Raw genomic sequence first — 209679 nt, 5'->3', positions numbered from 1 at the left:
CGAATGTCCAATCATTACTCCCAAAGGTAAAATGGATTTCACTATCTGCTGTGTAATGTAAAATCGATTTTTAAATACTTGGTGATGCTTTTTTAAAAGTTTTTATGAATAGTTTTAAGCTGTATTTCACATGTTTGTACAGAAGTGCTATGTCGAAATCTTAAGTCAATAAAATTGACAAAAAAAAAAACAAAAAAAAAAACAACAACAACAACCCACCTGTGACATGCAGAAAATTGTCAAATAATGTTGAAAATACCAGGTGCACATCATTATATTGTAAATAATGAGTGTTAAAATTTCCATACAAAACTATGCAATAGTATCTGAGAACAGGTCGGACAAAAACAAGATAATGATCAAAATGAAAAAAGACACCTGTAAAATGCAGAAAAATTAACCAATCATGATGAAAATATCAGGTGCACACATTTCTATGGTGCATAATAAGTGCAACTTTTCAGAAAAAGCCTTGCAATAATTGATCGAGGAACGATCCAGACAAAATCTCGTCTACAGACTGCAGACGGACACACAGACAAATGATGGTGATTCCAGTATAACCTCCTAAACTTCTTTCGCGGGGGGGGGGGGGGGGGGGGGGGGTGTTACACAAATTATATACTTATGAATATAAATTTTATATTTAATATTATATATATATATATTAAGGAAGGAAGTCTAGATCCAGCCCCCCCCCCCCGGGATTTTCGAAGTTAAAAATTTAATTTTATTAGCTATGAAACTCAAAAGGTCAAGAGGTCAAATATATGGTATACAGTAAGGTTAACATTAACCCATTAGACATACGGACGGATGGACAGGGCACAAACTATATATACCCAAATCTTCGATATAAAATGGGGGGTAATTCTTATATATATTTCCGTTTTATAACTTTCACTGTATATCATTCCAAATATTTGGTATGGACATACCCTTTAAATCTATGAATGTAGATAACCTATAGTCAAACGTATGTCTTACAATTTCTCAGCGCACGTGACTGACAAATCGAATAACTTCAAAGAGCGGTAACTCGATCTTCGAACCATTACTTGTACATACGAGGGTTGTCCCGTAAAATCGTAGACAAAGCGTTTTTCTCGAAAAGTGATGGGCGCACTAAGCTGAAAATTTCAGTAAATGTTTATTTATCATATTAAAGTGCATGATAATTTTTTTGATAAAATATAGGCAAAAATAAAGATTTTATTATGCTTGAATGTGCATGGGGTATTGTCCTACGGCGCACGGACAAAAAACCAAGGTTTTATTGAAGAATACACAAGTTTGAATTCAAAACAAAAGTTTTAAATACATAAGATTTGGATTAAAATTATCGTAATGTAATTCCACAATCAATTTCGTAGTCTTTGTAAAAAATTTAAGGCATTTGGTTAATTTTTGGCAGTTTCTCGGGCATTCGAAATGGGAAAGTGGTAAACACAACACACGAAAAATGGCGACGTTTTATGACGTTACGGCGCACCGGAGAGCAGTTCCGTTTTAATTCGATGTTGTAATGACCTCTTTAGAGACTTGAAATGACCATAGAAGAAAAAAAGATTATTAAAATATCACCATATCTTAAGTATACAAATGAAATAGGAGTTTTCTTAGCGAAGTCTTTTTTGATCGAGTCCATGGGGAGTACAAAACATACAGACAATCTCCTAATGTAATAGCAAAAGACGCTGTCACAGTAGACCGCCGATATGAGATTTTCTATTAGTTGAATGATGGTGAGAATATTGTCCGTAACTTACTGATAAATCTTCAGAAGATCGCATGAGGGCGCCAATTGGTTCTTCGACTGTTTATGGAGACTGAAGAATGTGTATCAATGAAATTCCTAAATTTAAGTCGGACTCATCCAACTTCATTTTCAGCAAATATAAAAGGTGACGCTCTTTTAGACACTTTGACGTTATAATCCATGCGCCGTAAGGTGATACAATACATGGCATAAAATCACATAATTTGTTTATTTATGCATATATTTATCTGAAATTTGTTGTGTATATTGCTAAAATAAATACTAAATAATAGTGAAAATTTCAGAACGCAGTGAAAATTATTTTTTACACTAGACAACTTGTCCACGATTTTACGGGACAACCCTCGTAATTATGTTGTCTATTCACTTTAGGGAGAAGGGTCGAATGCCAATTCCGCAAGCATTTGAATTTCCAAAACAAAATGTGTTAAACATATTCCCCTTTTTACGTCCCTGGATATATATAGCTTGTGTCCTGTCCGTCCGTCTGTATCTCTAATGGGTTAATGTTAACCTTACTGCATATTTTTGACCTCTTGACATTGGCCTTGGAGTAAGACCCACTTTTAAAAAAAATCCAAACTAAATTTATCCTTGACAATAACTTTTGAACAGTTTTTGCTCTGATTATCATACTTTAAACATGTGTATTTATTGTGCAACAAGGCCTTTCCTTTGATGTAAATATTAATTCCCAATCTTATAGTCTGACCTTCTGTCCAAAAACTTGAAACTTTGCCATATCCTTTGAACAGTTCATAGTTAACAGTTTTTTATTTTTTATCTTAGAGATGTATTTTTGTCAAGACCATCCTTCGGATACCAACAATTTTGTTCTTTTGACCTTTGAGTTTGACCTACTTTAACCTTGGCCATACCTTTAAAACAATTGGAGCCATATATGACTTATTTTTCATGTGCATTTCTTGTGTAAAGACCTTCCTCTGGGTACCATACTTTTGAAAAATTACCTTGACCTTGGGGTTTAACCAATTAAACAAGATGTGTTTGTGAAACACTGCGCCCGGTGGCAACAAAGTTTGAAAAAGCTATTTTTAGCATAAAGGTCACAGTCAAGGTCACAAGGTCATTGACCTCGGTGTTACTATTCAAAAGAGCTTCATTAATGGAGTATCTCAACAGTCTTTATCTCCTATGGTTAAAAAATTATGACAAAAGTTCGAAAATTTTTAGCATATAGGTCACAGTCGAGGTCACAAGGTCAATGACCTTGATGTTATTTGAAAGAACTTAATTAGTGGAGTATGCATAACAAATATGTCTCTATTTTTCACGGTTCAGCGAATGTTAAAGTTGACAACAGACAGACAAACAGGACAAAAACAATATACGCCCCGGGCCCATAAAAATATATATACATGTATTAACCTTGGCAATAACTTTGGAAGGGTTGGTGTATGTGTTTATTGAGACAAGTCTTTTCTTCGGTAAACAACAGTTTGAGTGTTGTACTTGTTTTTTTGAGAAACTTTAACTTCGCCACAAGCTACGTCACGTGGGAACATCGGTGTCATACAAACACATCTTGGTTTATTTATTTATTTTTATGATTTTGGATAATTTAATCCAAGCTGATTATTCATGTACATATTAACGCTACAGATCCCGTAAAACAAAAAGGTGCAATTTACGGCGCAATATTTTTTGCGCACTTTTGGGGAGAATTTCTCCACTTTCTAGCATTGTTCAATCAACTACCTTTCACTCCTTAATTCTAGGCACATTATTTAACTAATCTGTGTGTTTTATCCTTTATAGTCGTGTCTCTACAAGTGATAAACTCGCTTGATTAAAATTATTTGTTAGACTGCTGAAAATTCACTTCAAGCGAGTTTATTGCCTGTGGAGACTGTGAACTATAAATAGTTGAGAGGTGGATAAAATATACAGATTGGATACAGAATATGTCTAGAATTGGAGAGTGAAAGTTTGTTAATTAAGGTAGGTCCGTACTTTCAGAATTTTCTGTCAAACTGATAATTTTTCAATTTGAATACCTTGAACAAGTCTTAAACTTACTAAAACACCCATAAAAGACGTATCTTTGCAGGTTAATTTTCATACAACATGTCTCATCGCACATACCTCTAAACACTCAAAAGCCAAAATTGAACATAAAAAAGTGTGATATCATATTTCTCTTAGTTATGCACCTAATCACATCGAATTTATGTTAAAACTTATGAAGATCAAAAATATTCATTTGCCAAGAGAATATTTGAAATCTTTACTGCAAAACATTAACAAATTGGTGTTGAATCTGTCCATGTCTTTCAGAAAAAAATCTTAAAATATCTTTATTTTTATTTTTTCTCAAAATCCAAAATGTTTAGATGCCATTTTTTCTTCAAAACTATTAAGAATCATATCTAATGTTAACAAAAACAGCTACTTTATTATGGTTGACCAGAGAATTTTAACAAAACAGTCTTTTGAAGACGTATACCCCCATTTTTGGAACATAAATTTTTTCAATCATTCAATGCAAAATTTTTAAAAAATAAAAATTAAATGGATGATATAGGCTCTAAATCAATAAAAATAGATTTCAGGTTAGTTTGCTAAAAACAAAATTAAAAAGCTTTGGGTCCATAAAAGCAATTAAGAATTTTGTGTCTGTGTACGTAGTAAATGACATATAGATCTTATGGACAGAGTGCAAAGTGTTAATTTCCATAAATAATGTATATTAAATGCTTAATATGCACAATAACACTATAATAAACAAATATATACTTGCTAAATCATTTTTAATCACCCAAAAAGATTTATATCAATAGAAAAGTGAAAATCAGAATTTTATATTGATGTGTAAATTTAGAACCGGATCCGTAAAAGTGTGGGCCTTCCTTAAACAATGCTAGAAAGTGGAGATTCTCCTCAAAAAGTGCGCAAAAAATATTGCACCGTAAATTGCACCTTTTTTTGCATTACGGGATCTGTAGCGTTATGGTCAAAGACAAATATATAAAACCATAACGCTACAGATCTGCAACTATGTACATATAAGATATTAAACATAGATTTATACTACGTGTACATAATCTTTTGGTTAAAAATAAAGTAACATTGAATTCAGTTTAAATACAATGCTATTGCGCAATAGTCATTCACACACATATATTAAAGTTGTTCAGTTTGTCATTTTATAAAAGGACATACTTTATCCTTCATGTCCCCATATTATAACCTTGATCGAATTAAGGTCAACAACTGTCCATGACCTTCTCAAACTGGACAGTGGTATCAGTAACATTGGACCCCTGCGTCTTCATAATGACCACAGTTGTGTACACCCCAACCAGCTGATCCACAGGCAAATAAGGATTGTTCATTCCCACGACACCTAAGGTTGCTCAGCCATATTGGACCACTACCAGGTCCAAACGACTGTCGGTACACACGGATAGAACCGCCAGAACTAGAAAATAAATTCTTCATCATTAATGGGACTCTAAAATGTACATCATGCTTATAAAAAGATCTAATAAAATCATTTTTAAATGAAAAAAAAACTTATGGCAGTTTAAAATTTTTCCATATATTTCTATGTAAAATTTTGATTCCCCATTGTGGCCCGTAGATAACAATTTAAAATCTACACTATACCAGATGCTGACATAAGGGGCCCAGTGGTTCTTGAGAGGAAGATTTTCAAAGATTTTTCCTATATATTTCTATGTAAAACTTTGATTTCCCATTGTGGCCCCGCCCTTCCCTTGGGGGTCTTTTGAACAATTTAGAATCTACACTATACCAGGACTTACATAAGTATTTTCTGGCCCAGTTTGAAAATTTACATTGAATCATTTGTGCGGGGACTTGGCCCTTTATTTTAACAATTTAAATTCCCCTTCCCCAAAGGATGCTTTCTAAGTTTGGTCAAAGCATAATTTGGTAATTTATGTGATCAGTCACTTGAAATAATTATGGTTGTGGCAGGCACGTAGTATCGGAGTGAGGGGGTGGAGGGGGCGAGGGGCCTGGCTTTTTGCCCTCAAAAAATTTACATTGAACATTGAAAGACCCCCCTCCCTTTTCTTAAAGCATAATTTGGTAATTTATGAGTTTAAATAATGGTTGTGAAATTAAGACCCCCTCCCCCAAAAAAGGACCGAATTTGGAGTTTGAACAATTTTCACCCCCCCCCCTTATAATTTTCAGTGTACATAATACTTACAATCCCTGCATCCGACAGATGACCGTTGCCTCGAATTGTTCAAAGTTATCAGCACACACCGTCCCCCATTGTCCGTTATAGTAAACCTCAACTCGACCGCCTTTATTGTCTGTCCCATCGGCCAGACGAAGTTCTGAAAAGTCAATGGTTATATATTTTTATTATCTACTTCTGATTATGTCTGAGTACTGTAAAAATTATCAGATATAAAAGTTTGTAATAAAAATTATATATATTGGACAACTGTCTTGACGGGGTGGGGGGTTAATTTCTGAAGGATTTTAATTAATACTATAAAACTGCCTTTTGCTGAGGTAAAAAAATTTAAGTATCAAATATTTAGTTATTTATTCATGCATTCTTTTGTTCTTTCGTTTTTTTTAATTAGTTTTTTAGTTGATTGTTTGTTTATTTTTCTTATTAAAGGTTATTAATTGTTTATTTATTGTTAAACTACTTAATTTTCCCCTGATAATGTTCATAAGATTTATATATTTTGAAACTCAAACTAAAATCACCATAGCCACTACTCTTCATTTTCTACAACCGAAATTCCTGCAGTCTTGGGGTTCTTTATAAATAGCAATAAGAAATAACTTTTATCTTTTCCTAGAAACCACTGAAGGGAGTGCATCCATGCGACGACCAAGCTAAAATTGTTAGTAAATTGGCCGATGATGGCTGCAAAGATTCACAACTCAATCAAAATCAATTCATGGAATTTCAGAAGTCGATCCACATCAATCCGTGGCATTGAGGAGAAGATAAAATGCTGGAAAAATCATAAATCATCGAGTTTATCATCGTAGAACTTTTTCGACCTCTCGATTACAATTTGTGTTGTGTACATCCAATTGCCAGATATATTTATATACATCAGCTGTAATTGATATATTTTTGCCTGAATAATCTCTTCTTTCATGTTTACCCCCCGGTTCATGGCCAACACGGTTTATCATAAATTGTTTCCACTTCAACTTTCTAGTAGACATAATTCATTCTTTTCATAACAGATAATTATATTAATAAAACTGTTGCGAAGTCCATCTCATGTGTGTTGTCTTTTTAACTTTATAGATGTTTCAACAAAGCAAATCAGGTCTGACAACCAAAGCTTTGATTCAAATTTGATGCAAATATTATATTATTCGTTGTACGTCATGTTTGAATGCCAAGGGAAGGGGCAAATTGTTCATGTTGTTTGGAGACTTGGCGTAAAATAACAAAATATATACATCTACATGTGTAATAAAAAAATAATCACCTCTGGGTGTGCTTTTATGTTGTGCCAAAAATATTGAAATTATATCATTTACACATTTTGTTTCATGCATTTTAGGCGTGTTGCATTATATTTCAATCTAAGAAGCAGAAAGGGGGTCTTAATTTGACATCTTTTTAATGTTTAATGACTTGTAGCCCAGCCCTATACAAATCACTGAAGCATTTACAATGTTTAAGAATCTAAGAAAATCTCTCAAAACACTCTTTATTTTTTCAACAAGAATCTCAAAATTATTTCTCCTTACTTGGACCCACTGGTTTAGGCGTTGTAGGCTTTTTCGTTGTCGTCGGTTTAGGCGTTGTCGTCGTCGGTTTAGGCGTTGTCGTCGTCGGTTTAAGCGTTGTTGTCGTCGGTTTAGGCGTACTTGACAGAGCCGGTCTTTGTACAGTTTCTGAACTCTCTAAAGATCCTGTGTCAGGTGATATAGTTGACAATTGATGACTTGCTATAAGTCCTTCCAAATCTTTTAATTTGTCCTCTATACTGTCAATGTGATGAGAAACATTAGATATTGAGTAGTCAATCCGTGCTTTTAGGATACTTCTCCCAGCTTCCAGTTGTTTGATGTCCATTTTGAGAGTCCGCAAATGCCAATTCAGGGCAGACAGAGTCTTTATTATTAGAGTGTGGTCCTTTACATACTGTAAAATTTCTGAGCGTAAAAATCGAAGTTGGACGTCAACGTAGCTTTTCCATTCCTCTTGTAAATGTCCATTGGAAGTTCCCACAAAAATTAAGGCGGTGCACAAAATAAACCATGACCCCCCGCAAGATAGTACCCTGATTTCCATCGTTTTTGAACACTCTCTTACGAGTCGGGACATTCACTGTGGTCAGCAAGTGCGGTCAGTCACAAACCACACAGTTCATCATCATGCTGTGTGCAAATCAACTGCAAATAATTTCTTTTAAATTCCTTTCAACTAATTATAATACGGAAACTGTAAATGACCTCCTCGCCATTCAAATCTTGGCTTTAATGTCCATGGAGACCTGTGTTCTAATGTTTACGTTAGTTATTACGGAGGAGATAACCACTGCGTCCGCAGTCTTCTCTTTCAGACATCTAATTGTTACCCATAAATACTCGGATCAGAGTGGACATTAATCACAGCTGGATCATTTTCTTGACTTTGCCCCATCAGCTGGTCTGTCGGAAACTGGCAAAGTTCAGAGATAAAAACTATTTCTGTTGGCATCTTCAGTCATCACGCAGAATTTTGCATGTTTCCCGTCTGTTTTGAAGGGAAAACCCTTGTATATATGTAAATACTTATTTCATTCAACAGTTTTCACCCTCTGAAGGTCATCCTAATGGTATTTTGTTGCATTTTTCAGCTCTGTGGCTATAAAACAATGCCTAACGATGGTCAGCTGGACGCTGTAAATTTCCTGTTTTGACAATTATTCTGTGTACGTTTTCTGTATGACTCTTGTGATGTGTGAATGTACCTGACAGGTAATCTGTTACAAGATACTGCTGACCCCTCATCTCAGAATATTGTACAGTTAACCTCACGTCGTCACGGAAAACACTATGCTTATGAATTCCATTGCAGTAATTACTTAGCATCATTAATTTTCATCATATATACTGTATTTCTTTGAAAAAAAAATTAACATACATTACGTAATTTTTTTTACGAGTGTACTCACAAGCAATGATTAAATCTTATCTCTCTCTCTCATTTAGAATCTATGTATAGATATTTTTTTTAATTCGGTATATAAAACGAATTATCAAATCAAATTTAGGAAAAGGAATAAAAGAAATTATATATTTTTTTAATCAGTAATAGCAAATACAAAGAGTTATACTAACAGAATTGTTGAATTTCATATATAATGAATTCCAAAATGTGTTTTAAATTGAAGTTGTTTAGAAGAATTATTAAATCTGTTATCACAAATCAAATTTGATCTTGAATATCTTTCAAAAGGCCCTAAATGTTAAATTTAGATAACAGATCTGAGAATTCTTGAAATGAATTAATCTCGTTAAAAGAATTGTCGAATTGTATTTAATATTTTGTCATAACAAATTCAACACGTCTGTATTATTAAAAAAATTATTTGAAATAAAGAATTTAGTTTCTTTATGTAATTGAATTCATGTTTAAAACAAATTCGACAATTTGTAATTGAAATATCGAAGTCCTAAATAGTCTCTATTCCCCGCCCCCTTCTCTTTCTCTCTCTCTCTCTCTCTCTCTCTCTCTCTCTCTCTCTCTCTCTCTCTCTCTCTCTCTCTCCGAGGCTCTCATGTCCTTTCTCTTTTTGTCCCCCGCTTTCGCGAAAGCGAGGGGATATTATATAAATCTCATTCGTCTGTCCGTTTCTCCGTCTGTCCGCCTCTCCGTCAATCTGTCTGTCCGTCCGTCTCAAAAACTTTAACCTTGCCCATAAATTTTGATTTAGTGGAGCTATGACTATCATATTTCACATGTATATTCCTCGTGACTAGACCTTTCTTAGGGTACCACCAAATTTGACCTTTTGACCTTGGAGTTTGACCCAGTTTTACACAAAAATTCTGAACTTTTACTTTGGCCATAACCTTTAAATGATAAAAACTAGGACTTTCATATTTCACATATGTATTTCTTGTGGCAAGGCCTTTCATTGGATACCCATAACCTTGACCTTGATCTTGGAAATTTCTGTACCTGTGAAAAACTTTAATCTTAGCCATATTTGAGACAATATTTCATAAAAATGACATCTCACCCACAAAGACACCGAAAGCGGGGGACCACAATCTTTTGAATTTGCTTGTTATTTTTTTGTTAGAAATTCTATACATAATAGAAATATTTATAAGCATTTTCGCAAATCCTTGTGTATAACTGTATAATATATAAATAATTTTGTTAATTATGTAAACTTTGATTTATTTATAATTAATTGTAAATTACAAAAATTCAATTTTAAATTTTACTGTGTCCTGTAACTAATTATTATTTTTTTAAATCTTACAACTAAGTTACCCGGCGTCAAATTTCTTATACTTTTTGAAGAAAAAAAACTATGGAGAACTCTGTAGAATTCATTTTGAAATACAGTCGGTTTATTATGCTTTCAAATACATTATAGTTGCATAAACTGTTACAAGCTGGTGTATATCGACTGTGCTTTATATACAAGAACGATCTCTTGATAGGGGTGTGGGGTTTACTGGAAATGAATTATTGATATTGTCCTGGAAAATGTAGAACTGACCACAAAATTAATAAAAATGCACCTGTTTGTTGCCCCTTCCCGCCGCACACTGACCTATGCATATGATGTCGTGATTCGTATACTTTTATTAATTTTTTTTCCCGTGATAACTTGAAAAAAATTTCCCGCGGAAGACCTAATCTTAGTAAAAATGCCACGTACTAGCATAAAACAAATGATCTGACTAAAAAATCCTTTCAAATCAAAATCAAGTATTGTTGATAATATATTTTTTAAAAAACTATTCCAAAAATAAGCTCAATATAGGGGTAAACCTAGCAATTTAAAGTAATGGAGCACTGGAATGCCTTTTTCTGTAGAAAATTAAAAAAAAAGTTCACAACTGTTTTAAATCTTTTAAAGTAGAAATTCAGAGAAAAATGACAAGATTCTTTTAATAGATGTTGACATAATCCACAGGATTTGAAACTCACTCACAGGTGGAAATGAGTAATAACTCCAAATACACCTGAGTCAAAGGCCATCAAGAGTTATCTACCCTTTAACAACAAACCTTTTTTAATCGATCGGTTTTATTTCAAATATTTATGCAGTCAGTAACATTTTTTTTTATCTTAAAATTAATTTTTTATACATAGAATTGCTTATTAAGAATTAATTATTAAATAAATATATTTTTTTTAATTTTCAATGATATACGGGGACTTTCATTATTTCAGCTTCCGCCATGAATTGAACTCGGACTGTCAACAGACTACCCAAAACAAAGCGCAAAAATGGCCGGAAATGTCGGTATGGAGCAGCTTATTCCTATTGTGAATAAGCTGCAAGATGCCTTCGCATCCTTAGGCCTTCCACTTTCCTTGGATCTACCCCAAATTGCCGTAGTCGGTAGCCAGAGTGCGGGGAAAAGTTCAGTGTTAGAAAATTTTGTGGGCAGGTAAACTATTATGCAAGATGAACCATCAGGTCATTTTTAAACATATTGTTTATGCTTAAGTTTGTAGCTGTTGTATGTTTTGTTAAGTTTTCTGTTTAAGTTTAGAAAGAAAAGTTTTAATTTAGTTTTTTTGTTGATATCTTGTGAACCTAGGGGGCGTATCAGAATTTAGCTGGCGTGTTATTTACAATATGCAGGACATTCATGATTTGACATGTGTAAGATACATGTCATTATATCACAGTGATTAACTTCATTCAGTAATAATATATAACATTACATTCAGAAATATACTTTCAACTAATCAAGTACCATACATTCATTCAACTGAGACCTATATATATAATATTGTAATGATTGTTTTTGTACAAATGTGAACTAAATTCACTAATACTGTGTCGCGTGTGGCATCATGTGTTGTAAACATTATTTATTTTTAACATTGTCAGTGATGAGTTAAACAGACTGTTTACTTTAATGTCAGTGAGATTGTCGAGACTCAAGAGTTTGAACAGGTCTCTTTCTACTTTCAGACCAGTGCCACACAAAGTGTTCAAGAAATCTTGCTTGTTAGGTCAGACTGAAATAAATTTTCCACCTGCTTCAACTTTTTGCTTTGGACATTCTTTTAACTCTAACACTCTACAACTTTTATTATCTTTAAAAGAGTTAAATTCAACAAAAATCATTTGTGAATTTTTCATAGCACTCAATTACACATTCATCCTTAAACCTCTGACACTGAAGAGTTCCAGCAATTTTCGGGGAATTATTTTCAGCAGGTATTGGTCAAAACAAGCGGTCAAAGTCAGGGCAAGATTTCCTGAATCACTTTGTGTAGCACTGGTCTAAGATTCCAAACAGACCTCTGTCCATAATTTTTAGTCTAGACGATTTTTGCCGAGATTAAATGTACTCCAGCTTCACAAAGTAAAGCTTTCACATCCAAAGTCTGCCCATAAACTTTCACTGGGATAACCTTGGTTGAAGTAGATAATTTAATCAACTAAAAAGTTCTATACCATTTTTGAAAAATACAATATACATACACTAACTTACCATCTTACTATGCTTGATTTTTTGTATAAATTTATTGCCAATAGGCCATAATAAATAAATTGCTAGATTCTCATGCGAATTTTTTTAAAAATCGAGGCGGGCGGGCGGCTTTTATTTTATATTTTTTATTTTTTCAATTTTGCAGATTTTTTATTGACCTGGTCAGTCGGTGTAATTTTATCTACAATACCCGAATAAAAGTCATAGTAAAGGTTCAATCATCTCTTACTTCACATCATCACCAATCTTTTTCAACCAATGACCCTTGTTTAAAACACAGGGACTTGCTCCTGGCGTGTAAAAAATATTTATAAAAAAAAAAAAAAAACGATAACCCTACTACTAGGGTTATCGTTTTTTATATTCAGTCAGGTTTACAACGTGTCATCTCTAGAAAATAGCAACAGCTGTAAACCAATTTCTTTTTTATTATTCAAAGTTCACAATGAATAATAGCTTGAATATAAAATTAAATCAATTGTATCTTCAATTAATACTACTACAAAACAACGATATTATGTTTAATTTTTAAGCAAGAAAAACGTTATGGTTGTTGCGGATGAATTTCTACTATATATATATGAATCACATTTTGGGACTTCAATACAAACAATCTTAAATAGGTAAAATAATTACAAAATAAACACAAATACAACAAGACTATAAAGATTGAATTTCTTAATCTTAGCTTTACTTTTACGAGCTTCAATCCAATTTTAGCCGAACAACCTACGATATTGACCAGTAATGCCAGTATTACGGTACACACATCCATTTGTTTACCGCGCCTTATCGTAAGTCGATCGTACTTGTAACATTAGAGTCATGGTTGTAGTTAAAAAACTATTCAACAGAACAACACTCTGACAATGGCAATTAATTAAAATAATTTATGAAACCCTTCATATGTTTTCGATTGACTGAAAAGAAATTAGATTGATATAGAGGATGGACATTTCTGACGATGTTAATGAATAAATGCTGTCAAAAAAATGACACAAGGCTATCAGGCCCTATACTGTATTTGTGTTAAGACTATTTTTTTAAATTTTATTATTATGCTACTGGAGTCATACTTGACCTATTTGCAGATCTTTTGAAATTGTTTTTCTGTTGCTTATGAAGCCTTTCAATTTTATAAATATTTTTTACATGCCAGGAGCAAGTCCCTGTGGTTTAAAATATATACGCATGTATTACAGCAATTACCATCTTTTCAGCTTTCAAAATCATGTCGATGTTTCGCGGGATTTATATTAGATAGAATTTAGACGAGGAAAAACAGAAATAAAAAAAATCGAGGCGGGGGTATAAAATCGGGGCGGGCGGGGATGAGAATCTAGGAATATTTTTGTTATGGCCATAGCATTATTATTTTTTTTTAAAGAATTTAAATTAAAATTATAGATATGCAATGTTATTGTCAATAATATAAACATAACTCATTCCCATTAACTGCTTATTAATCTTTATAGAATACCATCAATTTTAATTAATATTTCAAATCTCTTACACCTGTCCAAATGATCCACTACTTATACAGAGAATATAAGGGTGTATTCTGACCAATCTGTATAAGTGTGTAGATCTATATTATCATGATTATGATTGGATTTAGTATATATATCCACACTTCATACTCTTAAGTGGTTCATTTAGGTACACAGACAACTAAGGTTAAATTTGCTAGGTCTTTAGGGCTTCAACATTTAAAATTTCTATCTCCGAGTCATTTGGTACACACATCCTTTCAACAGTCAACTATATTCAAAAAAATTTAAAATCCACATGCAGGAATCAATTTTGTGATTGGAGATAAATTTAACAAATAGATGCTAAAAACAAATGAAAAATCAACAAACACTATGATTTTCAATATACTTATTCCTTATTTCAAAATTTTGAATTATGTTGCTTATGAACAAAACTTGTATTCATCGTCATATATATTATGATCTTATAAAAGGTTATGTCTCTTATATATGGTCTATCATGATATTTATTCAAGGTCACGGTAACAAGGTCATGGACCTTTATCTAGGATAAAGTTAAAATATAGATGATTCATGATTTTTCATTAGCAATTTCCAAACATAATGTAGATGTCTTTGGATATTTAAATTATCTAGACAGCATTTGGTTATATTCAAAATCTTCATATAGTAAGACACTAATATGTTTATTTAAATGAAAGCATCAGAATCTTGTGACAAGCTTTCAAAACTTTTTTAAACAGGCTGTGTTTTGGGAAAAAAATAAGAGGCACATTTTACAATGTACATGTAATTTTACCTGTAATTTAAATTAAAATCATTAAATAGATTTTTCTCCATGAAAGTTTGGAAAGAACAATTTTGATTTCAGGCAGATTGAATTACCAGGTTCTGACAGATTTTGAACGATCTGCTTGTATTAGTAGTTGAAGATTTTTTTCCCTGTTTTGTGTTTATTTTTTTTAATTTATTTCTTTTTTAAGTGTTTCATACACACTCATACTAAGCAGAGAAATGTGCTCTGTTCTGATAAACATTTTCTTTGGACATCTTTTTCTTCTTGTTAAACCTATGATTGAAAAACTAAGGTATTGATCTGCTGATATTTAGGAATTGGTTAGGAAGTAGAAAGTCTTTGTCGAGAGTTATTGATGTTTTTACATAAATATTTGCATTTAATACTTAAGGGCCAGATAAATAGTCTTGATTTTCAGTATAGTATAATATTAAATTTCATAGCTTCCAAATATATGATGTAGTATTAAATATTTGTAGAAAGAATAGATGTATGATGCAAGCAAACATAGTTGTCATTGGAATGCTTTCTTTATTTTGAATACCAGTCACATGGCAGTGCAGTACAGTGTATTGTTGATCCACCCATAAAGTAAAATAAGGAAATTTTTATCATGTTGTCGGTTTTAATTACCTTTTTCCCCCTCTGAACTACCGATACCCCATCATAATATTGACTTTGATTGGTTACACTGGGAGTGATCAGATATGAACCTGACCTCCACAATAGTCAATAAAATCTACTACAGCTCTTTGAATTGAGTAATCTTACAGCTCTGCAGAGCCTATTGGAGCAGGGCATTGATTTACTAAGGAACCGGTTATGTATATGTACACTAAAGCAGCCTCCTTTTTACTCTGGTAGTATTGATATTTTGGAGGGACATTAAGATTCTGTTTATGCAGGTCTCATAGGGCTAAATGATAGGAAATCATGCCAGTCAAACTGTTTTCTGGGAAATTATATAGTTGACATTTTGATTACATTCCCATTAAAAACGTAATTCAATGTCAAGATGTGTATTTATGCATCTGTTGGATTGGGTAATATGAAAAAAGGATAGCTACTGATTAATACTGTATTATGGGTAATTTCTGGGGTCATCCAATTATTCGTGGAATCTTGCAGCATAGTCACTGTCATAAAATGTTGCAAAATATCCCATTCCATATTTGATAATGCATATCCTTAAAAGGTTGCAAAAAAGACCATTCCATATTTGATACATGGATTGCATATTGAATGGAGTCTCAATTGTTGCAAATTCAAAAATCTTTATAACTTGGAAAATTCATATAAAAAATTTGAATCTCAGGAATTAACATGTACCCGGTACATTAAATTGGAACCAGTTTTTTAAGCATATTAAAGTTGAACACCCTTTAACATTTGTCCATTTTGGGTAAAATTTTACATTTAAATCTTAATAATTGGTAATACACATTATTAATTTCAGAGGAAGATGACCACAATTCCTAAGGGGAAATTGCCTCTATTTGGCTCTGATTTTAAGTCATGAAAAAATAAGTCATTTGTTTTGATAAATTCATCATAGATTATGCAAAAAATAAACCCTATTGTAATTACATCTCTCACTTTATAAGAAGAAGGAAGAATTTGCAATGTAACAGGAAGTTACCAAAATTAGTGTTACTAGCTGTGTAATTTATTTTTGTTAACTTACCGGGGGGTAATGTCTTTTACTTAGAAAGACTTTCTTGTCATGCACACTGCTTACAAAAAAAAATCAAAAGCAAGAGCACCTCCAATTGGAAGAAGAGGTGTAAACTATGCCTTCAGTTGAAATCTTAGCTGTTGAAAGAATATAACTACATTTTACGACAATGTTTTTTGTTCAAATATTCCGCATCTCACAGACAGCCCTGCATGACAACATAATTGTCTGAGACAGACTTCCTGCTTCAGTATCATAGGAAACAATGTTTAACTTCCTTTAATTAATATATTAAGTAAGCCCTGCTGGAAAGAAACATTATTTTTAGATATCACGATAAAAGTGTCTGTGTTCCTTATTTCTCATGATCAAAGTTGAGTCCTCATAAATCAATTCTGGTCACCACCCCCCCCCCTTTTTTGGGGATAAGGGTATGTTTTATATGTTTTACATTTGTATGTAAATTTAAATAGTACATCACACGTATAGACAAAAATGTTTGTGTAAGCTCTCTCCAAAAATTATGAACATTTATAAATTCTTGATTTATAAAACAACAGAAAGCCAAATGATAGTGTGTATTGCATCAACAGTTATACATGTATACATATTACAATGACACTTAATTAATCAGAGATTGCACACAAGGAAATAGATATAGTATCAATAATTATGCAATAATTGCTATTTTAAGGCATAGATGAGTAGTTTTAGCATCGTTTATGACGAGGTTCAAGTTATTAATTCGTTAGAGCACATGTTAATTCTTGCATAAACTGTGAAGTTGATTATTTTATGAATTAACACGTGTTCCATTGGGTGTACTTATAACATCATTGTAACCAAGCATGAAGTTATAATACAAAATTAATACATATTCATTAAATGATATATGAAAGGTATCTAGCTGCCAAAAAATCATAAGTACATTTCTACACTGTACCTAGATTAATTGACCACTGTTGACAATATTCAGGCAATGGCTGATTAAGATTAATTCACTGCTATATGTTCTATATGTAAAAAATCATATGAAAATGTTATACAGTATTGTAGTATGATATGATTTGTTTTTTACAGAGATTTTCTTCCCCGAGGGTCTGGCATAGTGACTAGGCGGCCTCTGGTTTTACAACTCATCAACAGTAACACAGGTATGAAGCTGTTATTTACAGGGCACAGGTCAACAGATAGTAAATATATACATAGGTGATACAGGAGTGGTAGGGAATACCCAGTAGTTTCTATATGTTACCTGTTTCTATTATCTGTGGTCATGTTTATTTTTGTGCACTTGCTTGTCATTGTGCCAAGAATTGTAAATATTTACATTTGGAGACAAAGCTATGAATTTTAAAGAAGAAGACCTTTCAGTTCCCCTCCCCCCTCCAATATACAAGTTAATATGTATTTTGAGGAATGATCTGAACTTATTCAATCCCACTCTTATTGTAGTAAAATGACTATGAATTGAAATTATTGTTCAAAATATAAAGATTTAGGAATAAAGATCTTGTGATTTGGTTCTAGTACATGTAATAAAGATTTTAAAATTTTTGCCACTATAATTTCATTTTATTGTCAAATTTATGATTCTGTACCTTCTGCAAATGTATTATACTCTGATAAAGTGACAATTTATAGCTAAGAAGAAAAAAATGGATCAGGTTAGACTTTTTGTAACTCATGTACCAGTTCATTATTTTCCCCTCCTCTCTTTTTAGCTCACCTGAGCCGAGGCTCAAGTGAGATTTTCTGATCAAAATTTGTCTGTTGTCTGTCGTTGTTGTTGTTGTTGTTGTCGTCATTGTCGTAAACTTTTCACATTTTCATCTTCTTTTCAAGAACCACTGGGCCAATTTCAACCAAACTTGGCACAAAGTATCCTTGGGTGAAGGGGATTCAAGTTTGTTCAAATGAAGGGCCACACCCTTTTCCAAGGGGAGATAATTATGAAATACTGAAAAAATTAATTGCATTTTAAAAAATTTTCTTCTCAAGAACCACTGGGCCAAGATAAATGAAACTCATTTGGAATCATCCTCAGGTAGTGTAGATTCAAATTTGTTCAAATCATGACCTCTGGGGCTAGGGTGGGGCCAAAATGGCCGATCAAAGTTTTATATAGGAATATACAGTAAAATTTGTCTAATCCGGAAAAATCTTTTTGTAAAATTTTAGTCCCATCTTCTTTAATAAATTCATTAGAAAAAATTCTGTGTAGTCCAGGAAAGATGAAACTTATAATTAACGGTAATCATTCCTCAATCCGGCCACACATAATTACCTGAGTTACTTCAAAGCAATTAACACGTTTCGTGGTGGATGTTATAATCCGTGTTTACACTAGCATTAAAGCCATGAGACGAAATCAGTGAAATGTGGCAGAGACACAGCCCGTGAAAAAAATATTATAGGATTAAATTAAAATTTTAAAAAATTAACTTTGTTTTAACTCCTTTTACCACATTATAACATAAACACAAAAATATATACGTTTTACAAATCAAAATAATAATCGGAATATAAAATGGAAAAATCTTTTTTTTTAATAAAAATTACTTCTTAATTAGCACATCGTAAATAATTGTGCAACCACACATTGAATGAACTCTCTGAGGAAATCCAGGTGATATATAGTACGCCTATATATATCATGAAATCATTTCCTTTCAGGTACAGTAAGTCATATGCGACTATTCAATAATTTATAGATGATCAATATGTTGATTGATTCATCATTTAATTATATTTTATATGTGTTTGGGTAAATAAACAACAAATTTTCAAAAGTGGCACTCCGGATTCAAAGTTTTACATTGAGAGATTATACTGTATAGGAAAAATCTTTAAAAATCTTCTTCTCAAGAAGCATTGAGACAGGAAAGGTGAAACTCATGTGAAATTATCCTCAGGTAGTGTAGATTCAAATTTGTTCAAATATTGACCCCCGGGGCTAGGGTGGGGCCATAATGGCCGATCAAAGTTTTACATAGAAATATATAGGAAAAATCTTTAAAAATCTTCTTCTCAAGAACCATTGAGACAGGAAAGATGAAACTTGTGTAAAATTATCTTCAGATTCAAGTTTGTTCATATCATGACCCCTGGGGGTAGGGTGGGGCCAAAATGGTTGATCAAAGTTTTTCATAGGAATATATAGGGAAATCTTTAAAAATCTTCTTTTCAAGAACTTCAAAGCCATGATTAGTGATATTTATATGGAATCATCCTCAGGTAGTGTAGATTCTAGTTTGTTCAAATCATGACCCCTGGGGGGTTAAAATTTATGCCCCCCCCCTCCAACCTCAGTAAACTTTCAATTCTGATCTGATATGTGCTTTTTCCTAGCCGGTGTGCTCAGGTGAGTGCTGTGGCCCCTGGGCCTCTTGTTTATAACTTGTGTATGCAAATAATTTTTTATTTCATAATTATAAGCAAGATGTAATATATTGCTTTTTGTTCTTGTGTTTGATACAGAGTATGCAGAATTTCTCCACAAGAAAGGAACTGTGTTCACAGATTTTAGTGAAGTACGGAAAGAAATTGAGGCAGAAACTGATAGAGTGACGGGGCACAATAAGGGGATCTCTAATATCCCTATCAACCTCAGGGTCTATTCCCCTCATGGTGCGTATCGAGATAAATCATGATGAAATTACATTTTTTACTTCATGAAAATTCAACCACTTTCCTTTTGAAAAATGATGTTTTTAAGCATACATTGATAAAGAGTTTTGTTTTCAATTTTGTAATGTTTTTGTAAAATTTCTTATTATTGATTGATTTTGACAATGTTTCCTATGGTAACAATTTGACCTTTAACCTCATAGTTTTGAACCTGACCCTGATTGACCTGCCGGGTATGACCCGTGTTGCCATTGGTGACCAGCCACCCGACATAGAAATGCAGATCAGGTCCATGCTTCTAGAGTTTATCACCAAGGAGAGCTGTCTGATCCTGGCTGTCTCCCCTGCTAACACTGATTTGGCCAACTCTGATGCTCTAAAAATAGCAAAAGAAGTAGACCCCCAAGGTACAAAATGCAATTGTTTTTGGTCCCAGTATTTACCTATTTTAGGGATTCAGATGGCTGCATGAGTTTTTTTCTTGGCATACTTCTAATAAAATGTGTGTACAATCAGTGCAAAGGTGCAGCCAGTATAATTTAAAAGAATTTTTTTTTAATTAAATTTTTTAGGCTTGCACATTTCCTATTCATCAATATTTGATAAAATTTCAATTGTTTGATCCTTGATGAGGGATATTTTGTATAATTTTTCTATACCAATTTGCAGGGTTACGGACCATTGGTGTGATAACCAAGCTAGATTTAATGGACAAAGGGACAGATGCCAGGGACATTTTAGAGAACAAGACATTACCATTACGGCGAGGTAAAATGTCCTGGAAAATTTCAGATGTGCATGTTCATGTATATTTTTGCCCCACTTTAAATTAGCCCTGACAGAATTTTAATGTTGCTCGTTTGCTACGAGGGTGCAGGGACAAAAAAAAAAAATTGGGTTCAAAACTTTCTCTGCAGACAGTATGGTTCTAGAACATTCATGATATAAATTGATGTGTTAAACAGGTTATGTTGGAGTGGTAAACAGAAGTCAACAAGACATTGATGGAAGGAAAGACATCAGACAGGCTTTGGCAGGGGAACGCAAGTTCTTCCTCAGTCACCCATCGTACAGGTAGTTAGAATTTCTGATTGGCTATCATACTTAAATCCCATTTATTTCTTGCACAGCAATAAGGAATATGTTAATTTACTGAATTTTTATATGCTGGGGTAAAATCTGAACATTTGTTGTCGATAACAAAATGGCTTCATACCTCCACCAGAGGTGTTGATTGTAAATATGAATTCTTCTCAAATCAGTTAGAATTTAGAATGATTTATAGTTTTAAAAGAAAGGATAAATTGCTAGATTAATTGCTGTTTCATAATTTTTGCTGTGAGTGTACTTATGTGGCAGTGTTTGTCTTCTGTAGACACATGGCTGACAGAATGGGCACACCGTACCTACAGAGAGTCCTTAACCAGCAGCTGACCAATCACATTAGAGATGTTCTGCCAAACCTAAGGAACAAGCTACAAAGTCAGCTTCTAAGTATGGAGAAAGATGTTCAGGAATTCAAAAATTACCAACCAGACGACCCATCTAGAAAAACTAAAGCAATGATGCAGTGAGTTCTGCTCAGATTTTGAGTTATTTGAGAAATGATTAATATTTTGATTTTTTAGTCTTTTCACCTGCGTGAGAAGACAAAAATACAAAATGTTCATATTTAACTGTACAAAAATGAATTTTACCCTTTCAGGTTATTTTATTTGCATTGTTTTGTGAATACTTAATGAGCTTTTTCAAGAAATTTTTGTGTATGTAATTTTTTAGAATGATTCAACAGTTCAATGTTGATTTTGATAAGAGTATAGAAGGTTCAGGAACAGAGATTAACACAAGAGAGCTGTCAGGAGGAGCCAAAATTAACAGGATATTTCACGAACGCTTTCCTTTTGAATTGGTTAAGGTATGAAGCCCATCCAATTTTTATTTAAGACTGTGTTTATAATTCTATTTAAATACATGTATGTTCACTGGCCCCTACTTTCAGGTAAAAATTTCTTGGAGTAGAAACTTATTCTAAATGTGGCACAACAAAAACTTTCAACCAATGTAGTTTTAATTGCTAATATTTCTGAACCAAAGTAGATGTAAATATTAAAACCCCCAAGGATGTCAGTGATTTGATTTTTTTGTAGTATATATTTTTGCAAGGTACATGTATAACTTAGATAAAGCATTTGATCTCTTGTTTCTGTTTCTAGATTGAATTTGATGAACGTGAACTCAGGAAAGAAATCAGTATAGCCATCCGTAACATCCATGCTATTAGGTGAGTAATATTTTTTTAATTGGGTAAGAACATTTCTTAAAAATTTCAATTTATCAGATTTTTAGTGCATATTCAATAATTCATAGAAATCTAAAGGTCTGAAATTTATTGGAAATTTTGATATTTTTCAGAATTTGAAAATAAATTTAGATAATAAATGAAGTCTGAAATTTTTTTTTTGGAAAATTGTGATATTTTTCAGAACTTGAAAATAAATTTTTAACATTGTTGTTTTCCAGGACAGGCCTGTTTACTCCAGATAAAGCCTTTGAGGCCATTGTTAAAGAATATATAAGGAAGCTTAAAGAGCCTTCATTGAAAGCAATAGATATGGTGGTCACAGAATTAACAAAAGTTGTGCATAAATGTACAGAAAAGGTATTGTACTTGTTATTGAAAAACAATGCTTTCAAAATGTAAAGGAATCTTTGTATAGGTTAGATATCAGGTATCTGGAACACAGAATTATCAGGATAGGAAAAAAGAAACTTGTGTCATTTATTTTATATTTAAACAAATTTAGGTTTGAAACAAAATGAGAGTTGAAGATATCTGTCTTTTTTTCCCAAACTTTAATAAACTATGAATAGCCAATTTGCCAATATCATTTTTTGTCTGAATTATATTTTTACAAGTATATCAAGTGTACTGTAAAATGAAAATAAAATTAAGAAAAATATAAAATTTCTTTCTGAAATGATTGTGTTTTGGACTACATTAGATGAGCCGGTATCCACGACTCCGGGACCAGACAGAGAGTATAGTCAACAACAGGATCAGGGAGCAGGAAATGAAGGCCAAGGAACAGCTCAAGTTACACGTGGAATTCGAGCTCGCCTACATTAATACCAACCACGAGGACTTCATAGGATTCGCCAAGTAAGCATATTTAGTGGAAATTAAGGCATTGTAAGTCAAGATGCTGTAAACCAAGTATTATTCACGACAACTTTATTTCATGATTTAGTGGGGGCAAACTAAGTTCACGCCAATTAATTTTCGCGATCAAGTCTTTTTTCAATCTGTTGTTTGTAGACACAGAGCCTTTGAGAAAAGGTCCGCGGCGAGAAAAATTCATGATGACAAGGCTCTTGCAAACCTCATGAAAATTTCTCACATGTATATAAAATTGGGTTTACAGTATTAAATGAATGAATTAATATTAAATATTAATGCATATTTTTCTTTAATGGGAGTCCATTGCATTTTTTTTTCATTAGAGGTGATTCAGTGAGAAAGGTTCTGCCTGTTTTGTTTGGTGTGCATGTACAGTAAAACTCATTTATTAAATAAGGAAGTGCCAGGGATGAGTGATTTTGCTTCTTTATAAGCCTCATTCATTATATCCATTAAGTTTACAACAAATTTTAAAGTGAAGGGGGAAAATCTTTTTGCTATAAGCATCAGTTTATTATAAGCATGTTGGCAATAAGCATGTTTTACTTATATTATTTTTGGTACCAATTGAAAATCTTTTCAGAGAACTGTGGGTATGTAGAAACTTTTAAAAAATGAAAGATTTTATTGATAATTACATGCAAATATCTTTTTTGAAGTCTGTAGATTTATGGTATATATCTTATTTCAGCTTTTATTTAGATGTTTGCTGTTATAAATATTTCTGATTTGAATGATCTGTGAGAAAGACAGATGAGCTTTTACATTATTATGGCTGATTCTGTTACAGCGCTGATAGGGCGGTGCACAAAGAGAGAAAGCAAGTCACCAATCAGGTACATCACGGCACTTGTAGATTTAACATTTCTAATTTCGATTAACCCATCATTTCAGTGCCCATAACAAAGCCGAAAATAAAGAACGGAAAAAAGTTGGCAATCAGGTATTTGACTCCTTACCTATCTTTTTGTTTAACCGTCACTCACCTACAGATAGCATTCACCATATGAAGTTGTGCACCTGATATTTTCATCTTGATTCGATTATTATTTTGAATTTTACAGGTGTTTTTTCATTTTTATTTTGTGGTTTTGTCCGGACCGTTTCTCAGAAACTATTGCAAGGATTAATCTGAAAATTTGTACACTTATTTTTCACCAGATGAAGGTGTGCACCTGGAATATTTTTCTCTCTTCTTCACTTTTATGTTTATATTTATCCAAATAAATAATATAAAGTATGTTATACGTTTTTACATGTCATTGAAATATATTTATGAAAAGTCTTCAAAAAGCAAACACACTTTGCCAATGTAAATTTTCCATTGCACCAATGCATAATACTTATGTGTAATATACGTGTATGTATATGTTAAGTTTAATTAAAAATTTTTACAGTATTCTCAGGCAAGTGATTGTTATTTAATTTTTTTGTGATAAAAGTCTTAAAAATTGTTAACCTTAATTTTCCCTAACAAGAATGAAGATTATTTTCCTCTTTAGGAAACTTCCTCAGACATTGACCACTATCTGTTTTTAATTCTTTTAAAAAGTTAATAGCCTTGCTTGAGAGATGGCCATTTTACAGCATGAACTCTTTCTAAATAATAGTTAAAATGAATGGATATTTAGAGAGTGAGAATTCTCATATCCCTTAATTTTCTTAATCCTAAAACATCATAAAAATAACCTAAAATAAAAAAAGAATTCCATATAAAAGCTTGTATTCTTATCAAAAAATGCAAGTATAGCTAAACTATTTTAAATGATCTGAGAATTAAGTACACATACATCATGTACATGTAACATGTATTTTTGCAGTTACCCTGTAATAAGTCTGTGTAGGTACCAATCCATCAACAGTGATTTTGTGAAGCATAAAAAAATGCTACATGTACACTTTTTTGCAATTTTGAAAGAATATCAACCATAAAATTCTTTCAATTTTATATAGCCTTCCTTTGCCAAATCCTCAAATAAACTTTCTTAATAATTTTTTTCCATTGTTTTTGTCATTTTTAGCTCACCTGAGCCGAAGGCTCAAGTGAGGTTTTCTGATCAAAATTTGTCCGTTGTCTGTCGTCGTCGTCGTCATCGTTGTCGGCGTAAACTTTTCACATTTTCATCTTCTCCTCAAGAACCACTGGGCCAATTTCAACCGAACTTGGCACAAAGTATCCTTGAGTGAAGGGGATTCAAGTTTGTTCAAAAGAAGGGCCACGCCCTTTTCCAAGGGGAGATAATCATGAATTAGAGAAAATTTATTGGCATTTTTAAAAAATCTTCTTTTCAAGAACCACTGGGCCAGGAAAGATGAAACTCAAGTGGAATCATCCTCAGGTAGTGTAGATTCAAGTTTGTTCAATTCATGACCCCCGGGGGTAAGACGGGGCCAAAATGGCCGACCGAAGTTTTACATGGAAATATATAGGAAAATTCTTTTAAAATCTTCTTCTAAAGAACCACTGGGCCAGGAAAGATGTGCCTCATGTGGAATCATCCTCAGGTAGTGTAGATTCAAGTTTGTTCAAGTCATGCCCCCGGGGGTAGGGCGGAGCCAAAATGGCCGATCAAAGTTTTACATAGGAATATATAGGAAAAATCTTCACAAATCTTCTTCTCAAGAACCACTGGGCCAAGAAAGATGAAACCCATGTGGAATCATCCTCAGGTAGTGTAGATTTAAGTTTGTTCAAGTCATGACCCCCAAAGGGTAGGGCGGGGCCAAAATGGCCGATCAAAGTTTTACATAGGAATATATAGGAAAAATCTTTAAAAATCTTCTTCTCAAGAACCACTGGGCCAGGAAAGATGAATCTCATGTGGAATCATCCTCATGTAGTGTAGATTCTAGTTTGTTCAAGTCATGACCCTCGGGGGTAGGGCGGGGCCAAAATGGCCGATCAAAGTTTTACATAGGAATATATAGGAAAAATCTTAAAAAATCTTCTTCTCAAGAACCATTGAAACACGAAAGATGAAACCCAAGTGAAATTATCCTCAGATAGTGTAGATTCAAGTTTGTTCAAGTCATGACCCCCGGGGTAAGGGTGTGGCCAAAATGGCCGACCAAAGTTTTACATAGAAATATATAGGGAAACCTTTTTAAATCTTCTTTTCAAGTACTTCAAAGCCAGGATTAGTTATATTTGTATGGAATCATCCTCAGGTAATGTAGATTCTAGTTTGATCAAATTATGATCCCCTTGGTGGTTAAAATTCAAGCCCCCCCCCCAACTTAAGTTAACTTCAGTTCTGATCTGGTATGTGTTTTTTTCCTAGCTCATGTGCTCAGGTGAGCGCTGTGGCCCCTGGGCCTCTTGTTTGTATGTACCATCACTATCATGGCCAGTTTTTGCTTTCAAGTTTTCAGATTTATTTTCCAAATAATCAGTCAAAAATAAATTCATTTATGAGCAAGAAATTTACAGCGTTTTGTGAGATTGCTTAACATCTTCATTGAGAAATTGAAAAAAATGAACCTTAAAATTTATACTACTAGTAGTGTGCTATAAAATTTGAATTTTAGTTTTTTTATTTTTCTTAAATTTGTCAGGTGATAAGAAAGGGCTATTTAACTCTCCATAATATCAGCTTCATGAAGGGTGGATCCAAGGATTTCTGGTTTGTCCTGACGGCTGAGAGCATCTCCTGGTTCAAGGACGAGGAGGTGGGTGTTTTCGTTCTTAGCAATATTGACTCACCAAGAAAATACATTTAGATTCAAAATATTTAATAAAATGAAATTCTCAAATGTATTAAGTATTAATTACCGGTATTATTATTATTTTCATCTGGGATTAAAACTTAAATATGAATTCAAATTCTTCAATGTATTATTTTTTTTATTGTATACATATATGAATTTGCTGTGATATTTTGTGATTGAAAACTACCTTTTGAATTAATATACATATTTCATAATGATATTTCTCAAGTCAATAATCTCTCTCATGCTTCTAAATTGTCAAATTATTTAATCCAATATATGTTCGATAATTGTTGTAAGAGAAGAATTTCTGATCAAAGCACACACAACAAAGAAACCAGTCACTATATGTTAATACATAACTGTTTCATGATTCAATCCTAAGTTTTCCCACCAAATGGAAAGTTGATTTTGTTAAAGTACTGTATGCTAACCAAGATCTTTATGCACTTTCCTCCACATACCTTTTGTCGTTTGTGAATTTATTGCAATGTGTTTTTCCATTGTATGACTGAATATAACCTTCAAAATCCATTCAACGTCAAAATAACATCTCCATCAGCATGCTAAATAACAAGCATTTTAGTTTGTATTTTTGTTCTTGATTACGAGCCATTTTTCTGTGATAAAGTTTACAGCTGAGTATTTCTTTAATGAAAAAAGAAAATCAACATTGTTTTTTAAAAAATCGTTAACGCTTTCAAACTTATACAAGTTCTTTCCTATAAATATCCTATTTACAAAATTATATACTGGTAGTTAACATTGAAACCTTCACTATTGAATGACATGCATGTGCAAGTTTATCTTGGTCACAGGGCATGATATTTCTAATATTTTGACAAAGTAGACAAATTGTAGTAGTATCATTCTGATATTTATGTTTTTGGAATGTATGCAATCCATGTTTAAAAAACCTATGCCTAAATGTACATAATTTCATGAACATTTTGTCACACAATGAAGACTTTGAACTTGCAGGAGAAAGACAAGAAATATATGTTATCTCTGGAAAATTTAAGAGTGCGGGATTTAGAAGCAGGGATTCTGAACAAAAGGCCTTCGTTTGCTCTGTATTCAAATGAGAATAGGTATATAATGGTAGACGGATCGGAAGATTCCAACCCTTCTATATCGACCAGTCCTAAACTACCAGGCTGTTATGTTGTGTGTCTGTCTGTCTGTTCTTTGTGTTAAGTGTTTCTGCACAGTTTGACGGCATGCAAAGTAGACAAGTGATTTGTACATATAGTTATCTGTAATGTTAAAGGTTTGTTTTATTAATTTCAGTTTTAATGTTACTTTCCTTCTCTTTCTCAAGTTTTATAACACAATATTTTATAATGCAGTCTGAGTCCTATTTAAAGACTTCTCTTCCAGTTTCAGTAACTGAAAAAAATAAAAGTCCATGTTAATTGAAGTAAGTTTTGTGCAAAAGAATTGGGAAAGGGGGTGTTCAGAGGTTACTTAAAGGCAGAGATTTTAAGCACCGCCTTCAAAAATACCTGGTCTGGGTAGCCCTGTCAATCAAGTGTGTGAAGGTCCATCAATGGATGCTGGAACTTGATTGACAGTTACTTACTCAGGTCTCTGTGTATACCCTGTACACCTTGTTTGGGACTCGTGGTGACCTTCTAATTAACTTTTGATCCTTTGATGTTTACTGAACATTGTATACAGAAACTGTATTACTATGAACATTTTTAGATTGATAATATATAAATTAAATATACCTTAAGTATTTGAAAGGATTATAATATTATATACATTTTTTTAAAATTAACCTTTGGTACATAATTTTTTTTTTTCAAATGAAATTTCGCTATTAATTTTAATATGCTAAATCATTATGGTAACCTTCAAGTGGAAATGTTATTGAAAAAGTTCAGAGCAGCACGAAGTGAAGTAATTAAATTTTAAAATATAACGTTTCTAATCATGGGTCACTTATATTTTCCTTTTTTAATCAGATAAGAATTTACAAGCAGTATTTTTAGCATGTTTCATGGTGAAAAAGCTTTATTAAGGTTAGGATAAATTTAGATATTTTTTTTTTTTAGTGAAATGTACTTAACACGACTCTCTTTTTGTTTAATTAATAGAGAGAATCCTGTGGATGAATAAATTTTTAAAGTCGAATTGGGTTGTTACAGGAGTTTTTTTTTTAATTAAAACATACACTCAAATCTAAAATAATCTTTGTTTTAATATTTGAATTTATAGTATTATATCATATTTTTTAAGTTGTTAGGGGTGTTCTCAAAAAGTCAAAAGTAAATCAATATAATTTTACTACTAATTTTAAAATTGTCTCAAAATCCCCAACACAGGTAAAGTTTGACACTTGGTGTATTTCACTGTGTATTAAATCACTTCCTGTGTATAGGGATTAAGAGACAGATGACCAGAGGTAGACTGCTAGCCCCCAAGGCATTCTCACCTGTACAAAATAAGCCCCTCCCTCACCTGGAATTTACCACCCGGTAAAAAATCTCTGCCTTTAAGTTGTTAGTGTTTAATAGTATACCTTTTTATTCTTAAGATTATTCATAATATTTAGACATTTTTACTTGGAAAATAAAAATTAAAGATAAGGTTACCGGGTAATGATATGACAATAAGATTTCCAAAACAAGTATAGGAAAAGTTTATAATCCAGAAGCTGAAATAGTAAAAAAGCTAAATAAATGTAGTTTGACAGCTTGCCTATTTAATTTGAGTTGGAATTTTGATTCTGTCTTTCAAATCCTATTATTGTAAGACTGAAAAGCTTCCATCCTACCTGTACCTGTACAGGATTCACTCATACTCCTTGTCAACGTAACAGGTTGTTCAATCCAGCACTAACCATTCCCGTCCTCAAGAATTTGGCACAAGTGCATATTTGATAACATTACAACAAACTTATTATTAACCGAAAGACTGAAAACTATTCTAGGAAAAAGAGAAGAAATATGTTATGAGTCTGGACGGCCTATTAGTTCGAGACATACCTGACACAGGCTTTATGAATAAAAGAAAGTCATTCGCAATCTTTAACCAAGATAACAGGTTGAGTGATCTACGTATACGCAACTGCACGCATAGCATTGGTATTATGTGTTATATCCTGTGCCTAACACTAAATCCTTGTTTGCTTTTTTTTATGTTCCATATCACATATTTTGTGGAATAGAAATGGTGGAAATTATTTTAGTTTTAAGCAAATTGTACTGATTGAGAAAATCATGCATCATATCATGTACATATGCAGTCACTCATTTATGAGAAGACAACAACATTGAACTTGTAGTTCTTGTTCATAAAAAAAATCAGATACATTTATACTGCTCAAAAAAGAGTTAGGTCAGCTCTTTGTGGTACAAATTTTAATATGTCTTTATATGTTTTTCTAAACAGTTGAATTTTCAGGTTACTAATTACATGTTAACTTAGCAAATCAGTGCCTTTTTACTGTGTTAGGCCTACCATCCAGCTAAAAGGCTGCGGCATGACAACTTTCCTATAATTGTAGTACGAGTGTACAAATTTAACAGCACTGTAGCATGTTTGAACATTGAACTTTCTAGGAAAAAGAGAAGAAATTCATGATCCCCCTCGATGGCCTCAGAGTGAAAGACGTGGAAAGCGGTCTATTCACTAAGCATTGTTTTGCATTGTTTAACCCCGAATCTGGAAGGTATGTGATGAAGCCAGAGTCACACTTCTGAGTTTTCATCCTTATTACGACCTTAACATTTACTTGGATTTTACTTTTTCTTCATGTATACACTGTAGCTAACGGGAAATTTTTTTTTGTGGGTGCTGTGTGTGTATCCATCCTTCATCCTGCATGTGCATGGCTTGGGGTGCTAACATACCATTTGCCTGTGTAGTGCTCCTGCATTTTGACTTTATGAAGTTTCGAAAGAGTGAGAGAAAAAAATGCTTGAAAAACTTCCACTGTATTTATTATTAGCTAACACATACATTTATTGAATTTGGAAAGAAACATATATAGTCCAAATCTAAATGGATCCAGAAATCATGCCTAAAATATGAATTGATCAAGCTATTAAGCAAGACACAAGATTACGTGACTAGAATTTCCTCTGTCACCCATGATTTTTTTGTAGCTTACATATTCATAATTTCATTGGAGTAAGAGAAACTATTGAAACTTAAGAATTACTAATGATATATTGATGTCAGTGATATTGGAAATAGTTGAGGATCTTTGAGAGCAGCTAGTGTTACTTTAAGTATGGAACATAGTGCTTTTAAAATATCATTGCTTTTGTAAAGATACGTGAACCTTGTGAGTGAAGTTATAGCTAGTTATAGCTTATCCTGCTACGATAATTCTCAAAGCATTTCTAAACAAAATTAATGTTGCTAATTTACATTTATTTCAGACTGTTACATATCAATCCTGGATTTAGGTTTTGGGGAACTTGATAAGTTTAGTGTAATTATTATTAAGGACATTCATGCTCTAAACATACCAGTTGTTCACCAATGCTGAAATATGCTGGATTGATAGAACTTTACAAGTATTTAAAAGCCATCAAGGAAAAGTGTTCTGAAATCATTGAGTCTTATGAGAGGAGTTAATGAGAATTCCATGGCATGTTCTTTTTAAATTCATATTTTAAATAGGTGGTGCTTAGTTTTAACTTGGTGATTTTGTTTCAGTTAAACTTGTTTGAATAACTTTATTTACACTATGAATTATGAAATTATGGCGTTGTGATCATCACCCCTCATGTGATCATGGTAATACCAACAAGACCTCGATCTGAATGATATTTCAGTTTTTTTACTGAAAATCATTTTTCTTGGTTTATATAGTTCAATCAAACAAAATACATGTATGTTACAATGTATATATGACATAACTTAATGATGTTTGTAAGTTTTTTAAAGCAGATTCACTCCCATGATGAATCAGTATATCCTGAATGTTGTTGTATATGTAATGTACACACATATATGATCATAACATATGTACCCTTCATTGTTATATTACGTACATCACTTACAAAATTACATAACAGGAAGAAAGAAAACATACTCACCATTTTGACTAAGTACATGTAGTAGTATCGTACACAACTATTTCATAGAACAAGTATATACTAGTAATATATTAAGACAAATTCCACACATTTCTGTTCTGCATTCTGCTTTTTGTTTCCATTATAATCATGTGTATAATATATTGGATTATAATCCATTTTATGTATATCTTAGTTCAATTTATTTGATTGAATATGCAATTTACATATAACCATAATATTAATGATTAATTATATTTTCAAATGTTAAAGTGCCAAAGATAGTAAATGTTTTTTATTTTCAAATATAAGTGCCAAAGATTTTAAGATGTACAAATTTTAAAAGTTAAAAAAAAGAATCAAGGCAAGTAATGATAAAGTTCAATATGTTGTTGGTAATGCATTAATATTTGGACATCTAAAAGTTTTCTCTTGATGTTTTCAACTGAAGCATTAATTTGTTCAGGAATGTATACAAGGATTACAAACAGCTGGAACTATCAGCTGAAAACCAGGAGGAAGTGGACAGCTGGAAGGCCTCTCTCCTCAGGGCGGGGGTTTACCCTGACCGGTCCCAGAACGATGATGATAAAAAGGTGGGGGTATAGTGAGCGGTCTCTGCAGGGCGGGGATTTCCCTGACAGATCACAGAATTAAGATGGCAAAAATAAAACTGGAGGTTTAAACCTGGGGGGAAAGGGGGGTCATGGAAAAAAGGAAACAGGGATAAATGGTGCTTTTGTCTCATGTATTTTGGAATGTGTTAATATGTTAAAACTAAAAGTTTGATGTTAAAACTAAAAGTATGATGATGTCAAAAGTCATGAAATGTTAGACCATTGAATCAGTTACAGAAGGCTATAACTGTTCAGATGATGATCTAATTGTAAAGTAAGCTGCTTATAGTTAAAGAGGATAAGTGATATCATAATTTTATTTTATAAATTATGAGAAATACAGATCAATAAAAAATTAAGTTAGGCATTCTGATGGGGGAAAAAATATTGTAATGATCAAATATATGTTCATGTCCATGTTCGAAAAGTATATTCTTCGAATTTAATATTGATATTGAACAATGCATTTCTTATGTAGAATAAGGAGGATGTGGGTTCCATGGACCCACAGCTGGAACGACAGGTGGAAACCATTAGAAACCTGGTGGAGTCCTACATGAAAATTGTCAACAAAAACCAGAGAGACCATGTCCCTAAATGCATCATGCACATCATTGTCAATGAGGTAAGCCAAGAATTTCAGAATGCAATCCTCATGTTAGAAACATACATGTACTATACATATATAGGGTAGGTGTTATAATTTGGAGTATTTTTTTGTTTTGTGAATTCTTCTATACAAAAGAAGTAGGATTGCAGAATTACATTGATTAAATATACATGGAATTATTTTGATTTTCTTATAATCAAGAGATATAAATTGTATATCTATATGTACCTGCACATGTATGCTGCATGTTTAAAATTCTTTATATATATAATTCATTTTTATGATTCACAGATAAAAGAATTCATTGGAGGGGAACTGCTGGCTCATTTATACTCAAGTCCCGAACAAGTGAGTAATGTGTAGTGCTTGTTCTTTTCCTATGTTGACTGAATATAAGCATTGTCATGCAAAATTCAATGTAGAAATGCATTCCACATTCTACATTTGGAATATATAAAATTTTCTGACTGATTTGAAGCATTATCATGCTAAATTTAGTGGAAAATACATTCTACATTCAACAAACAAAAAAATAAATGTTCTTGAATTTTGAATCCAGATGATGAAACAGAATAGATATTTTTAGCTCTACTGGTCAGAGACCAGAAGAGCTTATGCGATAGTAATGCGTCCGGCGTCCGTCCGTCTGTCTAGCTGTCTGTCTGTCTGTAAACAATTTTTCAAAATGCTACTCCTCCTACAGTTTTGATCTGATTTCAATATAACTTGGCATATAAGTAGACTACACTAAGATACATAATTCTGTGTATCGGTTTTTGATTTCAACAAACGGTGTTGGCGTTGTTTCTAAAAATAGAAATTTCTGTGAAATTCTTTCAAAATGCTACTCCTCCTACAGTTTTGGTCTGATTTCAATATAACTTGGCACACAAGTAGACTACACTAAGATACATAATTCTATATATCAGTTTTTGATTTCGATGAACGGTGTAGGCGTTGTTACTAAAAATAGAAATTTCTGTAAAATTCTTTCAAAATGCTACTCCTCCAACAGTTTTGATCTGATTTGAATATAACTTGGCACACAAGTAGAATACACTAAGATACATAATTCTGTGTATCGGTTTTTGATTTCGACGAAGGGTGTTTGTCTGTTACTAAAAATAGAAATTTCTGTAAAATTCTTTCAAAATGCTACTCCTCCTACAGTTTTGGTCTTATTTCAATATAACTTGGTATATAAGTAGACTACACTAAAATACATAATTCAGTATATCGGTTTTTGATTTCGACGAACGGTGTTGGCGTTGTTATGAAAAATAGAAATTTCTGTAAAATTCTTTCAAAATGCTACTTCTCCTATAGTTTTGGTATGATTTCAATATAACTTGGCACACAAGTAGACAACACTAAGGTACATAATTCTGTATATCCGTTTTTGACTTCAATGAACATTATTACCTTGGTTAATAAAGATAGCAATTTCTGTTACTCTCAAAATGCTAATTCAAATACAGTTTTAGTCTGATTATAATGTAATGTGGCATGCAAGTAGTCTACACTAAGAACATAAAGAGACTTATTCAAGGATCATTATATTCTCTTTTTTGCTGGTGTAAAGTTTCAATTCCCAACTGCTTAAGTACTTTACTCTTCCTTTGCTATAAGTACAAACCAGTAGAGCTTCAGTCTCGACAGAGACTTCTGGTTTTTATAATTAATTAATTGATAATCGTTTAATTAATTGTAGAGTTCTATGATGGAGGAGTCTGCTGAGGAAGCTCAGAGGAGGGAGGAGTTACTGCGTATGTATCACGTGACAAAGGAGGCCCTGAGCATTATAGGGGACATCTCCATGACCACCTCCTCCACCCCTGTACCCCCACCCGTGGATGATGATTGGCTGAAAGTGGACCATACACAGCAAAATGGGTGGGTTATTTTTTTCCATATCAATGGTCAAGAAATTAGTACAAATTAAATGGGTTAACTAGAGATTAGGAATTACGCTGCATTTCATTCCCGGAAATATGCATAGCATTTCCGACATTTTTTTATTTCATTTCCGACATTTTTTGTTTTCATTTCTGACACAATTTTTTTTTTCATTTGCGGAATTTACCTGTGCGGCAATTCAATGTTTTCTAAGTGAAAGAAAATGGAATTTTAAAAGTATTTATACCAAAATATTAATAAAAAAATTAAAAAAAAAAAACATCTATGCATACATGTAGCACTAAGTCTTGGTAAAAGAGTTCAATGTACATAAAACTTTTTCACCACATTTAATAAGCACGAAATTAAATGTCAGTGACAACACCATACTTATGTCCAAGTCACTGATAGATTTACAAAATTGGATTTCAATGATTTATTTCTTTAAATTTTCATAAGTAAAGTTATCAAATCTGTTACTATAGGTACTACATATGTATTTGAAAAATGTCGGTAATGAAAACAAAAAATTGTTGGAAATGAAAACTAAAAAATGCCGGAAATGAAAATTTGATAATTACCAAAAATTTCGGAAATGAAATACAGCCAGGAATTATATATATGATAAAACTGTCATTAAAAGTTTTATTAGAATTAATTCTTATAAAAAGAAAATTCCTGTAAAGTAAAAAAAAGGAAATTTACAAGTTTACCTGGTAGACTTCAACACAATACTTTTCTGTAACATACTTGACAAATGAATTCATCTTTTTCTTTTCTCGTATACAGTAGACCTAATTCAAGGCCATCCTCTCCCAAGCCAGGAAGGGCCCCTCCCCCACCACTCCCTAACCGCCCGGGCAGTGCCCCTCCCCAGAACATGCCGGCCAGGGCAGCACCAAACATTCCATCCAGGCCAGCCCCAACGGCCCCTGGATTCAGCGCATCTAATGCAGCGGCGGTCGCCAACATGATGGGAGCCAACGTCCCTCCAATTCCAGCGTAAGTTGACAGTCCTGGCGGTCTAGTTTTGTTGTTGTGAAGTGGAGAGATTTTGAGATCTCGCATGTTTATTAGCATCATATAATGTTGACATAGACGGAGGAAACTTAAGATTTTTTTTTTAATCATCATATTGTTTCGTGATTTTATTTGATCTTGGACTTTATTTTAGTTTGAATTGAGAACAATATGAAGATGTTTGATAAAAATTTTTTGATTTTTTTTTTTACATTGAATATTTAGGGCAATTTTTACCAAAAGATAATTAATTATTCCAATAAAAAATTCTGATAGGAATTTGGTCAAAAAAAAAAAGAAGATGAAATTAAGTAACATTTTGTCAAATATATAGATATTAATCATATTCTGTATTTGTGTATAAGAGATAAGAATTAGAGCAGTGGTTGCTTTTGAATTGGTGCAGATGTACCTATTTTATTGGGGAGATAACAATGACACATACAGTATTTTTGGTGCAAATGCTCACTGCCTTCCAGCTGGGTAGATGGTTAGCATTGCGATTAGTTGTGGCTCATTTTAAAATAATCAAAGATTTATTAATGAAAACATATGCATGTCATAAAATACTCTAATTGTGTTAAAACAGTATCGAGATTTAACGCTACTACAGTATCTCAAAATTGTCATACTTTAGATCACATTTTCATGAAATGCCCTTTTTTTCAAGATGATATATGTGAGGACAAAAGTTTCATTTGCAGATTGCAATGCGTAATTAAGTAAAGGTTTTGTGAATAAGAAGTGATTTACAGTATACAGTCAAGAAAAGTTAAGATGTAAATTGAAAAAAGACTTCCTTTAGACTTTTTGGGGTAAATTTGGGCAGATAAAATCAAAAGTAGAATAGTAATAATCTACGTCTTACAATTGTCTGTTTTGCCTAGTTTAGTAAAGTAATACCGGTATAAAAAACTAATATTTTTCCCAAGTCATACAGCATGGGCACATTTTGTCTTTTTTTACAGGAAATATGATGTGAATATTGACCGGAAAACGGCACAAAAAGGGTTCGATACAAAACACATCTTCCCAATAACTCACTCTCTGTTTGGCTGTTCTAGTTTGATTTTGACAATGATACATAATGATTGTCAAACAATATAGAAAACTGTGTTTCAAACCATGTTTAGTTGTTAGAACATTGGTGTTAAGATATCATTACACAATCACAGCAGAAAATTGAAACTTAGCATACAAATAATACCGGTATATAGAAATGAAAATCCTGTGAAATAAATCTCTCTTTAATTTAAAACAATTTGAAACACAGTTTTTGTCATGTTTATTTTTGCTATATATCTAACACACTAGAATTTATTATGTACTCGTTATTTATATATAGTGTGGTTTGTACTCACACACAAGTAAATGAACTTCAAACAGAAAGTGAGAGACACACCACATTCAGCTAGAAATGGTGGTGGTTAATGTTTGGAATATAAACATATGTAGATGCAGGGCTGAAAAATAAAACATTAGAACATGTGCTTCTATGGGGAAAAGTGCAAAAGTAGAAAAAAAAAAAGATATGCACCTTGATGCACTGCTGCATTGATCTTTATGGCAATGAATGCATGTTCTAATGGTAGTTTTCTTCTCTTTTTAATTCATTTTTTTCTTGAGGTCAATTGCTTTGCTTCAGTATAAGAATGTTTACATGCAATCAGAGATATGTATATGTGATATATGTCTCTGCTGATTTAGTGCTAAAAATAATCTTTGCGACAATGGTGAATTTTCAGTGCTTAACTAGTCACTGACAATAAGGGAACACTAGAGCTATTTTTTGTTGGATTCTTTTCTTTTTTCACATTTTTTTTTTTATGGAAGACTGGATTGAATGAAATTACCCCTCAGTGCATTTTACCTGTCTGTGTGCAAACTAATAATTTGATACTGTGCTTTGTCTTGCAATTTTCATTGGTTGATATCTTTATCTAATAGTGAGCACATTTTAATCTCACATTTTCTAATACCGGTACATGTGTACTTATTTTTTTAACCAGATTGCACACCTATAATTGTATATATTTTGAAGGCCATCACCGGTACCATAATATTCGAAGGGAGTGCAGGAAAAATGCAGGAAAATATTAATTATGAAATTTCTAAATTACTGTTTATATTAAATGATAAAATCAATCAATATATTGGAGTGCTGTTATTAAATAAAATAGGACTACATGCATTTGGTTAAAATATGTTGCCTAAGGCTACCTTTTAATTCATTGATTTCACACTTTTATTTTTCTTTTATTGGCAATAAAGTAGATAAGGTATTTTTTTTAATTTTAATTTCAATTTTCTTTAACATAAAGATTTTTTTTAATCACAGATATACTTTCCATTTCTGGTCAAAATTTCTGCTTTATCCATTGCTTAACAGATTGTATAATGTCCTCGGTATTTTCAAACGAAGTAGCCAAAATCTCAAAAATAACATATTTGAATACTGAGCTGCATAACATTTTATGCAATACCAACTTTTTATTTTATCAAAAATACAATAAAATCGGCAATGCGGCTCTTTTCTTTTATATGGCTTCAAAATCTACACAAACGCATTATAATAAAATATATCAAGATAGCATAATAATAATGAATAATCTGCTTTTAATTTTCATGTAAAAAAAAAATTTCTTCTGCCTTTGCATAATTTGAATAACTTTATTTTGATTTGTAAATCGCATATATATATTTTGTATTTATATTTGGTGAAATGCATTTAAACATAATTAATTTAGCACACTAGTGTCAGTTTCTGTTTAGGTGCAAAACTAGTAATGTCACAGTTTTCACATTGTTAATTGCTTTGAAGTAACATTATGACTGGCCGGATAAGAGGATATAATTATTGTTAATTATGAGCTTTTGCCAGTTTTTTCTATCCGGACTAAATTCAGTTTGTTAATTTTTATAGACGGATTGGCTCTTTAATTTGTTTTAATTCTTTATTTAAAGATGTATATCTTAAATGACAAAACTTGAAATTTTGATTTATTAAAAATATTGAGTTATTTTGTGATATAAAGTTTTAAATTATATTTTTGTTGTGAATTATAGTTATTATAGAGGATTCATAATTGCACACTCTTCTTAATTTGGTGCAAAACAGTAGTCAGTTTTTGCTGTTACATAGGGAGATTTTTTCTTAAAATTCAGTATTTTTTACCATTAATATTTTATTTTATATATCAAATTAAAGTTTTGATTTATTAAAAATATTGAGTTATTTTGTTATATAAAGTTTTAATTTATATTTTTGTTGTGAATACATGTATACAGTATATATATAATTTTAAACTTTTTTAAAATGAACTTTTTACATTAAATTGTACTTATTAACAGTTTAGCTCGTTTGGTATTTTACTCAAAATGGATTTACCTTTCTGACGAATGCTGAATTAACAGGCATTTGTATTTTGACTGTTGAATATCTTTTGAAAATAAATTACATTTTAATGCAACAAGGGAGAATCCACATAAAACATGGGATCAGAATTAATAAGGGACATTCCACCTTAATGAATGGGATACAGAATGAATTTTTAGTGAGAATGACTCTATTATAGTCTTTTTTTTGTAAAATTTAGCTGGAATGTTGGCCAAGCGGTTGGAAGTGCATATATGCGCAAGTACGTTGTCTCCCAATGTAGCTTTTATTTGTATTATCAGGATTCCTGTTTATTGCTTATTAATTTCACTAATTCTGTTTATGTAAAATTTGATTTGCATGGTTCGTTATAAGTTGTATGCTTCTTGCTTTTCTATTACCCTTGAATGTATTTTAATCAGAGTTTGATTACAATTGTTCATTTTAACAAGTGTCTTGGTACTAGTATATAAAATATAACAGGATTTGTCCTTCATTTGGGATGGGGGTTAAAATTAAAAGCACAAAGTGGAGAGTTTATTTTTGGATAACAGAGAAAAGAAACTTAAAAAATAAACCTGTCTTGCTAAAAATATGATAAAATGAGGGTAGAACTAATACATGGATGCCAAGGGAAGATTCAGATCCTCACTTGGGGGATTTTCAATATTAAAGTAAATTTGGCTGAAAATACCTTAGACCCTATCCATAGTAAAAGTGAACCCATTCTTAGATATTAGAGAGATAGTTATGTATATGAATTGAAGCTGCTTTTTAAGTCCCCCTCTCCCAAAACTTGAAAGGAAGGTGATGTTAGGCCCCTGAGTTTGTGGACTGAAGGATTTACTTTCATCTTCCCATTAAGGAAAAAAGATCTGGATCTTTCATTGAATTTTAACTCTTTATATTATGAGCTTCCTGATATTATATAGTTATACAATGTAGCATTATTTGCATCATTTTGCATTTCAGGAATATATATGTATATATACATATATACAGTTATATATTTTTATACACTTTGTCTCTATATCCTTTTAATGTATGCTTCTGTAGAATTTAGTCCAAAAAAATGTAAAACTATTTGATTTATAGTCTAGCTGGTATATATTTTTTTCTTGATTATTGAATATATATACATGCTATTTTTTAACTCCTCTATATTCTTTTCCAGTCGCCCAGGACCCGGGGGAAATATTCCTAAAATTCCAGACCGACCATCCATCCCTTCAAGACCAAACATGAATTGAGAGGAGGATCAAAGGTAGCAACAGAGGGGTGTAATTCATTGAGAGAAGACGAAAAAATGAAGTACATTTATGCAAGGAAATATAGTGTATTTCATATTTGATATTAGTGAGTTCTAATAAAAAAAAAAGACACGGTTAATACAATGAAAATAAGTGAACATTATATCATCAGCAGGCTGATGAACTTTCATTTCTTCCACAAAATGAAAATGAAAAATTTTTGGACAAGGGAAAAAAACAGGAATATGTGTAAATCAAAGTCAAAAGGGACAAAGTACAGGGAAAATATGGAAACCTTCTACAACTTGGGAGATTTTTTCCTCCAGCCAAAATTTTATATGGAAATTGTCTCAAGATGATCTGTGAATGTAAATCTACATGTATTTATGATATTGCTGAATTTGCTGTAATTTTTCTTTTTGGATATTGACTATCTAAATGACAAGAGTTTAAACCTATGGAAATTATAGAGAAAACTTGTCTCTGCATTCAGTGTTAGAATGTTTGTTATGTCCATGCAGTACCCACATCTTTGTGATATGTTGTAAGGTCGTACATGCATATATTTTAGGAAAAAAAGCTGTAATGTCCAGTAGATTCTGAAATTGTAATAAATGTTGTAAAGTCTATAGAAAGTGATAGATTTACTAATAGTTGAATAACATTAATGTAATCATTGAACTGCACATAAATTGTCTGGTATTAAATGCACATATTTTAATGGTAGGAAAATTAAACAGAAATTATGAAATGTATTACCGATGACTGAACTTGATTTTGAATAATGGCTATCTGATTTAATATGAACAATTAATGTACTGTTTGAGACCAAGCAGAATGCTATTTATAAAACGGTCTGAATTTGAATTGCTGCAGAGGTCCATTAGTACTGTATTTAAATGTGTATAGATCGTTGTACAGAATCAAAGTATGTACATAATACTGTACATTGTATAATATGTAGATAGTACCTTGTTATCATGGTTATGCTGTTTATATTATGTTTGTACTATGTGATGATTTGTGCAATCTTGTTTTAGTTTCAGTTCTTGGAACTCTTTTACTTTACCACCTTCATATTAAGTTTGAAGTTTAATAAGAAAGAGACTGTCAGCTGTACACTTGTAAAATTTAATGGCTTCCTTGTTCATATATATTTATTTGAATAGACAAACATGTGTAATTTATTACATGCCTTTTGTTCACTTTGCCAAGTTTTGGTCATACAATTGAAAATAAATGTCTAAATGGAAATACTTAGGAAGAGATATATGTCTATGAATTTTGAATTCATTACAAAGTTAAAATAATTTTAAACATATACATGTACATACAGTACGTGTATGATACATGTACATGTTCTTGTAAAACATTTTGAAATTCATTTGTCTCCACACGCAGTATTTGAACATGATGTATGCCTTCTTTATAAACATACATGTATATCTGGTAAAATATTTTCTTTTGAAGACATTATGAAAAACATCAGACAGATATATCCTCTGTTATTAAATGAGATTGATTGAGCAACATTCAAAACTATCATAATTGAATAATGATAAACTTGATCACCTTTCTTTGATATATTTTTACAAGTTTACAGTAGATTTCATAAAGTCATTTTTGTTGCATTTATAGATAATGTTCTAATTAGATGATAAATCATGCATGATCTAAAATGACACTCTTAGCAGAATTCATGTCCACATTTCTGAGTATGCAGTGAGAAGTTTAGTGAATGTTTGTAATTGTGTGTTAGAACTAGACTATGTCTGGTAGATAACAGTGTTGTAATATAAATTTAAGATAGGGAAATTTTTTGGATTTGTATTAATTAGCCAGAGTTAATGGACAGAGAAATGTCAGATTAATCTTATTGCCTGCTTGTCAGCATCAGATTGATGTTACGTCCTGAAGATCTTGAAAACCATTTCTGCTTATAGCTACAAAAATTTAACCAACTTAGAGGTTCGTTTGAGGGAAATCAGTCATGTCATTTAAGTTCATGTATTATAAAACATAATAAATTAAAGTGATAACATATGAAATGGATGTTGTGTTTTAATAAAGAGGGGTCTGATGAGGAATACATGTATTCTCATAATATTGGATATAATTCATTTCAAACCGTAACTCTCAGTCCTTTAGGCCAATACAAGATTACTGGCAAAAGAGGGCATTATCTTGTGTGCAGTCAATAAGATTCTAATGGAGAAATATTGGATGTTGGTATTGAACACATTGACTACTTATGACCTGAGATTCTTTGCTCAAGGTCATTTGGACAAGCTCAAGATCTCTGGCATGTAATGATCTGAAACAAAGTTGATTTTGCAAGATCAAAGTCTCTTCAGAAAAGTGTACAATTCCTCTCCTGGACATATTTATTTATTAATAAAGAAACACTTGAAGCTCATTCTTAATTGGCACAGGTATTCTGAGCTGATTGAGGCTGTGAATGTGTAAGGACCTTGACCCAAGGTCATTTTGGTGAGGTCATTGGCAGAAAAAAAACTGTAAAATTTGATTTTTGTCAGCAAATTTAAAAATAAAGGAAATGGTACTTGAAATGCAGACCATGGGAAAATGATTGCAGTAGAAGGATTAATTTATTGGCTTACAAGCAATCCATTCAGTTATTTATCAATAAAAGATAAATGTTTTTAAAAAGAGATGTAACAACCAGTCTCTTTAAACATATTCTAATAGATCAGATAGATTTGTTATTGAACATTTAACACCTGTTGGAATATTTGAAACATCTGGACAAAATAAAATACTCTGCATTCCCACTTTCTTTGGACCTACATAATCATTCTGATAATCATCGCCAACATGTATAGATTCTGAAGCTGTAGTATTTGCCATGTCCAAAGCCTTCAGGTAAATCTCTGGATCTGGTTTAGCATGACCTACAGTCCAAGCTGATAAAACAAAGTCAAAGTAGTGGAGAATAGACATCCTACGAAGCACACTTTCAAGCGTATCGTCAAAGTTTGATATAGCACCGACTGTAATATTCCTGTTTTTCAACTCCTGTAATACACTGACGGATTCTGGAATCAACACCCAGCCTTCAGTTTCAAAATGCACACAGATATCTTGAGATATTTTACTAAGTTTATCGTTTTTTGAGTCCATTCCACTCTGAGTTAGTGTCTTCTGAACAAGACTGTCCCACCACTGGCGAGATGTTAAGCCATTTTTACTTCCAAAAATAGGAAACTCTTTATTTTGTTCCTTGAATTTAGTCCGGAAGGCTTTGGTGACATTATCTGGATCTAGATCTACTCCATGGACTTTTGCTATATTAGAATACTGATGTCCCACACCACCTAGAACTCGTATCACAGTGTTGGTCACGTCTAGCGTTACTAATTTAACTTGTGTCATGACTGGAAAGAGAGGAACTTCAACTGAAAATACAGTGATGTGTCATTAATAAAATCTTCAAATATTACTCTAAATTCATAACCGTTTAAATGTTGGGAAAGAAGCTATTTATAGATAGGTCTCATACAGTTGGTAATTGCATTAAGTATAGCAGAGACACAGATATCTCTGCACATGATTACAAAAATTACTCTAAATTGCATATTAACAGTTTAAATGCTGAGACAGAAACTATTTAGATAGGTTTCAGTTGGTAATTGCATAAGTATACCGGAGACAAACATGTATACATTTATCTCTCTGATAAAAGCATTGTCACTCAAGGTCACTTTGATCAATTTTAGTTTATAGCGAAGTTTCATCACATGGGCATGCTACAGTTTATGTACACGTATATATACATAATTGATTAAATATAACAATATAGGACTCTCTTTAAAAAGCATCATTTAGTTCAAACTACACCGCGCACCTTTAAAACATCTGACAGTTCTGATTGTCAACAAAACTACACGTGGTTTGCGCACTTGTTTTGGCAGGTTGAGACACGCCCAACAGGAAATGATCAGCACTCAAATCTTTACGTATTTCGATTGGCTTATAAAATATAAATTTTGTTTTGTTAAATTTATATTCTTTATTTTTCAAGTATATGTGTCTAAAATCAATAGGCAAATTATTTGAATTGATTTATGACATTCAAAATTTTGTTTTGCTGTTGAAAAGAAATTTTACCTGAAGGCAGTCTCGCAGTAAAAATCATGGCGCGTATTCAATGACAACAAACGCTAGGCCAGGATTTCTTACAGTTAGTTTCCTCCTTCTTGACGAAGGTAAGATATTTTTTGGATTGTTTGATTATATTTTAGAGTGTCTTTATTGAAAAATAGTTGTGAATGGCCATATTCGATGAATAATTATTATTGCTCAGAGGCATTTCATCTAAAAGACGTGCTGGGGCAGATACAATACCTTATCCATCCCTTTAAATCAGATAAGTTACATCGTAAATAATACACAACATACTTTGTGCATTCTTTTGTAATTGTAAAAGAGCAGTGACGTTAAAATTTATTTGTTCGCCTTCTTTCTTATCTTGTATCAAATTTATTCATTGATTTCGCACTTGATATTTAACTCAAAAAGAATGACAAGGCACACTCCATGTAAAGCAGCAATATTGATTTTATAAAAGTGATTGTTAAGAAAAATTATGACCCTGATAAATGCATGAAATTCACAGGTTACTACACTGCTTCCTAAGTGCATAACTATGTTCAAAAAAGTCTTGTATTGATTAAACAAAGTGCACGTAAGAAATATTCAAATTATTTTTTTCAGTGTTAGATTTTTGAGCACAATAGATTTTACTGAACTCAATCATTTCTTGGAAGTCTCAAATAAACTGGGTTATATAGAAAAAGGTTTAAATACAGGTCTTTGTCCAGTTTGTGGGAATAGAATGGACACAAAACATGCAACAATGGTCTTTATTGTCATATTTGTAGTTTGCAATATTATCCTGTGTAGTCTGAAATACTGTAAACCAACTTTTATTCGCAAGGTTCGCAATAGCCTTGTCATCGCGAATATTTCTCGCCATAAACCGGTCCTTAAAGTCTCTGTCTCTATAATTTACAACAGATCCAAAAAGGCTAAATCACGAAAATTAATTATTGCAAACTAGTTAACCCTTAGTAAATTGCGAAATAAAGTTGTCGTGAATAAAAGTTGGTTTACAGTATATGACGTTTTCCTTGCCTTATATAAATTTGATATTTTGCATGCCAGGAAAACATCAGATATTTTGAATTATATTCTGTGTAGCCTGTTACTTACATGTAAGTTACATATTAACTGCATTTAGAGGTAAATTAGCTTAATATATAATATACTACATGTTTAAATCAATCTTTAAATCACAAAAACATGTATTTTATATGTCATCAATTTGAAAACATCTGCAGTCATTTTATGATTTAATTTCAAGAAGAAAATGTTTTACATGTCAAATGCAAAATTTACAAATTAGTTCATGGCAAAAAATATTTTCATTGAGTAGCTAGCTTTTCAAGGTAGTAAAACTCCCAAATATTTCTTGTAAAATAAATCTTGGTAACTGTTCAGTATATACATGTATTAATTAAATTATTCAAGTATGGATCATAATCATGCAGTGATGTTTAATATATATTTGATTCATTTGTTGATACATGTATTATTGCCCATTTTTTACAGCTGGCCTTGTGGATTTTCAGTATTTTATGGTTTTAAAATTAGAATAATGTGTTTCATTACAACTTTGACATGTTCATTTAAACTATACTACTGAAAAATGAGAAAAGGTGTTAAAAGAATTTAGATGCCAATACATGGAAATGTTAATTGATCCCAAAATTGATGAAAGCTATTGAGCTTGCTTTAAATTTTTATGGGTCAGGTTATTGGAGAAGTTTACTGCTTATTGAAGTGTTTAATGTAAGATTAGGGGTGACATAGTTCAGAGCACACAATGAATTAGCCGAACCTTTATAAAATTGCGTGCAATTTTCAGTAGAAGTAAAGTGCTTCGGAAAGTTTTGTTTGGCCGTCATTATCCTAAATACATTTACAGATAACTCGTAAATATCAGGGAGCAGGCTGGAGTCTTGCCAATGATTCTCACCAAAGGACTAATGCTGTCCATATATATTTTTAAAGAATACCATTCTTTCAGGCAGGGATTATTTTTTCTGATCTGCTATTACATATCAAGAAGTTCATGTTTTATGTTAAAGTTTGTTTTTATGTGTGCACAGTATGGAAGTTTAATTGAGCAGTTTATACCGCCAATTGAGTAAGTTTATTCAACATGTTAGGACATTTTAGATAAACTATAGATATCTGCTGTATCTAGTGTATTGAGGAATTGGCAGTAAACAATTATAAGAATTTACATACAAGATAACTCAGGTTGACTTAAGATTATATTGTCAGAAATTCAAGGACTTCTTTGTTAATTTCTTACCATTCTTCAATCTTATATCTGGTGTGGAAATATAATGTTTTATAGCCATTTTTTTTTGAAAATTTAAATAATTTCAAATTTTAGTTATTGAAATGGTTATACTGTACATATTTTTCCATTACAAAACTTGCTTAGCATGATTATACATGTAATATTAACACAGATGTAATGAGCTACATTAATTTATACATGTTCAACTTTTGTAGTACTAGTTACAGTAGTGCTTAATAAGATATATATACCAACTTTTATATATGTTTTGTTCACCATTTAGTGTTGTAACCAATTAGCATGAATTTTTTGCAACTGAGAAATATTTTCTACAACTGCAAACCAAAATAATGTGTTCGAGTTGATGAATATTCATAAATTAATAGTAATAGGTCTCACAGAATTTCAAAATAAATGTGGTTTACAGTAACCATTCTTTACTGATTTTAAAAGATTCTTGCTGGTACCATTTTTGTAGAGTTCATGTCTGCTCCAGGAAAACATGGACTTACTACTTTTGTGATCTATAAAATTTTTCTTGTATATGTACCATACTTTAAAAGCTTGTTGTTGATGTTAAGCATCTAATATTTGATTGACAAAGTCTGTGCATGTTAAAAGAATAAAGTGTCAAACACACTGCTTAAGATGTAGATAAATCATTTAAAAATAAAGTAATATACTTAAACAGCATTCCATAATCTTTCCATCTAGATTGTGAAGTTACAGAATATTGATTGTTAATTAACAGTTTAGTTGCTGGCAGTATATTGTCAGCAGTTATTCTACATTATGAACATTCATGGAGAATTCCATTATAATTTTTTATTCTTTTATGGGTTGGTTTAAAAAAAAAAGGGTCTACATTATTAATAACACTTTTTGTGTGAATGACTAGCTGACTGCCAATTTAGGAACTGAAGGATTAAGTGCCATATGTATTGTCAATACCAATCATTTGTTCAATGAAAATTGTTAATGGAAAGCAAGAATTATCAATTTTTTTTTAGAATTCATTGTTAAAATGGTGCTGTTTGCAGGCTATATTTTGCAACATTTTTCTGCAGCAGTATTGATTTGGGTAGCATTATAGGTGATCAAAATTATAATTGGCTAGTGGCTGACTGTGTATTAATGCACCCAAGCATATATTTTTGATACATTTTTTATGACTTAGATAATTTATAACTAAAAGAAAAAAATATTCAGAATACAATTTGTTCCCTTATATTATTGATCATATATATATTAACAATGAGGAAAGTGTTACTGAAAAAATTCTGAAGAATATTATTCTAATTTAATTACAGAATGCAAGAGTAGTCCAAAATGAGGAGGGGAATTACCAGGGGAGGACACTCAAACCTCCCTGTCCCCAAGGCCTCCAGAGGATCCCCGGGAAATTCCAAGTCCTTAGGAAGGGGAGGAAACTTTGCCCACTCTGCAGAAGATATCCCCCAGAGAGTTCAGAGTTCATATGGAACCCCCTCTCCTCATAGACGGGCTGTGTCCCCCGGTGACCAGAGGAGGGGATTGAGTGTCCATGGGGATCAAGGTAAGGGAACCTGTTTAGGCTTCTTTTGATCTCCATCACAGAAATACTGTTTGATATATGTTTGTCAGAGAATATGGTCCATAATAAAAAGGTCTTAATACCTACCATAATCATGCATAAATATTTGTATTGAAATGATATAAAAATGATTCTTTTATGCCCTTGCAAATGAAGATTTGGGGGCATATATTTTTTGGTAAAGTGTATATCTGTCTGTCTTGGTTGAGTTGATTTTATTATTAAATGGTTAAAAAATTATGAGACAATGGTTGTACAACAAAGAATATGCTATCATAATATGCTAACGCTTGTAGAAAATACCTGACCTTGAATTCTGCATAGGACTTTCATGTTTCACATGCATAATTCATTGAATATAATGTTATATATTAAAATTTTGTGTTTTTTAGGGGGACAGGCTGGTGTGAGGTATATTACAGAAGACCTCATCAAGAAAATTGCTAAAGAGGATGCCTTGGAAATGATCACAAATCTTAACTTGACTCTGGCAAAGGAGGGGGGTAAAAAGATTAAGGTAATTTTCAAAACCTGAACTTGACCCATCAGGCAAAAGAGTTGGGGGGGGGGGGGCAGTAAGATCAAGGTAATTTATAGGGATTCAGCTCTGATGCAACTTCATCTGATTACAGGTAGTGTGTTGTAGTTTTGACCAATAAGATCTTTTTATTAATATTTTTAACCTCAAAAATGATACTCACACACCAAAGACATTGATTTAGAGACTTTGCTCTTTAACATGAATGTATTTTAAGCTTTTTAATCCCTTGTACAAGATCATTTAGAGCTGCCAGTGTTTAGTTAAGTAAATGTTTTTGATGTTCAATCATTGTTTGTTTAAAACATTTAGTCTTAAAAAAAATCAGTGTTCTCTGAGGGGAAACTTCACACTAATATATTGACATTTGGTCTGAATTTGAAAGTCATTTTTAAATTGACAGTGACCTTTTAAATTTCGGCAGTTACATCACTAAGATATATTTAAATTGCCGCTCTTGATCAGACAAATATCTAGAAGATAAGATTTATTTGTAAAATCTATGTTAATTTTCAAATTGATTAATCGATAGATTCTTTTAAATAAATCAGCATCAAATTTAATAATGCAGAACATTGCAACCTTTTGATTAAGCGAAAAATCTGTTTTTATGCAATAGATATCTACAGTTTAATTTATTTTCTTAAAAGAAATATTATTTGCTCTGCAAATATAAATAATTTATGTATCTTAAGGCACACTTAATTAATTCTTTACAGATTGTCAGCAACAGTGACTGTTACTTAGCATTCATAGGGTTTTAGAAATAAATTTTTAATGAAACAAATGCATGTAGCATATCTGTGTAGCCAGGCATTGAAAGTCACTTAGCAAAAATCTCGATCAGGATCGGGAGACAGAAAATTAAATGTCAGAGTACGCAATGGATAAAAACCTAAACAAATTTTATTGTGACAAAATTTAAATGATATTGCCCACTTCAGTCAAAGTGTGGTGTTTAATTCTACCGACTTGCTGCCAGATATTTGAAATGAAAGGGGATCTCCTATCATTTCTATAAACATGATAAAGACATTCAATAGATATGGATTTTATTGATTTTAATAGATGATGTTGATAATCTTTTTGATCTCCATTTTACCATTGATTCCATATCTCAGATTCTGTATGTAAATTTCATATAAACATTTAAGAATTAGAAAAAATCTAAAATTGGTGTAATAAATTTATTATCAGTTTTATATAATAGATTAATTATGTTTTATTATACATGCATGATAAATGTGCATAAAAAATCATGTATTTGTGCTGGTTTTCACCATAAAAGACAATTTGAAAATTTTTATAACATCCATATAGTGTTTAATGGATATAAGTAGAGTTCTATAGGTCAGATTTCTTCTTTCGATAATATAAAATAGTACAAGTGTACATGTATGTCTTAATTTAAAAATGCCTCAAATGGCTGGTGTATACACTTACAGTAGTCGATTAAATTTAATTACCTTTTAGGCAATAAAAATAATAGTTCAAAGAAAGATCTTCCTGGTCAATTGTTATTAAAACTTTGAAAATTGTAGTTAGAAATGAAACTTTTGCTTTGAAAATTTCAGTTCAAAAACCTCCATATATTTAATTTTTATGAACACTGTATAAAGGGTTATTTTTGCTGTTTAAATTTGCACAGACATGATTGAGTTAAAGAGAGATAACTACTAACAATCAATTAGACTTCAGCTAAGTCTATAAACTAAGTTGGGTAAACCCTGCCAAGCAATTTGGAATCAAGGGACTTGGTTATACACTGTACCAGGTGCATGTAAATGTACAGTAAAACTATTAGGAACTACAATTAACCTCTCAAGACAAGAATATTAGCTACACTGCTAGACGTTACAAATATTCAGTAAATACATATCCCTTTTTAGCTCACCCGAGCCGAAGGCTCAAACGAGCTTTTCTGATCAAAATTTGTCCATTGTCTCTTGTTGTGGTCGTTGTCTTCGTCGCCTTCGTTGTTGTAAACTTTTAACATTTTCATCTTCTCAAAACCACTGGGCCAATTTCAACCAAACTTTGCACAGAGTATTCTTGGGTGAAGGGGATTCAAGTTTATTCAAATGAAGGGCCAAGCTCTCTTCCAAGGGGAGATAATTATGAATTAATGAAAAATTAATGGTTTCTCTTAAAAATCTTTTTCTCCAGAACCATTAGGCCAGGAAATATGAAACTCATGTGGAAGCATTATCAGGTAGTGTAGATTCAAGTTTGTTCAAAATCATGACCCCCGAGGGTAGGGCAGGGCCACAATGAGGGATCAATGCAAAGAATATTTTGGGGAAACATCGTCTCCATAACAGAAATGTTTTGTTTAGTGGTTGTGAAGATTTACATTTTTTTTCAAATAATGCCCGGGGGTGGGGGGGTGGGGGGGGGGGGGTAGCGAAGGGTTACAATGGGAGATCAAGTAATATGTTGGAAAAATTTTTAAAAATCTTCTTTTCAAGTATGGCAAACTTACACATGTATGCTTTATTGATATAGTAACATTTTCAAGTTATAGAAAATTCAAATCCCCCATCCCCCAACAAGTAAACTTCTTAATACTGAGCTGATTTGTGTTTTTTACTAGCTCATGTGCTCAGGTGAGCGATGTGGCCCATGGGCCTCTTGTTATGATAAATATTATGTTTATAAAGAATTATGTGTAATGATAAATTTATTTTGTAGTACATTGAAAACTTGGATAAGCTGAAGAAGTTACAACAATTAAACCTGAGCAACAACATGATCGAGAAAATTGAGAGGTTGGAGAAATGTCTGAAGCTTCGTGAACTGAACTTGTCCTATAATCTGATCCATAAGATTGAGGGGCTGGAAAATCTGATGTACCTGCAGGTGATTAATCTGACTGGTAACAGGATCGAACACATACCCATCTGGCTGGCCAAGCGGTTGAGGGCCTTAAGGACTCTACATCTGGGAAAAAATAACCTGCAATCAGTAAGTAAAATATCGAAAATACACGTGAAAAATAAACTTACAAGTAGGCTGCTTAACAAGTGATGATAAGAGTTTTGATGCATACAACTTTAAATAATTAATGCCCATGAGTTTCTCATAGGAAAAATTTGGTGTACCAGGTACTTGGTAACATTCAATCCATTTCTTTGGTTTCAAATTTTAAAGAAAAAAAAATGCAAACATTGACCAACTTGTAAAAGGAATCATAGTTAAAGTGATGTTAATAAAATATTTTGGAGAACTAACTGGTTCTTGTTTTCAAACAGCTAAGTGAGCTAGCTAAGTTGAAGCCCCTCCCGGATCTGACCCAGTTAACAGTGGCGGAGAACCCGGTGGCCCAGTTACCCCACTACAGGCAGTATCTCGTGTTTCACCTGCGGACCCTCGAAGTCCTGGACAGTCAGCCCGTCACAGAGAGGGACAGACAGATGGCCCGGGACAGGTTCGAACAGGGTCAGTATAGGAATTAAACATTCATGTACAGGTGTAAAGAATATTGGTTAGTTATTGTGTGAACAGTTGAAAGTTAGGGTTTTGAAAGGTATTCCTTGATTATTTTTTCTCTTAGTATACCTGTATAGATAAAAAGTAAAGGATGTTTTAGTAAGCATTATACATGACTAATGTGGAAGATCACAGAAAGTTCTTTTTAGAATGAGAGATTTTAAATTGCTTGTAACTTTGAAAAAACTTTCATTAGCAAGGCCAGCTCCTTACATAGGAAAAACATGTTTAAGTTCCTATTTTGACTTAAGGTTTCCCTGTAGATAAATGATTTAAATCCCCTAAAACAAGGGGGCAAAAGAACAGAACTTCTGAACAAACAATAAAAGTAGGAAATAATTGTCTCCATAATTTGCTGTTAAAATTTTAGATGCATTCTGTGTTTTTTATTCACTTGTATACTGAAGACATTCTTCCAAACTAATTTTGAAAGTTTTGGAATGGTGAAATGAAGGAATTAAAGTTTATTTTGATGTAAACTTTTCTATGAAATGATGAAATATGCTGACTAGTACTCCAACATGTAAGAAAAATCATAGGTTTCTGGTAGAGTCAGTCTTCAACAAGAAGTGAAGTTAAGAACATAGCTAGTGTCGCTGTTGTGAATTTAAATCAACAGTATAGATTTGGTGGCTATGATTTTTGGGAATCCATGTTTTTAATTTTTAATTTTTTTTTTTTTGCATAGATGAGCTGGAGCGATTGGAGAGGCAAGTTGAGGAGGATGACTCGAGGCTGAGGAAGCTTGAGGAAGAGAAGAATCTCTCAGCTCACGAATCCTCATTGCTGAAAAATCAGCAGGAAGAGTACATGAGGCAGCAGAGGATGTCCATGGACAGAATCAAGGACATGGAAAGGGAGCTCGCAGCTAAAGATGACCTGGTAAATTATATATATCCATAGATGAGCTAGTAAGTCATAAATATCTCGGGATAGAATTAAGGATAAAGAGAAGGAGCTTGCAGCTTAAGGTGAGCTGGTAATTTTAATTTATGTCAATGGATAGAGTTAAAGAGATGGGGTGGGATCTTGCAGCTTAAAATGAGCTGATTAATTATAAATAAAAGAATAAAACAAAAGGTAAAAAAAAAACAGTATGTGTCAAGAGTGAGAGTTTAGGGACAAGTCAGGTAAACTCAGCATGTTTGATATGCATGTCAGTAGTTCAAATAAGCAAGAAAGACAAATCTTTATTGCTGGTGTGATTTAAAGGGAGACAACTTCTATATATATGCATTATAATTTGTATGGTGTGAATTCATGCATGGACTTTTAGCAATATTAATGAGCTATATGATATTTGATAAAAAATGAGGAGTGTGAAATTACAGTATAAACATAAAAAAATATATATTTTCATTTGTAAAGGCTTAATGTTTAAACTTCAAAGTTTTACACATGTATAAAGACACAGAACACATAGATAGACTAGGTACTGATTGTTTTTTAAATTTACAAGAGTATCTTTACATTTACTTTTTTAAATCACCATTTTGTATTACTTTTTCCATGTTCTGTACATACTAATAGGAGATTAAGAAACTGCATATATAAGTGTTTTCACACAATAGCTAATCCCATTTAATCTGAGTATTAAAAGAGCAGGGCTAACAAAAGAATATATGTACAACTATTAAAGCAAACCCTGAATTTATAAATTCCCTCTATAAAGTTTACAACTGTGACTTTCCCAACATGTAGTAACACATCAAATTTGTGCAGTTTGCATGCTGCACCAAACGTAATTTCTCCCTTCATGGATGTCACCCCCCAGATACTGAAAAGCTAAAGTTTAGGAGGAATATTTGTGGCATTCTGTTTTGGATTGTTACGTAACGTGTGTTCAGAGCTGTATTGAAGATGTACTTTGTGTAGAGAATTTTGTGATTGTGGATCAAGTCTCAGACAGCTTATTAATTTGTTAATCATGTAGACCAAACTATGGAATGGCGTACATTTCCCAAAGCAAAGGAGACTTGGGACGTTACCGGTAAACCCCCACCATTTCAGGTAGATAATTTAATGGATTCTGATGCCTGGTGGAAAATATGATCATTTAATGAATGTTTTGAAATATTAGGTTTGTTGGGCTGAAGGTGAGGGAGCTAAATGCACTTACAGTTGGTATGTTGCTGTCATTTGGTCTAAATGCAGCAAGATACACACCTGACCAGTATTTAGAAGAACATCAAGACAAGTGTCACAGCCAATCATTTATAAGCATTAATGCAACTGCATAATGACTTACATGTATAGTTATATTCAAAATTTTATAATTATTTTCTATAAAGAACAGTTTTAAAATTTGAAAGATAAATCAAAGTTTATGTTTCCTATAGTATGCATAAGAAAAAATGTTATGAATTCCCTAAGACAATTCAGAAACATTACTCCATCTGTATTAATGTATACCAGTTGCTGTGCTTTTGTTTCTTAGATTTTAAAATCACATTCTGTAAAAATCAAGTCCTGAAATTTTCAGGGATTTAATGAGAGTTCCTACAATAATATTTGTGTATTTTAAGTCCTTTGACCTATATTTGCATTAAGGATAAATTAGCAGAGAATCTTTAGGTAAAATTCATTAATTTTTTCTAAGTGCATGTCTGGAAATTCATTTTAGTTGTAATTCTATCTAAGAAAGATTCCACCACCCCACCCCCCCACCCCAAAAAAAAAATAGAGGGGAAAAAATGATAAAAATTCTACAGTCAGTTTTAGTATAATTTTTCAAACTATGTAAGAAAGAATGTTGTACATTTAATTTCCACAAGACAGCGATTCTGTTTTATATAAGTCTATAGTAACTATCTGGGCTTCACTTGTCAAGCAATCAGTCTGATGGAAAGTGAATTTGTGTAACAGTCAAGCTATGTGATTTCTTTTATAGTTGGGGTATTTGTGTTAGATAATGGTGGATTATGGTAAATGCCCCTGCATAGTAGATAAGTTTTTGGCTTTTCTTCACCATTTCTGTAGTTGTATTGTACCAAATATTTAAAGAGCTGATATTTTGAAAAACTGCATGGGGCCCAGGAAGGGGAAATTGTCTGGAAACCAAATATTCTTCATATAAAAAATTGTAAATGATTGTATACAATATTGATTTTGACACGAGTGTGATGTTTATTCAATATCAATAACTTATTCTTCACAAGTAATGTGCAGGGGCTGTATTGTATAATGCTTTTCAATGGGTATCTATGTGTTTAGGTAAATGAACCAATTAATCCCTCAAAGAGCTGCCTCTGTTATCTTCTCAATAGAAAGTTAAAAGCCTGAAAATACATGTCCGCAGAAGTAAAAAGACAGCCTTTTACTCTAATACGCTGTCTCGTACAAATGATTTAATTAAATTTTACGTTACTGCAAGAATGCCCAGAAAAAGGAATTTAATTGCCCTGCATCAGATGAATTTCAATGTGTTTATTATGTTTTGGAATTAAGTTTGGTGAGAATGGGAGAAGTATTGAATCATGTTGGTGCAAAGTTGTGTGTGTCTCCAGTGCATGGAGTAGGAATATATACCTCTCCTTTGAGCATGGGTTCTCTCTAGGGTGTTAATGAGTAAGTTTCATATACATTTATATATGCTCCCCAATAAAAATTTAATTTAAAGACGAATTTTTTATTCACATTGCGGTGATGATACATGTCTTATTGGATGTAGAAACATGTAGGTTGTGAAACATTATTTGGAGCATAAAAGGTCAGCATGCATCACATGTATTTTTAAGTTTTTGTTTTTTCTCTTGTGATATTTATTCATCATTCATTTTGTTTGCGTTACAGTAGATTAAAGGATCTTAAATTACTTTGTGATTTTGTTACAAATGTTTTATTCCATAATTTTCCATGCAATAAAAAAAATTGGTTTGTTCAATTTTAATAACCACAAATATAAAAAGTATATATTTTCAGCCATCCACTGTATATTTTCTATATCTCTCTGTCTCATTAAAACTTTTAATTATTCTTACTACACAGAGCTGGAAAGTAGATGGAGAGATACTAGTTCACCATCAAGAGTCAATCATTTGAATTTTAATTGATTGCATTGAAGTTAATCTGTGTTATTATTTTGCAGCTGAAAAAGAAAACTGGCGAGTTAAACAAAGCTTGTGAAAAACATTATCAGCTGGAACAGGAATTAGCTTTCTATAAAATCGACTCAAAGTTTGACAGTCTTGGCAAAAGTCCCTCCAGTTATCAAACAGTATGTGAATTCTAAAGTTTGCTATTTAGTCAAATAAAACTAGAATTACATCTTTTTTAAAAATCTTAATTATTAATTTTTATTTCAGTGGCAAGTAAATCATATGCAACAATTTAAACTTTCAACCAGTCAGAACCATTGCGTTATCATTTGTTCTTCGTATTTTTAGTCACTTGCATTATTTATTTCGTTTCCTATAGTTATTTGTCAAATATTGATAAAGATTGTTTCAGCTCTTACAATGATTCTGTAGAAATGTTAGCTATATAACTTCTAAACCATTGTCAGAAACCCCCCGTCGGGCTTGCTTCTCTTATTTCCTCTAGGTAAGAGAAGCAAGACCATCCATAGGTATCTGACAATGCTGCTGAGCATGCGTGAATCCTTATAACTTGGACTATTTTTAGGATGGGGATGACAGCGGAGGCCTAGGTGAGAGTCCATACATAGGAAGGGCGCGATACAAAGCTAATCAGTACGCGAGGGAGTCCGATCTCTCGGGGTCCCCCCAACAACACACCAGTGTCCACAGTCTGCCCAGCCCACAGCGAGCCGAGGTCATGGAGAGGTTACACAATCAGCTGGACAGTGAGCTCGCTCAGAAGCAAGAGCGAGTCCAGAAAAGTGAGTACTACTGAGATATAATACTACTTCATGTATCTCATGGATCATTATTTTACTCGTCAGGTATGGGAAATTTCTATGTGAATTTTTTTCCCCTAAGTGTTCTGTTGTTTGAGAAGTAAATGGGCAGCAAGGAAACTGGGTTATGTTCATTGTGAAGTCTTGAAACCAATCCCTTGTATGTATAAATGATACAATTTTAAAATAGTTTAAATCAAGCTAATAAACCTCCATTCCTTAAATTTTCTGGGGTTTTTTTTGTTTTGGTTAATATGTATGAAAAAAGCTGTGCCCTCAAAGAATTTTATTTGTGAAGTATAGTTTGAGATAAAGTGGGGGAAGGGGGGGGGGGGGCTTGAAGGGTGTATGTAGAAAATTATGAGTTTGTTAATTTCTTCCTGACCTATCTGAATTTATATTATTGATCATGATCATTTTAGGGTTTCATTTGTAATTCTTAAACACAAAACATAGAAATTTTTGTACTTGATCGAGATGACACATTCATACATCATATTGCATGATTCCATCTGTTTGCCCTGCAACATATGTATATATTCTTGCTTAAATCCAAAAACACAACATTCTTATTATATTTGAGAAAAGACTCTTTGCTTTCAATGTAGAGTGATGATACTTTTGCTTATAAGTTTGTATAAATTTTAAACTAGCATTGCCTACAGTTATAGAAGATGGTAAGCAAACCGAATAGATTGACTTAAAATATTGCAATTAGATATGCATATTTGTAAAATGTCAAATTGCATGTGAGTTTTATCTGTAGTAAATCATTAAGAAATTAGATATACCTTTATAGAAGAATTGCCATTTATGTTGTTTAGATTGACCTATTAAAGTGTAGAAAATTTGAAGCTGTAGATTTCGTCACCCTTAGTTCTGTTACCGCAAGGATCATGAGGATATGATAAGGATATCATCAGGGATAGAGAAAGATTTGAAGTGTAATTAATTTACTTTAAGTCAGCTACCCTATATTATATTGCAGTCTTAGATGACATTATGCAAATGGTTATGTCAGATGAAGTTTGTAAGTTCTAAGATAGAAACATGGACAAGGTGTAGATTTAACATGGCTGGGTCAAGGGTTAATTGTAGGGTTTGGATATATCTAGTCACATATTTATTTAACATTGATATTAGGTATTGCAGAAAAAAGTCTTTCTCCTTTAGCTTTAATGGTATACATGTATATAGATTTAGAGGTTTACTTTGTAGCATAACATTTGTATCATATGTCAAAATCTTTTAGATGGTCAACTTTTAAATCATCAACATCTTTAGATGTTCAGTATTTATATCGTCATTGTCTCTAGATGTTTAGGGTTGTACTCCTTTTGTTAAACTTGGATGATATTGTTGTTATTTTCCCTTCATTTCTCTATATTTTGTATGTTGTACCTCAATCATTGATGCTGTAGATTCCTTATTTTTCGTGAGTACTTTTTATCGCGAATATGGGCTGTTCAATGTCAAATTGCGAGAATTATAATTCGCAAATAGACAGTTGATCAAGAGATTTTACATAGATTTCATCACTATAAAAATAAAGGCGAGTAATTTTATTTCACGTATGGTGCTTCATGCGAAATTATGCCATAATTAATTCCACACGTACATTTAGGAATCTACAGTATACACATGCATAAACCAGATTTTGTTGATTTAATTTTCACCAATGACCATTCTTTGTTTGTGAATTTATTAAATAGCTAATAGCCGAGTTAAAGAAAGTAAGTATATACCTCACCTGAATGCATTGATAAAAAACCAAAGTTTAAAGTCCAGAGTTGGAGAAGAGATGAAAATCAATTTTTACAAAGTTCCCATTTTTTAGCAATCTTAGTGAGAGCATCTTGTTGTGACCACTTTCATAAATTAGAGTATCCATTTATTTATCTGCTCATTGGCCAAAAAAAATATCCCTTTATTGAATTAAAAAAAAACATCAATCAGTTAGCATACTCAGTGCTTGAATGGATAAATGAATTCTATCGAGTTGAAGCTAACATCAAAGTGCTCTCTCAAGAAACATGCTTAAGTTCTCATTTTTAAAAAAAAATAGTTGCTATACAAAAGTTATTTGAATTTGCTATTTCATTTAATTATGCCAATCTCCATTTTGCGCATTATATCTTTTCATAAACTTAACTTCACCAAGTTAATTAGTTAGCATCTGTAGTACTTTTGTATCCTATTGCTAATTTTTTCGTCCTGTTGGTGTTTCTTGTCTTGGGAATTAAGTCCTTCATTGACCAGTCATTTCCCTTTCCTTTTTCCTTGAATGTTTGTAACATATTTTCCACTTTATATAGCATTATGTATTCACTATATGTTCACAAAATTAACCATTAGCCATTGAGTTCTGTGCATAGAAATTTATGATCTAAAGTGAATTTATCAAACTATCCATTTTAGATACCTTTGACTTTCCCACTAATTTAAAAATTCATTAAATGATTTCATTTTTTGCAAAATTCATATCTTGTTGTAATTTAATTTATATTTTGGATGTCTTTTTTGTCAGAATGTGCTAGAATTTTATTTATAGATGTGAATTTCAAGTTTTTTGTTGTCGTCGTAATGGTAGAAAATGCAAGTCAGCACTTAACTACTATATTAAATTTATAAATTCTTATCACTGTTTTATAATTAAGTAACGTTACATGTACAGCATATCAATTGATGTAGTATCATTTGAACTAATCACACTTTTTGCATAAGACAACGCAAAGCACATAAAATACAGCCGCTGCGCATTATTTCAATTTAGTCTTAAATTTTTTTTTACGACATTGAAGCTTGGCTTGAAATGATTTCAAGAATGTTGCCCATTTTGATTAAGACAGCAGTTTATCATGTTTGTCATACATTAACAGCGGAGGACAGACTGAAAAGGTTACAAGATGACCTTATGGGGACGGAAAGAAAACTACTGCAGGCCACAAAAGACCTCAAACGTATGGGAGACATCCCAGATAAAGACGATATTAAGGTCCAGATACGCCAGAGAATGGCCAAGAAAATGCAGCTAGTGAGTAAACCCCACCCCCACCCACCCCTTCCCTTTATACACAATAAACCCTCCCAAATATTTTCAATCTGATATGGCTAAGTACTGTAAATTCCTTATTTTTTGCGAGTACTTATTATTGCGAATTGGCTCTTCAAAGTCAAATCGCGAGAATAATAATTCGCAAATGGACAGTTAGTCGAGAGATTTTACATAGATTTCACCATAAAAATAAAAGCGAGTAATTTTATAACGCGGGTGGTGCTTCTCCCAAAATTATGTGATAATTAATTCCATGCAGATAATTAGGAATCTACAGTATTGTAAAAAACAATGAACTACCAGCTAAGATATGAGTGGTCTGTTCTAGAAAACATTAATGGCATCTTGATAAAGAAAATGGTATTTTTAATAACAGGTAAATGAACTGAGAGACAGTGCTACACAGATAGAGGAAGAGATGGATAAAACCAAGAATTCCATGCATCAGAACAAAATGGAGGTTGCCCGACTCAAAGGACAGCTAGAGAGACTGGACACAAAGGATCCAAAATATGTAAGGGTCTTATTCTCTCATTCCTGTCCTCCTTCTGATCCTCCTCAAATTAATATGTTACTTCTAGAAACCCTCTTGTATAAAGATTTGATTAATTTTGTAAACTTTTAGCATTATAAATCTATTTTCAAGTGGAATTGATATCACAGTGCTTTGCTAAAGTGTATAAAAAGGTTATTTATCCACATTTCAAGTATTTAGGATTTAAGTGGAGAAACCGAAAGGAGAAAAAGGTGAGGTTTAGAGTGTGGTGGATTAGCTTACAATTCTACCAATTGAAAGCTTTAATTGGGTAGAAAAATCTTAAAATTATCATGATTTTCAGATCAGTGTTAAAAAATGATCAATTTTGACTGCAATAATTTAATAGTAGTTTGGAAGAAGTTAGTTAATATTTTTTTCACCCAAAAATGAGATATTTTTAATTTGTTTTAGATTAAAGAGAAAGAGGGTGTGAGGGACTAAGAGAAAGAGAGAGAGAGCTTGTGTGTTTTGGCCTTTTGGTTGTTTTTAGTTTTTCTTTATAATGATTAAGGTAGCATACAAAAAGTAAGGTATCTGTAGAGGTGAAATGGGAAAAGGTCCATTAAGATAAATGATGTAGAGGAAGTTATATGTGTTTCTGGTACAATGTGTAAACCGATAATTTTTTTGGTCATTTTGTTGAAGAGCTATATTGGGTGTTTGATTTTTTTCTTTGATATAGATTTTATTTGAATTAACAAAAATATATATCTGCATTTTTAGAGGAAGCTGTATGCTGAAATGGTAGATAAGGAACAACAGATTAGTGAGAGTAACCAGATGTATGGGCAGCTCAACCAACAACTGGAGGTCATGTTAGATACCATCGCCAGGGAAACGGAAGACATCAAAAAGCTAGAAGTCCAACTCAACGATGGTGAGATATTATTATTAAAACTCAATTTGGTAACACCATTCAATTTAAAGGATGAGTTTTGTCAAAATTGGATTGAGATTGTTGTAATGTTTTCAAAAAATAAAATTTTCATTAACGATACTGATTTTCAAAAAATATTTGAAAAAAGTGTGTAGTTTTTTGTGAAAATTCATTTTTTAGATCGTATTGAAAGTAACGAGTCTATTCGTAATGAGCTGGACGAGATAGTTGGAGGATTACAGGGATACTTATCTCACGTGAAGACAAAGGGCCAGAAAGCTCAGCGAGATTACGAGACGCTGCTCAGCGAGAAGATGCAGCTTGATGATCAGTGTCGTAAACTGGAGCAGGAGCTCAGTGTCCTGGACAGTGAAGCTAGCAAAGTGCCCACACTTGAGCAGGTTAGAGTGACTAACTAAAGGGGGCTTCATATTTTAGCGGCTTTGATGTATGCAAAAATGCACTAATTTATGAATACATATACCACTTACTCATTAATTGTAAGTAAATACAATACATGGCATAGACAAGTGTAATGCTAATTCATGGTTATACCAAACCACTAGATACCCAGTGGATGGACTAAATCATTTTATGTACAGGTACAGCATTATTAGCAGCTTTGGTGCAGGCATAAATGCACTAATTTTTTAATACATATACCACATACTTAATAAATCATAAGTAAATACAATACAATGGGATGGACATGTGTAATGCTAAATCAGGGTTATGCCAAATCACTAGATACCCAGTGGATGCACTGAATCATTCTATGTACAGGTACAGCATTATTTGAATATATTGCAAATTTACAATCTCTCTCATGTTATATTTTCAATGCTACAGAGACTGATGGAGTTGGAGGACTCGCTGGCCAAACACCAGGACATGAATCGGACGCTGGAGGACCAGATCCACAGAAATCGCTCCAAGGACGCCGAGTATCAGGACAGGATGGAGTCCACAGCTCACGAACTCCAGGAAATGAAGCGAGCCATGAAAGACGCCGAAAGGAAAGTCAATGTAAGTGACTTTGACCTAAAATTATTGAAGGGAAAGTCACTAAAAATCTAGCTAGGGAAATATTCAAAAAGTGGTGGTAATCAAAGTCCATAATATTTCTTTTGTATGCTATGAAACTTTATATAATCAAACCTTGCAAATATTGAAAGAAAAAAATGGTTGCAACTTTCAACTCATTTTGACATATCCATTGTATTTGAAATATCATGTGTTAAGATACCAAAGTTCAACTTTATACTGGCGTTTAAAATTTTTTGATTTGATTTTGCAGAATGATAGACAACAATTTGAGAGACAAATACAGACTGAGCGAGAACGAGCTGAGCGAGCAATGAAGGAAGCTCGAGAAAAACAGCATCTGGAGGACGAGATTAGGAAACTACAGGGTCAATATAACAATACTATGGTATGTCGTAGTAACTATTGGTTAGTGTGTCTGTCTGTTGTTGACATAGTAATATATCCTGATATCTTCAAAATACATGGAAAGGTTGTATATGCATGATCTCTCAATCATTTTGTGTATATTTTATGATTTAGGCTCAATTAGGTGACAGAGAGAGAAAATTAAATGATTCCATTCCTCAACCAGAATTGAAGAAGCGGTTAAAGGACCTCACACAAACCATCAAAGCTGGCAGGGTACGTGTATATTTCTTTGAATTTAGTCCTTATAAATGTGGTTTAATGTAATTGTGCCTCAGAAAACTGTTGTGTTGAGAAAGAGGCCACACTGTTTATCCCTGTATATGTGAACTGATTTGAATGTTCTTCCTATGCATTAAATAAGCATATACAGTGAAACTTGTCTAATTTCCATGTTGTGTATTCCAAAATCTTGCCTAACACGATCTAAACTTTAAGTTCCTTCCTAGTAATTTTAATTTGTTCAAAATATTATCTAATCCAGAATGTTTACTAAGTCAGGCAATTTCTTTGGAACCAGTGTAGGTCAGATTAGTCAAGTTTCACTGTACCTGCTATAGAGTGATAACAATTGGGTAATTCTGTTCTGTTTTGTAGAGCCCTATCAGTCCACAGAGTGATAGGGATGTGCTGGGAAAAACCTTCAAGGAGCTTCAGCAGTTTATCCAGGATAATGCCAACAAGAGTCTTCATGAAGTTGAACAAATGAAGAAAACCACCAACCAGGTACATGCAACTCCGAATTCATGGTTTCAGATATTTAGTATGAACATTTTTTTCTTCAAATATACAGAGCTGCCAACCCTTACGATTTTAGCGTAACGCGTACGAAATCAGCATCTAAAATACGCCTTACGATTTCTCTCTATACTCTTACGATTTCAGTTTTTCTCGTTCAAAGTTTATAATACCGGTATTTTCATAGCTGGCAGTCTATAGTTTCTACTATTATAATATATTCATAATTCTTCCAACGATTGCTTGTATTATCGTTTCCGTTTTAGAAGGCCGATCACATTCATGTGACCAATGTTTTAAAGTAAACAAAATGGAAACATGCCTCAGATTGCATGTCCATTTACAAAACATCTTCAGTGGCAGGGGACCTAGGTGGTCCCTAGACCCCGCCTTACTATTTGTCATTTCAGAATGTTGGCAGCTCTGAATATAATTATTAAAGTTTAAAATTTCATTTTTTTAATGTTTTTTTTTTTATAACATAGTATACTCTCATCATTTGTGACAAAATTATTGAAGCTTAATTAATTTACGCAAAAGAAAGATAATTTTAATATTATCATGATGTTTCCCCTTATTAGCCTCTTGAATCTGGCAATGTACATGTAAGTGACTGTAACACTTGCCGGGAATGACTTAGCTGATAAAACTTAGCTTTAATTATTACAACCTCAAATTAGAGTAGATATATACATGTATTAAACTGCATAAAAATATGTTTTAAAAATCTTTCAGTGAAGTCTTTGTAGTTGTATTTCATTTCCTTTGACAACTTTGACTTTTGTTGATAAAACATAACCCTGACGATATGAGCAATATATTTAAATTATAAAATGTTATCTTTGTAGAACTTCTGCCTGTAAACTGTCTTTTAGAAACATTGAACATTTTGTTTGAGAAATCTCAGTCTTTTCTGTTAGGTGGAAGATAGATAAATAAATACATTCAACTTGGATCTGTATAATGGGAAAATTTTCAACCATATTTTTAATATTATTTGCAAGGAATTTCCTCCAAATATGGAATTTGGGCTAATATAACAAACATGCTTTTGATGCTTCATACAGATGTAGAAATATGGGAAATTTTCCCATTATACTTAATCAATTCTATTGTATAATATCTTGAAGCTTTGTTTAGAGTCTTGCCAAACATCTTCAATTCTTTCTTCACATTTTATATATTTTTAGTGACTTACAATAATTTTTTTTTTCACAAGCTTATTAGACTGTATTAAAACTTGAAATCTTGCATTTAACATCATGTTGAGACAAAAAGTATAAAACATCTATTCAAATGTATAGTTACACAATATAATCAATATCAATCAGTGAGCACTTTTTAGCTATAGATATAAATTTTTCATTTTTTTCATAATATTAGACGTAATTTGATTATATGACATGTTGTATGTTTTAACAAGAGTTTGGCTTGTATGAAGCGTGCATGGAAAATGTTGAAATGGAAACGCATTTTTAACGGTCAACAAGACTGTTAAAATGAGAACATTTTATAAAAAGTCTTCATCATGAATTATATATTTCTCACAGGCTGATGCGGAAATTCAGACTCTGAGAGAAAATCTGAAAAAGGCAGAAAACAAGCTACAAAGACGATCAGAGAAGGACCAGAGTAGAGACGAAAAGGTAATGTATGCCCGAGTTTGAAAACAAGAAAAAAATTGGTGGGGGATCTCCTTCAGTTAGCTTGCAAGGCACTAATTTAAAAGTAAAGTCCTTATTACATGTATTTGATTTTTTTTTTTTGTAGCTGGATGCTGAGAAAAGAGCAAACAGGGAATTGCAGAATGAAATACAGAGACTAAAAGCGGCATATAAAGATCTGGAGAATAAGTCTGCTCAGGTAATTATTGATTGCTGGGAGAGGCACTAGATTTACAAGTAAATTCCTCATTACATGTAATTGATTTTTGTAGTTGGATGCTTTTCACATTTTCGAGAACCACTGGGCCAATTTTGACCAAACTTGGTACAAAGCATCCTTAGGTAAAGGGGAATTTAAATTGTTAAAATAAAGGGCCAAGTTCCCTCACAAGCGGATATAAAGATAGGGTGGGGTCATTAAAAAATCTTCTTCTCAGAACCACTGGGCCAAAAAAGCTAATTATGTGGATTGTGGGGAGTGTAACATTGTACAAATCATGACCCCTGGGGAGGGGGGCCACAATGGGGAATCAAAGTTTTACATAGAAATATATAGGAAAAATCTTAAGTCTTATGAAAAGATTCTTAGCTGTGATTTCTTAAATTAATAAATCATGACCCCTGGGGGAGACGGGGAATTAAAAATATTTTTATAGAAATAGAAAAATCTTTGAAATTTTCTTCTCAAGATGGGCCAGAAAAGCTGATGTGGAAGCATCCTGGTATAGTGTAGATTTTAAGTAACCATTCTGTCTCCAAACTTTTACAAAGAAATATATAGGAAAAATCTTTGAAAATCTTCTTCTCAAGAACCACTGGGCCAGAAAAGCTAAACTCATGTAGAATAGTGAATTTACAAGGTTCTATACCTTCAATACTTAATCAAAATTTTACATAGGGCCAGCATTTTTTTATTTTTAGGTTTACGAACATCAGAATGAAAAAGTCCCGTAGGAGGAGGAAATAAAAAAAAAATAAAATTATTTTTTTTTGGATGTTATCGACTTGTGAACATTAATTTTTCTGAGGAGAAAGCTCTGTATGGACGCATAAGAATTACAAAGGGAGCTGTTATTTCATCATCTACCAGTTGGGGCCAGTGATATATATATTTTGTTATGTTGGACAAAATACAGATATTTAAAAAAAATTATTTTGCAAAACTCTTTCAATATATCTTCATTTTTGTTTTTAGTATGTTTTGGTAAATGTAAAACACAATTACTAACAAAATAATAATTCCTTTCATAAAACAGACAGATTGGGGAAATTTTTTTAATTAAGTGTAAAATAATTTTTCTGGCTGCCACAAACGATACTACATACCTGTATATATTTGTATATATAATACTTGTTTTTAACAGTTGAAGAATTTTATTTCTTTAGTCTATTGTTTATTTCTTCCTCAAATGGACTTAACTTCTCCCATAGTTTTATTCATTAAATTTTTCTGAAGAATGATGCTTATAAGACTGTAAGCTATAACAGAAACTTAAACAATAAAAAGCTCACCATGGACAGTTTTAAACCTGTAGGAAAATAATTTACAGACAGATACTTTTGAATAAGCATAATCACCAGCATGTCATTGTGCAATAAAGTCGTGCATTTTATTTGTCCTCTGAACTTGTGAAAAATTTTGAATGGATGGCTTTTAAATATTAACATATAACAAAGCTTTAATGCTATGGACTTTGCAAATCTCATTTAAAAAAAACCGGAAAATAAAATAGACCAAATTTGACATGTTCTGTTTTTTCTGAAAATTCAAAAACTTATTTATAAAAATAAAAAAATGCTGGCCTAGAAATATATAGGAAAAATCTTTGAAAATCTTCTTCTCAAGAACCACTGGGCCAGAGAAGCTGAAACTTATGTGCACATGGAAGGATCATAGGGTAGTGTAGATTTCAAAATGTCTAAATTATGATCAGTGAGAGAGTATTACAAGGGGGAAATCTGGCAAAGAACAGAATGGCCAAAGCTTCTCAGGTGAGCGATGTGGCCCATGGGCCTCTTGTTTTTGGAAAAGCTTTCATTTAGATGTTATTACAGAAGGCAATATACAGATGTGGAATCTCAAGTCTTGTGAAAAAATGATGGGAATTTTTTTTTTTAAATAATCTTAACAAAAGTTGGTGTTCTTTAAAAATACTGATTTTGATACAGAAGGAAATCCAGACTACACTGTTTCTGAAAATAACCATTATATCTCCAAACTTTATTATTAATAATGTAGGAATGAAATTTGCAAGACTATACCTTCAATACTTGCTTAATAGGGTCGACCAATCATGAAGATCGTGTACAGACCAGAATCTGAGACAGACTCACTGAATTCTGAGGAGAAAGCTCTGTATGATGAACTCCAGAGGGAGCTGTTAGAACTACGACGTAACATGAGAGTCAAAGAGAACGAAAACGCAAAGCATGTAAGTACCTGTACAGTAAAACATAATTATAAGGAAGTGTTAAGGATTGCAATTTTGCTTCATTATATTATAGCATAATTTGTTATATCTGTGAGCTTCACTGTATGTTTAAAATCTAGAGGGAATAAAAATCACTTCAGTATAAGTATCAATTCATAATAAGCATAATCACTATAAGAGTGTTTACTGTACTGTAAAAACAATGAATGTTTTTAATTAATAAATATAAGAATGCGGTTTGTTCACATTTAAAAAATAAAGTAGACCTTTGATGTGTCTGTAATTATTTATAGCTGGCCAATGTTGAAAATGAGGCTGCCATGTTGGAACAGATGGTGAGAGAGCAGGAAGAGGAACTAGCCAAGACACGAGAGGAAAACGAACTTGAGAAGGTAAGGGAAATAACTCAGTTCTTCTGTTGAAGAAAAAAAATTTATGTCTTTTGTGGAAAGTTTTCATGCCATTCATTCAGAATTTCAAGCTTTGTTGTTGATATTTATCTTTAGATCAAAGCAGAGGTATATCGTAATCTAAAAGTATTTACTGGATATCAGTCTTTCTTTGTTTTTGCACATTATAAGTTAAGGTGCCTTTATACTCTATATTTTGGGTTGGTGATCTGTAATTTATTTAAAGATTTCAAGGGATTATTCTTTTTCTTTATGAAAGGCACATTGAGGTGGTGGTATCCTCCATGCAAAGTTTCTTCAGAATGACATGGATGCAAATACATGACTTGTACATGTATTATTGCATGGACCTCAAGATGTTTTTACACACACATCTTTGCTTTTCTATCTCTTTTAAAACTGTGTGTGTGATGAACTCAATTTATTTGACAAAAATTCTAATTGATTTAAAATAAAAATTACAAATTAAATTGATTCTCTGATTAGAAGCATTTGTAATTTTCTTGTGGTAGGAAAAGTATGAGGCTCGAATGCAGGTCATTGCTCAGGATCTGGAGCAGGCACAGGTGACGGCAGACCAGCTGAAGCACATGTTGGACGAACGTGATGCCATCCTTCACGGAGAAATGCAGAACAAGAACATGAACAACCAGATGATCAGTAAGTCTTATCAACCTGTAATAACAGTGCTAGAGTAAAATTTTCTGAACAAGTGTAAACAGGTCATTAAATTTAATTTTTTTTCAATGTAGAAGTGCTATATCAATATTCTCTTCCTTTTTTTTATAAACAGCTGATTTAAATTCAAAAGCAGGTAAAGATGATGTTAAACTAACACTTGATTTCACCACTCCAGAAAAAAAATGGAAAAATAATGGGAGCACCTATTGTCATTCACAGTCCCAAAATTCCCCTGTCACCTCGGATTCAATATTTCTGATTACAGTAAAACCTGCTTATAGTGAACACGCTTATAATGAATTTTATAATGAATTGATGCTTACAGAGAAGTGATTTTCATTCCCTTCAAATTTAAGATTTATTGTAAACTTAACAGATAAAACAAATTATGCTTATAATGAAGCAAAATTGTTCGTCCCTGGCACTTCGCTATAAGCAGCTTTTACTGTTTAACTAATGGTGTTTGTGTGTCCTGAAATTGAAAGTAAACTGCATGGAAGTGATCCCAGTCTCTGCACAGTGTTTAATTGTGGTGTTTTATGGATTCAGTTTAAAAAAAAAACCATGACCAGCAAGCATGCTCATGGAGTGACCCAAATTTGGGTACATGTATTCTTTTGGTCTCTTAGTTTTGTGATTCCAGAGTACTGCATGTCTTTCAAAACCGATAACAGTTTATAAAAATTGAAATATTTGTATGTCCATTAATAAAATAAGATTAGATTGTTAATCTTTTTCAGTACTGATAGGTTTTATTAAATTCTTTCATGTAATCACTGTAATATTTCATGTCAGGTGCCCAGGAAGCAGAGTTGACCAAGCTGTACGACATTTTGGAGACTCAGCGACAGGAAATGGAGCATCTGAACCACCTACTGGACACAATGGCTGCCGGAGGAAGTGCTGCTGGTAAGAAATATAGACCTTAACAAATACTGTAGGATCTGTTACTTTCATGGGGTTAAATTTTTGAGGACAGGGAAAAAAAATTGGTTCAAGGGGATTTGATTTCATGGTTGAAACTTCATGCTGTAATAAAGAAGTACAAGTTTCAAAAAATGACAAAATTGTTAATTCTGAAATTATAAAACTCAAAGCTTAATAAGTGCACTTTCAGTCTATTATTAATGAAATTCGATACAGTAGAGCTACAATTTCATCAGTGAACTCTGCTTCTTCCCAAGGATAATAATTGTTATGCATTTCCACATTTTTAGCTATTGCAAAAAGTAATAAAATGTTCCTTTTGCAGCTGGTCCTGCTTTTGATGATGAGTTGTGGAAATTAAGACAGGAGGTCAACCGCTTAAAAGAGACTCTAGCCATGCAGTCTGCATACATTCAATCCATGCCTAATCCCCAGGGTACAGTTGGCACTCAAGCTAGCACTGGGGTGGGCCCAACTCAGGTAAGTCACAATTATGGTTCCTTTTACTTTTTTCATCAGAATTTAAGAACATAAGTTGCATTGTAAAACATGCCTAAAATCAAAGCATTCTTTTATTGGAATTTAAAAGTTTAAAGATAGAGAGGAAAAAAAGCTTATTTCTATTTATTAATTTTTCCCCTTTTTTGTCCCTCAGGGAATGCCATATCATGGTCAAGCTTCTGGACCCTCACCTTACAGACCAGTATTAACACAGCAGCTCGGGGCTCCCATTGGGGTCATGCCTGGGGCACCAATGGGATCTGTGCTTGGAGCAAGAGGAACAATGGTACGAAAATTATTTTGTACATCTACATGTACTTAACATCCTCTGACTTTCTAACAAATTCTTAAAATACAAAATTGGCAGGTTAATCATTTAATTTTATGTTACCTTCTTTTTTCAGGGCCCTCAGTATACAGCTCAGGGTGGTGTTCCGTTTAGTAGCTATCAGCCAGGGATAGGGGCAGAGAGAGGGGAAGCAAGAGAACCATCCGGAGGAAGACCTGCAGGAAGGTCAAGGTCAAGTGAAGGTAGACTAACACAAGGACAGAGACATTCCAGCAGAGGTAAGAACTTTTTCAGCTTTCTTTAAAAAATTTTACAACCAAATGGGACATTTGTATTAGATTTGCGATAAAATATTTCTTGAAACCAAAATTCAAGATGAATAAAGCTGATTTTTTTTAATTGATAGGTGGAGGTCGTGATTCAGACAGGGAAAGTGTCAGAAGTCACAGGAGTGGAAGATCTGGACCTAGCCGGACAGGACGAGAAAGAACCAGGTCTTCCCGCTCTAAAACAGCATTCGAGCCAGTGCATAAGCCACAAGCTTACAAGCCAGTCCAGACTACAGGAGTCTATCCATCAGGTGTGGTTAACGCTAGTCAGGGTCCCCAACCACAGCCCTCTCACAACATTCCAGGATATCAGCCAGCCACAGGGTCTTTCCATGGTAGTCTCTTCCCACAGGGTGTTGCTCAAACTAGAGGGGCTGGTCAGACCCCAGGAATTGCAGGCACACAAACACCAGGCTATGGCAGTACCCAGACCCCTGGATATGGTGCCACACAGGCCTATGGATATGGTACAAACCCAGGTGTGGCTGCTGGTGCCACTCAGACCCCAGGCACCCAGGGTACACAGACTGCTTACCCTGTTGGACAGATAAATTACGTACCTGTGGCAGCCAATCCTATTCAGTCCACAGGATCTGGTAGGATGTTCCTTCCTGCTTACTCCACATCTCCTGAACGACCTGCGGGTAGGATCTACTACCCTCCTGGTGGTGCCCCACCACCCCCACCCCCACCTTCTTCAGGAGCCACCCAGTATGGTCCCTCATCTCCCGGTCCCCGGGTCACATTTCTGCCTTTAGCTCCAGTGGCCGCTGGAACACCGGTGAAGGGCCGCGCACCAGATGGTTCCATGACTGTCCCACCTAGCCCCATAGGTAAGCGTTCTGCAATTTGGATAATATAGATCATTATACATTAGCTTCAGAACATTGCACATTTAATGAGATACCAATAGGGAGAAAGCAGAATGAGCAAATATTGATGAATTGATGTTCTGAACTTTCTTAATATAATGCCCTTTAAACAAAGTTTTTCTTTCTGTCTGTCTTTCCATTGACATGTTTTGCTGGGAATTATCTCTAAAATGTACAATTAAATATTGTGTTTTTAAAATGTGTATCTCGAAATACTTTGCCTCATCAATAGAATTATAGCAGATTGTATTCTAGTTTAGGATCATATTTATTTGAGAATCATAATGTTACCGGTATTTTGATCATGCATAAATTATATTGAACTACTTGTTAAATTTTGCATGAATGCTTTTCAAGTTGATGCAGGAATTGGGAATTGATTAAATACTTGCATATTAATCCATGAAGGTTATTTAACATTTTATGTTGTCAACAATCAATAAATTAAATACCTATTGAACTAGCAGTTGTTTAAATGAGTAAAGTTTGATGCATGTGCAGCTATAACATTTAGATATAAAATTGAATGCAAAAGTCAGAAGTGTAGATTTTAAACCAAAACAATTTTATCTGTCTAATTATCAGGGATAATTAGCATGAATGCAGGTAATTCTAGTAATTAAAAAACCCAGGCTGCCCTTTTGTTGACACATGAGCTTAGGTTGAATACACCCTGAGTAAAGTCATGCCCACTCATGTCATTGAGAAATTCACTCATCCAGATCATCTGTATGGTATTGGTCTGTTCTATTGAGAATTTATAGGAGATAATAAACAGTCTCTTGTGTAATAATTCCGAATTAATCCAAAAGTTATGTAGGGGTATTAGGAATGGTATTTTACACATGGTTCTTGATGAATGTGACATTGTGCTGTATGATGCTTTTGGAATTAAATGAGTAATTAAAGAATTAGTTGACATCTGCTCTGCATGGTAGGTCTTTTGTGTTGACATTATGATTTAAAGATATGTGTTTGATGCACTGTTGTTAGGAACTCAATAGATGTAAAAATGTGCTGTCTTGGGAGGTCTATTTTACTAGTATTTGCAGTACCTTTCCATATATATTTGAAATGTGCTATCAGGTGGGCTTACCATACCCTTCCAAATGAGTATTTCAAGTGTCATTTTAAATATACAATGAGGTAATGCATTTGCCCTCCATAAGGTTTCCCCCTGACATATTTCTAACATTATAGATATTTTATGTACTTTTCTTTATTAAAATTTTTTTTTTTTTTTTTTTTTTTTGCAGTGGCAGGGTCAGTTAGCATGGATGGGGGCCAGCCACGGGGAATCCTGAAAAACGCGGATGGAGGTGGAGACGATACATACCTGTTCTGTAACGTCCCAGAACACCATGACCTGGTAAATAAAGAAATCTGCACTAATTGTAATTCAAGATTTACTGAAGGGAAAGACTACAGACAAACTTTAAAAAAAAAAATAATTTGCAATTTTTTTTCCCCATGTGCTATGTCTACCACACTGGGATAGATTGTTTCTTCCATTAATTATCATGTAATATCTTTTAATTAAGCTTTTTCGAAATATCTTTTTTGTGTTAAATAATTTGTTAAATACACCTTTAGATCTTCTGGGGGGAAAAATTCAACACCAACAGTTGAATAAAATCAATGTTGATAAGGGGGAGCTTTACAGGAATTCATTAAACTGATATTATCTTGTTTATAGATCACAGTTCGTAGCTCCTCTGTCAACTGACATTATGCCCTATCTGTCTCATGTAAATAGAGCTTAACCTCCAATAACATTCTATCAAACATACCTGCATTGAATTTGAAATTTTTGTTTGGTGTGAACAAACACATGCTCGTATATTGATATGATATTACATTTTTTTGTCACTTTAATCAATGTTATTTCATATTTTTACCCCAGATAAGAGTATTTTTCTAGGTATTGATTTACCAGATCATCAAACATTTAATATTCTCCTACCACGTTTTAGGAATTTCAAGTAAACTGTTTTCAGGTCTTTCAAATTGTTTTGGGACTCATGCATTTAAACCATGCAAAGTTGTATTATTTACGATGTTTGTGGAAATTTGACATATCTCGAATCAGCATATGTAAGAGTTTTATAAATTAAAGCTCAGTAAAATTCAGTTATTCGACATTGTTGAGTCTGCAAGCCTTTTTGATAGGTGTTTTTCATTTAAGAAGATTTCTTGCTAAATCTAAATCCTAATGAAAGCACAAGATTGTTGAGAAAAGGCATAAAGTTATCCAAGGAGTCTCATATTTAAATGCCCCTTTAAGTAATGTGCTTATGAATAAAATCTTGAAATTTGTCCCCTTTTACATAAAAAGGGGGGATTATATGTTCTTGAAAAAAGGCATACACAACTAGAAATAGGTGATTTAAAAAAAAAAGAGGTTTTGTTTGACAAAATTTTTAAAGATTTAATTTTGACAGATATAAATATTTTAACTATAAAAAAAGAAAAAAATCTAAGCATAAATAGTATTTTGAACAACTTAAATTTACTTTTACTTTTTTTTAATGAAAATTTGTAAAACACAATACATGTAGTTCTCTAAGTTCTGCTAATTAATTCCTGTTAATACAAATAATAATTTAACAGAAATCAAACACGATGTCTTTTAAATGCTCAATATTATTGAGAGAATGATTTATTTTCCTTGCTTTCTTTTTATGTTGACATTATCATGGAATGTCTTTTTTAGGAGGATTATATAGCAGAACTTCAGGAAAAACTCAAAAGACTCAAAGCAAAAGCTGCCCGGGAGGAAGTAAGTTTTTAAAAATTTTTTTTTGCTTTTGAGGAATCATCCTTCTGTACATGATACCCAGTGACAAGAGTAATTTTGAGAAATAAGAAATTTTTTACCTCTAGTATTGAAACGTAATAGTTATCAAATGTAACATCATCAGATATAAAACTCTATTAATAGGGTGGATGGTGTTTTTTATAATATAATTATGTGTGTTTTTAAAAGCAGCATTTTTTATGTTATGTTTAAATTTATTTAGATTTGATTTAATATTGTGATTCTTTTCAAAGGAATTACAAAGACAGGCAGAAGAGGATGATGAGAACAGATTGATACGCAGACTACGAGGGGAGTTGGAGGTACATCCTACATTATCTGGCTAAGTTTTGTAACTGTGATAATCTTCCACTCTTATAATTACTGTAAAATGATGATAATTTCATGGGAACTCCCAACATCATCACGCTTGTGGGTGTGGGTGAAGGATCAATGCATGCATAAAAATATTTATAAGAAAGTAATAATTTTTATCAGGATTGATAAGCTCTTTTGGGAGGGGGTGCCCTGCTTTGATATTTTAACGATTTGTTAATTTTTGGGGTCAGACTAAGATTCTGTATTAGGTCAGGGTTAAACATGAGAATAAAACATCAAGCACTAGTTTGCCAACATGAAAGTTATTTTGCTCCATCAGTTGATTTGTGTATTATAATACATGTATACATTAGTTAAGATATAGCTTTACCTCCATCAGAATAAGAAATTATTTATTAACAGCAAAGAAGAGATGAGCTTGAAGGATTGGATTTAGCCATTGACAAACAGAAGAAATGTTTGAAAGATTTAAAGAGAGAGGAGAAATTCCTGGAACATGAAAGAATAGCAGCAAGGGATGAACTGCAATTTATGAGACATCACAATGCAAAGGAGAATAGGAAAAGGTAAAGAAACTTAGATGTTAAAGAATACGTGTATCAACATTTGAAAATTTCATGTAATTAGTGCCATTTGTGAAAAAAGTGGATACTAATGTAAGTTAAACTTTCGCTTTCAAAAGGCAATTACGAGCCAATGTGTTTGATGAATCTTTCACGGAGGAAGAACATATTGGCATGGCTGGAAGTCGAAGGAAGTTCTTAAGAAATGAAATAGACGCACTAGAGCGAACCTTGGCCAAGCGGCGGAGTCAGTTACAAGACGCAGACAAACTCCTACGTGTTTGTAACTCCGATCTGGAGGATGCTAAAGAAGAGGTGATCTTATTTATCAAATATTGGATTCTTTAATAGTTCCCTTAACCAAAAAAGTACTATGGTAGTGACATATGCCCAGATTCTATTGTTTTCATCATAGGGATACGTAATGAAAAGATTAGAAATATGACCAGGAGAACTGGTGGGACTTTCCAGTTTATAGTTATCTTGCATTGTTTGCTCAAACATGCCAAGAAAAATAAAACAAATTATCTTAAAATAGGTCCATACGTTCAGTAGAATTCATATGTATATTTGTAATGGTCTATTAACCCAGCTTTAAAATAACTAATTTAGGAAGCTATGAGAATAAATAAAACAAGTACAGAAACAATTTTGTTGCATTGAATAACATACTGTGTTTGTTTTGCAGGCAAGACAGACTGTACAAAAGTTTGATTTGGCAACAGAGAGTTTACAGAATACAGTGAAGGAGACAGGGGAACTGGAGAAGCGAGCCAATCAGGCCGGGGTAGAGCTCATCAAGGCCTCGGACACGCTCAGTGCAATAAGGGCAGAGGTCAAGGATGCCGAGCGAAAACGAGCAAAACAAGAGAGACTGTTAAGAGACATCAACCAGGTACTTGATAAGGATAAAGAGTTGCAGCATGGAATTACAAAGTTTTCAGATTATTTAGAATAGAATTGATTTAGAAAATGAAATCAGCTTATGTTGGCTGTATGCAATAAAAGTTAGACTGAAGGAAATGTAATTTGTTAACATATATGCCATTAAATCTTTTCACAGGTCACTGCCAAAAAAGATGCAGAGTACAAAGACCTAGAAAGTCGAATAAGGAGTGCTACTCAAAAGTATGTCAAATGCCATACATGTCTGTGCCATATTATCTTTTGATTGACAACCTTGATCAGTATTGTTTCCTTACAGTGTACCCATTATGTTTATCAACACTTCATATATTTTCAGCTTACACAAACTTCATGCTGAGCTCGCTGCAGCATCTGCCAGAGAGAAAGAAACCGTGTCAGCATTAAATGACGCAGAGGAAGTTCTGACCAAACGTCGAGCTGATATTGCAAGAATGCGCGACCAGGTAATCTAATAAAAAAAAAATTCCTACCTACTGTGTTCTGTGCTTGTCTAGGTGAGAATAATTTTCTGTTTCTAAGTCCTTTTTAATCCCAAACAAATATAAATGGAGGAATAAAATAAATTAACACACTGACAGAAAAATTCTGTTGCCTTATATTTTTCAGTTACACCCTAGGGCGTTAAAACGGCGATCAAAACCGAGCCATGTCAAACTATAACTCACCACCAGCAAGGCCCAATAACTTGTGTATCATAGGGTTTGATTGGATGTTCTTTCAATTTGCATTCAAAAATACATTGCCATTGTGTGTTGATGTGCTATAATGATTTTACCACCATATATAACATGTAAATATGGATTCTCTGTAGAAAAGTCAGAACTTGGCGCTCTTTGCTATTTTGCTATTTGCTGCATTTCCTTGCCTTATCTCCCTTGCACACCTTGCACCTGCCCTTTGTATTAACTCCCTTGCATGTATCTTACAATTAAGGTTATATATAGATATTTATGCATTTGTTGATAAAATTCTTCCCCTCCTGTACATATATAGGGGTTTCCTATCATAAAATGTAGATTTGCTAATGTGAAAAGACATATACAGTTAATCTAATGATAAATACAGAGCCTATTCATTTTAAATAATCATAACCCTTTCCACCATATATTTGTATATAGAAGCTATGCTTTTTATGGAAATCTGCTAGAAGATGCCAGAAAAAGTAACCAATACTGATGTTTCGCTTGCAATACTTTATGCAGGGAACAACCCTGTGAGTGAAATTGAGGTGTATTTGCATATTCCCACATGTATTGTACACTAATGTGCAGCACAGACATGCATCATCACAGTACACATCTGTCATTTGTGGTTTGGGGACTCTCATCTATCATGGCTTTGTTTGGAGTTTATGGAATTTCTTTTGGTGCTGTGGGTTGACATTGTTTCCCTTTTTGGTCTTCCACATTCACACACAGCGTTATCAGCCATTATAAACTTTTATTTTTATAACAGGGAATTTTTTCTTTTTTTGGAAATCCATGTTTACATATTATGATGTTAAAATTTCGTTGTAGCACTTTATTTAATTTAAAGCTATTATAGGGCCTGGTGGTGAGTTTTGTAGGGGTAGAGGTTTTAGTCACTGATCCAGCAATAAGTTACATTTTGATATTAAATATTCAAAGAATTCCTGCATTTTATCGACAAGAAAAAGCATTTAAGTCAATACTGCATTTCTTTTATTTTAAGAAGTATTATAGACAATATCTTTGGAATGAGATTAAACTACTTAGTTTCACACTAAATCTCTGGAATCAGTATTTATGTATTTTTATATACATGTATACAGTGTGATAACTATTCTGTTAAGTATGTTCATATTCTGTATAAGGTAGTGGAAGTGTGATTTTTTTTAAATCTCAAATTAGAATCGGTTCATTTCATGTTTTGAGCAATATCATATATATGTATTTTGTAAATCGGAGATATTTTGAATAAAGTTAAGAAACAACAATTGCCCTTTGTTATTTACCTCAATGGACAATGCCAATTCTTCATCCTTAACTTAATGTAGATGAAAAATATTAAACAGTGTGAAAAAAACAAAAAAACTTGAGAGCTCCACTAGCATATATTATAACAGTTCTTTGGATGTTCTATTTTTGCTTTAAACGCCCACATGCATGTAATCGTTTGTCCATAAGACTCAATGATTATCAAAATATGTAGTAAGGTTATGAGACATGAATAAATTGTGGGGAAAAGTGTGAAATCAAGTAAGAGAAGTGGGAAAAATGAATCAAAATTTCCCAAATGTTTTTGCACAAATTCATAGAGATAGTAGCAATCATCCATACCATGGTAAGTGTTGCACATTTCCCTTGTCAATTGTAAGTAATGCAGAATAATAACAATAAAAAAACATTTGATGATTTTGATTTTCTCACAGATTGACCAACAGAAGCAGGAGTTAGAAAAACTGGACCAGAAGATGGGAAAAAAGAGAACAGAATTCAAGATACTCCAAGAATCACTGGAGAAAAAATCCACAGAGCTTACGTCAATGCTAAGGGACGCTGAGGCCGAATGTGTGTCCAGGCAAAGGGAGGCTAGGGTAATGTTCAGGGGAGATAAAAAAAAGAGAAAATCTCAGGGGAGAGAAGAAAGAGGGAGAATCAGTTATTGTAGATTGTCGTAAATGTCAAAGTGTGAGAATATTGAATTGTGAATGGGTGGCTGATGAAAAGATTTTACATGGATTTCAGCATCATAAAAAATGTGAGAATGATTTAATTTTGCAAGTCATGCTTCCCAAAAAATTACACAATAATTAAATTTTCATGTTTATTTAACAATTTACTGTATATTTTTACTAGGAATATATAGCTGTATCAGTGCAATGGCTATCTCTTTTATATTTTATTTAAAAGCTTTCCTTAGATTTGATTTACTTGATTTGGATGTGCAGGAATCTGAATTAGAAAGTGATTATTTTTGTAGGATCTCAAAGACAAAGTGAATGAACTGGAGATGCAGAAAAATGAACTGTTACAAACTCTGAAAATCAAACGAGGTGAACTCCATAAACGCAAGGAGGAAGTGGAGACCGAGGATGAAGTGCTACAAAAACTGATCAATTCTGTGAACAAAAACAAGTCTGAACTGCAGCATGTGTTTGAAATGCAAAAGATTGAAAAACATGAATTGGACAGTTTAAAATCGCAGCATGCACAGAAATTGGCAGAACTAGAGAAAACTCAGAGAGAATTGCTGGCAGTAAGTACTGAGAGAGTAGGAAACATCCAAAATTGCTTTGTACAAACAGTTAAAATGATTTGAAATACAGTTGAACTTTGATATCTTAAAGATGGATATCTTGTCAATAACTACCTTGGATATTTTCAAGTGATTTTGAAATCTCAAAACCTTTTTTTCTAGCTATTTTAACCAAATTAACTCAAATTCTTCAATATTTGAAAGTAGGTTGTCATTCCCATCAAGCTTGGAGAGGTTTGACTGCAACCTTTATCAACTCATTCAAATTTTCATGATCAACTCATTCTTTTTCATCAGGAGAGATCGCAGTTAGACCAATTGTGCGCTGAGACAAGTCGGAAATCTGCCGAGGTCGACCGATTACGACAGGCACTGGACCGTGACAGACAGGAAGTGGAGAGACTGGCCCTAGAGAAGCAGTCGCTGGAAGACCGCCTTACTGCCATGTCACGAGAGAAAGACATGATGGATGAGAGCACCAAGAATATGGACAACAAAATCAACCAAATGAGGAGGTCAGAATGGAGATTTTACTTCCAAAATCTTATAAATCTAGTGTATGGTAAAACATGCATATAATGAAGTACCAGAGACATAAAATTTTGCTTTGTCAGAAATGTAATTAAATTTAAGCAATATTTTATTATGTATAAGCATAACAGGATTGGACAACAGGCACTGCAGTGCTCCAAGTCACTCTTGCTCTCAGGTCGCAAAATGGCGACCCAAAAATTTTTTTGGTCGCCATTTCAGAATTTCTGGTCGCCATAATCAAATATTTCACTCGCCATAAAAAAAAAATACATTTTGTGAATAAAACTTGATAATTTAAATAAGGATATGTATTATGTCTTTATTATATCATAGATTACTTATTACTGTGACTTTAAAAATTTGCTAGGTTGAATGAAATATTTTTATTGAATACATGTACCCTTATGGTTGTACAGAAGAACACAAGTAATCTAATTACAGAAATAAAATTTTATCAAATGAAAATACAAGCTTGACAGCTGTTGAGACATGACTTTGCCTGCTGTTTGTCATGTTTACTTATTACTACGTACCTTACCCATTACACAGTCATTATAAATGCCGCCAAAACACTTTACTAGCATGATAATACAATCATGATTCATTGTGATATGCAAGCAATTGATCAAATGCTTCAATAACAAGGTCGGATCTTAAAAAGTGTACGAAGTTTGGATGCCATTCTATCAGGAACATTACACGTCTCTGGTTCAGGTTCTATCAAACTTTGTACAGCATGCATGCTGTCATAACATTACGTGATCTAAGTCCATGCAATGCTTTGTAAAGTGTATTTAAGTATATGTCTTCAAACATTTTCTTGATAGAGAATCTTTACAAATGAAATCTTGATCCCGATCTTAAAAATTGGACGTTTCCAGCCCAAATTTTCTCAGTCGCGAAAATGCGAGTGTGTTTTCATTTCTAGTCGCAAAATCAATTTTTTGGTCGCAAATGCGACCATTTTAGTCTCAACTTGGAGCACTGCTGACTGCCTATATAACTCCTCTCCATAATGTAATTTATTACATTACTTCACTGGACGTGATAATTCATTATTAGCGCATTCACTATAAACATGTTTTACTGTATGTGGATGAAGATTGAGATAGAGCTTAACATCAAGAAAATGAAAATGTATGCTATAATTTTTCATTTAAATGCAATTTTAGTTGGAAATCTTTTAATAGCAATCTTGATGTTCCTTTTTCAGAACACAGAGGTCTGTAGAAGAAAAGTTAGACTCCTCCACCAAGAGATTTGAGAGTGTGGAGCTGGAGCTCAGACACAGGGAGAAAGAACTGGAGGAGGCCAACCATCAGAGAGCTCAGCTACAGAAGGAGGTCCACGCCCTCAAAACTACAGTCAAAGGTCAGAATACCACTTTGTTTTTTATTTAGACACTTTCTTTTTATTTTTTAGAGTTGGTTATACTCCTGCCATGTTGGAAGGGGGGGGGGATATGTGTCTATCTGTCTGTGTGTTTAGCTATCTGTAACAACTTAATGTAGTTTTCTCAGCAACTTCTATTGTTGGATGCTTGAAATTTTAGCACACTCTTTGTTTAGGCTTGCCATTTGGTTGGATTCATTTTTGTACAAATCCAACGTCAACTTCCTGTTTTTCCTTGCGCCTTTCCATGTACCATATATAATTAACATCAGAGTAATGGTATTGCTATTGAGCATTAGCTCACAGACATCTAGTTTAATGTTTGTTTGATCATGTATTTGTGGTTCCTTTCCAGACTGCAAGAGTGAACTAAAGACATTGAAAGATCACATCAGAGATTCAGAAGATCAGCGAAAAAGTTTGGACCAAGATTTAAAAGACATTTATCTTAAGAGAGATGAAGCCAAGTTAGAGTACGAGCGCTTAAATGAAGGAATTCGTCAAAGCAGGGTAGCACATGATGATTACATGCGACAGGAAAAGGTCAAACAGTCCGAGTTACAGGAACTCTTGAAAAATGTGAATGATAAATCTATAGAATACCAAGAAGCAAAAATGGTGAGTAGAATAGAATTATGCCTATACTTAAGAATACAAGAGTAATTAAAAAAAAATGTATGCAATCTACTCAATACTTTCAAGTTCTGTTATTTAAATGTCAAAATCATCATAAGATACATGGATTATCAATATGAGATAATGCTGTTAAGTAATCTAGAGTGCACATATCCATTGTTATTACTTGACCATTACTGTTTATGTTTTTAAAAAAATGTTTGACGATTTAAAACATTTAAAACAGGCACTTAATAAAGTAAGAAAGGAAGTCGAGCGGGAAGAAAGCAAACTTAACAAGGTAAGACAAGACAGATTTATTCCCCTTTAATATTCCCTGTACCTATGTATACTGGATTTAGTGTGTGAATGATATAGATCCGCCATATGTTTTCCCAGCTTAGTATATTTTGAAAACTCAATTCAGAAAGCTTTAATTTTGCTAGATACATGTAGTTGTATTGACAGTAATTGGCAATCAATTTAATTTACCACCTAAGATTGTTGTATGTAAAATAAACATTTTCCCATTAACCCTCATTTTTTCCGTGCTTTGATTGGTAGATTCCCAGCTTTATTAATTTCCTAAGACCTTGCGTTAAGAAACACTGCATATGAATTAATGCTTCATTATTTAACCCTTTCAGTTGGTCAGTAATGCTAATTTAGAATTAGAGAACATTCGCTCAGATCTGAAATCCAAGCAGTTAGAGTTGGAACAAGCCACTTACTCCGTCCATAACCTAAAGGTTTGTATGAGGGTCTCAAAAAAGTGTGTTAATGCCTGCATGAAGAACCTATTATTCACACCTGGAGAAAATAGTCAAATACAGCACATAATGTTTAACAACAGAATTGAGAAAAATATTTGATGAATGAGTAACTCTGTTTTTTCTTTGACTCATATATCATAATTTAACAAAACTTCTTAATATTATCATTGACAAAAAGACCATACAAAATGCAGTTTAAAATAGGCTGACATAGAGTGTCATAAAGGCATCTTTAAATTTATGTTACAGAAAGAGTCAGAGAAATTGCATGCCAGTGAAGAAAAGTTTATGGATTTAGACAAACAAATCAAAAGTTTGGGTAAGTTCAGCAATGGAATGCCATGTTTAGATCATGTATGAATGATCATGCATAATGCAGACAAATTTTTTCTTGCATTTCATGTAAATAATTTTTTTTTTTTTTGGTTACAGAGAAAGAAATATTGGACAGAAATGAGGAGAAGAATGAGTTGGCCAAAGCATTATCTAGGTCATACGAAGAACTGCAGAAAGCCCGCACTGCCTCTGCACAGGTAAAACTCACTTTCACTGTCTTGTGAATTGAAGTGTTTGACATAGTTGTCAACCCTTAGATAAAAAAGTTATTTTCTAGCATTTTTCAAAAATTTTCTGAAGTGTTTTCATTTGTATTTCTTCTGTATTCTTTTACAAAGTTACTTAACTTGTGTGTATTAATTACTTAGTGATTTACCAAAATTTTTTTAGAAGTTGGGTTTAATTTAGTGAAAAATATAACACTTATAATTTTTAACTATATTTACTGACGTCCACTTTCCTAACCCCTCAGGAACAGGAACGAATGACAAGAGAGCGTTTAGAACTTGAAAATGCTCTCCATGACATTCAGACCCAGCTAGAACAAGCGAAACAGGTAACGGTTTGTGTAACCCCCCACAGCTTGTCATTGTCTGCTTGTCTGTCTGTCTGCATGTAGTAACAGAGTCTGCATTTTAGTTTTTATATTCATACTGCATGTTGAATTTTGTATCAGTTCTCTTTTTTTTGCATATCATTTGTATAAGACTGATTGATAGATTTTCACAAAATTTAGTATACTGCATGTTGAATTTTACTTTATTCATATACCCTTTAATAGTATAAGACTGCTTGAATAAATTTCAGAAAATCTGAGTAAAAAGTAGATTATTTAAGTTCTGCATGCTTTTGTTAAATTTGATGTTCATACACTGCTATGCTTTTCTGATGCAATATGCTATGTATTTTTTATTGTAGTTTACTCTGTAATACCGTTTAAGTGGAAATTTTAGCGAGACACAAATTTAGTGATTCGACCTTAAAAACTGGTATTTTATTTTTAGCGAGATGTAATTTTAGTGATTTTAAAAAGCTCACTAAAGAAGCTATTACAAATAAAGCGCTATTAATTTTCAGCAGTATTCAATTTTAGCGATCTTGGCACCCTCGCTAATAATGCCAAAATTAAATCCTCGCTAAAAATCCTGCTTATACGGTATGTGGATGTAGATACATACTTGTTACAAAGTCATCTAAAAAATCATTGATAGTGAAAGGGTAGAAAATCTTAATGAAAACAAATGCTTATAAAACTGAAATTTTTCTTTCAAAAAATTTCTCAATTCCATTTCTTGAATTGAAGATGCCAAATAATGACAGAGCAAAGGAAGAGGTAGCAATTTAAATAACTATGAAGGTGTTTAATTTAACAATGAGTAATGCATAATGTATCTCATAGTATTAAATATTATACAGCTACCATAGAATCAGTTTAAATCATGCATAAGAAACATAATTTCATGCTTATTTTGATATATATTATGCCACAGCTGATGATTGCAATTAATACAGAAACAATGCAACATATGGTAAAAGGGTTTTAACAAAGTCATGCTTGCTTATGAACATTTAACATCATCTAGCTCATTCTGCTTTAAAAGAAAAAGGGTGTTTTTGAAATTTAACTTTTGATTTTATTAACAACAGAAAATATTAAATTGAATTAAACAATTTAAATATATATACGTATATTTTTCTCTGCTTGATGTTTTAATCATTCATAAGTAAGCATTCTTTAGTGTGTTTATGAACCAGTCCCGTTGTGTAGGGAACTTGTCTCAATTTTGTTGTTGCCAAACCTACTGTTCCTTGAAAAAAGACTTGTTCAGTTTATTAGCTTAACATTTGTTCTGATGCATTTCCAAGTGCATTAAATGCACTACCCATTCCTATCCTGAAAATGGGAAGTTTAAAGAAATATCATCATTTTGCTTAAAAACACTACCATTTTGCCTAAAAACCATTTACCATTTTGTCTAAATATCATTACCATTTTGCATAAAACATTACGATTTTTCATTAAAAAAAACAGAAACAATACAATTTTGACCAAAATGATTACCATCTTGTCTATAAAAGAATTATCATTGATTTTTCCATAAAATCACCATTACCATTTTGCTGTTTTTATAACATATTTATGGCGTATTTCAATGGATGTTCATGTTTTAACATTTTATCATTCCGTTAAATCTCACATATGCCGCAAGAATTTTTCAAATTTTGTCACTTTCACAGATTTTGACCTTTGTTCACCGGACAATCAATTGCTTTTATAATTTTTCATTTAACTGACTTAATGTTGAAATTTGATAACCTTAACCAACAGCTTTTAGCCACTGATTTTTCAGTAATTTAACATAAATATTTCAAACTTTAACACACACAAGAGAATTTTTAGCTACAGATCCAGGGGACTTAAAGAAATGTTAATTAATTTCTTATGAATCTTTCATTGTTTGTTTTTATAACTATTATTAATTAACTTACAGTTTCACCAATATTTTGAAGGCAAACAATTTTTTTTTCTAAATTTATTTCACATTTTGTGTTTTGATTTTGAATAACACTATTTCTATAAGTACACTGTGTTACAAACACTTGATTTACAAGAAGATTAGATAAAGTAATGTACACAAGTCATAAATCATGATTTTACAAGCTTTGGTTCAAAAATTTCATTTGCCATACTCAGCCATTCACATATCACAATGTGCTGTCATGCATAATCATGAGTTACTTTAAATCATGATAACAATAGTCATGATTCATTTTACATTGTTATTAAATCAATCATGATAATAGCTTGTTTTAACCTGTGTGGATTCTCTTGATCTTTTAGGAGATGAAACAGATGCAGAATCGGACGTCGCATCAGGTGACAGAACTGCAGAATTTGGCAGAAATCCAATTCAGTCGGGCCAATCGACTGGGTGACGAACTTAATAAAATACGCAAAGACAACAAAGAAATGAGAAGAAAGGTATTTCTTTGCCTTAACCTGCGCAAGCCTCTTCATAATTTTCTTTTGCTTTTTACTTTTCTGGATATTTGTACTTTTATGCTTTTTTATTAACTTTTTTTATTCTCTGATAATGTTATGCATGATATTTTGATGAATATTTAAATATTAGTGCATATTGTTATTCAGATTTTACAAACTATCTCTCTTTATTTTTCCCATATAAAACTAAGTTTCTAAAGTAATGAAAGTAGATCAACTGTTGTGTTTATAGCTTACAGAGAACAAAATATTTCAGATTGATGCATATTTGTTTACAAAAAATAGCACCGTATGTTTGATCTTTGCTAATATGACAGTTGATGTACAATTTTAAATCTTTTAAAAACATTTACTAACCAGCTGCTATTAGAATTTTAATTTTCTTGCCTTATATTGTGTTTGAGATCTTAGTTTGAGTGTACAGGCTTGATGAAAACACACCATTCCTATTTCTCCTTGCTTTTCTGCATTACAAGTGCAGGGTCTGTATATATATACAAGGTTGCAGCATCTGGATTTTACACCTTCATTTTTTCAGCTACTAACGAAGAATCAGTTGAACGAAATTGAGAAAGAAAATGAGGATTGTTTCAATTCAAATCTTGTCGATGTAAGTAATTTGTAGCGGGGGTACTGCTAGAACGAGTGCATGTGTTTGCTAATAGTGGTTCAAGTTTTTCATTTGATATAAAAATATGTAGTTGGAATGAAAATCAAAATTTACTTTAAAAATTGAAAGGATGTGGGTCACTTCATGTTAAAATATACTACTTTCTAGTAAGAATATTGTGGATATATTAAAGTGGATATTTATACCTACTGTTGTTGTAGATATCTTTACATTCTGATTTTGTGGATATATGAAAGTGGATATCTTTAAACCCTTTCACAGATGCTTTTTACCTGTAGTCATGCAGTGTGTTTATCTGCCATTAATCGTGCTTTCATAACGTTCACAGTACATGAAATGTAGAAAAGATAATACTACATGTATTTCTGTTTTCCCTAGGATCATTTTATATAATAAACATTTAATTAACATTCAAACTTTTCTTTCAAGTTTTCTTGCACAATCATTGAACTTTAAATCATGATAGCTCTCCTAGTCATTTCTTGAAGTTAGCTCTCATCGTAATCATTGGCACGATATCATCACATCACTTTTTAACAGGACGACAATGACAAGTCGGACGGTGAACTTCAGCACCCAGACGTTATAGACCGGCACCTCGCCAACCTCCAGTACACTGCCCTGCCACAAGCTGAGGTTCCTGTGTTGTCATGCATTGTTACAGGGAAATTTTACACACTGACCAGAAGAAAGCTCTATCTTATTTATGGCAACATATTTAATTTTAAAGTAGTAGGCCTTCATACTGGTACTTATGTGGGGGGGAGGGATCAAGTTAATTCTCTCAGTACCAAATTTTTCTTTCAAACACTACCACTTACCCTTCTTTGAGTACACTGCAACATGCCTGTTGAAAGGGGGGGGGGGCAAACCTACGCCTTAATGTTTGATACTTATATGATGTCTATCTTTGCAAAAAAAGAGGGGGGCTAAGTCCCCCCCCCCCCCCCCCCCCAGGTTCTGATGCCTATGGTTTGGAGTCAATGTCAATGTTTAGAAATTTGATTTTTGTGTTTGTCAGTGTGTAAAATGACCCTTACATGTATCATCTATTCATCTTTATATGACTAGCACTAGACACCTATTTCATATCCTAATAGATTCATATAACAGTAATATACAAATGTATAACTTTTCATAAAGTCAGATGCTAGTAATGTATTCATATAAATACAACTTTTTAGCAAATTTTCTATGTGTTCATGTAAACTTTTTAAAGAAGAATGTTAAAATTAAAACTAATCAACTGACCTATAATATGATTACAGATTATAAAATTTGCAGGTGATACAAATGACTATCAACAGCAACATTTTGTTTTAATCAGCAGATTAAATATTGTGTGTTTGATTACAGGTGATGTCCGATAACAAGGAGAATATTAACATAGAAGGAGGGGGGTCTGGCAAGGACAGCATAAAGGGGAAAATGACGGAGGAACAGGATCTCCTCAGGGTGAGTCAAAGTCTCAAAAATGTGAATCTACAGAATTCAAAGCTCCGGGTCAAAACAGAGAAAAATGTTTAATCTTCACCATCTAATGATTAAGTCTTTAACAAGGCTCTCCTCAGATAAGGGAGAAATGAAATTTGGTTGGGGGGTGATGTTAGCACTGCCCACTGCTTGAGTCCCTTACAACACTTCAGATGAGGAAGAAAATGATTTTTGGGGGGGATAGCAAAGGCAAAGTGCTTCAACAAGTATAAAAATTGTATATTAACTCTTTGCCTATTACGCCGTCTGTGACGTAATAGTAACATTACATTTGTTACTTTTTGATGACGTTATCCTTTTCCCCACAGCGCACTTGCGAATTACGTGCTGAAAAGACGTGGTTTTGAAGATGAATATTTACACGGTGTATGTAGCAATGGTTGTCGTATATATCGCCATATACATGCAACCATCTTTAATTTTGAATTCAAGTATTGATGGAGATTTAATCCTGTTTATTTTGTTTAAATAATTCTTTCATGTGGAATGTTACAAACTTAATTTATTACCTTAGCTTACAACTTATTTATTTTAAATTTCATATTTAAATCTAAAACGTCAATGAAAATAATTACCGGTATTTGATTTTTCAGACAAGGTGTCATTTTATGCTCGTGTTTCAGAACGCACTCCCCCCCCCCCCCTCCCTTTTATTTCTTTGGTCCATGCATATCAACTTTATCGAAACTTGCAGGAAACTTGCAGAATCCTCAATTATAAATAAAAATAGAAATGAGGTCTGGAAGAGAATGATTCTTACTTGTGAAGATTTTTATAAAGGTTATTTTACCGATTTTTTTTTAGGACAAAAAAAGAAGTTTTCAGCATGCTTTCAGCATATTTAATTTTATTTAATAAGAGTTTTTACGAAAAAAAATTATTGGAATATATCGCTTAATTTTATATTGAACAATACAGTAGCGTGTTGATTGTCAAAGGGAAACATTTCATTTTTTAAGTTAAAATTTAACTGATCACATCTTTTTAATATTTTGGCCGATATACGGACGAGATACTGTCGTCGGACTCGGCATTAAAATTATCAGTCTAAAATTAGCATTATATATCTAATCCTTGCTAGCTAAGGTTCCCTGATCCGAAATCTACTATGGTTGAGATGTAAAGCAGATCGGAAACCCTTGGCTAGCTAAGATTGGGATAATCTTTACACCCACATGCGGACTACTAAAAATATCAGCACGTTTAAAAAGCCATGAAATAAAGTAAAAGCTTTTTTTTTAATGTCTAAAGGTTAATTTTCCAAAAAAAAAAAATTAAAAAAGGGGAAAAAAACCCATCGAAATGCAATATTTCTCTTCTTAAGAATGGAATTTGAACACATTTTTAAAAACAATGTAATAGTTTACAAGAGAGGCCAAGAACTTCTCGGACGTAGCTGTCAGTACTCGACATTTTTTCCGATGGTGTCCAAAGTATTCCGAGTATTTGTGGAGCAAATCAAGGAGTACTCCTTAAAAGGTTTCTTTGGAAATGCATTAATTGTAGCTGCAGTTATTGAGAAATTAATATAGTAGATATTTCTAAAATTTCTCCAAGGGTTGTATTAAAAAGGAATACATTTTGCCTTCATTATCAGATTGAACGCAATGAATTTTATGAACATGCAGCGTCGATGTAGACGAAACCTGTCCACTTGTAGAAATTAAAGAATAGTTTATCTTAAAAACTTGCAGAAAATAAAGTCAGATTAAGAAACATAGCATACAATAAAAATTAATCAATCACTCAGGATCTATAAGGAGTTGGTGCGTAGTAGATATACTGATTTTTCAACATCTATACTTTTGTGATTGCTCGGTTATCCCTATGATCATCATATTATTAGAATATACAAGTTAACGCCAAAAAAAAAAAAAAAAAATAATTGATTGTGTTTGTAAAAGATATGCAATTCTGACCGAAATAAATGTTGATATAAATTAGAATGGATAATAAACAGATTATCTCAATGATTTGACGGCATTTTATTTCAGTAATGAAAAAAATTTATTCTACCTACTTTTTCTTTCCGATATTTCATAGTTTATTGGCAATTGTTTGTTAACTTTTATTTTCCGACATATATTAAAGAGTAAATTTCAGGTAATAAAACTGGGAATGAAGACTTTACTAACTGAAAATCAAAATTGAACAATAAATTATTGACATCAAAATAATAAAGATAAAAGCTTTGTTTCGTTTTTAAAGAAAACCATGCTAAATTTGAGATCAGTATCATGTGTCTCGGACAAAGTGCAATCACTGACATAATATAATTCAAATATATGCTTGATTTTTTTATCCTATCGATTATTCATAAACTTGGTAGACATAACCCCCCCCCCCCCCCCCCCCAAAAAAAAAAAAAAAACTCGGAGACACAAAAAATGTCGGAATTGTTGAGTATGATTTCTGAGCTTATATAAATGAAGTACATAATTTCTGATCAGGCCTTTTATATAATTAGCTGTTGATCGAAGAATTAAAAAAATGCCAGAAATGCTGAATATACCGGTAATTCCGGAGATAGATTTAGGAAATAAGTTAGATCGCTGTAGGTGAAAGAAGTTTACCCCCCCCCCCCCCCCCCCAAAGAATGGAGTTTTTACATGTACATGTATCTCTACTGCACTACCCTTTGAATACAGTCACGAGTTAACTGTCCATTCACAAGGTGGATGTCAAGTGTTTTTTTCGGTTTATTACATATAGGAGTCAGAACAGGGGGTGTTGGGGGGGGTAGGGGGGCTTTTCCCCCTCTTATCTGCAAATATATACATAATACATGTATAGGCATTGAAAATTGGGTTTACCTTTTTTTGTTGGTTTATCCCCCCACTTTCAATAACCCCCCCCCCCCCCACTTTCAATTTGCTCCCGACGCCTATATGTACATGTATGTATAACAAAAAACATATAGCTGGTGGAACAATCACATCAGACCGTATCGTTGTCTTTTTATAGAAAGTTAATATTTACTCCCATATTAAGTGTTTCTTAACCATATCATTTCTAGTGTATGCAGTGTTGACAAGCTTGAACCTACAGAGTACACGTATACATATGATATTCTTAAACTACATGCAACAGGGATTATTGAATATTTTTAAATACACTGACAATTTAAACCCACTAAAGGTGGATCAAGGAATATTCCCAGGCACGTAGCATCGATTTTGAAAGTGAGGGGGCCAGCCACAGATATTTTTTTTTACTTCCAAGAAATAGTTGACAAGCAAAATAAAAAAAAAGAAGGAAATTGTTCAAAGTCGAAAATCCTATTTCGTTGGGGGGGGGGAGGGGTGGGGGGTTAAACTTTTTTCACTACCAATTCCTTTCAATATCCATTTTTAAAGCTTACAATACCATATTTTCTTAATATTACTTTACTTTAGCATAAAGTGGGGGGGGGGGGGGGGGCAACCAACCTTTCAATAAACATTTTCAATAGTAAAAGTATTGTTGGCAAAAAAAGTGGGGGGGCCAGGCCCCCCTGCCCCCCCCCCCCTGTTGCTACGTCCCTGATGCCTAAGGGACTAATCAGTAGACACGTCTTTTAATTATATTCCCATTCCGAAGCCAAGGAGAGGGAGGGGAAAGGTATATACTGTTTACCTAGTGTGCTTGTCCATCTATCTAGCTGTTTGTGTGTCTGTCAGTAACAAAGTTTTGATCGCAGTTATCGCAGCAACTACTCATCAAAGATGCTTGATATTTTAGCACATTCTTCACTGAGGCATGCTATATCGTGGTATTTATTATTTTTTTTAATCTGATATCATTACCTTATCCGTGCGTCTGTCGTACAAAAAATAACACATTTCCATTGCAGTTTTTTTTCCAGAAACTACACATGTACATATATTGCAGTTGTTTGAAATTTTTTAGCACATACTTTAAATTGTTATGACATGCCATATGATGGGATTTATTTTTTTATGAATCTGATATCAACTTCTTATTTGTCCGTGCATATGCACGTAATTGAACTTGTGTAAATTTTAATTAACATATCTGTATTTTCACAACAGAGCGGGGTATTACTAGGATTACTATCGAGTATTGGCCCACAGACTTGTTGTTTGTCCAGCCATGTTTTTAAAAATATCAATCAAGTATGTAGTTTACTTGCATAAAAATTTCCCGAATACCTTGATTTATGTACATATTCATGAATGCATATTTTTAAAAACCAATACAAATGAGTTAGTGCAACACTTTTTTTAAGAATATTGGAAACGTTGACTTGATAATGAAATCATTTAAATTTGAATTAACTTGCATCTATTTCAACATGATATATTGTCGTATTTTTTCCTTTCCAATTATGTATTTTTTTTTATTGCTGTGTAAGGCAGAAACAATAAAATGGTATTTTTACGAATTTAAATCGACCAAGAAATAAGATTAAATGTAAATTTAAGCAAAACTTTATTCTATGAACAAAACTTTTTTTCTCTTCAGTTGGTTGAGTATGAATTAATTTTTTTTTGTAATTTTATCTATTCCTTTTGTCGATTTTTGCGCATACTTTTATCAAATATTAACATTAAAAAAATTGATTTTGTAGAATTTTATAAATTCTGAATCATAGAACCCATCTCACACAATATTGGGGTACAATCACATCACCAACCGAGTGGTTCAAGTTGCGGGCTTATTTAGTGTCAAAAGAAAGACCTTCTTAATTTGTCTCGCACATGTCGCACCCAAAGTTTCGTCTAATAAATCGAACGACTTGGACATATTAAAAACGAGGATATAAATTGTTATTTGCGAAATATATTAGAATGGAATTAAAAAAACATTATCTTATCATTTATTGTCATACCATCAAAACTTTACGTTGTATCAGAGCAGAAAACGTCAAAAACGCAATGTGCGTTAAAGTGCGTGATTGTGGGGTAAAGGTATATGCGTTAAAATGCGTGATTGTGGGGCAACGGTATATGCGTTAAAATGCGTGACTGTGGGGAAGGGGGTTAATTCTAATGCAATTTTTCATTCCAGCATCAATTACAAGAGCAGATGAGGAGACATGCGGAAGCCATGGAGCATGCTCGGCTCCAGTCAGAGGGGACAATAGAGAGCCTGAGACAGAAGATGAATGCTCTGCAGGACGTGCTGGTCTCCACGGGGGAGGACTCCAACACCAGACTCTCCCTGATCAGGAAAAGATCGCGGTCCTCCTCCCCTGGCAAATCTCTACTGGACACCACCATTAGGGTAAGGCTGTCCTCAGAGCATAGATTAGGGGAATAAGAAAGCTTGTGAAATGAAGTGTATTTGTTGTTGGTGGTTGTTTATCATAAACAATTTTGGCTAGATTTTAAATTATGATCAGGTCCAGAGGGATTAATATGTCTGTCTTACAATTATTCTATATTTGAGAAATATTTTATCCTGAAAGAAATCAGTTTGGCCAGCAGAGAAAAATGATATTTTTAAAAGTCCTCTCAATCTGTATCCATGATTTTCTTTGTGAAGTCTTTTGTTGTTCATTTTATTCTGACTGCAATCTTTAGGCTTTATATTTAGATAAATCAGAATATGTTAATTTTGAATATACCATTTTGATGAAAAAGGATATGTGATTTGATGAATTCATAGACATTTTTTCTTTTCCATTCAGGGTAGGCAAAGATCTAAAAGCCCCATATCAGGACGAAGTTACCTAGCACAGCGACCTAGGTCAAGGTCCGGGTCATACGAAAGGTCCCTATTTCCAGAGAGAGATCGTAAGTTAATATTTACTTATTTTATACTATAGAAAGTATTTGATTTTAATTTGTCAAGGATATTTGTTGATCTGAATGATGAATCTTTCCCCTCTAGCATGATAGAACTTAGCAACTGTCAACATTGTTTGATGACAAGTGACATTAAAAAAAAATATTGACTGCACAAATTTTATGCTCAATTGCTTTTCCTTTATTTAAATTTGTATAAAATATTGATTATAATATAAACTGCATATAGCTGAGAGTCACATTGAAAAATTTTTAAACCCTCAAAACCATTGTCAACTTTGGCTGTGCCTTGGTTGACAATGGTTTTTCTTGTTTTGAAACTTTTCAATGGTACATTTAACTACATGCAATTTTTAACTATTGACAAAAACCTGAAGTATATGTTTACACTTGTTAGAAATAAACCTAACAATGCAATATTTGTTTTTAAATTACAGTTGCCTGAGTTGAAGAACAACAGAAAAATGGAAGGATGTTTAAAATTTTGTACTGTACCACTTTCCAAAAGTGGTCCAACTGAGCTGTGATATTTCTACAATAGTCCCATCAAATCTGTTGTCAGAACATTTCCTGTCCAAAGCTATCTGTGATTATGTGATTATAATTTGCAACAATATGTAGTATTATATGTAATAAATTTTTTATTATTTATTTCTTAAATAAAATACTATTTATTAGGTAGGGTCTATGTTTGTCTGTATAATTTTTTCAAATTTTTTTCTCTTTTTTTTTTGCTTGCATAAAAATTTTCTACAAAATCTTGTACATGTATTTTCCAGTCCATCCAGAAATTATCCGTTCCTTAAAAAATATATATACATGTATATATTTTAGTATGTAATTTTTATCAAGTCTTTTTTTAATGATGTATTACATATTTATTACATTTTATATGTGGTGCTTTCAGCAGTGTCTATTATTTATATATATGATAATATTTATTTGAATTTAGGGAGTTACAAGAAAGTATTTATCATGTTGAAAGAAAGTTGATGACTGCTTGTGCCAAAGTGTCAAAGTTGTGTGAAAAATTATTGTAACAAAGAGTATTCATTAGACAGCAGCAGAATTATTGTTGTATATGTATATATACAATCATACCAATGTGTAATGTTTTATGTATAAATTATAAATGTGTAATAAATGAAAACAAAAACATTCTTGCTTATTTGTTTGAACCATTTTGATACTAAACCCTATATATGAAGTATTGCTTTGGAATTCAAACAGTTGACTAAAAATGCATTCAGGTTACATAATTGTCTACAGAAGTGCTTTAAACATAATTGAGAAATTGACAGAGATTGTGCTACTTACACATCATAAGGATGTATTCACATTAAAATACTTAATAGGTGGATGCAAAATGCAATTAACTGCATTATTAGGTTGTACACAAATATGAAAACAACTGAACAGACAAAAGCAAGTCCATTTTTTAAGGTCTTTATTTGTCCTAAATTCAAGTTTATTTACCTATACAAAACAAAAACAGTGCAGAAGTGGAAGGTAAATTATTAAAGTAGTTTTTTCAACCATTTTAGATGATGCCTTGACATTATATAGTCATACTACTATGTTAAATGGATTACAATATTTACATGAACTCGAGCAGTATTATTTACATGTCTCTTAAATAATTAAAGACCTTGACCTCTGGGCGATAATAAGAAATCCAAATCTTGTTTTCTTTGTCAACAGATATTCCATTCCAATATTCATCATCTGTACATGTATTTATGGAAGTGAGATATTTCCCATTTCTGTCCAACATGTGAATACGTTTATCTCCAGTGTAAATGAATAAAATACAACAAGCAGTATCAGTTGCTAAACCGCTTAGTGTAACAGAAGTAGATTCACTTTCATACATGGATTTGAGATGTCCATCTTTTGAAACAACCACGATACTGTCTCTTGTTTCACTGCGTGAATTACAAACGCATACATCGCCATTTCTATTTTCTGTAACAAAGGTGGCATCTTCAAATAGGGGATTATTTCCATTATACTGAATTGTTTGAGTGATCTTGTTGCCTTTGAATCGAACAACTCGACTTTGGTTACTATCACTCTTCATGCACACAAGTAAATCTCCTAATAGTGTACAGTAAACCCAGATAGCATGACTATGTTGGGCCAACATTTGTTAAAGGTTGTATGGTTGGCGTTGGGGGAACAACGTTGGGCCAACGTTAGACCAATGTTACCAAGTCAACCTTCTCGACCATGACGGAATTCCTATGCTGGCCCATTGTTGGTCCAACGTAAGCAACTTCCATTCACTTTAGTTTCCAAAGAAGGAAGGATCATGGCGTTGGCCCAACGTTGGACCAATGTTTATAATACACCCTTAAAGAAAGTGTATTTACAAGTTGGTAGTAGTATGTTGGCCCAACGTTGGCCCATTGTTTGTAATACACCCTTAAAGAAAGTGCCTTATCAAGTTTGTAGTAGTATGTTGGCCCAACGTTGGCACAATGTTTGTAATACATCCTTAAAGAAAGTGCCTTATCAAGTTGGTAGTATTATGTTGGCCCAACGTTGGCCCATTGTTTCTAATTCACCCTTACAGAACGAGTCTTATCAAGCTGGTAGTAGTATGCTGGCCTAACGTTGGCACAATGTTTGTAATACATTCTTAAAGAAAGTGCCTTATCAAGTTGGTAGTAGTATGTTGGCCCAACGTTGGCCCATTGTTTGTAATACACCCTTAAAGAACGTGTCCTATCAAGTTGGTAGTAGTATGTTGGCCCAACGTTGGCCCAATGTTTGTAATACACACAAGTGTTATTTTGTTTAGGTCTTCAAAGATGGGATATTTATATTGGGCCAACGTTGGCCCAATTATTATACTGCCAACTAATTGATGGAGTCAATTTTATAATTAGCTGCTGAGCTTTACGTTAGGACAACGTTGGTACATTCTGAAATAATTGAGAGGACTTTCTATGTCCATGCTTATCAGTGGATGACTGCTTTTGTTTAGATATGATATTTTCAACATTTTAACTTTGCACTTAAGAGATCAAGCACCAAAGAGTGTTTTATTCTATTTTTTGAATTGTGTATATGCTTATTTATTTGTAATAACCCAGATAGCAGAACACCGTTGGCCAAATCTTACATTATGGTTCTATTATCTATGTTGGGTTACCTTGATTGGGCCAACAATGGCCCAACATGGAATATTGATAGCTGGTCATGTATAATAGTGCACTAATTTTGGGCTTACTGTTGGCATTATATCATAAAACTATTATCATGAGAGAAAATATTTGTTTGGAGATTGGCATCGGCCCTACGTTGGCCCAATATACCATGAATCGGACTGAGCATCATGGGTAGACAACAACCGGGCTTCTTGTAATATCCGCGCCATTTTTAATCTGACACGAGCGTAATGAGACTGATACCTTGCATATCTGCACTCACTTTGTAAGTATTAATAATATGTTTGCCTCGGCACCGCTGAATTAACGTTTAGTTTTTAAATGATATCATGTACAAATCTGTGTAAATCAGACACGGGGAATGCAGAGGCCAGGTGCTGTTGGGTCAACACTGTACAGATAGCATGCTTACATTGGGCCAACGTTGGGCCAATGTAATCGGTTACATCGGGCCAATTTTGGCAAATGGCATTGATCCAATTTAAGTTTGCTCATCGACCCAATGTTGGCCCGATATGTTGGGCCAACGTTGGCCCAATGTAGAGTGTTATTTCTACAGATATTGGCCCAACGTCGCGCCAACATTGGCCCAATAAATGCGACATTGTTGGCGAAACGTCAACAAGAACATTGGGCCGATGTTGGCAAATGCCGTTGGCCCAGTGTCATTTTGCTCCTTGGTCATATGTTGGTCCGATATATTGGACCAACATTGGCCAATGTGTATAAACATGTGATTGTTACAAATCTGTTCGTCTCTACAATCAGAAATAAATCTACAACCAATCCTACTTGAAAAATCAAGCTAGCTAAAAAAAAATTTAAACAATATTAACAAATCTGATCGTCTCTACAATCAGAAATAAATCTACAACCAATCCTACTTGAAAAATCAAGCTAGCTAAAAAAAATTTAAAATTCTCATAATTTATCGAAACAAAATAAATAATCAGTGATTAAATTTTTTGTTTATATACAAGAAAAATAAATGAAAGTATAAAAATGTGTTTTGATACAGTTAAAACAATTAATAATTTGCTCGTTATTTAAATTGAAATTTGTGTCTAGTAGAATACATTTCCGAAGTCTACCACTTAATTTACTTATATACACTTAACGTCGAGAACATGATCAAACATTTTGAAAATGTTGAATTTGCTGAAGTTAAAACAAAATTTATTCAGTACTAAAAATTAATTGGGTTCTTTCATTTAAAATTTGTTCAGTGTAACGACAAATTTTCAATACATGTATTTTATATGGGGCAACATTGAATCAAAATTGTTTTGATGATGATATCAAGCGTATAAATATTATGCATAAATGCTTTCATCACGCAAGCTAATCACTTAATCACACCATGAAACAAAAAAGACGGTTATTCCTTAATTGACAGCTTAAACATATAGTGATATACTTGTAAATTTAATCGTATGTTTACTCTTTACTGAGAAAAGTAACAAATATATTAAGTACCAAATATTACAATTTTAGTGCTACTGGAGATTCTAAAAAGACATGGAGAACACAATCAAAGAATGGCTAAGGTATGCCAAGGACAGGGATGAGGGAGGAAGAGACGGACAGAGAAGAAAAGAAAGGGGAGGAGGAGACTCGGGAAGAGGAAATGGAGACTTAGGAGAGGGATCAGATGGAAAGTGGCAGTGCCTAACTTTTTTCTGTGATATAGTATGACATTCCTGTAGTTCTACTTTTTTTTGTGTCTGTTTGTCGGTTATAAACTCGATGCAGATGCCAGAAAATTTTTTTCTGTAAGTAAACAAAATGACGGGATTCATTCTAGTATTATTTTAAGAACAGCTAGGAGGGCTTTGTTTATTTGTTAGACGTGCTTATTGATACCTGTAATTTACTGAACTTGTGCATAATTTACATCAGAGAGGGAGTGTACAGTCATGTAACCCTACATGTATAGCTTGAAGTGAGCATCCACTTTTAATTCTTTATTAATGTTTTCTTCATGCACTGAGCAATAAAATTATAGTATGTTATAATTGAATTTTATATTTTGATTTCTTTTTTCTCAGTTTTTTTAATTAATGTAGAACTACTTACAATGCAATGCTTGTTGATGGCAATTCTATGAGAATATTGAGAATATGTATTAAACTATTAATCTAGCACATATAGCATATATAGATAGTATTAAAGGCTTTTACCATTTAACTGTACTACAAAACTAGTATAACCTTATAGTATATATTTGTTTGTCAATTTTGAGGACAAATGGCCAACCAGTGAAGAGCAAATGAGTTGTCATGATGGAGAGCCAATAAGATACAAACCAACGTTGGCCCAAAAATGATGTTTTCCTGATATTGAAAGAATAAGTGGCCCAACAATGGCTCAATGATATCCGTTCGTTGGTCCAACAATAAGCCAACAAGTTGGTTTGATTAAGGGCCGATGAGCAAAATACCGATGGCCCAACATTAATTGCTTACAAGGCCTAACTGTACAAAAATGACGTTTGCCCAACATTGAAAAAATACATTGGCCCAACAATAAGCCAATAAGTTGGTTTGATTAAGGGCCGATGAGCAAATTACCGTTGGCCCAACATTAGTTGCTTACAATGGCCCAATTGTTCAAAAATGACGTTTGCCCAATACTGAAATAATACAATGGCCCAACAGTGGCCCAATTTTAACTGTTACATTGGCCCAACAATAAGCCAACAAGTTGGTTTGATTAAGGGCTGATGAGCAAATTACCGATGGCCCAATGTTGAATTCAAACAGTGGCCCAACATAAGGAGCGTTGTTGGCCCAACAAAGGTCCAATAACATCCTGCTATCTGGGAAGTCCTTTTGGTAACCAATCATTACACTGATGAATTTTATGAAACCCTGTTTCGTTATATTTCATTACTGATCTCGTTTTCCAACATGTGAAAAATAGTTCGCCGTCCATATTTGAAGAAATCGCTTCTGGAAATTCGTGCAATTTGACACTTCCCGTTTCTTCGCCTTGAATGTTCTTTCTCGCTACGAGGTTGTCATCACGTCCAATCCACGCCTCCTCTGAATTTATGCATGCTATCCCACGAATAAAACAGACATTTTTTTCAAAAAAGGATGAAACCACTCTCGTGTCTTTTAACAAATGACGTGAACCAGATTCGCTCTGAGACTGTAATACTGGCTGCTTGATTGTTCCAAACATTTCTTTTTTTACCTTCTCTGTTATGTTCTTTTCCACAAAGAACGGAAACTGTATTCTTTCGTTTGTTGGATTTAATTTCTTGTCAAGATTTGAAGTATGGTTCAGGATTTCTAATACATCAACTCGTTGGAGAACGCCTTTGTTCATTAAAATATTCTTCCTCATGATGGAAAGCGAGTTTTTCAATGACATCAATTCATTCCTCAACATTATTTCGTGAAGTTCCTCCATTTGCCGCAGTTGCCTTTTGATATTTTCCATCATTTCGTCTACTGCCTGGTGAAGACGTTTTGCTTGGTTTTCAACGGCTTTGTGGATTTTATTGTACTTTTTGACAAGATTTGAGAGTTCAGTTTCCAGTTGCGATATTGCATGTAAGAAGTTTGGTATTGTCTTACTTTCGATGAAAGATACATCCTCCTGTAATTCTTTCTTTTTGATCCGAAATATTTCTTCAATTTCACGCAGTAGATGCGACTGATGTTCCCGTACTATACATTTGCTACATACTGGTTTCCAGCAAGTTTCACACAGTAATTCGCAGACTTGTTTATGAATATCACATAAAGAAAACCTTATTTTGTCTGCATGTCTGTGCTTATAGCTAACAATGTTGTGTGTCTTTGATAAATCGGAATCAAAATGTTTATTCACACAACTCCGACAAAGATCTTCTCGACAAGTTACACAGCGTACATGAATTTCCAAATTTTCGCAAACATGGCACCGTGCTGCATCTTGCGCTCTGCTTGTTGGGAACATAGTTTGAGATGCGTATCTCAAGTTTTTTGTCTCAAATTCTCATACAAGTTGAATGAAAAAGTCGACGAGTGGCACATTCTTTAAATCTAGAAGAAGAGAAGACAATTTAGTTTCTTGTAACTAATTCTTTTAATGTTCTTTTTTTAAAATTTATTCAAAACGTACCCAAAATTAAAAAAAGAAATAACGACACACAGTGTTGCAATATAAACCACGCTTCTTTAGCTTTGAGATACCCCATGTACCAAATTTTGGTTTGGGAGAATAAATTGAACTTGAGTTATTATGATTTATGGTATTGATCGAATGTTCATTTGTTGTTTTACATCCCATTCAAGACTTTTTTTCACCACAAATAAAGCAAAATTTTAAAGAGATTTTTAAAAAAAAATAAATTACTAGTATTCTATACTTGTCCAATTTTTGATTCCACTGAAACAGGATGTAAAGAATTAATGTATTTATTAGGGATGGCAATCGATTGCAGAATTGCTAATCGGTTAACTGCAAGACGTTCCGACCGATTAGCCGGTTAGTCGTATCAAAATGTATATTTTTGACATTTTCTTTTCATATACACAAAAAGGCTTAAAAGATGTTAAAAGTTATACATTCTGTTTATTATTTTGTAAAATATATATAATTTGTATATAAATACTATTTATATGTAGTCTATTTGTTACCGATTTTTATTTAACAAACTTAACATTGTAGAAAGAGTGATTTGAAAGAATTGAAAAAAAATGTTTAGGAACCATTAAAGTCTATTTGTCTCAAAATTAAGTAGCAATTTGCCGTTTTGTTTCTTTGATTTTAAGCTACCTGAGCTGAAAGCTCAAGTGAGCTTTTCTGATCACCAGTTGTCCGTCGTCCGTCCATCTGTCTGTCTGTTTGTCTAGCTGTCTGTCTGTCTAGCTGTCTGCCCGTCCGTCCGTCTGTAAACTTTTCACATTTTTAACTTCTTCTCAAGAACCACTGGGCCAATTTAAACCAAACTTGCCACAAAGATTCTAGGGTGAAGAGAAATTAAAATTTTTTAAATCAAGGACCATGCAAGTCTCCTTCCAAGGGGAGATAATCAAGAAAATACAAAAATAGGGTGGGGTAATTAAAAAATCTTCTTCTCAAGAACCACTGGGCCAGAAAAGTTGAAACTTATATTGAAGCATCCTGGGGTAACGTAGATTCTAAATTGTTAAAATCATGACCCCCGGGTTTAGGGCGGGACCATACTAGGGAATTCATGTTTTACATAGAAATATATTGGAAAAAACTATTAAAAATCTTCTTCTCAAGAACCACTGGGCCAGAAAAGCTGAAACTTATGTGGAAGCATCCTGGGGTAGTGTAGATTCTAAATTCTTCAAATCATGACCCCCGGGGGTAGGGCAGGGCCACAATAGTGAATCAAAGTTTTACATAAAAATATATTGGAAAAACTTTTAAAAAAATCTTCCTCTCAAGAACCACTGGGCCAGAAAAGCTGAAACTTATATGGAAGCATCCTGGGATAGTGTAGATTCTAAATTGTTTAAATCATGACCCCCGGATTTAGGGCGGGGCCACAATAGGGAATCCAAGTTTTACATAGAAATATAGAGGAAAAGACTTTGAAAATCGTCTACTCAAGAACCACTGGGCCAGAAAAGCTGAAACTTATGTGGAAGCATCCTGGGGTAGTGTAGATTCTAAATTATCCAAATCATGACCCCTGGGGGTAGGGAGGGCCATAATGGGGAATCCAAGGTTTACATTGAAATATATATGGACAAATCTTTGAAAATCTTCTTTTTAAGAACCATTGGGCCAGAAAAGCTGAAACTTATGTGAAAGCATCTTGGGGTAGTGTAGATTCAAAATTATCCAAATCATGATCCCTGGGAGTAAGGCTTAGCCAAAATTGGTATTACAAAGGGGGAATCTATTAAAGAACAGCATGACCAATTAAAGTTTCTCAGGTGAGCCCATGGGCCTCTTGTTTGTTTAACGTCCTTCTCGAGAATTTTTCACACATATGGAAACGCAATCACATGCCGATAGACAGCTGCAAATTTTGTCTTATACTCATTTTTTCGTGCCAGCACTTACATGTACTACACTTGGTCTCATCCGAAGGATCAGTCCCCCCTTCTACAAGGGAATTTCGAACCTGCGACTTTATTAAGGATCAGCTACTACTTCGCGACTCTAGAACAGATGTGCCGTTTTATATACGATTTCCATTATACATGACAACTCTAAGATCCCTAAATATTATTTTAAATTGATATATTTTATTTCCTATAATGGAAAACAAACGGAAAACTAAAACAAGATAAACTTACCTTTCACATTAACAACATACATATATTTGTAGCATATAAAATGATTCTACACACTAGTCTGCAGACGTGTTTGTTATCATCATTGAATTTTGTTTGTTAAAAAGCGATTTTTGTCACCCAGGGCGACGTCATTCATAGGAGACCATCTCTCGTATTCTCTATCGAGAGTTATCTTTCGTTACGCTCACAACACCTCTGTCAATGCTCGTTATCAGTGATTCTTGTATGCATCAATTACAAGAGCAGATAAAGAGACATGCAGAAGCCATGGAGCATGCTCGGCTTTAGTCGGAGGGGACGATAGAGAGCCTGAGACAGAAGATGAACGCTCTGCAGGACGTGCTGGTCTCCACAGGGGAGGATTCCAACACCAGACTCTCCCTGATCAGGAAAAGATCGCGGTCCTCCTCCCCCGGCAAATCTCTACTGGACACCACCATTAGGGTAAGAAAATCTCTACTGGACACCACCATTAGGGTAAGAAAATCTCTACTGGACACCACCATTAGGGTAAGAAAATATAGATCTGGACACCACCATTAGGGTAAGAAAATCTTTACTGGACACCACCATTAGGGTAAGAAAATCTCTACTGGACACCACCATTAGGGTAAGAAAATATAGATCTGGACACCACCATTAGGGTAAGAAAATCTTTACTGGACACCACCATTAGGGTAAGAAAATCTCTACTGGACACCACCATTAGGGTAAGAAAATCTCTACTGGACATCACCATTAGGGTAAGAAAATCTTTACTGGACACTACCATTAGGGTAAGAAAATCTCTACTGGACACCACCATTAGGGTAAGAAAATCTCTACTGGACACCACCATTAGGGTAAAAAAATCTCTACTGGACACCACCATTAGGGTAAGGCTGTCCTAAGAGCATAGATTGGAGGAATGAGAAAGCTTGTGAAAAGGCGTTTGTTGGTAGTTGTTGTGATCAGAAACAATTTTTTATGAAATCTGGAGGGCCTTTGTGTAGTTTTCCAATGAGAATCAGGTCTAGGGATTAATAATGTCTGTCTTTCAATCAATGTATATTTGAGAAATATTTTATTCTTGAAGAAATTGGTTAGGCCAGCAGGGAAAAAATGATATTTTTAATAGTCCCCTCCCTTGATCTGTATTAATGATTTTACTTGTGTTGTTTTCAAATCTTTTGTGGGTCAGTTTTTCATTCTGTAATCTTCAAACTTTTTGAATAGATAAAGCAGGATAAATTCCTTTTGAAAATACCATATTGTTGAAAATTATGATATTATGAATTCATAGAGAGTTTTTTTTATTCCATTCAGGGTAGGCAAAGATCTAAAAGTCCCATATCAGGACGCAGTTACCTGGCACAGCGGCCTAGGTCAAGGTCGGCGTCATATGGAAGGGCCTTATTTCCAGGGAGATCGTAAGTTGATATTTACTTCATTTATACTTTCTCGGAAAGTATTTGATTTTGATTTGTTGAGGAATATTTGTTGATCTGAATATTGGATCCTTTCTCTCCACCATGATTAATTTTGAAACATGCAGTCAACATTGCTTGTCGACAAGCAATATTAAGAAATGCACGTACATTTATACTGACTGCACAAAATTTAAGCATGTGTGCCTCACTTTTAATTGAATCTATATACTGTATACAGGGAAATTTTCGCCCCCGTTTTATTTTCGCCCCTTTCGCCCTACCCACAGGTGGGCGAATTTAAAAAGGGGCGAATTAAAAATACACAGCATGATTTCTTAAACAGTATTGTAACTGGGCGAATTTAAAACAGGGCAAAATTGTTTCCAAGTGTGAAAGGGCGAAAATAAAACGGGGCGAAAATAACCCTGTATACAGTATTAAAACATTGAGTACAATACTGTAAATGTATTATATACAGCATGTACGATATTTGGCGTATTTTTGAAGAGTTAGCGTAGATTTGATTTAGCGTATTTCTCAATGTTCTTATGTTTATATGTGCAAGACATTTAGCATTGTATTTGAATTAGCAGAAGTTCCTTTCCGCCAAAAACACTAAAAAGAAAACACAGCCAAATGTAATACGTTTATAGTATTATAGACTGCAAATACATGTGTAGTTAAAAGTTACATTGAAAATTTTCACCCCTCTCAAACTGTTGTCAACTTGAGCTTTGCCTTGGTTGACAATGGATTTCTTGAAGTGAAATTTTTAAAAGTTACCCTGAACTACATGCATAAATATCTGTATTAAAACTCACAATGCAGTAATATGTTTTATTACATTACAGTTCCATGAGGTGAAGAACAACAGAAAAATGGAATACTGTTAAAAACTCTGTACAACTTTTCCAAGTTGGTGGGTCCAGTTGAACTGTGATGTTTCTACAATAGTCCTAACAAGTCTGTTGAACATTCCTGTCCAAAGCTATATGTGATTACAATTTACAACAACATGTAGTATTGTATATAATTAATTTTATTATTTTTTTTGAATAAAATATATTTTTAATTAGGTAGGTCCTATGTTTGTCTTTACAGTTTTCAATTTATTCTCTTTTTTTTTACATGCATAAAGATTTTTGTACAAAATCTTGTATATTCCAGTCCATCCAGAAATTATCCATTCCTTAAAAAATGATATATATTTTAGCATGTAATTTTTATCCAAGTCTTTTTTTTTTTGTAATGATGTATTACATATTTATTACATTTATATGTGGTGCTTCCAGCAGTGTCTATTATTTATATATATATGATAATATTTATATGAATTTAGGGAAGTTACAAGAAAGTATTTATCATGCTGAAAGAAAGTTGATGACTGCTTGTGCCAAAGTGTCAAAGTTGTGTGAAAAATTGTTGTAATTAAGAAGTATTCATTAGACAGCAGCAGAATTATTGTTGTAAATGTATATACATATATATATATATATATATATATATATATATATATATATATATATATATATATATATATATATATATATATATATATATATATATATACCAATTTATGAATTATAAATGTGTAATAAATGGAAACAAAAACATTTTGGTAACTTTTTTCACTATTCTGGTGCAAGTCAATTTTTAGCACTTATGGGCCAAAGGGTCAAAGAGCTAATGCTATGCCATTTTTGTGTGTGTGTATGCATAAACTTTCTGAAATAATGACCATTTCTCAAGAACTCCTAGACCAATTTCTGTCAAATTTGTTTCAGAGTATCTTTGGCCCAAGTTTTTTTTTTATTATTAAACTAGGAATATGGCCCTTGAACAAAGGGAGATAATTGAAAAAATAAAAGCAAAAATACTGGTTGCTACATGTGAAAATGATTTTCAAGAAATCCCTGGCATAGTATCATCTTCAAACTTTTACACACAAGCATGAGTATATGTTGTAGATAAAAAGTTATTCAAGGTATCACCTTGAGGCAAACGGTGTGGTCTCAAGGTCACTACATAGTTTAAAACATTAATATTTTGCTTACTATAAAAACTAGGATTACCAAATGTTGTCAATTGATAAATCTTAGGACCTCAAAGCCTACCGACTCAAAAATAGGTCATGTGGCCTTTATAAATTTTGCATGTATTCATTTTCAGCTTGATTTTGATGTATATCTTGGATAATCATCATAACATATCAGTTTATGCATTATATGGGATCATGAAGGGTAAGCTATACCGTGACCTTTTTTGAAAATTTATGGATAAATCATTTTCAGTGATTAAGGCTATGGTTATTATCGCAAATACATGTACTATGCGATGTGGTCCATGGGCCTTTTGTTTCAAGCTTGTGTGTAAAGTGGCATATAGGCCAATCGCTGGGTGTTAACTGTTAATTTATACAGCTTGTGAATATAAATATATGTACATGTACACATGTTACTATAAATAAATAAGTAACTTACTTACTATGATGATTAAAATCATCAAACCGCGTAATTGAAAATTTTTGCGGCATGAGGCCTCAAATTATTTTTACCAAAAAGTAGGTCACAAGGACCGTCACTTTGAATTTTATGGCTATATTTGAATATGGCAGGACTTATTGCATCAAAATCGTAAATCTTTGTCAGTTGATGCATCTTGGGTCCGCTCATTGTGCCAACTGAAAAGAAGGTCAGTGTCCTACTTTTTACTAATTTCTAACTATCAATGATGTCCCTAACATACTCTACTAACTAGACATTGATTCTTAACGGGGCATAGACACAGTTTCAGCTTAAAATTATATTTTCCATTTTTATGAATATTTAACTAAGGTCTATCTAATGATAAGAAACTGAACTTCAGTTGTTGAGATACAAGACAGATTTAGAGCTCCAAACCTTTGTTATGTAAAGAGGGTCCCTGTCATGTTTTGTTGGTGTGTTCCGATTTCGCCTTAACTGTGAAATACCGGTAAGAAAAAGTTAAAAAGTACTAAGGCGAAATGGGAATTTTTTATTTGTAAATATTATTACTAGGTTGATAGAAAAAATAAAATTTTCAGATTGAATTTAACAATTAATGGGAATTTATGAATACTGTAAATAAAATAATACGTGTAATACCAAAAAATACTTTATGCTAAATATATTAAATCTTCATCACCTTCATTCACGTAAGAGCTTACTAAGGTAAAATGGGAATGCTAAATTTCACAGTTAAGGCGAGATGGGAACAAACCGTTTTGTTTACATAGATTAATATACTAAAATATGTTCGTTCAAAGCAAATAATTTCAATAAAGAAGTTAATTCTAAATACAATTAAACAGTTTCTAGTGATTTGCTGAATTTCAGTTTATTATAAATATAATGAATGTATTTTCTATATGTAAACAAAAACAAGGCACGGGTCTTGTTTACTTTTTAAAGAACGTTCTGTTCTGTATCTCGTTTGTTAATCAATAAATGATGTTCAAATTTTTGCTGATTATTAGATGATGCCTTAGCTAGGAATTAAGAACTGAAATTGGTTTAAAATATTCAGTTGAAACTGTGTCCATGTCCCTTTAAATTATATACTTCCATTATATTGTGAAATAAAATGTAAATTTAGGTATCTTACACCGTGTACATGTACGTATGAAGTAACAATTTACAAAAACATTTAGTGTAAGTACTTGAATACTTTTACACGACATCCGTAAATTTCGGCTAGCCAAACTTTGTTGTCTTTGTCAATAGATATCCCATTCCAGTACATGTAATCGTCAGTACATGCATTAATAAAAGTCAGAAACTTCCCATTTTTATCCAACATGTGAATACGTTGATCGTTATGGTATATGAATAAGATACAACAGGCACTATCTGTCGCTATGCCTCGTAGAGTTGCTGAGGCTGATTCACTTTCATACACGAATTTAAGAAGTCCCCCTTTTGAAACTACCACGATACTGTCTCGTGATTCATTGCGTGAATTACAAACGCAGACATCACCATTTCTATTTTCAGTAACAAAAGTGGCATTTTCAAACAGGGGATTATTTCCATTATACTGAATTGTTTGCGTGATCTGATTGTCTTTGAATCGAACAACTCGACTCTGGTTACTATCGCTCTTCATACATACAAGTAAATCTCCTAACGATGTACAGTAAAGTCCCTTCGGTAACCAATCGTTAAACTGATGAATTTTATGAAAACCATTTTCATTATATCTCATGATTGATCGTTTTTCCCAGCATGTAAAATATAGTTCACCCTCTGTATTTGATGAAATAGCTTCCGGAAATTCATGTATTTGGACACTTCCCGTTACATCGCCATGAATATTTTTTCTCAGTATGACATGGTCATCACATTCACTAATCCACGCCTCCTCTGAATTTATGCATGCTATCCCATTGAGGACTGAGGAATTTTCAACATGTATGGTTGAAACCACTCTTGCTTCTTTGAGGAAATGTCGCTGGCCAGATTCGATAAGAGATGATGAAAGTGGATGTTTGATTCTTCCAAACATTTCTCTTATGCACTTCTCTGTTACATACTTTTTCAAAAACAAAGGAAATTGTATTCTTTCATATGTTGGATTTAATTTCTTGTCAAGATTTGAATAATGATTCAGGATTTCTAATACATCAAAACGCTGAAGAACGCCCTTGTTCACCAAAACGTTCTTTGTCATGATGGAAAGCGAGTTTTTCAATGACATCAATTCATTTCTCAACCTTACTTCGTGAAGTTCCTCCATTTGCAGCAGTTCTCTTTTGATATTTTCCATCATTTCATCTACAGCTTGGTGAAGACATCTTGCCTGGTTTTGAACGGCATCGTGGATTTTCTTGTACTTCTTGCTAAAATTTGAAAGTTCGGTTTCCAGTTGCGATATTGATTGTAAGAAGTTTGGTATTGTCTTATTTTCGATTAAAGATGTGTCCTCCTGTAATTCCTTCTTTTTGTTCTTGATTATTTCCTCTATTTCACGTAATGAATGCGACTGATGTTCTCGTGTTATACATTTGCTACATACTGGTTTCCAGCACGGTTCACACAATAATTCGCAGACTTGTTTATGAATATCACATAATGAAAATCTTATTTTACCTGCATGTCTTTGTTTGTAGCTAACAATGTTGTGTGTTTTTGATAAATCGGAATCAAAATGCTTGTTAACACAACTCCGACAAAGATCTTCTCGACAAGAGACACAGCGTACATGAATTTCCAAATTTTCGCAAACATGACACCGTGCAGCATCTTGCGCTCTGCTTGTCGGGTACATACTTTGACATGGGTATCTCAAGTTTTTTTGTTCCAAGTCCTGACACAATTTGTACTGAAATGTTTGAAATTTATTAGAATTCAGTCGACGAGTGGCACATTCTTTAAATCTAGAAGAAGAGAAGATAAATCAGTTTCTTGTACAGTGTATGTAATTCTTTCAATACACTCTTTTATTTAAAATTTATCCCAAATAAAAAAAAATATGGCGATACACAGTGTTGCAATGTAAATCATGTCTTATTTTTATTTCTTTGAGTTAATGTTAATTTGTTGTTTTACATCCCATTTGAGCATTTTTTTCACTGCAAATAAAGCAAAACTTTATCTTTACCAAAGAGATCTTTGAATATGAATTAGTAGTATTCTACTGGCTCCAATTTTTGTTACCAATGAAACAGTTTGTAAAGAATTAATGTATTCAAATATGTAGTCCGATCTGTATTGTCAACAAACTAAACACTGTAGGAATAGTGATATGAAAGAATTTCATTAAAATTATGTTTAGGAACCATAACAAGTCTATTTGTCTCAAAATTAGATAGCGAAGTGCGGTTTTGTTTGATTGTTGTTTAACGTCCCTTTCGAGAATTTTTCACACATATGGAAAAGCCACTACATGCCGATGGACAGCTGCAAATCTTATCTTATACGCAGCACTTTTGACCATTTGTCGTGAGGGATCATTTTCGTGTCAGCACTAACTGCACTTGGTCTCATCCGAAGGAGCGGTCTCCACGTCCCACGGTAAACCGCTCCACGTCCCACGGTAAAGATTAACTCCTTACTTCGCTTCTCCAGAGCGGATGTCAACCACCGCGCCACCCGGGCGACAAGTGCCGTTTTGTATACGATTTCAATGATAATTGGTGCACGACGACACTAGGATATCTAAATGCTTTTAATCTAAAACAATGAACATATTTACTTACCTTTCACATCAACAACGTACTTATGTATATAGTATAAGAATTCTTTCAACACACAAGTCTGCAGTGCAGACGTGTTTGTTATCATCGCTGCATTTTGTTTGTTAAAAATCGATTTTTTTTCAATCCAGGGCGACGTCATACATAAGTAGGAGACCGTGTATTTAACAACCTTTTTCGATTCAATACATTGTATTTAAGGTGTTTCCACCCTCACAATTTTAATGGTTCAAAGTACAAAAACTGCAGTTATTTTCATTAAATATACTTTAAATTTTCCAGTTATTGCAAAAAATGTATAGGTCACCATATTATTTAAGATGCGAAACATAAATAAACAGAAGTGTATGTCACCATAAAAAATCGCACATTTTTTGTAAACAGTATAATTATGAAAAACTGGTTAAAATGCATAATTCTGATGCTGAATTTTCCTAAATACTTCCTACTTATAAGATACTTTTGTATTGTGAATTTCAGGGAAACTATTTTACATCAGAAGTACAATAAAGCAAATGCCTGAATGAAGAGTTATAATTGCCTTTGTCAACATTTTTTAAAGATTGAATAATTGATTAAATAAAGAAAATATGCATTTTAAAAATTCTTTTACTTAACAATATTTATCATTACACCTATTGTAAAGCATTCTTCCAAAAGATATTGTTCTATTAGATATAAATTTAAACTAATTACAGTTTTTGCAAAAACCTATGACATCATAGGAGAGTGGAATTACCTTAAATTCATTGTAATGTTCCTTATTATCCATTTAAAATTCACAGCGTTTAAATGTCTGTAACACACGCGAAACCTTGTCACCGGACGTTAGAATGCACAGTAGGAAGTACATAATATGCATTTTCAATATCATACTCTAGGAACACCAAAATGCACATTGTTTAGACAAAGTTCAATAAAACAAAATAACCCTGTTAAATTAATGTAAAAATACAACAATTTGCATTTTGGTGTTTCTAAATTTGTTACCTTAGGCTTTTTCCTCGCAATGTTTGTTTGCGTTATTTGAATAAGAATTAGAGAATATAAATATAAGCATTGAATTCATATTTTGGAATGTCTTCGGTCCTGTAACATACTTATAACACACCTAGCGCTTCATGAAAAATATACCTACGTGCAAGTCTGTGTGATTCTCACACCAATAATTCACACTAAACTTAAAAGCATTCCTTATATTTACATTTTACGTGTTTGGAAGCAACTAAAATATACTTATTATTTAAATATCTCGCTGCCCTATATCGTTGCATTTTTACTAATGTCGCAGCAGTCTCATTGTGACGTCACGTTAACGCACGTTTCTCCGTGTATATTTCTACGCGTGAGGATACACGAAAATGGTATTCAAATCAATTTCATTGTTTGCTTAGTAGAAAAACATAGCTAATGTAAATATATCCTAATAGATTCATATAACAGTAATATACAAATGTATAACTTCTCATAAAGTCAGATACTAGTATATGTATATACATGTACAATACCACTTTCTGCAAATTTCTAGGTCTTCATGTAAGCTTTTAAAAGAAAAATGTTAAATGTAAAACTAATCAACTTGCCAATAATATGATTACAGATTATAAAATATGTAGGTGATGCAAATGACTATCAACAGCAACATTTTGTTTTAATCAGCATAACTATATATATATACCTATATATATTGTATGTTTGATGACAGGTGATGTCCATAACAAAGAGAATATTAATATAGAAGGAGGGGGATCTGGCAAGGACAGCATAAAGGGGAAAATGACAGAGGAACAGGATCTCTTGAGGGTGAGTCATTAAAGTAAATCAGCAAAATTCAAAGCTCTGAGACAAAGCGAAGAAATGTTTGATCTTCATCATCTGTTGATTAAGTCTTTAACATTAAGGCTTTGTGGCAACGCACTTTGAAAAAATTACGCACTTTGAAAAAAATTTTCAAAGTGCGTTAAAATTGGGACAAAAATCAACGCACTTTGAAAAAAAATTTCAAAGTGCGTTAAATTTGGGACCAACTCGACGCACTTTGAAAAATTTTTTCAAAGTGCGTTAAGAGTCTACATCAATATATTTTATCATGGAGACACTTAACGCACTTTGAAGAAAAAATTAAATCCTATTTTAGTAATGGAAAGATTTTATTTGTTATTCATCTTTCAAAAAACTTGTGAATTGATTTAATCCCGCCGATAAGAGGAGAAGACGGGAATAAGATCCCTCAGTCCAAATCTTTATCTTTCCAATACATAGGTGTCGGTAACAAACGGGAGAGCAATATACCCAAAAATGGTAAGCTGCATTTTCAATGCTTATAATATATATATATATATATATATATATATATATATATATATATATATATATATATATATATATATATATATATATATATATATATATATATATATATAAAGCACTAAAAAACCAACAACACTGTATATCCTAAATGTCGGATTTACCAAGTAGATACAAGGTCACGGATGGAAATTTATATAAAGCACTAAAAATGACCAACGACACGAACAATAAAAAATTGTCAAATTTTCGGGACGCCCTGTCCCTTCCTCAGGACAAAGAAAAAAGTTAAAAAGTCATAAGAACAAAGGAAAAAGAGAAACAAAAACAACTAGCACTACTACTAAACTACTAAACACTAGATATTTACATGCTTACTTACATGCTGAATTGGAAATTTTTAAGAACACTAATAAAGAAAGAAATCCGGACCGCTATGAAATGCGTCCGGTCTATCGGGTATACTCGGGTGAAGTGCGATTTACATAATTGAACGAATTAATTATGCTAATTAATTACGACAATCAGTAAATCGTACATTGTTTCATTCTCTCAAAATGGCGTAACTTTACTTAATAAAGAATAATCGAAGAAAAATAATATAGCAGGGATATTTAAACATATGAATTATGATCAATTATAAATTTTGAAATATTTAAAGACTTATTACCGGGAAAAAATAATTAACAAAGGTGTAAGCAATACATAGTTATGAGAGTTGTTCGAGAGTTGGTGACGCAAATTAACTGTAGAGTTTACACTAAATTGAGAGAATAATCTTGTTTAGTATCATCAGGAATTGGGTCTAGTTTACGTTCATTCTGGTGAAGTCATTCAGTTTGTTAATACCATTAGGGCGGAATGACTTCAATCTGTGCATCCAGAACTTTTCTTTGCTTTTTCTCTGAGCATATGTCCATCTTGGGTTATGGTCAATCACCACTACTGTCATGTCCTCCCATTTGTGACCCTCAAGGTTGAAATGTTCCCCAACGGGTTCATTGAGTTTTTGGTCCTAATGGTCGAACGGTGGTTATTGACTCTCCTGTGGAGATCTCCTGTTTCACCAATATACTGTTTGGAGCAAACTTTGCAACTGATAAGATAAATGCAGTTGTCAGTATGACAGGACAAATTCCCTAGTATTTTGTAGCTGCGGCCTGTAACAGGGCTGTTAAAACTGTCTGTGTCAGTGCTGTGCTTACAAAGAAGACATCTTCTGTCAGAGCAAGTTTTAAAGCCCCCGTTAGGTAATGGGTTGTCCAGTCTGGTTCTTACTACCATGTCCTTTAGGTTCCTTGGGCGTCTGTATGCAGCCAATGGGGGTTCCTTAAAGACCTCTGCCATTCGTTTGTTTGAATGGAGAATTGGAAGGTTCTTTTGAAGGATACCGCTAAGGTTCTTAAGGACGGGATGGTATGTGGTTACCAGAGGGACCCTGTCGTTATTGTCTTTTTCCTTGTAGCGTAATAGGTTTTTCCTGTCATGTTCCGCCATCTCATCAATAGCTGTTTGTACATTGGCTGCATACAGACGCCCAAGGAACCTAAAGGACATGGTAGTAAGAACCAGACTGGACAACCCATTACCTAACGGGGGCTTTAAAACTTGCTCTGACAGAAGATGTCTTCTTTGTAAGCACAGCACTGACACAGACAGTTTTAACAGCCCTGTTACAGGCCGCAGCTACAAAATACTAGGGAATTTGTCCTGTCATACTGACAACTGCATTTATCTCATCAGTTGCAAAGTTTGCTCCAAACAGTATATTGGTGAAACAGGAGATCTCCACAGGAGAGTCAATAACCACCGTTCGACCATTAGGACCAAAAAACTCAATGAACCCGTTGGGGAACATTTCAACCTTGAGGGTCACAAATGGGAGGACATGACAATAGTGGTGATTGACCATAACCCAAGATGGACAGATGCTCAGAGAAAAAGCAAAGAAAAGTTCTGGATGCACAGATTGAAGTCATTCCGCCCTAATGGTATTAACAAACTGAATGACTTCACCAGAATGAACGTAAACTAGACCCAATTCCTGATGATACTAAACAAGATTATTCTCTCAATTTAGTGTAAACTCTACAGTTAATTTGCGTCACCAACTCTCGAACAACCCACATAACTATGTATTGCTTACACCTTTGTTAATTATTTTTTCCCGATAATAAGTCCTTAAATATTTCAAAATTTATAATTGATCATAATTCATATGTTTAAATATCCCTGCTATATTATTTTTCTTTGATTATTCTTTATTTAGTAAAGTTACGCCACTTTGAGAGAATGAAACAATGTACGATTTACTGATTGTCGTAATTAATTAGCATAATTAATTCGTTCAACTATGTAAATCGCACTTCACCCGAGTATACCCGATAGACCGGACGCATTTCATAGCGGTCCGGATTTCTTTCTTTATTAGTGTTCTTAAAAATTTCCGATTCAACATGTAATTAAGCATGTAAATATCTTACGGTTTTAAGTAGTTTAGTAGTAGTGCTAGTTGGTTTTGTTTCTCTTATTCCTTTGTTTTTATATGACTTTTTAACTTTTTTCTTTGTCCTGAGGAAGGGACAGGGCGTCCCGAAAATTTGACAATTTTTATTGTTCGTGTCGTTGGTCATTTTTAGTGCTTTATATATATATATATATATATATATATATATATATATATATATATATATATATATATATATATATATATATTTCCAAAACAAGTCGTGGGCTTAGCCCCCCCCCCTTCCCCTGGCCCTTCGCCCGGTCTCGATGTCTTTGTATGACGTTGAAAACTTTCATATTAAATGAGTTAATTAAAACAGATGAAAGCTAGAAATATTTATGTACAGTAAAACATATGAGAAAAAATTTTCATAGTTTTGAACAATCAAATTGCCCCCATTTTATTATGATAAATGCTAAGTTGCTTAAAGCTGTCCACTGTTAGTGCCCCCTTTACACATTTACATCTACTTACATGTATCAAAAACTAGAATTTAAAAAAAACGAATTAATGATCTTAAACAATCGTTACTCTTTTTTTCAAGACCCTTTTCCCTTTTAGTTATCAAAACCCCAAATATTTAAAACGTCAATATCTCAGGTCCTGAAGTGACTTTATTATAAAAAAAAGTTATCCAACCTGGATCTGTTATTTATCATACCGATTATTTGTTAGAATATTGAATAATCTTCACATTTTTTTCAAAGTGCGTTAATATGTTCGATATCAACGCACTTTGAAAAAAAAAATCATAGTGCGTTAGCTTGGTCCCAACTTTTAACGCACTTTGAAATTTTTTTCAAAGTGCGTAATTTTTCAAAGTGCGTTGTAACAGAGCCTTGAAATGGTTTACTCGTGTGTCAAGTTTTATTGGATTGATCATTGTTTACATGTATGTGTTCTTTGATACTTTTTTACTTGTATATTATTTTTATTGAAAACAAAGGAACTTTGTAGATAATTAATAAGGCGTTACCTTTAATTGATTCAATATCTTTTTTATGCATTTCCTTATTAACAGATACTGTCGTATATTTGAAAACTAAACAACATTAACTTACCTTTCACATCAACAACAACAAGAAGAATTCATTGAGAACGCAAGGCTACAGAATTTTTAACATCACTGCGTGTTGAATGTTTGTTAAAAATCAATTCTTTATGTCCCAGAGCGACTTCATTCATGAGATAGAAATCGTGTCTCTTATAACCCCCCTGGATTATATATAACATACTACCTTTCATATGAGGCGTATCTCTGCAATCTGCACAACCTTTGATCATCTAAGTTATCTTGTCAACAAGTCAAGGAGTGATACATATTGCAAATTATTATTATGTTAGATTGATTTAAAATCAAATTATGTCTGTCGAATATACCAGAAATCATAATTATGACCTTGTGAATTTTTGTTGAAAATTTTAGTTTGATGAAGCCAGAATCGTTATTATTATAAATTCCTTATTTTAAATTTTTATAGCTGAAAGAGATAGGGCTGACGTGGAAGTAAGTGGAAAGAAAAGCAAAGGATAAGGACTGTGAGGCTGCTTTATGTGCCACCTGGCATGAAGATGCCTAAGTAAGTTATTTTAAATACAGTTTAAAATATATCGAGGTGTACATATCTAATTTTTTCAGTAGTATTTTTCTCGTCAATTTATCTATCGTCCGATATTTTTTTCATTTATCGATGAATACATTTATGTTTTGTTCATTCAACGAGGGTTTATGTTTCTCATTACAGTTTTCAACTTACTCTTTTTTTACATGCTTAAAGATTTTTTCTACAAACAGTCTATCCAGTCCATCCAGAAATTATCCGTTTCACCCCCCCCCCCCAAAAAAAAACCCCTGATATATATATACATGTATATTTTAAAATGTAATTTTTATTCAATTTTTTATGATGTATTACATATTTAGTACATTTATATGTGGTGCTCTCAGCCGTGTGTATTATTTATATATGGTAATATTTATATGAATTTAGGAAATTGCAAGTATTTATCACGTTGAAAAAAAGTTGATGATTGCTTGTGCCAAAGTGTCAAGGTTGTATGAAAAAAAAAATTGTAATTGACACTACTCATTAGAACAGCAGCTAAATTATTGTTGTACATGTATATACATGTATACATGTACATTCATACCATTGTGTAATGTTTTATGTATAAATTGTAAATGTGTAATAAATTGAAACAAAGAAATTTTGGATCAAGTTTATTTGCACCATTGTGATACTAAAGCCTTTTACACGAAGTGTTTGTTTTCTCCTGTGTTTAAAAATCAAGCAATTGACAAATGCATTAAGATTGTGCTATTGCTTACATATGGAAACAAGATGTGTTTGTGAAACACTGCATGATATTTTAGTAGAAAAAGACACATTTATGGTAATTTAGCAATCAAGCTTGAAGTTAAATGTGATGAATTTTACTTTCTAATTGTCTTCTTCTCCTATGCAGCAATATATTCTTAACACCTTCATAAAGGGTTTATATATCTCAGTAGATTCGATATGCAAGAGCATGCTCTACATATATACAATTTCTAAAACGAGGTAAGTTAAGTACTGACAAACCGATTGATTAAATAAGAATATCATCAGCCTCTTTAATGTCATCATTTTGTAAGTTCAAAGGTCGAAACAATTACTACTATCTATGATTAAGTTAAATGCTTTCAGACGTTTTTCATACTGATTGTTAGGCCATTCTGATACTCCTGCTGGAAAGTGGGAGGGTATATAGTGATAGGGATGTCAATCCGTGTAGCTGTTTCGCTTTGGGGTATTCATCTTTTATTCATAACTCCTATTTACCACTGATCGATATACAATGAAATTTTCACAGAATCTTGGTTACATAGTACCATCGAAACTTTCTATTTTACTTTTGATGGGACTCATATTTTGAGTTTCCCAGAGCACCATATTGAAAAACGCCATTTTTCTATAATATTGAAGGGTATCCATCTCTTATCCAAAACTCCTTCTACGCCATTGAATAAAACTTGATAGTATTCTCACAGATACTTTTTTACATTATGCACCTCCTATTTTACTTTTTGATCTGACACTTATTTTGGGTCTCTCAGTGCAAAAAATGGACTTTGCCTTTATAACCAGGCATATTGTAGGCAGGGAGTATCATTTTGTTCACAGTACCTCTAGTTTCTATAATATTGAAGGGAAAATCTTTAATCCGCAACACCTCTTATACCACTAAGTGAAATTTAATGATCCTATCACAGATTCTTTAGTATATAATGCCATTACGCACCTCTTATACCCCCGCTTGAAAAGCTGGATGGTATATAGTAATCGGGATGTCCATCCGTCTGTTACGTTTTGGGGTACCCATGCATCTCTTAACCGCATCTCCTCTCATACCACAGAATGATTTGATGAAACTTTCACAGAATCTTTATAACATACCAGGTATTTCCATTATGACCTCCTATTTTACTTATTGATCTGACACATACTAGTATGGGGATGCTCACTCCTCCATGGCACCTGATCCCATCTCGGCTTGTTTGCTCTGCTCCTAATTTGTAATGTTTCATGGAATTTCGAGCTTGAATAATATTCGTTATCTCCACGGCCTATTACCTTACGAAAATTTCTTTTTTTGGGTTATCAGATATCTTAATGTATAAGGAATAATTGAGGGAATGTTAACATTGTCATTCTCTAATCAAGAGAGCTGTAGAAAACTTTTACGAGTATATACTGAATTAAACTTCTAAGTGTCCACCTAACATTTTTTAAGTTTTAGAGAACAAATGCATACAATAAATAATTTCTTTAATTCATGGTTAATTATGCATATTTCAGTTCGATGTTGCGTAAATTTCATGTAAGTATCACGTCAAAATTTTAAAGCCAAGTGTCAAGGACATGATGTACCCTCAAAATGAAAATTCACATAAAATAATCACTATTGAGTAAGACCACCACTCGCTCTAATTACTGCAAGACATCCTTTTCTCATGGATACCATGTGCCCATAAATAGAAGATTGACCTTTTTGCTGCCACCCTGGATCTTTCTCAACCGTTGAATTTGTGTGTGTGGGGGGGGTGGGGGGTGGGGGGGGGCTTTGACATTTCTTATAAAAATCCCAAATGTTTTCAGTGGGAGACAGATCCGGGGATTTGGCAGTGCTTCATCACACAGATGCCTTTTGGTCAATATCCTTGGGCGTTTAGCACGTGCGTGTACCGCTTTAAAAATGATCCAGACTGATTGAGATGTTATTAAACTGCCAGAAACACCGATTTCTCATCATTTTTTAACCATTGAAGTTGTTTGTTTTAAGCATTCTAATGTTGTTTCAGGACGATGTAACAATCTTTTTACATGGTTGTGACGCGAAACCCTGGCCTCAGACCAAAATCCAGATTACTTCTGGTTTAGTTAAATCTTGTCCAAAGCTTTCAAATTGTGATAAATTGGAAATTATGTATTCCATACACTTGTTTGAAAATGACACACAATCAATTGAAAATTGTGTGAAAATGGGTTTTTATACTGGTTGTTAATTTTTAAAAGTAATATGAAAGACAAATAAACACTCAAATAAAAGTGAGTAAAATGTTTTGCAAGGATGATCCTGATAGTGAGATATCAACATTCCAACGACTCTCCTTCCTTCCTTATAAGTCATTATGCCAATGTTTTGTGTTTTTTAGTTTAACTAGTTGTTAAAAATTGATACTGGCCACAAAAAGATGCTGCTTACCTAAAAAAAAAACATGCCACAAAATACAGATTTATCTACAGATTAAGAGTTTGTTTTAGCTTCGTGACCGAACATTTGCTTTCATCGGTGGTAACTGATTTTTTTTACACAATCATTGATCGAGAACACTCATTGGTTAGAATAATTTAAAGATATCATACCATTCTATCATGTAATTTCTAAATAAATACGTTTATCAGAATGAACACTATGAAGTTTTGTTAAGTGTGTACACCAATGGGAACAATCCTTAAGAATTTACAGTCTGTATTTCACGGTGAAATTATGAAGTTTTTCTAGACATGAGCAGAAACTTGATCACAAAATGAAATTTTAACATATGTCTAGAATCTAGACTAGATTTTTTGGTGTTGTAGTTGTCTGCATTATTTTAAATTATCGTAGGCTGAAAAAAATGTAATCTATATGTGAAGTATATTGTATAATTTAATCAATTTTCAAATCATGCATTTCATTAAATTTAATAATTTGAAGTTTCATTGTGCAGAATGAGAGTCTTTGATTGTCCATCTAAATAGTAAAAGAAAATTTGGATCATCGTGTACGCTGTCTGCCTTTGCATCGGCGTCATTATAGTTTGATGAGCACTAAGAGAAAAACAAATAAATACATAATTAGAAGGATGTCAAAAGTTGTGAATCAAACTATACTCAGAAAAAAAATTGTCAAAGGTTATGACAGATAATCAGTTCCTTTAAAAAATGAAAATAATGGAAAATACCAGGTTTATTCCATTTCCACTACTAGGTTTCTGCATTCTTCAAGCTCTCGCTCCAATGCCAACTTTTGATCCCTAGCAATCTGTAGCTCGAGTAAAATAGCTTTCATCTCATCTCTAAGAATAGTGATTTCTTTTCTAAGTAGAGGAGTCGGATCTGGGTCCCTAGATTCAATTGTTCCAAATTCAAGCTGGAGATCTTAGTATTGTTTTTCTAACAAGGCATTTTTTATAAAGCATTATTGATAAAATCTATTTTATAATTGAATATTACAAACCGAATCAAAGTTTCCCAATAAAGTGCTTCAGCTTGTGCAAGACTCTCCTGTTTGTTCTTCAAAGTGGCTTCCTGGGCTTCTGTGTGGTAAACTTGAATCTGCAAAAGGATCATTATTTTAAATGGACATTAAAAAAAACAAGGTCGTTTTTCTAGAACATTTAAATAATAATTGCCTTTTATAATCAAAGTCTTCAATCTTCATATCTCCATGAAATACCTGAAAGTGAATCTGCTGATTCTAATTATTGTTAATAATTTATACATTATATTATTAGTGTGGAACTGCTTTGTATCAATCGCTTATCTTGTCTTGCCGACATACTTTGAAAAGAAAAAAAAATTATGAGGTTGACGGTTTTATCCAGGAAGGTGGTATAACTTGCAAGCTAGATGTCTTGGCATTGTATGACCTTTTTTTTTTTTTTTGGTGTAGTCAGAATCAAGAAAATGACAGTGTTATTCAATTTACACAACGAAATAATTATCGTACAGTCTATCTAGAGTAGTTTTCACAGATTGCTAGACTGCATCTTTGGTAACCAAGGGTAATTTTCGGTCCACACCGCTAGTGCGAACCGAAAACCCTTGGCTAGCGAAGATGGCTAGACTGTGAAGTTTTCCCATCGAAGCCGAGCAAGCGCATTCCAGAAAAATCGACTAACGTAGTTGCCAGCGCTCAAAAGCATTTGCAAAACTTTTGTTCTCAGTAATGTCATTGCTTTGTACGCCCTCTTTCTTTCAAGGATTATCGGTATATGTTAATTCATCTGAAAAGAGAAAAATACTTCCGATTCCAAGTATAAAGAAAATTAATGCATCGTACGGTAATTAAAAATTACTTACCATCAGAAAGATGAATACAAACAAAGCTGCTCGCTTCTCTTATGGTAGCTAAAATAGAAAGAAAAATACACATCAATCCTTTGAACCAGTTGAAGAGCTTATAAAAGAAACTGAACAAATAAAAAGTATTAATTAAATGCTATTATAGGAGTCACAATCGTTATCACAACACATAGTGCATTATGTCTCTTAGAAAATCTAAAATAACAGATGCGCCAACGAAGCATATTAAGTTGCTGTTCCTCTGAAAAATGAACCATTATTTTGACATTGGTATTTATCAAAATACTACTGTACAATAATTTTCTTGTTTTTACGAAATATCATGTCATGAAAACGAGATATTATGTCCTGAAAACGACAAATTATCTCGTGAACACATCGTTTTTCACGATATATTATGCCGTTTTCACGGGTTAATAATTACCTCCATATTTTATTTTCCTATTCTCCCATATATAAGTTCACCATTCCCCTACTTACCAAGTATGATACAGACTTTACTAATTATAAAGTTATTATATAAACTGATGCCTGATATTCAAATGTGTGCAAAACGGGAGCAAACCGTCAACAACACTGAAATGCAAAGTTACGGTCCAACGCACACGAAACATATGATTATGCAAAACGCTTGTCTGATCATAGGCGTCGGAACCGTAGGTCTAGGGAGGAGGAGGGGGGCTTATATATAGGCATTGAAAATTGAGATTTACCTATTTTTGTTGGTTTAGCCCCCCCCTTTTTATTAGCCCCCCCCCCCAACTTTCAATTTGCTTCCGAAGCCCATGCTGATTACTTGGCCGTTAATTAATTTGGGATAATTAGGACTGTGCAAAACCTTGTCCATAACTTTTGATCAATAAGGGCTAGGGCTTCCATGTATTCTATGTGGCAAGACCTTTCATTGGATACCAATTACCTTGACCTTGGAGATTTTTGTACTTATGAAAAAAACTTTTATCCTGGCCATAACTTTTGAACGATAAGGGCTAGTGATCTCATACTTCGCTTCGGTAATCCTTGTGAGAAAAAAATTTATTGGATACCAAGAACTTTGACCCTTTGACCTTGACCTTGGAGTTTGACCTACTTTTCAAAAGTAAACTTTGACCATAACTTTTCAAGGGTGAGGGCTAACTGTGCTTTAATACTTTGACAAGACTTTCATTTTATATCAAGAACAAGAGTTTGACTTACTTTTTAAAATTTTTAAACTTGTCCATAACGTTTGAACAGTTAGGGCTAGGGCTTCCATACTTCATATATAATTTCTTTGTAGCAAGGCCTTTCATTGGATTCCAATTACCTTGACCTTTTGACCTTGGAGATTTCTATACTTATGAAAAAACTTTAATCTTGGCCAACTTTGATATTTCATAATTGTATTTCCAGTGAGAATACCCTACTTTGGGTACTTATATATTAAATTTGCATTTAAGAAAGGTTTTATATTCCCTATGTTGCCATACGGGGGCATCAGTGTTTCACAAACACATCTTGTTTCTTATGGGAAACGTAGAGCGCACTGCAGAACATACATAATTTTTCTGTCACTAATTAGTATTGGATAGATACATCTTTATTAAGTTTGCACTAGTCTGCGCTCAACATTTTCTGGGAGAAAAATTGCTTGAAATAAGCAGTTTTATACCAAATATGCTAAAATTTCAGAAAAACGTGAACTTTGTGATGTCACATTTCTAAATTACTGGCATTTTGATCAAACTGAAAATGACCAATAAAGGCCGCATTGTTACAACGCACTTTGAAAAATTACGCACCTTGAATATTCTTTTTTTCAAAGTGCGTTAAATTTGGGACTAAATCAACGCACTTTCAAAAAATAAAATTTCTTTTCAAAGTGCGTTAATATCGGCCATATTATGGCACTTTGAAAGAAATGTGTATGGTTTAGTTAATATATTTGCAAATCTTAGGTATGATGAATAATTGAACCTGTTTGATAACTATTCGGTGATGAGGTCACTTCAGGTTGTGAAAGTGAGCGATTTTTAAATTTCCATACTTTGAAAATTCTTCGTCTCTTAATCTTAAATGTTTTACTGTAGTTAATTTTTTTCAGTTTGCATGCATTTTATGTAAACTAAAATCAACTGAAAGTTTTCAACGTCATACCAGTTATGTAAATACATATATTTGGGTGTAGCATAGGCATCGGTACCGGGGGGGGGGGGCACACAAATGTTTTGCAAATATATACATAATAATATAGGCATTGAAAATTGGGGCTTTTGGGGGCTCCACTTTCAAATTCTACTGACGGCTATGTACAATATATAAGGAAATACAGTTGGGATGAGAGACCTTCTACTCGTCTTCTACTTGTTCTCAATGAGGTTACGAGGTGAAATGAGTACATGTACAGTTTTTCGAAAGATATAATTATTACAAAACGATTCTCTTAATTACCAAAAAAGTCTAGAATTTTTTGTTTTATATACATATTTTCTTCAAAGTCCGTTAAATGTCCACATAGTAAAAAAAAGTCTATGTACACTCTTAACGCACTTTGAATATTTTTTTTCAAAATGCGTTGACTGTGTCCCAAGTTTAACGCACTTTGAAAATTTTTTTCAAAGTGCGTTGATTTAGTCTCAATTTTAACGCACTTTGAAATATGTTTTCAAAGTGCGTAATTTTTTCAAAGTGCGTTGCCACATCGCATGTATAGCTGTACAAATTAGAGCTATAAACAACGTAAAATTAAGAAATTCATTTTAAGGGCCATTTGAGACAATGATCATATATTGCTCTTTAAATTTCTTACAGCTTTCTTTCTGAAATAAACAGGTCTTTTAATTACACAATCATAATTTCTTTCAACCTTATGGTTAAATTTGGAATGCTAGATGTACAATGAAACTCACTAACCTGATGCTTCGCCATTTTCTCCAGTCGTCAATTTTTGAGCTAAGAATTACAAGTTAGACACTTATATATGAAGGTATCTTATGGAATCTCAATTGTGAAAGCAAAAATTAAATTAAGTTAAAACTTAATGAACCTTAATAAAAGAAATACTAAAGCAAGAATCTGAAGTGATTTAAAAGTTTTAAAATCCAACTAATATCATAGGCGAACAATAATTCTGGACATGAAAATCAAAAAAGTAATGGTAGTAAATTGTTCAAATGCTTCAAAAGAGTGTAGGGTTTGCCAATCGGGTTTTGTAAGTTTGATGTTTTCATAAAAGTGTTTAAGGTCTTCCCACCCTCAAAATTTTAATGTTTAAAAGTACAAAAAATGAAATTATTTATATTTAATAAAGTTTAAATACACCATTTTTTCCAAGAATATATAGGTCACTATATTATTTAAGATAGGAGAGGTAATTAAACAGAATCATATGTCAACTTTAAAAAATTGTACATTTTTTTGTAAAGATTCTAAAAAGTGAGCACTGAAGGGTATAACAAAACAGTAATAGACTGGGATTCAGGCCTGCGGCCTCGGGCAACATTTTCACCTTCAGGTCCAACAAATCATATGTTGCCCTCATACCCAGTCAATAACTGTATATTAAAATAATTTTTGAAATGCATATATTCCTTTTATTTAATCATTTAAATTAAATTTATAAATCATAAGATTTTTTTTATAAATACAATCTTTAAAAAATGTTGATCTTTTTTATATGGGCAATAACTCCTGCGCAGGTAGCTTCATTTAGACATTTTCTTTATTGTACTTCTAATGTAGATGTATCTTTTTGTAAGTAAGGATACATTTTTTAAACATTTAATAATTAATTCTGTAAAACATATCGTGTTTTAAAAAATCATTAACTCACGGAAAAAAATTACCCACAATATTCTAACCCATTATTTTTTAATTATTCTAATTTAACTAAGCTGTGAGGTTATATATTAATTTACTTTGGAAAATAAATGTTGTTATAAGTATGTACCTAGGTAGAGCAATTGCTGAAAAATTAAATTTGAATACGGGCAATATATAGATACAGTGTACTTCAAGCACAGTTTGTTGTTATGTAAAAGACGACAAATTGTAAAGGGAGAGATATTTCTACAAGTCAATTAATTTTCAAACTGCAGCAAAATTACGAAAATATTCTGAGAATTATATAAAATACTGCGGATATCTTTTTAATTAAATACCTTTGAAACGTTAAATTGATAGTGTGGTTAAAATATTTATTCAAAATGTAATACACTACAGAATTTTCTTACTAAGAGTATATAATATATAAGAAAAAAAAATCTTCCTTCAGGCAAAAATAAAACTATTGTTCGTATTGATTGTTCGTTCGTTCGTCAAAATAGCTCTTTAAAATCAATATTAATTTAACAACACAGGTCAGTAAAATGCTTTCTTCATAGTATTTATTATAGGTTTATTCCCACTTAGCCAAAATTCTAAAATTCTTATTCCCATCTAGCCAAAATTGTTATTTTCACACCTGAGTGGTCACCTGTGTATAGTCTGTTTTAGGCTTATTACCTGTAATTATTACCTGTGGTGTATAAGTTCAATAACAAAATACATATAAATATTTGTTTTATTACATATTAATTAATCAAGTTCTACATAATAATTTGAAGAAAAAAAAATTAATTCACCCTTTAACAGAGAGATAAAAAATAATTGACAATATTTAATAATTATTGAATATATTTGAATTATTACTTGACTAATTCTTTACATTAAAAAGATAGGGAGGTTGAAAAGAAAAAAAAAGTTAATTTAAATTTGAATTAAATATAGGAATTACTTATAGCAGAAAAAAATATATTGATGTTTGAAATAAAGAAACAGAGGTTGTAATTGTATACGTATATGCATATTTACTTATTGTAATATCTTTCACACATGCACTACCGGTACATTAGAACCAACCTTCTATAATTTTTTATAAGTCTGATAAGAATTGGCTTATATTCTAGACAAAAAGTTATAAGGATAGTAGACACAAATTTTCTTGGTGTAACATTTTGTTAAATTATTAAAATATTATCGGATTTATTATATTTTTATATGCACAAAATGAAAGTATAGTAAAAGAACTAGGATTTTTTTTTTTTAAATGTTCATGTAAATTTATTTAGAAAAAAACTTGTCAATAATCTTTAAACATATTATAAAAAAAAAATTTGAATGATAAAATAGGTGATTTATTAAAAATATAATCTTGCTTTAACATATTTTTCAAATAAAACAGTCTAATGTAGGCATATTGGTAATTATTTGCATTAATTTTATTTGAAATGAATAGCTTATGCAGTACATTAAAACATTATCAAATTAAAGACTAAGATAAAAAAAAATGATATAGAAATTTAAATAAAATACAGATCATTTACCATGTACAAATTAAAAAAAAAAATTAATAAAGATCTTATTTTTATTTATTCAGTAAAAATTTAATGAAATAATTTTGATTATGTATACTTAAACCTTTTTCCTGTGGTTAACTTAAAACAGACTATAGGTCACCTGTAATTAATTTCTTTTGTTCTCTCCCTCCCCTTACCTGTACACCATTCCCATCTAGCCAAAACCAGTCACCTGTGTCAATTTCAGAATTTTGGCTAAGTGGGAAGACACCTTTATTATATAGTGGTTACAAGATCTTCGACAAAATTAAAGCCGTTAAAATGTCAGACCAGACTAGACGTAGATGTGAAAACGTACTAGCATGTCGAAACTAAAAATGATCGTTCAGTCCAGTTACGAGGGTTGATCCAAAAGTTATGTCACAACTTTAATAGAATTGCTATAAATCAACGTAAAGTAAAAAAAAAAAAAAGATATTCATGTTGGAAGCTTCATTTATTATAAATCAGACCTGAAAAATTCAAAGAAATATGTTGTATACTAAAAAAGTCTCTCCAAAATATTGGATTTTAAACAATGTGCGTTTATAGTAGTCGCCGCACCTAAATAATTATAACGTCATATGACGATTACGCACCGTCATACTTTTAAGCGTTTCCCCTTCGTTTCATTAAAAAAATATATTTGTGATTCGCAAACATTTTCACTAATTCCACTATCTTTAAGAAATCTTGGTACCATATTATACACTCACTCTTTTCATAATACAGCCCTCTGTCAAATTGTTTTAAACAGTTGCATAAGAACAGCTTAAAAATTAACATGTCACTCTGTACTTTTTTTTAAAACGTCAGACATCATTGAACGTTTCCGTCTTATATATATTTCGGTCTTTTTGTCCTCTGCTGATCATTCACTGACCAATCACCCGCCCCAAATTTCTGAAACTATTAATTTAAGATGTCTCTTATTTACATTCTTTATTCTGTAAGTCTGATTAATTAACGTAACTGTCGCTTGTGATGATTTCTAAATTTTGAAGCAGAAATGCATTACAACTCGTCGAGCTGTTTTTTCCCTTTTCGACAATCCCTTTGTTCAATTCATCAAAGTAGAACAACAATATTTATGATCACAAATACCTATACCGTCATTTAATTTTCAATTAAAGATTTGAAAATGACGAGAATTCTGTCCTTTAAAAAATTGGGAGATTAGGTTCTTTTTAAAAATATTTTAATGTGTCTGTTTTTTATTTCTTTCTAAGAAAAAATACACTCTAAAACGTGACGATTAGATTTTATATTTTTGCGTCTTTTGGTATATTGTACTTGATAATATGACGCCAAATATAGATGATATGACATTACTTTTGGATGAACCCTCGTGTCATCCAAATATCACATGTGTCAGAAATATGTTATCCCGACATTGATAAGAGAAAATGTTGTCCGTCAGTCTGTAATAGAGAGAATTTTGTATTGTAATAGAGAGAATGTTGTCCGTCAGCCTGTAATAGACAGAATGTTGTACTGTAATAGAGAGAATGTTGTCCATCAGTGACAAATCTTTGAAACGTAATGTTAAAATTGATTCAGTATGGCAAAGACGCCAGATCACATCAAGCAACCCACCTTATATTCCATAAAAAGCCGAAATTTCTGAAGACTTTTCATGTGGTTCTTACTGTTTGTATGAATTGTCTTGAAAAAGCATTACGGGGGTTAGAAATTCCAAGGTGAAGTCTTATGAAAAAGACAGATAAAATTTTCTTTTTCACAAAGATTTAAAAAACTCGAAGTTTACTGCTGAAATTTGACTTTAAATAAATGATCAGATCTAACATCTAATTATAATAACGAGATTGATCTTTGAGTACCCTAGCTTGTGTATATATTTATTTTAAAATTTAAAGAAAATAATGTCTTCCCACGAATTTTCATTTAAATAGGAAATTTGGTGTTTTGACTCTGAAAACTCCCAGGCTGCAATTTCAAACAAACAATTTTTAAGGATGGCCTCACCGTAACTTTATATGTTTGCCATTCGGGATGATTAAGAACCCCCCTTTTTCCCTCCCTAAATTGGTCACTTATGACTACATGTAGTCACTTAGTCACTATTTCCACTATATTTCAATTAACATTTATAAAGAAGTTGACGTTTTTTTGTAGCACAAAATTAAAAATTCACAGTCTCAAAACAAAAGCAAACATACGTCTAAAAAGTCATTAAACAATAAATGTAGCAGTTTAAAATACACACTTGTCGGTGGTGGTATTTTAAATTGGCAGAGGGTATTTTTCAAAGCGAAATTCAAGTCTTAATGCCCAATGTATTTTATTTATTTATTTTTAGAAAAGTTGGAAAAAAAATTGCAACTGTGTGAAGAGACTTTCCCTGCACATTGTGGAATGATTTTGATTGACAGGACAAACATGTGGACTTCTTGTAAACAGTTAACTTGAAGCAGGAAATAAAAAAAAACGAGTATGACTGTGGAAAGAAATGGATTTGGCGACCCCCTAAAAGTAACTGTCATTTCCCGATATATTTAGAAACAAGTTGTGAGTGTCAAACACGATGGTAACACAATTCATTCTGGAGATGGACGTAGGACAATTATCATTTTATCTATAGAACGTTCTATCTAATTAATTAATGTGCACTTAGTGAAACGCAGTGTAATATAATTACGGCCAATGTTAAATTTTTTCAAATGTAGGTCGTCCGCGTGGCACACTGATTAGAGCAACTGCTATAGAGTCGCAAAGTAAGGAGTTTATCCTTACGTCGCGGGTTCGAATCCCACTGTGGGATGAGGAGAACGGTCCTTTGGATGAGACCGTAGGAACCGAGGTCCCGTCTCGCAGTAGGTGCTGGCACGAAAAAGATCCCTCCCTGCTCAATGACCCTAAGTGCCGAGTATAGGACAACATTTGCACCTCTCTACCGGCAAGTGGTGGCGTTTCCATATAAGTGAAAAATTCTCGAGAGGGACGTTAAACAATATAAATTTAATCAAATGTAGGACAAAGGTCTCAGATGAGGCCACATGATCAAAAATTTCTGTACCAATAGAAAGGACGTATTATAATGACACTCATATCAAATATTAAAGTCTTACCCTTGACAGCGCAATAGTTATGGGCTAGGACGTTAAAGTTGTAAACAGACGGGCAGGACAAAAACAATATACCCCCGGGGTCTTTCGATCCAGAGGCATAAAAATTAAGAAATTTTTAATTGATATAGGTACAAACATTTGGAGAAGCCAGAAATGGGGGGACTAAACGGAATCTCTCTCTCTCTTTCTCATTTGTGTATTACATAACAAGAGGCCAATGGGCCACATCGCTCACCTTAGTACATAGGCTAGTTATAAACACAAATCAGCTCAGTATTAAAAAGTTTACTTGTTGGGGGAGGGGGTTGCATTTTCTATTACTTGAGAATGTCACTATATCAACATAGCATACATGTATAACTTTGCCATACTTGAAAAGAAGATATTTAAAGATTTTCCCAACATATCTGCAATTGTGACTCATCACTAACTCCCCTCTTCCAGGACATTATTTGAATAAATTTAAATCTTGACTACTTGCAGATGCTTACAAGTCAATTTGACTAAACAGAACTTTTCTGTTCTAGAGAAGATTTCTTCCTATACTATTTTTATGCAGAACTTTGATCCCGAAGGTCATAATTTGAACAAACCTGAATCTAAACCACCTGAGGATGCTTCCATTAGTTCCATATAAGAACATTCTAATCATGGATTTGGTGTTCTCCAAAAAACTTTTAAAGATATTTTATTATACCCCCCGCAAACGAAGTTTGGGGGGGGGTATATAGGAATCACCTTGTCCGTCTGTCTGTCTGTCCGTTCGTCCGTCTGTCTGTCTGTCCGTCTGTCTGTGCAATTGTGTCCGGTCCATATCTTTCTTACAGAGGGACATTAGAATCTACTACTCCACACTAAGATTGCTCATAACCTAAGGGTGTGTCATGACCTTGACCCAAGGGTATTTGGGGAAGTTCAAGGTCACTGGAAGAAAAATTTCATAATTCGTGTCCGGTCCATATCTTTCTTTTGGATAAACTTGGTAGGTTCTCATTTCACACAAAGATTGCCCATGACCCAAGGGTGTGTCATGACCTTGACCCAAGGTCATTTGAGGAAGTTCAAGGTCACTGGGAGAAAAATTTCAAAATTCATGTTTGACACATATCTTTTATGGATAAACTTGGTAGGTTCTCATTTCATACACAAATTGCCCATGACCCAAGGGTGTGTCATGACCTTGACTCAAGGTCATTTGGGGAAGTTCAAGGTCACTGGAAGAAAAATTTCATAATTCATGTCCAGTCTATATCTTTCTTATGGATAAACTTGGTAGGTTTTCATTTCACATAAAGATTGCCCATGACCCAAGGGTGTGTCATGACTTTGACCCAAGGTCATTTGGAGAAGTTCAAGGTCCTTGGGAGAAAAATTTAATAATTCGTGTCCGGTCCATATCTTTGTTAAGGATAAACTTGGTAGGTTTTCATTTCACACAAAGATTGCCCATGACCCAAGGGTGTGTCATGACCTTGATCCAAGGTCATTTGGGGAAGTTCAAGGTCACTGGAAGAAAAATTCAAAATTCGTGTCCGGTCCATATCTTTCTTATGGATAAACTTGGTAGGTTCTAATTTCACTCGTAGATTGTCTATGACCCAAGGGTGTGTCATGACCTTGACCCAAGGTCATTTGGGGAAGTTCAAGGTCACTGGAAGAAAAATTTTATAATTCGTGTTTGATACATATCTTTATTATGCAAAAATTTACTTCTGAAAAACCCAGCGGGGGGTATTTTGTCCCGATTGGACAGTTCTAGTTAGTGTATATTCCTTTGTAAAAATTGATCCCCACTACCCACCCTACCCCCAAGAATTCTGATTTGAACAATCTTAAAAATACACTACCTGAGGATGCTTCCATTTAAATATCACCAATCATGCCATGGCTTTGCTGTTCTTGAGAAGATTTTAAAATCTTTTTACTACTGTATATTTCTATGTAAAGCTTTGGTTGCCCATTATGGCCCAACCTTACACCCACACTCAGGGATCATGATTTGAACAAACTTGAATTAAATCTAACTGAGGATGTTTCCATGCTAATGTCACCAACGATGGCTTTGCTGATCTTGAGAAGAAGATTTTAAAAGATTTTTCCTACATATTGCCATGTAAAACTTTGATCACACATTATGGTCCCACCCTATCCTCGGCGGGTCTTGCTTTGAACAAAGTTGAATCTGCACTACCTGAGGATGCCTCGACATGACATCCATTTATCATGGCCCAGTGGTTGTGGAGAAAAAGATTTTTGAAGAATTTTTCTGTATATTCCTATGTGAACCTTGATCCACTATTGTGGCCCTGCCCTACCCCCGGGAGTAATGATTTGAACAAAGCTGAATCTACACTAACTGAGGATGCTTCCAAGTGAGTTTCATCTTTCCTGGCCACGTGGTTCTAGAGAAGAAGATTTTTATTATGCGCTCGAATCATCCGGATGGATCCGGGGCATATATTGTTTTGTCCTGTCTGCCTGTGTGTTTGTTTGTTTGCAAACTTTAACCTTCGCCATTACTTTTGAACCATGAAAGATAGAGACTTCATATGTGGTATGCATACTCCACTAATAAAGTTCTTTCAAATGACACAAAGTTCAATGAGCTTGTGACCTTGACTGTGACCTACGTTTGAACAAACTTGAATCTACACTACATGAGGATGCTTCCACATGAGTCTTATTTTTCCCAGCTCAATGATTCTTGAGAAGAAGATTTCTAAAAGATGCCATTAATTTTCATTAATTCAAAATTATCTCCCCTTGGAAGAGGGTTTGGCCTTTCATTTGAACAAACTGGAATTCCCTTTACCAAAGGATACTTTATATAATATAATAATATGAATATGCCTCTTTGCATTATCTTGTCCGAGTATAATCACTGGAAAATGTCTACAAGTAAATGTAGAAGTCTGCTTAATTAATCATCATAAAAATAGAAATGATATATACACATATATTATTGTATTAAGAATGTAAAATCCGATTGTATTCGAGCGATACTGTCAAAGACCTCTGTTAAAAATGTTCCATTATTTTACACAGAACGCCCTGGCATGGAAAACTAGACTGAAGCTAGCAGCCAATAACAATAGCCACTAAGCCCGAATTAATTTCCATGAAAAAGCTAAAGCAGCCATTAAGAAAGGTCATTCATTGACAAAAAAAGTTATAAGGTCTAATAGTACAAGAAGTTAAAGGGCAACTCACATAAGGGTCATCAGAAATACTGTTTTTATACTTCTTTTCCAGATCATTTATGGTTAATAACTGGATAATTAATTTTTGAAATGCGATAGTTTTATGTTCAAAGGTAATTACATATTAAATTTTTAATTATTTGTAAAATTCAAAAACTTCCAGACATATAAGGGGTCTATAGATCCTTTCGCAATGAATAGATTGAAAGATCCTCTCAATTAGTTAAAGACATTGGTGAAGGTTTCATACCTATACGGTTAACGGTTTCGGAAAAGTAGCGATAACAAGCATTTCTTGCGTAAAGGGCGATAACTTCAAAAGGGGTCAAAATTATTCTTTTTAAAACAGAAATAATAAGAAATAAATAACTTTACAATGTTTAATCAATAAAATTAACAAATTTGGAATCCCAAATACGACAGCCAACTGCTTACTGTCAACTGCCAAAAATATTTGAATAATTTTTTCAATTTATGTGATTTTTCAAAAAAAAAAAAAAAAAAAAAAAAAGGATCCAGATTTTTTTTCCGGGAGGGGTACAACCCTGTGAACAAAAATACGACCCTGAAATTTCTTGACAAGAAAAGACAAAAACGTAAACTCCTTTCCTAAACGTGAAAAATTAATTCATGAGGGAGATTCTAATGTTTCATATCGTCATGTCTTTGAGGTTTCATACCAATTTAACACGCAATCTTTCGGGGGGGGGGGGGGGGGGGGGGGACAACTACCAAATTATTTGCCTGCAACGAAATGCAGTAAGAGGATTTACTTCTTCCTCGCCATAACAGTTTAAAAATTCATACATACTCCAAATTCTGCCATTATTGCACATTACTGCACACTAACTCTCGATTCACACCAACACTTTCCATCCATCTAATTCAATATAAATAGCAATTTGGATATTAAAACTAGTATGAATGCAAAGAAAAAGTTCATTAGTATTAAGTACTTATTTCAAAAACCAATGACAAAAAGTTAATTGCTCTTATTTACAACTCCTTGCATAGCTAGAAAATTTCATCAATTGAAATCAGACAGAAAACATCACCAGATTTTCAAATATTCATGATAATGGATAGATGACTCTTAAATCTCACAGTATATTTTAACTTATTTAAAATTGAACACATGATATTTATAAAGTGACAAGTAATTTTTTTAAATTTGTAATCTCATTTGAAAATGGTAATAAAATGCCTATTTTCTGGGCTTTTTTTTTTAAATCGTGAGACCACAAAGCCTGTTTGAAAGATTAGTGAAAGTTTTCCTCAAGTTAAAGATTTATATCTCTTTGTTTTTTTTAAAGGTCAAATGGGAGGAGGCGTTGCGGACCACCCCTTTGGAATTGTTATATAATGCATAACCCCCACCCACCCCACCTATAAAACGCAGATCCGTGTTAAATTTGTATAAAACCTCATAAATATGACGATATGAAACCTAAGACCCCCCCCCCTCCCTTCGAAATGATTTTTCAGTTTAAGGAAAGGAGTTAACGTTTTTGTTTTTTTCTAGGTCAGATATTTGTTTAATGGGTTGGAACCTTCCTGGAAAAAAAATTCCTGGATCCACGCCTGGTCATTTGAAAATTCACATAAATATCAATATCAATATGAAAATTTATTCAAACATGTGTTGCAGTAATTAATAAGCAGGAAGCAGTGAGCAGGTGGCAGTAAGCAGTTGGCTGTCGTATACGGAATTCCATAAACAACCACTAAGGTTAAATACTTCAGGAAGAATCCCTTTTAAGCTCTTTCAGGAACCTCCGGAATAAGACAGGGCTAATTAGCCTATTCTGAAGTTTGGTTACTCTAACGATTGTAAACTGAAATAAGGTACGCGGTTACACTACGTTCAAGTATGTTTCGAACAATTACTGGGGCAACGTAATGGGTCTATAAGACTTTTACTTGCCCCTATCAGTAATGGTGGTGGTGCAACCAAGTGGTGCCAAGAGCATTTTAAATACTTCAAGTAGGTATTTTACCCTGTATTTATGAAATGTCCACAAATTCATTACTAGGACAAGGCAGAAGGACACAAGGACTATCATTTCCTTCTATCGGAACGGGGCTGTAGTGGTACCACCAGGTGGGGCAAAGTGCACGGGACATATTTGCAGCATTCATTTATTATCCATTATTGGCCACTTGAACAAGCTATCACTGGGGATGGGTTAAGAGCCCAAGCCTAAGGAGATATCCTTTCTTAACGTTTTGAAGGGTTTCAGGAACTGGAAAGGACCAGTTAGCTAACCCCGAACTTTATTTTTTTACGTTATATCCTGATAAAAAACTCCTGAAAGATCAGCTTTTATACGCCTTATCTTTGAGGTATTCAACTAATCATTGCCGGGGCAATGTAGAGGGGCCCTAGGGCTATCATTTCATCCTATCAAAATGGGGCTGTAGAGGTACCACTAATTGGTGCCAAGTGTGTGGGGCATATTTCCTGCGTTGTTTTTTATATTGTTGGTCTGTTGAACAAACTATCACTGGGGATGGGTTAAGGGCCTTTGGGGGTATCCATAGACAGCGTTCTGAAGGGTTCCAGGGGGAGGAAAGGGCCAGTTATAATACTAATTTTATTATTATACTATAGGTTAAAGATATGTATGCCGTGTTAAACAGTATTTTTGCACAGCTGAAAGCAAACAAAAATTTCTGAAGTATATAAGCTATCAAAAATGAAGCATTTTCGACGAAATATTATTCGATATTAACAAAGTACTGGTCGGGAAAAGAACACGATATTCTCATGCATATTTATAAAGGACTGACGTTTATGTTGGATCTGCGCATGTGCGCGGGAAAAGCATCACGAGAATCATCATGTCGAGGAAACTATTTTGAGGAACCAACAAGACTAACAAATCGACCAATCAGCTCAATGAGTTGCATTTAATGCATTTATGGGTTACTACTCAGTACATAATTACTACATGTGTTTTTCGAACAGGCTAGTTTTTTAAATCGCTCTTGGAAAGACGTGGTGCATTTTCCCATGCATTTACACGCTTAATGCATTATGTACATTATCATCCACTAATCCCATGCTAACATTTGCATACAAATGAACAATGATAAAAATAAGAGTTTTCCCACTTTATTGTACAGGTCCGTTTGTTTAGAGTTTCCCCGTACTGTACTGACAGTGACTATATATTCCTCGGTACAAAAAGCAACTAACTCTGAGGTGTGCTCACGTATTGACAATGTTTACAATGTGTACAACTTCGAAACATACAGTATGCTACTCAATACACGTTCTACGATCAATGCACATGAGAATAAATATAGATTTTATTTTCAATTAAACCGTGAAATTAGTAACTATTCTTCCTATTTTTCTAAAACAGGTTTCAAACAAGAGGCCCATGGGCCACATCGCTCACCTGAGAAGCTTTGACCATTCCTTTCTTAACCAGATTTCCCCCTTGTAATACATATTGTGACCCCACCCTACCCAACTGATCATAATTTAGACAATTTGAAATCTACGCTACCATAGGATGCTTTGATTCAACATTGTAAATCTGATTCCCCATTGTGGCCCCGCCCAACCCCCGGGGATCATGATTAGAACAATTTAGAATCTTTACTATGCCAGGATGCTTCTACATAAGTTTCAGCTTTTCTGGCTCAGTGGTTCTTGAGTAGAAGATTTTCAAAGATTTTTGTTATATATTTCTATATAAAACTTTGATTCCCCAGATTTGAGATTTTCCAAAGATTTTTGTTATATATTTCTATATATTTCTATGTAAAGCTTTGATTCCCCATTGTGGCCCCGCCCTATCCCCGGGGGGTCATGATTTGAACAATTTAGAATCTACACTACCCCAGGATGCTTCCAAATAAGTTTCAATTTTTCTAGCCAAGTGGTTCTTGAGAAGATTTTTTTCTTAATGACCCCACCCTATTTTTGTCTTTTCTTGATTATCTCCCCTTGTAAGGAGAATTGGCCCTTCATTTTTACATCATATCTGGCATGAAGCATCATATTTAGCTTTGAGCTAAAAATGTAAATTGGCTTTCCAGCCGTCATTTGAAATCGCATCGTACATATCCCTAAGCCACGTGTTTGTAGTAAATACGTAGTAGACCATCATGCTTTTCGGCTCATTCACGAGATTGGACCATTGTTTGCTGTGAGCATGAGAGACCACGTGTTCATGCATATTTCAATAAGAGGCGGTTTGATATCCGACTCGGAGAGAAAATAATTTTTACAAAATAATATTTCATAACTTTTAAAAGTGATGGAGTGGAATTGTCTTAATTGCAGAAATTACATAACTTAATAAATGTAACTTGATGAGACACCACATATATTTATTTCTTTAGCAATAAAACACTATTACAGCATATATATCTTCAAACATTTATATCCGAATTGAAACAAGTGCCTGTGAGTCTACCCTTATAAAGTGTTTATTTTTGTTCACCTTAGGTATACGTCTTAATAGTTTTAAAGAAAAAGTGGCATATTTTATAAACAGTTTAGATTTCAAGAATTATGAAAACTAAAGATATTTTGAGATTTTTTTTTTCTCGTAACTGTTGTAAATAAAATAAAGAAAAAAATATAATTCATAGATGAGAATATAAAAACGCTTCTTAAATGACAAAATTGATGTGTAAATAGAAAACTAAATTGTACTAACCTCTCAAAGAGTCGATACATTGCTGTGTTCTACAACAATACGACTGATTTGGCCATGATGTTCATTGTCTTAACATCCCAGGAACAAGAACGAATGACACGAGAGCGTTTAGGGCTCGAAAATGCTCTTCATGACATTCAAACCCAGCTGGAACAAGCAAAACAGATAACGGTTTGTGTAACCCCCATCAGCTCGTCATTTTTGCTTGTCTGTCTGTCTGTCTGCATGTAGTAACAGAGTCTCCATCTTAGTTGATATATTCATACTGCATGTTGAAATTTGTATCAGTTTTCTTTTTTAAATGTCATTTGTATAAGATTGCTTGATACATTTTCCTAAAATTGGTATTCTGCATGTTAAATTCTATCGAAGTTCTTTTTATCCCCCCCCCCCCGCTTGAAAAGCGGGAGGGTATATATACTTGTCAAAATTTCTAAGTCCCCACTTTTATTATTTGAAGTATTCAAAAAAACTTAAAATCAATTAACAAGTTGCTTACAATTTAACCTTTATTTTTCAATGCCTACCTGTTACGGCCAAAAAATTTGTAATCGAATATGTAATTACTCGACCGTGACCGATTTTGTTAAAAAGCATGAAGTGCGAGTTTCATATGTTTTCGGGTGTATCTAAGATTTATTTAAATTTCCATGTGTTCTACATCTTTAGTTCTTCACGAAAAACAGAAAAAACCTGGAATAAAATGCCGTGTATGTCCGTACAACAATGTGCAGGTGAAGTTGACAAGGCGAAAGCTAGTGATAGTAGAGAAGAGTTCTATTTTCTTCCCCCGTATTTGTTTATTTTACTTAGAACCTTTAAAAATATCGTCAGAAAGCTGAACAAAGCCTACTTGAATTCTTTACAATCATTAAAATCGCTAAATTTTCAACAAATACCACTAAACAGTCCTCGTGTTTATCCGGAAATTCACTGAAACCGGAACCGGAAGTGCCCATGGTCAAGGCGTATACATGAACTGCAACGACACATCAACAGGGCTACTGCATACGAATTACTCAATATTGTGGAAAGAACCTAACCGCGCGTGAAATTGCTCTGCACTTATTAAAAATTAATTGAGGTCTCCTTAATTATCAAAATTATGAGAAACAAACTGGAAGAGTTGGGAATGTGTGTAAGGAGGCCTGATGTACTATAGGCTTCAAATTGTCGGGTATAAACAATTTCGGTAAGCTTCAATGTCATCCACATATCAACTCTATAGATCATGAATGGGACAAGATGGACCGGAAAGTGAGAGTTTTTCCAGCAGCAGAATCTAGCGTAACTATAGAGGACGACCTCGCAATACATGGAATAACCTCCATAAAGATTTTTTCTTGGATAGTATGAGCTGTTTGATAAGCAGTTGTCTTGCTCTTAATTCGTTTTAAAGAATGATAAATGCAGTATTGAACGTTGCGAATTTTGAATTCTAGGGTGCCTTTACGTTTCTGCATTTTGTGTTAAAGCCTATAAATGAAATTAGATTCAGTGAAAAATAATTGCATTGCTTCTTTTTATCCTGTATACTTATTAATTTATATTGTCTAAATGATTTAATATAAAAGCCGTGTGAAGCAAAAACTTACCTGGGGACTTAGAAATTTTGATTAGTATAGTAATCGTTATTTCCGTCCGTCCGTCTGTTACGCTTTGGGGTATCCATCTCTTATCCGCAACTCCTCTCATACCACTGAATGAATTTGATGAAACTTTCACAAAATCTTTGTCACATATTGCTATTGTGTACCTTTTATTTTACTTTTTGATCTGATACATATTTTGGGTTTCTCGGCCACAGCAAAACATGGACTTTGCAATTATAACTATATGGAGGCGGGGGGGGGGTATCATTTAAAAGATTTTGACCTTTTGTTAACTGGTCAATCGATTGCTTTAATAATTTTCAATTAATTGACCTAATTAATGTTAACGTTAACATTTGATAACATTAACAGACTAGTTAATTAATTCCATTGATTTTTCTTTAATTTAACATAAATATATTTGATAACATTAATAGACTAGTTAATTAATTCCATTGATTTTTCATTAATCTAACATAAATATTTCAAACATTTTTCACTACTGCATATCCTTTCAGTTTTTCAGTTTTAAATTAAAACCTGGAGAATGCTAAACAAATGATAATTCATTATAATTCAATGTTTGTTTTTTTAATAGCTATTATTAATTAACTTATAGTTTCACCAATATTTTGAGGGCAAACTATGTCTGTTTTTTAAATTTTATGCTTGTTTTTCAATTATACTTTTTCTAAAAGAACACTGTGTTACAAACACTTGATTTACAAGGAGATTGGATAAAGTAATGTACACGAGTCATAAATCATGATTTTACAAGCTTTGGTTAAAAAATTTCATTTGCCATATTCAGCCATTCACATATCACAATGCGCAGTCATGCATAACTTTATGACATGAGTTACTTTAAATCATGATAACGATAATCATGATTTATTTTACATTGTTAATAAATCAATCATGAAAATAGCTTGTTTTAACCTCTCTTGATATTTTAGGAGATGAAACAGATGCCATATTTCCATATGTCTTAATTTAATTCAAATTTTACCTTTTTTTTATCCAGAAGGAAATAATTTCATAAAGTTATACCAGCAGGGGAAATATGATAATTTAAGTCCTCTCCCTCAATCTGTATGTGTTGCTTTTAATTCTGGTCAGTTATTTATAGTACAGTGCTGATGATCTTCAGACTTTACAGGGGCTGACAAATAGATTTTTAAGCCACTTGTCCAAGGGCAAGTATATCGTCAAAATTGACTTGCCCTACCTGAATTTTTGCTTGCCCTACCATAAACTAATTTTGTATTCATAGATATTTTTTTCCAAAAAAGAGAAAGAAAAATACAAGCCCCTATGCCGAGCTTTAAATTTATGGCCTACAAATAAATTCTATTTTTGATAAGTCACTTGCCCACGGGCAAGAGGTTGATAAAATTTCACTTGCCCACCCCTAAAATTCACTAGCCCCGGGCGTCGGGCAATGGGATTTGTCATCCCCTGCTTTATAAATAGATAAATCAGGATACATGTGTAAGTTACTTTTGAATACAACATATTGTTGAAAAAGAATACTTGATATTATGAATTCATAGACAGTTTTTCTTTTTTCATTCAGGGTAGGCAGACATCTTAAAGTCCCTTATCCTGCCTCTGATAAAAATCGTGAAATTTCATTGGCCGAGAGCAATACTGCATGAAACAATGTTATGTTGTCTACCCACCTCAGATTGCTAATGTGCCCCCTCCACGTGACCTACCCACCATATATTAAAAATTTACCAACCACACATCATCAATATACTGCTTTCACGTGACCCACTCGGAGCTTCATATCTGACGTCACAATGCGTCTGACGACAACGTACAATGGATGTAGAACGTCTTGCTTGGACGTTCAGTGAAAGCGGTTTATTGATACTATCAATATCTAATCTTTTAGTGAATCATCGGCAGGATAAATTCGTTATGTAGACACTTAGAGGGGTAATACGGAAATATGTGGGGTCCCTGAAAAAATGCATATTGGGCTCGGCTTACGCCTCGCCCAATATGGATTTTTTCAAGGACCCCTACATATTTCCGTATTACCCCTCTAAGTGTCTACATAACTAATAATATTAAGTAAATAGTAAAAGTGAGTAAAACGTGGTGCAACCCTAACAAAAAAAATACTATAGTTAACTATAGTTATAACTTTGACACTTTGAAAACTTTGATTTACTACAGTGATGACTTTGACACTTTGAAAAACTTTATCGAAAACTTTGACACTTAGAAAAATTTTCTCGAAAAATTGAACACATTGAAAACTTTGATACTTTGAAAAACTTTGGCAAAACTTTTGACACTTTGGAAAACTTTGACACTTTAAAAATTTTGGGCGAAAATTTTAATACTTTCAAAAACCTTGGCGAAAACTTTGACACTTTGGAAAACTTTGGCGAAAACTTTGACACTTTGACAAACTTTGGCGAAAATTTTGATACTTTGAAAAACTTTATCGAAAACTTTGACACTTTGAAAAACTATGGTTAACTATAGTTATAAAGTTGCTTAAATTATCATTTACTATCGAAAAAACGACAGGTCCCTTTTTTTAGAGTATCGAATTTTACTTCTCGCATAAAAAACGTACTAGATGCACAGTTCGTGTTTTATTTTCTAAAATTTAAAAATAATACATTTTTGAATACAGGTGATGCATTTGTCTAACTTCAATTTATATTTTATGCAGCCAACATTTTCTTGAGGAATTGATTAAGTTTAAAATGGTATCGTTTTTGTTTGATTTTTATCCGTCATCCGACTTTAAGTTTTCAAAATATTCGCGACTATCGTCTCCATCAGACGCACACCCACAGCGAAGCGGTTTGATGATCAAGACTCATTTCCATTGTTTACTTTTTATATCTCCCAGGCGACAATATTGATGGTTACATCAATGTTTTCTTGTTTTTAAATAGATACATTTATCAAAGTAAACACTTAGAAATTTTATTAAGTGTACACCTATGCAAACTATCCTCGAGAATTTACAGTTTCTATTTCACGGTGAAATTGGGAAGTTTTTCTAGACATGAGCAAAAATGTGATCACAAAATGAAATAATTTGTTAACGTACGTGTAGATTTTGTGTTGTTGTAAACTTGTAGTTGAATGTATTATTCTAAATTATTGTACGTCGAAAAAATGTCATCTATATGTGAAGTAAATTGTATAATTTAATAAAATTGCACGTCATGCATTGCATTAATTTCAATAATTTGAGAAGTCTCATCTTGCAGAATGACAGTCTTTTATTGTCCTTCTAAATGTATAGTAAAAGAAAATTTGGATAATCGTGTACGCCGTCTGCCTTTGCATCGTCATCACTATAGTTTGATGAGCAGAAAAAAGAAATAAATACATAATTAGAAGGATATCAAATGTTGGGAATCAAACAAAACTTTCAAAAATCTTTTGTCAAAAGTTATTACAGATAATCATTTCCTTTAAAAAATGAAAATAAGGGAAAATACCAGGTTTATTCCATTTCCAGTTGGTTTCTGCATTCTGCAAGCTCTCGCTCCAGTGCCAACTTTTGATCCAAAGCAGTCTGTAGCTCGAATAAAATAGCTTCCATCTGAGCTCTAAGCCTAGAGATTTCTTCTTCAAGTAGAGGACATGTAGTCTCATCTGTGCTCCTAGATTCAATTGTCCCAAATTCAAGCTGGGTATCTTGTTATAGTTTTTAACAAGGCATTCTGTATAAAGCATTATTGATAAAATCTTTTTTTTATAATGGAATATTACAAACCTAAGCAAAATGTCCCAATACAGTGGTTCAGCACGTTGAAGACGCTCCTTTTCGTTCTTCACAGTGGCTTCCTGGGCTTCTGTGTGGTAAATTTGAATCTGCAAAAGGATCATTATTTTAAATAGACATAGGAAAAAACAAAGTCTTTTTTCTAGAACAATTAAACTGTAATTGCTTTTTTATAATCAAAGTCTTCAATCTCCAGGAAAGTGAATCTACTGATTCTTATTATTATTCATAATTATAATTTACAGCTTTGTGTATTCCGAATATGCAAGTCGGCCTTTGATGATCTGTTAGTGGCCCGATTTAGCAAATCATGTGGTCCTAAAACAAATTACTATACATTTATTGATTAATCAGAGGATTGCAATGGAAAGAAAAAAAGGCGTACAAGACGAGGACAATCTCCCGCTCAGAGACAATATATTATACTACAAGTTTATCTTTTGAAAAAGATAGGTGAGCTAGCGCCGTAGCCATTTTTAAACACGGAAAGGAAGGTTCGTGATCAGCTGGTTTAATTAGCCGAATTCTTTAATGTTTAACGAGGCTGGAGTTAGATAATTAAAGTTATATTTTTTTGTGAAGTGTATTTTAAAGAATTAATATTATATTCTAATGCATTTTTTTTGTAAAACACTCTTTGATTGGCTGATACACTGATGTTTGAAGCAGTAAAACGAGCATTAACGAGCGTGAAAGCTTTTTCATTGTGACGACATAATAGAGCGACGCAAAAATACAATGCTCCGTGACGTATTTCATGTAACAAAATTCAACAAAATAAGACGTAAACAACAGACAAAAAGTATGAATTGCATTAGAATGGGAATAACTTAACTTCTAATTTGGTATTTGCGACCGTTAATGCTGATTTAACGGTCGCAAATACCAAATTAGAAGATAGTTATTCCCTAAGTAGAGTGTAACTGCTTTGTATCAATCGATTATCATGACTTGCCTACAAAAAATTGAAAAAAGAAGTTTTTTATGAGGTTGACAGTATTATTCAGGAAGGTGTTATAACTCGCAAACTAGATGTCTAAAATCTTGGCATTGTATGACCTAAGTTTTTTTTGTGTGAAGTTAACTTTAAAATGTTAGCTACACAATGAATAAACAAACTTCAGAATCAAGAAAATGTCAGTGTTATTCAATTTACACAACGAAATTGTTATCGTACAGTCAAGTACTTTTCACAGATTGCTAGACTACATCTTCGCTAACCAAGGGTTTTCGGTCCAACCGCTGGTGCAGACCGAAAACCCTTGGCTAGCGAAGTCGGCTAGACTGTGAAGTTTTCCCATAATGTCCTACCGTGAAGCCGAGCATGCGCATTCCAGAAAATGGACTAACGTAATGTTGTTGTTAGCGTCCAAATTTTGTTCTCAGTATTCAGTAATGTCCTTGCTTTGTACGCCCTCTTTCTTTCAAGGATTATATCGGTAATGATACTAAATGTATGTATGTTAATTCATCTGAAGAGAGAAAAATACTTCCGATTTCAAGTATAAAGAAAATTATAGCTGCAGATCTGTAGCTCTCCGAAAAAATATATTGATAGACCGGAGAGCTACAGTGCCATCCAGTGAAAAAAATGTATATGCATTGCGCACAAAATAGTGCGCTCGGTTCTTGATTAAATCTTCCAAATTCTTACCTCAATTGCAAAAAAGGAAAGATTTCAAAAAAATCCTTTATCCTCAATCAAGTACTCTCGTGGTTGACATTTGAACGAAGCATATTGGACCGAATTATCTTTGAAACCAAAATGGCAGTATAAATAAACGAAATTACAATATCAGGGTCAATCTCTCACCAGAGGGCGCGCTCCGCTTACACCTCTGTTGTGGTCGAAAAGTAGTTCAGATTGCCAAATTAGTAAATGTCAACATTATTGTATAAACATTGATTGTTTTGTATATTTTGTCAATGATTTTACTTTTTTTATGCTCTCTGGTAGTAATTATTTTCTAACTCTGTCTCCTTGGTTTCAAAATGAAAATGTGAGTAAAAATTACAAAAAAATAGTGCCGTATATATTGAAACTATTTTGATATATATCCAAATTTTGAAAGAACAAAAGAAGTGCTAAAGATTTATGTTCTAATTTCATTTTAAAAAATTACCAACTTGGTGGGAAACTATAATTTATTTTCGTTTTACAAGATTCTTGTAATTTAGACGATAACAGAGGTGTTGGAGCGGAGCGTAAAAACGCCCTCTGGTGATAGATTGTATCAGGGTCAGAAGGACTATTAACAACAGTTATGAGGAATGTTTGGTTGTGGAAACAGCGAAAGAATATGTTAAGAACACACGGTTAGTAATATTTTGAGATTACAGTTTTAAAGACATGAAGAAACAAATCAAGAACCGAGCGCACTTTTTTGTGCGCAATAAACATAGTTTTTTCAATGGGTGGCACTGTAGAGCTCCGGTCTATCAATATATTTTTTTCGGAGAGCGGAGAGCTACAGATCTGCAGCTAAGGAAATTAATGCATTGTAATTAAAAATAACTTACAATAAGAAAGATGAATACAAACAGAGCTGCTCGCTTCACTAATTGTAGCTAAAATAGAAAGAAAAATACACATCAATCTTTTGAACCAGTTGAAGAGTTAATAGATATAAAGTATTAATTAAATGCTGTTATAGGAGTCACAATCGTTTTCACAATATATAGTGCATTATGTCTTTTAGAAAATCCAACATAATTATGTTAAAATAACAAAAGCGCCATGCAACGAAGCATAAGTTGCTCTTCCTTTGATTAGTAAAATGATCCGTTATTTTGACATTGGTATTTATCAAAATACAACGATAATTTTTTAGAATTTTCTTTCTTGTGTTCACGAAATATGATGTCATGAAAACGAGATATTATGTCCTTGAAACGACATATTATCTCGTGAAACCGTCGTTTTTGATATATTATGTCGTTTTGCACGGGTTAATAATTAATTTCATATTTTATTTTCCTATTCTCCCATATATAAGTTCACCTTTCCCTATTTACCAAGTATAATACAGACTACTAAAGTATACTAATTAAGCCTGAAATTCAAATGTGTGTAAAACGGGAACAAACCGTCAACAACACTGAAATGCAAAGTTACGGTCCAACGCACGAGAAACCTATTATTATTCTGAAAAAGAACTTGTCTGATAACTTAGCTAGCTGCTAATTTATTTGAGATAATTAGGATTATGAAGTACATTGGCCATAACTTCTGAACGGTTATGTCTAGGGCTTCCATATTTTACATATGTATTCTATGAGGCAAGGCCTTTCATTGGATACCAATTACCTTGACCTTGGAGATTTTTGTACTTATGAAAAAAACTTTTATCTTGGGCATTACTTTTGAATGCGAAGGGCTAGTGACGATGGCCGACAGCGGCCGCCACTTTTGAATAAGAATATTGTCATATTGTACAGAGTTATTGTCAATTTTTGTTGACAACTTACAACTCAACTAGTAATGCATTGTGTACATGTACAATTCGTACACTGACAAAGCTCACAAGCGAAAAACATTAAAATTCTTTCGTGAAACATGAAATAAAACAGGTGACTTGAAAGAGATGGTTTTATTAGTCCTGCGATAATATAGCGAATGAAGTGAATTTTACACTTGATTAGTCTGAAGGCTAGATTTTGTTCACGTCCAAGAAATGTGATTGCAAATTGGCAAGACCAATCAGCCACGCAATTCTAAATTTATAGGGCCCGACACAATGCTGTCATTTTTCTTATTTCTCTTTCATTTTGACATCGTTTTGAATAAGTTATTGCTTATTGACATTATAATTGACATTTAAACAGAAAACTGAAAAAAATATTGGAATATCCTTACAAATGATGAAGACTGTAAAAAAAAAGTCATGTGTCTTACAAACGCAATAAAAACCTGGGTGATATTATCACCTCCTCAACAATCAAATAATTTATTTTATTATTATGTGTAGATGCATAAATGCATGAAGCAAATGAACTCCTGATGTGGCTATTTGCAGCAATATGAAGAAAATTATTTCTTCATCATAAATCAATTTATAAAAATATACCTCGTTTCACACCGCCGAAACACCTGTTTGAAATTTCATATCACATGAAAGAATTTTAATGTTTTTGCTGGTGGAAATTGTCAGTGTAAGAATTGTACATGTACACAATGCATTACTAGTTGAGTTGTAATTTGTCAACAAAAATTGACAAAAACTCTGTACAATATGACAATATCTAATTCAAAAGTGGCGGCTGCTGTCGGCCATCGTAGGTTTGACCTACATGTACTTTTAAAAAGCAAACCTTGTCCATAACTTTTAACAGGTGAGGGCTAGAGCTTTCATACTGAACATATTTAATCCTCGTGACAAGACTTTCATTTTATATCAAGAACTTTGACCCTTTGACCTTGACCTTAGAGGTTGACTTACTTTAAAAAAAATAACCTTGTCCATAACGTTTGCACAGTTAGGACTAGGGCTTCCATACTTCATTTATAAATTCTTTTTAGCAAGACCTTTCATTGGATTCCAATAACTTTGAACTTGACCTTGAAGATTTATGTACTTATGGAAAAACTTTAATCTTGGCCAAATTTGATATTTCACAATTGTATTTCCAGTGAGAATACCCTATTTTTGCTACTTATATATTAAATTTGCATTTGATTTAGGAAAAGTTTAATATTCACTATGTTGCCATACGGGGGCATCAGTGTTTCACAAACACATCTTGTTTCTTATGGGGAACGCAGAGTGCACTGTAGAACTCACTAATTAGTATTGGAAAGATACATCTTTGATGAAAATATTAAGTTTGTTTTAGTCTGCACTCAATATTTTCTGGAAGAAAAAATGCATGAAATAGGTAGTTTTATACCAAATATGCTAAAATTGCAGAAAAACGTGAATTTTGTAATGTCATATTTCTAAATTAATGGCATTTTGATCAAATTGAAAATGATCAATAAAGGTCACATGTATTGCTGTACAAATTAAAGCTACATTATACAAAGTAAAATAAAGAAATTCATTTTAAGGGGCCATTTGAGACACTAATCATATATTGCTCTTTAAATTTCTTACGGCTTATTCAGAAATAAACAGGTCATTTAATTACATATTTATAATTTCTTTCTACAAGCAAATACCATTTTTCAGCTATGGTTAATTTAGAAATGCTAGATGTACAATGAAAATCACTAACCTGAGGCTTCGCCATTTTCTACAGTCGTCAATTTTTGAACTATGAATTACAAGTTAGACACTTATATATAAAGGTATCTTTATGGAAGCTCAGTTGTGTAACAGAAATTAAATTAAGTTAAAATTAATTATAGTTATCAAAAATTCAAATTTAAAAAATGAACCTGAATAAAAGAAATACTAAAACAAGAATCTGAAGTGATTTAAAAGTTTTTTTAAAAATCCTGCTAATCATGGGCGAAAAATAATTCGGGACCTGAAAATCAAAGAAGTAATGGTAGTTAATTGTTCAAATGCTGCGACTGGAAAATTTACAAAAATGCTGATTTTAAACACGATTATTTAAATCCTTGTATCGTGAGCATATTTGACAGTAACTTACCTCTGTCTGAAATTTTTAAAAGAGTTTTTAAAGCATGTTCTTGAATCGACTGGTTTATCTTTGATTTATCTTTTTGTAAGTAAGGATACAGGTTTTTATTTGATAATTAAGTGTAAAACATATCTTTTAAAAATCGTTACCTTACGGGAAAAAATATCCACAATATTCTACCTTATTATTTTTTAATAATTCTAACTTAGCTGTGAGGTTATATATCAATTTTCTTTGGAAAATAATTGTTGTTATAAGTATGTACCTATGTAGAACAATGCTGAAAAACTAAATTTAAATACGGACAATTTAAGATACAGTGTAAATGTACTTCAAGCAAAGCGACAAATCGTAAACGGAGAGATATTTCTCAAGTCAATTAATTTTCAAACTGCAGCAAAATTACGAAAATATTTATTTCAAATACAAATCAAATTTCAAAGTACTGTGGATATCTTTTTAATTACATGTAAATACATTTAGAGTGAATTAAATTGATGGTGTGGTTAAAAAAATATTTATTCAAAATGTAATACACTACAGAATGTTCTCTACTACGAGTATAATATATACTGAAAAGAAACGCACAAGAACATGATATGGGAAAATTTTCTGACTATGTGACCGAAAATTATGAAAATTGGTCAGATGTTTATTTTGGTTACTTTGCACTAAAATCACTAGTCAAAACTACTCAACCATGAAATGTATGGCGTCACGTAGGGGAAATGATAAAAAGTCAAAAACACGTGCATGTTAATGATGATAATTTTGTAATAAAATTTTGTAGTACCATACTATGCATTAGAATTATAGACATCGTTTTTGCATATTTGCAGTCAGTATAAATTTCTTGCAATTGTGGTATGGCTGACAGAATCTACTGTGGGTTTAGTAATTAAATTCAATATTGCATAAGTGAATAAAAAGGCAAAAACATGCTGATGTACAGATTGCTTTCAACTTTTTAACCAAATAAAAGTGTTTTTTGGTTGTCAGAGAGTGAACTTAAAATGTTTCCAACCAACCATGACGGTGACGTTGGCGCGTACGAACGTCACAACAAGATAAGGCTTTTCATCACGCCACCTCGGTTATTGTCAAGGCATTATCACCGAAACTGATATTTATACAGCAGACAAACATACTCACTTTTTTCACCCTAAACTGACAGAAACTCTCCGCTCTAATTTGGGCCGCGAGCATGGCCAGCTTACGTCGATTTTACTCTCAAACGCGCACGTTTACGTCGTTTGCGTAATTTTTTTAGCATGTTTACACTAGGAAAATGTAGCTAATATTTGTCGATACTTTTTTTTACAAACATTCACAAGTACCAAACCTGCTGGGTTCTGTATATTCTATCCTGAATCGAAAATTCGCGGGATTCGATTGAGCGGGGGGATTTGTTTACTTTGGAATAATACAGCTAATCTCAGCCATTGACTACCGTCGGAAGGGTTGACTAATAATGCTTTCAAAAAATAAATGCTCTGGTGAACTCAGTGCACAGGAAAATCAAGTTTGTTACTGATGCGAAAGGGAGATTATAAGAATTTTTAGTTTAATTTTTGGGGGGTGTCACCATATTGATATCAATATCTCAGGAACTATCAAACAAAATCGCAAACAATTTTGGTAACTTGTTGATTAAAGATGAATTAAAATGTATAATAAAAATGCTGAAAAACATATTTGAAATATTTGTTTTAATTTAACTCAAAATTTTAATATGCGTTTCTTAATCCTTTCAGTATAGTATAATATATAAAAAAATCTTCCTCCAGGCCAAAATAAAATTATTGTTTGTTTTGAATTGCCGTCCGCCTCTGTGAATACCCCCCCCCCCCCACCAACACTTTTTTGCTGGCAAAATATTGAAAATAATTTTTTTATCGATTTTGTCCAAAAATGTTTCTTACGAGTTCGTTCGTTCGTCAAAATACCTTTTTAAAATTAACATTAATTGAACAACACAGGTCAGTAAGATCTTCGACAAAATGAAAGGCGTCAACATGTCAGACCAGGCTATGATGTGAAAACATACTAGCTTTGAAGAGCCGAACATTTATGCGTCTCCATAAAAATGAATGGTGAAAAAAATATGATATGCAGTTTTTCATTTATTGACAGAGAATGCAAATTAAACTGGATATTTCCGTCATGATAAAACTAAAATGATCGTTCAGTCCAATAACGAGGGTTGATCCAAAAGTAATGTCACAACTTGAATAAAATTGCTATAAATCAACGTAAAGCAACAAAATTAAACATGATGGAAGCTATATTTATTTTAATTAAATAAGACCTGAAAAGGAATATGTTGTATTTTAAACAATGTACGTTTATCGCCGCACCTAAATATGTATAACGTCATTTGACGGTTACGCACCGTCATACTTTTAAGCGTTTTCCCTCCGTTTCATTAAAAACATATTTGTGATTCTCAAACATTTTCACCAATTCCACTCTCTTTAAGAATTGTTGGTACCATTATACACTCACTCTTTTCATAATAAAGCCCTCTGTCAAATTGTTTTAAACAGTAGCATAAGAACAACTTAAAAATTAGCATGTCACTCTGTACTTTTTTTTTTACAACGTCAGACACCATTGAACGTTTCAGTCTAATATATTTCTCGGTCTGTTTGACCTCTGCTGATCATTCATTGACCAATCACCCGCCCCAATTTTCTAAAACTATCTATTAATTTAAGATGTCTCTTATTTACATTCTTTATTCTGTAAGTCTGATTAATTAACGTAACTGTAGCTTGTGACGATTCCCAAATTTTGAAGCAAAAATGCATTACAAATCGTCATACCTTTTATTCCCATGTCGAAAATCCCTTTGTTCAATTCCACAAAGTAAAACAACAATGTTTATGATCACTAATATCAATGCCGTCATTTAATTTTCAATTAAAGATTTGAAAATGACGAAAATTGTGTCCTTTAAAAAACTGGGAGATTGGGTGTTTTTTAAGAATTTTTTTAATGCTTATCTTTTTCTTTCTAAGAAAAAAAAACACTTTAAAACGACGTTCCGTTGTGACGCGGCGACACCCTCTACGCTCTATGTTTCAAACTTCTATAAAATTAGTTAAGGTCAAGATCTAGTAAATAACTTTATACTTGGTGCTAGATCCATTATGACGTCGTAATCAACTTCAACTTTCTTTTTCCCGCACTTTACGGCTTTAGCAGATTTATGCAGAAAAAAGGTATTTTCATGACATTCAATTTGAAATCATTTAAAAAGTAAACCGGATACCTATATTAAATTTGATATTGATTTAAAGAAGAGGCCACTAACATACTATTTACTGTTTTCTGAGAGACTGTAGGCAATCTGGATACATTTCCTCTGTCGAATATGAAAAAAACTCCAATATTCATGACTGGTTTTCTTAATTTTTCATTGAAAAAGACAGTTTAAAATACAGTTTTTAATCTTGTTCACCTACAAATTATGCCCCGAAGCTCTAGTTATAAAGCATCAATACAGGAATTTATTTCACAAATTTGATAAATCTGTAGGCACCTTTCATTTACTAGATCTTGATGTTACAGAGGCGTAGTCACAAACTTAAAAGTGGGGGGGGCTCAACTCCAGAAATTCTTTGACAAGCAAAAAAAAAAAAAAAAAAAAATTGTTCCCGAAAAAAGTGGGGGGGGGGGGGGGGCTCAACTCCAGAAATTGTTTGACAAGCAAAAAAAAAAAAAAATTGTTCCCAAAACTTAAAAGTGGGGGGCTCAACTCCAGAAATTGTTTGACAAGCAAAAAAAAAAAAAAAAAAAAAAAAAAGAGAGAAATTGAAAGTTCCCCGAAGTCGAAAATCCTATTTCGTGGGGGGGGGGGGAGGGGGTAGCAGACAACTTTTTTTCAAAGGCAAGTTACTTTCAATTCCAATTTTCTCCCACAATTCTTAGATATAACTATACTTTCCTATAGTAAAGGTAATGTTGGAGAAAAATAGCTGTGATTTGTTCTTCATTAAAAAGTGGGGGGGGGGGGGGGGGCACAGACATACTCTTGCCCCCCCCAGATCTAAAAGTGGGGGGCTAGTGCCCCCGCTGCCCCCCCCCCCCGTGACTACGCCTATGTGTTAATTAGATTTTATAATTGTGAATCTTTTGGTATATTGTATTTGATAATTTGACACCAAATATAAAAGATATGGACACTGTGACATTACTTTTGGATCAACTCTCGTATGAATATTTTATGGATCAGAAATGTGTTATCCCGGCATTTATAATAGAGTGAATGTTGTCCGTCAGTCTTACAAATCTTTAAAACGTATTGTTGAAATTGATTCACTATGGCAAAAACGCTAGATCACTGCAAGCATTTTTCATAAAAAGCCGAACTTTCTAAAGAATTTTCGTGTGGTTCTTACTGTTTGTATGGATTGTCTCGACAAACATAACGGTGGTTAGAAATTCCAAGGTGAAGTCTTATGAAAAAGACAGATAAGATTTTCTTTTTCACAAAGATTTAAAAAACTCGAAGTTTACTCCTGAAAATTGACTTTAAATAAATGATCAGATTTGACGTCTAATTATGATACAGTGAAAACTGTCTAATCCGACACCTGAATAATCCGACACACTCTGGATTCCGACGTTAAATTTCTTTCCCATTTTAGTATTTTCCTAGTTTTTAACACTGTGCAATCCGACATCCTGTCTATTCCGACACAAAATTCATCTCCCAATGCATGTAGGATTATACAGGTTTCACTGTAATGAGATTGATCTTTGAGTACCCTAGCTTGTGTATATATTTATTTTAGAATTGAACTGAAAATACTGTCTTCCCACGAATTTTTATTAAAATTGAAAATTTGGTGTTTTGACTTTGAAAACTCACAGGCGGCAATTCCAAACAGACAATTTTTTAAGTATGGCCTCACCGTAACTTTATGTTTGCCATTCGATATGATCAAGAGCCCTTCCCCCTTTTTTCTCCAATTAAATCGGTCACTTAGTCACTATTTCTAAGAAAACGTTCTTAGTAGCTCAAAAATCAATCTCAAAACAAATGCAAACATGCATCTAAAAGAGTAGTCATAGGCATCGAAAGCAAAAAGGGGCGGGGGGGGGGGGGGGGAGTAAACCAACAGAAAAAAGGTAAACTCCCGTTTTCATTGCCTTTATAATGTCTATTTTTGCAAAAAGGGGGATGGACTAACCCCCCGGCCCCCACCCCGGTTCCGATGGTAGTTTCAGATACACAAGTTTCGGCGGTGGTATTTTAACGAAGTTCGATCCTGATATTTGAAGTCAAACTTTTGTTGTCAAGTATATTTTTAGTTTTTACATACATAGCTTAATTAAACTTCAAATTAAAAAATGGGGGTCAATACACTTCTTTTGGTGCTACAGTACATTTAATGTACCCCTTTTTCACTGAAATTTGTGTCTTAATTAAAAATTAAATTGTTGACGTTTTCCCTCCAATATTTTTATCCAATTAAAGCATGAAACAAAATGAACTCTAAGTTTGTTTTAAAAAAGACACTTAAAAATTGTGACTGAGAAAAAGTTTCAAATTGCTTCGCAAAATCAATTATTTGACCTTTCTGCACTAATGAAAAGTGATTTTTCTGGCATTGAAAATTTAATAAGCAAAAACATTATTTTTAAAGTCTTAAACTTTTTCTGATTTTAAGCAAATAGGTCAAATTTATCTTGAATATATAGAAAAGGACATCAAAAGTGGGAATATATGATGTAATTTTTTTTTTAGATATTGCTAAAGAAGTGTCAATTTTACGTTTAAATTGGCTCAATTTTTTCCCGGATTTTCAGGATATATTTACTATATTTGTCACACTGTGTTGATAGAATTTATAAGAAAGAATTTAATAGATATTTCAGAACCAGCATAACACATTTCACTGCAAAAAAACTGTGTGCAACCAGGATGGAAAAATAGGAATCCAAAATTAACAGTACTGTTATAGTTCAACATAGAAAAACTGATCATTTTCGTCTAAAAAACCTTCCGCCACAAAATATAATCCCTAGCTTAATTCTACTTGAATGGAATTTAATCGCAGATCTTTCATTGAATATAGTTGAATTTGCACTGTAGAATTCAGATTTAATGTTAGAACTTAAAAATGATGCAGAATTTTATAAATAAAGGACCTGACCAAAATACGCTCAAAATCTCAGGATCGAACGTCCTTAAATTGGCAGAGGGTATTTTTCAACAAAAAAATTAAGTCTTAATGCCCAATGTATTTTATCTATTTATTTTTAGAAAAGTTGGAATTAAAAAAAATAGCACATACTTCGTCTTTGGTGTGAAGAGACTTTCACACCTGCTCAGTGTGGAATGATTTTGATTGACAGGACAAGCATCTGGACTTCTGTGGACAGTCAACTAATTGAAGCATGAAATAAAAAACGAGCATGGCTGTGGAAAGAAATGGATTTGTCGACCCCCCCTAAAAGTTACTGTCATTTCCCGATATATTTAGAAACAAGTTGTGAAACACGACGGTAACACAATTCTGAAGTGGGACGTGGATTGAAATGGTATACACTTGTAAGATGCTTAAAGAGTAGCTAAGGTGAAAAGACTGAAGCTCCTTTGTTTTAAAAATAGTATTGCGTTTTGGTTAATTATTACTTGCAATAGTTATGGCCAATGTTAAAGTTTTTCAAATGTAGGTCAAAGTCACAGCTGAGGTCAAATGTTCACAAATTTCTACACCAATGGAAAGGACGTATAATAATGAACACTCATGTCAAGTATTAAAGCCTTACCCTTGACATCGCAATAGTTATGGGCTAGGACGTTAAAGCTGACAACAGACAAACAGACGGACAGGACAAAAACAATATACCCCCGGGATCTTTCGATCCGGAAACATAAAAATTAAGAAATTTTTGTTTGATATAGGTACAAACATTTGGGGAAGCCAGAAAGGTTGGGAGTTAAAACAGAATCTCTCTCTCTCTCTTTCTCACTTTCTCTCTATCTCTCTCATTTGTCTGTTAAATAACAAGAGGCCCATGGGTATCAGCCAATCAGAGAGATGGAAATTATTAAGGTCTTCCGTTTCCAACGGAAGACCTTCTACTGATTCTGTTGGTAAAGATTATTATGTCGCCCCGAACGAAGTCGTGGACGACATATTGATATTGTACGCATGTTTTTTTTATCCAGGCTGTTTCTCGGAGATGGCTGGGACAATCTTCCTGAAACTTTCCTCAAAGGACGATCACTGGTTGTAGTTGTGCAGTGAGGTCGTTCAGTTCCAATATGTCTACCGTTGCCATGGAAACCTGTAAAAAGCGACAAATTTTGTCCGAGAGTGTTCTCTCTGGTCCCTTAAACGTTCGTCATGAAACTTTTCTTATTTTAATGATTAGTATCTGTAGTTGTGCGATTCGCATTTAAAATTTTCAAATAATCGATTATTGCCATGGAAACCAGGTGAAAGTTAAAATTCTTTAATTTCGATTTTCTCAATAACTACGCAGGCAATCGTTTCGAAACTTTCAATGTTTATTCCTTGCAATGTGTCAGAGTGATTTCTACTTTTAAAATAATTGTAATGAGTCGCTCACAGTTGCCATAGAAACGAAACAGAAAAAAAGATTCAGATGTACACATGTGTTCTCCAAGGTCTAGGTCAAAGGGTCAAAGTTCGTCGTATCCAATAAAAGTTCTTTTCACAAGGATTACATATTTGAAATACGAAAACCCTAGCACTTACCGTTCAAACGTTATGGCTATGTACTATGTTCAAGACACCCCCCCCCTTTGAAGCACACAGCCAGGTAGAATACACAGATATAACATATACAACTTACAAGTAACGTTTTAAAATCTTCATTCATAAAATTCAGTTCCCGTCATGTGATATTTTGCCATCATTCATTATCTTTCTGTTTTGTCTCTTGAATTTATAAATATTTTATTTTATCTATATAAAAAAAATAACGATCGTCAGCTGCATTTACTATCATTTCGCGTTTTCTTGTATATCTATTACTTGTATATTATTCATTTCATTAGATAGTGCAAGTATAAATTAAAAAATTGGTACGTCATTTCCATAGTTTTTATTCATTCATAAATCCTTGGATCCGCTCCTGCAGGTTCGCGAAGCCTTGATCACCACTGTATACAAAACATTCATCTCGCCGAAAATGTTCATGATTCCGCTAAACTGAGAAAGTTTACACACGATTTATCATCTCATTACAAACATCAGCTCTCTGCAATCCAGAAATGCTCGAACTGATGGTGGTATGTCAGATTGGTTTTTCGGCAGAACCTCTAAAAATGAAAGTGAAAGAAGGAAATTTCAGAGTTCTCACTGGCGTTACAATACACAAAATAATTCGGCTGATCTTCTTCATAAATTACATTTCCCAAGCTTTTATGATAGGAAAGATACTGCCAATTAACAAGTATGAGGCTCTGTTCAGTACATCTGCCAGATTTCTTTTATGCAAGTCTGCAAATTTAGGATTTTGTAATTTTCCTGCACTACTTTCTTCTCCTACCGAATCTAAAAATAATTAGTGGGATGTACCCAATTTAGGTCTTCCGTTTCCAATGGAAAGGACTGATACAACTCGATGGTTGTTCAAACTTAGCTAATGGACTTTTGTTTTAGTGATGATAAAAATGAAAGTCTTGTCCAGTACGGGGCGACATATGCTATTGCTTGCAATAGCAGACTTTCTAGTTATTCTTTTTTTTTCTTCTACTTCCTAGACCAATTTTGAGGCCTCATATCTTACTCATTTCTCAACAGATTTCGCTCAAATTGTCAGAGGTTATAGACGTTTATAAACTCTATCAGAATGATGACTAAAATTTCAAAAAGTCACTTCCGGTTTTTAGTTATTCCGCTTTAAACGAAAATCATAGGCTTTCGTTTCCGGATAAAGGCTCAGAGACCACAAAAGCTGGAGCAGAAATTTTACTTGTTTTAGATAACAGAAGGATTGAAGTTGTGCACATCGGTTTTTGTTTTTCGATTTCTGCATTCAAAATGGCGCTATATAGGGGTCAAAAATTAGAACGCCTAAAAGAGCGAAAATTTACAGATATTTTCCTTTTTATCTTGAAAACTAAAAATATTTTGTTAAGACATGATGAATAAAAGTTGTGCATAATTACAAGCGCTTTCATTTGATATCATTAAAAAGGGGCTGGCCCCTAAAATTAGGGATCTAGGGCCCTTGAAAGTTTTTGTTTAATATCTCAAAAAGTATTGGGAATTTATAATAAGTCAAACAAGCAAATTCAAAGAATTGTGGTCCCCCGCTTTCAGTATCTTTGTGGGCAAGATATCATTTGTAGGGTCAAGGTCAATAGGTCAAAGTTTTTGGTATCCCATGAAAGGTCTTGCCATAAAGAATACATATATTTAAAATATGAAAGTCCTAGTTTCTACCGTTCAAAAGCTGTGACCAAGGTTAACGTTTTTAAAAAGTAGTTAAAACTCCAAGGTCAAGGTCAAAGGGTCAAAGTTCTTGGCATGCAATGAAAGGTCTTCTCACAAGGATTACATACCTGAAGTACGAAAGCCCTAGCCCTTACCGTTTAAAAGTTATGGTCAAGGTTGAAGTTTTTTCAGAAGTACGTAAATCTCCAAGGTCAAGGTCCAAAGGTCAAAGTTGTTGGTATCCAATGAAAGGTGTTGCCTCAAAGAATACATGTGTGAAATATAAAAGTCCTTGTATCTACCGTTCAAAAGTTGTGACCAAGGTTATAATTTTTAAAAAGTAGTTAAAACTCCAAGGTCAAGGTCAAAAGATCAAAGTTGTTGGTATTCATTGAAAGGTCTTCTTACAAGAATAAAATATGTGAAGTATAAAAGCCGTAGCCCTTACCGTTCAAAAATTATGGTCAAGGATATAGTTTTTTCATAAGTACGTAAATTTCCAAGGTCAAGGTCAAAAGGTCAAAGTTGTTGGTATTCATTGAAAGGTCTTGTCACAGAGAATAAATACATGAAATATGAAAGTCCTAGTACCTACCATTCAAAAGTTATGGCCAAAGTAAAAGTTTGGAATTTTTTAGTAAAAGTAGTTGAAACTCCAAGGTCAAGGTCAAAAGGTCAAATTTGGTGGTACCCAAAGAAAGGTCTTATCACAAGGAATACACATATCAAATATGAAAATTATAGCTCCACTAAATCAAAAGTTATGGGCAAGGTTAAAGTTTTTGTGACGGACGGACAGACTGACGGACCGACGGACAGACAGACGGACGGACGGAGAGACATACAGACGAATGAGATTTAATGTCCCCTCGCTTTCGCGAAAGCGGGGGACAATAAGCAAAGTTGTTCAAAATGTCAAGCTTTATCTAATGAGGTTGTCAAAATACGTCCGGGGACGTCATTTCCGGTCAAACCGGAAGTAATAAAAAATTGTATATTTTTGTTGTTCTTGACAGGTTTTTGGATATCATATGTCACTGGAAGCTCAAATCTTAATTTTCCGTACGTTGACGGCACTTCCGGTTTGCTTCCGGTCAAACCGGAAGTTGCCAAAAATGTCTTGATTTTGCAAAAATGAACATAGATTTGGAGGATTAAACCATTTTTCGACTTCATTACTCTTTTTTTTCAAATGAAAGTTACTTCTGGTCAAACAGGACGGAAGACGTACTCGTTGCTTTACAACGAGCTCGGCTCTAGTTCAATCATATGATAATACAGGTATTCAATATCAAAGTCCATAAAACAATACAAAATAGAAGTAGAGCAAACACAAACCTCCAAAACATCAGAGGTGGGATCAGGTGCCATGGAGGAGTAAGCATCCCCTGCCGAACGGTCACACCCGCAGTGTGCTCCTAGTCATGATCGGGAAATAACTATCATGTTGTTAATTATGAATTTACTAGGGTGAGGTAAATTTTGCATTTATCTCCCCCTAGTAAATTCAAAATTTACGCCATGATATAATGGAAAATTTCGTCGTCAACTCAGTGTATAATTAATGGACTAACAATAAGTATGAAATATGTCAGCCAGCATTTGACTCAATGATCAATTGTATTTGCTGACTAGGCCATTGTACCGACCATAGAACTCACGAAATGATTTTAAACGAGACTGTTGATAATCTTGTTTCATCAACCTGTTTGTCAATAATTTACCTCGTTTTAGAAATCGTTCATACATAGAGCATGCTCAAGCGTATCGAATCAATTGAGATATGTAAACTCCGTACGTAGGTGATGAAGATATATTGCTGCATAGGTAAGGGAAGTTGACGATAGAAAAGTTAAAGTCATCACGTTTATCATAGAGCTTGGTTGTTAAATTACAATGAGTGTCTTTTTCAAGTAAAATATCCAAGTATGAAACAAATGTTTCAGACTCTGTGGTATCTTTTATTTCAAGCTCACCAGGATATATCGTATCGACATAGGAATGGAAATTACCATTGTTAATTGACAATACGTCGTCGATATATCTAGATATCGAGTTGAAGGCCTAAAGGTTCCCATGGATTGGAAAGGGCCAGTTAGTAAACCCAACATTTTTTAAGTTATATCCTGAAAAACTCATGAAAGACCAGCTATTATATGCCATAAAGTGTTCAACTAATCATTACCGGGGCAAGGTAAAGGGGCCCTAAGGTTATCATTTTATCGCTATCAAAAAGGGGCTGTAGAGGTATAACCAAGTGGTGCCAAGTGTGAGGGGCATATTTCCAGCGTTCGTATTTTATTCATTGTTGGTCTCTTGAACAAACTATCACTAGGGATGGGTTAAGGGCTAAAAAATATTAGTTGGATAGAAATTTTTGAAAGTATGGACCTACCTTGAATATCGTTTCCAAATGTCTATGGCATTACAACTGAAAAAAAATCTGTCAAAATAATGAAAATAAGGAATATTGACGATGGAAAAGCTGGTCATCCCATTTGTCATATAGTTTAGTTATCAGTTGGCGTTATCGTCTATAGTCAGTAAACATCCAGATATGAAAGCTAACCTTTTAAGGTTGAAAGTGTATTTTGTTGGAGTAGAGTGAGATATCAATCTAGGATTTTTAATATATATATTTTTCAGTTTTCTTTTCCGTACTTTATAGACGAAGCTTAGTTTTAATTGAGGTTAAAGAAAATAACTTAGTTTAAATCATTTGCAATCTTTTTCTTGATGAAATGATATACTAGTACTCGTAAATAATCCAGAACCATATCTCATGTTGATTTCATCTTGAAAGCTTAAATTTGTGGTGAAAAAAAATGTTAACAGAAAATATATTCATCATTTATTGACCCAAAACTCAAAAGTGTGGCTGCATATCTAAATATAATATATTTCATTTATTTTTATTTATTAAACGTCTTTTCTAATTTTTAACCAATGATAATAACTCCGGAGTTCTCCTCAGTTGTTGTCGGTTCCATCTCTGTCGTCGTTGGAGCTGGCGTTGTGGTTGTAGTGGTAGAGCTAGTTGTCGTCGGTGTCGGAGTTGTCGTTGTTGAAGGTGAAGCTGTTGATGTTGGTGGTGGGGGAGAAGTTGTTGTGGGTGTCGGTGTTGAAGCAGTTGTTGGTTTCTGTGTCGTCGTCGTTGTTGTTGTCGGTGTGGTGGTTGTTGTCGTTGGCGTGGTTGTTGTCGGTGTTGTGGTTGTAGTTGTCGGTGTTGTGGTAGTTGTCGGTGTGGTTGTTGTTGTCAGTGTGGTTGTTGTTGTCGGTGTGGTTGTTGTGGTCGGTGTGGTTGTTGTCGAAGGTGTTGTAGTTGTTGTTGTTGTAGTGGTGGTGGTTGTTGGAGTTGTCTTTGTAGTGAACTCGTGCTTTTCGTTATAAATAGCTGCACGAGAAATCGAGAACATTTACGCTTCAAAGTATTCCATAAATTTTTGGATGTGAGCACATACAAATCTTTACGATTTCATTTTACTCTCCAATCCGATAGCAAATATGTGTAGTGTCTTTCAAAGTTATCATCTTAAAATGTTGTAAACACACTGAATAATTTTTATAAAATTCAATACCCGAGATTACCCGTATTATAGTATATTTTTTAAACACTCACTTACACGGATTAGTGATAAAAATCACATAGATCTACAAACCATAATATTCAGTGCACATGTTGCACGTTTTTGCGCATGCATTTATAGCAAATTCTTTTCCCTCGGGATCAGCAGCATTACAAATGGTGTCTCTATTCAGCTCACAGATCCCATTTTTGTCGTTGTCCTCGCAATCCTGTCGTAAGTGATCTTTACAGAGGTTACAGGTCACGGGGCACATATGTTGGGCGTACTCCCAACCCCTCTCGTCTGTGGGGTTGCAGATTGTGTCCTTTTCATTAGCACAGTAACCAATGGGACCATGATCTCGACATGGAGCCTCTAGAAAACAAAACTAAAAGTAGATTGGTGTAGGACACATAAAAAAGAATTTTTTCAAGCATCAAATCTTCATCAACTGCTTTCTGTGAGAGTTTGTTGACTGTCTTACGAGTTGTGGTGGGTATTGTTGTTGTTGCTGTTGAAAGGGGTGTTGTAACTAAAATAAGGAAAAATCTGATAGAAATAATACTTCATTGATAAAAATAAAAAGCAAAACGCTTCTATAATGGCAAAATTGAAATGTAAATAGGTAAATAGATTATAGTAACCTTGCAAAGAGTCGATGCACTGTTGTGTTCTGCAGCAACATGACTGACTTGGCCATGATCCACAAGGTGAGTATTGAACACTCATAATGTAATGACATTCCTAAATATACAATTTAAAGCATTACCTAATGATTTCTTCTTGTCTTTTCAGGATAAAAAACGCAAATGATGTTGACTTACATGTTCACAACCTGTTGTCAGTGAACCATTTCTCGCAAAGTCATGGAGAATACAAGTCTGAAAAGATGAAATTAAATAGAAATTCAATTTAAAAGCAATTTAAAATGAAATACATGGAGATAACAAACGGTATTCGAGCTCAATAGCCCCTTAAACAATACAAAAAAGAAGAACAAAACTATTATCAAAATAGTATTACTTGGAATGTTGTTGAAATTCAAATATATGTGTAAACAAACTTACGTTATTGTACCCTTGGCAGATTTGGCCTTTGCAGTTCAAAGGCGGAGAGGCCGTTGTGACAGGAGTGTCTAAATAATACAAAAAATCAATACTATAGTTTTTAAAAAGTCTTAAAACATAAGAAATTCAACACAACAGATTTTAACTTCAGAAACTCATTGGAAAACACATCTGTACGATTATTTCTCGACTGGTTAGAATGCATTTAAACTGTATAACAGAAAAGACGCCCGTCAGCTTAATTTTCATCATTCTTTTAAGATTAGAAAGTATGTATATTGCTAGGGGGAATATTGAGTGCAATGATTAAAAAGAAATTAAACAATAAGATTAGTATACTGTTTTTTACGTTAAGGTCAGTTAAAGATACAAAATGGAACTGCTCTTAACACACTTCCTAAACCTAACTTAATTTTCCTCGAAACACAAGTTTCAAAAAGACAAGACTTGACTTCAACATACATGTATATCCCAGTGAGCTTGAAATAAAAGATACCACAGAGTCTGACGCATCTGTTTCATATTTGGATATTTTACTAGAAAAAGACGTTAATGGTAACCTAACAACAAAGCTTTATGATAAACGCCATGACTTTTCAACTTCCCTTACTTATATAGCTATATACCCTTATCACATGCATATGGGGTTTATGTTTCTCAGCTGATTCAATACACGAAATGCTCTACCTAAGAACATTTTCTAGAAAGAGGCAAGCTTTTGACAAACAAGTTGAAGAAACAAGAATATCAACAGTCTCTTATGAAGTCATCATTGCAATCATCAATATTTTTTTGTAGATACAATGACCTTGTCAGAACATACATCCTAACAATGAGTCAAATGATGACGTTTTCCATACTACTTGTTAGGCCATCATTTATACACTGAACTGTCTACCGATTTCTTTTCCTTTTTACCGATCATGTCAAGGAGCACAGGACGAGTGACTGGTTGGCAAAGGATGCTCACTTCTCCATGGCACATGATCACACCTCTCCCCATTTTTTCTTAATTCGAGAAGAAGTAGCATTTCCAAACGGAAATACACCGTTTAAAACTTTGCTGAATCCTTTTCACATCTAAATTGTGGGGTTTTTTAATGAATTATTTTCCTGATACTTACCTGAGCACAGATCATTTTTCAGCTTCGTAGCGATTGACTGTAGGTTTGCAAAGTCGGATACCTGAATCACATAGTCACTTGTCATGGAGATGTTGTTAAGTTCCGGTCTTCGGATTCCAGACCCGATCCCTATTGCAAAGGTTTTAATATTGTTATTACGAACCATTTCTGCCTGCGCCGTGGTGGCAGCAGGACTGCTTGACTGTCCATCTGTTAAAACAAATAAGATGTTCTGGGCATCGGGTCGATCTCCAGGCTGATTGAATACTCTTGTCCACGCCAGATTTAATCCCAAATCAGTGTGAGTAGATCCTTGAACGTATCTGACATTGTTAATAGCTGAAACTACACTTGATTTTGTTACGTGGTCATTCAAATCGAAGTTGACTGTCGCAGTGGTGGAGAACGTTATAACTCCTATTTGGACATGAGAGGGTCCTATGGTTAGCGAATTTACAAAGGAAGACACAAAATTTTTCTGAAGTTGAAAATTTGCAGATCCTTCTGAACTTGAAGAATCCAACATAAAGACAATATCTGCTTTGACATGTTTTGATGCATTTGAAATGCAATATTTATTAAGAAAATTTTAGATGTCTGAAACTGTCATGAGTGAAAACGAAACAACATTCGAATATTAAATAAATGCAAGGAAAAGGAGTAACTTTTTTCATTCTGCTTTTCATAGGAATTATTTTGATAGATGCTTTGATGAAATTTCAAATGGCAAAGCCGTGAAGTATATTTAATTATTAAAACAATAATCTTACATAAAAGATATGTCAATTTGAAATATTTAACATTTTCATCGCATTTCCAATATATTATTTTCCAATTTATTTTAATTAATAAGAAAAAAATAAAAAAATTAATTGCTATTTTGTTATATGATTTCTTAAGAAAAATTAATATTTTGACATCCCTAGAAAATTCATTCTATTTTTTATATGATTACTTCTACTTTTACAAAATGATTTCGTTTTCTTTTTTTTAATATCAACATACCACTGCTGCACACAACCCCAACATCCTCAGCATGAGTGCAATCAGAGACACCCAGCGGACTGTGCCTGCACTTATCTAATCCTGTCTCATGTCCAGTGCAGTTTACGTCATCCAAAGCAACAAGTCCTTTCCCGGACCCGAAAATATTGTGTGGTCTAACTTGTGCTGTCGAACTAGAAAAAAATTAATATGACCAAAAAGTATGACTTTTTCAATTTTAAGTACTGTATGATATTTATAAAAGACAAAAATTTACAATTTAAACAAGTGTTATCAAAAATAGTTCAAATTTACCTAAGCGGTTCAGTATTTATTTACATGTTAGTTTAATGAAGCTTCTCTTTTGAGCATTACCTTTCATATCCCATCTTTGAGCATACGACAGCGGCAGCATTTTGGTCAAAATGATCATCACACACGGTACCCCAAGCACCGTTGTAAAAGACCTCCACTCTTCCCTGGCTTGCACTTCCTTGTCCATCTACCAGTCGGACGGGAAAGTCCGTGGCTACGAAAGGATACATGACTTTTATCATTTGATCTTTGACATTACTATATATTTAAAATGTTATTTCTCTTAAAAGCAGTTCTGTTGCATGGGTTGGGTAACAAAACGAAATTTAAAGAAGTTTCATCATGAACGTATATGATTACTGATATCAGACTTACTTGAGGAAGGCAAGTGAGAGGAAGCATTGGATGGATAAACTGAAATGGAATCTCTCATTTATAAAAAGAAATTAAAGATAATCATTCACAGCAAATCATATACAGCCGTAATTTGATGTTAAGAAATCAGAAATATACAGAGAACTTACTTGAACACGAGGACTGTGTGAATAAAATGTCATCTATGGCAATATCACTGAAGTAACTGCTTCCACGAATTCCTTCTAACACCACCTAAACACAAAATATAAATCTGCCCTTTTTAGGGCTGTATCAATATATCGATATATCGATGGCAATATTCCACTGAAGTTTTTTCTTCAAATTCTCTTTAAAAGATGGGAATTTCAATCACCAAAGATTATATTTTACTTTTTTGAATTAAAACATTCAATAATTATTTAATTTCCAAAGAAATAACACAGTTTTTATAATTATTACAACACAAAATTTTATAAGTGTTATTTTTAAAGACAATGCCCTTTTATACATTAAAATGATTTAGAAGCCTTTTTTGATGGACTTGTTTTAGAATCCAATATATCGTGCTTTAGTAAAAACACAGCAAGCACACACACACATCCTTAGTAGAATAAAATGAATAATAATATTAATATAATTCTATCCAAGTATTAATTTCAAAGCTGTTGTACCCACGTGGTATGTTCGTGTACTGGTGACAGTGACTTGGCCACGATGCCAGGAATTCCCCTGATTTCCGCTTATACTCCATACTGTGGTGTTCCCAATAGAAGTGGACACTATCACATTTAATGTTCCCATTGATTTCCCGTACATGTGATACCAGAAATGTAAACATCTTGAGTCTGATGATGATAGACTTGGGCTCACAAGACGTGCTATATCTCCTGGTTGTCTTGGTGAACTAGCCTCTGTATAGGCATAGTGTCCTGGAAGTAGAGATAAAGAGTCCGTTTATGTATTCTCAAGGTGTATCAATTGAACATTCCCTTATACATTACTCAGTTTAATGTAAAGTTTTATACTTTTGATTAAATTTGAAACGAATTTATCAGTATTGTCACAGTGTGATTAAAATAGGACCTCCACATTTTGTAAATTTTCGTATTCCACCCAAGCTTTATCCAGCGTAATCGATATAGTGACATTTGCGAATCTACATGTTGAAATAACGTATTTTAAAAATATGCTGTCCTGCGCGTGTTTTGCTTACATTGAGCATAAGAATTTTCTTTGAATTTTATAAAAGAAGGTAATGATTACCTAACAACCAAACTTTATGATAAAAGTGATGACTTCAACGTATCTATTTTTTGCTTATTTATGTTGTAATATACCATTTTCAACTGCATACGGAGTTTATGTCTCCCAGTTGATTTGATACGCAAGACCATGCTTTACTTTCGAACACTTTCTAAAACGAGACAAGCTTCCAAAAAATAAGTTGATGGAACAAGAATATTAACAGTTTTGTTTTAAGTTTTATGGTCATCACAATGGCGTTGTAAGCTAAAACTGTCATGTAGTGTAATGTTGACTGTTTTTGATTTTTTAGACAAATATTTAGTCCATTATTTTTTCTCTGAATTATCCACGGAAGTCCTGTTTGTCTGATCAAGAGAAGATGTAAATGGCGGGGTGACTACTTATAAGGGATGTTTTACTTCTCAGCGATCCATGACACAATATCATATCTCTGATGCTATAGAGGTCCAAGTTTGCTCTTCTCCAGTTTGTATTGTTTCATTCGACTTTTAAGTTCCTTCACCGTTCAAATTCATTATCGTCATATTTCATACCAAAGTAGATTTCATTTTACTATACAGTCATTATGATATTTCAGATATACTCAAAAATATCATAAAACCCTTATCCTGAAACTATCTTGATGTTTAATGTTTACAAAACGAGTGTTTATGGATTTCAAGAATTACCTGTTGAAGTTCCTGTTGTGTGGTCGAAGCTAGGTCCTGTAGCAGTAGAAATTGTCGAACCTCTGTTAATGGTCCAATCAAAATTTTCATTGTGAACATTTGACCACTGACATGGGTGTGACTGTTGTTCAAAGTCACAGTTTGCTGAAATCAAACGAAAATTAGTATAGTTGGCTTAAAAACCCTTTGCAAGGTCAAGGTAAAACAGAATAAAATATTCTCATTTATAAAAACTGATTTATTTCATATCAAACTAGAAATCCTCCCATACCACCAGTTGACGTGCTCTGACATATAATTCCTACATCCTCTGCATGTGTGCAATCACTGATTCTGGAGTGCTGACACTGGCTTAAATCTGTCTCTGTCCCACTACATCTGACGTCATCATAAGCTATTCGACCTGACCCTCTGCCGAAATAGGCTTGGGACTTTACCTGCGCATTAAACCTGTCAGACAAAATTCAAAGCTTGTTGTTACCTAAACCAGAACATGCAATTACAATAACAAAATGGCACCTTTTCACTTTTCACTTCCGTCAGGCTTTCTGTCTGTATCCCTGATCACTTTGTGCTTTCTGGAACCAATATTCTCAAACCACAGTTTGCAGAAATATATTAATATCGAGGACATTAATCTTAGATTTTTTTTATGAAAAAAGAGAAATAAACAAGTGTATTAACTAATTGTTGTTTCTAACCTGCTATATCCTAACTGTTCGCACACGACTCCGGCGGCGTTTCTGTTAAATAAATCATCACAAACTGTTCCCCAAACACCCAATAGATTATCGTAAATTTCTAATCGTCCCTGGTTAGGTAACCCATGTCCATTTACCAGTCTTACTCTTGTTGACGATACTAAAAAAAGTTTTTCTTCAAAATAAATGTAGGGCTCTTGTTGGATAAAATTTAACACGTGACTTCATTTACATGTTCTTTCGTTATTTTTGCTTTTTACAAAAATGTTTTATTTTGAAGTGGCTAGAGAGCTTTAAACATATCTAGAGGAACTTGAAAGAAAAAATAAGAATATTCCTGTTACATTACCTGATAGAATATATGTCCCAGAAATCAAACATAGAAAAATAAGATTGCTAACCATTTCTGTTACTATCTTGAGGTCCTTAGATCATGTATGACCTATATCTAAGAGGAAGAGACTTATCAATATTCTGAATTTGATAGTCGAATGTAATTACAATTGTTTGGTCCGAAATAGGGACAACCAACGGTTACAAAAATTTTGTCGCCAATAATGTAAGAGCTGTGAGCTTTTTGATTTGAGTGGAAACCTCATTTTGTTGTCTAATCTAAGTTTTAGATTTGTATAGTAAGTTTTTTGTTATAATATGGAGGAATGACGTTGTGGTTAATTTATTTTGATAAGGACTTATCCCTATATCTAGGAAGTGGAACATTTCGCAGTGTCCTACATTTAGCAGGAACAGAATTTAAAAATAGAATATTTGAAATTTTTGATCTGATTGACATTCAAAAATGTTAAGACTACAGTACTAGTGTAATGTCCTCTCTATGCATTTTGTAGAATCAAAAATGAGACAAATATAAGTCTTATTGAAATTTTTATTGTGGAAACTTTCAATAAAATTTTTAAAAACTTATTTTTTAATAATTCTTTTTTTAATACTTGTATATTAAGCACTAGGGTCTAAAGGATGCTGACATTTTAAAATATAAATTGTTAAATCCAATACAAATATCAAAACAACTGTCAAACTACAATAGACTACCAAACATTCGAAATTTTCAATATATAATTTTGAAAAATTAACTTTTTGACTATTAGAGCTGCAGTAAAATCTCTACTGGCAACCAATACAGAATCAAGAATTCAACAAAAAGTACATGTAACATGAAAAGACACACTTTGTAGAACGTTTGGAAGAGTGTCTCTTATCAACGAGTAACAGAGGGGTTACATGTATTATAAGTTCAAAAAGCGAATTCTAGAAATTAAACTATAGGCTTACTGTGGTGCTTGCTAGTTGAATGATTATGATAACAGACGATTTGATACATATTTTAAAATAAGACAAATTGGACAAAAAAATCAATGGACATAACAAATGACTACTTATTTCCTAGTAGTATGAAACATAGTTTGTTTGAATTCTTACATGTGATAAAGATGAAAACAATCGATTTTGCTTTTAACTCGACGTTTAGATATACTAGTATTGACGATGTATTGCAAATCAATAATGGTAACATTCGTTATTTCTATTCTTATGTCGATACGATATATACCGAGCTTACAATAAAAGATACCACAGAGTCTGACATATCTCTTTTATATTAGGATATTTTACTAGGAAAAAAAGTTAATGGTTATCCAACCACAAATCATTATGATAAATGCGATGGCTTAAACTTTTTAATCGTCAACTTCCCTACCTTATGCAGCAATATACTCTCATTACCTGCATACGAGGTTTATATCTCTCAGTTGATTTGATACGCAAGAGCATACCCCACGTCTGAACAATATCTGAAACAAGGAAAGTTATTGACGAACACGTTGATGAAACAAGCATATCAGCAATCTCGTTTAAAGTCATCATTTCGTAAATTCTATGGTCGATCGATGAACTTGTCAGCAAATACGATCTACCATGAAGTCAAATGCTGACTGACGTATTCCATACTGGCCATTGAACTGTCGAGGGATTTTTTTCCATTATTTGCCGATCATGACAAGGAGCACTTGTTGGGTGAGTCTGCTGGGGATGTTCACTCCTCGATGCATCTGATTCCACCTCTGATGTTTTAGATGTCCATATTTGCTCTGCATGTGTAATTTTCCATATAGAGTTTTTAACTTTTGCTTGTATTGTATAATTTTATTTTGTATTATATAATTTTTCATTCGTATTCTTTTATTATTTTTTCTCATTTGAATTGCACATATTTTCATTTGTATAGTATAATTTCCAATACATTTATGTATAATTTATAATCTTTTTCTTCCTATTTGTTTTTTTATAATTTTCAATTTATATATATAATGTACCGGTATAAATTTCCAGTAATAAAATGAAAAATAATGATACGCATAGAAAATTGTAGGCAGCATGATATGGTTTACAGCAGTCTTCTTGACCAATGAAGTTTATCAATCAGAGACGGAATAGTTTTGAAAAAATATATTCAACATAGTTGAATACTTTATTGGCATTAAAATTTTTTCACTCATTCTTGTGGACGGTGAGTTGCAAAAGACCCATGTAGTCTGCTTTTGTAACATTTGACCAGCGAGGGATCTTTTTCGTGACAGCACCTACTGCGACGGGGACCTCGATTTAAAATTAGGAAGTGGAATAATAGATATTAAGAAAGTGTTTAAAAATGTTTTATTGGGTTCAAAATACAAATCTAGCAAAACATACTAGTTTCGCCTGTGCAAAACATAACTTTCTCTTTGGCAAAGAAAAAATAACATTATAAATATTTTAAGGCTTATAACATTGTTTGTAGAATATATTTAGGAGGTGGTTTCTAAAACTTTTGAAGACACTAATAAGCTTCATTTAAAAAGAAATCACAATAACAAAGTCAAAAGGCGTTTACTTCATAATTATACAGAAACAATAAATACTCCAGAATATATCTCAGTTGCTTATAAATTATAAATATATTCTTGTTGATTAACAGAATATTGATGTAAATAAAACATACTTTAAAATATTTTCAAACTATCACAGAAAAATTTCATGAAAGACAAATGTAAAGAAAAATGTATAAAATAAGAATAAACTGAAACAAGAAAAAAAAAAACATCAGTAATCTAAAAACAGATGCAACATACCCAATGGTATCTGAAATGGAGGAAAAATTGAATACCTATGTCTTACCACATTTTGTCATGGTTACTGTCATGATTTTCCCTTAAAGTCTGATAATTTATTTTACTGTTTTTCCAAAGAAAATTAATGATATTTGAAGAAATTAATTGCTAGAACACCATCTGTCAGAATCTTGAACAGAATTCAAAAAGCGACTATTTCACCGTTGAACTCGATTTCTACAAAAGATCCATATCCATGATAAGCAATCAGAGGCAAATTTCAAAACAAACATTTTAATCAAAATTGAAATATCTCTAAATCATTAATGTAGCTTGTTTCTATTACCTTGAATTCCTAAAAAAAAAAATTAAAAATCATATTTCACCTTTCAGAGCATTAAACTTCTCAACAGCACGGTCCACATCCATTTTAGTCTTCGCAAGAGATGGTTTCCAATACATACGCAGATATTTCTGCTGAAAGACATTGGGTAATATGGCAGGTATCTAGCAATAAAAAAATTAATGATTTCATTTCCCTGTTCCCCTTCAGAAGTTTCTTTTAAAATGATAACAGCATAAAAATGCCTGTATTGACAAAAATAATCAGAAAGGGAAATTCAAATACGCCATTTTCTTTATTAAATTGGGTGTTTACTAGTATATAAAAATCAAATACTCTCTGTTAGATAAATCATTGTCTTAGATTGAAAAATTAAATCAAGTTATGTTCTATCTTTATAAATTACTGTGTAACAATTGCAATTCCACTTAAGCTTGAAGAAAAACTTTATTGTGAACTTCATTGCAAACTACAATGGCAGGGAACTAATATACAGGAAGGAAATATCATATTTTCTTCAGTAATTGATTGTTCCTTCCGCTGAATATCGATGTTTAAATTCGGGTAAAAACTCTCAATGTTACTCTGATTGGACAAATTCAAGCTGGAAAGCTTTTTCAAAAAGCTTAGTTTCACCACCAGACGACAACGCTTTTCTTAATATGATCTTTTTTCTTTCGCCACAATTTGAATTTTGACTGTTGAGACAAGTGTCTGTAACTGCATTTTACTAATCTTAAAAAGGATACAGATCTCGATGAGTTGCAAAGTTCAGTCTTTAATTCTTGTACAAGATATAATCTAAATGTTCAATTTTTTTCCTCAAAAAAAAAGATTTTTTATATAAAAAATTTCCGAATACCAGACATAATATCAACATGTCAATTTGTATATTATATTCCTAAACAAGTACGATATAAAATCGAATTTTTTATAAATAAAGGAAAGATAATCTAAGAAAAGGAAGTTGATTTTTTTCCAATTTTTGTATAGTCATTTTTTTGTACAAGACTGTCGCTGTTAGATACCTCATCATCTTTCATAGTCACCGGCTTATTATCTTTATAAAAGTAAACGTGCTTCATTGGATTTTCTTCTTTACTTCCAAAATCAAAGGAGACCATCTGTAGAAAATATCGCAAGCACATAAAAAGGCTGTCAACTTGTACTGTGTTCATTTAATCACAATCAAAATTTCAATTTTTTATCATTACACATATCATCAAGAAGATTTTTTATCGCACCTTTAGATAAATTTCGTCTCTTTTCAACAGATCTTGGATAAAAGATTCCTCTTCAGAATTCATTTGTGACCTTTTTTCCTGATTTTAATTGTAAAGATGTCAAAGATAAATAAACAGGAAAAATATGGAGAAGCAGTGATGTTTGTAAAAGCCTGCTTTAAATAAAAATAATTGTTAAAACAACATTTCAAGAATAAAATTATTTAAATATGATTTATGTAGGTAAAATACATACTTTTATGCTTATTTTTCTTTCTGCCACACATTTGTAAAGGTCACGTTTAAATATTCTGTCAATGATCTTTTTAGCCTTATTTATGTCCTTTTTATCATCACCATTATTGTTTTCAAGACGAATTTGATGAATGACATCATCTGTCACTAAACTATATGCTTCCATGTCAGTAATTGTCTCAGACAGGTTCATAATTGTTCCATTCTTGCCACTGCAACAAAGGAAAAATTTAATAATAACTAATATAAAAAATTAAAAATGCTACCAGAAAAGGCAACATAACAACTTTGCGAACACAATTATTTCAAGAGAGAAATCTACAAGTAATTTAAAACAATTACAAATACGAGTATACTTAAATAGAGATATGCAACTTGAAATCTTATTATTGATCGGTTATTGGTAAGGAAATACATGTATTAAATCACAGCACTTTAATCAACCTATAGATTCAACATTTATCTGAAAAAGAATCTGCATCTCAATATACTAATAACTCACCTATAGATCAGCTTTTCATTTGCAAGGCAAAGAGCATCTGCTACCCTGTCCAAAATAAATATAAAAATAATTGTAAAAACAGAAATCCTTTGAGAACACTAAACAGAGTGCAATTAGTCAATTTGGTGCATGTTCACATATTTATAGGTTTTGCAATCTCTTTATTTCATGCAATCTGTTTAAATTTTGTATTTTGCCCATTTCTCTCCACCCCCCCCCCTTTTTTAAAAAAAAAATCATGATAAAAATTCAATAACATACATACATTATCTCTACTGCTTTTGTAACGGGATGCTGATAAGCTCGGCGATGTAGGGTGTAACGAGCTCAAAGATGTTCATGTATTCCTGAAATAAAGTGTTGAAAATTATCACTGGTCTACGCAAGATAACACATGAATATCAATGTCAATTATTTTAATAAAATATAAATGTTATGACACATCGTCAAAAAAGATATACTGTTTTAGGAAAGGAAATGTGGAATTCTTCGCCATGTTTAATGACCCGAGCAAGCATAATGCTTCGCATCGTTTGGAAGTTATGCTTCAGGCCCAACATGTGACAATCTCTGGAGAAATAGTCCCATTTGTCTACGTCAATGCTATTTTCATCGTTTGCCACAATCTGAAAACAGAAAATCAAATTCAATAGTTAATGTTAAAAATTTAAGAATGATGTACTTATCAGTTAAAAATAAGAAGTGATGATATTTTTTTTAAATCTATATGTCGCTTTATATTATGGCCTTTACACCTCATACAGGAAATGCTTCTTTTCTTTTCTGCCAGAGTAAAGTCCATCTCCTTTCTGTCAAAAATATTATTTTAAAAAAAGAAAATGATGACATTTTTCTGTGAATATTTTTTACAGCAATTACTATTTTATGAAAGCTATTATGAAAAAAGATTAATTGAACTTAAAATTAATATAGATTTATTTTTAATTTAATCTTGATATAAAAATATCAAAAGCTTCAGCTTTCAATTAATGATCACAGTACTAGATGGCACAGAGAAATGACTTCACATTCTTAAATAATTAAATTCTTATTAATCCCTTATACATACACCAGTGATGAGACTTTTGATAAATTGTCTTTCCTCTGAGCTCTCTCTAAGGTTGAGGTTAAAATCACCCTTTAATTTCTTCAGATAGTCGTCGTCAAAATTATCAAAAATACGGTCTATCATTCGTACAGAGGCATATTCGTGCTGAAACAAAGTTGAACTTTCTATTATACAAATAATTACAGCTGAAATGGATTAAAAATAGTTCTTAGAAATGAATTTGTCGTATGTTTTATTTAGACTGACATTATTCAATTCAAACAGGATATATAGCTTAGAAGAAGCATTTTAAAAGGAATATATAGAAAAAAAAATCTTATTTTCCTACAATAAAAGTGCTATGTCTGTCGCCTTTTGTGAAATAGAAAATACGAAGTCTCCATATAATATAGAATGTGTTTGGTCTTCGTTTATAATCAAGTAGGAAAATGTTAAAATGCCTTCTATCCATTATGTTTTTTATTTCTAAGTATACCTTCCATTTTCTCTGTTTGCCATCCTCTTCATTATTATCTTTCATTGGGTCTCTTTCTTCTTCATTACTTTCCATTCTTCTTTTTGAAACCATCGGTATAAAATCTGCCTCAAAGACGTGGGAAAATACTCCATGACCTAAAAAAATCACCACTGCTCTGCAATATTACTTAAAATATTGTATCATTTTTAAGGTCAAACGACACGCTCCTCAAAGACGTATTTTGTATCTCCTGGCAATATAGAAAAATTTATTCATGTTTGTCATTCTCTTTTGATTTCTGCATTGTGTCTAAAATGTTTTTAAACATTAAGTGCACCAAAAAATGGTAATATTGGCCATTCGAAGATTACCCATAATGTTTATATAAGAAGTATGACCCTGTGGTATCTTGTCTAAATGTCTGGTAAGGTATCTTAATTTTTCGTTAGGAACTTTGTTTAAGTACTTATTTTTTAATGAAAAATTCATAGGAAAATTTATATATTTTTGAGGAACGTGTCATCTGACCTTAAATAATCCAAACATGAATTTTTGTAAGATGAAAATAAGTATGAAATTAAACCTAGGTTTCTTGCTTGCCACAGTCAATGTGAATATAACAGCCCGAGAGATTTTTTTTTCAAATCATGAGTGTTAAAGGTGGTGTATTATTTTTTAAAATAGATAAAAACAAAGAGAATTTTGATGTTTATATCTTTATGTACCTAAATCATGACAAAGTCCAGCAATCTCCACACAAAGTATATCTCTGTCTGTTATGTCAATGTCGTACTCTGTATTCAAATTCTCTCTCAGCATCCGGACGAGTTTTCCAGATAGGTAAGATGTTCTATAACAGGATAGAAAAATACTCATAAAAATATGATTTACATTATATATAACAAATCAAAAGGTAAAACTGAAAATTTTTATGTCGAGAAATAAAGAAAAGATGACGAATTTAATGGATAGATGGATTGGACAAAAAGATGAAATGGAGGAAAAGATGAGAGGAGGAAAAGATGAGAGGAGGAAAAGATGAAATGGATGGATAAAGATGGGAGTACATGTACGAAAAGATGAAATGGACAGTACTTGGTGGACGATAAGACTAATCTGATGGATACAGTATACCGGAGAAAGAATTAATGGAATGCTTAGATTGATGGATTGGACGGATAGATGGAATGGATGAACAAATGAATTTTAGACGAAAAGATGGATTGGTAGGATGGATGATTTCGACATAAAGAAGAAGAATTCGATAGACAGATGGATTGAACATATAGATGGTTTGAACAAAGAGATAGATACCCAATCGAGTGTTCGAATCGTGTATGACACGCTCCAGGATAAACAAAGGAACATCCACCGAGCTGCTTGATGTATCTCAGACGCTGGAATTCGGGAGTGTCGATTATTTTAATACATATTGAATGAAGTTTTATGGGACCCCAAATAGAATCGTTGATAATCTACATGGAAGAAAAAAAATTCTAAGGAAACATTGGTGGTATGAAAATGAGTCATTAAAATCCTGCGAATTAGTGAATTACATGTATCTGTGGTTGTTTTACAATATGAAATGATGGTTCAATTATAAGTGCTTTTTCTTTCAATGTAAGAGTTTTTGTCAAATAAATTTAGAAATTGATTATACTTGTTTACAGCAATAAATGTTACATTGTTTACTGTCCACTGAGTAAGATTAAAACTAAATTACCGAGATGAAGGACATATAATTTATGAATAAATAAATTAAGAACATTAATATAAATATACCTTGTCTTTCATCTTCTCCTGCATTTTTAAAAGAACTGAAAAGATAGAATATATTTAATCATGAAAACTTATCAATTTAAACTGATAAAATTAGTGTTTGTTACCCATAGTTACATGTAATATAAAGCTCAACGCACTTTTTAAGCTCACATGGTTTTTCGCACAAATTAAGGTCACATTGTTATGATGTAATATTGTGTATCGAGACAACAGAATACATTTTAAAAGTACTTGTTTACATTATTTGAGTTTTATTTCATTTACTAAAACATAATTCACACATATCAATTGGTAGAACTTTGATATATTCATGGCTGAAACATAACAACTATTCTCATTTGAATTTTTGTGGTTTCTTGGCAATTGCAGCTGTCTTTTTATCCTTTCTTTTGAAAGCAATACTTCTTGGCAGAAACGTAGACATTGGCACAGTATACTACTGTAACTTGTATTTTCTGTACATTTTTGACTCTTTAGCTCGGGGTGATAATAGTATTTTTCATCTATTTGACTGCTTTGTATGTTAGTAAGGTGGGATTTTTCAGAGTCAACATTAAAATCTAGAATCGTGAGAGATTCATCCCAATGCAAAATTTTAACGTTTCAAACTGTAAATGCAGAAGAATTTTCCTTTTCATAGAAGGAATTTAGTATTCAAAAAAAATAAATAAAATAAAATAAACAATACTTCACTCTCCTACCCTTTAGTGTAGTTCCCTTCTGCAATGTTATCCCTTTTCGGCGCTACATTTCGACAAAACCAAGAGGAATATGGTGAATGAGCAAAGAATTTTTTTAAAAGACTCACCTTTAAGAAGAAAATTTCAAATTTTCAACTACATGGTATCAAGGAAAGCTCGTTTTATACAATTTGTAAAAACCTATGGCAGAATCGTATAGTCGAAACTTTCAACTACATGGTATCAAGGAAAGCTCGTTTTATACAATTTGTAAAAACCTATGGCAGAATCGTATAGTCGAAACATCGTACAATTTATTTATAAATAATTTACAAATTTATTTATAAGTAAAATTTTAAAAATAAATCTTTAAAACATCCACTTTGGAAACAAGATAATTTATGCTTGACATTATATATGTAATATAACGTAGGGTCATGTCATTGTACTGCAGTTCGAAAATGGTAATTTTCATTACAACAATGACCTTAATTTGTGCAAAAAACCATGTGAGTTTAAAACGTGCGTTGAACTGTAAGTTTACTGACCATAAAACTTTGAAGTTCTTACAATTTAGGTAAAATATCATCGAACAATCTGCCCTATATTAACATATTCACTAACCAAGCAATATAAGATTTGTTTGTTTTGTTTTTTATTGACCATAAAACTTTGGAGTTCTTACAATTTAGGTCAAATATCATCAAACAATTTGCCCTATATGAACATATTCACTAACCAAGCAGTATAAAATTTGTTTCTTTTGTTTTTTGTTACCAAAACTTAACAATCCCAAAAAAAGAGAAATAAAGAGATTGGGGAATTCTTAATAAAAAACAACTTTACTTCTTTTATAGAAGGTGAGGTGATATATATCTAACTGTTGAGCCCGTAGAAACTGTACTATTTCTTACCTCTAAATACATAAAATCTTCTATAGGTGATTATGCAATGCAAAGTCTATCTTTCAACAATATACGTAAAATGTTATTATCAAGACATCTTGTATGTTGAGAGCGAAATACTTATGACTTATTAATCTGGACAGATTTTTCATTAAAACAAACCAAAAAACATATTTCTAAATAATAAGATATCAAAAAATATAGATTAAATATAAATATAATATAAATGTATTTTAGAAATAAGAAAAAGTGTTTAATATTACCTTTTCCAAAAAATTGTAAGAAAAATCGTTATCGAGTTTAACAATGTTCGAGTGAACTGTTCACTTTCGTTTAGATTTGTAAGTTGTGTTTTACATAACGAGTTTGAATATATCAATCCTTCTTATCGTAAAAGCGGTTATAAATGAGGGTTCCCAAATCTAGTTTACATAACGAGTGGGAACATATATCCATATTTCTTATCAGAAAACAGTTTTAAATGGAGGTCTCACAATCTATAAGCTTTAATAAAATTACATATACATGTACCATGAAAAACCACCCCCTATGGTGTTTTTATATATCAAATCTTTAAAACCTTCTAGAATTTTCAATTAATGGTCCTCTGATTTGAACAAACTTGAATCTACACTACCTGAGCATGCGAATTTTCCTAACCCCCCCCATGATTTGAACAAACTTGAAACTACACTACCTGAGCATGCTTCCATATATATATATGATGAATTATGGCTTTTTCATTCTTGAGAAGAAGATTTTTAAAGAATTTTCAATATATTTCTATGCCCCCTTTCCTTAAAAAAATCAATTTTAAACAATTTATTTCTGAGATTAGACTATTTTACTCCGGCAGTCTATGATTCAAATAACTTTTCAAAACCATTATTGAAAGTTGATCAAACTTTTAGATCAAGTAATGTTGATTTTAATCATTAAAAAAGGGTGGAGGCACGTGTAACGAACCAGTGGTCGATCTCAAATCTCATTCTTCTTTAACAACCATTTAAGTGAAAAACCAAAGGAGAAATTAGGCGCTTATGAAAATCAAACGCCCTCTGTCAACTGGTCACTAGTGCAGGAAAGATCTTTACTAGCCAGTAAATGAAATTAAGTGAAAAATTATCTACCAATATGAATAAAAGAAAAATAAACAAAATTCGATTTGATGATACCCGGTATGTTGTTTTCACAGACTTTGTCATCTAACGAACATGAACTTTGAAAAATGCTATCATTAAACAAGATTGTTCGAAGCCCTGTGAAATTAACCTATTTGTCAGTAGTACGTCTCTTTTTAAAAATTGAACGTGCACAGAGCACGCTTTTTCGGACACAATCATATGGGACACATGAACACAATAACAGATGATAGTTGAATATTTTGTTACGTAAGCAAGGGAAGTTGACCAAGTCATCCGGTTTGTCTATGATCATGAATTTATATTGTCAGCATCAATATATGAAACACATTTGGTAAACTCTGTATTCTATTTCGAGTTCATGTAATAATATTACAGAGTCAACATATATACCAATTAACATAACAATAGTTTATTATTTTTAGACAAAAAATATCATTTCAAGTTTTCTAACAGTTTTTCTGAGTTTTATCCAGCAACATGTAGTTAAGTTTTAGCACACTACATTTATGTCTGAGGTATTTTCTTCATAGCAGTTACCTTTTTAAGAGACGATAAGACAGAGTCTTGATATAATATCATATGATCCCGCAATGTATGTTTGTACGGTAAATTAACAGCGGTTAGAACGTTGCATTCGGGGTGGCAGTTGTGCGGAACACGGGGTGGTGGCACAGAAGCGAGGAAAACATCATCACGGCGAGTAAACCGTGAATTTTTTTTTCATATGTTTAGACGTCTTAGATCAGAAAATTGTATTCCACGGAAGAGAGCAAATATCAACCTACCTCTGACCGTTTAAAGCAGCCTATAAGAGTGCTCCATTTTCTCAAACACTCCTCCTCACTTTTCGGGGTATCAACGTTTTCGACGTTTGACACAATATTCTATTTCAAAATTGACCTTAGAGGGTTTTTTCCCTTATATCATAAACACAATAAAGTAATACGATAGAATTTAACTTCAATCCTACTTTAAAAGTCAATATATTTTACTAATTAAGGCAATTTAGGCTTCAAATTCTATGCGATGCTCGGGTTGCGGTTTTTGTGCCCTGCGGGGTGACAGAGTGTGTGAGAAATAGGGATTTTTTTTTCATTTAGCATTCTCCTGGCCCCCTTTCGAGACAAAAAAGATTCAAATCTCTTAGAAAAATTAAGATTATATCATGGCACGATCTCCTTCGTGGAATACAATTTTCTGATCTAAGACATCTAAACATATGAAGAAAAAAAAATCAGGTTTACTAGTCTTGGTGATGTTTTACTCGCCTCGGTGCCGCCACCCCGAATGCACCGTTCTAATCGGTGATTAAGTTCACTCACTCGTATATTTTAATTTAGATCTGAAAGTTGAATTTGTTCGATGCTTAATTGTCACATTGATTTACATAGGAGAGTTAGCAATATTCATTTTTTCAAATGGTTAAATCAGCTCAATATAAATGTTGTTCGTGTCAATTTTTGAATCCTTTTTTTATTTTTAGATTTAAAATATATTAAGTATCTTATTTAAAAACTCAAAGAATCTGAGTAACTTTGACGAGACTAAGAAAAACTACCAAGAATGTCAATAATTAGTTTCCAAAGTGCAATTATAACAAACGAGTTTAGCTAAAAATTACCATTCGATGTTTTTAAAACTTGAATGATTAAATGGAACATATATTAAATTACGCAGTACGAGGGCTGTTCAATAAATAATATCCTGAACTTTATGACATACAATACAGATATCATATGACATTAAGCTTGAATTTCTCTCATTATTTAATCTTTAATGAATTTACATTAACAGTTTATTTGACCACTTTTCATCACATAACTTCATTGTGAGAAGCTGGAAAACAAGGGCTATTCGAGACACTGCATTATAAATGAATGGTAAAGAATAAGTAAACTAATGTAAAAATAAAAGCTTCATTGAAGCTGCTGTAAAACTTGTTAAAAATCCCAAAGAAATATTCACTGAAATATGTGACATATACAGCAACCAATGCCTGTTTTATAGACAAATGAGCAGGTGGATTTCAATGTTAAAAAATTATTAAATGGGCATCAAAAATGAGTACCGTCCTTGCAAACAAAACATTATAACAACTTAGGTACTGTTTGTCAAATTTCAACAAATAATATTTGATGATGTATGATTGACTTTAAGACACATAGCAAATTTGATAGACATCATTTCAGGAGTACTTACACTGTTCTTAAGAAACGCTTGACGGTACAGAAGCATAGTACTCAAAGGTCACCCTAGATTTTGAAAAATGAGTGAAAACGACAGCGTGTCAGAATGTCTTGACAGTTATTTTAAAATATCGGTAATTGTAGATATCCACGTTTGTTTGATATTCAAACAGATAATAGAACTTGAATCTATTGCTTAAAACCCTCAAAACAAAATTTACCATAAGATGTACTTGACAAAAACAGCGAAGGTCTGACAAGAGCAAAGAACTGCAAGAGCACAAAAAGAGATTTATATGCAATTTTCTGAAATATTAGTGGTATTGTTGTTCAAATTCGTATTCGGGGAGACAGTTTAATTTCTGGAGTTGGCTAGAAAGCAAATTTTTTGGAAAAAAAATCAAAAGGTTTATTAGAGGAAGGACCTAGAATCAGGAATCCACTACATTAAATTTCTTCATGACAGCGTCCAAACCCGCACGCCCTGAAGAGTAAAGGGGTTTTCGGGATAAACAGAAAGTAAATGTTTTTCACATAATATTCGCCAAGATCTTTGACCGTTTGACTTGTTTCTATTTCCAAACCTGAAAAACATCTTTCAAAAGGAGGAAATCACTGGATCTGCCATTTTCCAGTATACTAAGGGTCATACCCAAAAATGAGTTCTAAAACCAATCAGAAATTGGATAAAAAATGTTACGGACGTGTGTTTTAATTAAAAGAGATTAATAAGTTAATTAAATCATGAAGACTAAATCATTGAAAAGCATCGTTTGTTTCTTTCCGAGCACCCAGGACATTATTTATTAAACAGCCCTCGTATGTAAAAAAGAGGAACCAGTACTTTAAAAAATAGATTTAAATATTTCAGTTAGGATAACAAATTGAGAGCAGAGCAAAACACATTCCGAAGCGAGGTTGGATACCATGTAACAGGAAACACTTCCTTTCATCCGCATTTAGCCCCCTTTTTTGATCGCGTACTTTCCTCCTTTCGGGGATGTTTCTGCAATTTTGTGCTACATTGCAAGGACACTACATATGGAAGGCATTCTAACTATAGCGAGAGCCTGACACAGATAATACTAATTAACCCTCGCAAAGCTCAGTGTTTTTGTTCAAATATTTCCTTGTTGATAAAACTGCTGACGTCTGTGGTATAAATAGAGGATATCTATAATTGTGTGATTTGATATTGTCTTTATCCAAGGAGTTGAAATGGTGTGGGCTATAAGGCTATAAGCCTGTGAATATACACCATTTCGACGAGTTGGATAAAGCCAATATCAAATCACACAATTATAGATGTTCTATTTACATGTATCTCATACGACTTTCATTTTTAACAAATCTTTGAGACTTCCCCTGTGAAAGTACATGAATGACTTCTAATTCAAATTGATGACGTATAACTTGATGACATAGCACTGTTGATGTTTACATGCCTCAAAAGAAAGTAGATCGTGTTCAAAATTTAGAATTTTTGCTATCTGCGCCTTTGAAACCAGTATGTGACAATAGCTGGAGTTTCACATCAAACGAACTTCTGACTGAAAGTTGTAAGGACCAAGGGATCGTGAAAATTAATTCTTTGTACGGTGACAGTACAAAACGTTCTAGACAAGGCTACTTGTTGATTCATTGTTGATCCACGAAGTTTACATTACTAGGTAGGCAAATGTAGTATGATATAAGAAAACATTCTTGAAGATGTTAAAGGAATCTTATAACAACAACTTAACTGCTAGGCTTTACTTTCTCCGAAAACGATTTAAAGGGGGAAGGGTAACATACGTTTTCAAGTAGCCAATACAGGTACCTTGATAAAATAAGACACTTCTTTGGCATATAGGCCTACAAGTCATTTTCTTGCTTTTAACAACATTATTGCTCTTTATCATTCATTTTATAAGGGCAAATATTTTCGCAATAAAAGTTTAAATAAAATAAAGTCTTGAAGCGAGGAATCGTGTCAAAACCGGATGTGCTATTGATAAAGCATCTACCCGTGGATATTGCATAAATTTATCTCATGGGTAGTATCCCCCACATGTATGAGATAAATGAACATGAATATTTGTTAAGGTAGAATTCTTCTCACACAAAACTGTATTTCTTGTATTTAAAAATTAATGAAATTTTCACAGAATAAAGAAGACAATTACTAAGTGATGGTATCAGTTAGATTAGTTTTGACCGTTTTATATTAGAGTCAAGGTCAGGTCAAGGTCATCACCTTTTCCCTGGTCATTACGAGTAAAAATAATGCGTCCAATCATGAGATAGGGTCTTCTATTTCGATAGACTAAATGTTTTTTTTTTTTTGTTTGTTTGTTTGTTTGTTTTTTTGTTTTTGTTTTTTTGTTTGTTTTTTTTTTTGGCATAAAAAGATATTATCATATAGGGTTTATAAGATGATATTACCAAAATGACACAAATAGTTTAACAAAAATGAATTTTGGCTGATCCGAATTTCCTATATTTTTCTTAAATTTTTAGGGTATTTCAGATTTTATATGCACCCTATATTCAAATTTTTCTAATTTTCACATATGGTAAAGAAGTCATATAGAGATACAAAATGATACAAAAACAAAAAGTTTTGACCGTTTAGTAAGAGAGTAAAACCACTTTCTATGGATTTTTGGATCATATCTGTAATGAGATTGGTAGCTATTAAAAACATACATGTAATTGTAGTTTGTTTGGAAATTCATATTTATTTGATATATTTCAAAACTTAAACTCCTTATTATTAAACTAGCTAACATTTGAAAATTTTTCTAGTCTTTGACTGTGTAAAAATTTTAATTCGTTGTTCTATAATAATTTTGAGAGGCAGAAAAGAAGATATTTTCATACGCCACCATTCCACCAAAAATATAGTCCCTGCTAGATTTCGAACACAATTTACCATTCCTAATTAAAGTTGTACAATGGTGATGAGGAAAGAAAAATATGGTCTTTTAAATCTCTTTCACATAAATATATAAGACATATTCTGTAAAATCACATATTTTCGTGGGGTCAAATTTTCGTGGTTTGAGAAAAACATTTTGGTTCGTTGGGATTTGATTTCGTGGGTGAAATATTGTTGAATAGAAATGTATGTTATATTTTACATTTCGTGGTGGACATGAATTCGTGGGTCTCTTCTTACCTCGAAAACAACGAAAATTAAACCCCACGAAAAATTGTGATTTCACAGTAAGCATATATACATTGAATATTTCATCTACTCAGAAACCAGAGAAGAATCCTACCTTAATTGATAAACAGGTATCTTTGAACTCAAGTTTTATATGTTTTAGTGTAATAGTGATTAGTTTTATGTTGTTTTATTTATCATAATATTCAAATGTATAATTTATCATTTATACATAATGAATATGCCACAACTGATTTTAAACTCTAAAGTGCATGTATTAAATCTGAGTGTCAATCAATATTGACCAAAACAAATAATTTTAACTAAAACATTGAAACCTTTCACTTAAATAATTAATCAAATAAAATACTTTTTTTAAAATATCAAATAAAACAAACTAAATGAAATAAAATAAACAATCAGCTAAAACTTTAGATCCACTCCTTTTCTATGTTTACACCTGTAATAAGCTACCTGAGTAGAATTCCATTTCCTTAAATCCTATTGATCAAGACTTTTACCTCCAAATTCTGGACAACAGACATAGACATTATTCAGCCTATTGATTACAGACTGGAAAGACACATTTCTTAAATTCCTACATATCTTATAAATTTAAATGTGATCTGGTTACCAGCTACTAATCTGTAAGTAACTTATATTTACTTTTTCGTATTAATAAAATAGATTTCAAAGTCTGTGATTTATCTGCAATTAATCAATTAATGAAATATTGAGTTTGAAAGAGTTGAGAGTGAATGATATTATTTTATTACAGTTGAAACAATGATACAGTACCAGTAATTGTAATTCAAATGTACCAGGCACTCTGTTCCATAAAAGGTACATTTCATATTTTTTTTTTTTTTTTACAAATGTACTTATCATTTTCATATATTCCTAACTAAGAAGTGGACTTAAAATTCACTTAATGATTGTAATAAAGAATGTAAAACACTTCAATATATGTTTCAAGGGAATATATATGAATTGTAGGTACAAGTATGAATGTAGATTTTTATAAAATGCTGTGAAAAGGGGAATGACTCTTTCAGAGTATGCATAGTAAGAATGTATTGTGACTTAATGAATACGTTGTATATTTAAATAATTGTTATTTTAATTATGTAAAATTGTACTAATATTATTTATATGTATATTTACATGGTATTATATTATCTCTTGATAACAACAACAATTTAATCATCAAACGAACCCGCAGGTGTCAAGTACTTATTAAAGAATCCGTCAGAATACACACTTGACCCGTTACGTTAGAATGACATCAATTGATAATATTTAACATATGTTAACATACTGCTCATATTAATTGCATATATCAAAATAAAAACATTATTTTTCATAAGTCATGCAAAAGTCTTACCTTTCAAATGCATACTTCTTCAGCATATTCAAAAAATTACAAATATATCACAAATGAATAATACAATTTACTCTCTTCCATTTGAATTCACACTCTACTTTCGTTTTACTTCAGCGGACAATTCATGTTGATCTTCATTTCAAAAAAATAAAGAAAACGGAAAAAGAAGTGCTTGTTAAAAACATTTCTCCAAAAAGTCGCCAGCAATTGTGATCCAATTATTAGTTGATTAGATGTGATTGTATATAATACGAGGTTAATACTATTGTTTTTATATATACTGCTCTATTTATTATCGTCTGTTAAAACGAATGCTGATCCCGATCGAATTGATCTATTCATGTATATAGCCTTAGACCATGCTCTTGCATATCGATTCTACTGAGAGGTGATAAAGGTATATTGCTAGATAAGTAAGGAAGTTGAAGACTGAAAAGATGAAGCAATCACGTTTATCATAAAGCTTTGTTGTAAGGTTTCCATGAACGTCTTTTTTTCTCACGAAATATCCAAATATGAAACAGAATTGTCAGTATCTTTGGTATCTTTAATCTCAAGTCCACTGGGGTATATCTTGTCGACATAAAACTGGAAATTACCATTGTTGATTCGTCGTCGTCGATATATCAAAATGTCGGATTGAATGCCAAAGAAAGTGCTTTCTTCTTTTAATATAACAGATTTTGAATAAATTCTGCTTTATATGAATACAAAAATAGGTCTACTAATAATAGAGCGCAATCACCACCTATGGGAATTCCAACAGATATCAAATCAGAAACTCGAGCACGCATCTCAATTTTCAGAGTAAATGTGTATACAATCAAAATATTTTTTAAAAATAATTTTGCAAATGACCATTGACGAGGTAAATAAATTGATGAGATCCATTCTTATTGAAAAAAAAACCCAGCTGTCAATAATGTCAAAAAGCCTGGACGTGAATTTATCGTGAGGAATGGAGGTTTATGTTAGTTAATAAGTCGAAAGTTTTATATGTTATTGATTTTGGTAAAATTTTGTCACTTGAATTTCCATAACACCTATTCTCACATAATCCGTCCATATACGCAATTTGGATGTCGCAAGCACTTTAAATTACATTAGTATAAAAATAACTGGTAAATTTTGTAGTATTTTGTTTGTGATACGTCTATAGTTTCCAAACCAACACAGTAAAATGTTAATACACAGGTTAAAACCTCCATGGGATCCGAGTATATAGTCTAAAAAGTGGCTTTTCAGTCTGTCGCTCAGGCAAAGGTCAATGTTTGGACCATTGAATAAAACACAGCAATTATATTTGTCCCCCGCTTTCGCGAAAGCGAGGGGACATTAAATCTCATTCGTCTGTCTGTCTGTCCGTCTGTCCGTCAGTCTGTCAGTCGGTCAGTCTGTCAGTCTGTCCGTCACAAAAACTTTAACCTTGCCCATAACTTTTGAACGGTGAGGGCTAGGGCTTTAATATTTCACATGTGTATTCCTTGTGACAAGACCTTTCTTTGGGTACCACCAAATTTGACCTTTTGACCTTGACCTTGGAGTTTTTTATGTTAAAAGTTATGACTTTTACATGTAACAATGCATAAATATACTGAATTTTCGCACTTTAAAATATATGTCTACAGTGAAATTTTTAAAAAAATGTAAAATAACTATGTCGCAAAATTTGTGTAATTTACGTTATCGAACTATTATCATTTGTTATAATAGCATAAAAGGGTATCTAATTACATAAAATATCTACTAAAATATCCAACAAAGTCCATAAAATGCAACCAGAATCAAAGAAAAGTTATATGACAGAATACTTACAAAAACACATTGGTCTTGTAACCGGAGGTGAGTGGTTCGTTTTAAGGATGTAATTTACGTTATCAACGATACTTAAGAATACGAGTATAACTGTCTTTGCATATTAATTCATTTATTCTTCCTGACGTACTTAACACGTAAAATATCAAAACGAGCACTGGTCTGTGCGAGTACACATTTTACACCAATAAAACTGATAAAAAGTAATTTACGTTATGTAATTTACGTTATTAGTAGAAAACATACACGGTACATATCTTGCAAATAAGATGTCGGAACAATACGGAACCATGCAGGAAACGTTATTGGTTTTCTATCAACTGCATCTTAACATCACAGAACTTCCGATGTAGATCTGATGCAGGAGGCGCCATCAGATAACGTAAATTACATGTTACCTTGAACAACTTTCAAATATTTCTTTATTGATTCGTCAAGAATGCATTTTTTGCGTGAATTTTAATTGTTTTTAAAAACAATGTGTACTTTTTATTTGAAGCTATAGTTCACGCATAAATCTCTGTTCATTGGTGAATTACTGAAGCAAAACTGTCATAACGTAAATTACAGTTAATATGTTGACGGTGCGACCGTTAGAGCGAGCGCAAACTCTTCTATTGTTTTAATTTAGATCGGGCTCATCAAACCGCACGTGACATTTGGTGCGTCTAGATTCTGACGTCACATGACGTCGAATGTAAGTTACATATACCAAGAAAAAACTGAACAGTGCTGAAAGTTAATGAAAAAAGTTACGTTTACTATTTATCTTCAATATTTATCCATTTAATCAAGGCAATTTTTTGTTGAACATTTGCCGTCATTCTCGCGAGAACGCAACTTTACTAAGTGATGCATTGTGGGTCAAAATTACTGCGGCAAAAAATTCTAAAGAATGAATGTGCAGTAGTCCGAATTTTCTCTTCGCCCAGGCGTTGTCGTTAGAGCTCGCAGTTACGAGCTGCGCTCGCTATAATATACTTTAAATGCCTTTCTCTGTAATTATATTTCATAAACTTCGTTTAACAAAGATGGTAAAGTCAAAAGAAGAAATTTAAAAAGCATAAAGGGATTAAAAGAAAATAAAATGGGGTGAGACTTAACTAGAAAAATAAAAGAAAAAATAAATTTGACAACAGATCTTGCGTTATCATTATATCTAACTGTGAATCTCTCAAAAAGATGAACAATAATCAGTATTTGTGGGATTTTATTAAATGTTTGAAAATATTGTATGTCATTCAGATGGGTGGGAAAAAGTTCAAGAAAATATAATTTTTTTGTTTGAATAGCAATGAAATTGTAATTTACGTTATCAATATATTTCTTTAAGAGAAATGATTTAGAATTTACCGAAGTAAAGAAGTAAAGCCACGAACCATCATATTTGGCCCTGTATTTTTCACAAAAATCAAGTTTCTATTCATGGCGGGTATTATACGTTAATTATTAGAGGACAAACATACTTCATTTCCTTACGTAACCCGTTTTATTAAATAATGCGCTGTCAGGCACGTGCGATGGTTTGAAGATGAGACGGTTTCATAAAAACGTTCGAAAATGCCGATTTTTCGACAGAATTTCCCAAAATTAAATGTGGCCACAGTCAAGAACAACTTTCATACTTACCATACTTATAAATATTGCTGATACGAATCTACACGCTTAATATAATCGTTGTTCATACGTGTGGCCAATATGAAATATGACTTTACATTTAAATTTTATGTCACCAAGATTCTCCAGTTTTGTTAAACATTCGGTAATATTTGGTTTATATAACAATAGTTGTATAAAAATTACACACAATGTATACAAAAAAATAGTCAGTAGTTCGTTTGAAACGATATTTGTGGAGAGGCATGATCTTTGATTTATATTATCTGAGTTCAAAACAGCCTTTTGTTGCCTATACTATAATTTCACCCCCCCCCCCAAAAAAAAAAAACACTTAATATTCACTCTTTCGTGACTTCACGGATTAATCAATACTGTGGATACAGCTAATATTTACACCGTGAATAATTTTCCCCTATTTTCTCTTAATGTATCATTTTAAAAGGTTGTTTTTGATTTAACAGGACAATATAACAGTATTTAGACACTTTTTTAATCAAAGCAAAAACTAGCTAGCTACATGTACATGTATTTATCTCATGATTCAAAACTTCTTAACTGTCCTATGATAAAATTTCCCAAATTCTTAGGTTAGGGGGGGTTATTTTAGCGGATCCCCCTTCCGATAATGTAGATACAATCACCTTCATTTAAAGAACGTTAACGTCATACCGTTACAATATACATGTATGCGTATATATAACGTCAAAAGTCATAACGTTATACATGTAGATTTTACTTGAAAACAATACCAATTTCCAACGACTATAAAAAGAAAACTGGAAAAGATATCACTAAAAAATAAATTATGTTATAACCCACACAGTCTAACCTATCACAGAATAAAATTTTATTCATTTTTGTGACAGGGCATATTTTTGCACTTCGTGGCTTTAGCTCTTTTAAAATCCTTTTCTCTTCAGGATTCAAAAACACAAAATTAAGTCGCACAGAAATCCAGTTTAAAAAATTCGAGTGAAAAAGAACAGAATTATTTCAGTTTAAAAATAAGATTAAAGCAAACAATATTTGTTAATTACAAATTAAGAGAAAAACACTGTTACAAAAACAAAATTTTTGAAATATTTTTTTAGTACAGACATAGTTCTAAAAAATCCAGATAAAATTTAACATTCATTTTGGCAATAAAAAGACTTTTTGAGGGAGTCAAATCGACCTAAGAAAATAACGTTCATTACACAGGAAAATACCCTACCTATATAACTTATTGAATATTTTTGTTATCGTGCATGGGTAAGTTCTGATTTTAAAAAAATATAATTCTCCAATGTTTTGTTCGCTTAAAAACACCGACTTCTCCCCAAAATAACGACTTTATTTTTTTTAATGAAAGTCAGGCTGCATGTGGACGGATTATGTGAAAATAGGTGATAAGTCCCTTGGAATTTTCAAGTACCATATCTGACTTATATCTCTTCTCGAATTATACTGTTGCACAAAGTTCCCGGTCTTTTTCCGTCGTTGCGGTTAATATTTTAGTGAAGAGTAAAGATAGAGACTCGGTAGAATATTTCCAGGAACCCATTTTGTTTTTTGTTTGTAAGGATTTTATTGCGTTTTGAAATCCAGTATAAATATGGTGATTCAAATTCATTTTGATTGTTTAAATAAACTGACATGTATGATTCTCTTTAGAAAGGGGACTTTTGGTATAAGTTGGCTTACCACTTGTAGAATTAAATCTCCGGTCTTCTAAAAGACAATGTTGTTACAATTACCTGCTTTGTCAGCTGGAAGCTGTGCATATTGATCACGTAATGTAACTGATTCTTTTTACACCTGTGAGTTATAGAACACAGAAGGTTAGATGGTTTTTAAAAAAGTTATAAAGGTAATTTAACAAATCGATATATTTTGTTTCAAAAACGGTTAAGAGACCGTTTTATTTAAGGAATGGATTTTAAAAGGGTTTTTTTCCTCCAGATTTGCTGTATACATGTATAACCTGAGTTGGGGTGAGGGTGGGGGTAGGGATCGAGGTACTTTACGCTTTATAAACAGGAAAATAGTTTTATATGGTGGCATATTTCTGCCCCTTTTGTGCAAGTTATTTTTCTATCAAATATGTCGACATGCAAGATAAATACGTTGACATGCAAGATAGTTATGTCAACATGCAACATAAATATGTTGACATGCAAGAAAATTGCAATCAAATAAATATTATAAAAAATCTCAAATATCGCCCACATGTGACATCCAACATGCTAGATGCTTCTTATTTATGTTAGCGTTGCATGATAGATATGTCGACATGCAACTTATTTATGTCGACATGCAACTTATTTATGTCGACATGCAACTTATTTATGTTGACATGCAACTTATTTATGTTGACATGCAACTTATTTATGTTGACATGCAGCTTAGTTATGTTGACATGCAACTTAGTTATGTTGACATGCAAGATAAATATGTCAACATGCAACTTATTTATGTCAACATGCGACATATTTATGTCAACATGCAACTTATAAGTTGCATGTCAACATATTTATCTCGCATGTCAACATAACCAAGTTGCATGTCAACATAAATAAGTTGCTTGTCAAAATAAATAAGTTGCATGTCGACATAAATAAGTTGCATGTTAACATATCTAAGTTACCTGTCAACATATTTATCTTGCATGTTAACATAAATAAGTAGCATTTAGTATGTTGAATGTCACATGTGGGCAATATTTGAGATTTTTGAAGAATGTTTTATAATTTTTATTTCATTGCAATTTTCTTGCATGTCAACATATTTATGTTGCATGTTGACGTAGCTATGTTGCATGTCAACATATCTATCTTGCATGTCGACATATTTGATAGAAAAATAACTTGCACACAAGGGGCAGAAATATGCCACCATAGTTTTACAAGCGTCAACTTCCCAACTCAGATTACACAAATAGCCATTTTTTGTTGGTTACAATCGGAACATACACTCTCTTTCGCTTCCTCCCTCCCTCTCTCCCCCTCTCTCTTTTAAACGTAAAACATTGAAATCTCAAAGAATGTATAATTAGTTCAATTAACAAACAACTGTCAGGATATGATATTTCCAGGGTAAGTATTTTCGGAAAATCATTCAGCTTTTATGGTAAACCTAATACATTTTTATTTTGTAGTAAACATTTAAATGTTTTTGTGTTATTTTTATCAATTTATCGTTTTCATCAAATGTAGACTTAATGTAAATTACCCAACACAATATTAGCAGATCATATTAAAAGTATTCATCTATTTATCTGGATACATTCTGGAATCAACTTATTATGTCGAATTGCAACAGTACTATTTTTGGGTTAGAGAATTTATGGTTAAACATATAATGAAATATCAATCTAATTTTTTTCACTGATACAAAATTTGATATTTAACAGATAACTCCATTGCAACAATTTTGATAGCGGTGGTTGTACGCCTTCCTTCCACAACAGCTTGTACCACCATATCCCTTAGCATTTATCTGGCCACCACAACAGATTTGATTGCGGTGGTTGTACGACCTCCTTCCACAGCAGCTCGCACCACCATACCCCTTAGCATTTTCATGGCCTGCACAACAGATTTGATAGCGGTGGTTGTATGTCCTTTTTTTCGCAGACACCTATTCAGATATTTACCAGAAGTTAGTTTCGCTGATTTCGGGTTTAAAAGTCAAAGTCATGTAATTGTAAAAAGTTTATACACGACAGACGACACACGATTTAGCCTTTGGCTTCTTTGAGCTAAAAATGTATCCATACATTAATAAGACTGGACCCCATCGTATTATTATCCATTGTTCAATATTTACTGGCCAAATTACTGGCTTGTTAACTTTTTATGGTAATCAAAAAATTCTCTGGCTGCCCCCCCCCCCCCCCCCCCCTTCAAAAACGATGCTACGTGGCTGAATTTGAAGTCTTACATCTAAGCTCATTTTAATATCCTAAAATTTATGGAAAGAGCAAATTCAATACACATAATTCAAACCGAGAAAAGCAATTTTTTGGTAAAGAGTAATGATATCTCTGCAATAATAATTATTATTTATAATTATATTTCATATTAAATTAAAAATAAGATTTTTTTTTCAAAATGAAGGAAACAAACCCCTAGAGCTCGCAAAAAGCATTTCTGCAACTGGAAGACTTAGAAATGAAACGAATACCAAGACGAAAATCATGGTTTGATATTTTAGTCCTGTAAAAAAGGAAACAATAATAACATTGAAATTGTACTGATGGTAGAGAAAGGGTTAAAAATCAATAGATGTAACAGGTTTTGTAAAAACACGCCTGACTTGATATGATTTTCAAACCTTTTCTTCTCTTTAAATGATAACTTTACTATTAAAATGAAAATAATATCTTATATTTTCATATCAGAAATGCGATCTGAAACAAGTTCCTTTCCTTACTGGGACAAATGGTTGGCACGCAAAATATTTACTTTCATTGGTTATTTGAAAAATTATTTTGTTAAAAACATTCTTATTGTACACAGAAGTTGATAATAAAAGGATGCTTGATTTTCTGATTGACAGTACATCTACATGTAGGTGGATTTTGGAGACCAGATCCTCCAATAATCTATTGGTATTCCATGGGTACAGATTGTGCCCAAATATTAGCAGACCTATTTTTTGCATTCATAATCTTATTCGTTTAAAAAAACCACTTGCTTGACATTGAACCCAACATTTAGATATTGTCAATTAGCAATGGTTATTTCCATTACTATTTCGATACGACGATCCCGTTGATTTTGAAATAAAAGATACCACAGAATCTGTCACATCTGTTTCATATTTAGATATTTTAATTAAAAAAAGAAGGTAATGGTTATTGTTATCTAACTACCAAGATTTATGATAAACGTGATAACTTTAACTTTTCAATCGTCAACTTCCCTTTCTTATGAAACAATATAATTATTTATACTTTCATCACCTGAATACTGGGTTTATATATCTCTCTGTTTATTCGATACGCAAGAGCATACACTACGTATAAACAATTTCTAGAAAGAGGTTAACTATTGACAGACAAATTACTGAAACAAAATTTCCAGCAGTCTCGTTTAAAGTCATCATTTAATAAATTCTATGGTGGTTACAATGACATTGTCAGCAAATACAATTCATTATTGAGTCAAATGCTGACTGACGTTTTCTACGGAAGCCCTGGAGGGACATTGACTTACTTGTTATGACTTATTTGTTATAACTTTTTTGTTTTGACTTATTTGTTGTGAATGTTTCGTAGCTAGTTATAACTAAAGTGTAAGAAAACTATTGAAAACCTGTTGCTTCGCTTAATTTTATGATAAAAATGACATTTAGTCCTATTTTAATTGTAGTTTTTGATTAACAAATTGTAGTTTAACGTCCAGTACAATTGACATTACTAAAGTAAATATTATTTTTGTTGTTATGACTTAATTCTTATTTTCTAAAAGTTATTACTTAATTCTTATATGTAACTTCCAGTTTGCATAATGATTGAAGACAAGAACATGACTACTATTTTTTCTTGTCGTTAGTAATAAATTCAAGGACATTTTTTTTCTTCTTTCTGAAAATATACATTGCCTCCATCTTTCACGCCACTTTTTGTAAACTAAACTTGTCATAAAAAATTCAAAATAACAAGAATTCAAAGTTAAGTCATAAGAACTAAGTCAAAACACATAAAAAATAAGTCAAAACACATAAGAAATAAGTTAAGTAACAACACATAAGAGATAAGTCAAAACACATAAGAAATAAGTCAATATCCCTGAAGGGTGTCCGTAATTAACAGATAAAAATTTAGTTATCATATCAGTTTTGTAGGTTTAACTACAAAACTACAATTAATCGTTCTTAGTAGCTTACCTACACTTAGTTTGAACTAACAAAAAAAAATCTCAAAACAAATAAGTCGAAACAAATAAGTTATAACAAATAAGTCATTACAAGTAAGTCAATGTCCCTCCAGGGCTTCCGTAGTTTTCAGACTAAAGGCTATTATATACACATTGAATTGTCGATGAACTTGTCCGTTATTTCCCGTTCATGACAAGGAGCAGGCGGCGGGGGGTAACCAGTTGGAAGAGGATGCTCACTCCTCTGTTGCTCCTGCTCCCACCTCTAATGTTTTGGAGGTCCGTGTTTGCTCTGCTCCAGTTTTGTATCGTTTATGATATACGCAAATTATATGGTCCATACAATGATTGATAGATTGATTGATTGTATACTGTTTAACGTCCCTCTCCAGAATATTTCACTGATATGGAGACGTCACCATTGCCGGTAAAGGGCTGCAAATTTAGGCCTATGCCCACAGGTACTTGTGGACAGGACCCCCCCCCCCCCAACTATACACCCCTGGTCAAAATATCTTTTTATAAAATAATACCAGGGTATGACTTTTTTGGTAAATCGTTAAATCTATGTTATTTTTTGGGTTTTTCATATGGAATACATTGTAAATAAGTACTAGAAACATAATTCATGAGAAAAAAAAATTGAAAAGATATTTTGACCAGGGGTGTATATTGGGGGGGGGGGGGTCCTGTCCACAAGTACCTGTGCCTATGCCCGGCACTTACGGCCTTTGAATAGGGAGGGATCTTTATCGTGCCACACCTGCTGTGACACGGGGCCTCGGTTTATACGGTCTCATCCGAAGGACCGCCCCATTTAGTCGCCTTTTATGATAAGCAAGGGGGTACTGAGGACCCATTCTAACCCGGATCCCCACGGGGGTCCATACAATGACCTTTTCAGCAAATACAATTGATCATTATCAAGTGCTGACTGACGTTTTTCATACTAATTGTTAGTCTATTATTTATACACTGAATTGACGATGGATTTGTCCGTTATATCCCAATCATGACAAGAAACACTCGCCGGTCGGCAGGGGATGCTCACTAGAATTCCTTGTTTGCTCTGCTCCTGTTTTGCAGGTTAAATTTCATACAGGTCTTCAAGTACCTCCCATAAAATTCAACGCAAAAATTGAACATAAAAGAAGTGTGATATCATATTTTATTTCGCTATGCACCAGATTACATCAAATTTATGTTAAAACTTATGGTAATCAAAAATATTCATTTGCCAAGAAAATATTTGAAATCTTTATTGGAAAACAGTAACGAATTGGTATTGAATCGGTCCACGTCTTCCATAAAAAAAAGATCGCAAAATTTCTTTACTTTTACTAATTTTCAAATTCTAAACGATTAATATGCCATTTTTTCTAGAAACAATTAAGAATTATATTCAAGGTTAACAAGAACACATACTTATTTAAATGGCTGACCAGCTGAATTTAACAAAACAGCCTTTTAAACACATATACCCCATTCTTTCGAATATCATTTTTTCAATCATTCTTTGCAAAATTTTAAAGAAAGTAAAATTTGAAAAGATAATATAGGCTTAAACTCAATAAATATATATTTCAAGTTAGTTTATTGAAAAAAAAAATTAAAAGCTTTAGGTCCATAAAGGCAATCAAGATTTTTGTGTATGTGCTAAATGACACATAGATCTTATGGACAAAGTGCAAATGTAAATTTCCATAAATAATGTATAATAAATGCTTTGTATGCACAATGGTACGATAATAAACAAATTTATACTTGCTAAATTATTTTCGGTGATCCTAAAAGATTTTATTTCAAAAGACAAGTGATAATCGGAATTTTTTATTGGTGTATAAAATTAAAACCGGATCCGTAAAAGTATGGACCTTCCTTAAAGGTACTTGGACACAGTACTTTAATTGTTAAACTCAAATAAAATGTACTAAATATTTGTTTTAGTTGCCAGTTCATGTACTTTGTTTCAGTTTTTGTTTGTTTTTCTTTCTCTTTTTTCATAAAACAACTTTTCGGCATAAAATTTTTAAAAAGAGATGGGGGGATAACCGGTCTTAAATGTACACTTATGTATAATAAAAAAAAACGATGAAGACTTACATACATGCTGGTACATATAGGAAATCAACAAGTCATATTTATGTTGATACATCCTCGGATATTTCAAATCATGACCCTCGGAGGTCTTATAAAGTAATTTAGGATAGATCATTTGCAATATAAATGTAAAGAAAGGCATAAATCTCCAGAGACAGTCAAACAACGAACATATTAAATGTACAAAATTCACCCTGACACCATGAAAAAATTATTTATTTGTCAAAAATTAGTGAATTGTTCTGGTATTTAAAAAAAATCCACCAAAAAATGCATACATAAAAAATGTGTTAAATTCAATTCATGAGGAAAATGTGATAAATTTAAGTCAGTTGAAACTTGCAAGCTTCAGAACTGTAGTGATATGGTTTTACATTATAGTCTTTGACCATAATGCTACAGATCCTGTAAAATAATGTGCAATTTACGGCGCAGGGTTTTCTGCTCATGATTGGTAAGAACTACTTTCCAGCTTTGGACCATCAACTACCCTTTTCTCCCTAGTTCTAGACATATTTTTAAACAAACTTCAGTATTTTATATACTAGTATTTCTCAACCCTTTAAAGTCATCTATAAAGAATTGTTTTGAATTTTATGTCATCCGACAAAAATCAAAACTAGTAAGTTTATTGGTAAAATATATAGAGATAACAAACAGTATTAAAGATCAAAAGTCCACTAAACAAGATGTGTTTGTGAAACAATATGCGCCCGGCGGCAACAAATTTAAAAAACATATAATTAGCATAAAGGTCACAGTGAAGGTCACAAGGTCATTGATCTTGGTGTCATTTGAAAGAACTTGATTAGTGAAGTATGCATATCAAATATGAAGTCTCTATCTTTCATGGCTCAAAAGTTATGGTGAAGGTTCAAAAAAGCTATTTTTAGCATATAAGACACAGTCAAGGTCAGAAGGTCATTGACCTTGATGTCATGTGAAAGGGCTTCTTTTGTGGAGTATGCATGCCAAATATTAAGTCTCTATCTTTCTTAGTTCAAAAGTTATGGCGAAGGTTAAAGTTTGCTGTCAAAAAAGTTATATTTAGCGTATAGGGCACAGTCAAGGTCATGGTGTTTTTTAAAAAAGCTTAATAAGTGTTGTATGTATACCAAATATGAAGCCTCTGTCTTTTATGGTTCAAAAGTTATGGCAAAGCTTAAAATTTGCAAAAAAACCTCTATTTTTAGCATATAGGTCACAGTCAAGGTCACAAGGTCATTGACCTTGGTGTCATTTGAAAGAGCTTTATTAGTGGAGGATGGCATGCCAAATATGAAGTCTCTATCATTCATGATTCAAAAATTATGGCGAAGGTTAAAGTTTGCAGACAAACAGACAAACAGACAGGCAGGACAAAAACAATATACGCCTCGGATCTTTCGATCCGGGCGCATAACAATACAAAATAGAAGCAGAACAAACACGACCTCCAAAGATCAGAGGTGGGATCAGGTGCCATGGAAAAGTGACATCCCCTGTCGACCGCTCACATCATGTGCCCCTTGTCATGATCGAGAAATATCAGGAAAATCCGTCGTCAATTCAGTGTGTAAATAATGGTCTAACAATTAGTATGAAAATCGTCAGTCAGCATTTAACTCAATGAAAAATTGTATTTGCTGAAAAGGTCATATTATCGACCATAGAACTTACAAAATGATGACTTTAAAGGAGACTACTGATATATTTGTTTCAGCAACTTGATTTTATTTACATCTCAATCCTTCATACAAGTCTGTAGAGACAAGTATGAATGGTCGAGCGGTAAATAAAATATACAGACTGGGTAAAGAATTTGTTGTAGATTGTGAAAGGAATGTAATTGATTGACCAATGCTGGAAAATGGAAAAAATTCTCACCAACCGTGCGCAGAAAATCATCCACCGTAAATTGCAAACTATTTTCATTACGGGACCTTTTGAACAGTTGTTTAAAAGGTCACTGAAAGATCTGAAAGATGACTTACAAGGCCAATAAAAATCAACAATTCAATGAGAAAAATAGCATTAAATTTTTCACAAAGATTCTTTCTTTTTCTATTTAGGTATCTTATCACATACTTCTGATACCCTGACAGCTGCCAGGTCAGGATATGAAGTAATTTTTTTGGTTATTTTCATTTAGTCAAGATGTTGTTTTTTTCAATTTTCTTAGCCTAATAAAAATGTCCTGTCGTACTCAAGACAATCAAAGACGGATGAAATGTTGCACAAGAACCAATTGAAACTATACAGAGTTAGTTTTCCCTTTGTCGATGGCGCGGTGTATGCCTAGTCCCTTTGTTCTTGGCACCAAGTCGCCGTACTTTCTTTTGCTTTGGTTTGAGACGGAGATGATACCGCTTTCCAGCCAATTTGAATTCTACTTAACGGACAGAAATATGGGTTTTTGGTTAATAATGTACCATTATTTTAATTGTAAAAAAATAAAAACCTAAGCAAACAACCAAAAAACACCAAACATAATTTTGATGAAGAATCCGATAAAAAAAATCATTTAAAATTAGAATTATTTCCCTAAAAATAAGTTCGATAAAGAGTATTTACCGAAAATGAAATGCTCTCCATTAAGACAAATATAGCTTAGTTTATATTTAATACACCTATAAATATATTTTTTTTAAATTTAGGTAAATCTCAGTTGTTTTGTCAATATTAAAGTAATAAAATTTTTACGAGACTACTGAGTATATCAAATGGAAATAACCTCAAATTTTTCTTGTCGAATACATGATACTCACAGGCTTTCGTACCTCGTGATACTAAATATTTTTACCTGTATTTTTCCTTTATATTTAAGTGAAGGCCCACCTTTTAGATTTTTAAACCAATTTTTTGCGTCTTCGAATCCATTCCCTTTTACAGAGGATTTTTTCCAGTACATGCGTAAGTAAGTTTCCTCAAAGACTCTAGGTAGCATGGCAGATTTCTAAATGAAGAAAAAAAAATATATTATTCATATACAAATACAAATACAAATACTTAATTGGCACAAACACAATTACAATAATTGGCAAAGGCCCACTGAACATCATTAAATAATCTTTACGTATTAATTACATATTACATATTAATTATATATACGAGTGTATCAGTATAAATTGTAACAACAACAAAAAATACACAGAATTTTTCTGGAATTGAAAAACAATATGAACATGATACACAACATGAGACACATATATAAACATTGATGTAAAGAAATTCAAGCCTAGTTTAATACCTCTTCAGTTGGGTTCACTTCGGTACCTCCGATATCAAAGAGAACTTTGTCCATAGGGTTTTTCCTTTGAGCTCCATAACTGAATACAATTGGCTAATAAAATCAAAAAATCTTTTGTTTAGACAATGTACTGTTTTTTAACAAACATGTTTATACGAAGTATTAAGAAACTAGCCATTAACTAAGAAGAGAAAATTGGAAGAATACATTGTACAATAGCATACTACGAAAGCCATGAAGGGACACGTCGATTTTTCAAAAAAGTAAAAATTAATTTGAGATCTCGAATTACACAATCCGTTCCCACGGACTATCAATTCGTTCCCTCAGTTTGAAATTCGAGATCTCGAATTACACAATCCGATCCCACGGATTAATAATTCGAGATCTCGGTTTAAAATTCGAGATCTCGAATTACACAATCCGATCCCACGGATTAATAATTCGTTCCCTCGGTTTAAAATTCGAGATCTCAAATTACACAATCCGATCCCACGGATTAATAATTCGAGATCTCGATTTGTAACATCAGTCTTATGATTTTGGCAATCAGTACTCGCGAATTTATTACATGTATATATGTTTATGATTATGTAATGTTATAAACATTCAAATTCAACTATTTGAATCAATTAATGCGAGTCATGTATTTTGTTTCAGCAACCGCGGTCGTTCCGAACCTCTTTTATAACTAATTCAACGTATATTTTATTTAGATAAAAAACAATTACACATCAGCCATATTTACTTTTAATATATAGGACTTTCAATTATTCTAATATACATGTAAAACAAAACCCAGGACTTCTTTTTATATAAATATCAGTACTAGAATATAGATTTGAGTCAGGTTCATGCTATTTTCTCATTTTGGACCGTAATATGTATTTAAAGGTAGGATCTAAACACCTACAATATTCTATTCATAAAACACGTACATGTACGTATACGTATTGCCATATCCGATATGTACAGATAGCTGATATCAATGAAATCGTGAGAAGGGATTACATTCCGAGGGAACGAATTGTTTAAACTGAGAGAATGAATTACAATCCGAGATAACGGATTGTATCATTTGAGGTAACGGATTGATAATCTGTGAGAACGAAATGATAATCCATGGGAACGGATTGTGTATTTCGAGATCTCGAATTATAAATCGAGGGAACGAATAGGTAATCCGTGGGAACGGATTGTGTAATTCGAGATCTCGAATTAATATTTACTTTTTTGAAAAATCAACGTGTCCCTTCATGGCTTTCGTAGCATACACCTATGACAGAGAAATCGAAAAAGTTTTTTTTTTCACATCGTAAACGAAAAACTTTTACTTTACCTCAATGTGGATGTCCCATTTCTCAATTCTATCTTGATAGACTCTGCTTTCTCTACACTTCTGAAAAGGAATATAAAATTCCATATCTAATTAATATGCTATAATACTGTTTCATTTTCACTTAATGTTCACGTAAATGAGAAGCCGAGAGGGTACTGAGTGTTAAGCGTGTTCGACTGCAATCAAAATTTACAACTGGATAAAAGGCAATATGTACATGTATATCATTTTGTCATTTGGGTCTTCAGACCCACATATTTTCATTGTAAAATGTCATTCACAATATGTATCATTTATAATTACACCATTTACAATAACGCAAATAGGAACAAATTCAGTCAAGGAGTTGGAACATTGAATTTAATCAGCAATGCAGTCCTTAGACATGGTCAAGTCTGTATGTTTTTGTTTTTTAATTTGTTGATTTTTGTATTGTTCCCCTGCTCTCTAGTTTATTGTTATCAAGCATCTATGTTTGACATTTAAAAGAGCACAAAAACATAAGGACTTGAACAAGTCTTCAATGTCTTGTTTATTCAATCAAAATTCCTGTCATTAAACCAATGCATTGATCGGATTGAATATTAGAAAATACTCTTTTACCAGTTATGATTTCAAACTTTTCGTATCAATTGTGCTGTCAAGAAGGTCAAAAAGAAAATAGTTAGTATTAGCTCTTCTCAAAGAAACATTAATGACAAACCTCTACCCTTGCAACTGTCCTCTCTACGACACATTTATACAAATCACGTCTGAATATTCTATTAATTATCGTTTTAGCTTCCTTGAATTTTTTATCTTTGAAATTTTCAAAACGAATGCGATCAATGACGTCGTCTGTGACGAGACTATATGCTTCCATGTTTTTAATGGTGTCTGAAAGTGGCATTTTTTTCTGTTTGGTTCCCTCTCTAAAATAAAAAAGGTATCAATGTAAAACAGCATGTAGGACATATAATATGTTCTTTTTCTAAAATATATAAAACGAACAAACCTATATCTGTATGTCAACTTGTCATTGGCCAAAACCAGTGCATCGGTAATCCTGTATCAAATAAATTATAAGTCTACAAACAAACAATTCAAAATTTCTTTTAAAATACTTAAGGACATACTCAACGTACCTTACCTACTAATAATTTTTCAAGATATTCTTCATTTAGGCTTATAGGGTCATCAGATGTTCATAGACAAAAAATTAGCATGCATTACCTGGGATTTTTTAAAGATATTAAAAATATTTCAAAACTACTAAACATATATTCTAGATTTTTCTTTTATCCAAAATTGTTCTAGATGAAGTGTACAACACCATATATAGACAACAAAAAATAACACACAGTTCCTTCAAGAATTGGAATTCTTCAACTCCATGGAAAAAGACTAAAATTTCACACTACGTTGCATATGACCTTAAAGTGTCTTTTTTAATTAGGGAGAATAAAAAGGAAAAGTCTTTATCAAAATCTGTGAGCAATTTAAATACATGTTTCATATTTACACTTTTATGAGTCTGGATTTGAAAAAATGCATTCTGAAAAATGATTGCAGTAATTGATTTCTTCTTTTGAAGAAAAGAATAATTGCAGCACTGAAAATGTTTGGGCAATCGCTGATCAAAAAGATAGGGCAAGTATAGAATAAACAAACGGTGGCAATGACCTAGCTATGACTGACAAATTTTTATCGATAAATGTATTCAATATTGAGAAAATTTAACGATATATTGTCCTTTTTTATATTATATATTTACTGATTAGAATTTTTTGTTTGATTTAAGAGTACCGAGTATTCATTTCTATATGAACTCTTATTTGTGTTTCAAAACTATGACACTACTAGCTACGTGATGGAAAAGGCAGTTTATATACTCAGCTCAATTTCGCCAAATTTTGAAATTGAAAAAATAAATTTCTTTTTTAATTCAATATGCTGTTGCTTTTTTTTATTGTAATCAAAGTACACCTCCTGCAATTACACTCATACACAACTAACATTAGCTCAACAGCTTTGTTGACCGGATGCTGGTAAGCACGGCGATGAAGGGTATAGCGTGTGTGGTACATATCGAAAAGATTCATGTATTCCTGAAAGATAAACCGATATGTTTGTAATATATTTTTGCTTTTCTCAAATCGTTTTAAACACATTATTTAAAAACAAATTTATTTGATCCAAATCGTGATCTCAAAGCTTGTTCATTATTCTGGAATGGTGAAAAAAGATTTCTGCTGGAGTCAATTGATGTTTTGATTAGAAATAGAAAATTTTCAAACACTGTGGTAAAATCATATGCTTTCATAAGACTTGCCTTTTTGGGAAATGAAATGCGGTGTCCCCGCTTGTATTTGATGACACGAGCCAGCATTATGCTCCGCATGATCTGAAAGTCATGCTTCAGACCCAGCATATGACAATCTCTAGAAAAGTAATCCCATTTATCCACGTCAATTTTATTCTCTTCATTAGCCACAATCTGAAATTTAAAATTCTGTCATTTTTCCCGAAAAATTGATAAACTGCAGTAAAAAAATTATTTTCCTGGAAATTACCTCGTAAAGAAAGTCCTTTTTTGCATCTTTTTTCTTTCTGGCCTTCTTCTTCTGGAAAATTTTTTTCATTATAATTGATTCATAAAATGATTTTTTAAAAATATCTGTAGAAAGAGGAATAATTAGAAGCATATATCTGTAATTAAACAAGAGGCCCAGGGGCCACAGCGCTCACCTGAGCACATCAGCTAGGAAAAAGCACATATCTGATCAGAACTAAATGTTTACTGAGGGGGGGGGGGGCTTGAATTTTATCCCCCCAGGGGGTCATGATTTAAACAAACTAGAATCTACACTTCCTCAGGATGATTCCATATAAATATGACTAACCATGGCTTTGAAGTACTTGAAAAGAAGATTTTAAAAGTTTTCCTTATATATATTCCTACGTAAAACTTTGGTTGACCATTTTGGCCCCAACCTAACCCTGAGGGTCATGATATGAACAAATCTGAATTTAAACTACCTGAAGATTATTTCACATGAGTTTCATCTTTCCTGTCTCAATGGTTCTTGAGAAGAAGATTTTTAAAGATTTTTCCTATATATTCCTATGTAAAACTTTGGTCAGCCATGTTGGCCCCACTATCCCCGGGGGTCATGATTTGAACAAACTTGAATCTACACTACATGAGGATGATTCCACGTATGTCTCATCTTTCCTGGCCCAGTGGTTCTTGAGATTGATTGATTGATTTTATATTGTTTAACGCCGAGTCGGCAATATTTCAGCCATATTTCGGCATGGTTCTTGAGAAGAAGATGTTTAGAGATTTTTCTTCTGTATTATTCCTATGTAAAACTTTGGTCGGCAATTTTGGCCCCTTGCTAGCCCCGTGGGTCATGATTTGAACAAACTTGAATCTACACTACCTAAGGATGATTCCACATGAGTTTCATCTTTCCTGGCCCGGTGGTTCTTGAGAAGAAGATTTTTAAAGATTTTTCCCATATACTTCTATGTAAAACTTTGGTCGGCCATTTTGGCCCAACCCTGGCCCCGGGGGTCATGTTTTGAACAAACTTGAATCTACACTACCTGAGGATGATTCCACATGAGTTTCATCTTTCCTGGCCCAGTGGTTCTTGAGAAGATTTTTTAAGATTTTTCCTATATACTCCTATGTAAAACTTTGGTCGGCCATTTTGGCCCAACCCTGGCCCCGGGGGTCATGATTTGAACAAACTTGAATCTACACTACCTGAGGATGACTCCACATGAGTTTCATCTTTCCTGGCCCAGTGGTTCTTGAGAAGAAGATTTCTTTAAAATGCCATTAATTTTTCTCCAATTCATAATTATCTTCCCTTGGAAAAGGGCGTGGCCCTTTATTTGAACAAACTGGAATCCCCTTTATCCAAGGACACTTTGTAGCAAGTTTGGTTGAAATTGGCCCAGTGGTTCTTGAGAAGGAGATAAAAATGTGAAAAGTTTACAACGACGACAGACAACGGACAAATTTTGATCAGAAAAGCTCACTTGAGCCTTCGGCTCAGGTGAGCTAAAAAAAACTGACAAATGCTTTGGTGGCCATCTGATTTGAATCTTTTTAATAATTAGATTTTTACAACGACAGTTACATATAATTTGAATCCCTATTTTTTTTCTCTTCTTTCTAAAACATTGTGCATGTATGGAAATACATAAGAGATAGAGGGAGAGAGATAAAAAGAGATAGATGGTGAGAGAAAGGAAGAGGGATGGAGAGAAAGAAAAAATTGAGAGCGAGAGAAAGGAAGAGAGAAAATAAGGGAGAGAGAGATGGGAAGGGGAGAGAAAAGAAAAGAGAGAGATGGGAGAAGAGAGAGAGAGAGAGAGGGAGAAAGAATTGAAGAGAGAGAGAGAGAGAAGGAGAGAGAGAAAGGAAGAGAGAGAGAGAGGTTACTACTGAAAATAGAGTGAGATATAGAAACTTAAGAGAGATTTACAAAAATAGCTGTTCCACCTGTTCCTTTGGATGTCAAATTAATAGCTGATGTAATTAAAGAAATTGGTCAAAAAATATTTAATAACTTAAATCTTATTTCAATTGTTAAACCCAAATATGGCGTATTTCTGATAAGTTCGGATTACCAAAATTCCAAGATTCCTAAATTATACAATTTAAATCGATCGTGTGTCAAAGATATCAACAATTTGAAACAAAATCGATTTGTTTACAAAATCCACATTTAAATAACAGAGAAAGTTTTATTCAAAATAATTTAACTATAGAAATGTTAGGTTATCCTACTTCAAAATCATTGGAAAAACTAATTTGAACTTAAATAGGATATTTCATGTATACATGTATCTACACTCAATCTCGTATTGTTATTTTTAGCTCATATACGCCATATAAAGCTTTTAAATATTGTACATGTGTATTTATAATTCTAGATGTATTGCAGAGCCTCTGGCTCTCTGCGATATTACACTTTAATTAATTTTATCAAACAGAAATATATCAGTAAGAATGTATTATCTTATATTAAATATGCTAATAATGTACATGTACCCCTTTTATTAAATCCTTGATAAATTGTCTATGTTTTGAATTTTTCTGTAGGTCAAGTCCATAAATTTTTGCGCTTTCTTGAAGGTCATGCATGTTTTGATCGAAGATCCTATCTAGCATCTGTATGGAAGCCTTCTCATGCTGTAATAAAACTTTCAGTGGTAAAGAGTATATCCAATTCAATACGCTTTAGGTTGAGAAACATAACATGCATATATATATACTTTTTCAAAAAGACACTGACCTTCCACTTTGATTTTCTATCAATCCTAGGAATAAACATCTTGTCAAACAAGTGTGAGAATGCCCCATGGCCTACAAAGAAAGTGTGCCTATATGTCTTGATGCCAAAGAAAAGCTATAAACCTTAATATTGTAATAATTTGCATGAATAACATTTGTTTCAAAATATATCAATTTTACGTAATGAAAAACAGTTTCATTATAGTATATTTTTAAGAATCAAACGTCTCCTTAAAGTCGAATTCTTAATCAATCGAACAAATATGACTTTATATTAAAATTCAATA

The 209679-nt window shown here is 32.8% G+C and overlaps 9 protein-coding genes, 1 long non-coding RNA gene and 1 pseudogene across 35 annotated transcripts in view; 3 read left to right on the top strand and 8 right to left on the bottom strand.

Moving 5' to 3' along the window:
• Positions 1-5030: 5030 nt before the first annotated feature.
• On the bottom strand, positions 5031-8057 carry LOC134247707 (soluble scavenger receptor cysteine-rich domain-containing protein SSC5D-like). The gene is made up of 3 exons (XM_062730037.1): positions 7511-8057; positions 5982-6114; positions 5031-5222 (listed from the first exon to the last, which is right to left on the bottom strand). Exons 1-3 carry the CDS (start codon positions 8055-8057, stop codon positions 5048-5050), a joined length of 855 nt encoding a protein of 284 aa, XP_062586021.1. The 3' UTR covers positions 5031-5047.
• Positions 8058-11020: 2963 nt separating this feature from the next.
• LOC134247726 (dynamin-1-like) lies at positions 11021-42778 on the top strand. Of its 10 annotated transcripts, none has more exons than XM_062730073.1 (23): positions 11021-11038; positions 11166-11386; positions 17490-17563; positions 19890-20039; positions 20243-20446; positions 20709-20807; positions 21005-21113; positions 21415-21609; positions 21819-21954; positions 22253-22320; positions 22560-22698; positions 23042-23199; positions 24112-24160; positions 26773-26886; positions 30495-30604; positions 32428-32557; positions 33057-33203; positions 33480-33536; positions 34900-35081; positions 35874-36086; positions 37073-37114; positions 39701-39742; positions 40655-42778. In XM_062730073.1, the coding sequence occupies exons 2-23, from the start codon at positions 11223-11225 to the stop codon at positions 40728-40730; spliced, it is 2658 nt and encodes an 885-aa protein (XP_062586057.1). In that variant the 5' UTR covers positions 11021-11038; positions 11166-11222; the 3' UTR covers positions 40731-42778. The 10 variants fall into 10 exon arrangements, with proteins under 10 accessions (XP_062586057.1, XP_062586060.1, XP_062586056.1 ...); XM_062730076.1 differs by lacking the exon at positions 30495-30604 and adding an exon at positions 29864-29976 and having other exon boundaries at positions 35877-36086; XM_062730072.1 differs by lacking the exon at positions 30495-30604 and adding an exon at positions 29864-29976.
• A 638-nt stretch (positions 42779-43416) lies between these two features.
• Positions 43417-44729, bottom strand: LOC134247729 (haloacid dehalogenase-like hydrolase domain-containing protein 3). Of its 2 annotated transcripts, none has more exons than XM_062730084.1 (2): positions 44596-44729; positions 43417-44146 (listed from the first exon to the last, which is right to left on the bottom strand). In XM_062730084.1, the coding sequence occupies exon 2, from the start codon at positions 44121-44123 to the stop codon at positions 43422-43424; it is 702 nt and encodes a 233-aa protein (XP_062586068.1). In that variant the 5' UTR covers positions 44124-44146; positions 44596-44729; the 3' UTR covers positions 43417-43421. The 2 variants fall into 2 exon arrangements, with proteins under 2 accessions (XP_062586068.1, XP_062586069.1); XM_062730085.1 differs by having other exon boundaries at positions 43417-44125; positions 44596-44672.
• A 126-nt stretch (positions 44730-44855) lies between these two features.
• LOC134247724 (centriolin-like) lies at positions 44856-106769 on the top strand. 12 transcript variants are annotated; one of them, XR_009987918.1, is made up of 55 exons: positions 44856-44956; positions 48432-48676; positions 49087-49211; positions 51924-52196; positions 52484-52670; positions 53410-53603; positions 56809-56937; positions 57345-57561; positions 59292-59312; positions 60459-60613; positions 61011-61148; positions 61896-62049; positions 62230-62450; positions 62899-63075; positions 63347-63481; positions 63616-63717; positions 64099-64227; positions 64821-64844; positions 65790-65885; positions 66010-66102; positions 68186-68335; positions 68629-68727; positions 69258-69405; positions 69539-69559; positions 70222-70335; positions 70679-70833; positions 71009-71140; positions 71259-71421; positions 71550-72305; positions 73601-73713; positions 75058-75123; positions 75396-75464; positions 75883-76046; positions 76163-76358; positions 76732-76938; positions 77107-77171; positions 77287-77413; positions 79363-79527; positions 79914-80189; positions 80487-80704; positions 81937-82094; positions 82471-82733; positions 82978-83031; positions 83378-83479; positions 83753-83822; positions 83936-84036; positions 84312-84395; positions 86682-86822; positions 87382-87453; positions 88015-88110; positions 88831-88929; positions 93979-94194; positions 94601-94706; positions 95156-95225; positions 106489-106769. XR_009987918.1 is itself a non-coding variant. In XM_062730059.1 (54 exons), the coding sequence occupies exons 2-54, from the start codon at positions 48451-48453 to the stop codon at positions 106429-106431; spliced, it is 7770 nt and encodes a 2589-aa protein (XP_062586043.1). In that variant the 5' UTR covers positions 44856-44956; positions 48432-48450; the 3' UTR covers positions 106432-106769. The 12 variants fall into 12 exon arrangements, 11 of the variants coding, with proteins under 11 accessions (XP_062586043.1, XP_062586044.1, XP_062586048.1 ...); XM_062730059.1 differs by lacking the exon at positions 95156-95225 and having other exon boundaries at positions 106424-106769; XM_062730060.1 differs by lacking the exon at positions 106489-106769 and having other exon boundaries at positions 95156-95401.
• On the top strand, positions 96929-99906 carry LOC134247734 (uncharacterized). Its single transcript, XR_009987919.1, has 2 exons — positions 96929-96985; positions 99386-99906. It is a non-coding gene; the product is annotated as an uncharacterized LOC134247734 (long non-coding RNA).
• A 2469-nt stretch (positions 106770-109238) lies between the features above and the next one.
• LOC134247705 (protein wech-like) lies at positions 109239-110858 on the bottom strand. Its single transcript, XM_062730036.1, has one exon. The coding sequence runs from the start codon at positions 110856-110858 to the stop codon at positions 109239-109241; it is 1620 nt and encodes a 539-aa protein (XP_062586020.1).
• Positions 110859-121777: 10919 nt separating this feature from the next.
• On the bottom strand, positions 121778-150143 carry LOC134247730 (uncharacterized). 5 transcript variants are annotated; one of them, XM_062730089.1, is made up of 5 exons: positions 150105-150143; positions 147411-147458; positions 144882-144979; positions 144604-144768; positions 121778-121923 (listed from the first exon to the last, which is right to left on the bottom strand). In XM_062730089.1, exons 1-4 carry the CDS (start codon positions 150117-150119, stop codon positions 144609-144611), a joined length of 321 nt encoding a protein of 106 aa, XP_062586073.1. In that variant the 5' UTR covers positions 150120-150143; the 3' UTR covers positions 121778-121923; positions 144604-144608. The 5 variants fall into 5 exon arrangements, with proteins under 5 accessions (XP_062586073.1, XP_062586074.1, XP_062586070.1 ...); XM_062730090.1 differs by having other exon boundaries at positions 121778-121919; XM_062730086.1 differs by lacking the exon at positions 121778-121923 and adding an exon at positions 144364-144456.
• Positions 150144-162739: 12596 nt separating this feature from the next.
• On the bottom strand, positions 162740-170417 carry LOC134247732 (uncharacterized). The gene is made up of 16 exons (XM_062730091.1): positions 170299-170417; positions 169950-170109; positions 169520-169698; positions 169249-169392; positions 167990-168243; positions 167482-167566; positions 167333-167371; positions 167018-167171; positions 166657-166836; positions 165659-166209; positions 164535-164602; positions 164292-164348; positions 164112-164211; positions 163952-163999; positions 163561-163842; positions 162740-163295 (listed from the first exon to the last, which is right to left on the bottom strand). The coding sequence occupies exons 1-16, from the start codon at positions 170351-170353 to the stop codon at positions 162841-162843; spliced, it is 2811 nt and encodes a 936-aa protein (XP_062586075.1). The 5' UTR covers positions 170354-170417; the 3' UTR covers positions 162740-162840.
• Positions 170418-173183: 2766 nt separating this feature from the next.
• Positions 173184-188407, bottom strand: LOC134247733 (deoxynucleoside triphosphate triphosphohydrolase SAMHD1-like; annotated as a pseudogene).
• A 13306-nt stretch (positions 188408-201713) lies between these two features.
• Positions 201714-205001, bottom strand: LOC134247719 (uncharacterized). Its single transcript, XM_062730051.1, has 5 exons — positions 204803-205001; positions 204100-204159; positions 202761-202853; positions 202349-202466; positions 201714-201899 (listed from the first exon to the last, which is right to left on the bottom strand). The coding sequence occupies exons 1-5, from the start codon at positions 204986-204988 to the stop codon at positions 201775-201777; spliced, it is 582 nt and encodes a 193-aa protein (XP_062586035.1). The 5' UTR covers positions 204989-205001; the 3' UTR covers positions 201714-201774.
• A 1247-nt stretch (positions 205002-206248) lies between these two features.
• The window catches only part of LOC134247704 (deoxynucleoside triphosphate triphosphohydrolase SAMHD1-like), a 9595-nt gene continuing 6164 nt past the window's right edge, over positions 206249-209679 (bottom strand). The window contains exons 5-8 of the mRNA XM_062730035.1: positions 209394-209464; positions 209150-209290; positions 206411-206575; positions 206249-206305 (exon numbers count right to left, since the gene is read on the bottom strand). Coding sequence (XP_062586019.1) covers positions 206249-206305; positions 206411-206575; positions 209150-209290; positions 209394-209464 — 434 coding nt within the window. The remainder of the gene's footprint in view (positions 206306-206410; positions 206576-209149; positions 209291-209393; positions 209465-209679) is intronic.

This window comes from Saccostrea cucullata, unplaced genomic scaffold (assembly GCF_032062105.1).
Source record: "Saccostrea cucullata isolate Sc308-1 unplaced genomic scaffold, CSIRO_AGI_Scuc_v1 ctg64, whole genome shotgun sequence".
Taxonomy (NCBI): Eukaryota; Metazoa; Mollusca; class Bivalvia; order Ostreida; family Ostreidae; genus Saccostrea; species Saccostrea cuccullata.
This window is presented reverse-complemented; position numbering and strand designations above follow the sequence as displayed.

Excerpts from the sequence above, each read along its gene's own strand:
- LOC134247707 (XM_062730037.1), bottom strand. The coding sequence starts at position 8,057 with ATGGAAATCAGGGTACTATCTTGCGGGGGGTCATGGTTTATTTTGTGC. Across the intron at positions 6,115-7,510 it reads GCCTAAACCAGTGGGTCCAA|AACTTCGTCTGGCCGATGGG; the intron begins GTAAGGAGAAAT and ends TTGACTTTTCAG. Across the intron at positions 5,223-5,981 it reads ATCTGTCGGATGCAGGGATT|TTCTGGCGGTTCTATCCGTG; the intron begins GTAAGTATTATG and ends TTTATTTTCTAG.
- LOC134247726 (XM_062730072.1), top strand. The coding sequence starts at position 11,223 with ATGGCCGGAAATGTCGGTATGGAGCAGCTTATTCCTATTGTGAATAAG. Across the intron at positions 29,977-32,427 it reads ATCTTTAACCAAGATAACAG|GAATGTATACAAGGATTACA; the intron begins GTTGAGTGATCT and ends TAATTTGTTCAG. Across the intron at positions 37,115-39,700 it reads CGGAAAACGGCACAAAAAGG|CTGGAATGTTGGCCAAGCGG; the intron begins GTTCGATACAAA and ends TGTAAAATTTAG.
- LOC134247729 (XM_062730084.1), bottom strand. The coding sequence starts at position 44,123 with ATGACACAAGTTAAATTAGTAACGCTAGACGTGACCAACACTGTGATA.
- LOC134247724 (XM_062730059.1), top strand. The coding sequence starts at position 48,451 with ATGAGGAGGGGAATTACCAGGGGAGGACACTCAAACCTCCCTGTCCCC. Across the intron at positions 68,728-69,257 it reads AGGAAAACGAACTTGAGAAG|GAAAAGTATGAGGCTCGAAT; the intron begins GTAAGGGAAATA and ends TTCTTGTGGTAG. Across the intron at positions 75,124-75,395 it reads CAAAAGCTGCCCGGGAGGAA|GAATTACAAAGACAGGCAGA; the intron begins GTAAGTTTTTAA and ends TTCTTTTCAAAG.
- LOC134247705 (XM_062730036.1), bottom strand. The coding sequence starts at position 110,858 with ATGTACCCGACAAGCAGAGCGCAAGATGCTGCACGGTGTCATGTTTGC.
- LOC134247730 (XM_062730089.1), bottom strand. Across the intron at positions 144,980-147,410 it reads TTGTATTCATCTTTCTTATT|ATTCAAATTTACCACACAGA; the intron begins GTAAGTTATTTT and ends ATCCTTTTGCAG. Across the intron at positions 144,769-144,881 it reads TATTGGGACATTTTGCTTAG|GAGCACAGATGAGACTACAT; the intron begins GTTTGTAATATT and ends AATTGAATCTAG.
- LOC134247732 (XM_062730091.1), bottom strand. The coding sequence starts at position 170,353 with ATGGTTAGCAATCTTATTTTTCTATGTTTGATTTCTGGGACATATATT. Across the intron at positions 169,699-169,949 it reads GAACAGTTAGGATATAGCAG|GTTTAATGCGCAGGTAAAGT; the intron begins GTTAGAAACAAC and ends TTTGTCTGACAG. Across the intron at positions 164,000-164,111 it reads GTGCATCGACTCTTTGCAAG|TTACAACACCCCTTTCAACA; the intron begins GTTACTATAATC and ends TCCTTATTTTAG.
- LOC134247719 (XM_062730051.1), bottom strand. The coding sequence starts at position 204,988 with ATGCCACTTTCAGACACCATTAAAAACATGGAAGCATATAGTCTCGTC. Across the intron at positions 202,854-204,099 it reads AATGGGACATCCACATTGAG|CCAATTGTATTCAGTTATGG; the intron begins GTAAAGTAAAAG and ends TGATTTTATTAG. Across the intron at positions 201,900-202,348 it reads TTGGTTTAAAAATCTAAAAG|AATTCAAATTGGCTGGAAAG; the intron begins GTGGGCCTTCAC and ends TCCGTTAAGTAG.